Source organism: Mobula hypostoma, chromosome 10 (assembly GCF_963921235.1).
Source record: "Mobula hypostoma chromosome 10, sMobHyp1.1, whole genome shotgun sequence".
Taxonomy (NCBI): domain Eukaryota; kingdom Metazoa; phylum Chordata; class Chondrichthyes; order Myliobatiformes; family Myliobatidae; genus Mobula; species Mobula hypostoma.
The window spans coordinates 1,476,533-1,764,890 of NC_086106.1; the positions used below are offsets into that span (position 1 = coordinate 1,476,533).

The following is a 288,358-nucleotide window of genomic DNA, read 5'->3' on the forward strand; positions in this document are numbered from 1 at the left end:
AGGAGATTTTCAATGAGAGCGCTATTGAGTTTGCAAGATGTTCTAAGTTACCCAAACATGAGGGATAGGAACGTTAACTCAAGACAAGGTATCATGATGCCTCTCAACATTCAAACAATGAAGAGCGGACAAATATACTCCAAAAGGAAGAGCCGGATGCAGAAACTCGACATAAAGGAGACAACGAAAGACCCGAGGTTGTTCTAGAAATTTTAATGCATTTCCTTTAGTTTTCTGTTTCATAGCAGTGCATTGCCAGAACTGATAGTCTAGGTTGTACATTGGATTTGGGTGAATACAATAGTGATATAGCCATTTATCATTTCTGTGCATTGAACAGAAGTTACATGTTAAACACTAACATGCAGCAAACAAAACAGATCGTAGATCCACTGACAGTGACTCTTGGACAGGCTCTAAAGGAAGGAAAGCACTTTATCAACCCGTGAGAATAGGAAAAAAAAGTGGAAATGAGAACCGTGGGGGGGGGGTGAACGTGTTGGAGAGCGAGTATCAGAAATGGCGAGAGAGTTTTCATCTGAAATTCTCAAAAAGGCTTAAATAAAACTGTTTGTCTCTGATTTCTTCGGCAATAGCAGTAGTTTGTGGGACAGATACGTTTTTATTTAGAGATACAGCACGGAACAGGCTCTTCCAGCCCAGCAACCCCCCAATTTAAAGCTAGCCTAATGAAAGGACAATTTACAATGACCAATTCACCTACTCACTGATACCTCTTTGGACTGTGGGAGGAAAGCAGAGCACCCAGGAGAAACCCATACAATTCACGGGGAGAACTTACGAACTCCTTAAAGAGGGTGCCGGAATTAAGCTCCAAACTCTGGAATGCCCGGAGCTGGAACAGCGTCGTGCTAACCACTACACTGTTGTGGGTTAAAAATTCTCCAAGCAGATCTGCAAAGCCCGCATACCTTAACATATCTGCTGGGACTTCGCTGCTGGACTGGACAACACATGCCTGAGCTCTGTAAATGGTAAGAGGGTGACCTGACACACACCTGAACATCTAAATGTCTCACATATCAGTGGATATGCATCTTCTCACTCCATCCTAACCACCTCATAATGTCATGTGTATGTGTGTCTCAATGCTGAGTTCTGTGAGCGACACTTCAGCAAATCGAACATGGAGCAGACATGTGTGAGGTGCCCGCAGGCGAGCAGAACTCTCCAAAGTTTCTGGTGCCTTGCTATCCACTCGTGGGCTTTTCCTACTGAGTTTTAAGACCATTACGACATAGAGTTAGGCCATTTGGCTAATCAACTCTACTAACTAATAAATTCCAGCTCACCTGTACGCTGAACCAGAGCTTGCAATTCGTTAAAGTCATTCTCATGCTTAAATAATTATTTGTTGGCAAGTATCATCAGGAGACATCTGTGTGTATATATATATATATATATATATATATATATATACACACATACACACACACACACACACACACACACACAAATAAAAGGACATATCTGTAAAAGTAATAATTTAACTTTTAAATATACGGCAATGTATTAGGTGTTTTTTTAAAAATATTTTTGTGTTTCAACATAAGTGCATGGTGTTATGGGGTGCCTTGGAACTGACTGGCTGCGAGAGATTTTAACTGCTTCAAACAGGAACCAGTATTTGCCTCTACATTTCTGGTGCGGTCAGGAACGAGATGAATGAATCAGGGTGTATTCCCCTATTGGCTCCCGGAGGTGGCAATTTTAATTCAGAAAGTGCATCTTGGAATGTTGGTGTGGATGTCAATTCCCAACTGAGAATTTAATCCCCTGTCTACCGAACAGCATTATAATTGGAGACCACAAGTCGTACTGTTAACCTCAGGGTCCATAGCACGACTAAGCAGGAGAGACTGAGCTAGAGAGCAAAAATAAAAGTGAGGAGAGGATAACCAACTATCAAATACAAAGGAGAAAGAGTCATTTTTATAAGGTAGAACTTGAAGAGCAAACTCCCTCTAAGTTTAGTTTCAAGGGTATCGTTACAGGTCACGGCTGAGTGAAGACAGGGGTGGTGTGGCTCTGGGCTTGCGTGCAGCAGAGGGGTGTGATGGACACAGACACTGACATGCACCATCTACAAACACACGGTCTTGGTTGGTGGAAGAGGAGCTGGGGGGGTGTGGGGGGAGCAGGAACAAGCAGCCTGCTCACCACCACGTGACTGGCAGCAATACTCTGGGTAGATGGTGGGTGGGTGAGGTGGTGCAGAACAAGGAAAGCCTTTTACACTTTCACACCCGTCGCATGCAGACGTTGGGCCGGGCCAGGCCAGCGAGCTGTGTGAGTGGGCTGGGGTTCGGGGCTCAGAGCCCAATGAGTTCGCAGGGAAGATTCCGTCACTGCAGAAGCTATCGGGTCGCAGTAAGAGTGAGCCCACAACTCATTAAGCACTTAAAGAGACAGCATTTCCTCCGTCACTGCATAAAAAGACCACTCTAAAGAAAGCGAATCGCTACTCCATGAAGAAGCCAACAGCCAACATTGATCTTGGCTTCTCAGTCTCCAAGCATTTTACGGCCTTTTGCCATGGTAAGGATTTTAATTGCATCTGAGGTTAAATAAACACATTTTCAAACAAACTGATTGGAAAGATTTCTACAAGGGGCTGTATCGTCCTTGCAGTTTGCAATATAGAAATAGAACGTTTAGGATTGATTCTGGCCAGCCAGTATCAATGTCCCACCTCTTGTCCTTCATATATTATCTCCTTAGTTTCATGGCTTTCCTTTTTGATACTTCGTCATGCCCAATATTCTCTCTGCTCTGTGTAAAATAATGTTCTCCTCAGTCAGTCATTCATTTTATTTTAGAGCCCCCAAAATGTTTTTATGGCCTTTAAATGGACATTGGAAGAACTGGAAGCCATCTTGGTTGTATCTCCTTGGACAACACTTTGATTAACAAAACTTAAAATCAATTATTGAACCACTTCTACTACCACCATTTCTCCCTCTACTGCCCCGTCTGGGAGCGGGGTGGGGGGGGGAGCGGCCCAAAACACAGGTTATCCGCTGCTTTATTTCATCTTTCATTGGCTTTATGAACCGATTACAACCAGCGAGGCCATTCATAAACACTGATGGAATCGAACAAAGAGAAGATTGATAAGGAAAAGGCAAGAGTTTGTGAATTAGATTAACACAAAGTTAAAATGGGGGGGGTGGTGGTAGAGGCAGGTACGGTACGTTAAGGGCATTTAAGGGACTCACATGGATGATAGAAAAGTGGAAGGATATGTGTGAGGGAAGGGTCTGATTTATCTTCGAGTAGTTTAAAAGGTCTGCACAACATCTTAGGCTAAAGGCCTGCACTGTGCTATAATGTTCTATGTTCTATCCCATCAACCGGTTGCCACAAACAAATTGTTGGAGAAATTCAGCAGCTGAGCAACATCTGAGGGAGGAAAGGAATTGATGCTTGACCCAAACAGCTGACAATCCCTCCACCTCCCCCCCCAACAACACTGCTAGGCCCACTGAATTCCACCTGCAGATTGTCTGCTGCTCCAGACGCCAACATTGAGTCTCCCTCGTGCCGCCATCAATCAGTTCACGTTTACTGTGATTCCTTGTCATTCGCTCATTCACTCCCTATTTGGCACTCAGCATCTCTGAGTGGAGATAGGGAGCAGCATCTTTCAAAGGGGAGAGAGGGAGAGAGAGATAGAAAGAGAGAGAGAGAGAGAGAGAGAGAGAGAGAGAGAGAGAGAGAGAGAGAGAGAGAGAGAGAGAGAGATTGTTTCCACTAACGGGAGGAATGCATGATTTAAGATCCAGGAGAGAAGAACGCAGTGGGCTAGATGAGGAGAATGTTTGATTTTATCCTGAGAATTACTATGAGCTAGAATAAGAAATTCTGCAGATGCTGGAAATCCTGATTAGCACACACAAATGTTGGAGGATCTCAGCAGGTCAGGCAGCAGCTATGGAAAAGAGCAAACAGTCAATGTTTCGGTCCTGATGCTGCCTGACCTGCTGAGTTCCTCCAGCATTTCGTTGAGCTAGAATGTTCTGCCTGGAGACATAGTAAAAGCAAATTTGGTTGTGATTGCTTTCGGACGGAATGGGATAAGTGTATGGCTACAGGGATAATCAGATGGTGACTGTTTTCAAGGGCCAGTGTAGGAACAATGGACGAAAATAAATTTCTTCATGCACAACATGGTTTTAACCAGATTTAACAACAGGATCACAGGACAGTAAAGCCTCAGTTATTGAAATATAATATATAAACGGTTTTGTTTGGGAGCTGAAAAATAAAAGGAGCATCCAACTTCCTCCGAAATGATTCAAATTGACTGCTTTATTTGCAATTTGAAACTGGCAGGTGTGGAGTTTAGTAAGAAATTACGTTAACCCAGTGCTGTTCATTTAACTGGTCTATGACCAGTTGCGCTTTTTAAATTCTTGTAACTTTCTGGTGATCCAAAATACTTAACCTCTGATAAATGGAAGGGGAGGAGGGGAAATAGGATAATGTATCGAACTAACGTTGTTTCTGAACTGAGAGCGGGTTTTTGTTTCCTTTTTGAGTTGCCAGTGGCATCAGTATTCCAAACCGACACGGGCACTTTCTCATTTCAATCCCACAGTGCGTCCCTTTAAAGTGAACAAGTTCTGATCAACACCCATCTGATCCCAGCTCCGATTCCCATCTCACACTGAACGGGAATCCTGAGTTTGGCCTCGCAGGATGAACAAGTGACTGATGGTGGGCCATAAACATCGGAGAAATTATAACCAGCGAAGTCGCAGCGACTGACAGGCAGGAATACCGAGAGGAGTGCAGACGCCGGCTCCCAGCTCTGGCAAGCCGCACGGTGAACTGAGCTGCCCCCATTACAAACTGTGCTCTTTTGTCAAACCTTCAGACGCCGGGATTTCTGTAGCAGCCCGATCTGAGGGCTTTCCCTTACTGTGCTGGGATGACATTTTAAACGAGGGAAAAGAGGATTTGCTGTAACGTTAATCGGAATTCAGCTGCGCACATCGAGCTTGACTCATGCTCACGTTATCGCGAGGTTACAGGTTAATTCATTCATAAAAAGAACCAATCAGCACGGAGATTAAAAACTAAATTTTACACTTGGTTCACTCTGGGCAAGCAGTTACACAGATTGACACAAAAATATACACCTTACACACTGGAACATTTTGCTACACAGAGAAAATTGTGAAATCAAACCAAATGTACAGAGATGTTGAACCTATCACTGCACAGGGACTTGCCCCTCCTCGGCCATGTAGATGCTGCGATGGTGATGGGGTGGGTATCTCTGGCAGAAGAGAGGGTTCTCCTTTGAAGCACTTCACAGCATCTTGGTGGCGTGCTTGTTGGCCTCGTCGATGCGTGCTTTGTTCATATCGCCCTGCGGGAGAGACAGAGCAAAGTATAGTTTGCATTCTGCATGAGTGGAGTGGCTAGTGGTAGAATTTGTGCAAACGTGAAAACAAATGCACGTGTGCAAGTGCGGATATGTGTGTGCGTCTGTAAATAGTTATGAGTGTGTGTGTCTATATGTATGTGTGTGAATGTGTCTGTGTGTGCGTGTTTATGTGAGCATGTGATGGTAAATTAATTGATTGTTGTGACAGTGCAATGCTATGACGAGGTAGACTGTGAGGTCCGGGGACCACTTGATCCTACAAGGGGGTCACTCAGTCATCTTAGAACAGTGGGATAGAAGTTATCCTTCAGGGGTTCTGTACCTTCTACCCAATGGAGAGGGGGCAGGAGGAGAAGAGAGAATGTTTGGGTGTTTGGGGTCCTTGATTATTGCTGGCTGCTTTACTGAGGCAGTACAAGGTGTGGACAGATGTATTACAGAAGTACTGTCATGGTCCGGTCCGTGGACTCAGGACTCTGGGTCTTCCAGCTGTCCCACGTTTGGTTGAGTTAATCATAGACACCTGATTCCCATCTTGGGGCTTGGAATTTAAGTGGCCTTGGGGTCAAGTGTGAGCTGCTGGTTTGTCTTGTCAAGATCCCCGGGGAGCAACCTGCTGGTAGAGCAGCCACTTGCTATCTTTAGGCCGCATTGGTGTACCATCGCCTCATGGAGCCTTGCAGTCAGTAGTCGGAGCGGTCTTTGCGGTATGGATTCGGCCGTTTCCTGGGCCAGCTGAGTGGCCGTCAGCCACTCTGAGCTAGGTAGGGATCCAGCTGATTCTGTCATTCTTCGGTGTTTGTCCCTTCTTGTCCTTGCCTCCGTGGGGTAAGTCAGGTCATTCTGCTGTTGCCTTGCATGGGAACCTGTCTTGTCTTTGCCTCCGTTGGGTAAATCTGGCCGTTCTGCTGTTACCTGATGGATGGTCCTGTCCCACCTTGGTGTGGAGATAAAGTTGAGTCCCAATTTGTCCAAGTATAAATCCTGGCTCTATGTCTATGTACTGTCCAGTCTTGTGTTAGTGAAGTGTTAAAGGTGAGCCCTGGATTTTTGAAGGATAAGTCCCGGCTCTATGCTAGCCTGTCTCCAAGCTCAAGCCTCAAGACCCCAGCCCGTCTCCAAGTTCAAGCCTCAAGACCCCAGGCCGTCTCCAAGCTCAAGCCTCAAGACCCCAGCCTCCAGTCCTGTAGTCATGTCATGTCTTTGCCTGGTTCTGGGGCCCGAGCCCAAGGCAAGACCCAGGTTCTGGGTCTTTGTCCAGTCTCTGGCTCGAAGCCCAAGCCCAGGCTCCTAGATCATAGTTCCTTGTCCGGTTTCCCTGTTTCTTGTCCATGTCCTAGCACAAGTCTACGTTCTTGTCCCTGCTCCTTGTCTGTATCCTGTCACATCCCTACTCTAGTCAAGTCCTGTTCCTTGTACTTCAGTATCTGTGTCTTGCATTTGGTTCCGCTCCCAACACCCCCAGTGTGACAAGTACATATATATCACCGTATAGGAGATGATAGGATAATAACCATAACAATCAACGAAAGACCCAACCCGGGCGTTCAACCAGAGTGCAGAAGACAGCAAACTGTGCAACTACAACAAGAAATAAATCATAAGAAATAAGCACTAAAGAACATGAGATGAAGGGTCATTGAAAGGTGAGTGCAGAGATTATGGGAGCAGTTCATTGGTGGGGTGAGTGAAATTTTCCTCTCAGGTTCAGGAGCCAGATAGTTGAGGGGTAATAACTTTCCTGAACCTGCTAGTGTGAGGCTTCTATAACTTCATCCTGATGACAGCAATGAGAATTACATCCTTGTTGTTTGTATATTCTAGCCCTCTTGAAATGAATGGCTGTGTTAAGTAGACTGGGCAGCATTTTATCCTCAAAGGGTTGAGATGTGAGCAAATGGGAGATTAATGAAGGTGCAGGAAACTGTAGATCAAACGTCGGTGACTGGGAATGGAGCGGGCGGACAACATCAGGGAACCAGGCGGGCGACGTCGGGGAGCGGGAACGGGGAGGGTGGGTAATTAAAGGTGAACGTGGACGTGCAGGCTGGAAAGGTTCGTTTCTCAGCTGGGGTGAAGATGTTTCCAAAAGATGAAATTCAAACTATAAGTACGATTGTCATCAATAAATCAATACATTTATCCGGAGAGCATTGTAAAGGAGAAGATACAGGAGACTGCAGATGCTGGAATCTGGAGCAATAAACAATGTGCTGGAGGAACCCAGCAGGTCTGCGGGGGAGAGGAATTGTCAACATTCCTACCAGTCATCTGTCCACCACCCCCCACCCCCACCCTGACTCCTATCTATATATTATCTGTCTGTCTATATATTGTCTGTCTTTCTATCTATCAATCTCTCTCTATCTATCTATCTATCCATCTATCTGTCTATTTTGTGAATGCACGCTGCCTAATTACAACAACGTGATCAATTATCCGCCTTTGGAGTGTGGAAGGAAACTGCAGTACCCAGAAAAAAATGCACAGAGTCATGGACAGAGCATTCAAAGTTCTACTAATGTAAGAATTGAACTTGGGTCACTGGGTGTTACGGTAATTGTGATACTTTTATTCTGCACTCCATTTCTGCTTTTCCCTTGTACTACCTCGATATACTGATGTTATGAAATAATCTGTACAGATTGCAAGTAAATCTAATTTTCCTACTGTACTTTTGGTATAATTGATAGTAAACCAATCTCCAATGGGCAGCATGAATGTGATGGGCTGAAGGGCCTGCTTCCAGGCTGCATGTATCTATGACATTATTAGATCTTTGACCTGTGTTCTCTCTTACTCCTTGCCAAACAGCAATGTTTTTCACTTTGTCCTTCAGCCAGAACTTTCAAGAATCCAACCGATCTCTTACCTTGACCACAATCCTGTCAATCTGGGCGTTCTGGGAGCCAATCTCATTGCTCATGTCAAGTGCCATGTGTCGTAGGTTGCCTATGATGCTGCCCACCTGATCCAGGTTCTCCTCCATCTCGTTTTCCCGAGCGTCATCTGTGACTCTAAAATCAAGCCAAGAGATGAGTTAAGCCAAATGTGAGGTGTTGCTTTCAGGGACAAATGTAAAGAGTGCACGGTTAAGGCAAGACCCGAAACAGTATTGATGAGCAGACTGATCTTGGAGTCCAAATTCATCACTCCCTGAAAGAGTCAACACAAGTTGATAGGCCTGTTGAGAAGGCAAATGGAATGGTTGCTTTTATTAGGCAGAGAAAGAGTTCAAAAGTCAGGAAGTTACATTACAGATTTATAAAACTCCAGCTAGGCTGCATTTGGAGTATAGCATACAGTTCTGGTTGCTTGATTATAGGAAGGATGCCAAGGTTTTGGAGAGAGCGCAGAAGAGGTTTACCGGATGCTGCCTGAATTAGTGGACACGTGATTTAATGAGAGATTGAACAAATTTGGGCTGTTTTAAATGGATGCCCCTCTATTCTGAGGCTGTGCCCTCTTGTCCTAGACTCTCCCACCATGGGAAACATCCTTTCCAAATCTACTCTGTCTAGGGCTTTCAAATTTGAAAGGTTTCAATGAGATCCCCTCGTCCTTCTGAATTCCAGCAAGTATAGACTAACATTGTGCATTTTCCAACATTGTGTTTCATTTGCCATTTTCTTGCCCAGTCTCCTAATCTGCCTAAATCCTTCAGCAGCCTACCTGTTTCCTCAACACTACCTACCAATCTTCGTATCATCTGTAAACTTCGTATCATCAATCTTCGTATCATCTGTAAACTTGGCCATCACCTATTCATCATCTAAATGATTTATACACAGCATTAAAAGAAGTGGTCCCAACACTGACCCCTGTGGAACACCACTGGTCACTGGCAGCCAACCAGAAAAGGAAACTTTTATTCCCGCTCGCTGCCTCCTACCAATCAGCCGATGCTCTAACCATGCCAGTGACGTCTTCACTCTGAGGGTCATGAGAGTGTGGAAAGAGCTTCCAGCAGAAGTGATAGATGCGGGCCTGATTTCAACGTTTAAGAGAAGTCTGGAAAAGTACATTGGCAGTTGTATAGACAGCTATAGTCCAGGTGCTGGTCGATGGGACTAGGCAGAATAATGGACTGGCACCAACTAGATGGGCTGAAGGGTTTGTTTCTGTGCTACAGTATTCTACGACTCCATGATTCTATAAGAGGCTGATGGAGACCTGAGGAACACAAAGTTCTGAGGGGCTGAGATGAAGTAGGAAACTTTCCCAGTTGCAGTGATATTTGATAATCGTAGAGTAATGGCATACAGAGGAAGTGGAGAGATCGCTATTTAATCCAGTGCATCACTGCAGTCTGTAGTGTACGGCATGCTAAGAAATGGGAGTGTATTATTAAACTCTGGCTAGCAAAGACCGTAAGATATAGGAGCAAAATTAGGCCATTTGGCCCATCAAGTCTGCTTCATAATTCCAACATGGCTGATTTATTATCCCTCTTAACCCCATTCTCCTACCTTGATCCCATAACCTTTGATGCCCTTAATAATCAAGAACCTATCATCCTCCACTTTAAATATACCCAATGACTTGGCCTCCATCACTGCCTGTGGTGACGAATTCCACAGATTCACCACCCTCTGGCTAAAGAAATTCCTCCTCATCTCTGTTTTGAGCCACAGCCGAACCTCTTGTCCATGTCCGCATGCTTTTATACATTGAATTGCTGCCACATGATTGGCTGATTGGATATTTGCATTAATGACCAGGTGTACCTAACAAAGTGGCCACTGAGTGTAATTTTAGGGTCTGTTGGTCAAGGTGGAACATGTAACAGAACTTCTACAATTATAAAGAGTTATATAAAAATAAAGTTAGAGGTTTAAGTAGGGATATGGAATACAATGTAAAGAGTATTACAAACAGCATTTTAAAGTGTGATGGCTGGGTAATAGTTAGCAAGGTAATGTCGAAAAGCTCACTGACTGAACGCACATTCCTGACCTGAATCACGACCAAGACAAATTGGCACAAAGCATAAGAAGGTGCAGGGAGTGGTAGGCATATGTGTACACACCACGGGCACAACCCTCCCCACCGTTGGTAGTATCTACAGGAGGTGCTGCCTCAGGAAGGCAACAAGATGCCCACAGCCCGGGCCGCGCCATCTTCTCGCAGCTCCCATCGGGCAGGAGCTACAGAAGCCTGAAGTCCCACACCACCAGGCTCAGGAACAGTGACTTCCCTTCAGCCATTCTGGGATTAAAAGGTCTTTCACATGAGGAGTGTTTGATGACTTTGGGCCTGTACTCACTGGAATTCAGAAGAGTGAGGGCGGATCTCATTGAAGCCTATTGAATGGTGAAGAGGATGTGGAGAGGGTGTTTCCCATGGTGGGGTAGTCTGTGACCAGAGGGCACGGCTTCAGAATAGAGGGACACCCATTTAGAACGAGATGAAGAAGTTCTTTAGCCAGAGACTGGTGCATCTGTGGAATTCCTGTGGAGGCCAAGTCATTGTGTATACTTAAGGCGGAGGTTGATAGATTCTTGATTAGTCAGGGTATGTAAGGATATGGGGAGGAGGCAGGAGATTGGGGCTGAGAGGAAGATTGGATCAGCCATGACGAAATGGTAGAGCCGACTCGATGGGCCAAATGGCCAATTTCTGCTCCTATATTTGATGGTTTTCTGTTCCTGAATGAACCTTTGCATCTCTAATCACCATCTCCTGTAGCAACATGTGACTGCCTCACACAACATTTTAATTGTAATATTTCTTGTAAAGATTGTGTACAATTTCTGCTTTCCTTGTGAATCCTCAATCCAATGGCAAGTAGGGACGTCAGAACTTCCCAAGACAAAAAGCATCTTACCTACGGATGTATCCACCACTCATGGCCATCTGCTCCCGGTCGTCCATCACTCGAGCTGGCTGGCTGGCCACCACACCGTCCTGGTTATTCCCCCACACCTTCTTGTAGGCTCCTCCAGCCTCAAAGTTCTTCAACCTTGAAGGAGGAAAAATGTACAAGGAGTTTGGTTGTTTCAAATAATCCCCACGAGGTAAAGCCAGCACCTTCCTGCTTACAGGCTGTGCCCCAAGACCACTTAATCACTTATGGTACAACAGTTACCATTAGCTGGTTGAATACATTTTTTATATTAAGGAATGTTTTCCAAGAAGTTTCACTTGATGACCATCCAATAAGATTTCAGTGTAAGAAGCTGAAAATAGACATCCAATGGCTTGAATAACCAACCGAGAGCATGCAGACATGCCAGCAAACCCAGTCTCATTGACACTCTACTGCAAGCAACGTGCAATCAAACTGTTTCACCAAATATGCACACCCATTCAAAAAGGTATTTATAAAAAATGCTCTTTTATAAAACTGTGTTGGGTGGGTACCTGTTTTTTCTTTCCCCATTCAATTTTCCCTCCTTCTCTCTGTAGGGCGTTCTCTATCTGTTGGTATTTAGGTGATCAGGAGAACTAATTCGGTACTGATTTGAAATAAAGGCTGTGCAGACTGACAGTGCAAGACAATTGGGTAACTGCATTGTCCTCAGGCCTCTTACTGAGTTGCTTTACGTGCCTGAGTCTGGACTGAAGCACAAAATCACCATGTAGCTATCCTCCATTCACTGTTTATGACTGAGAGCTTCGACTGGCCGTTTGCACTGTTGTTCCCAAGTCAAGTTTTCTTCCCTCTGCCTCTGGAAAGGACTGTTTCCCTGAGAGAAGTGGCATTGTCATCAGCCCGTTGCTGTGAATAGTTCCTGATGCTCTTTATTGAGAAAAGCTTTAATTTACACCGATATTTCAAAATCGCCCGAATGACGAACAACTCTCTACCACTGATTTACTTATAAGACCATAAGATCCTACAGGAGCAGAATTAGGCCATTTGGCCCATCGAGTCTGCTCTGCCATTTTATCATGGCTGATCCACTTTTCTATCAGCCCCAATATCCTGTCTTCTCCCCGTATCCCTTCATGCCCCGACTAATCAAAAATCTATCAACCTCTGCCTTAAATATACATAAAGAACTGATCTCCAGAGCTGCCTGTGGCAACAGATTCCACAGATTCATCACTCTCCTCATCTCCTGTTATTGTGCTCTATTACTTTGCTATAATGTTGTGTCACCATTCACTGTGTTACTGGGTTTCTCTATACTACACAGTAAACGTGCTCGATAGGTCAAGCCGCACATCTCTGGGATGTGAGTGAAAACCAGAATAGCCTGAAGGGTCTCCTTTGGTTGAAGAGAGAATGTGTAAACTTCATACAACAGGAGGTCAGGGTCAAACTTGAAACCTGGTAGATGTGAGAAGTCGCCTCCTGTACCGCTCACCAGTTTGCACCAGGACTGGCTCGGTACACTGAGTCACCTACACACAGAAACCGTACACCTCTGAAAAGATACTGCAAGCTCTTTCTACTACAGCCTTCTGTACGGACCATCACCTACTCACTGTCTGTCAACAAGCTGGGGAGTACCATGGCAATGGTGTGTAAAACCCTGGGGAACTGTGTATGATACCCTGGGGAATGGTGTGTGTGAAACCCTGGGGAATGGTGTATCATGTGTAAACCCTGGGGAACTGTGTATGGCACCCTGGGGAATGGTGTGTAAACCCTGGGGATCTGTGTACGACACCCTGGGGAATAGTATGTAAAACCGTGGGGAATGGTGTGTAAACCCCTGGGGAACTGTGTATGACACCCTGGGGAATAGTGTGTGAAACCCTGGGGAATGGTGTATGACACCCTGGGGAATGGTGTGTAAACTCCTGGGGAACTGTGTATGACACCGTGGGGAATGGTGTGTAAACTCCTGGGGAACTGTGTATGATACCCTGGGGAATGGTGTGTAAACCCTGGGGAACTGTGTATGACACCCTGGGGAATAGTGTGTGAAACCCTGGGGAATGGTGTATGACACTCTGGGGAATGGAGTGTAAACTCCTGGGGAACTGTGTATGACACCGTGGGGAATGGTGTGTAAACTCCTGGGGAACTGTGTATGATACCCTGGGGAATGGTGTGTAAACCCTGGGGAACTGTGTATGATACCCTGGGGAAATGTGTATGACACCCTGGGGAATGGTGTATGTGACACCCTGGGGAATGGTGTGACACCCTGGGGAACTGTGTATGATACCCTGGGGAACTGTGTATGGCACCTTAGGGAATGGTGTGTAAACCCTGGGGATCTGTGTATGACACCCTGGGGATCTGTGTATGACACCCTGGGGAATAGTATGTAAAACCCTGGGGAATGGTGTGTAGGCCCCTGGGGAACTGTGTATGATACCCTGGGGAACTGTGTATGGCACCCTGGGGAATGGTGTGTAAACCCTGGAGAATAGTATGTAAAACCCTGGGGAATGGTGTGTAGGCCCCTGGGGAACTGTGTATGATTGAACCTCTGTTCCTATGTAATATGTGGCCAATGTAGTACTCTAGACCACAGGGCCATGCTGAGCAGGAATTGGAATTGGTTTGTGATTGTCATGTGTACGTTGCAGGCAAATCATTATGGTCAAGATGGTAAAAATGCAGAGTGTGGTACAGCAGCTAGAGAAAGCGCAGTCCAGTCAAACAAGGTAACATTCAGGACCACGGTGAGTTAGCAAATGAGAGGTCAGATAACGCTGGGATGGAAATTGTCCAAGTCGGGTTGAAGGTGCTTCTAAATTACACAGAGAAAAAGTATATAGCCAGTTCTCATACAGTCATAAAATCTACAGCACAGAAGCAAGCCTTTCAGCCCATCTAATCCATGCCTAAACCTTTTAAACTGCCTATTTCCATCAGCCAGAACCAGGACCATAGCCCTCCATACACCTCCCATCCGTGTACCTATCCAGACTTCCCTTAAACACTGAAATCGAGCTTACATGCACCTGCGCTGGCAGCTCATGTCCACATTCTCACGACCCTCTGAGTGAAGAAGTTTCCATTCATGTCCCCTTAAACTTCTCACCTTTCACCCTTAACCCATGACCCCTTGTTGTAGTCCCACCCAACCTCAGTGGAAAAAGCCTGCCTGCCTGCCCTATCTTTACCCCTCATGATTTTGTATACGTCTATCAAATCTCCCCTCAATCATCTACGCTCCAAGGAATAAAGTCCTAGCCTATTGTACCTTTCCTTATAACTCAGGTCATGCAAACAGAAAGAAAGAGAAAGTTAACCAAAAAATGGAAGATTTTATTTTGAGTCCTGCAGTCTACAAGGTCAACCAACTTCAACCTATCAGGCCCATTTCATTTGTTCCACCCACCCCTTCCAGCACATTCTAATAACAACTTGTTTTGTCTCTAATCTGAAACAGTAACTGTTTTCTCTCCACAGATGCTGCCTGACCTGCCGAGTGTTTCCAGCACTTCCTGCTTTTATTTCAGATGGTCAGCATCTGCTGGTCTATCATTTACAATTTATCCGTCGCCTCACTCACTTGTACAATTACATTCAGCTCTGAAAAGCCATGGTGCAGAGCGGCGACTTGTAGCTTGCCATCTTTGTCCGCCTGTAGTAGCTTTACACCACAGTTTCTGTGTAACTCTGCCTACAACATTACTTTTGTTCATGTTGCCTGTACAGCAGACTCTCACCGTCCTACGTCCCTGTTGTGAGAGGTGGAAACGAGTAAGGCCGGACAACGGGGCTCTGGTGACGCTGTACAGGCCAATTCCCTGTACAGTGGATACAATGGATTGCAGAAACATTCGTGAACTCCAACCATGCCATGGACTTCGGCTGATGAAGACAAGAGGTCATCACAGGCCTATGCTCCACTGGGAGCTAAGGACCCAAGAAGGAGAAGACGAAGACGAAGCCAGTACAGCAGGCTCTCAATTTCATCCCGGTGTTAGAAACTAATCGGCATTCATCAGGCAAGGGCATTAACCTGATAGTGACTCATCAGGTGTCATCTAACAATCCGCTGGTTTAAACAATCGTGGGCTAAACTTCTTCCCCAAAGCTGCTCCACAGTGAGGTCTGCTGGTACTAACGCTCATTACGGGAAAAAGCAACTGTCTTCCCCTGTGTGGGCTGGAAGATGTGGCCAAGTGCAAATCAGTCCTTTTCTATTAACGCAGTGGACCAAAAAATGGGATAGAATTATTCTATACATAACACTCTAAATCAGGGATTCCCAACCCCTGGGGTCATAGAATCATAGAGTTATAGACAAGTACAACACAGAGAAGGCCTTTTGGCCCATCTAGTCTGTGCCAAACCATTTAAACCGCCCAAACCCATCGACCTGCACTCGGACCATAGCTCTCCATACCCCTCCCATCCATGTACTTATCCAAACTTCTCTTTAACGTTGAAATCAAGCCCACATGCACCTGTGCTGGCAGCACGTTCCACCCTCTCTCGACCCTCTGAGTGAAGAATTTCCTCTCATTCTCCCCTTAAACTTTTTCACCTTTCACCCTTTAACCCATGACCTCTGGTTGTAGTCACACTTAACCCATGACCTCAGATTGTAGTCCCACCCAACCTCAGTAGAAAAGGCCTGCTTGCAGTTGCTCTACTATACACCTCATAATTTTGTATACAGTACCTGTACCAAATCTTCTCTCAATCTTCTACATTCCAAGGGATGAAGTCCTAACCTATTCAATCTTTTCCCATAACTCAGGTCCTCCAGAGCTGGCAACACCCTTGTGAAATTTCTCTGTATTCCTACAACCTTATTTACATATTTCCTGCAGGTAGGTGACCAAAACTGTATACAATAGTCTAAATTAGGCCTCACTCATGTCTTATACAATTTCGACGGACCCCTCAGTTAATGGTAGGGGTTGATGGCGTAGTGAAGTTTGGGAGTACCTGATCTTGGTCCTGTCTGTTTGGCCAGTGACTGACAGGCTGTTGAACTATTTTATCTTCCATCCCAATCTCGATGGTGCTATCGTAACACTGGTAGAGTTTAGTAACGGGCATTTTTTATTCTCCACATTTCCAGGGAGATTCATTTGCACTGGGCTGAATAGTGAATGTTGACGTACTTTGTCCCCAGTTCTGGTTGGACAGTGACTGCAATGTGATATTACTGGTAGCTAAGGGTGAAAGTAAACAAATAATATTGAAAAAAGATCTAGTGCTTTAATGGTGTATATGACAAATAAACTGTTCTCGGCCTTCCAGCCGGGTACAGGAATTGATTTTAGCCGAGGTTTCGGTGACAAATTCTGCCACCTTCATGAGGATGCAGGTTGATGGGACGAGGCAGATTAATAGTTCAGCATGGACTAGATGGGCCTAAGGGCCTGTTTCTGTGCCATAGTTATCCATCACTCTATGACTGAAGAAATTGCTCAAGATTTTTTAACTCCTTACACTGGTCCCAGTTCTTATCTGATGCATCTGTCTCTCTCGGGTTTGGTGGGATGGGAAGTAACTCACTAATACATCACAGAACGTAGACCACGGAAAAGTACAGCACAGGAACAGACAATCGGGTCCATAGCGCTGTACCGAACCAAGTAAAATTAGGCCAGGTAGACTGGTTGGACGGGAAACCTGATACTGTCCTAGTACAACGAAGGAACTTCATGTATTGCACACTCTGATAATGGAAATGCCCTTTACCAGCACTCCTCCACTCCACAGGGTCTTTGCTTTCATACTGTGACATTAGCGTGGTTTCCATGCACTATCAATCCCTATCTTACAACATGTTACTAACACACATTTTTGGAGAAATTCATACAGGTCTATGGCTCATTAATGGCCCTGCACAGACATGGAAAAGTTATAACTGCAGGGAATTCAGAAATTTATGATATTGTGAACAAACAGGAGGGCAATCAGATATCTAACGCCCTTCAATCCTCTTCAGACACTGGCTGAATAGTGCAGCATATCACAGATTCACAAATAGACAGAGAGACGGAATGGAAACACAGAGTGATGGAGATTATGGAGCTGTGTGAACTGTGGACACACATCCGAGCAAAGCAATATTCCTCCTGTTATATTCAAAGATGCGGGCAATGCTGTCCGTCCCTAATGTCCTGACAAGGGTAGGGTAGTTTTGAGCTGCCTTTCTGAGGAACAGTTAAGGTGCTCAAATAGTGGTGGGGAGATGCAGGATTGTGACCCAATCACAATGATAATATTCCTAAATCAGGATACCGAGGGGTTGTATAGAACCATAGAACACTACAGCACAGAAACATATCCTTAGTCAGGATGCCAAGGGGTTGTATCCTTCGTCAGGATACCGAGGGGCTGTATCCTTCATCAAGATGCTGAGAGATTGGCTTTATCTGCCACGTGTACATCAAAACATTGAAACATACAGTGAGATGTGTTGTTTGCATTAACAACTAACGTGCTTTGGAGCAGGCCACAAGGGTTGCCATACATCCAGTGCCAAATTAGCATGTCCGCAACGTACTAGGTCTAACCGTACATCTCTGGAGTGTGGGAGGAAACCGGAGCACCTGGAGGAAACCCACGTAGGTCAGGGGGAACGTAGAAACTCCTTACAGACAGTGGCAGGAATTGAAGCCCAAAATGGCTATTTTCCAGTCCCAAATTCCTTCAGCTCTTCAGCTCCCAAATTCCTGCTTCAGTCTTCAGCCTGGTGGAGACTGGGCGGGGCCCTTGGCTTATTTGTTCGTATGATGGTCGATCACGCCTCCTCCAGGCGGCTGTGCACCACGGTCACACTGTGAAATGAGTGGGTACGGAGACAGAGATCCCATTTACACCCTGTGCCATCCGGCGTGCAGAGTTAAGGAAATGCCTTCTTGAGAAACCATTTGTTGTCACTGGACTAAGTTACACTCTGATATAATGTGGGTGATGGATAGGCAGCATAGACCAACAGGGATCAAAACTGTCAATGTCCGTTATCTCTGCTTCTCAATGTGGCTCAAAACTTACCTCATATTATGCCCTCTCTCTCTCTCTCTCAGCACAGGCAGTGAACATGAGGGACGCATTAAACTTGTCGTATTCCCCGAGAACTGCACACCTCCCGTTATCATTCTGTGCAATTCGAAGGTTCCCTGACAGCCTCACGGCTCTCTCACAATCCCATAGTTGAAGCAAGAACAGGCTGTCTGCTTGTGGGAAGTGAAACAGACCCTCACATGACATTTCTCATTGGATTTCTATGCAGTTTTCATAGAACATAGAGCAGGAGCAGGAACTTTGGCTCATGGTGTTGTGCCAAACTATTAAACAAGGAGTTAAATGCCTCATTAAATTGATCCCTTCTGCCTAGACAACGTCCACACTCCTCCATTTGCTGCGTGCTCACGTGTCTATCTAAACACAAGAAACTGTACATGCTGGAAATCAGATCAAGTGCTGGAGGAACTCAGCAGGCCAGGCAGCATCTATGAAGGGGAATAGGCAGTCGACATTTCAAGGTATCCTCCTGTTCAAAATGATGCCGTGAGATAACCTGCCCGGAGGGCTATGTAGGAGGGAAATGTTTGATTGATCTTAGAGTAGGTTAAAAGGTCATGGGCCAGAGGGCCTGTACTGTGGTGTACAGTAGTTCTGTCCTCTAATAACCACATCTTAAAATGTGACTTCATTTTTCAGGATATGGGCACTGTTCACGAGACTGGCATTTTTCTGCCCATCCCTGCTTGTCCTTGAGAAGTTAGTGGGGAGTGCCTGCGTCCTTCAGCTGACTGCGGAGGAGGATCTGGAATTTCAGGCCAGGATGGCACCCAGTTTGGAAGGGAACCCATGTCTTCTTTTCCTTGCTAGTGACAATAGAAACATAGAAACATAGAAACATAGAAAATAGGTGCAGGAGTAGGCCATTCGGCCCTTCGAGCCTGCACCGCCATTTATTATGATCATGGCTGATCATCCAACTCAGAACCCAGCCTTCCCTCCATACCCCCGACCCCTGTAGCCACAAGGGCCATATCTAACTCCCTCTTAAACATAGCTAATGAACTGGCCTCAACAGTTTGCTGTGGCAGAGATTGTGGGCTTGGCAGGTATCATTGGAGTAGCCACACATACTGCAGATATGGAACACCAGTGGTGTAGGGAGTTAACATTAAAAATGGCGGCTGGGACGCCAATCAAGTGGCTTGCTTTGTTCTAGATGATGTCAAGTTTCTTGAGTGTTGTTGGACTGTTGGGTTTGTTGTAGGGGGATGGTGCGGACGCCTCAAACTCAACTGAATTTTATTGACCACCCTGGCTCATACCGTATGTGAACGACTCCCACATGGAATAAAACTAACTGAGGAATAACACTACTAGCTACCACTACATTAACATCCGGACAAGTGGAGCGTATTACGTCAGATGCCAGACTTGTAGCCTGTAAGTGGTGAGGTGAGTCGGGATAGCCGACCTTCAGACTGTCCTTGTAGCTATCTGTTGTTCCTCTCCGCGCCTTGTGGCGCATCAGGAGGTATCCTTGCTGGTTCTTTAGCAATTGTCTGTTTTTCTATGAGGCCGAGTTGTTAGCTTGACGCTCAACCCAGCGCGGATGGAAAGTGTGCGAGGAGTCGGCCGGATTTGAACCTGGGATCACTCGCCTCGAAGTCTGGTGCTAATGCCACTACACCACTGGCTGTAGCCAAAGAGTCCATGTAGAGTTTCCAGTCAATGGTGATCCTTTGGGTGTTGACAGAAACTGTCTCACCCTTTTGGGGAGGGAATTACGCAAAGAGTGATGGGTGCCTGGAATGCAGTGCTGGACTGTTGGTGGAGGCCGATACAATAGGACAATGTTAAGAGACTCTTAGATTGGTACATGAATGAAAGAAAACTGGGGGGTAGGAGGGAAGGGTTCGAATGCTCTTGGAGTGGGTTGGAAGGTCGACACAACAGTACCGCACTGCACTGTTCTACGCTCTAATATAACTTTACATCATTGTCCAAGCCCTGTGGGTGTGCTGCTTCAGTCAGTCCAGGGATGTGGGGTTCACAGGCTGAGTCTTTGTGACCTGTTGCAGCCCTTGAGGTACGGGCACTGTTGGAGGGCAAGTTCCAGGACACTGGTGAAGGGATAGCGATGTATCTGCAAGTCAGGGTGGCGTGTAGCTTGGCAGACAAATTCCAGCTGGGCAAAAGCCCCCGTGTTTTTTCAGCCCTCGCCGTTCCAGCTGGTAGAGGTCATGGATTTGGTGCTGAGGAGTTTCAAACGGCATTGAACATTGTCTAGTAATCAGTGAACGTCCCCGCGTCTCACCTTGTGGTGCACGGAAGATGATTGATGACTGATGACGGTAGATGGGCCTAGGTCTTGAGACTGGGAAAGCCCCCAACAATCACAACCATTTCCCTTTGTCCCATTGGAGTGTTTTCCCTCAATGGCAACAGCTTTACTAGTACTCCTCGATGATGCATGTTGTGTACTTGGTATTTCAGTATTATTTGAGTAATATATTATTTGATTAAGCATTCTTTGTTTGTTTAAATAATTCATTACAGGCTATATGTAAAAGTACATGAATGGCATACGTCATTAGACCACCATGTCATAAGTGTGTGCCTTGCTAAAGTAAAAAACAAAACTAAGATACATTCTCCTGTGCTCTCCCATGTTCTTCTTTCAATAAGATTTATGCTTTGGAGTTATAAAGCATAACACTGCACCATTTCGTGTTGTCTTGGTATGGAGGGCAGTCACTCTCTCCTTACCACTGAATATGAGCTCCTTGGTCTGTGTTTGGACTCAAGCTGTGACGAAGCCCAAAGGTCAAATCGGAAGTCCAGATGTTAAGGCCTGTTGGCCACAGGTGAGCCTGCAAACTTCCATGGGTTGCCTGAGGAGATCAGACCACTGTATCTGCAGGCCTGAGTCTGTGTTTGGTGATCAACGTGTCCTGGGGTTGAAGGCAAGGATTGAGGCCCGAGTGCGAATCAGAAGCCTGGAAGTCTAGGCCCATTGGCTGGAGACAAGTCTGCTAATCACTGCGAGTCTGCTGGGGAGGTCAGACCCTGGTGTCTGCAGTGCAGGACCTCAACCGTGTCCAGAGTTTGAGGCCTAGTTTTTGGTGATCGACGTGTCCTGTGGTCCATGCTGAGGGTGGAGGCCTGGTGGTTGAACCAGAGGCCTGAGAGTCAAATCAGAAATCTGGGTGATGAGGCCCATTGGCCGGAGGCAAATCAGCGAACCTCTGTGAGTCCGCTGGGGAGACTGGAGCCCGGTGTCTGCATATCTTAGTCTGTGTCTGCTGGAAGTTTGGTGTGAGGATAGAGAGTCTGTATGTGTGTGAGAGGGAGGGAGGAACAGGGCTTGGTCTTGCTATTGATGTTTCCTGCTTGTTGTGTTCTGTGTTGTTCTGCTGAGCATTGTGGGTATGTTATGTTGGCGCTGGAGTGGGTGACCACACTTGCAGCCCAGCACACCCTCAGGTCTGTTGTTCTACACATTCTGCTGTATGTTTCAATGTCACATGATAAACAAACCTGAATCTTGTTTCTTGGTGAAATGCAAACTGGATATTGTGACCAGGCCATCGAAAAGCATATGCTGCATGTTAGCACCGTCAATGGCACCTTGCTGCTGGTTGAGAGAACACCAGTTGATCAGAAATTAGCCAAGCTGGATTTGTCCAGAGTTTTGCGGATGAGACATACCTGGCAAATTGTCTCTTTGAGGTATGGCTGCCCTGAAGAAGTTTAAATCTTCTCTTTGATGGGAGTTCAGTGAAACTCTCTCTCACTGCTCCCCCTCTGTGATCGCTGGGGCTTTGCAACTCTTCGACCACGTACCTGCCCAGACTGGCTACCACAGCCACGTGTCCTTCCTGGGAACCTGACAACCCTCCTCCTTCCCTTTGTCCCAGCTTCCTTCTTCTTCAGCCCTTTACCTTATTCACCTATCACCTCCCAGTGCCTCACCACATCCTCACTCCCTCCTCCACCAAACTTTCTCCTCACCTGGTCTCACCTACCACCTTCCAATTTTTACTCCTTGTCCTCCACCACCCAGCTTTCTCCTCACCTGGTCACACTTACCACCCACCAGCTTTTACTCTTCGTCCTCCACCCACCACCTTATTCTGGCTTTTATCTCCCTTCCTTTCCGGTCCTGATGAAGGGTTTTGGCCCAAACCATCGACTGTTTATTCCCCTCCATAGATGGTGCTTCCAGCAATTTTTGTGTGTGTTTAAATGTTCTGTGTTATCGGGTTGTTGTTAGTCTTGTAGCTGGAGTGGAACAGCTTGGTGGTGCACGTCTTCAGGACCACAAGCAGGATGTTGTCTGGTTTCGAAGCCTCGACTGTGTCCAGTGCTCTTGGCTGTTCCTTGGTGTAAAATGGACAATTAAATTTGCTGAAAGCCAGCCTCTGTGATGGTGGAGGAGTCAAAATCTGTTCACAATTTCAGGCCAAACATGGCTTCGCGTTCATCTCTGAGATGCAGGTTCGGGTCCTCATTGAGGAGCGGGAAGTTCTGAGAACCTCTTCTCTTGTCAGCTGCTTAATGGCCACCACCATTCTTGATCAGTTTTGATTTGCTAGTACTGAGACTGCTTGACCCTGTAGCTTCACCCTTCTGCAGTCCTGTCACCTGGCCCTGGCCATACTTTAAGGTGAGCCTGGGGAGGACGCAACATGTTCCTGTACTATACCGTTCTGTTCTATGCACCCGTCTCCTCATCAACCAGCACTACCCTGACTGGCACAATCACACTGTGGTTGTCAGACACACAAAGGTTTGCTATCATGCCAGGAGCCAGTTGGCTGTCACATCTCCTACATGACAACACGGTTACATTCCAAGAGTACCTCATCGCTTGAAAAGTGCTTCAACGTATCCTGAAATGGTGAAAAGCACAGGTAAATGTAAGATTTATTTTCTTATAGGAGCTAGTTGCCGGGCAACAGGTAGAAACCACACCAATACGAACACGCTAAAAAAGAGCAAGTTCATGGACTTTAAGTTCCCGGGCATGTCATATTTGAAAGGAACATAGTTACGGATAAATATACAGGCCCATTCAAAAGATTCTGCTATTGCGTACTCTACATCTTGGCAGGAGCACATAATCAGCCAACTTTTACATTTGTGTCCAGATCTTACCTCACACGTCTCCTTTCCATGGCTTTCCCTTCTCGAATGAGCCATCTACCCTTCTCATTCCTAGCTTTCTCAACCCTTCGGAGCTGGCCTTTAAAAATGGCTGATGTTTCTATAGTCTGGTGGATGGTTAAATTCTTTGCTACAACGCTAATCACCTTTGAATATCTTGGGAGACACCAAATGCACTTTGAGCTGTTTCCTTACCAGGTGCTTGCCCTGATACGGCAAGGAGAACATCTTGAATGTAGCTGGCATCACTTTGCTCAGTGTGAGGAAGCTTGTAAGCTTGTTGTTGGTGATCTTACTTCTGTGAGAATGGTACCCTGAGCAGGCAACTTGCCTCCCTGATTAACAGTTGTCACAGAATTAATTACCAGAACCCTTTGCAATGCCAACACCACACACTTAAGGTTGCTTCAACCCCATTGATGCTAACAAATATTTATTAAAATTCTGCTCAAATCTGTTAATAGATTCCCTCCTCCCTTTTGAGTGTAGCGTGCTTCAGCCCTAGAACCCTCTGAGGTCTTTGCTCGGGCACTTCACTAATCTTATTTTCCGTCGTTGATAGCCTTTCCATCAGCTGAGAAGGTCTAGATCACTATTACTCCTTCTTCAAGCCCTTTTGCATCTACACATCTCTCTTGTTCTGAGGTCCTGCTTAGGACTCTTTGAGCAACCTTTGGATCACCAGAACACAGTGAACTGCTCAGGGCTGTCACCCTTCCATCCGCAGACGCTACCCGACCTGCTGAATCTCACTGTTTTTAAACCAAATTTCCAGCATTTCTTATGACTTTAGATTTTGGCCCTAGCTTCAGAGTCGTATTTAGTCGCACTGAGCACTTGTGATTAGGCTTGGCACCTTGCAAAGGTGATAAATAACAAGGTTGTTTTAGTCTTTCCCCTTTCAGATCCAGAGTGACAAGTTGCTCGTTCCCAGCTCCTTTGCATCTTGGTGGAAATTGGGAATTAATTTCTCAGGGAATGAAAAAACGGGCATATTTGCAGACTGCTTCTCAAAGTGTGATTGGTGTATGAGTCTGTCAGTAGCTAGATCAGCAAGCAGCATGCAGGCAGGCAGGCGGCCTCTGGGACCGACAGTTGGCACCTACTTATTGCAGGGGCAGGAACAAAGACCACAGCATTTGCCCAGATCCGACAGATTTTTTTCTGCTTCTTTCATGTCCTTATTGATCTGATCCATTCCCTCTTCAATCCTCTCCAATTGCTCTGAATGAGGAAGATAGTTAGTTTCCACAGACAATGACAACATACAAGCAAGGGGTTGCTGGAGCCCCAGACTGATTGGGATTGAACAGGCTCTCGCAACGTGGCTACAGGTATTCAACAAAGGAAGCTTTAAGCTAGCTGTATACCAATTGAATGCCGGTATCCTTCAGAGCAGGGGTTCCCAACTCCTTTCATGCCATGGACCTCTACCATTAACTGAGGGGTCTGTGGACCCTGGGTTAGGAACCACTGCTTTGGAAACACCACAATCAGTATGGGACTCTCTCACCCCTCTGAAGAAACAGGCTTGAGTGAAGGAAAAGAAAAGAGACAGACAAAAAAAAAACAAGCAGGACATAGACACAAGATAATTTCAACTTAACAGACCCTAAATAGGCCTCAGAAGTCCCTTTAGGATCCAGTGGTCGAGGGATAAACAGTAAACTGCTAACACTGTGCTGGATGTCTGGGCTCATCAGAGATGTTAGCTCTAGATCAGGGGTTCCCAACCTTCTTTATGCCATGAAGCCCAACCACTAACTGAGGGGGGTGTGAAACCCAGGTTGGAACCCCTGTCCTACTGGTTTCAGTATAAACCAAAGTCAGTTTCAGAGAACAAATTCTTTATTTGGACCCATGAACATGCTTTAACTCTAAGTTTAGTTTTAAAAAAAAACGATGTTCAAGTACTTAATTCCATGGTCAAACTAGCCCACAGTGAGGTGATGAGTTTTATAAATTTGATGCGACTCGGCTAACCTGAATTCATACCTGCTGGGAGACTCGCTTGCTAGTCTGAGTCGGACTAAAGGCCTTTCAGTAAAACATTAAGCCCCTCATTTTCACCCGACAAGTAACTCAGGTGTGTCCCTGCCCCACCCACATTAACAAGCAGATACAGTTCATTCCTAACAGGGGATTTTCAATTCCATCTTAACAATGCATATCTCAAATTGGTTTCTGTCTGTGGAGAACTAAAACCACCAGAAAGAAAAGCAATAGAGAACTTGGGAAAAACCTGAAGTGGCTGGAATGTATGTTTTGGTCCAACAGAGATGTTGACGTAAATGGCATGGAGGCTTTTAAGAGGAAGCTGGGAAAACATAGGGCAAAGGAATAGCAAGAAGGTTAGATGAAAAGGTTTGGAAGGGGGAGCATAACACTAATGGCAGGGTCTAACTGACCATAACACTGACGCCATGGCCTATCTCACCATAACACTGATGGTATGGTCTAACTGACCATAACACTAACAATGCGGTCTAACTGACCTTAACACTAATGACATGGTCAAACTGCCATTAACATTAATCATATGCTCTAATTGACCATAACAATAATGGAATGGTGTAACTTACGATAACACGAACGGCATGGTCCAACTGACCACAACACTGACAGCACCGTCCAACTGACCACAACACTGACAGTACGGTCCAACTGACCACAACACTGACAGTACGGTCCAACTGAACATAATGCTGATAGTACGATCCAACTGACCATAATACTGACGGCATGGTCCGACTGACCACAACGCTGACGGAACGGTCCAACTGACCATAACACTGACAACAGGGTTTAACAAACTGAAACATTAATGACACGGTCTAACTGATAATAACACTAACTAAACGGTCTAACTGATAGTAACACTATGACACGGTCTAACTGACCGTAACACTAATGAAACATTCTAACTGACGATAAAACTATGACAGGATCTAACTGACCGTAACACAAACAATGCAAGGATGATTCCAGGAATGAAAGGGTTATCATACGAGGAACGTTTGATGGCTCTGGGTCTGTACTCACTGGAATTCAGAAGGATGAGAGCGGATCTCATTGAAACCTTTTGAATGTTGAAAGGCCTAGACAGGGTAGATGTGGAAAGGATGTTTCCCATGGTGGGAGAGTCTAGGACAAGAGGGCACAGCCTCAGGATAGAGGGGCGCCCTTTCAAAACAGAGATGCGGAGAAATTTCTTTAGCCAAAGGGTGGTGAATTTGTGGAATTTGTTGCCACAGGCAGCTGTGGAGGGCAGGTCATTGGGTGTATTTAAGGCAGAAATTGATAGGTTCTTGATTGGGCATGGCATCAAAGGTTACGGGGAGAAGGCCGGGAACTGGGGTTGAGGAGGAGATTTTAAAAAAAGGATCAGTCATGATTGAATAGGGGAGCAGACTTGATGGGCCAAAAGGCCTAATTCTGCTCCTGTGTCTTACGGTCTCATAGACACGGTCTAACTGACCATAAGACTAGCAGCACGGTCTAACTGATTGTAACACCAGCAGCATGGTCTAACTGATTGTAACAGAAGTGTCATGGTCTAACTGAACATAGCACTAAGGACACAGTCTAAATGACCCCAGCACAAACAACACAATGGCATGGTCTAGGTGACCATAACACATAAGACACGGTCTAACTGTCCATAACGCCAATGACGTGGTCAAACTGACCATAACACCAATGACACAGTCTAACTGACCATAACACTAACAACATGGTCTAGCAGAGCCAAGTGGGCGGTTTAGAGTACTTTTCAGTATAGCACAGATTGATTCCTGGGAGCGAGAGCAAAATCCGAACCGATATTTGGCCAACTTAAGTGCTGAGCCGGGTTGAAAAGAACAATGCTTTAGTGCTGAGGGCGAAGGTGAACTGATGTTCAGCTCACTACTTCCGGAGGTTTCGTCACCTCAACGCTGAACTGACTCTGGAGCTGTGGCCGGCAACCATCAGCACCATTCTCAACCCTGAACTACTCTGTGGCTGTGGTCTGTAGCCATCGGGCTCCCTCACCGGCTTCACTCTCCTCAGCACTGAACTGCTGTGTGGCTGTGGTCTGTAGCCATTGGGCTCCCTCACCGGCTTCACTCTCCTCAGCACTGAACTACTCTGTGGCTGTGGTCTGTAGCCATCGGGCTCCCTCACCGGCTTCACTCTCCTCAGCACTGAACTACTCTGTGGCTGTGGTCTGTAGCCATCGGGCTCCCTCACCGGCTTCACTCTCCTCAGCACTGAACTGCTGTGTGGCTGTGGTCTGTAGCCATCGGGCTCCCTCACAGGCTTCACTCTCCTCAGCACTGAACTACTCTGTGGCTGTGGTCTGTAGCCATCGGGCTCCCTCACCGGCTTCACTCTCCTCAGCACTGAACTGCTGTGTGGCTGTGGTCTGTAGCCATCGGGCTCCCTCACCGGCTTCACTCTCCTCAGCACTGAACTGCTGTGTGGCTGTGGTCTGTAGCCATCGGGCTCCCTCACCGGCTTCACTCTCCTCAGCACTGAACTGCTGTGTGGCTGTGGTCTGTAGCCATCGGGCTCCCTCACTGGCTTCACTCTCCTCAGCACTGAACTGCTGTGTGGCTGTGGTCTGTAGCCATCGGGCTCCCTCACCGGCTTCACTCTCCTCAGCACTGAACTGCTGTGTGGCTGTGGTCTGTAGCCATCGGGCTCCCTCACCGGCTTCACTCTCCTCAGCACTGAACTGCTGTGTGGCTGTGGTCTGTAGCCATCGGGCTCCCTCACCGGCTTCACTCTCCTCAGCACTGAACTACTCTGTGGCTGTGGTCTGTAGCCATCGGGCTCCCTCACCGGCTTCACTCTCCTCAGCACTGAACTGCTGTGTGGCTGTGGTCTGTAGCCATCGGGCTCCCTCACCGGCTTCACTCTCCTCAGCACTGAACTACTCTGTGGCTGTGGTCTGTAGCCATCGGGCTCCCTCACCGGCTTCACTCTCCTCAGCACTGAACTGCTGTGTGGCTGTGGTCTGTAGCCATCGGGCTCCCTCACCGGCTTCACTCTCCTCAGCACTGAACTGCTGTCTGGCTGTGGTCTGTAGCCATCGGGCTCCCTCACCGGCTTCACTCCTCAGCACTGAACTGCTGTGTGGCTGTGGTCTGTAGCCATCGGGCTCCCTCACCGGCTTCACTCTCCTCAGCACTGAACTGCTGTGTGGCTGTGGTCTGTAGCCATCGGGCTCCCTCACCGGCTTCACTCTCCTCAGCACTGAACTACTCTGTGGCTGTGGTCTGTAGCCATCGGGCTCCCTCACCGGCTTCACTCTCCTCAGCACTGAAGTACTCTGTGGCTGTGGTCTGTAGCCATCGGGCTCCCTCACCGGCTTCACTCTCCTCAGCACTGAACTGCTGTGTGGCTGTGGTCTGTAGCCATCGGGCTCCCTCACCGGCTTCACTCTCCTCAGCACTGAACTACTCTGTGGCTGTGGTCTGTAGCCATCGGGCTCCCTCACCGGCTTCACTCTCCTCAGCACTGAACTGCTGTGTGGCTGTGGTCTGTAGCCATCGGGCTCCCTCACCGGCTTCACTCTCCTCAGCACTGAACTGCTGTGTGGCTGTGGTCTGTAGCCATCGGGCTCCCTCACCGGCTTCACTCTCCTCAGCACTGAACTACTCTGTGGCTGTGGACTGTAGCCATCGGGCTCCCTCACCGGCTTCACTCTCCTCAGCACTGAACTACTCGGTGGCTGTGGTCTGTAGCCATCGGGCTCCCTCACCGGCTTCACTCTCCTCAGCACTGAACTGCTGTCTGGCTGTGGTCTGTAGCCATCGGGCTCCCTCACCGGCTTCACTCTCCTCAGCACTGAACTGCTGTCTGGCTGTGGTCTGTAGCCATCGGGCTCCCTCACCGGCTTCACTCTCCTCAGCACTGAACTGCTGTCTGGCTGTGGTCTGTAGCCATCGGGCTCCCTCACCGGCTTCACTCTCCTCAGCACTGAACTGCTGTCTGGCTGTGGTCTGTAGCCATCGGGCTCCCTCACCGGCTTCACTCTCCTCAGCACTGAACTGCTGTCTGGCTGTGGACTGTAGCCATCGGGCTCCCTCACCGGCTTCACTCTCCTCAGCACTGAACTGCTGTGTGGCTGTGGTCTGTAGCCATCGGGCTCCCTCACCGGCTTCACTCTCCTCAGCACTGAACTGCTGTGTGGCTGTGGTCTGTAGCCATCGGGCTCCCTCACCGGCTTCACTCTCCTCAGCACTGAACTGCTGTCTGGCTGTGGTCTGTAGCCATCGGGCTCCCTCACCGGCTTCACTCTCCTCAGCACTGAACTGCTGTGTGGCTGTGGTCTGTAGCCATCGGGCTCCCTCACCGGCTTCACTCTCCTCAGCACTGAACTGCTGTCTGGCTGTGGTCTGTAGCCATCGGGCTCCCTCACCGGCTTCACTCTCCTCAGCACTGAACTGCTGTCTGGCTGTGGTCTGTAGCCATCGGGCTCCCTCACCGGCTTCACTCTCCTCAGCACTGAACTGCTGTCTGGCTGTGGTCTGTAGCCATCGGGCTCCCTCACCGGCTTCACTCTCCTCAGCACTGAACTGCTGTGTGGCTGTGGTCTGTAGCCATCGGGCTCCCTCACCGGCTTCACTCCTCAGCACTGAACTGCTGTGTGGCTGTGGTCTGTAGCCATCGGGCTCCCTCACCGGCTTCACTCTCCTCAGCACTGAACTGCTGTGTGGCTGTGGTCTGTAGCCATCGGGCTCCCTCACCGGCTTCACTCTCCTCAGCACTGAACTACTCTGTGGCTGTGGTCTGTAGCCATCGGGCTCCCTCACCGGCTTCACTCTCCTCAGCACTGAACTGCTTGTGGCTGTGGTCTGTAGCCATCGGGCTCCCTCACCGGCTTCACTCTCCTCAGCACTGAACTGCTGTGTGGCTGTGGTCTGTAGCCATCGGGCTCCCTCACCGGCTTCACTCTCCTCAGCACTGAACTGCTGTGTGGCTGTGGTCTGTAGCCATCGGGCTCCCTCACCGGCTTCACTCTCCTCAGCACTGAACTGCTGTGTGGCTGTGGTCTGTAGCCATCGGGCTCCCTCACCGGCTTCACTCTCCTCAGCACTGAACTGCTCTGTGGCTGTGGTCTGTAGCCATCGGGCTCCCTCACCGGCTTCACTCTCCTCAGCACTGAACTGCTGTGTGGCTGTGGTCTGTAGCCATCGGGCTCCCTCACCGGCTTCACTCTCCTCAGCACTGAACTGCTGTGTGGCTGTGGTCTGTAGCCATCGGGCTCCCTCACCGGCTTCACTCTCCTCAGCACTGAACTGCTGTCTGGCTGTGGTCTGTAGCCATCGGGCTCCCTCACCGGCTTCACTCTCCTCAGCACTGAACTGCTGTGTGGCTGTGGTCTGTAGCCATCGGGCTCCCTCACCGGCTTCACTCTCCTCAGCACTGAACTGCTGTGTGGCTGTGGTCTGTAGCCATCGGGCTCCCTCACCGGCTTCACTCTCCTCAGCACTGAACTGCTGTGTGGCTGTGGTCTGTAGCCATCGGGCTCCCTCACCGGCTTCACTCTCCTCAGCACTGAACTGCTGTGTGGCTGTGGTCTGTAGCCATCGGGCTCCCTCACCGGCTTCACTCTCCTCAGCACTGAACTGCTGTGTGGCTGTGGTCTGTAGCCATCGGGCTCCCTCACCGGCTTCACTCTCCTCAGCACTGAACTACTCTGTGGCTGTGGTCTGTAGCCATCGGGCTCCCTCACCGGCTTCACTCTCCTCAGCACTGAACTACTCTGTGGCTGTGGTCTGTAGCCATCGGGCTCCCTCACCGGCTTCACTCTCCTCAGCACTGAACTGCTGTGTGGCTGTGGTCTGTAGCCATCGGGCTCCCTCACCGGCTTCACTCTCCTCAGCACTGAACTGCTGTCTGGCTGTGGTCTGTAGCCATCGGGCTCCCTCACCGGCTTCACTCTCCTCAGCACTGAACTGCTGTGTGGCTGTGGTCTGTAGCCATCGGGCTCCCTCACCGGCTTCACTCTCCTCAGCACTGAACTGCTGTCTGGCTGTGGTCTGTAGCCATCGGGCTCCCTCACCGGCTTCACTCTCCTCAGCACTGAACTGCTGTGTGGCTGTGGTCTGTAGCCTCGGGCTCCCTCACCGGCTTCACTCTCCTCAGCACTGAACTGCTGTTGGCTGTGGTCTGTAGCCATCGGGCTCCCTCACCGGCTTCACTCTCCTCAGCACTGAACTGCTGTGTGGCTGTGGTCTGTAGCCATCGGGCTCCCTCACCGGCTTCACTCTCCTCAGCACTGAACTGCTGTGTGGCTGTGGTCTGTAGCCATCGGGCTCCCTCACCGGCTTCACTCTCCTCAGCACTGAACTGCTGTGTGGCTGTGGTCTGTAGCCATCGGGCTCCCTCACCGGCTTCACTCTCCTCAGCACTGAACTGCTGTGTGGCTGTGGTCTGTAGCCATCGGGCTCCCTCACCGGCTTCACTCTCCTCAGCACTGAACTGCTGTGTGGCTGTGGTCTGTAGCCATCGGGCTCCCTCACCGGCTTCACTCTCCTCAGCACTGAACTGCTGTGTGGCTGTGGTCTGTAGCCATCGGGCTCCCTCACCGGCTTCACTCTCCTCAGCACTGAACTGCTGTCTGGCTGTGGTCTGTAGCCATCGGGCTCCCTCACCGGCTTCACTCTCCTCAGCACTGAACTGCTGTCTGGCTGTGGTCTGTAGCCATCGGGCTCCCTCACCGGCTTCACTCTCCTCAGCACTGAACTGCTGTCTGGCTGTGGTCTGTAGCCATCGGGCTCCCTCACCGGCTTCACTCTCCTCAGCACTGAACTGCTGTCTGGCTGTGGTCTGTAGCCATCGGGCTCCCTCACCGGCTTCACTCTCCTCAGCACTGAACTGCTGTCTGGCTGTGGACTGTAGCCATCGGGCTCCCTCACCGGCTTCACTCTCCTCAGCACTGAACTGCTGTGTGGCTGTGGTCTGTAGCCATCGGGCTCCCTCACCGGCTTCACTCTCCTCAGCACTGAACTGCTGTGTGGCTGTGGTCTGTAGCCATCGGGCTCCCTCACCGGCTTCACTCTCCTCAGCACTGAACTGCTGTCTGGCTGTGGTCTGTAGCCTCGGGCTCCCTCACCGGCTTCACTCTCCTCAGCACTGAACTGCTGTGTGGCTGTGGTCTGTAGCCATCGGGCTCCCTCACCGGCTTCACTCTCCTCAGCACTGAACTGCTGTCTGGCTGTGGTCTGTAGCCATCGGGCTCCCTCACCGGCTTCACTCTCCTCAGCACTGAACTGCTGTCTGGCTGTGGTCTGTAGCCATCGGGCTCCCTCACCGGCTTCACTCTCCTCAGCACTGAACTGCTGTCTGGCTGTGGTCTGTAGCCATCGGGCTCCCTCACCGGCTTCACTCTCCTCAGCACTGAACTGCTGTGTGGCTGTGGTCTGTAGCCATCGGGCTCCCTCACCGGCTTCACTCTCCTCAGCACTGAACTGCTGTCTGGCTGTGGTCTGTAGCCATCGGGCTCCCTCACCGGCTTCACTCTCCTCAGCACTGAACTGCTGTGTGGCTGTGGTCTGTAGCCATCGGGCTCCCTCACCGGCTTCACTCTCCTCAGCACTGAACTGCTGTGTGGCTGTGGTCTGTAGCCATCGGGCTCCCTCACCGGCTTCACTCTCCTCAGCACTGAACTGCTGTGTGGCTGTGGTCTGTAGCCATCGGGCTCCCTCACCGGCTTCACTCTCCTCAGCACTGAACTGCTGTGTGGCTGTGGTCTGTAGCCATCGGGCTCCCTCACCGGCTTCACTCTCCTCAGCACTGAACTGCTGTGTGGCTGTGGTCTGTAGCCATCGGGCTCCCTCACCGGCTTCACTCTCCTCAGCACTGAACTGCTGTGTGGCTGTGGTCTGTAGCCATCGGGCTCCCTCACCGGCTTCACTCTCCTCAGCACTGAACTACTCTGTGGCTGTGGTCTGTAGCCATCGGGCTCCCTCACCGGCTTCACTCTCCTCAGCACTGAACTGCTGTCTGGCTGTGGTCTGTAGCCATCGGGCTCCCTCACCGGCTTCACTCTCCTCAGCACTGAACTGCTGTCTGGCTGTGGTCTGTAGCCATCGGGCTCCCTCACCGGCTTCACTCTCCTCAGCACTGAACTGCTGTCTGGCTGTGGTCTGTAGCCATCGGGCTCCCTCACCGGCTTCACTCTCCTCAGCACTGAACTGCTGTCTGGCTGTGGTCTGTAGCCATCGGGCTCCCTCACCGGCTTCACTCTCCTCAGCACTGAACTGCTGTGTGGCTGTGGTCTGTAGCCATCGGGCTCCCTCACCGGCTTCACTCTCCTCAGCACTGAACTGCTGTGTGGCTGTGGTCTGTAGCCATCGGGCTCCCTCACCGGCTTCACTCTCCTCAGCACTGAACTGCTGTGTGGCTGTGGTCTGTAGCCATCGGGCTCCCTCACCGGCTTCACTCTCCTCAGCACTGAACTGCTGTGTGGCTGTGGTCTGTAGCCATCGGGCTCCCTCACCGGCTTCACTCTCCTCAGCACTGAACTGCTGTGTGGCTGTGGTCTGTAGCCATCGGGCTCCCTCACCGGCTTCACTCTCCTCAGCACTGAACTGCTGTGTGGCTGTGGTCTGTAGCCATCGGGCTCCCTCACCGGCTTCACTCTCCTCAGCACTGAACTGCTGTGTGGCTGTGGTCTGTAGCCATCGGGCTCCCTCACCGGCTTCACTCTCCTCAGCACTGAACTGCTGTCTGGCTGTGGTCTGTAGCCATCGGGCTCCCTCACCGGCTTCACTCTCCTCAGCACTGAACTGCTGTGTGGCTGTGGTCTGTAGCCATCGGGCTCCCTCACCGGCTTCACTCTCCTCAGCACTGAACTGCTGTCTGGCTGTGGTCTGTAGCCATCGGGCTCCCTCACCGGCTTCACTCTCCTCAGCACTGAACTGCTGTCTGGCTGTGGTCTGTAGCCATCGGGCTCCCTCACCGGCTTCACTCTCCTCAGCACTGAACTGCTGTCTGGCTGTGGACTGTAGCCATCGGGCTCCCTCACCGGCTTCACTCTCCTCAGCACTGAACTGCTGTGTGGCTGTGGTCTGTAGCCATCGGGCTCCCTCACCGGCTTCACTCTCCTCAGCACTGAACTGCTGTGTGGCTGTGGTCTGTAGCCATCGGGCTCCCTCACCGGCTTCACTCTCCTCAGCACTGAACTGCTGTCTGGCTGTGGTCTGTAGCCATCGGGCTCCCTCACCGGCTTCACTCTCCTCAGCACTGAACTGCTGTGTGGCTGTGGTCTGTAGCCATCGGGCTCCCTCACCGGCTTCACTCTCCTCAGCACTGAACTGCTGTCTGGCTGTGGTCTGTAGCCATCGGGCTCCCTCACCGGCTTCACTCTCCTCAGCACTGAACTGCTGTGTGGCTGTGGTCTGTAGCCATCGGGCTCCCTCACCGGCTTCACTCTCCTCAGCACTGAACTGCTGTCTGGCTGTGGTCTGTAGCCATCGGGCTCCCTCACCGGCTTCACTCTCCTCAGCACTGAACTGCTGTGTGGCTGTGGTCTGTAGCCATCGGGCTCCCTCACCGGCTTCACTCTCCTCAGCACTGAACTGCTGTCTGGCTGTGGTCTGTAGCCATCGGGCTCCCTCACCGGCTTCACTCTCCTCAGCACTGAACTGCTGTCTGGCTGTGGTCTGTAGCCATCGGGCTCCCTCACCGGCTTCACTCTCCTCAGCACTGAACTGCTGTCTGGCTGTGGACTGTAGCCATCGGGCTCCCTCACCGGCTTCACTCTCCTCAGCACTGAACTGCTGTGTGGCTGTGGTCTGTAGCCATCGGGCTCCCTCACCGGCTTCACTCTCCTCAGCACTGAACTGCTGTGTGGCTGTGGTCTGTAGCCATCGGGCTCCCTCACCGGCTTCACTCTCCTCAGCACTGAACTGCTGTGTGGCTGTGGTCTGTAGCCATCGGGCTCCCTCACCGGCTTCACTCTCCTCAGCACTGAACTGCTGTGTGGCTGTGGTCTGTAGCCATCGGGCTCCCTCACCGGCTTCACTCTCCTCAGCACTGAACTGCTGTCTGGCTGTGGTCTGTAGCCATCGGGCTCCCTCACCGGCTTCACTCTCCTCAGCACTGAACTGCTGTGTGGCTGTGGTCTGTAGCCATCGGGCTCCCTCACCGGCTTCACTCTCCTCAGCACTGAACTGCTGTCTGGCTGTGGTCTGTAGCCATCGGGCTCCCTCACCGGCTTCACTCTCCTCAGCACTGAACTGCTGTGTGGCTGTGGTCTGTAGCCATCGGGCTCCCTCACCGGCTTCACTCTCCTCAGCACTGAACTGCTGTCTGGCTGTGGTCTGTAGCCATCGGGCTCCCTCACCGGCTTCACTCTCCTCAGCACTGAACTGCTGTGTGGCTGTGGTCTGTAGCCATCGGGCTCCCTCACCGGCTTCACTCTCCTCAGCACTGAACTGCTGTGTGGCTGTGGTCTGTAGCCATCGGGCTCCCTCACCGGCTTCACTCTCCTCAGCACTGAACTGCTGTGTGGCTGTGGTCTGTAGCCATCGGGCTCCCTCACCGGCTTCACTCTCCTCAGCACTGAACTGCTGTGTGGCTGTGGTCTGTAGCCATCGGGCTCCCTCACCGGCTTCACTCTCCTCAGCACTGAACTGCTGTGTGGCTGTGGTCTGTAGCCATCGGGCTCCCTCACCGGCTTCACTCTCCTCAGCACTGAACTGCTGTGTGGCTGTGGTCTGTAGCCATCTCGGGCTCCCTCACCGGCTTCACTCTCCTCAGCACTGAACTGCTGTCTGGCTGTGGTCTGTAGCCATCGGGCTCCCTCACCGGCTTCACTCTCCTCAGCACTGAACTGCTGTCTGGCTGTGGTCTGTAGCCATCGGGCTCCCTCACCGGCTTCACTCTCCTCAGCACTGAACTGCTGTCTGGCTGTGGTCTGTAGCCATCGGGCTCCCTCACCGGCTTCACTCTCCTCAGCACTGAACTGCTGTCTGGCTGTGGTCTGTAGCCATCGGGCTCCCTCACCGGCTTCACTCTCCTCAGCACTGAACTGCTGTGTGGCTGTGGTCTGTAGCCATCGGGCTCCCTCACCGGCTTCACTCTCCTCAGCACTGAACTGCTGTGTGGCTGTGGTCTGTAGCCATCGGGCTCCCTCACCGGCTTCACTCCTCAGCACTGAACTGCTGTGTGGCTGTGGTCTGTAGCCATCGGGCTCCCTCACCGGCTTCACTCTCCTCAGCACTGAACTGCTGTGTGGCTGTGGTCTGTAGCCATCGGGCTCCCTCACCGGCTTCACTCTCCTCAGCACTGAACTGCTGTGTGGCTGTGGTCTGTAGCCATCGGGCTCCCTCACCGGCTTCACTCTCCTCAGCACTGAACTGCTGTCTGGCTGTGGTCTGTAGCCATCGGGCTCCCTCACCGGCTTCACTCTCCTCAGCACTGAACTACTCTGTGGCTGTGGTCTGTAGCCATCGGGCTCCCTCACCGGCTTCACTCTCCTCAGCACTGAAGTACTCTGTGGCTGTGGTCTGTAGCCATCGGGCTCCCTCACCGGCTTCACTCTCCTCAGCACTGAACTGCTGTGTGGCTGTGGTCTGTAGCCATCGGGCTCCCTCACCGGCTTCACTCTCCTCAGCACTGAACTACTCTGTGGCTGTGGTCTGTAGCCATCGGGCTCCCTCACCGGCTTCACTCTCCTCAGCACTGAACTGCTGTGTGGCTGTGGTCTGTAGCCATCGGGCTCCCTCACCGGCTTCACTCTCCTCAGCACTGAACTGCTGTCTGGCTGTGGTCTGTAGCCATCGGGCTCCCTCACCGGCTTCACTCTCCTCAGCACTGAACTGCTGTGTGGCTGTGGTCTGTAGCCATCGGGCTCCCTCACCGGCTTCACTCTCCTCAGCACTGAACTGCTGTGTGGCTGTGGTCTGTAGCCATCGGGCTCCCTCACCGGCTTCACTCTCCTCAGCACTGAACTGCTGTCTGGCTGTGGTCTGTAGCCATCGGGCTCCCTCACCGGCTTCACTCTCCTCAGCACTGAACTGCTGTCTGGCTGTGGTCTGTAGCCATCGGGCTCCCTCACCGGCTTCACTCTCCTCAGCACTGAACTGCTGTCTGGCTGTGGTCTGTAGCCATCGGGCTCCCTCACCGGCTTCACTCTCCTCAGCACTGAACTGCTGTCTGGCTGTGGTCTGTAGCCATCGGGCTCCCTCACCGGCTTCACTCTCCTCAGCACTGAACTGCTGTCTGGCTGTGGTCTGTAGCCATCGGGCTCCCTCACCGGCTTCACTCTCCTCAGCACTGAACTGCTGTCTGGCTGTGGTCTGTAGCCATCGGGCTCCCTCACCGGCTTCACTCTCCTCAGCACTGAACTGCTGTCTGGCTGTGGTCTGTAGCCATCGGGCTCCCTCACCGGCTTCACTCTCCTCAGCACTGAACTGCTGTCTGGCTGTGGTCTGTAGCCATCGGGCTCCCTCACCGGCTTCACTCTCCTCAGCACTGAACTGCTGTGTGGCTGTGGACTGTAGCCATCGGGCTCCCTCACCGGCTTCACTCTCCTCAGCACTGAACTGCTGTGTGGCTGTGGTCTGTAGCCATCGGGCTCCCTCACCGGCTTCACTCTCCTCAGCACTGAACTGCTGTCTGGCTGTGGTCTGTAGCCATCGGGCTCCCTCACCGGCTTCACTCTCCTCAGCACTGAACTGCTGTGTGGCTGTGGTCTGTAGCCATCGGGCTCCCTCACCGGCTTCACTCTCCTCAGCACTGAACTGCTGTGTGGCTGTGGTCTGTAGCCATCGGGCTCCCTCACCGGCTTCACTCTCCTCAGCACTGAACTGCTGTCTGGCTGTGGTCTGTAGCCATCGGGCTCCCTCACCGGCTTCACTCTCCTCAGCACTGAACTACTCTGTGGCTGTGGTCTGTAGCCATCGGGCTCCCTCACCGGCTTCACTCTCCTCAGCACTGAACTGCTGTGTGGCTGTGGTCTGTAGCCATCGGGCTCCCTCACCGGCTTCACTCTCCTCAGCACTGAACTGCTGTCTGGCTGTGGTCTGTTTTGGGGACTCTGCCATTATCGTTCTGTGTGTAATTTGTTGATTTTTTGTTTGCACAATTTGTTCTTTTCTTTGCACATCTGATGTTCGTCCATTGTTGTTTGTGTGGGATTTTTAATGTATTCTGTTGTGTTTGTTTTGTACCTACGAGAAGTCGAATCTCAGGGGTGAATACAGTATTGATTTTGGAAGTAAATGTACTTTGAACTTTGAACTGTTTGAAAAGAGCCACTGGCTGGTGGTTGAATTAGCGATCACTGCTCAGTGGGTTTTGACGGGTCAAAGAGGAAGACGTTTCAAACTGATAATCAGCTTCTGCAACTTTACATTAAAGCTGTAATGGAGGATTATTCATTTAATAAATGCCCTGCAGAACTGTAGTGACATTTATGTATACCTGATAGATCCATGCTGTATGAAGTAAACTCTTCTCTCCACTGTGTTTATCTTATTACGATGAACATTCATTTACGCGGGCTGGCTGAACATGTCACTATCAAATCTTACACGAGATGAGTGTGGGCAAAATGGCTGATATTTAAGGTGACCTGTGTGTACTGAGTTCATTTCAATATCAATGGGATGCCAATCAGTACATTTCAACGATGCTTATATCCGGTAGTGGGTGGGCTAAGGTAAATCAGGGCCTATTTCACCCAGGAGTTGTCTGTGGGATGCTTGGTTCTGGACTGTGCTTTTCAGGAGAGTTCCTCCTGGTGGTCTGCCCCGTAAAAGCATTGAGCCAACCGGCCTATGTTATTCTACAGTACTGACAGTGTGTGGGCCTCATCACTCAACTGTTCCCATAACCTATGGAATCACTTGTAATGACTCTTCATCACCCAGGACCTCTTCTCTTTGCTACCATCAAGGAGGAGGTACAGGAGCCTGAAGACACACACTCAATGTTTCAGGAACAGCTCCTTCCCCTCTGTCATCAGATTTCTGAATGGACACTGAACCCATCAACACTACCTAGAAACCATAGAAAAACTACAGCACAGAAACAGGCCCTTTGGCCCTTCTTGGCTGTGCAGAACCATTTTCTGCCTAGTCCCACTGACCTGCACATGGACCATATCCCTCCATACACCTCCCATCCATGTATCTGTCCAATTTACTCTTAAATGTTAAAAAAGAACCCGCATTTACCACCTCATCTGGCAGCTCATTCCATACTCCCACCACTCTCTGTGTGAAGAAGCCCCCCCCCAATGTTCTCTTTAAACTTTTCCCCCCTCACCCTTAACCCATGTCCTCTGGTTTTTTTCTCCCCTTGCCTCAGTGGAAAAAGCCTGCTTGCATTCACTCTATCTATACCCATCATAATTTTATATACCTCTATCAAATCTCCCCTCATTCTTCTACGCTCCAGGGAATAAAGTCCTAACCTATTCAACCTTTCTCTGTAACTGAGTTTCTCAAGTCCCGGCAACATCCTTGTAAACCTTCTCTGCCTCTACCTCAATAATCTTTTTTTCTTTTTGCACTATTTATTTCATTTAACTATTTTATATATACTTACAAAGACATCAAATCACGACATATGCTGGTGATATTAAACCTGATTCTGTTCCATGTTCTTGATATTTATTGCTTACTTATTTATTACTCTCCTTATTTCCTTTTTATTCCGTTTGCACAGCTGGTTGCCTTTTGCACGTTCGTTGTCTGTCTGTGCTGTTGGGCGCGGTCTTTCATTGGTTCTAATCGCTTCTTGTATTTACTGTGAACGCCCGCAAGAAAATGAATCTTTAGATCAAACTATTCAACCTTTATATCACCAGAGTGGTGAATCTGTGGAATTCATTGTCACAGATGGCTGTGGAGGCCAGGTCATTAGGTATATTGAAGTTGGAGGTTGATAGGTTTCTGATTAGACAGGGTGTCAAAGGCTCTGAGGAGAATGAGGTTGCAAGATATAATAAATCGGCCAAGATCGAATGATGGAGAAGACTAGATGGGCTGAATAGCCTAATTCGCTTCAAAGTTGTTTAGTTCTACAGTCATTCTCCCTTCTAATCCAATTTGCCAATTTCTCATAAAACTCCTTCCATTCCCAATCACAGCCTCTTAGATCCAAGCTCCGGCAGCAGTTATAAGAACAAAATATATAATATATTTTTAAAAATCATGTATTTCATGCTTCCCTCTTGCTTCTTTAAGTCCCCGTGATATTTGCAATATCTCTCTTGTTCCGGGCACTCGCATATTTCTTTGCTCCCAGAAGAAATTGATTCTTCTGACCCAATTCTTTGAATCTTCCTGTGTGCCCTCATCATTAATATCTACCTCTGTCACTGCCTGATTTACTGAGGCCCACGTTAAAGTGAAACTTCCCTGCTTAGCCCAGTGAATTGAAAGCTTTCCCACCCATAGCACTCATTTTTACCCTTAATGCTAATTTATGCTTTGTAACAATTCAGGTACTGCTACGAGTGGTTCTACACTTTCACAAACACTTTAAGGTTCTTGGAAGCATCCACTCCTGATTATAGCTACAACAATGCTTCTGCTCTGTGGGCAACAACACATAGGGTGCCCTCCCCACGGTAGCATAGTGGTTAGTGAGGCACTTACAGCTCTGGGCGGCTGGAGTTCGGAATTCGATTCCACCGCCATCTGTAAGGATTTTGTATATCCTCCCTGTGAACCACGTGGGTTTCCTCCGGGTGCTCCAGGTTCCTCCCACATACCAGTTGGTAGGTTAATTGCAAATTGTCCCGTGATTAGGCTGGAATTAAATTGGGATTGCTAGCCCATGCGGCTTGTTGGGATGGCGGGGCCTATTCCGCTCCACATCTCTAAACGAAATAAATGGTCTAAATCATGGCACTGCCACCTCTGGATAGTTGTAGATATGGAGCCCAGCACCTGTTCCTCGGGTTATATTCATCTTAACTAGTTTTCCTTCTGCTCCTCTCCCCCAGATTAAAGAGTAAAGATGAGCTTTATTTGTCACATGTACAACGGAACATCGAAACAGGCCAGGCTGGATCAGAAAGGTCAGGTACAGGTCAGATCGAGGTGGTGGGGTCCTGGCCCCGAGCATGTCAAGGTGACTGAACCCGAAGCTTGGATGATGATTTAGGCGCCGGGCCCGATCGAAAAGGCCAGGGTGCCATGCCCGAGGCGAGAGGCGGGCCAGTTCAGCTTCACTCTGTGCTGAACTAAAGTGTCTGTGGTTGCCAGGGGTGGGTGGGGGGAGAGCCTCTGCAGGAGGGGTCAGGCAGGTACAGGCACGTTCACAGTGCCACTTACCCAAGTTTGCTCAGAGTACTGCTGGGAAGAATGTTGGCAGGTGGCAAAGCAGGGCTGAGATTAACCTCCCCGCACCATGTAAAAAAAAGCCCTCAATTGCTGGTATGACATCTCACACACCCTGAACACCAAGCATTCCAATTACTCCAAACCAGGCCATTGCTCAGCCCCAGGCTTTATGGCCCAGCCTGTTCCTTCCCGGAATCACCAACCCAACTGCATGCTGCGTGAGAGATGTCAAAATTTCCTGACTCATGGTGCTAAGGACAAACTCCCTGGAGGTAATGTGCAATGTGATACCACGTGGTGTGATTTCAATGTATTTAAAGAAAAGCTAGATAAGTATATGAGAAAGGATCTAGCTGTTCTGATTGGGTGAGAAAAGGCCAGGAAGCTGGAGACTTGTGCGGAGCAAAAATCAGAACAAAGCCTGTTTGGGCTAAGGTCTAATGTCCTGTGCTGTTTGGCCCAGTGTCTAGCACAGAAACAGGCTGTTCAGCCCATCCGGGGGCCAGTCTAACCACATTCTGTGCAGCTGGTCCCACAACACCCCCAGTGTGAGATAGCATCCTCTCTTTAACCCTTTGTGTTTGTACCTCGAACACTTCTGGCTGAGGACAATGACCCCGCCCGCCAATCCTATGAAAGAAGGCTCTTGTTTCAGCCTGTTTGTCCACACCCGTTGACGGGCCAGCAAACCATCTCGGTAGCCACTGACAGCCTTTGACTGACCTGTCTCCTCCCTGTCTTCAGGATGTGGGCTCCAATGGCAATGCTGATTCCAGATTGCCACTGAACAAAAGGGCTTGCTGGACCATTTCAGAGAGCAGTTAGAGGTGAAACACACCGCTGAGCCTGGAGTTACGTGTAACCGGACTGTGTAAGAGCGGCAACTACTCACAGTAGTAATGAACTGGGATTTTTTTTAATGACAGTTTGGTTGGTTCACAGACATTGTGATTGATATGCATTATAGACAAATGAGTCTATGAGCCTCGGTGACAAAATTTGATTTTATGTCTTTGCGCCAATAGCCCAGTCCTTTGGAGACTGGTCCCGGCTCTTCTGTAACCCTGAGTTGATGTGTGACTTGTAGCCAAAGAGCATATTGGGACTGGGGCACAGGGAGAGTTGGCACACTAATGCCAACCTTGAGTCTGCATGGAAAGGTGGATTGGCAAGGAGAGGCCAAGCACAAATGTGGAGTGGTGTACAGGGTGCTATTGAGTCCTTAATGCCGTTGTCACTGCTGTGGTCACTGAAAGATTTCTGCTCAGGCTGGCTCCAACCAAAACTGACCAATTTTACAAATGTGAGATGCTGAAAATCCAAAGCAACACACAAAATGCTGGATGAACTTATCAGGTCAGGCAGCATCAATGAAAAAGAGAAAACAGTCGATGTTTCAGGCTGAGAACCTTGTAGATGCTGCAGAGGGATCTTAGGATCCAAGTCCATAGGACACTCAAAGCTGCTACGCAGGTTGACTCTGTGGTTAAGAAGACATACGGTGCATTGGCCTTCATTAACCGTGGGATTGAGTTAAGAGCCGAGAGGTAATGTTGCAGCTATATAGGACCCTGGTCAGACCCCACTTGGAGTACTGTGCTCAGTTCTGGTCGCCTCACTACAGGAAGAACGTGGAAACAATAGAAAGGGTGTAGAGGAGACTTACAAGGATGTTGCCTGGATTGGGGAGCATGCCTTATGAGAATAGGTTGAGTGAACTCGGCCTTTTCTCCTTGGAGCGACGGAGGATGAGAGGTGACCTGATAGAGGTGTATAAGATGATGAGAGGCATTGATCGTGTGGATAGTCAGAGGCTTTTTCCCAGGGCTGAAATGGCTAACACAAGAGGGCACAGTTTTAAGGTGCTTGGAAGTAGGTACAGACGAGATGTCAGAGGTAAGTATTTTTCTTACACAGAGAGTGGTGAGTGCGTGGAATGGGCTGCCGGCGACGGTGGTGGAGGCGGATACGATATGGTCTTTTAAGAGACTCCTGGATAGGTACATGGAGCTTAGAAAAATAGAGGGCTATGGGTAACTCTAGGTAATTTCTAAAGTAAGTACATATTCAGTGCAGCATTGTGGGCCTAAGGGCCTGTATTGTGCTGTAGGTTTTCTATGTTTCTATGATCGTGCTGCATTTGTGGTGGTGGATGGTCGGTGTAGACAGTGGGTTGAAGCGTCTGGTGAAGCGATTTGTAATTCAGGGAGCGGGAAGCACAGAATCAAATATCGCTGTGATGATTGTACGTTCTAGTATCAATTGTTTAGCGACAATAAAGTATAAAGTATGGTGTTACAATGAGGTTTGTCGGCTCAGCTTTAACCTGGTTTATCAGCCTGGTGCTGGCCGGCCTGTCTCCGCGGAATGTCAGAAATAAGGAAACTTCAGGAAACTGAAGGGAGCTGCTTCAGAGAGAAGCTGAGTTCTTCTGGCTGTGTCAAGCTCCCACCTCCCCATCCCGTGTCAGGCCTTGCTTCCTCTTGAAGTTCCGTAATGGAGCCTGCTCTTCCGCCTACCCTGTCATCATCACCAGCCAATTGCAGCCCCCTTCCATGGTGCTCTCCACCTGATTGGATGCAATTCCAGTTGGGGAACCAATCAAAGCCAAACCGCGTACAGCAGAGCCAAAACTCAGCGGCACGTGAGGAATCCCGACAGGAAGTCACTGTGATCAAGCCGCTGATGTAGCCCTACCCTGTCAAACGAGTCTTTGATGCACTCAGCATTTGAGTGTCTTAAACACAATAGGTTTCCCCCCGTTCCAAGCAAACCGAAGTTAATAAACTATCTACATTGTAGAGATGTGATTTAGATTGTGGGACTGCTTCGTCGAGCACTATTGCTCTGTTCACCACAACAGACGGGATTTTCCACTGGCCACCCGTTTTAATTCTTTCCGTTCCCATACTTTTGTTTCAGTCCGTGGCCTCCTCAACTGCCCCATGAGGAGCAATACCTCATATTCCTTCTGGTGACAGCATGAACATTGGTTTCCCGAACTTCTGGTAAACCTCATTCCCCCTGAATTTCTCTCTTTCAATTCCCCATTTGGCTTCCTTCTTACCCAATGCCCTTCTCCTCACCTGTCCATCACCTCACCTCTGGTGCCTCTCTTCCTCCCTTATCTCCCAAGTCTATTATCCTCTCCTGTCAGACTAATCCTTCTTCAGCCCTTTACCTCTTCCACGTATCATCTCCCAGCTTCTCATTTCACCTGCTCTTCCCCCACTCATCCATCTTCCTTCTCACCTGGTTTCACCTATCACCTGTCATCTTGAACTCCTTCCCCTCAACCCATCTTCTTACTCTGTCTTCTTCTCTAGTCCTGGTGAAGGGTCTTGGCCCACAATGTTGACTGTGTTTTCCTCTTCGTGGAAACCCAACCTGGGGTCCATGGACACCTTGCTTAATGGTATTGGTCCTTGGCATAAAGAAGGTTGGGGACCCTATGCCATAGAGGCAGCTTGACCTGCTTGGTTCCTCCAGCATTTTGACCATAAGACCACTAGACATAGGAGCAGAATTAGGCCTTTTGGCCCATCGAGTCTGCTCTACCATTCAATCATAGCTGATCCTTTTTTCCCCTCCTCAGCCCCAAACCCCGGCCTTCTCCCCATAACCTTTGACGGCGTGTCCAATCAAGAACTATCAATCTCTGCCTTAAATATACACAGTGACCTGGCCTCCACAGCTGCCTGTGATAATAAGTTCCACAAATTCACCACCCTCTGGCTAATGAAATTTCTCCACATCTCTGTTTTAAAAGGACACCCCTCTATCCTGGAACTGTGTCCTCTTGTCCTAGACTCTCCCACCTTGGGAAACAGCCTTTCCACATATACTCTGTCTAGGTCTTTCAACATTTGAAAGGTTTCAATGAGATTCCCTCCTCATCCTTCTGGAATCCTGCGAGTACAGACGCAGAACCATCAAACGTTCCTCGTATGATAACCCTTTCATCCCTGGAATCATCCTTATGAACCTCCTCTGAACCCTCTCCAATGCCAGAACATCTTTTCTTAGATGAGAAGCCCAAAACTGTTCACAAAACTCAAGGTGAGGCCTCACCAGTACCTTATAATGCCACAGCATCACATCCCTGCATTTGTATTCTAGATCTCTTGAAATGAATGCTAACATTGCATTTGCTTTCCTCACCACTGACTCAACCTGCAAGTTAACTTTTAGGGCGTTCTGCACAAGGACTCCCAAGTCCCTTTACATCTCAGATTTTTTGGATTTTTCCTCATTTAGGAGATAGTCCGCACACTTATTTCTTTTTCCAAAGTGCATGACCATGCATTTTCCAACATTGTATTTCATTTGCCACTTTCTTGCCCATTCTCCTAATCTGTCTCAGTCCTTCTGCAGTCTACCTGTTTCCTCAACACTACCTGCCCCTCCATCAGTCTTCGTATCACCTGCAAAATAGGCAACAAAGCCACCTATTTCATCATCTAAGTCATTGATATACAGCATAAAAAGAAGCGGTCCTAACACCAACCCCTGCAGAACACCACTAGTCACTGGCAGACAACCAGACAAGGATCCTTTTATTCTTACTCACTGCCTCCTACCAATCAGTCAATGCTCTAACCATACCAGTGACTTTCCTGTAATACCATGGCTCTTAACTGGGTAAGCAGTGTCATGTGTGGCACCTTGTCAAAGACCTTCTGAAAATCCAAATATACAACATCTAATGCTCCCCTTTATCTATCCTACTCGTAATCTCAAAGAATTCCAACAAGTTCATCTGGCAAGATTTTCCCTTAAAGAAACCATGCTGACTTTGTCCTATCTTGTCCTGTGTCAACAAGTACTCCGTAATCTCCTCCTTAGCAATTGACCCCAACATCTTCCCAACCACTGAGGTCAGGCGAACTGGTCTGTAATTTCCTTTCTGCTGCCTCCGTCCTTTCTTAAAGAGTGGAGTGACAATTGCAATTTTCCAGTCCTCTTGAACCATGCCGGAATCAAATGATTTTTGAAACATTATTACTAAATGCTTCCACAATCTCTGCTGCTACCTCTTTCAGACCCCTAAGGTGCAGTTCATCTGGTCCAGGTGATTTATGTACACTTAGGTCTTTCAGCTTTTTGACCAGCTTCTCCCTTGTAATAGTAACTGCACTCACTTCTCTTCCCTCACACCCTTAAACTGCTAGTGTCTTCCATAGTGAAGACTGATGCAAAATACTCATTTAGTTCATCTGCCATCTCCTTGTTCCCTGTTATTTTCTGCCTCACTTTCTAGCGGTCTCATATCCACTCTCAGCTCTCTTTTACTTATATACTTGAAAAAGCTTTTTCTAACCACCTTGATACTGTTTTCTAGCTTGCTTTCATATTTCATCTTTTATCTTTTTCTGCCTAATGATTCTTTTAGTTATTTTCTGTAGGTTTTTAAAAGCTTCCCCATCCTCTATCTTCCCACTAATTTTTGCTTTTGCTTTTACATTAGCTTTGAGTTCTCTTGTCAGCCACGGTTGTATTATTTTGCCATTTGAATATTTCTTTATTTTTGGAATATATCTATCCTGCACCTTCTCATTTTTCCCCAGAAACTCACGCCATTACTGCTCTGCTGTCATCCCTGCCGGCATCTCCTTTCAATTTACTGCCAAATTCCTCTCTCATACCACTGTAATTTCTTTTACTCCACTGAAATACTGCTATGTTAGACTTTACTTTCTCCCTATCAAATTTCAAGTTTAACTCAATCATATTGTGATCACTGTCTCCTAAGGGTTCCCTTACCTTAATCTCCCTAATCACTCCAGTTCATTACATAACAGCCAATCCAGTACAGCTGATCCCCTAGTAGGCTCAACGACAAACTGCTTTAAAAAGCCATCTCCTAGGCATTCAACACATTCACTCTCTTGAGATCCATTACCAACCTAATTTTCCCAATTGATCTGCATGTTAAATTCTCCAATAACATTGCCCTTTTGACACACCTTTCTATTTCCCCTTGTGATCTCTGGTCCATATCCCAGCTGCTGTTGGGAGGCCTGTATATAACTGAGCAGCATTGCACTTTCCACTTGAATGGTCAGTGTCCATCTCATTTACCTTCCGATCTTACAGAACAAGCGACAATAATCATTTTCACTGTCCCAGCAGTGGGATTAAATGCATTGGTGAGAAACCACCACTGAGACCATTGCCCAGGACAATCAGCAGATCTGGTAGAGAATGAGAAGCAATAATTGCCTTTCACTGTCCTAGCTGTAGAATTACATGTATCAGTGGGAAACGTCCACTGAGACCATTGTCCAGGACAATTAGGCAGGGTGGCTGGACAGTATTTATCCCTTTTTATTTAGCTGAAGGTTGCCAAAATCTAGATCTGCTGGCTGAAGAATATTTAAACTTGCAACCTTAAGGGGAAAAGGTTGAAGGCGGGTTTAATTGGGTCCATTATAGGCATAAGGGGCTTGCTCTTACCCTGTACAATCTCTGATTCCAGGATTCTGATATTGATGTGGGACTAGATAGGTGTAGTTAAAGACCCTGACAAGATCAAGCCATGGGCGTAGTGGTAATTTTAAGGGAATAGTGTTGAGATGCTGGTGGGCGTCTAACCTTCAAGTGTCTAACCAAGAGGCAGGAATGAAGAGCGAGCAAAATGCAGTCCTGAATGAACGTGGGTTATGTAACTGGCTACCGGAGCCATACATGGGAGGCTGACGATCAGATGTGGGACCAGCGTGGTAGTATGGCTGGGCAGGGTGGACTGTGAAGGAGGTTGGTGAATAGGATTGGACTGGAAGTCATGGTAAGGTGGGGACTGGAAGTGGAGCAGTGGGTGAGTGAGGGAGTGATTAGACCTGGACCCTTCATCCTTACCTATGTGAGGATCTGGCCTGTGATAGTGCAAATCTTTCCCTCAATTCTAGTTAAGGGTGGCACGATATCAAACGAATTATACCTTCTATAGATGCCCCGTCAGTGGCCAGATTGCTATTTAGAGGGGTAGCAGCCAACGGAGGTAAAGGATTCGGATATTTAACTCCTTGCTCACTCCTGGCATCAGGTGGAAGTTTATACCAAAGCCTACAAATCAGCCACAACAATTAAAAACATCACCTTGATCAACAGAATCAGTATAACGTCCTTCCATTCCACACCAGCACTTTCTGAGTGAAATTGTCGGAAAGAAATGATGCTAGATGAGGGACAGATTGGACTGTGGTGCCAATCTCTTGGTCAGATTGGAGATAGAACCATATAGAAGGGAAAAGGCCCTTTGGTCTACAGCGTTAAGCAAACTGAGGAGTCATTCCAGGTTGATCCCATCTGCCGGCATTTGACCCACATCCCTCTAATCTTTTCTATCCATGTACTTGGCTAAATGTCTTTAATTGTACCCATCTCCACCACTTTCTCTGGCAGAGTGTTCCACGTGCCCACCACGCTCGGCTAATTATTCCTCATCCAGGAACGAGGTGGTGCAGACAGATCCATTTACAATGTTTAAAAGGCATTTGGACAGGTACTTGGCCTGGGGAGATGTGGAGGGATGTAAGTGGAATGCAGGCAAATGTGATGTGTAGAAAGACATCAGGGTTGGCGTGGACAACATGAGTGAATGCTCTAAGATTCTACAAATTATTCAACTCCCTTTGCTCTTCTCACAGCCTCTAGATGCTCACATTTTAAACTTTAGATCCTACATTACCTGTTACAATATCAGGGAATGGCAAGATGTTTGTGCAATATAGAGATTTATATGTATTTCAAATCAAATCACATGAGCAAATCAAATGTGAATCCACTTCTAGTTATCTGACAAACGTGTCATCCTGTCTTGCTCAAAACCCATTTAGTGAGGGATTTAACTTGAACTGTGGGTCTTATTCCACGCAATGCCCATGTTTATAGTCGGGAGATTGGTGATCATATGACTTGAGCAGGTTATCGCATGGTTTAACAACTGGACAATTAGGGAGGAGTCTGTTATAGACTAATCACATGTTGGAGAAACGGGATTTAGCAACACTATGATTGGGAAGAGAAGGAGGCAGCAATCAAATGCTAAGGAATAGGAGACCTTAGGGTTGAGTTTTGATGATCTCACTATTGCTGGATTCTTGGAATTACAGCTACCATCACGGCTGGATGCTTGGTTAAGGCATTAACTGCCTGCAGCTTTTCTCCAAATCTTTAAGCTACCATTTCAAAACATTACTCTCCTCAGAATGGTCTGGATAAATTGCAACATCCTTAATAAATTATTTCTGTATTTTGATGGGACAAAACATTTAAATGATTCTAATCTCACCAGGTCTGTCCCTCAGGTACTGTCTGATCCTAATCCCACTAGATAAGTTTAGCAAGTTGGAATGGCCTCTCAGGTACTTTGGTATATTTTATTTTCAATGCAGCTGAAGCATTTGTGTGGCCTCCACACTCTTCCCCTTGTCTTTGTACCCTGTCCATTCTTCGTGTGTGTGTGTCTGTCTGAGTGCAAGTATATATATATATATATATATATATAGGCGCGTGTTTGTATGTCAGCAGTTGAATATTCAATGTCTAGTAATTGACAGGGGATCTTTGGCTGATTCCTTCTGTGATTCAGGGGCTTGTTTGAGGGGGGAAGGGTTGTGTATTTGCAAAATTTACCCTATCTACACTGAACTACATCAGCAAAGACAGGGACTGGGTCTAAAACCACCCTCTTTTCTACATGGCTTACTAGCATGAGAAAGGTTTATTGAACCTGTGAATGGACAAGACCACTTCTCCACTTCACTTAACTGTTACCACGTGGAATTAATCCCTGTGGACTAATCAATGTTAAAATTGGTGTTTTTTTTATCTTGGTCTCATCATCAGTTTTTTTCCCTCCCAGATATGTAGTGTGTGTCTGAAAGTCACTCACCTCCTTGCTCGTCCAGCATGACCAGGGTCCTGATCCCAGCATCTTTGCTCTGTTTGAGAAGACAAGGAGAAAGAGGGTGAGTGGTGGAACAGGGATCAATTGAATAGAAACCACACCAGTCTATAAATCAATATAAAACCCTCTTGCACAATCCTCTCAGCAAATTTCTCAAAAACAAGTAGCTAACATGTCCTGCAATGTCAGTGTTCAAGTTCAGGTTCATTCAGCCGTACATGAATACCCATGAATATAGCTGAATAAAACAGCGTTACTCCGGGGCCAAGATGCACAATTTAGTACCAACAGTCATTCACAGCACAAAGCATGTGTGGCACTTATAAGGCAGCAGTAAAATACAGTCACACACAAAAAATACATAGTCCAAATCCCTGAATCCATCAATGTTGCAGCAGTCTGCAGTCGAACACAGTACGGCTTGTCTTCTGCTAAGTGAACACTGGAGGGCAGCACTGAGTCCAGCATGTATGCCATGTCACTCACACTAAAGGCTGATTTATACTTACTTGTGCATCAACTCGACGCTGTAACCTACGCAAGTGGCCTACGCACGTTGTGAGCATTTATACTTGTGCGTTGGTGTACCTGCATCGCTCTGCAATTCGGGCACATCGCGCATGCGCACACACCTACCCACGCAAGGCTTCAGGGTCATGGTAGTCTTTCTCGGGGTAAACAAGTTTAAAGAGAGCGCCTTTTTTTCATAAAGGCGAAATGTGTCCTCCATAATTTCGGAGGTCTGTAAAGCTTTATGGAAAGCATTGCAGTCAGAATTCCTTCCCTGCCCTTCAGTCACCCAATGGGAAGCTATTGCAGCGTAGGAGGAAATGTGATGCTACCAAGCAGACCAATCACACTTGTTGCGGTCTGCGTTGCTGCGACACGTAGTTACATTTTGGGAGAGGTGCGCGTCAGGCTACGGCGTAAGGATCCGCGTAGGCATTGCATAGGGTTCGCGGCGACGCCGTACTTACAGCGTCGAGTTGACGCAGAAGTATAAATCAGCCTTAATGCTGGCACTCCAGTGCAATGCACCGACTCCAACACCTCTCTCCTGGGTGGCAATGAACAGGCGACAACATGGTTTGAGGCCTAGGCCTTGCTACAACCAAAACCATCCGCACACCCCCCCCCACTGTTTGCCAATAAACCAATGAATCGGACATGCAGCATTCCACATTAATAATGTCCAACAGGGTTTTGCGACCACAAGAAAAGCGACTAAAATGATCACTCGCTGCTAGCATGCCTCCATTACGCACCCACTCTGACATAGGCCACAGCACGACCCACAGCAAGTCCAGCTCCTTCGGTTTTACCACCAAGGAGTAACTTGGTGAGGGTGTAGACATGCCGTTCTTTAAGTTCTTAATGTCCATCAGGGTCTTGTGATTGTAGAAAATACATTTAAAAAAGCCAATAACCTTTTGGTTGACCCTACAGAAGCCACTGTGATTGAACTTGCTACCATCACAGATCAGCAGACAGAGATGAAACAACTACAGTACTGTGCAAACGTTAGGCACATATATATAGCTAGGGTGCCTAAGAATTTTGCACAGTACTGTATTTGTCTACATGGAGCGGAGAGCGAGTTTGTAAGTCTGGCGGGAGCAAAGGATGTTGGTAATGGCGAGGGTGGAGCACCGCGGGAGGGGTGGGGACAGGTGGCAGAGAAGGAGTGCCAGGGGCAGGGGAGGGGTGGTGCAGGTGCAGACACACCCAGTCCTGAGACACTAGGCAAGGTCATTTGATTCCAAACAATCAGTTTATTGATCATTACAGAATGTCTCTCTGGTGCTTCCCTCTCCCTCCCCTCTCCCTTCCCCTTTTCCCAACCATGATTCCCCTCTCCCTGTCCCCTTCCCACTCTCAGTCCACGATAGAGACCCAGATCAGAATCAGGTTTATCATCACTCACATATAGTCATGAAATTTGTTCTTTTGGAAGCAGCAGTACAGTGCAATACATAAAATTACTGCAGTACTATGCAAAAAATCTTACGTGCCCCAGCTATATATCGGTGCCCAAGAGTTTTGCTCAGTACTGGACATAGATGCATTAGCAGTGGAAGTTTATGTAAATTATTGCTGACAAGCCCTGGACAAATTAGATTCTGGATAGATTACAGCAGTTCAGAACATTAGAATACAGTAAGGTGCTGCTCAATTGTAATGCTTCTTGAAATAGTGTCACAGTTAAACGAATTTTGATCTAATTATACCACACTAGAATGCTCCTCATCCTTGTAACTAGGTGAGGACATAACACTTTATTCAATTTCTGTATTTTAATTTCTAATATTAAAGTGTAGAATTTAAAAGGAGCAGACTCCATATGGAAATGAAGTTCAATAATCTGCTTCGTGTTCCCGTTCAGAGCTTCTGTTAAATGAATTCATTTCAGAGATTTGATTTCACAGCTTCCCTGCAGACTGTATTGGGAGAAACTGCCTTGACCCAATCTACATGTTAGCTTTTGGATCTGTTCTTGTAGACTTACAGAAGAGTGCCATTGTTGGTACTTACATGGTATTACTGGATTAAAATGCCATAATAAAGATGTCCCCTGGCAGAGGAGATGCAGTGTGTAGTACCATGAAGCCAGAAGGGAATGTAGCCCGTAAGTACAAGAGATTCTGCAGATGCCGGAAATCCAGAGCAACACACACAAAAGGCTGGAGGAACTCAAGAGATTCTGCAGATGCTGGGCATCCGGTGTAACACACACACACACACACACACACACACACACACAAAATGCTGGAGGAACACAAGATTCTGCAGACGCTGGGCAGCCGATGAAACACACACGCACACACACAGAAAAAGCTGAAGGAACTCAGCACGTCAGGCAGTATTTATGGAAATGAATAAACCGTTGTTGTTGAAGGTTGAGACCCTTTATCAGGACAGCAGCTGCTGAAATTTAGACCAAAAATAACAAGCTACCGGAGGAGCTCGGAACACCAGGTAGCATTTAAATCCAGGTCTCTATCACCTAGATACATTTCCCCTCCTCCATTGACCTGATGTGCCCAACACCGACCCACAGGGCCCCTGGCATCTGCGTTCCCATCTGCCGACTTTTCCTTCCCTTATTTTGCTGCTCTGTTCACCTGCCTGGTTTAGCAGACTCCATCACAGAGTCAGGAAAACACAGAACAGAACAGGCCCTTTTGCCCATCTAATCCATGCTGAACCATATAAACAGCCTAGTCCCATCGACCTGCACCCAGACCTGTCTAATCCCATCGACCTGCACCCGGACCTGTCTAATCCCATCAACCTGTCTAATCCCATCAACCTGCACCCAGACCTGTCTAATCCCATCGACCTGCACCGGACCTGCCTAATCCCATCGACCTGCACCCGGACCTGTCTAATCCCATCGACCTGCACCCGGACCTGTCTAATCCCATCGACCTGCACCGGACCTGCCTAATCCCATCGACCTGCACCCGGACCTGTCTAATCCCATCGACCTGCACCCGGACCTGCCTAATCCCATCGGCCTGCACCCGGACCTGTCTAATCCCATCGGCCTGCACCCGGACCTGTCTAATCCCATCGACCTGCACCCGGACCTGTCTAATCCCATCGACCTGCACCCGGACCTGTCTAATCCCATCGACCTGCACCCGGACCTGTCTAATCCCATCGACCTGCACCCGGACCTGTCTAATCCCATCGGCCTGCACCCGGACCTGTCTAATCCCATCGGCCTGCACCCAGACCTGTCTAATCCCATCGTCCTGCACCCGGACCTGCCTAATCCCATCGACCTGCACCTGGTGGCGGCTAAGAATTGAAGTGGTGGGGTCTGGGCTGGAGAGTGGTGAATGAGCCAATATTTGGCCATTGCTGGAATGGCCTGGAGGCAACTTGATGCAGCAAAACTGAGGTGAGAGAGCCTTGTGCAGAACCCAGTCCTGACAATGAGGAAAGACCCGAGGTTTGATCGATTTAAGCACTGAGATAAATTAGAAAGGCTGGGAACGAGCTGAATCGAGGTGGAAGTGCTTGGACCCACAAGCATATCGAAGCGGCAGTGCCCAAGTCCAAGAGCGAGGTGGACCCGTGGTCTGGACGATGTAAGTACCGGGCCAGATTGAGTAGGTCAGGGTGTCAGGGCTGGAGGCAGTTTACTCATCTCTGCACTGAACTGCGGCTGTGGTCTGCAACCAACCGGCTTCACTGAACTGACTTTTGTGAACTTCAGTTCTGAATGCTACTTGTTTACTCTTATGTTTGCACGATTTGTTTTTTTTTCTCCGAACATTGGGTTTTCTTCTGTTTTAATGGATTCCATTGGGTTTCTTTGTTTTGTGGCTCCCTATAACATAGTATAAAGTCTACATACTTTGATAATAAATGTACCTTGAAATCTGACCATTGCGCTCCATACCCTTATTAAAATTACCTATCCAAAATTCACTTAAACATTGAGATTGAGCTTGCATGCACCACGTGTGCTGGCGGCTCGTACCACACTCTCGTGGCCTTCTGAGTGGAGAAGATTCCTCTCATCTGCAGCCCTTTCTCATCTCCATATCACCTTTTCCCCTCTACGGCAATCGTCCCTCTACCCTCCTCCATCTACCTAACAGCCCTCCTCACCTGGATCCACCTATCGCTTGCCAGCTCCTCCCCAGTCCTCCTGCCTTACCTCTTTAGGATCAACTATCAACTTTATTCACCATTTATGTATGCTTACATGCATTTGGAATTTACTGAGGTGTGCCGGTGCCAAATTCCTCATTGTAGGCAGGTAGCCGAGGCTCTGGAGAGGGCGCAGAAGAGTTAGGCTGCGTTTGGAACATTGTTTACGGTTCTGTTCACCCCATTGTGGGAAGGATGTTGAGGCTTTGGAGAGGGCGCAGAAGAGGTTCACCAGGGTGCTGCCTGGATTAGAGAGCATGAGCTATCACCAGAGGATGGACAAACCGGGTTGTTTTCTCTGCAGCGGTGGGGGCTGAGGGGAGATCTGATAGAGGTTTGTAAGATTAGGAGAGCCATAGATAGAGTGGACAGACTGTACCTCTTCCCAGGGTTGAAATGTCTCATACCAGAGGGCATGTCCATTTGGTGAGAGGGGATAATTTCGAAGGAGAAGTGAGGGGCAAGATTTTTTACACAGAGAGTGGTGGGTGCCTGGGGTAGTGGCAGAGGCCGATATATAGTTGAGACTTTGAAGGGACATTTAGATAGACATGTGAATGTGAAGTAAAGGATATAGACATTGTGTAGGCAGAGTAGATTAGTTTAGTTAGCCACTTGATTACTTATTTAATTGGTTCAGCACATTCTTTGCCAGAGGGCCTGTTCCTGTGCTGAACTGTGCTCTAAAAAACAACAGCATTCAATAATTATAAGGATAAATTACTATTCAAAATAAACTTAAAGGTTAAAGTACAGGTGCAGAACAAAAAGTACTTAAATACATAATCACTATCATGTGTTGACAATGTAAACAGCATTATAAACACAGGTTTAAAGTGTTTACAGTTCAGTGACCGGGTAGCAGCAGAGATACAGAGGAGCAGATTGGGAGACAGATTTTGGAAAGGTGCAAAAATAACAGGGTTGCTATCATGGGTGACTTTAACTTCCCTAATATTGATTGGCACCTGATTAGTTCCAAGGGTTTAGATGGGGCAGAGTTTGTTAAATGTGTCCAGGATGGATTCCTGTCACAGTATGTGGACAGGCCGACCAGGGGGAATGCCATACTAAATCTAGTACTAGGTAATGAACCGGGTCAGGTCACAGATCTCTCAGTGGGTAAGCATCTGGGGGACAGTGACCACCGCTCCCTGGAGCATTATCATGGAAAAGGATAGAATCAGAGAGGACAGGAAAATTTTTAATTGGGGAAAGGCAAATTATGAGGCTATAAGGCTAGAACTTGCGGGTGTGAATTGGGATGATGTTTTTGCAGGGAAATGTACCATGGACATGTGGTCAATGTTTAGAGATCTCTTGCGGGATGTTAGGGATAAATTTGTCCCAGTGAGGAAGACAAAGAATGGTGGGGTGAAGGAACCATGGGTGACAAGTGAGGTGGAAAATCTAGTCAGGTGGAAGAAGGCAGCATACATGAGGTTTAGGAAGCAAGGATCAGATGGGTCTATTGAGGAATATAGGGAAGTAAGAAAGGAGCTTAAGAAGGGGCTGAGAAGAGCAAGAAGGGGCCATGAGAAGGCCTTGGCGAGTAGGGTAAAGGAAAACCCCAAGGCATTCTTCAATTATGTGAAGAAAAAAAGGATGACAGGAGTGAAGGTAGGACCGATTAGAGATAAAGGTGGAAAGATGTGCCTGGAGGCTGTGGAAGTGAGCGAGGTCCTCAGTGAATACTTCTCTTCGATATTCACCAATAAGAGGGAACTTGATGATGGTGAGGACAATATGAGTGAGGTTGATGTTCTGGAGCATGTTGATATTAAGGGAGAGGAGGTGTTGGAGTTAAAATACATTAGGACAGATAAGTCCCTGGGGCCTGACGGAATATTCCCCAGGCTGCTCCACGAGGCGAGAGAAGAGATTGCTGAGCCTCTAGCTAGGATCCTTATGTCCTTGTTGTCCACGGGAATGGTACCAGAGGATTGGAGGGAGGCGAATGTTGTCCTCTTGTTCAAAAAAAGTAGTAGGGATAGTCTGGGTAATTATAGACCAGTGAGCCTTACGTCTGTGGTGGGAAAGCTGTTGGAAAAGATTCTTAGAGATAGGATCTATAGGCATTTAGAGAATCATGGTCTGACCAGGGACAGTCAGCATGGCTTTGTGAATGGCAGATCGTGTCTGACAAGCCTGATAGAGTTCTTTGAGGAGGTGACCAGGCATATAGATGAGGGTAGTGCAGTGGATGTGATCTATATGGATTTTAGTAAGGCATTTGACAAGGTTCCACACGGTAGGCTTATTCAGAAAGTTAGAAGGCATGGGATCCAGGGAAGTTTGGCCAGGTGGATTCAGAATTGGCTTGCCTGCAGAAGGCAGAGGGTGGTGGTGGAGGGAGTACATTCAGATTGGAGCATTGTGACTAGTGGTGTCCCACAAGGATCTGTTCTGGGACCTCTACTTTTCGTGATTTTTATTAACGACCTGGATGATGGGGTAGAAGGGTAGGTTGGCAAGTTTGAAGATGACACAAAGGTTGGTGGTGTTGTAGATAGTGTAGAGGATTGTCAAAGATTGCAGAGAGACATTGATAGGATGCAGAAGTGGGCTGAGAAGTGGCAGATGGAGTTCAACCCGGAGAAGTGTGAGGTGGTACACTTTGGAAGGACAAACTCCAAGGCAAAGTACCAAGTAAATGGCAGGATACTTGGTAGTGTGGAGGAGCAGAGGGATCTCAGGGTACATGTCCACAAATTTCTGAATGTTGCCTCACAAGTTGATAGGGTAGTTAAGAAAGCTTATGGGGTGTTAGCTTTCATAAGTCGAGGGATAGAGTTTAAGAGTCGTGATGTAATGATGCAGCTCTATAAAACTCTGGTTAGGCCACACTTGGAGTACTGTGTCCAGTTCTGGCCACCTCACTATAGGAAGGATGTGGAAGCATTGGAAAGGGTACAGAGGAGATTTACCAGGATGCTGCCTGGTTTAGAAAGTATGCATTATGATCAGAGATTAAGGGAGCTAGGGCTTTACTCTTTGGAGAGAAGGAGGATGAGAGGAGACATGATAGAGGTGTACAAGATAATAAGAGGAATGGATAGTGTGGATAGCCAGCGCCTCTTCTCCAGGGCACCACTGCTCAATGCAAGAGGACATGGCTTTAAGGTAAGGGGTGGGAAGTTCAAGGGGGATATTAGAGGAAGGTTTTTTACTCAGAGAGTGGTTGGTGCATGGAATGCACTGCCTGAGTCAGTGGTGGAGGCAGATACACTAGTGAAGTTTAAGAGACTACTAGACAGGTATATGGAGAAATTTAGGGTGGGGGCTTATATGGGAGGCAGGGTTTGAGGGTCGGCACAACATTGTGGGCCAAAGGGCCTGTACTGTGCTGTACTATTCTATGTTCTATGTAATAGACAGAGGGGGGTGGGGTGGCTAACTAGAATGGTTGTTTGGATTAACTGCCGGGTTGGGGGCGGGGGGAGAAATCTTTAAAATGGGTGAAGGTTTTGTTTTAATAATCCAAAAGTGCTGGTTATCACCCCTATATTCTTTCAGTCCTCAAAATGTTAATTGTCCATTTCCCCTCTCAGGTGCCGCCTGGCGCACTGACTTCCTCCAATAGCTCATTTCTACACAGCACAGGTAACCACAGGAAATACACAGACCAGGGAAAACACAGGCCTGAGAATACATGGACCAGGGAAAACACAGCCCTAAGAACACATAGACCAGGGAAAACACAGGCCTGAGAATCCACAGACCAGGGAACACACAGACCTGGAAAAGCATAGCCTGAGTAGATTTATTATCAACGTACTATATGGCACAATATACAACCCTGAGATTCATTTTCTTGTGGGCATACTCAATAAATCTAAGAAACACAATAGGATCAATGAAAGACCGCACCCAACAGGATAGACAACCAGTGTACAGAAGATAACAAACTGTACAAATACAAATTAAAATAATAATAATAATAAATAAATATCGAGAACATGAAGAGTCCTTGAAGGTGAGTCTGTAAGTTGTGGGAACAGTTCAGTGATTGGACAAGTCAGGTTATCCCCTCTGGATTCAGGAGCCTGATGGCTGAGGGGTAATAACTGTTTCTGAATCCGGTTGTGAGAGTCCTGAGGCTTTCGTACCTTCTTCCTGATGGCAGCAACAAGAAGAGAGCGTGTCCTGGGTGGTGGGGGTCCCTGATGATGGATGCTGCTTTCCTGTGACAACGCTCTGTGTAGACGTGCTCAATGGTGTGAGGGCTTTACCCATGGTGAACTGGGCTGTATCCACGACACTTTGTAGGATTTTCTGTTCAAGGGCATTGATGTGTCTGTACCAGGTCGTGATGCATCCAGTCAATATACTCTCTCTCTGGCTATCCATCCCATAGGATGATGATGGTTCCTTTCAGTCAGTTAGTGAGGTGATACCCAACTCCTCAGAAAGGCACAGCGTGTGCGTGAATGGATTTTAGGTGAGTAGGGGGTTGCACAGGTCCAGACCCACCCTCTCAACATCCCCTCCCGGATCCAGTGGCATGGTGGGGTCCAAGACGGCTGGGGGAAGTTCTGTTGCAGTGAATGGCCAGACCAAGCTTCGATGCTAGGGATGCCCTTTCCACGCTTCATGGCAAGTGTTTGCTAGATGGCCGTTGACCCTACGAGAGGGTTCATCCGCCCTTTGACAGGTCTTGTTTTTCGTCCTGCAGGGTGTCTAGCCACCCAGTCAATATACTACACATCTATAGACATCACCACACCACACATCGGTAGACATTTGCCACGGTTTTACATGTCATGCCGAATCTTCACAAACTTATAAGGAAGTAGGGGTGTTGCCCTGCTTTTTCATAGTTGCCTTTACGTGCCGGGCCCAGGAGAGACCCTATGAAATAACAACTCCAAGATATTTAAATTTGCTGACCACCTCCAACTCTGACTTCTCAATGAGAACTGGCTCATGGACCTCTGGTTTCTTCCTGCTGAAGTCAATAATTAGCTCCTTGGTCTTGCTGACATTGAGTAAGAGGTTCTTGTCGGAGTATCACTCAGTCAGATTTTCAGTCTCCCTCCTATATGCTGATTGATCACCACCTTTAATCACTGCCGATCGCAGGTCAGTGATCATTGAAGATTTCATCGTTGACAATAACAGCTCTTTAGTACTCGACCAGGTACGCCACGTGGGCTAGCTGCCTTCCATGGGTTCACCCTCCTGTAGGATAATCCCATGTTGGCCTCAGAGACTGAAATCATAGGTCATCAGGGGCTGTGGGACCTTGTGATGGTGAAAGTGAGCATAGAAGGCACTAAACTCATCTCGGCGTGAAACCTCGTTGTCAGCTTTGTCGCTTGGCTTCACTTTGTGAAAGGTGACAGCATTCAAGCCCCCACACAGCTGCAAGCATTGACTGTGATTCAAGTCTAGTCCAGAACTGCTGCTTTGTATGTGAGATGGTTTTCCGGATATTGTATCTGGACCTCTTGTATCTTACTTGGTCGCCAGACCTGAATGTTTCTGATCTGACCTTCAGCAGATTGTGGATCTCATGCTTCATCAAAGGCTTCTGGTTGTGGAAGGCTCTGAATGGATTTGTGGGGACACACTTGTCTATGATTGTTCTTTTTATAAAGTCCGTGACAACTGTGATGTATTCATTCAGATCCACTGATGTGTCCTTGAAAATGGCCCAGTCCACCAACTCGAAGCAACCCCGTTGTCACTTCTCTGCCTCCCACGACCACTTTTTTGAGTCTTGCTCTTTAGCCTCTGCCTATACAACTATATAACAATTACAGGACGGAAAGAGGCCATCTCGGCCCTTCTAGTCCGTGCCGAGCTCTTATGCGGATAGGAAGGAGCCAAATGATTCAAAATGCGATCCAGGCATGAAATGGTAGCCATTCCTAATCATAGTATAACAGTGGTTGAGTGTATTGGGACCCCTGGTGCTGCAGGTTATATGTTGATGATAATTGGGTAGAGATTTCTTCAAGCAAGCCTGACTGAAGTCCCTGAAAATGAATTGAAAGGTGTAGGGGTAGGTGGTTCCTTTGTTTGCCAATGGTAGCATACAATATCTCACGTATCTTCTAAACATCAGCCTGCATAAATTATAGACCAGAGTAAACACGAAAAGAGCCAAGTAGCCAGAAGAAACACAACCTTGAGTAAACATGGACAGAAACACAATCTGTCCAAGCAAATCAGGTTAGCAACGCAGCAAGAATAACAGACAACAGATCAGAATCAGAATCAGGTTTAACATCCCGGCATATGTCATGAAATTTGTTAACTTAGGGCAGCAGTACAATGCAATATATGATAATATAGAGAAAAAATAAATAAGTAAATCAATTACAATAAGTATATATATGTATATTAAAATGTTATATTAAAAATAGTGCAAGAACAGAGTGCAAGGTTGTTGCTGACACCATTCAATCAGCTGGTATATCTTGATTCTGGCATGGTCCTGGAGGACTGGAAGATTGCAAATATCACTCCACTCTTTAAGAAGGGAGGAAAGCAAAAGAAAGGAAATTATAGGCCAGTTAGCCTAACCTGAGTAGTTAAGAAAGTGTTGGAGTCTAATATTAAGTTTGAGTTTCAGAGTACTTGGAGACTAATGATAAAATAAGTCAAAGTCAGCATGGTTTCTGTAAAGGGAAATCTCGCCTGACAAATCTGATAGAGTTCTTTGAGGAAGTAACGAGCAGGGTAGACAAAGGAGAGGCAGTGGATGTCATTTACTTGGATTTTCAGAAGGCATTTCTGCCACAAGAGGCTGCTTAACAAGATAAAACCTATGATGTTACAGGAAAGATACTGGCATGGATGGCTGACAGGCAGGAGGCAGCAAGTGGGAATAAGAGGGGCCTTTTCTGTTTGGCTGCCAGTGACTAGTTGTGTTCCTCATGGGTCAGTATTGGGAGCGCTGCTTTTCACATTGTTTGTCAATAATTTAGAAAATGGAATTGATGGCTTTGCGACAAAGTTTGCGGATGATGCAAAGATAGGTGGAGGGGCAGGTAGTGCTGAGGAAGCAATGTGATTGCAACAGGACTTAGACAAATTGGAAGAATGGACAAAAAAGTGGCAGATGGAATACAGTGTTGGGAAATGTATGGTAATGCATTTTGGTAGAAGGAACAATAGTGCAGGCTATTATCTAAATGGGGAGAAGGTTCAAACATCAGAAGTGCAGAGGGACTTAGGAGTCCTCGTGCAAGACTCCCAGAAGATTAATTTATAGGTTGAGTTTGTGGTAAAGAAGGCAAATGCGATGTTGGCGTTTATTACAAGGGGAATAGAATAAGGCATGGAGATGATGCCAAGCCTTTATAGGACACTAGTCAGGCCGTACTTAAGAGTATTGTCAACAGTTTTGGGCCCCATATCTCAGAAAGGATGTGTTGTCATTGGAGAGAGGCCAGAGGAGGTTCACAGGGCTGATTCCAGGAATGAAGGGGTTAATATATGAGGAGCGTTTGGCAGCTTTGGGCCTGTACTCACTGGAATTTAGAAGAATGAGTGGAGATCTCATTAAAACCTACTGAATGATGAAAGGACTAGATAGGGTGGATGTGGAGTGGATGTTTTCTCTGGTTGAGGGTATCCAGAACTAGAGGGCACAGACTCAAAATTGAGGGGCAACCCTTTAGAACAGAGGGAAGTAGAAATTTTTTTAGCCAGAGAGTAGTAAATCTGTGGAATGCTCTGCCACAGACTGCATTGAATGTGGGGGCCAAGTCCATGTGTATATTTAAGGCAGAAGTTGACTGTTTCCTGATCAGTCGGGGCATCAAAGGATATGGGGTTGAGTGGGATCTGGAATCAGCCATGATGGAATGGGGAAGCAGACTCGATCGTGCTGAATGGCCTACCTCTGCTCTTATGTTTTATGGTCTTATCTCGCTCCTTATTGCCCTTTTTTATTTGTTTTGGCACCACTTATTTCATTTAACTCTTAGATATACATATATATGTACTGACTATAGCTCAGTTTTTTTTACTATATTATCATATATTACATATTACTGCTGCTGCATAACCACAGATTTCATGACATACGCTGGTGATATTAAATCTGATTCAGATTCTGATGTGAAGGTGAGTGGCAAATTCCGGGGAAGGGTGATGGGAATTTGAAGGATTAGTGTAGATAATGTATGAGATATGTTTGAACTCAGGTAGCATTTATGGGAGAAAAGACAAGCTGTTGTTTTGGGTTGATGACCTTGTATCAAAATAAAACTTATTACTTAGGCGACGAAAATTTGCATTAGGTAAATTATCATCGGAAGGGCGGGATGAGATAAGTCTCTACCGAAGAAGGTGTAAGGCGCACCTTCCCTCCCCTAGCCTGCAGGTCACCCTTAATCCTTGATGGATGGTCATACGAGCAGTTGGTGCAGATCACAAGTCCTGGTTATGTGACCACTGATGCCAGGCAGACAATCTCTGAGGAGTATTGATAATGACTGGGGTCACCCGTCTTGTAAAGACACTGCCCAGAAGAAGGCAATGGCAAACCACTTCTGTAGAGAAGTTTGCCAAGAACAATCATGGTCATGGAAAGATTGTGATTGCCCACATCACATGATATGGCAAATAATGAACGAGTGTCGGATTCATGCAGGTGGGTGCTTGATGTTTGAACATACAGTGTAACCAGGGGCTTATTTCCACCCTGTAAGATCCTCCTTACAACTGAACCTGATTCAAAATCATGTTCAATATTCAAGAGCAAATTCAGTTCTTTGTCATTCAACGTACACACCACCAAACAAAACATTGTTCCTCCTGACATAGGTGCACTACACTGTACATATATCTCACACACATAACTTTTAAAGTAATATTAACTCAAATAATAAGGTGCATTTACAACACAAGTTAAAAGGTAAACAGTATAATGCTACTGACGCTTGATACGACATGAGACCTGGGTGGAGGCAGGGAGTTAGGTCGTCTCACGGCCAGGGGGAAGAAGCTGTTTCCCTTCCTAACGTTTTTTGTCCTAAAGCTATGGTACCTCCAGCCTGATGGTTAGGGGCCAACGAGATTGTTGGACTGATTGGAGGGATCATTGACAATGCTATAGGCCCTGCTTACGCAGCACTCTTGATAAATATCTCATAAAGCAATAGAATTACACAGTACAGAAACAGGCCCTTCAGCCCATTGTCCATGCTAACCAGCGACTACAGGCCCAGAGCCTTCAATCATTGCCCCTACCATAGCTCTTTCATTCCTGGAATCATTTTTGTGAACCTCCTCTGAACCCTCTCCAATGTCAGCACATCATTTCTTAAATAAGAGTCCCAAAACTGCTCACAATACTCCAAGTGAGGCCTCACTAATGCCTTGTACAGCTTCAGTATTATATCTTTGGAATGTGGGAGGGAACTGGAGCACCCGGGGGAAAACCCCGTGGTCTTGTAGAAAACATACAAGCTCCTTACAGACAGTGTTGGGAAATGAACCCGGGTCACTGGCGCTGTGCTACCCTCAGCAACAAAGACGGGGCCATTTTATTTTGTGGAAAGGTGTCAATCTGATGAGATTGCAACGAGGTTAAGAGAGCACTTGAGTGAAAAGAATTTTGCTCAGTTATCTGGAACTGACAAAGTTTATGGAGACACACGAGATGGCAGACGCTGGAATGCGGACCAACAATCTGCTGGAGGAACTCAGCAGGTCGAGCGGCATCCATGGAGGGGGAGATCGGCCAGGAATTATCAACATTTCGGCTCAAAACTCTGCGTCAAGATTAAAAAGGCAGACGCCTCCACTGGACTTTAAAAGTACCAGGTATATTTGCTGTAACCTGTGAAGGCTACAGACCAAGGGCTGGAATGTGCCATTTGATTCAATAACACTCTCTCGGCTGAAACGACCTTAATGGGCCAGATAGCCTCTTACTGTGCTGTACGTTTCAGCGAGTCTGTGATTCTATCAATACTTGCAGAAATTTCTATTTTTACTTCAGCACTTGCGGATTTTGCATTTCCTTGCGGAAGGTATGGAGCCAGCTGTCTCAGTGCCAGCGACCGCACGGCCTAGTCACTGCAGGGATCGTGGCACCATCTCTCTGTTTCTGCGGTCACACTGCAGGTCTGCGCTGAAACAGCAGCCTGGCTTTTCACTATGTGCTTTAGCTGCAATGTGTGAGACAAAGAGCTCAGAGCCTCACACAGACCGGGGAATTTATAGAAATACCTAACTCCGTTTAAATATAACTTTAATTCCGCACGTCCTTTGTGACAGGGAAAAGTTTACAAGCTCCCTGGTGGGTCAAACATCTGAGATGTGTCACCTGTTCAATGGGAGTGATTGCTCTTTCTCTGCGAATGTTTAAGTCATTGTTGGTCTGTATTTTCCTCACCGTTCTTAGCCAAGGCATCATTAGGTCTGTACATTGAAATATCCAAATTAACACTCAGTGGCCACTTTAATAGGTACACCTGTTATGCAAATATCTAATCAGCCAATCATGAAGCAGCAACTCAATGCATAAAAGCATGCAGACATGGTCAAGGGGTTCAGTTGTTGCTCAGACCAAATGTTTATGTATTTCACTGTATTACTGCTGCAAAACAACAAATTCATCAACACAATGCAGTATTAAAAATCTCAACATTTCAGGAACTGCTTCTTCCCCTCTGCCATCAGATTTATGAACAGCCCGTGAACCCATGAACACTAATTCTATTTTTGAACTACTTTTTTTTTATATATCGATTTCTTTTTGCAATTTATAGTGTATTGCACTGTACTGCTGCAACCATATCCATTCATCTAAGGTCTTAACCTTTGAATACATTCAATATCCGAACATCTACAGTCATCAAAGGTGAAGATTTCAAAAGATTTCCAACTTTCTGTATCAAGGGTGCACAGTGGTGTAGTGGTTAGCACAACACTTTACAGCACCAGAGACCCGAGTTCAATTCCCTGTGAAGAGTTTGTATGTTCTCCCCGTGACTGTGTTGGTTTCCTCCGGGTGCTCCGGTTTCCTCCCACAGTCTAAAAACGTATCGGTTAGTAAGTTAGCTGGTCATTGTAAGTTGTCCCGTGACTAGGCAAGGGTTAAATCGGGGGATTGCTGGGCAGTGTGGCTCCAAGGGCCAGAAGGGTCTGTTCAACAGTGTATCTCAATAAATAAATAAAAATCAAATAACAATTTCAGTTATAATAAACCCGATTCTGATTCACCACTCTTTCATCCTTGCTTTTTGAAGTGTGCTGCTCGTTTATGTGTTAAAAAATAAAAAAAAACAGAATTTAAATGATGTTTGAACTTGGAGATATTGCAGTGGGCAACTGCAGGGACGGAGATGATCACATGATCAATAATTAGAGCTATCAGGCTAATCACAGATTTGAAAATCAGGGATAACTCTTGGACTAAAGTAAGGATAACTTGGCCTCCCTAAGGTTTTATGCTGGAGCTGGACACGAAGAGCTGCTGAAGTGGATAGCTCCAGCAGACTGTGAAACTGCCATACTGCAATCCAGTCTCTACAGGCTCTGTGTCATAAGAAGAGCATGAAGGAAACACGGTGTGCTCTTTCAGGCTCGGGCGAGCAACAAATCTTTCATCTTTCCTTTATTAATTGGGCTGCTCATTTATACTGTATATCAAAAATGACAAGGAGATTTTAAATCTGCCTACAGGAAAGACATCAATAGGATTACAAGAGTGTAGAGAAAATATACAAGGATATTAGAATCATAGAAAAGCACAACGCAGAAACAGGCCCTTCGGCCCATCTAGTCTATGCCAAACCATTTAAACCGCCCAGTCCCATTGGCCTGCACTGGGACCACAGGACTCCATATCCCGACTATCCATGTTCCAATCAAAACTTCTCTTAAATGTTGAAATTGAGCTCACATGCACCACTTGTGCTGGCAGCTCGTTCCACATTCCCACCACCCTCTGAGTGAAGAAGTTTCTCCTATATTGTCAGGACTTGAAAACCTGAGTTATAGGGAAAAGTTGAATAGGTTTGGACTGTATAAGGGGAGATTTGATAGCGGTATATCCAAATGCTAAAAGGCCTGAACAAATTAGATATGGCAAAGTTATTTCCCTTGGTAGAGGAATCCAGGACAAGAGGGCACGACTTCAGGATTGAAGGACGTCCGTTTAGAACAGATGTGGAAAGATTACTTTGGTCAGAGGGTGGTAAATCTGTGGAATTTGTTGCCACGAGCAGCTGTGGAGGCCAAGTCATTGGGTGCATTTAAGGCAGAGATAGATAGGTTCTTGATTAGCCAGGACATCAAAGAGTATGGGGAGAAGGCAGGGGAGTGGGGATGACTGGAAGAATTGGATCAGCCATGATTGAATGGCAGAGCAGACTCGATGGGCTGAATGGCCTAATTCTGCTCCTATATCTTATTGTCTTATATAAAATTATGAGGGTATAGACAGTATAAGTGCTAGCAGGCTATTTCTGCTGAGGTTGGGCGAGACTACAACTAGAGGTCATGGGTTAAGGGTGAAAGGTGAAATGTTTGAGGGGGAGCTTCCTCACTTAGAGCAGGGGTCCCCAACCACATTTATGCCATAAACCAAAACTATTGAACAAGTGATCCATGGAGCCCAGGTTGGGAACCCCTGGCTTAGAGGGTGGTGAGAGTGTGGAACGAGCTGCCAGCGCAAGTGGTGAATAGTTTTGATTTTAACATTTGAGAGAAATTTGGATAGATACATGGATGGTCTGGGTGTGGGTAGCTGCGACTAGGCAGAATGACAGTACAGTACAGACTAGATGGGCCAAAGAGCCTATTTCTGGTTGCAGTGCTTTAAGATTCTATAACGAGAGTAGGTCTTGTCTGGGAGCCTTGTACATTAGCACCGACAAGGAGATAAAATTATACTGTCAGCTGCCGGCATGAGCTCTCACAAGGTGTACTGGTGTTTCACCCGTTAATTCCACTCTGGTATTTGTATCTTGCCTGAGAGCTGTTTATCGTGAAAGCTTTTGATAACATGTAAAATAGAATCCAGTTGCAGGTGTAGAAGTGGGAGCTGCCCTCCAACAGATCCAGTAACACTTTCAATGAGAGAACAGAAATCCTGGCCCTCGGTCACCAATCCTCCCTGGGTAATGAGGGTGCCACCAGACACCGAGTTGTTATCATATTGTAATAGAGTCACACCGCAGCAGAAGAGGCTGTTCAGCCCATTGTGTCCATGCTAATCTTCCAGGATACTAATCCCATTTAGATTAGATTCAACTTTATTGCCATTGTGTCGAGTACAGATACAAAGCCAATGAAATGCAGTTAGTATCTGACCAGAAATGCAAAGAATAGTGTTATTTACAAAATAACTGTGAATAAAAAGCAAGTGCTACAGCACACAAATATAGAAGTACTGAGACAGTACAATATGGGTGCAATACTGCTTAGCGGCATGATTCATAGCCTACTGTGTCTTGATGATTCAGGTGCTCATTTAGATCATTCCTAAATGCCGTGAAGTACCTGGGCACCAAGGCAGTACGTTCCAAAGTCCAAAGTTCAATGTAAGTTTATTACCAAAGTACATATACGTCACCATATACAACCCTGAGATTCATTTCCTTGTGGGCACACTTAATAAATCTATAGAATAATAACTATAATAGAATTAATAACAGACTGCAGAAGGTGACAAACTGTGTAAATAAAAAAAAGAAATAATAAGTCGTTGTGGCTATCCCTCGAGGTCGAGGATGATGGTCTTCGTTCTGTTGATCTACTTATGGGCTCTCAAGTGGCTTATGAGTCCAATCCTGGCTTTGAAAGTTCTTCCGCATTCAGGACAGGTAGTTCCAGATGGCAGATCAGGCTTTGGCTGTTGCTGCCTCTCTTTCCATTTTCTTCTCTTTTCTTCGAATTCTGCACATCTGTTGGCTTCGAAAGTTGCTGTTCCTTCTCAGATGGTGGCTTGCCAGAGTTTCCTGTCCTTGGCATTGGTTTCCCAATTGTTGATGTCAATGTTACATTTCTTCATGTTGGCTTTTAAGATGTCTTTGAATCTCTTCCGTTGTCCGCCTCTTTTACATTTGCCCTCTTTAAGCTGGGAGTAGAAGATTTGTTTCGGCAGATGTTTGTCTTTCATCCGAACAACATGACCGCTCCATCTTAGTTGGTTCTTGATGATGTAGGCTTCAATGCTTGTTGTTTTTGCTTCATTTAGCACACTGACGTTGGTTCTTCTATCTTCCCAGCTGATATTTAAGATGTTTCGAAGACAGCGTTAATGGAACTTTTCAAGTGCCTTCAGATATCGTCGGTATGTTGTCCAGGTTTCTGATGCATACAGGAGCGTTGGGATTACCACTGCTTTGTACACTAACATTTGGGTGTCTGTTCGGATGTCACAATCATGAAAGACTTGTTCGGAGACGTCCAAAAACTGTTCCAGCGCATTTAAGACGATATTGGATCTCATCATTAAGGTCGACATTGGAGGAGAGGTGACTTCCAAGATACGGAAAGTGGTCCACGTTTTCCAGGGTTGTTTCGCCAAGTTGAAATGATGGCTCTATCCGATTTGTCTCAATTGGTGACGGTTGATAGATGATCTGAGTCTTCCTGGAATTGATGGTAAGTCCAAGTTTCGTGTATGCACGGTTGAAGGCAGTCAGAATCTGTTGTAGGTGGTTTTCTGAAAGAGCTGCAACACTGTTGTCATCTGCGTATTGGAACTCGATGAGGGAACTCGTGGATGTCTTCGTTTTGGACTTGAGACGGACAAGATTGAGAAGTCTGCCATCTGTTCTGCAGACAATTTCGATTCCTGGGGGTAGGTCGCCCTTGATAATGTGGATGATTGTCGCAATGAAGATGGTGAACAAAGTTGGGGCAATCACGCATCTCTGTTTTACTCCTGATCTAACTTGAAAAGGCTCACAATTACTGTTGCTGACCATAACTGTGGCAAGCATGTCATCGTGGAGCAGTCTCAGGATTCGAGTGTACTTGTCAGGGCATCCATAGGTAGAGAGGACATCCCATAGGAGTTCCCTTGATACCGAGTCAAAGGCTTTGGTGAGGTCAATGAATGCCATGTACAAGGGTTGAAGTTGTTCACAATATTTTTCTTGTAGTTGTCGCATTGTGAAGATAATGTCGATTGCTCCACGTGATGGTCTAGAACCGGCTTGTGTCTCCGGAAGGATCTTCTCGGCTAAAGGCTTGAGCCAGTTGTTCATGATGCGGGTGAGGATCTTTCCTGCTGTTGCTAACAGGGAAGTTTCATGATAGCTTCTGCATTTGGATCGATCGCCTTTCCTTTTGTAGATGGTAACGATTGCTGAGTCTCTAAAGTCTGCTGGTACATCTTCATTTATCCAGATCTTGATGAGAAGTTGATGCAGTTGGTAATGAAGCGGGTTACCTCCAATTTTGTAGACCTTGGCTGGTATTCCATCGAGTCCAGTGGCCTTGTTGTTTTTCAAGGTTTTGATGGCTTCCTTGACTTCTTCAAGTGTTGGTATTTTGCTTAGAGAGTCATCAATGGGCTATTTTGGAATGTTGCTAATCACATTCCTGTCAAATGAGACGGTTTGATTTAGAAGATCTTCAAAGTGCTCCCTCCATCTAGAATTGATGTCAGCATTGCTCTTCAGGATGGTTGAACCATCTTTGCTTCTGAGCAAAGATAAATAAATAAATAAGCAATATATATCAAGCACATGAGAGGAAGAGTCCTCAAAAGTGAGTCTATAGATTGTGGGAACAGTTCAGTGATGGGGTGAAAGAAGCTGTGTGAAGTTATCCCCTCTGGTTCAAGAGCCTGATGGTTGATGGTTATTCCTAACCTGGTGGTGTGGGCACAAACGTGTTGGGCAAAAACATACTTTTGATCCCTTCTAAACCTTATACCCTAAATCAGAGTGGGTCCACGGCATATAAAAACGCATTGTTGTTCATGGTGGGTCGATGGGCCAATTCCTGTGTTCGAGGATCGTCACCTTGTCATGGTGGAGAGGCTTGTGAGTTCCTGGGATCCTGACAGCAACACCACACCATCTGAAGCCTGGCTTCCGGTAGGGTGAGGTTCCAGACAAGAACGATCCAGCCAAGACCTCAGGGGTGGCAGAAGATGATGACACATCACATCAGCACTGAGGGCGGAGTGAAGGGACCACATCCGTCTTGCATTCCATGTCACTGGAGCCCGGCTTGATCTGTCAAGGACTGTGTAGTGGCTGCCCGTGCATCAGCCTCCCCACATTAAGCGAAGTCAGGCACAGACTTTCTTCATTAAAGGAATAATGACTTGGGAGAGCATCACACTCAACCCGTGATCGCACAAATCTTTGCTCTGACTCTGGCGTAAGAAGGGAAGATGGGTGATCATTTTCACAATCTGCTGATTTCTTCCGTCAGGGCACGGGCACAACATCACATTCAGTTCTCGTGAAATCCCTCTCATTCGATATTTACTTGTCACACTCATTCACAAAGATTGCCCGCTGACACAGAATTAACGGGAGATCAGGGTGAAGAAGAGGCAGTCACCACGATCAATAAGCGATGCCAATGGTTCAAAAGAGAAGAAATGATAACCCTGCGTGCCTGCTCTATTCACATATACCGTTCATTTGTTCAGTATGAAACCACACTCCCCGAGAGTCTGCAGACACTGCAGGAGAGGTCAACAATGAAAAGGGCTCTGAGCACAGAGATTCACAACATCTAATGGTGATAGAGAACTTTGAACATCCCGAAGGTGCCTCACAGTAGTAGATGTCCGATACATTGCATCTCTGAGCTGCAGACAATGTGCAAGCTTTAAGGGAAATAGGCAAGGAGAAAAATGTCTATCTGTCTAAGATTCAATCCATTTATCTATCTACTTATTTAGCAATACAGCCGTTCCAGCCACACCACCCTAGCAAACCCTGACAACTCTGAGTTAACCCTAACCCACTCACAGGACACTTTACAATGACCAATGAACTTACTCACTGGTATGTCTTCAGACTGTGGGTGCAAACTGGAGCACCCGGAGAGAGCCCGTGCATTCCGTGGGATAGATGTATAAACTCCTCGACATTACTGGCTAGGAGAGCCATTTTATTGAAGTGGAAGGATTCTAATCCGCCTATGGTCTTTTACTGGCTCTCCTTCATTATGTCCTGTTTAAGTTTAGAGAAAATAAGACGTCGGACATTTGATACGTCCTTTAAATTTGAGCAAATATGGCAACCTTTTATCCAATATTTTCATTTAATTTGATTTATTACACTTTCAATCTTTTTTTTCCCCAAAAGTCTTAGATTTGATCAGTAAGTACTTTAACCAATTTCCCCCGGGATCAATAAAGTATGACTATGACTACTTTTTTGGTCATATCCTCAAAATGGACTGCCCAGTCCCTCTTTTTTTGTTTTATTAGAGTGCAGTGGGTTTTTTTCTTTTCATTTAAAATCCAATGTTTTTTTCCTTTCTTTTCATAAACTGGTAAAAGGAGAATTGTTATTTTCTTCTTTTATTATTATTATATATTTTACACTAGTATAACATTATCTATGATTTTGACAACGTTTATCTTAATCTTGGTTTATAATGTAACTGATATATGCATTTGAACTAATTCACCTCTTGACTGTATCTTTGCCTTTTTAAAAAATCAATAAAAAGATTAATAAAGAAAGGATGTACAAACTCCTTACGGGAGGGTGCTGGAATCGGAGTCTGGACTCCGGAATGGCCCGAACCTCAACAGTGTTACACCAACTGCTGCACGACTGTGACACTCGCCACTAAGCGACTGTACAGCCGATGGTTTCAGCCATGGTTTAGGAAGGAAAATCCTGTTTTGGGGACCTAGACAAACGAATAAATAGAAAGGAGGGGAGAAGACACCAGAATTCCCCCTTCCTTCCCAGTCCCGCCCAAAACGTCGACTGGACTCTTTTCTATAGATGGTGCATGGCCTGCTGAGTTGCTCCAGTGTTTTGTGAGTGCTGAGTGCAATACTCCAGTTGTTTTAAAGGGACATATCTTTACGAGCTTTTGTAAATAGCTGACGGGGGAAGATATTATGGTGCTCTGGGGATGTGGTCGACAGCTCAGCCCAGTATTTCTAGCGGCCTGTGCTACTTATTCTCATTTTAAAAAGCTTTCATGGGATTATGGCGAGATTTTCAAGTTCATTTCTTGTCACATTTTAGCTCGGGTAATACACTTGTTCGCTTGTGTGTTTGTGGGTCACCCCGACTGTGACCGGAGTGTGTAATAATCACCTCCCCCATCTCTATGTGACTGAGTTGGCTCTCATTGAGCAATGGCACTCTGTTAGTCCTTCCAGATGATCCTCAAAATCTGTAGTAAAGATCTTTGGTTCCAGGGCTTTCTGGTGTCTACAGTAGGTGGCCTGTGATTCAGCTCCATATGGTCATGTAGGGAGAACGACTGCCCCGTAGAGAAAAAGTTTTGTTTGGACCTGTAGGTCGTGGTCTTCACATACACTTTTCCTTAATCCTCCACTTGCACTACTCAGGAGGTGGTTGATGTCTGAGTTGATGTCTGCTTTCGAGAAGAGACTGCTGCCAAGGCAGGGAAAGAGGTCTAGATTTTCAACAGCGATATCGTAAACTTTTATGGACAACTGGAGAAAAAAGGCTGGCTGGGTGCTGGCTGACATCGGACCCGAGACTTCTTACATTCAAGGCAAGGCAAGTAATGCATTTGCAAGGGTGCCTGCTCTATGTGCACTCCTGTTAAGAGTAACATTCTCGGATCTTTGCTTGGCCAGTCTGCACTTGGAGGATCTCTGGCCAGCTCAGGTTTTGCCTAAAAATATTCCCCTTTCGGTGCGAGGAGCTGTGATGTCAGGGCAGATTTGCTGGTGAGTGCATAGCATGTTTACTTTCCATTCCTGCGGCCTGTGATCTGGGCTGTAAAGGGAGATAATCCTTCGCACACAAAAGAAGAAAGCAGGGTGGAAAAATATACATGACTACGTAGAACAAATTCTATTGTCATCACTAATTAAAACAGAAAACACAGGAAACACTTTGCAGATCACAGAACATAGAAATGATAAAGGGCCCTGGGCCTGAACTGCTCGCTGAGGATGCTGCCTGACCTGCTCGATGCTCCATAATCCCATTATGGAAATCTTGAGCAACGCACACAAAATCCCGGAGGAACTCAGCAGGTCAGGCAGCATTGCCGGAGAGGAATAAACACTTGATGTTTCAGCATGATATTCTTCATCAGGACTGCAAAGGACAGGGGCAGACGTCAGAATAAAGAGGTGACAGAAGGGGAAGGAGTACACCCAGGCAGTTGAGAGGTGAAGCCAGGTGAGGGGTGGGGGAAGGTTGGTGAGGGGGAAAGAGGAGATGAAGGTGGCTGTCACTAGACAAATTTTCAAGTATTTAGTCAGAATGAATCTCCCGAAATTTACCATGGACAGTGTAAAAGGAAAATCACTAACAGAAATCATGTTTGCTTATGTATTTATTTAGAGATACTGCACGGACAAACCTTTCCAGCTCAACACGTCGCACCACCCAGCAACCAACCTATTTAACAGTAGTCTAATCATGGGACTTGGGTGTATGGGGTATCTGGGGAGAGGCAGCACCTCTGGTGAGGGGGTTTGTCGTGTCCATTCTGGGGCAGCTCACTCACCTTTGGTCCCCACTGGACACTGAGCTCTCACCTGTGGCTCCAAGTAACTGTCTGCACGTGAGAGCAGCCACACCCCGGTACACCGCTTCGACAGGTGGGCTAAACCAGGTGAGGGTAGCCGGCGGCCACATACCCCAGTGAGACAGGGACATGCCTGTCCTAGCATGCTTAGTCAGCTGAAGTGGACTGGGCAGATGAGATCACAGTGAGATCCAACAGCCAGGAAGTCGGTTCTGCGACACTCCATGGAGAGCGAAGAACTTGACAAGACACAGAAGATGTCCACAGCAGCCAAGGAAAACCTCAGTCTGTGATGAATGTTCATACCACCGGACCCAGAGATTTAAGATCGAGAGAGCGGGACTGCCCCAGTGCGATGGCTTATCAACTTTAAAAACTCTCCCGCTCAGCTTAGTTGCCATCGTCGGACCTGATGGACAACCACCAATCACAGGACAACTTACCCACTAACTGCTACGTCTTTGGTTCTGGAAGGAAACCGGAACACCCGGAGGAAACCCGCGTGGTCACGGGGAGAATGTACAAACTCCTTACAGACAGTGGCGGGAATTGAACTAGAGACTCTGGAACACTCTGAGCTGTGACAGTATCATGCCAGCCACTGCTGTGACTCTCAAAGAGCAGCCGAGATGGTCAAAGCCGTTTGACCAGGTACAGGTACAGGCACTGATTGGAATACGCCACAGCAGAACAGAGCGGAGGCATGTCATTTCAATATTACGTACACCTGACATTTCTATCGCCTGACAAGACTCACTGAGTGATGGCCAGGCGAGCAGCACGAACCTCCCCTTACTGAGCCAGAAATGGGGAAAGAGCTGGCAGATTGAACACAGCGCAGGGAGGTGTATGATCACGAACTTCGGTAGAAAGAATAAAGGCAAAGCCTCTTTTCTAAATGAGGAGTGAATTCAAAACCCAACGGTGCAAAGGGACTTGGGAGCCAACCCAGCCCCTGTGGAACACCTCTAGTGTAAGTTGTTTGTATACTTCTATCAAATCTACCCTCAGTCTTTTAGGGAATAAAGTTCTAACCAATTCAACCTTTCCTATAACTCTGGTCCTCAAGTCCCGGCAACATCCTTGTAAATGTTCTCCGCACTCTTTCAATCTTATTTACATCTTTCCTTTAGGTATGTGACCAAGACCACACACAATACTCCAAATTAGGCTCTCTACGTCTTATACAAATTTAACATAACATCCCAACTCCCGTACTCAGTAACACACATCAAAGTTGCTGGTGAACGCAGCAGGCCAGGCAGCATCTATAGGAAGAGGCGCAGTCGACGTTTCAGGCCGAGACCCTTCGTCAGGACTAACAGACTTCGTCAGGACCTTTGTTCCCGTACTCAGTACTTTGATTTATGATTGCAAATGTGCCAAAGGCTTTCTGTATGGCCGTATCTACTGTGACACCGCTTTCAAGAAATTATGGACCTGTATTCCCACATCGCTCTGTTCTTCCATACTCCTCAGTGTCCTACTGCTCACTGTGTAAGACCTGCCCTGGATGGTCCTCCCAAAGTGAACACCTCACACTTGTCTGCATTAAATTCCATCTGCCATTTTTCAGTCCATTTTTCCAGCTGGCCTAGATCCCACTGCAAGCTCTGACAGTCTTCCTCACTGTCCACTACACCCCCAATCTTGGTGTCATCCGCAAATTTGCTGATCCAGTTAACCACATTATCATCCAGGTTCCTGACATACATGACAATGGATCCAGCACTGATCCCTGTGGCACATCACTAGTCACAGGCCTCCAGTCAGAGAGGCAACCATCTACTACCACACATTTCTTCCACGAAGCCAATATCTTATCCAATTTACTACCTCATCCTGAATGGCGATCGACTGAACCTTCTTGACTGGCGTCCCATGTGGGACCTTGTCAAAGACCTTGCCAAAGTGCAGATAGACAACATCCACTGCCTTGGCTTTATCAACATTCCTGGTAACTTCTCGAAAAACTCTACAAGATTGGTTAGACATGACTTGCCATGCACAAAGCCATGCTGACTATCCCTAATATGTCCCTATCTATCCAAATACTTATATAGCTGGTCTCATATCTTCCAATAACTTTTCCACAACTAATGTCAGGCTCACTAGCCTATAATTTCCCAACTTATTCTTAGAGACGTTCTTAAACAATGGAACAACATTAGCCATCTTGCAGTCCTCCAGCACCTCACCCGTGGCTCAGAGGTGCTGCTAGAGCCTGACAATTTCTGTACTAGTCTCCTGAGGGAACACCTTCTCAGGCCCTGGGGATTTATCCACTCTGATTTTCCTCAAGGCAGCAAACACCCCCTTCTCTGTAATCTGTATAGGGTCCATGACCTCGCTGCTGTATTGCCCCACACCTATAGGCTCTGTGCCTGTCTCCGGAATAAATACAGATGCAAAAACACTCATTTAAGATCTCCCCCATCTCTTTTGCCTCCACGCATGGATTACCATTCTGATCTTTCAGAGAACCAATTTTGACCCTTGTAATCCTTTTGCTCTTAACATATCTGTAGAATCCCTTAGGCTCCTAGAGCAACGTCATGTCTTCTTTCAGCCTTCCTGATTTCCTTCTTAAGAGTTCTCTTGCATTTCTTATACTTCATAACTACCTCATTTGTTCCTGCCTGCCTGTGCCTGCTATGCAGCTCCTTTTTCTTAAATAGGACCGCAATATCTTTTAAAAACCAAGGTTCCTTAAATCTTTTATAAGACCATAAGATATAGGAGCAATATTATACCGTTCAGCCCATCGAGTCTGCTCCATCATTTCATCATAGTTCATCCATTTTCCCTCTCAGCCCCAATCTCGCACCCTCTCCCCGAGTCACTTCATGCCCTGACTAATCAAGAATCTATTAACCTCTGCCTTAAATATACCCAATGACTTGGCCTCCGCAGTCACCTGTCGCAACAAATTCCACAGATTCACCACCCTCTGGCTAAGTAAATTCCTCCTCATCTCTGTTCTTAAAAGATGCCCCTCTATTGTGAGGCTGTGTCGTCTGGTCTTGGACTCCCCCACCATAGGAAACATCTTCTCCACGTCCACTCTGTCAAGTAACAGCAGAGACTGATACAGTTTGGCCCCAGAGGCATCGCAGGAGTTGTCGGTCAACATTAAGCTCAATGTAGGACTGTCTGAGGGACTCCAGCTCCTGAGTTTACCCTTGGCATTTACTCCCCGTGAGTGGGTATAGCCACAAGGCAGTGGAGATTGGAGATCAGTTTTCCTGCTCCTAGATGAGTTGCTAACCACGGCTGTCGAGCCCCATCTGGTCGAAACACCAAGTCTGATGCCAGCAACCCACCTTTGCCCCTTATCCTGCCAGTAGAAACGGTTGCACCAGGGTTAGTAGCCACACGTGAGGCCAGGAGCTGGACTTGGTTGTCAGAGGCTATTTGAGACACACGCCATTGGGAGCATTTAGTAGTTAGTGGGAGCATGTCCCCATTACCAGCCCCGGCTGTAACAAATTTATAGAAATATCATTCTGTAAACCACTGGTGGGTGCGAACTTCTATCGAAGTGTGCGTATAATAGACATCAGTGTCACTGCCAGCAGCACGTTAAACTAGTGGTGAAAAAGCATCTACTTTGACAGATCTTGTCTAAATTACTCATAAAACATACTGCAACCTTCTAACATTGAACCACAGGCATAAAGATACTTCTTTATCAATGTGTAAAATACAATAATCAGGGGTTCTTACTCTTTTTGATGCCTTTGGCAGTCTAGTGAAGCCTAAGGACCCCTTCTCAGAATCACAGATTTAAATACATAAACTAAAATATATAGGATTACAAAGGAAACCAAGGGTATTGAAATACATTATCTAAATGTTAAAAAATGAATGTGTGATTTAATAGTGTATGTAATTATTAATGCAATAAGTAACAAGACTAAACATTTAAAATACAGCTAAGTTAAAATTAAACTTTGTTTTTTACAGATATAGCAGAGTGAAGGTTGTTGTTGTTACTACTGTACTGCGAAATCTATGGTGCTTTGTTGCCTACGTTCATCATTGAAGGAAATGCTAAATTTTGGTTAGAGGTTAGTGAAAATAAAGATGTAAATATTTTTCTGTCCAAGTTCATGGACCCCAGGTTAAGAACCCCTGTAGTAAATGAAGATTGTGGACACTGTACCTCTTCCACCAGCTGTAGCATACGACGAGTGCTCTCCAGGGACTGTGGGGAGACAGAGAACAGAGAAACACACAGTTAGGTCACTGAATCCAACAGTAGAACATCAGAACATTAGAAAGTTTTTGACAAGAACAAGCCATTCGGCCAAACAATGATTGGCAAATTCCTATTCACATAGTGTGTTGAAATAACTATAGCGTTTAGATTGGAAAGTCCCCAATGAACTACTTACTCTCAACTACACAACTAGGTAGTTTGTTCCATGTGTCCACATCTTGCTGTGTAAAGAAATGCTTCCTGATGTTGGTCTGAAATGTCCCTTTACCCGTCTCCACCTATGGTCCCATGTCTTTGATGATGGATTAAATGTGAAGTAGCAGCTGGCATCCGCATTACTTATACCCTAACAACAGGAATTCTGCAGATGCTGGAAATTCAAGCAACACACATCAAAGTTGCTGGTGAACGCAGCAGGCCAGGCAGCATCTCTAGGAAGAGGTACAGTCAGTTAGTCCTGACGAAGGGTCTCGGCCCGAAACAGCGACTGTACCTCTTCCTAGAGATGCTGCCTGGCCTGCTGCATTCACCAGCAACTTTGATGTGTGTTGCTTATACCCGTAATGATTTTTCAACACTTCTATTATGTCTCCTCTCATTCTTCGTCTACTTAGGCTAAAAAGATTTAATTCTTTCAAATCTTTCTTCATAGCTCACAACCTGCAGACCCGCAATGAGTCTAGTTGCCCTTCTCTGAACTCTCTCCAGGGCCTTCACATCCCTCACACAATATGGAGACCAACATTGTAGTCAGTACTCAAGGTGTGGCCTCACAAGCACATTATACCATCTTAAAGAGAACGTCTTGACATAAGCTCCACTGAGCACATTATATAACCCAACGTTCTGTTAGCTTCCTAATCACTTCTGTACATTATCTAGATGTTGTTAGTGATGAGTCTACCAGGACACCCAAATCCTTCTCATACAGAGCCCTTTTCAACTCAATACCTCCTATTGTATATTTATATCCATTATTTCTACTTCCTGTATGTACTGCTTTAAATTTACTTGCATTAAATTTCATCAGCCATTTATCTGCCCACATCTGGATCTTGTTTGGATCTAACTGTTTTGATTCTGCTGCCTGAATGTTATCAGCCCCTCCCCCTAATTTTGTGTCAGCTGCAAACTTTACTAGTTTATTTGTCATGTGTTTATCCAAATCATTAATGTAAATTAGAAACAGCAGCAGCCCCAAAACCAATCCCTGTGGAACCGCACTTTTAACATCTTCTAGGTGTGAAAATGATCTTCTCACCATAACTCATTGTTTTCTGTTTGTGAGCCAATTCTGTGCCCATTCGCACACCTTACCCCCAATCCCTACCTCCTGTAATTTGATTATTGACCTCTTGTGGGGTACTTTGTCAAAAGCCTCTGAAAGTCCAAGTAAGTGACATCAACCACTCTACTGTTATCATAAATTTTATTGCCCCTTCAGAGAACTCCAGCACATCACTATTACATGATTTCCACTTCCTGAACCCATGCCTGTTCTTATCAGCTGCTTTTCCATCTCATTCTTTATTAAATGTTCCCATTATCTTGCCTACAATACACATTAAGCTTACTGGTCTATAGTTACCAGGGTCAGTGTGGTCACTTTTGTTATATACCAGGACAATGTTAGGCCATTTCCAGTCCTTAAGGATTTCACCAGTCGTCAATGACTTCTGAAAAATACATGCTAGGGGTTTGCATGAAATATAATCACAGACCTCTTTAAGCACTGACGTTGTATATGTTGTCTGTCCCTGGATATCTAACTTTCAGCCTCTTCAACTGAAGCAGTAACTCACTTTCTAAGATCCCTAAGTCACTTAAAACAATCTTCTTTTTCTCTACACTTACTGGCATATTGCTAACATCTTTGCAGGTAAATACCTTAGCAAAATATGAGTTAAGAGTATCTGCTATGTCCTCTGCATAATTTAACACCTCACTATTATTCCTAATATGCTTAATTTCCTCCTTGACTTTTCTTTGAAAAAATCTCTTAGGATCAATCTTAGTATCATCAGCAATATCCTTCTCAACCTGTCTTTTGGCAATCTGAAATTCCCTCTTGTCTGGAGCTCTCATATTTTCATATTCCCTATGATTAATATCATGACTATTTTTTCTGTATTCCTTATATTCTTCAGTAATTTTATCTATATCTTTATTCATCCATGCAGTTGATCTATTGTTTTTATTGCTTCACTCGACCTTGGGTATGAACATTTCCTGCACTGCGTGTATTACCTCTTTAAATCGGCCCCATTATTCCTCAACCGACTCAACGTCAAGCAATTCCTTCCAGTTTATCTTATGAAGTCTTTGCTGCATCTGCATAAACTCTGCCTTTCTGAAATTCAATTTAATGGCTTTGGTTTTTACTGATATACTCTCCTAAAAAAAACTTGAGACTAACATCACTACGATCTCTTTTTCCTAAAGGCTCTACAACTTCCATACTCAAAATTCTATCCTGATTGTTACAGAATATCAAATCTAGACAGGCCTCCGCTGTTGTTGGTGCATTTACATACTGGGTCAAAAACAATCATTCAACAACTCAATGAATTCACTTTCCCGTAATCCATTAGTCACAGGGTTCTCCCACTCAATATTCAGGAAATTAAAGTCACTCATGACTATAACATCACCCACAGAACTTGCTTTTATTATATTCTGATAGAGTTGTTTATTAAAATCACTATCAGCATTAGGGTTGTCTACAACATACACCCAAAGCCCTTCGAGTCGGCTCTGCCATTTCATCATGACTCATCCAGTTTTCCTCTCAGCCCCAGTCTCCTGCCTTCTCCCCGTATCCCTTCATGCTCTGACCAATCAAGGATCTATCAACCTCTTCCTTAAGTATACATAAAGACTTGGCCTCCACAGCTGCCTGTGGCAAAGAATTCCACAGATTCACCACTGATAGCTTTCAAGTCTCAGCTAGTTATCTTCACTAAGTGCTCCATTTTACCAGTAATGTAATGTAAAGACTGTTCCCCCAGCTTATCACCACTCTGCACAACTGTGGTGACTGCATCACGGCGGGGATGCGGAGGAATTGAGATGACTGCGAATTGAGGGGTATATATTGTTAGGGGTCTAGAATACTGTGAAGGTAGCGTCACGAGAGGCTGCCGATGCTACAATCTGGAGCAACATGCAAATGGGTCAGGCAGCCTCGGGGGAGGGGAATGGACAGCTGACATTTCAAGTCGAGATCCTCCATCCGGATGGAAAAATAGAAGGGACGTAGGCAGTATCAGAAGGCGACAGGGAAGGGTGATGCAAAAGCTGGTAACTGTGAGTGGCTCCTCATCCCACATCCCAAAGTCATACATTGATAGGGTTAGTACCCACCATAGATGGCCCCAGGCTTGTGAAATGGGGGAGTTGAGAGTCAATGAGGATGGAATAAAATGGGGTTATTGCAGATTCAGTATTCATGCATATGTCTGTTCCTACAAACATTAGAACTAGCTTCCCCTCTCTCTCACATTCTTATCAGTTTCCTGTGCTTTAATTCCGTTCATTACAACTCACTGGGGGTCTGCTTCCTAGATCGAGTGACTGTTGTCTAATTTTTTTTTGACTTATGGACAAAATCTACATACAGACGTCTGAAAACTAAACCCGTAAATTACCAGGTGAGAACCAAGCATTTTATACAAACCATGAAGGCGTGTCAATATGAGGTGCTATCGTAACCATATTCGTTGTTTCAGTAAATGTCACCGTTCTGTCGGGTATAACCTGCACATGGAACGCCGTTGCACGTTACACATGGGGAATGGCTGTTCAGTCCAGTTGGTAAATGATGTGATGCTCGCTATCTCTGTCCCTACTCTGTCTGACTGAATCAGGACATTCTGAAGAGCACAAGTAATTAAAAAGAGGAGGCATGGGAAATGTTTGGTAATTTTTTTTATAATTGAGACGACGCTGGACTGGGTCAAAATTTCAGTGATTTTTACACAATAAAGCACAGATTTTGGGATAATTACAGTCCTTGCTGGAATAAAGCAATTGTAATTTATTAGTATACAGTTGCACATACAGTATCATTATTTCTTTCCAAGGTTACACAGATGCCACGGTTTGTACAGCTGAGTTCTCTTTATACATAAATTGCAGTCTCTCATTGGAAATTCAAAACACCATGCAAACTAGAAGTCACCAGATATCGTAGACATCATAATTTAATTTATTATATCATTGTATTACAGAGGAGCTTTGGTAGATAGAATCTGTGACTGGTAAGAAAACAAATATTGCAATTCTCTTTCTTTTAAATATAGTATTGACCAAAGCCCTACTGCTGGTCTTAAGCTTTAGGTAAGATTTAATAATTCTTGTTCCCTGCAGGGATCTAATTTGAAAATCCCATTCATTCTTTTCAAATGATCGGTATTTTTGTTTCCACTTCTCTTCATTGCCAGAGCCCTGCACCTACACAGTGACTAATTGTCAGCTCTAATTATCCCCTAGTCCTTCACACACCGGCAGCTTCCGCCTTAAATATCTTCTCCATCCTGAAGGTTATACCTCCCGATTTCTCTGCATTCCCTGTCCTTTGCTCACAGCTCCACAACCCTCCGGAGACTCCGAAATAACTGCTGGACATTCAGGTGCAGAAACTGCCTGCCCCAGCAGTCACAGAAACCGGCCCCGAATCAGAACTCCAGTCCTCTCTTCTCTGCTTTCCATCATCATCTTTCGTTTTATCACTTTGTTTTTTTGGAGCAGTTTTCTCTTCCTTCTGTGTTTGCCTCCCACATGCTTGGTTTTATTTCCAAAAGTAATAACTATGCAGATATGTTGTTTTGTGCAAGTTACTGCAGTCTTGAAGTGAGGGCAGAATCACTCTCCTTGGCATCAGAATTAGCTTTAGGTTTAATATCACTGATACTGATGAAGGGTTTCGGCCCGAAACATCGACTGTTTACTCTTTCCCATAGAACCTGCCTGGTCTGCTGAGTTCCTCCAGCATTTTACTTACTTGGATTTCGATAAGGTGCTGCATAAAAGACTTGTCCATAAGATAAGGATGCATAGAGTTGGGGGTGCTGTATTAGCATGGATAGAGGATTGGTTAACTAATAGGAAGTAGAGAGTTGGGATACATGGGTGTTTCTCTGGTTGGCAATCAGTTGTGAACGGTGTGCCACAGGGTTTGGTGCTGGGCCTGCAACTGTTCACACTATATATTAATGATCTGGAAGAGGGGACCGAGTGTAGTGTATCTAAGTTGGCTGATGATACTAAATTGAGAGGAAAAGCAAATTGTGCAGAAGATAAGGAGAGCCTGCAGAGACATACAGATAGGTTAAGTGAGTGGGCAAGGGTCTGGCAGATGGAGTACAATGTTGGTAAATGTGAGGTCATCCACTTTGGAAGGGAAAATGGAAGAGCCGATTATTATTTAAATGGTAAAACATTGCAGCATGCTGTTGTGCAGAGGGACTTGGAAGTGCTTGTGCATGAATCACAAAAGGTTGGTTTGCAGGTGCAGCAGGCTATCAAGGCGGCAAATAGAATGTTGGCCTTCACTGCTAGAGGGACTGAATTTAAGAGCAGGGAGGTTATGCTGCAACTGTACAGGGTACTGGTGGGGCCGCACCTGGAGGACTGCGTGCAGCTCTGGTCTCCTTACTTGAGGAAGGATATACTGGCTTTGGAGGACTAATATTGACTAATATTGGTAAAGGCCAATGATTTCAAAAACCAGCTCTAAAACAAAGAACAATCATGCTTCCCTCACCTGGCATTAAAGTAGGAAAACCCAATCTTTGCTGGGACAATAAGTGTGAGAACCGGCAAAACAAGTCTCTATAGTAATTTCAACATTCCTGCTTAATTTGGCTGAATCCACATGTCCACAGTAAGAAGTGATAAACACAAGAGATTCTGCAGATGCTGGAAATCTTGAGTAACACACACAATATGCTGGAGGAACTCAGCAGGTCAGGCAGCATCTGTGGAGGTGATTAAACAGTTGACATTTCTGGCTGTGACCCTTCATTGAGTTCTGATGAAGGGTCTCAGCCCGAAATGTTGACTGTTTGGTCCACTCCATAGATACTGCCTGACCTGCTGAGTTCCTCCAGTATTTTGTGTGTGTCTACAGGAGCAACAATTTATGAGAGACTAAGCTGACAGCTACGTCAAATCAACACTAACTATTCATGAAATCAACATCATTCCTACATATGAATCCTTGGTGGTGGTGGCATCCGTTAATCTCGCAAGACCATGGATCTGTGCCTGGAAAGTCTTCACTCTCCAGGGCACAGGCCTGGACAAGGTTGTATGGAAGACCAGCAGTTGCCCATGCAGCAAGTCTCCCCTCTCCACGGCACCGATCTTGTCCAAGGGAAGGGCATGAGGACCCATACAGCTTGGCACCGGTGTCGTCGCAGGAGTTGCCAGAGCAAGGTTGAAGGCAGTGTCGGACTGCCTTAGGGACTCCAGCTCCGGATTTGTCCTTAGGGTTTACTCCCGAAGCCTTTCCCATGAGTGGGTATGGCCGCAAGGCAGCAGAGGTTTGAAATCAGAGTTTCCCTCTCTTAGATGGACTGCCTTCCCAGGCTGACGAGCTCCATTTACCCGAAGCACTGGTTTTAAGGCACCAGGACCCGCCTTCACCCCTTCTCCTGTCAGTAAAAACAGTTCCGCTGGGCTCAGAGGCTAAACCACACGAGAAGACCAGGAGATGGACTTGGTTGTCAGAGGCTATTTGATGTGCATGCCGTGAGGAGCACTTTTAGGTAGTGGGAGCTTGTCCCCACTACCACCTCTCGGCTTGACAACCTTGGAAACTATGAATCCTTACTCTAACTATAATTCAGTTTTTAAAAGATGAACCAGGCATGTCCTCAGAGATACATCAAGAGATGGATCAGGGAGTCCTGACTGAGGCCACAGTAGCAGACGTCAAGAGCACATTCTACAAAGTACTGGGAATTCCATTATGTCCCAACCGAGGCAAAGTAGAACCTAGTGAGAGGCTAAAATGTGCCGATCAACCAGCAGGATATACTTGTTAGAAGTTGAGGTTGATCCAGGTTTCACTTTGATAAACTTCTATAGATGTGTGGTGGAGAGGATATTGACTGGCTGCGTCACAGCCTAGTATAGAAACACCATGCCCCTGAATAGAAAATCCTGCAAAAAGGGAATAGATATGGCCCAGTCTATCATAGGGAAAATCCTTCCCACCATTGAGCACATCTACATGAAACATAGCATCCATCATCAAGGACCCCCACCAATCAGATCACGCTCTCTTCTCACTGCTGCCAGAATGTGGTACAAGATCCTCACGACCCACAACACCAGGGTCAGGAACAGTTATTACCCCTCATCCATCGGGCTCTCAAACCAAAGGGGATACTTTCACTCAACTTCACTTGCCCCATCATTGAAATGTTCCCACAACCAAAGGACTCACTTCAAGGACTCTTCATCTCATGTTATTGTATTGATATTTATTGATTATTTATTTATTATTATTTCTTTATTTTTTTATTTGCACAGTTTGTTGTCTTTTGCACGCCGGTTGAATGCCCCAGTTGCCTCAGTTATTCATTGATTGTTTATTGTTATTATCCTATGGATTTATTGAGTATGCACACAGGAGACTGAATCTCCAGGTTGTATATGGTGACGTATATGTACTTTGATAATAAATTTGCTTTGAACTTTGAATTTAAATCTTAATTGGACGAACTGAAGCGCAGCCTGTGTACATTCTGTTCAACAAATAACGTTCCAATGATGTACTTTCCCCAAATGGATTTTGAGAAAATCGGTCAGTCTAACAATTATTAGATTTGAGGTCTGAGACGGAAGTAATGAATTACAGTTTACTTATTTATTTAGAGATACAGCACAGAATAGGCTCTTCCAGCTATTTGAGTCGTGCCACCCAGTAACCCTTGACAGCCCCGATTTAACCCTAACCTAACCACAGGACAGTTTACAATGACTATTTGACCTACCCAGTACGTCTTCGGACTGTGGGAAGAAATCAGAGCACCAGGAGAAAGCCCACACGTTCCATGGGGAGACCATACAAAATCCCTTACAGACGACGCTGGGATTGAACTCTGAACTTCGATGCCCCAAGCGGTAATCAGGTCACACTAAGCACTATGCTACCGTGGCACCCATATGACATATTATGATAGTTCTGGTACACAAAATGCCTTGAGAAAACTAGGACTATGCTAGCGACTAGCTGTTGTGGGAATAATGGACTAACATCTTAAACGTGCGAATGAACAGTAAAGTTTTTCCAAAACCCCTGAATGAGATGAGTTTTTAACCAAGCGTCATGAGCCTTGTGTCATGGTGTCAGAGCAACACAGTTGCCCTTAAAGTCAGCAAGACAAAAGAGTAAGTTGTTGGTCTGAGAGAGAGGAGGATGTTGAACAAACGTTATTTTAATCATCAGAGCTGCTGCAGAGATGGTCGACATCTTTAGTCTCCTAGGTATCCACATTACCAGTGACTCCACAAAAAGGTTATTGAAAAGCACAAGTCAGGAGATGGATACAAGAAAATTTCCAAGTCACTGAATATCCTTTGGAGTACAATTAACTCGATGATCAAGAAATGGAAAGACTATGGCACAGCTATAAATTTGCCTGGGTAGGTCTTCCTCAAAAGCTGAGTGACCGTACAAGAAGAGAACTAGTGAAGGAGGCCACCAAGAGACCTAAGACAACTCTGGAGGCGTTACAAGCTTGAGTGGCTGAGATGGGACAGACTGCACATACAACTGTTGTCCGGGTGCTTCACCAGTCGCAGCTTTATGGGAGAGTGGCAAAGAAAAAGCCATTGTTGAAAAAAAATTATATGAAATCCTGGCTAGAGTTTGCCAGAAGGCATGTAGGAGACTCTGAAGTCAGCTAGAAGAAGGTTCTATAGTCTGATGAAACCAAAACTGAGCTCTTTAGCCATCAGACTAAACGGTATGTTTGGTTTAAGCCAAACACAGCACATCAAAAACACACCATCCCTACCGTGAAGTATGGTGGTGGCTGTATCATGCTGTGGGGATGCTTCACTGCAGCAGACCCTGGAAAGGCGTGTGAAGGTAGAGGGTAAAATGAATACAGCAAAATACAGGAAATCTTGGAGGAAAACCTGATGCACTCTGGAAGACAACTGTTACTTGTGAGAAGACTCGTTTTCCAGCAAGACAATGACCCCAAGCATAAAGCCAAAGCTACCAGGAATGGCTTAAAAACAACGAAGTTAATGTCCTGGAGTGGCCAAGTCAGAGTCCAGACCTCAATCCAATTGAGAATTTGTGGCTGGACTTGAAAAGGGCTGTTCACTCACGATCCCCATGCAATGTGACAGAGCTTGAGCAGTTTTGTAAAGAAGAATGGGGAAGAATTGCAGTGTCCAGATGTGCAAAGCTGATAGAGACCTATCCACACAGACTCAAGCCTGCATTTACTACAAAAGTTCATCTACTATATACTGACTTGGGGGGGGGTGCAATACTGAAGCAATCAGTTATTTTGTGTTTTACAATTGTAATTAATTTAGATCACTTTGTAGAGATTTGTTTTCACGAAAAAGTGAAATTGTTTTGACACGAAAGAGTTGTTTTCTGTTGATCAGTGTCAAAAAAAATCAAATTGAATCCACTGTGATTCAATGTGGTAAGACAAAAAGAAACATAAAACCTTAAGACGTAGGAGAATTAGGCCATTTGGCCCATTGATTCTACTCCAGCATTTCACCACACTGATCCAATTTTCCCCTCAGCCTCAGTCTCCCACCCTCTCCCAATACCCCTTCATGCCGTGACCAATCAAGAATCTATCAACCTCTGCCTTAAATATACATAACAATTTGACCTCCACAGTTGCCTGTGGCAACAAATTCCACAGATTCACCACTCTCTGGCTAAAGAAATTAAACCTCATCTCCATTCTAAAAGGATGTCCTGCTGTTCTGAAGCTGTCTTCTGGTTTTAGACCCTCCCACCATAGGAAACATCCTCTTCACATCCACTCAATCAAAGCCTTTCACCATTCGATAGGCTTCAATGAGGTTACCCCTCATTCTTCTGAATTCTAGTGAATACAGGCCCAGAGCCATCAAATGATATTCATATGACAAGCTGTTCAATCCTGGGATCATTTCTGTGAACCTCCTTTGAACCCTCTCCAGTTTCAGCACATCCTTTCTAAGATAAGGGGTCCATAACTGCTCAAAATACTGAAAGTGAGGCCTCGCCAGTGCTTTATAAAGTCTCAACATTATATCTTTGCTTTTACGTTCTGGTCCCCTTGAAATGAATGCTAACGTTGCATTTGCCTTCCTCACCACTGACTCAGTCTGCAAATTAAACTTCAGGGAATCCTGCACAAGGACTCCCAAGTCCCTTTGTGCCTCAGATTTTTGTATTTTCTTTCCATTTGGAAAACAGTCTTCTTTTCATTTCTTCTACCAAAGTGCATGACCATACACTTCCCGACACTGTATTCCATCTGCCACTTCTTTGCCCATTCTCCTAATCTGTCTACGTTCTGTCTTTGCTTCCTCAAATCTGCTCCATGAGGCGAGAGAAGAGATTGCTGAGCCTCTGGCTAGGATCTTTACGTCCTTGTTGTCAACGGGAATGGTACCGGAGGATTGGAAGGAGGCAAATGTTGTCCCCTTGTTCAAAAAAGGTAGTAGGGATAGTCCGGGTAATTATAGACCAGTGAGCCTTACGTCTGTGGTGGGAAAGCTGTTGGAAAAGATTCTTAGAGATAGGATCTATGGACATTTAGAGAATCATGGTCTGATCAGGGACAGTCAGCATGGCTTTGTGAAGGGCAGATCATGTCTTACAAGCCTGATAGAGTTCTTTGAGGAGGTGACCAGGCATATAGATGAGAGTAGTGCAGTGGATGTGATCTATATGGATTTTAGTAAGGCATTTGACAAGGTTCCACACATTAGGCTTATTCAGAAAGTCAGAAGGCATGGGATCCAGGGAAGTTTGGCCAGGTGGATTCAGAATTGGCTTGCCTGCAGAAAGCAGATGGTCGTGGTGGAGGGAGTACATTCGGATTGGGGGGTTGTGACTAGTGGTGTCCCACAAGGATTAGTTCTGGGACCAATACTTTTCATGATTTTTATTAACGACCTAGATGTGGGGGTGTAGAAGGGTGGGTTGGCAAGTTTGCAGACGACACAAAGGTTGGTGGTGTTGTAGATAGAGTAGGGGATCGTCGAAGGTTACAGACAGACATTGATAGGATGCAGAAGTGGGCTGAGAAGTGGCAGCTGGAGTTCAACCCGGAGAAGTGTGAGGTGGTACACTTTGGAAGGACAAACTCCAAGGCAGAGTACAAAGTAAATGGCTGGATACTTGGTAGTGTGGAGGAGCAGAGGGATCTGGGGGTACATGTCCACAGATCCCTGAAATTTGCCTCACAGGTGGATAGGGTAGTTAAGGAAGCTTATGGGGTGTTAGCTTTCATAAGTCGAGGGATAGAGTTTAAGAGTTGCGAGGTAAGGATGCAGTTCTATAAAACTCTGGTTAGGCCACATTTGGAGTACTGTGTCCAGTTCTGGTCGCCTCACTATAGGAAGGATGTGGAAGCATTGGAAAGGATACAGAGGAGATTTACCGGGATGCTGCCAGGTTTAGAGAGTATGCATTATGATCAGAGATTAAGGGAGCTAGGGCTTTACTCTTCAGAGAGAAGGAGGATGAGAGGAGGCATGATAGAGGTTACAAGATATTAAGAGGAATAGATAGAGTGGATAGCCAGCGCCTCTTTCCCAGGACACCACTGCTCAATACAAGAGGACATGGCTTTAAGGTAAGGGGTGGGAAGTTCAAGGGGGATATTAGAGGAAGGTTTTTTACTCAGAGAGTGGTTGGTGCGTGGAATGCACTGCCTGAGTCAGTGGTGGAGGCAGATACACTAGTGAAATTTAAGAGACTACTAGACAGGTATATGGAGGAATTTAAGGTGGAGGGTTATATGGGAGGCAGGGTTTGAGAGTTGGCACAACTATGTGGGCCGAAGGGCCTGTACGGTGTTGTACTATTCTATATTCTAAATCTACCTGCACATTGAAATATCCCATGACTATTGTAACATTTTCTTTTTGGCATGCATTTTCCATCTCCCGTTGTAATTTTAGACCACATCTTTCTACTGGAAGGGTCTGTTCAGCATTGTATCACAAAATAAATGGTTTTCTAGATTTCTGTATTGAAAGACTAACTAGAGGAGAATTTAGAGAATTTATTGATCTAGCTAAAGACAGACCATGACCTATATACATAAAATCTTCCACTGAATTCAAAGTGACACAGTTCAACATGGAACTAGAGCCTTAAATCTAAACTGAGGGAATTATGGAGTATGACAGGTGTTGGCTGTGACTGACTGGGACCAAAGGGCTATTAAACGGTGCTTGGGCATTGGCTGGCACTTCATGAAATAATACATCAATTGCAAAAAAGGTATACTATGGATTCCTTTGACACACAAACTCAACAGGAAAACGATTCTCATAGCTGGTAGCAGAAATGAAAAACGTTATTAAATGAAAGAGGAGGCTTATAAAGTAGCACTTTACTGGAGGATGGGGTTTGGATTTTAGAATTCAGCAAAAGACAAGAGAATGTCAGAGGAAATGGAGATGGAATATTAGAGTCAGTTGCCAGGAAACATCAGAACAGTTTTCAAATGACAATATTCAAGGAAATGACAGGAAAGGCAGACAGAGTCAAAAATTCAGAGAAAAGTCTCAGCTAGAAAATGGTAAATTTATAAAGGGGAGTGTTATGTTTTGAAATTTCAAAACATTAAACTAATTCAAAAGAAGATGTGGGTATCTGAAATGCGGGTCGAACTCCAGGTTTACTTTAAGAGACCGTATCACGTGGTAATGTGAGGATGTATGCAATTAATATATTTATACATAGAACCCATAATTAATTATTTCACTGAACAAGATTGCTTAATCAACCTATATGTATTATATATAAGTACAGAATTACTCAAATATAACTGAAATATTAAATAGGTGACAGGGAGGAAGTGAAAGAAATTAGTGGGGCTGTAAGTGAAAGATATGAGTGAATAGGTTTTCCTCAGGTTGGCAGAGAGTGACCACATGGGTATTGGAGCAGTCAGTGCTTGGACTCCAGTCATTCATAATTCACATCAAGGATTTGAAGGTTCAGTTGCTCAGCATTCAAGATGAGGTAGTAAATTGGATTAGACATTGGTTCTTCAGGAGAAGCCGAAGAGTATGTAGATGGCTGCCTCTCTGACTAGAGGCCTGTGACTAGTGGTGTGCCGCAGGGATCAGTGCTGGGTCTGTTGTTGTTTGTCATCTATATCAACGATCCGGATGATAATGTAGTTAACTGAATCAGAAAATGTACAAGATGACACCAAGAATGGGGATGTAGTGACAATGAGGAAGACTATCAGAGCTTGCAGTGGGACCTGGACCAGCTGAAAAAATGGCATTTGGAACTTAATGCAGAAAAGTGTGAGGTGTTGCACTTCGGAGATGAGTTATTAACTTCAAACTTTCTGCATAATCACTGAAAGAGTTGAACTGCACGTGCATGTAACGAAAACTGTATAACTCATCTCCTTCTACCTTAGGCCACAAACTTATCAATCACCCCTGCTGTGGACACTTTCTGGATGTCCAAGATCCGTATGCTGCACGACCGCTGGACCAAGTGTGTAAATGTACGAGGGGACTACGTTGAAAAATAAACGTGCTAGGATTTCTAAAATCGACTCCTTCTACCTTAGGCCCAGAACTTATCAATCACCCTTCGTAAAGTTGAATAGGACATTGATGAGTAGATGTACATCAGTGATTGACACACGGTGATGTAGATGCATCTCAATGGTGGTCATACAGTCACGTAGATGTACCTCAGTAATGGACACACAGTGGAGTAGATGTACGTCAGTAATGGACACACAGAGTAGATGTACGTCAGTAATGGACACACAGAGGAGTAGATGTACGTCAGTAATGGACACACAGAGGAGATGTACGTCAGTAATGGACACACAGAGGGGTAGATGTACGTCAGTAATGGACACACAGAGGAGATGTACGTCAGTAATGGACACACAGAGGGGTAGATGTACATCAGTAATGCACACACAGAGTAGATTTACGTCAGTAATGGACACACAGAGGAGTAGATGTACGTCAGTAATGGACACACAGAGTAGATGTACCTCAGTAATGGACACAGTGGAGTAGTTGTACGTCAGTAATGGACACACAGAGTAGATGTACCTCAGTAATGGACACACAGTGGAGTAGATGTACATCAGTAATGGCCACACAGAGGAGTAGATGCACGTCAGTAATGGACACACAGAGGAGTAGATGTACGTCAGTAATGGACACACAGGAAGTAGATGTACCTCAGTAATGGACACACAGTGGAGTAGATGTACATCAGTAATGGACACACAGAGGAGTAGATGTACGTCAGTAATGGCCACACAGAGGAGTAGATGCACGTCAGTAATGGACACACAGAGGAGTAGATGTACCTCAGTAATGGACACACAGTGGAGTAGATGTACATCAGTAATGGACACACAGAGGAGTAGATGTACGTCAGTAATGGCCACACAGAGGAGTAGATGCACGTCAGTAATGGACACACAGAGGAGTAGATGTACGTCAGTAATGGACACACAGAGTAGATGTACGTCAGTAATGGACACACAGAGGAGTAGATGTACGTCAGTAATGGATACACAGAGTAGTAGATGTACGTCAGTAATGGACACACAGAAGGGTAAACGTACGTCAGTAATGCACACACAGAGTAGATTTATGTCAGTAATGGACACACAGAGGAGTAGATGTACGTCAGTAATGGACACAGTGGAGTAGATGTACATCAGTAATGGACACACAGAGGAGTAGATGTACGTCAGTAATGGACACACAGAGTAGATGTACCTCAGTAATGGACATACAGTGTAGTAGATGTACGTCAGTAATGGACATACAGTGTAGTAGATGTACGTCAGTAATGGACACACAGGGAGTAGATGTACATCAGTAATGGACACACAGTGGAGTAGATGTACGTCAGTAATGGACAGGCAGAGGAGTAGATGTACGTCAGTAATGGACACACAGAGGAGTAGATGTACGTCAGTAATGGACACATAGAGTAGATGTACGTCAGTAATGGACACACAGAGGAATAGATGTACGTCAGTAATGGACACACAGAGGAGTAGATGTACGTCAGTAATGGACACACAGAGGAGTAGATGTACCTCAGTAATGGACACACAGTGGAGTAGATGTACATCAGTAATGGACACACAGAGGAGTAGATGTACGTCAGTAATGGACACACAGAGGAGTAGATGTACGTCAGTAATGGACACACAGAGTAGATGTACGTCAGTAATGGACACACAGAGGAATAGATGTACGTCAGTAATGGACACAGAGTAGTAGATGTACGTCAGTAATGCACACACAAAGTAGATTTACATCAGTAATGGACACACAGAGGAGTAGATGTACGTCAGTAATGGACACAGTGGAGTAGTTGTACGTCAGTAATGGACACACAGAGTAGATGTATGTCAGTAATGGACATACAGTGTAGTAGATGTACGTCAGTAATGGACACACAGGGAGTAGATGTACGTCAGTAATGGACACACAGTAAGTAGATGTACATCAGTAATGGATACACAGAGGAGTAGATGTATGTCAGTAATGGACACACAGAGGAGTAGATGTACGTCAGTAATGGACACACAGGAAGTAGATGTACATCAGTAATGGATACACAGAGGAGTAGATGTACGTCAGTAATGGACACACAGTGGAGTAGATGTACGTCAGTAATGGACACACAGAGGAGTAGATGTACGTCAGTAATGGACACACAGAGGAGTAGATGTACCTCAGTAATGGACACAGTGGAGTAGATGTACGTCAGTAATGACACACAGTGGAGTAGATGTACGTCAGTAATGACACACAGTGGAGTAGATGTACGTCAGTAATGGACACAGAGTAGTGTGGATGTATCTCAGTAATGGATCACGTGATGTAGAAGTTCCTTAATGATGGATCGACAGTGATGTAGATGTCCTGTACCTCAGTTATGGAGACACAACGGTGTAGATTTATATCAATGTATCCACAATGGCGCTGATGAACCTCAGTGATGGACTCACCATGGTGTAATATCACTAATGCTTCTATCGTGACGTTACTGTATCTCCACAATGAACCCACAGTGGGTTAATGTATTTCAGTAATGGACCCATCATGCTGTTGCTCCATTTCAGAACTGAATCCACAACTGCATTGTCCTGCCCTGCTCTGGATTCACCAGTGCTATACCCTTTGTGATTGTTGGATCCAATGTACTCCAGCTCTAACTCAGTCTAGGATTCACTGCATTGGTTCTATTGCAGTTGTAGATCCTTCCCTGCCAAGACGTGGGATCACTGTGCTGTCATTGTGCCTGTGTGCTCTGGCTGTAGCTCTTTTCCATTATCCACTGGCAAAGGAAGGGTTAAATGGCACCCAGCAACTCACTGCTATGGTGGCGTATTTGCTAACTAAGATTGGTATTAATTTGTTATGTTTCCTGAAGCCAAAGTATAGAAAATAATTTAAAAGAATTACTGGGAATGCATCAAACCCAGCAAAGTAAAGAACACCTAAAAGGTGGGCTGTTAATATTATGAAGAAATCTTTTTTTTAAACGGCTTTTATAGTCAGTCTTGTCTGATACGAGTCGTGACTCCAGGATAAAAGGATACCAAATCCAAACACTAATATTCACGACCCAGGGGGCTTAAAAATCGTGTAGCATGAAATCAAATTTTCTAATGCCTCCTCAAAGCGTAATGCTCCACTTACTTAACTTGCTTGTTCAGTTCCATTGGTAAAGACCCAGCAGAGAGTCTCACATGACAACGGTGTGCTGCTGAGTTAGCTGGGGCTGGTATTCGATTGCTTCCTCAGGTACTCTGCTGAGTTATTGCATTTCAATAATATCCAGAAATACACCTAGTGACCACTTTATTAGGTACACCTGCACACCTGCTCATTAATGCAAATATCTAATCGACCAATCTTGTGACAGCAACTCAATGAATAACAGCATGCAGGCATGGTCAAGAGACTCAGTTCTTGCTCAGACCGAACATCAGAATGGGGAAGAAATGTGATCTAAGTGACTTTGACTTTGGACTGATTGTTGGTGCCAGATGGGCTGGTTTGAGTATTTCAGAAACTGCTGATATCTTCGGATTTTCACATATAATAGTCTCTGGAGTTTACAGAAAATGGTGTTAAAGACAAAAACATCCAAAGCCAAAATGCCTTGTTAATGAGAGAGGTCAGAGGAGAATGACCAGACGGGTTCAAGTTGACAGGAAAACATCAGTAACTCAAATATCCACGTGCTACAACAGTGTTGTGTAGAAGAGCATCTCTGAACACACACCGTGTCGAACCTTGAAGTGGACGGGCTACAGCAGCAGAAGACTATCAACCCATAGTCAGTGGCCACTTTTTTAGGTAGAGGAGGTACTGAGTGTCGGATCCTCCTAACTCCTTTCCTTTCCAACCCAGGACAAGTGCAAATGAGGCGAGTTTGCTTGTTCTCACAATGAACATGTGGGTTCCCCAGTGCTCTGATTCTTTCCCCCAGTCCAAACACGAGCAGGCCAGAAGGGTAACTAAACTCTGTAGATTATCCCTAGTGTGAAGGTGAGTGGTTGGATTAAGGGGGAGCTGATGAGAACAGAGGGTCAATGATGAAAATGCAGTTATTGTAAATGAGTGGTTGATGGTCAGTATCGACACATTGGGGCAAAGAGCCTGTTTCCGTGTTGTATCATTGACACTGGACCCTCTCCAATGCCAGCACATCTTTTCTTAAATAATGGGCCCAAAACTGCCCACAGTACTCCAAATGCAGTCTGACCAATTCCTTATTTATCCTCAGCATTACATCCTTAATTTTATATTCTAATCATCTTGAAAAGAATGCTAACATTGAATTTGCCTTACTCAAACCTGCAAGTGAACCTTTAGGGAATCCTTCATGAGGACTCCAAGTCCCTTTCCACCACTGATTTCTAAATTTGCTCCTTTTTTAGAAAATAGTCTATGTCTTTATTCCTTAGACAAGTGGTCCCCAACCTCCGGGCCGCAAAGAATGCAGCGGTAGCCGGAACACACCCGGCACATCTTTTAGAAAAAAGCTGAAATAAACAAGCTAATTAATTAGGTGCCGCCCGGCACGTAAATGCCCATTTACATGCCAGGCGGCACCTAATTAATTAGCTTGTTTATTTCAGCTTTTCTTAAAGATGTGCTGGGTGTGTTCCGGCTACCGCTGCATTCTTCGCGGCCCGGAGGTTGGGGACCACTGCCTTAGTCCAAAGTGTATGACCATACACTCCCCTACTTCTGCTGCTTCTTTGACTAATGTACTGCAGCTGGAAGAAAAAAGAAATCCAAATGATTGTTCCCCTGACATTCCCAAGTCTGGGAACTGGTCCTTGATGTTCCAGCTAGGCCACAGGGTTTGAAATTCTCATCTTTCCGTTCTAGTCCCTTGTGAGGCATGCTATTATTTATTTATTTATTGACCTACAGGGCAAAACAGACCCTCCCAGCCCTTTGTGCTGCGCCGCCCAACAATCCCCTAATTTAATCCTGGCCTAGTCATGGGACAACTTACAATGACCAACTCTCTTGAAGTTCAGAAGGATGGCGGGGGATCTCAATGAAACCTATGAAATGTTAAAAAGTCTATAAAGAGTGGACGTAGAGAGGATCTTTTCTGTAGTGGGGGAGCGCAGCATCAGAATAGAAAGATGTCCCTTTAGAACAGAGGTGAGAAGGAACTTCTTTCGCCAGAAGTGATGAGTCTGTGAAATTCATTGCCACAGATACTGTGTAGGCCAAGTTGTTGAGTATATTTAAAGTGGAGGTTGATAGGTTATTGATTAGTAAGGGTGTCAAAGGTTGTGGGGAGAAGGCATGAGATTGGGGTTGAGATTGGGATAACATATCAGCCATGATGGAATGGTGGAGCAGACTTCATGGGCAGAATGATTCTCCTCTGTATTACGGTCATATGAAGCAAGAACAAGTGGGTTTGAATGGCTTATTTTCGCACAGTAAGCTTAATGTAATTGACGTTCTCAAGACAAAACTGCAATAAGATGCCAATCGGCAAAAGTCTGTATGCAGACGTACTATTTTATACACCCAGACAGCACTTAGCTCTACACTAAGGGCAGAAGTATTTTGTATCAGAGCAAGTTAACTTTTGGACTGCTGGAGTAAAACTCTTTCCATTCCACTGGAGTCATTATGGAAAGAGCTCATATTATATTAGCACCTCCTTACTTAAAACTAATTCAATTTATCTATAATTGTGCCAATGCTATTTACAAGAGTTAATTTAAAAATAAATTAATTTGCAAATCAATTGATCTGAAATCCATGTCAAATGACCCCCGCAGTCTCCTTCAAAGGCTGTACCATGGTGACGATACCAGAACTTTCACTGGAATGCGGCATATTAACAGACTAATGCACAAATCTTTGGATTTGAGCAAATGATTGAGGCTGGCACACACCACCTCCCCCCATCCCCAGCATGGTTCTGTCAGTGTGGGGCAGTGTCAGGGCTGACGGCTTCCAAATGAGTTCTTAAATTAAGCTCTGGTCTCCCTTTCCAGAGGCCGAAGATCCTTCAACACCTGAGTTACAGAGATGGGTTAAATAGGTTAGGGTTAGGATTACAGAGATAGGTTAAATAGGTTAGGGTTAGGGTTACAGAGATAGGTTAAATAGGTTAGGGTTAGGGTTACAGAGATAGGTTAAATAGGTTAGGGTTACAGAGATAGGTTAAGTAGGTTAGGGTTACAGAGATAGATTAAATAGATTAGGGTTAGGTTTACAGAGATAGGTTAAATAGCTTAGGGTTAGGGTTAGGGTTACAGAGATAGGTTAAATAGGTTAGCGCTTTATTCCCTGGAGCTCTGGAGGATGAGAGGAGACCTCATAGAGCAGGGGTTCCCAACCCCTTTTACTGCCATGGACCAATACTATTAAGCAAGGGACCAATGGACCCCAGGTTGGGAACCCCTGTTATAGAGGTATACAGTACAGAACTGAGGGATATTGATAGGCCTGTAGGCTTTTCCCCTGAGATTGGGCGAGACAAGAATGAGAGGTCACAGGTTAAGAGTGAAAGGTGAAATGTTTACGAGGAATCTGTGGGGGAGCTTCTTCACTCAGAGGGTGGTGCAAGTGTGGATCGAGCAGCTAGCCGAAGTGGTGGGTGTTGGGTCGATTGTGGCATTGAGAAGGTTAGGATGGGTAAATGAATGAGAGAGGTAAGCAGAGTTAAAGTCCAGGCACACGCAGTGAAGACTAGGCAGAAAACCAGGTCTGCATGGACTAGACAGGCCGAAGAGCCTGTATCTGTGCTGTAATGTTGTATGACCAGTTTCGTTAGTTAGTTACTGCCCGTTATGCCGCTGCCGTTTAAGGCAGCAATGGGGTTCCTCCATCTCCGTCTGTCCTTGACCATCGACTCCATTATGCCCCAGGTGTGGTAAGGGTCTTGGTCTGGGTGGTGTTGGCAGCTTCCTCATTGTGCCGCTAGCTTCCTCTCGGTTTTCAGCACTATCAGCCACGTAAGTCCCAAATGGACACTCAGGAATACTGTCAGGCACAGATACAGAATGATTCTTCATTGCTGTTTCCATAACAATTTTTTTGAACAGTCAGTGTTGTTAGCCTTGAGCTGAACAGCCAATCTGTATGACCCAGTGGACCACTCTTAGCCTGGCCTCTACCCTTGACCTGTTTGGCATGGGTGACCCTACCAAGAGTCAAAGCACAAGGCCCTGACTCCAGCTAACGTAGATCTCTGGCTAGCCTCCAAACCTACGACAAGGTTGTGGTCCTCTTGGAGGATGAACAAGAGTTATTTCTCTATCTGTCTATCTATTTATTTGTTTATACCATAAATACACACAGCGTGGAATGGGCCCTTCAAGCCGTGCTACCCAATAAACCCCTGATTTAATCATAACTAAATCACTGGACACTTTACAACGACCAAGTAACCTACTAACCAGTACGTCTTTGGCCTGTGTGAGGAAACCAAAGCACCTGGAAGAAACCCATTCATTCGACAAGAAGGCCATACAGACTCCTTACAGAGAACGCTAGAATTGAACTCTGAACTCCAGATGCCCTGAGCTGTAATAGCTTCGCTCTAACCACTATATTACCGTGGCACTCCATTATTGGTCCTGCCTGTTAAACCTTTCTCCTGTGATCCACTCTCCTCTCCTGTCAGACTGCTTTCTCTCCAGCCTGTTATCTTTCCCACTCACTTGGCTTCACCTGTCACCTTCTAGCTCTGCTTCCTCTCTTCCCCTACCTTTTTATTCTGGCATTTTCCCCCTTCCTTTCCAGTGCTGATGAAGGGTGTCAGCCTGAAGCTTCGACTTTTTATTCATTTCCATAGATGCTGCCTGACCTGCTGAGTTCCTCCAACATTTTGTGGCTGTTGCTTTGAATTTCCAGCATCTGCAGAGCTTCTAGTGTAGATATTATGCCAAGAGTCACTTTGATGTCTGTGGGAGGCTGCAGCACACTAATAAGATGCCTCAGTTTCTATAAAGGTTCAATTTAATACGAGAGAATGTGTATGGTATACAACGTGAAATTCTAACTCTTCACAGACATCCATGAAACAGAAAAAGAACAATGAATGAATGAATACATATAATGCAACAATGGCTAAGATTTTGTAACAGTGTTGTGGAGTCATGAATCACACACTGCAGAAAGAGGCCAGTCAGACCATCATCTTTTTTTTTTGCGTGTGCCTGTGTGCGTGCAAGTCTGTGCGTGTGTCCGTGATGATGTCTTTTTCATGGCTTTTACAAGGCACGGAGCGAGAGAGAGACTGTGTGGCATGTCACTCCCCACACAGACATTTCCGCAGTATTTTCCCTATTATTTTACGAGGTCGAGTTGCGATCTCGACACTCAACCCGGCACGGATGGAAAGCATGCTCGGGAGCGGACCCGACTGGTTTCGAACCCGGGAACCTCTGCTCCCGGGTCTGGCGCTGATGTCACCAGCCGGCCCCCAGACCATCATCTTCTTGCTGACCACTTACGCTCGGCATGATTCCCACTTTATTCTCATCAAGATCCTCCAGATTCTACACCCCACCCAAATTCTAGTCCTCACCTACACCACGAAGGGCAATTTACAATAGCAATTATGCTACCGACTGACAGGTCAGGAAAAGCACACGGTCACAGGGAGAACATGCAAACTCCACACAGAGAGCAGCCTAGGTCACCGCCGCTCCTACCTGCCCCACCATCGTGGGAAGCTGAGGGGTACGGTGAGGTCCTTGAAGGGCATTATATACACACTCGTGGCCACTTTATTAGGTACACCTGTACACCTCATTAGTGCCAATATCTAATCAGCCAATCATGTGGCAGCAACTCAATGCTTAAAAGCATGCGGACCTGGTCAAGAGGTTCAGCTGTTGTTCAGACCAAATGTCAAATTGGGGAAGAAATGTGATCTAAGTGACTTTGACAGTGAAATAATTGTTGGTGTCAACGGTTTGAGAATCTCAGAAACTGGTGATCTCCTAGGATTTTCATGCTCTACAGTTTCTAGAGTTCAGAGAATGATGTGAAAAACAAAAAAACAATTCAGAGAGCAGCAGTTCTGTGAGCAAAAATATCCTGTTAATGAGAGAGGTCAGAGGAGAAGGATCGGACGGATTCAAGCTGACAGGAAGGTGACAGTAACTCAAATAACCACACGTAACAACAGTGGTGTGCAGACGAGCATCTCTGAACTCACAACATGTGGAACCTTGAAGTGGACGGGCTGCGGCAGCAGAAGACCACGGACATACACTCAGTGCCATAATACACAGACACTGGCCCCTGTAGTATCCACGACAGCTTCAAAGAGTGGTGCCTCAAAATGGCAGCATCTATCATTAAGGACACACTCCCCTCCCCATCACCCAGGACATGTCCACTTTTCACTGTTGCCATCAGGGGAGGAAATACAGGAGCCTGAAGACACACACTCAGTGATTCAGGAACAGCTCCTTCCCCTCTGCCGTCCGATTTCTGAATGGACACTGAACCCATGAACACCACCTCACTACATTTCTATTTCTGTTTTTGCGCTACTAATGTAATTAATCTATTTAAGATACATACACACATATATGTACATATATTAAATAGATAAATTATATACGTTTTTCTCTATTATCATGTATTGTATTGTACATACTGCTGCCGCAAAGTTAACAAAAGTCATGACATAAGCTGGAGATATCAAACCTGATTCTGATATATATTTATTTATATACTATATATAAACAGTCTGCTCGATATTAATGCCTTTGACCTTAGGTTTGATCACTCTGCTGAACGGGAGACTCGGTAACGATGTAAGCTTGAATTATTATCACTGTAATTATCGTCTTTGATCTATACTCATTGATAAATTCTCCAAATGGCACTTGTCCAGCTAAAAAGCTCATAAAAATTCATTGCATCCTGTTATTTGAGAAGCATTCTGCTCAGAAGGAGGCAAAGACAGCCAGTTGCCTGTTATGTGTGCTGAATCCGTACTGATTTAGTCTTTCAAAGAACAGCTTTCTTTACAGCCTTTGAGAGGGGCTCATTGATATTCATAGCATTCTGCCTTTGAAATACTATGACTGATATTAATGGTCCATTATCAATATTTCATGCAAAGCTGGTTAATATTCAGTAGCTATATCAGAGATGTGACTGACTTGCTTACCTAAGAGCACTGGCAGGAATTGGCTGAATTATACTGAGTCACTCTAAATCCTAAAGGAGCAATCAATGTTAGGTACATTTTGGTGAGACTCAGCAGGACTTCAGCATCATAGTCCACTCTTCTTTTCAGATTCCTACTTCCTCAGCTTTTTACCTTTCCCACCTATCACCTACCAGCTTCCCACATCACGTCCCCCTCCCCTACCTACCCACCTTCCTTTTCACCTGGTCTCACCTATCACCTGCCAGTCCTTCCCTAACCCCCCTCACCTTCTTCCAGTTCTGATGAAGGATCTCTGCCCAAAACAACAACGGTTAATTTCACAGCACAGATGCTGCCTGACCTGGAGTGTCCCTCCAGCGTTTTCTGTGTGTTCCTCTGCATCTCCAGAATCTCTTGCGTTTTTAAACTGCATAACTATAATTTTTTTTTCCCCTACATTCCCATCCATCTCCCCCAAATTCTGCCACTCACCTGCAAGTTAGAATCAGAATCAGGTTCAATATCATTGGCGTATGTCGTGGAATTTGTTAGGAGCAATTCAGAGTGGCTAATTAGCCCAGAGATCTGCAGGTCACAGGCTCAGCATGCGAACTCCACATGGACAGCAGCCAGTTGGGAGGAATCCTAGTGTCTGGAGATGTGAAGCAGCAGACCCAGCCATGGCAGCTACTTGAACATCTTCCATTGGACTTGACAGCGCAGAGCCGCGGGGTGGTGAGGAGTACAAACCAGGTACAAAGGCGACCCTCAGTGGCCACTCTGTTCGGCCCACCTGTACTGCTGCTCACTAACGCAAATATCTAATCAGCCAGTCATGCGGCAGACCAAACATCAAACTGGGGAAGAACTGACTTTGACTGTGGAATGATTGTTGGTGCCAGACGGGGTGGTTTGAGTATCTCAGAAACGGCCGATCTCCTGCGATTTTCACACACGACAGTCCCTAGAGTTTACAGAGAATGGTGTGTGGAACAAAAATGACACCCAGGGAGCGGCAGTTCTGTGGGTGAAAACGCCTGGTTAATGAGCTGGCTCAGAGGAGAATGGCCGGACTGGTTCAAGCTGACAGGAAGGTGACAGTAACATAAATAACCACGTGTTACAACATGGGCGTGCAAAAGAGCATCTCTGAATACACCACACACCAGACCTTGAAGTGGATGGACTACAGCAGCAGAAGACAACAAAAATACACTCAGTGGCCACTTTATTAGGTACAGGAGGTAGGTAATAAAGTAGCCACTTTGCTATGTGGTGTGTCTCAGTCACCCCATGGACATAAGGAAATGAAGAATCTAAAATAAACTTGTTACAAAATAAAACTTGGGCTAAGAGGAAAGAAGAAGAAGAAGAACATGAACATAAACAACAATAGGAAACTGGAAGACTGGGAAAACATTAAAAGGAAATAAAGAATCACAAACACAAGAGATTCTGCAGATGCTGGAACACACACAAAACGCTGGAGGAACTCAGCAGGTCAGGCAGCATCTACAGAGAGGAACAAACAGTCGACGTCTTGGGCCAAGACCCTTCATCAGGACTGGAAAGGAAGGGGGAAGAAGTCAGAATGAAAAGGTGGGGGGAAGGTGAGGGGGACAGGCTAGAGGGTGACGGGTGAAGCTCGGAGGGAGGATGAAGTGAGAACCCAGAAGGTGAGAGGTGGAAGATGTGAAGGACTGAAGAAGGAGGAATCTAACAGGAGAGGTGAGTGGTCAATGGAAGGAAGGAAAGGAAGGGGATGATGGCAGCTGAGGAGAAGAGAAGGGCTGAGGGTATATCAGAATAGGGAATGAAAAATGAGAGAAGGAGGAGGGTATGAAATTACCAGAGATGAGAAAATCGACGTTCATGCCATCAGGTCGGAGGCTACCCGAACAGAATATGAAGTGTTGCTCCTCCAACCTGAGTTAGGCCTCATCATGGCAGTAGAGGAGGCCATGGTCAGACACGTCAGAATGGGAATGGGTAGTCACACTGAACTGCGTAGCCACTGGGACATCCTGTCTTTTGCAGCAGACAGAGCAAAGGTGTTCAATGGAGTGCTCCCGCCCCCCATTCTGCATCAAGCCTCACTGTAGTAGAGGAGGCTGCACTGGGGCCATACAATAGATGATTCCGACACACTCAATGGTTCGGTGGTTACTCCGACATTAAATGGAAGCAGTGAACCATTGTCACCTCACCTGGATGGACAGTTTGGGGCCATTTAACATCTGCCGGACGATGCTGAGGATGTTCTACGAGTCTGTGGTGGCCAGTGCTATCATGTTTGCTGTTGTGTGCTGGGGCAGCAGGCTGAGGGTAGCAGACACCAACGGAATCAACAAACTCATTCGTAAGGCCAGTGATGTGGTGGGGATGGAACTGGACTCTCTGACGGTGGTGTCTGAAAAGAGGATGCTGTCCAAGTTGCATGCCATCTTGGACAATGTCTCCCATCCACTACATAATGTTCCTGATGAAGGGTCTCGGCCTGAAACGTCGACTGTACCTCTTCCTAGAGATGCTGCCTGGCCTGCTGCGTTCACCAGCAACTTTGATGTGTGTCACTACATAATGTACTGGTTGGGCACAGGAGTACATTCAGCCAGAGACTCATTCCACCGAGATGCAGCACAGAGCGTCATAGGAAGTCATTCCTGCCTGTGGCTATCAAACTTTACAACTCCTCCCTTGGAGGGTCAGGCACCCTGAGCCAATAGGCTGGTCCTGGACTTATTTCATAATTTACTGGCATAATTTACATATTACTATTTAATTATTTATGGTTCTATTACTATTTAATTATTTATGGTGCAACTGTAACGAAAACCAATTTCCCCCGGTATCAATAAAGTATGACTATGACTGAATGGTGAACCAGCAAGCACTGAGCTAGAACTGTAATCATGGGCCAAAGAGCCTTACTCTTTAAATGTAAGAGCGATATTTAATTCTACTGCCATTATTTCATGGATTAATCTAGAAATAAATTGCACACTGATTGGTGTGAAATTCATTTCCAAGGGCTTGTTCGAGTGGCTTGCCGTTAATCTCTTCCCCATTTACATCTTCATTTCTATTTTGCGATTGAGGGATTTCTGGTGTTCTCTCTGATGGAGGTACCTGCCGCCCTTAACAACAGAGAGAGAGAGCTCTCAACTGAGAGCTGAGGGCAGCGCTCTGAAATCGGACTCAGGCACATGAGTGCAAAGCACAGAGCGGAGTGCTGGACAAGAGCTGTTCCCAGAACTGAAATTACACTGAAGCCCTTAACACCGTAAGACATAGCAGCAGAAATAGGCCACTCGGCCCATCGAGTCTTGTCTATCATTACATCATGGCTGATCGATTATCCCTCTCAATCCCATTCTCCCGTCTTGGAGTCATAAAAATGTACAGGCTCTTCGGCCCATCTAGTCCATGCCGAACCATCTAAACTGCATACTCTCATTGACCTGCTCTGGGACTATAGTCCTCCATACCCCTACCAACCATGTACCTATCCAAACTTTTTTTGAAACATTGAAATCAAGCTGCATGCACCACTTATGCTGGAAGCTCATTCCATACTCTCACCCCTCTGAGTGAGGACATTTCCCCTCATATCAACACTCACAACACGCTGGAGGAACTCAGCAGGTCGAGCAGCATCCGTGGAAAAGATCAGTCGACGTTTCGGGCCGGAATCCTTCGTCAGAGTTCCGGCCCGAAACGTTGACCAATCTTTTCCACGGATGCTGCCCGACCTGCTGAGTTCCTCCAGCGTGTTGTGAGTGTTGCTTTGACCCCAGCATCTGCCGAGTATTTTGTGTTTCCCCTCATGTTCTCCTCCACCTTTTCACATTTCACCCTTAACCCATGACCTCTAGTTGTAGTCCCACCCAACTTCTCTCTGTAACCTGACCAGTCAAGAACCCTATCAACTTCTGCTTTAAATATACCCAGTGACTTGGCCTCCACAGCCGCCTGTGGCAATGAATTCCACAGATCCATCACCCTCTGGTTAAGCAATTCCTCCTCATCTGTTCTAAATGGAACATGTCAAGTAGATGTAAAATAAAGAATGTTGTGATTTAATTGTCCATGATCTCATTGTTGGTTCTGAATTTTAGCATTTTGTTACAGCTACATTTTATACAGGGTGATAAGGGCACTATAGAAATGTACATTCACTATCATCCCTTTTGCAGGGCTTGGTCTTTCTACAAAGGCCCAGGTAACTATGTTCTTCTCCAGATTGATGAGGGCAGTGAGGATAACGCTGTCTAAACCCGATGGCCAATTGATTAGGTACGGCGGCACACCGGCTCGTTAATGCAAGTATCTAATCTCGCAATCGTGTGGCAGCAGACTGTGGCCCTCCGTTGGTTGGGATTGATCGTAGACATTGCATCTTAGCTATTGATATACCACGTTGGTGCAGCGCTGTCTTGGCTGACAAGACCAATGTGAGCATGGCAGTCTCTGCTGCAAAGGACACATCTACCAGAGGTCTCGGCTCTACTGGAGATGCAGTCTTCCTTTCTATGGGCCCCTTGGTCTTCTGCCACTTTCAGAAACTTTTCTTCAGCTGACTGAAGGTGTTGTTCCTCCACCTGGTGCAGTCGGCTGCAGATTCCTCCCAGGGTCAATGTCGATGTCCAGCGCCTTCACGTCCCATTTGCGGACATCCTTGCAGCAGAGTTGCAGGCGGCCAGTGTTTCTCTGCCTGAAGTCAGCTCAACGTAAAGGATATCTTTTGTGTTGAGGCCACCCTGTATACAGCAGACGTGCCCCAGGCAGCGCTGCCTGAGCAGGGTGTACAGGCCAGGGAGGCCGGCACGTAAGAGAATTTCAGCAGTAGCTACTCCGTCTCTCCAGAGGATGCCCAAGGTGCAACGAAGGCACCTTAAATGAGGGGGTTGAGCCTTCTCTCCAGCCTGACGCACGTTGAGCGGGTCTCACCACTCTTCAGCAGTGTGCTGCTAACACGAGCGTTGTACATCAACCGGCAGCAGCTCAATGCACAAAAGCACGCAGACATGGTCAAGAGGTTCAGTTGCTGTTCAGACTGAACATCAGAATGGGGAAAGAAATGTGATCTAAGTGACTTTGACCATGGAATGATTGTCGGTGTCAGGTGGGGTGGTTTGACCATCTCAGAAACTGATCGGCTGGGATCTTCACGCACAGCAGTCTCTAAAGTTTACAGAGAATGGTGCAAGAAGCAAAAAAAAAAAAAATATCTAGTGGGCAGGAGTTCTGTGGGTGAAAATGCCAGAATGATCAGACTGGTTCAAGCTGACAGGAAGGCGACAGTAACTCAAATAATCATGTATTGCAACAGTGGTGTGCAGAAGAGCATCTCTGAATGCACAACCCTTCAAACCTTGAAGCGGATGGGCTACAGCAGCAGATAAGCACACCGGGTTCCACTCCTGTACTTAATAAAGTGGCCACTGAGTATAAGAAGAAGAAGAAAGCCCTTAACTCCAAATGGAGTCATCAGGATGCTGTCATGACTGTTGTTTTAGCAGGCCTTTTTATTTTTACGAGGCCAAGTTGCTCGCTCGACGCTCAACCCAGCACAGATGGAAAGTGTGCAAGGGAGCCGGCTGGATTCGAACTCAGAAGCCTTCTCTCGAAAGTCCGGTGCTGATGCCACTACGCCACCAGCTGGCTACTGAGTATATAGTGTGCACATTTCTGGTCACCTACCTACAGGAAAGATGTAAATTAGATTGAAAGAGTGCAGAGAAAATTGACAAGAATTTTGCTGGGACTTGAGGACCTAAGCTGTAGGGAAAGCCTGAATAGATTAAGACTGTATTCCCTGAAGCATAGGAGAATGAGGGGAGATTTGATGGTGGTATACATAATTATGAGGGGCATAGAGAGGATAAATGCCAGCAGGCTTTTTCTATTGAAGTTGGATGAGACCTGGACTAGAGTTCATAAGTTCAGGATGAAAGGTGAAATATTTAAGAGGACCATGAGGGGGAACTTCTTCACAAAGAGGGTGGTGAGAGTGTGGAACGAGCTGCTGATGGAAGTGGTGGATGTGGGTTCCTGTTCAACATTTAAAGACATTTGGATAAGTACATAGACAGAAGGTGAAGGAGAGCCTTTGGTCCAGGCTTGGGTCAATGGGACCGGGCAGAATAACAACTCAGCATGGACTAGATGGGCCAAAGGGCTTGTTTCTGTGGTGTAGTGTTCAGTGACACTACATGAACTTCAGCAAGAAGCTTTGAGAAGGTCCCATGTGGGAGGCTGGCCTAAAAGGTAACAGCCCATAAGATTCAGGACCAGTTGGCAAATGGTCAACGCTGATCACGCGGTGGGTGACAGCGGAGGGTAAATTTCGCGACTGGCAGCCCATGTTCTGTAGGACCCTCACAATTTGTTAAATTCAGTAATAATTTGCACATGAATGTTGGAGGTACAGTATGATTAGTAAATTCACAGGTCACAGAACAACTTCTTTCAATAGTGAGGATAGTTTTTGGCTGTAGGATGATATTGATAAGAAGGGCAGAAAAATACTGATAGATTTTACTTGTTATTGGTGTCAAGATGATGCATTTTGGGAGCAGTGATCAGGGTAGGACATACACAAAGGATGGCAGAGCCCTAATGAATACAAAGAAACAAAACAAAATTAATTCATTATCAAAACACACATGTACTACCCTGAGATTAATGTTCTGGTGGGCATTCACAGTAAATGTAAGAAACACAACTGATTCAGTGAAAAACTGCACACAACAGGACGGACAAATAACTAATGTGAAAAAGACAACAGACTATGCAAACACAAATAGAAAAATAAATATAATAATAATAAATAAGCAGTAAATATCAGGAACATGAGACGATGGGTTCTTGAAAGTGAGTCCATAGGCTGTGGGAACATTTCAATGATGGGGCAAGTGAACTTGAGAAAAGTTATCCCCTCTGATTCAGGAGCCTGATGGTTGAGGGGTAACAACTGCTCCTGAACCTGGTGGTATGAGACCTGAGGCTCCTGTACCTCCTTCCTGATGGCAGCGGTGAGAAGAGAGAGTGGTCTGGATGGTGAGGTTGTCAGTGGGAACAGCTCAGTGTTGGGTTGAGTGAAGCTGAGTGAAGTTATCCCCTCTGGTTCAAGAGCCTGATGGTTTAGGGATCTCAATGTACAAGTACAACAATCCACGATGTTGGCAACACAGGAATATGGAATAATTGCCTTTTTTGGCCAAGGCTTAGAATATGATTCAAATTACATCCATTATCAAAGTGTGTATGCAGTATATGACCCTGAGATTTGTCTCCCCACAGTGACAGCTATGAAACAAAGAAAACCATGGAACTTATTTGAAGAAAAATACCAACACCGCCCCCCCCCCAATTGGTTAAAAAAACCAGCAAAAACTAAGTGAGAAACACAGAATATAAAACATCAAACCACAGAGCATTGGGACCATCTGGGCTGCTCAGTTTGGTTCAGTTCAGTTCCATTTAGTGCAAGTGTATCTTTATCAAAATGGTGGTTAGTTTTCATACACAACTGCCATGGCTCAGCTTATGGGATGCAGTGTTTCAGTTCTGGGCAGCGACTGGGTAGGCCGGGTTTGCTCATCTTAGAGGAGAGGAAGCTGATGGAGAACCTGGCAGAGGTAGTCAAAATGACTGGGGACGGAGAAAGGTTAGATTCCTCATTGAAGAGGTGTTCAAAGGATTGAAGGGTACCCGAGCATAGTTGAAACCGGAATGAACGTTGAGTGGCTGGTGGAGGCCAAGGCTCTCATAACAGTTACAAAATACAGAGATTTACTAAGACACAGAAGGTTTGGACCATCTACCGAAAATGGGATTACCATATATCAACACACAATGTCAGTGAGGACAGCTCGAATGGCCTACATTGGTGCTATATGACTGAAAGGGCAAGGTAGGAACGAGAGGCTAAATGACCTAAACCTGTTCCTATATCTGATGCTCCCATGCTCTGCAATGAAATGAGAAACCACTGTGGACCATTCCATTTCAGAGTATCACATGCAAACTGCTCCACAAAATCGGCATTACATCCAACCTTTAAGTAATTCTAGCAACCAAGGCACATCTTCACAATCAGAATCTGAAACAAAGGGAAACCTGGGGTCCAAACGCTTAACCTAAAGCCAGTTCAAGGGAAAAGTCATCGTATATAGAACATAGGACAGTAGAGGAACAAGCCCTTCAGCCCACAATATTGTGCCGATACAATTAAATAGATGGAGAGGCTTAGGGCAGGATTTATTTGAAACTTTCTATCGGAGAGGATTGTAGCTGTATTTGATAATGCGAAGACTGCAATTCATAGATTTGTTAACTCTGAAATCAGTCAATGAATGTGCAAATTAAGCTGGAAAGTGGATGTTTTCATCTATGATCTTCAACACTGGTCTTTACCATCCCAAATCTTTTGTTCCTATGGAAATTCTTCCATGTCCCAGTCAATCATTCAGCACAGTCCCTTGTCCCACAATTTCCATGTCATAGTCAGTCATTGAGCACAGTCCCTTGTCCCATCACTTCCATGTCACAATCAGAGTCATTCCATACCATAAGACCATAACACATAGAAGCAGAATTAGGCCATTTGCCCCATCGAATCTACTCCACCATTCAATCATGGCTGACTCTTCTTTTTCCCCTCTTCAACCCACTTCCTGGCCTTCTCCCCATGATCTTTGATGCCATGTCCAATCAAGAACTTATCAATCTTTGCCTTAAATACACCCAACGACCTGACCTCCACAGCTGCATGTAGTAACAAATTCCACAAATTCACCAAGCTCTGGCAAAAGAAATTACTCCGCATTAAAAAAGGAGGGAGAGATAAACCGGGGAATTATAGACCGGTTAGCCTAACGTCGGTGGTGGGGAAACTGCTGGAGTCAGTTATCAAGGATGTGATAACAGCACATTTGGAAAGCGGTGAAATGATCGGACAAAGTCAGCATGGATTTGTGAAAGGAAAATCATGTCTGACGAATCTCATAGAATTTTTTGAGGATGTAACTAGTAGAGTGGATAGGGGAGAACCAGTGGATGTGGTATATTTGGATTTTCAAAAGGCTTTTGACAAGGTCCCACACAGGAGATTAGTGTGCAAACTTAAAGCACACAGTATTGGGGGTAAGGTATTGGTGTGGGTGGAGAATTGGTTAGCAGACAGGAAGCAAAGAGTGGGAATAAACGGGACCTTTTCAGAATGGCAGGCGGTGACTAGTGGGGTACCGCAAGGCTCAGTGCTGGGACCCCAGTTGTTTACAATATATATTAATGACTTGGATGAGGGAATTAAATGCAGCATCTCCAAGTTTGCGGATGACACGAAGCTGGGTGGCAGTGTTAGCTGTGAGGAGGATGCTAAGAGGATGCAGGGTGACTTGGATAGGTTGGGTGAGTGGGCAAATTCATGGCAGATGCAATTTAATGTGGATAAATGTGAAGTTATCCACTTTGGTGGCAAAAATAGGAAAACAGATTATTATCTGAATGGTGGCCGATTAGGAAAAGGGGAGGTGCAACGAGACCTGGGTGTCATTATACACCAGTCATTGAAAGTGGGCATGCAGGTACAGCAGGCGGTGAAAAAGGCGAATGGTATGCTGGCATTTATAGCGAGAGGATTCGAGTACAGGAGCAGGGAGGTACTACTGCAGTTGTACAAGGCCTTGGTGAGACCACACCTGGAGTATTGTGTGCAGTTTTGGTCCCCTAATCTGAGGAAAGACATCCTTGCCTTAGAGGGAGTACAAAGAGGGTTCACCAGATTGATTCCTGGGATGGCAGGACTTTCATATGAAGAAAGACTGAATGAACTGGGCTTGTACTCGTTTGAATTTAGAAGATTGAGGGGGGATCTGATTGAAACGTATAAGATCCTAAAGGGATTGGACAGGCTAGATGCAGGAAGATTGTTCCCGATGTTGGGGAAGTCCAGAACGAGGGGCCACAGTTTGAGGATAGAGGGGAAGCCTTTTAGGACCGAGATTAGGAAAAACTTCTTCACACAGAGAGTGGTGAATCTGTGGAATTCTCTGCCACAGGAAACAGTTGAGGCCAGTTCATTGGCTATATTTAAGACGGAGTTAGATATGGCCCTTGTGGCTACGGGGGTCAGGGGGTATGGAGGGAAGGCTGGGTCGGGGTTCTGAGTTGGATGATCAGCCATGATCATAATAAATGGCGGTGCAGGCTCGAAGCGCCGAATGGCCTACTCCTGCACCTATTTTCTATGTTTCTATCTCTGTTTTGAATGGACGCCCCTCTATCCAGAGGTTCTGCCCTCTTGTCCTAAACTCTCCCAGTATGGGAAACATCCTTTCCACATCTACTTTGTCTAGGCCTTTCAACATTCGAAAGGGTTCAATGAGATCCCCCCACTCATTCTTCTAAATTCCAGTGAGAATAGATGCAGAGCCATCAAACATTCCTTGTATGATAACACATTCATTCCTGGAATCATCCTTGTGAACCTCCTTGGGTCCCTCTCCAATTCCAGCACATCTTTTCTAAGATGAGGAACCCTCTTGAAATAAATGTTAACATTGCATTTGCCTTCCTCACCACTAACCCAACCTGCAAGTTAACCTTCAGGGTATTCTGCACAAGGACTCCCAAGTCCCTTTGCATCTCAGATTTTTGGATTTTCTCCCCATTTAGCAAATAGTCTGCACATTTATTTCTACTCCAAAGTGCATGACCATGCATTTTCCAACATTGTATTTCATTTGCCACTTTCTTGCCCATTCTTCTAATCTAAGTTCTTCTGCATCCTACCTGTTTCCTCAGCACTACCTGCCCCTCCACCAATCTTTGTAACATCTTCAAACTTGGCAACAAAGCTATCTATTCCATCAACTAAATCATTTATATATAGCATAGCCTGCAGAACACCACTCGTCACTGGCAGCCAACCAGACAAGGATCCTTTTATTTCCACTTGCTGCCTCCTTCCAATCAGCCAATGCTCTAACCATGTAAGTAACTTTCCTGTAATACAATGGGCTCTTAACTTGGTAAGCAGCCTCATGTGTGGCACCTTGTCAAAAGCCTTCTGACAGTCCACATATACAACATCCACTGCATCCCCTTTATCTATCCTGCTTGTAATCTCCACAAAGAATTCCAACAGGTTCATCAGGCAGGATTTTCCCTTAAAGAAACCATACTAACTTTGTCCTATCTTGTCCTGTGTCACCAAGTACTCCATCACCTTGTCATTAACAATTGACTCTAACATCTTCCCAACCACTGAGCTCAAGCTAACTGGTCTATAATTTCCTTTCTGCTGCATTCCTCCTTTCTTAAAGAGTGGAGTGACATTTGCAATTTTCCAGTGCTCTGACACCATGCCAGAGTCCAAAGATTTTTGAAAGATCATTGCTATTACCGCCACAATCTCTAACACTACCTATTTCAGAACCCTAGGATGCAGTTCATCTGGTCCAGGTGACATATGTACCTTTAGGTCTTTCAGCTTTTTGATTACCTTCTCTCTTGTAACAGTAACTGTACCCACTTCTCTTCCTTCACACACTACAACATCAGGCACACAGCTAGTGTCTTCCACAGTGAAGACTGATGCAAAATACTAATTTAGTTCATCTGCCTTCTCCTTCTACCCTGTTATTATTTTCCCTGTCTCATTTTTTAGCGGTCCTATATCCACTCTCAGCTCTCTTTTATTTTTTATGTACTTGAAAAAGCCTTGATATTATTTGCTAGCTTGCTTTCATATTTCATCTTTTCCCTTCTAATGATTCTTTAAGTTGCTCTCTGTAGGTTTTTAAAACTTCCCAATCCTCTATCTTCCCACTAATTTTTGCTTTATTGTATGCCTTTTCTTTTGTTTTTACATTAGCATTGACTTCCCTTGTCAGCCACAGTTGCACTATTTTGATATTTGAGTATGTCTTCATTTATGGAATACACATGTCCTGCATCTTCCTCATTTTTCCCAGAAACGCACATCATTACTATTCTGGTGTCATCCCTGCCAGCATCTCCTTCCAATTTACTTTGGCCAACTCCTCTCTCATACCACTGTAATTTCCCTTACTCCACTGAAATACTGCTATGTCAGACTTTACTTTCTCCCTATCAAATTTCAAGGTAAACTCAATCATATTGTGATCAGTGGTTCCTAAGGGTTCTTTTACCTTAAACTTCCTAATTGCCTTCGGTTCATTACATAACACCCAATCGAATATAGCTGATCCTCTAGTAGGCTCAAGAACAAACTGTTCTACAAAGCCATCTCCTAGGCATTCAACAAAATCACTCTTGAGGTCCATTACTATCCTTGATTTTCCCAATCAACCTACATGTTAAAATTTCCCATGATTATCATAACAATGTCTCTTTTAAATGCCTTTTCTATTTCCTGTTGTAACCTATTGTCCACCTCCCAGCCACTGCTAGGAGGCCTGTATATAACTGCCATCAGGGTACTTTCACCTTTGCAGTTTCTTAACTCAACCCACAAGGATTCAACATCTTCTGAGCCTGTGTCACATCTCTCTACTGATTTGATTCTATTCTTTACCAGTAGAGCCACACCACCCCCTCTGCCTATCTTCCTGCCCTCTGATACATTGTGTAACCTTGGAAATTCAGCTCCCAACTACAACCATCCTTCAGCCACAATTCAGTGATGGCTACAACATCATACCTGGCAATCTGTAATACTGCAACAAGATCATCCACCTTATTTCTTATACTCCGCACATTGAGATACAACACCTTGAATACCGTATTTGCTACCCTTTCTGATTTTGCATCCCTAATGTACTGATACTCACCCCGTTGGCTGCAACTATGTCCCATCACCTGCCTGCCCTTCCTGACTGTCTGATTGCTCACTATCTTTACTTTTTTACCATCCGTCCAATCCTGAGTACCATTACTCCGGTTCCCACCCCGCTGCCAAATTAGTTTAAACCCTCCCCAACGGCTCTAACAAACCTGCCCACGAGAATATTGGTCTCCTTGGGTTCAGGTGTAACTTGTCAGTTTTGAACAGGTCATACCTCCCCCATAAGAGATCCTAATGATCCAAGAACCTAAAGCCCTACCTCCTGCACAAGCTTCTCAGCTACGCATTTATCTGCCAAATCATCTGTTTCTACCCTCACTGGCACGTGGCACAGGCAGCAGTCCAGAAATTACTATCCTGGACATCCTGCTTCTCAGCTTTCTCTTTTCAAGGACCTCTTTGCTTTCCTTCCAATGTCATTGGTACCAATATGTACCAAGACACCTGGCTGCTCCCCCTCCCTCTCCAAAATGGTGTGAACACGATCTGAGACATCCCTGACCCTGGCACCTGGGAGGCAACATACCATCTGGGTGTCCCGTTCACATCTACAGAATCTCCTGTCTATTCCCCTCACTATTGAGTCCCCTATCACTACCGCTCCCTTCTCTCTCTTTCCCTCCTGCACCACAGACCCTTGCCCAGTGCCTGTAACCCGGTCGCCGTGGCATTCCTCAGGAGGTCATCCCCCACAAAAGTATCCAAAGCGGTATACTTGTCTAAGAGGGGAATGGCCACAGGGGTGCTCTGCACTAACTGCCTATTCACATTTCTCCTGACAGTCACCCAGCTACTCGCCTTCTGCAACTTCAGGGTGACTACCTCCCTGTAACTCTGATCAATTATCTCCTCACGCTCCTGTACAAGCTGAAGGTCATCCAGCTGCTGCTCCAGATCCCTAACACGGTCTTCAAAAAGCCCGATACACTTCACGTAGATGTAGTTCTCTGGGAGACTCTAGGCTCGGAACACAACAGCCATTTACTACACTGGGTACAGTAAGAGAAAAACAAAAAGGAAACCTTAACAGATGCTTACCCAGAGCTAATACCACTTCCGAGCCATGTCCCACCAGTTCAAAGTCACAGTCAGTCATAAGACACAGTCCCTTGTCCCACAACTTCCATGTTACAGACAGATTCAAACATTGACACAAAATTTGGGGGTGTTGTGGATAGTGTGGAGGGCTGTCAGAGGTTACAGCAGGACATCAATAGGATGCAAAACTGGGCTGAGAAGTGGCAGATGAAGTTCAACCCAGATAAGTGTGAGGTGGTTCATTTTGGTAGGTCAAATATGATGGCAGAATATAGTATTAATGGTAAGACTCTTGGCAGTGTGGAGGATCAGAGGAATCTTGGGGTCTGAGTCCTTAGGACACTCAAAGCTGCTGCGGAGGTTGACTCTGTGGTTAAGAAGGCATACGGTGCATTGGTCCTCATCAACCATGGGATTGAGTTTAAGAACCAAGAGGTAATGTTACCGCTATATATGTCATGGTTTGGTCCGTGAAGTCCACATTCCGGTTCACGGTCCGGTCTGTGGAGTCAGGACTCTGGGTCTTCCAGCTGTCCCTTGTTTTGGTTGAGTTAATCATAGGCACCTGATTCTCATCTTGGGGCTTGGAATATAAGTAGCCTTGGGGACAACTGTGGGCTGCTGGTTTGTCTTGTCAAGATCCCCTAGGACCAACCTGCTGGTGGAAGGCTAGATTGGCCACTTGCCATCTTTAAGCTGTGTTGGAGAACCATTTTTTTCATGGAGCCTTGCTGTTGGTAGTTGGAGCTGTCTTTGCGGTATGGATTTGGTTGTTTCCTGGGCCAGCTAAGTGGCTGCCAGCCACTCTGAGCCAGCTGAGGTTGCTGGCTGTAACTGCGACTTGGAGCAACCCTGATGCAGAGATGGAACTGTCTGTTGTTCTTTGGTGTTTGTCTCTTGTCCTCACTTCTGTGGGGTAAGTCAGGCTGTTCTGCCGTTGCCCTGTGGGGGGACCTGCCTTGTCTTGTCTTTGCCTCTGTTGGGTAAGTCTGGCTATTCTGCCGTTACCTGATGGATGGTCCTGTCCCACCTTGGTGCGGAGAGGTTGAGTCCTGGCTTGTCTAAATATAAGTCCCAGCTCTATGTCTATGTACTGCCCTGTCTCATGTTGGTGTTGTGTTAAAGATGAATCCTGGCTTTTTGAAGGATAGTCCTGGCTCTGTGTTGATGTACAGTTCCCAGTCTGTCTCTGGGCTCCAGCCTCTGAGTTATCAGCTTCCTCATTCCAAGACCCGAAACCCCAGCCTGTCTCCAAGTTCAAGAGCCGAGACCCCGGCCACATCCTATCCAGTAGCCATGTCATGTCCTTGCCTTGTTCTGGGGCCTGAGCCTGAGGCAAGACCCTGGTTCTGGGTCCTTGTCCAGTCTCTGGCTTGGACTCCAAGCACAGGCTCCTAGTTCATGGTTCCTAGTCCTGGTCCCGCATTTCCAAGCCCAGGCTCCTAGTGCATAGTTCCTTGTCCGGGTTCCCTGTCTTGTCCAAGTCCGAGCCCAAGTCTGTGTTCTTGTCCCTGCTCCTTGTCTGTATCCTGCCACATCCCTACTCTAGTCAAGTCCTGTTCCTTGTACCTCAGTGTCTGTGTCTTGCATTTGGGTCCGTTCCCAATGCCCCCCCATTGTGACAATATAGGACTCTGGTCAGACTCCACTTGGAGTCCTGTGCTCAGTTCTGGTCACTTCACTACAGGAAGGATGTGGAAACTATAGAAAGAACGCAGAGGAGAGTTACAGGATGTTGCCTGGATTGGGGAACGTGCCTTATGAGAATAGGTTAAGTGAACTTGGCTTTTTCTCCTTGGAGCAACAGAGGATGAGAGGTGACCTGATAGAGGTGTATAAGATGATGTGAAGCATTGATTGTGTGGATAGTCAGAGGATTCTTCCCAGGGCTGAAATGGCTAACACGAGAGGGCACAGTTTTAAGATGCTTGGAAGTAGGTACAGAGGAGATGTCAGGGGTAAGTTGTTGTTGTTGTCTTTTTTTTACACAAAGAGTGGTGAGTGCGTGGAATGGGCTGCCCGCGGCGGTGGTGGTGGTGGTGGAGGTGGATATGATAGGGTCTTTTAAGAGGCTCCTGGATAGGTACATGGAGCTTAGAAAAATAGAGGGCTATGGGTAACCCTAGGTAATTTCTGAAGTAAGTACATGTTCAGCACAGCATTGTGGGCTGAAGGGCCTGTATTGTGCTGTAGGTTTTCTACGTTTCTGTTTTTAGAGCACAGTCCCTTGTCCCATCATGTCCACGTCATAGTCAGTCATTCAGCACAGTCCGTTGCCCCACTACTTCCACGTCAATTGTAGCACCCTTCTATAATGATCCCACTACCATCACTTGGTCCATGGCCCTCTCTGCATTAACCAATTCAACTGCTTATCTAGAATCATCTTCAATATTACTTGCTGCCTTTCAGACATCTCTGTCATAAGAAGTTATTTGAAATGAATAATATAAAACACAGTAATCTGTCTCTGGAAACCACTGGTAATTAAAAAAAATCAACTGTTTCTATCTGCTCTCTGCATTTTAGCTTATTTAGTATCAATATTTATTTATTTTGAGATACAGTGCATAATTGGCCCTTTTCGCACTACCCAACAACCCCTGATAACCTCATCTTTAACGCTAACCTAATCACGAGACAACTTACAATGACCAATTATGAGCCGGTCCAGCTTTCGACTGTGGGAGGGAACCGGATCAGCCGGAGGAAACCCACGCATTCCAGAGGGAGAACACACAAGCCTGTCACAGAAGACGCTGTGATTGAACATCAGACTCCGGAACCCTGGATCTGTAACAGTGTTGTGCTAACCGCTACACTACCCAAAGTCTTTTAGATCCCATTGAATGGTGCTAATGTCTATCATGTGGCACCTTAATTCTCAGACATCTCATAACATGGAATGAGGCCATTCAGCCCATTATGTCTATTCTGGTTCCCTGCAACCCGTTTTCTCTCACAGGCACATCAACTGCCCCCTGATTCTTCTGTCATTCCTACACTTGTGGCAACTTAGAGGACAATTAACCCAAAGGACATGGAAGCTGTAGAGAGGGTGTAGAGGAGATTTACCAGGATGCTGCCTGGATGAGAGGGCATGTCTTATGCAGATAGGTTGAACGAGCTACGGCTTTTCTCTTTGGAGCAAAGGAGGATGACAGGTGACTTAGTAAACATGCACAAGTTGATTAGAGGCATAGATTGAGTGAACAGTTAGTGACTTTTACCCAGGCTGGAAATGGCTAACACAAGGAGGCATAAGCAGGGCCCCATTTCCCAAGCTCTTTCCACTGGGATCCCATTTCCCAAGCTCTTTCCAGACTCATTGGTTTCAGTAAAAAAAAAAATTACTATACTACTGTGTAATGTCTAGAAAAAAAGTGATTGGGGTATTAATGGGAGCAACATCCAAATAATCAGAAACTCCGTTGGGCTGGCAGCACCGAGCACCCAAGGGTCCTCCTGAATTATTGGAGATTAGGAGGATGAGAGGTGACTTGATCGAGGTGTACAAGTTGATAAGAGACACTGATAGAGTGGATAGATGGAGAATTGTTCCCAGGGTGGAGGTGGCTAAAACAAGGAGGCATCACTTTAAGATAATTGGAGGAAAGTATAGGGGGTAGCTCAGAGGGAAGTTTTTTTTTATAAATACACAGAGTAGTGAGTGTGTTGAACCCACTGCCAGGGGCAATAACAGAATAATAGAGACAAATACATTCGGGGCATTTAAGAAACTCTTAAATGGATTATAGAAAAATGGAAGGAAGGGTTAGATTGACCTTAGCGTTGGTTAAGGTCGGCACGACACGATAGGCCAAAGCGCCTGCACTGTGTTGTACTGTTCTATGTTATATATTCATAGTCATAGTCATACTTTATTGATCCCAGGGGAAATTGGTTTTCGTTACAGTTGCACCATAAATAATAAATAGTAATAAAACCATAAATAATTAAATAATAATATGTAAATTATGCCAGGAAATAAGTCCAGGATCAGCTTATTGGCTCAGGGTGCCTGACCCTCCAAGGGAGGAGTTGTAAAGTTTGATGGCCACAGACAGGAATGACTTCCTATGACGCTCTGTGCTGCATCTCGGTGGAATGAGTCTCTGGCTGAATGTACTCCTGTGCCCACCCAGTACATTATGTAGTGGATGGGAGACATTGTCCAAGATGGCATGCAACTTAGACAGCATCCTCTTTTCAGACACCACCGTGAGAGAGTCCAGTTCCATCCCCACAACATCACTGGCCTTACGGATGAGTTTGTTGATTCTGTTGGTGTCTGCTACCCTCAGCCTGCTGCCCCAGCACACAACAGCAAACATGATTGCACTGGCCACCACAGACTCGTAGAACATCCTCAGCATCGTCCGGCAGATGTTAAAGGACCTCAGTCTCCTCAGGAAATAGAGACGGCTCTGACCCTTCCTGTAGACAGCCTCAGTGTTCTTTGACCAGTCCAGTTTATTGTCAATTCGTATCCCCAGGTATTCGTAATCCTCCACCATGTCCACGTTGACCCTGGTATATTTTCATTAACACGCCCTTGGAATTGGGATGGAAAGCAGAACACCCGTGGGCACCCACATGGTTACTGGGCGAGCGTGCAAACTCCGCACAAACAGCACCAGAACTCGGCACTGAACCGGGATCTCCAGCGCAGCGACACTACCTCAAAGTGATCGAACATTTTTAAATACAGTGACAGCACTATCCTCCCCAGCCACTCAATGGGACTTTATCAAATACTTCAGCCTTCAGGCAAATAATGCTCCTTGCCTTCAGTCTTTCGTACCGTTTTTTTCCCCCCAGAGGCACATTAGGCTGAGCGGATAGTAATTAGCAAGATGATTCCTCTACTCTTTTGTGAGCAGACACCTAACCTTGTCATCAGTCCAGCCCTCTGGTGCCGCTCTCTTGTATCGGGGGGCAACCCCGCAACTTCACCGTCTCGGCACTCAGCGAGCCTGACACCTAGACAGATGGTTAACCTACTCCGAGAACCCCTTTCTCTCCCTTGCTATCTTCGTTTCTCGTCTCATGCATTATCTTTCATCCCCTCTTCTTCACAATGACATTAATAACATCTTCAGTTGACAGAGCCACGCAGCGCAGAAAAGGAGCCTGCCGATCAGTGCTTCCAGCAACCCATCTCCCTCTAAACTCCTCCGATCCCTGTCCCTCTCCGAGTGACTTTTAAATGTTGTTCATGTACAGTGCACCACGCACACACACACACACACACACCCTTTATTGATCCCAAAGGAAATTAGCGTCACAGTAGCATTACAAGTGCACAGATACACAAATATTAAAAGAAAGTAAGACAGAATAAAAAAAAGTTGCCTTAAAAATAAGATGTCTAGCTAGTACAAAAACAAACGAAAGAAACACGCTAACTGATGCTAAGACAGACAAGCACACGGAGCTGCTGCGACGTGCTGCCTCCTCGCACGGCGCACACGGATTTTCGCGAGACCGTGACTTTAGCACGGCACACACGGAGTTTCGGGAGACCGTGACTTTAGCACAGCACACACGGAGTTTCGGGAGACCGTGACTTTAGCACAGCACAGCACTGTATTCGTCAGTGTGGAGCGGCGAGCGAGCGGAGGGTGTTGGGAATGGCGAGGGTGGGGCGCCGCGGGAGGGGTGTGGGACAGGTGCCAGAGGCGGGGGTGGTGCAGCTGCAGACACACCCAGCCCTGAGACACCAGGGAAGGTCATTTGATTCCAAACATTTGGTTTATTGATCATTACAGAATGTCTCTCCCGTGCTTCCCGCTTCCTCCCTTCTCCCTTCCCCTTTTCCCAACCACGATCCCCTCTCCCTGTCCCCTTCCCACTCTCAGTCCACAATAGAGACCCAGATCAGAATCAAGTTTATCATCTCTCACATCTGTCATGAAATTTGTTTTTGGGGCAGCAGTACCGTGCAATACATAAAATTACTACAGGACTGTGTGGAAGTCCTAGGCTCCCTAGCTACTTATATATGCCTAAGAGTTTTGCACAGGACTGTAGGTTCCTCAACTGCTTCCTCTGGCAGCTCATTCCATATATGGACCATTCTGAATGAAAAAGCTACCCCCCCCCCAGGTTTCTATAAAATATCTCCCCTATCACCTTAAACTGATGCCCCCCCCCCCCCCCGGCCCCGCAGTTCTCGATTCCATAATCCAGGGATAAAGATCAAGTGCATTCACCCTATCTGTGGACCTCATGATCCCTTTAAGGTAGTGGGGTGGAGATATGTCTCTACCAAAGGAGGTGTAAGGCTCTCCTTCCCTCCACTAGCCTGCAGGTCACCCTTGGACAAGGTGGAGCACCTGATTAGCCCCTGATCAGGGTCATGTGAAGCCATGGGAGCAAGTGGTGGATTGTCGTGCGAGCAGCCGGTGCAGATCACAAGTCCTGGTTATGTGACCTCTGACACCAGGCAGGCAATCTCTGAAGAGTATTGATAGTGGCTGGGGTCACCCGTCTTGTAAAGACACTGCCCAGAAGAAGGCGATGGCAAACCACTTCTGTAGAAAAATTTGCCAAGAACAATCATGGTCATGGAAAGACCACGATCGTCCACGTCATATGACATGGCACATAATGAATGAATGAAAGAACAAGGTCACCCCTCAATCCAATACATGTTCCATGAAATAAAGTTCTAGCCTGCCCAACCTTCCCCTGTAACTCAGGCCCCCAAGTCATTGCAGCATCCTCATAAGCCTTCTGCACTCAAAGTGCAAAAAAGTTCAGAAGTAACTTTATTATCAAAGTGCATATTTGTCACCTAAAGATTCTTTTTCCTGCAGGCATTCACAGTAGAACAAAGACATACAATACAATGAAAAACTAAACACGAAAACTGACAAACCACCAACGCACAACAGAAGACAAACTGTGCAAATACAAAAACAAACAAATAATAATAATAAATATATACAGGTCGACCTTCACTAATCCGACTACCTGTAATCCGGTTCCCTCGATAACTCTGCACTGATTATGCTTAATGTGATCCTTCTGTAATTCGGCATTTTCACTAATCCGGCACTCCTCAGATCCCAGTGGTGCCGGATTAGTGAAGGTCGACCTGTACTACAAATCAAATATTATTATAAATAATAATACTAATAATACTATTTTCAGTTTCTTTGAGAAACATTGTTAAAAGTTGCTTATTCCGAATGGCATCAGTATTACATCCATAAGGTTCCCTTTTGGACTTTAAACAGCTCCACCATTACTACCAATACCATTAACTTAAATATAAGACCATAAGATGTAGGAACAGAAATAGGAGAGTTCTGCTGCAGAGTCTCAGCCTGAAACGTCAACTGTACTCTTTTCCATAGATGCTGCCTGGCCTGCTGAGTTCCTCCAGCACTTTGTGTGTGCTGCTTGGATTTCCAGCATCTGCAGATTTTCTCTGTTTTTGATAGGAGCAGAATTAGGCCATTTGTCCCATTGAATCTGCTCTTGTCATTTCATCATGGCTGATTTATATTTCCTTTCAGCCCCAATCTCCTGCCTTCTCCCGTATCTCTTCGTGTCCTAACCAGTCAAGAATCTACCAACCTCTGCCTTAAATATGCGTAAAGACTTGGCCTCCACAGCTGCCTGTAGCAACGAACTCCACAGATTCATCATTCTCTGGCTAAAGAAATTCCTCCTCATCTCCGTTTTAAAAGAACGCCCCTCTATTCTGAGGCTGAGTCTTTTAGTCTCAGACTGCCCCACCATAGGAAACAACCTCTCCACATCCACTCTATCAAGGCCTTTCAACATTCAATAGGCTTTAAATATTCCCAATAAGTATAGAAGGCATTTAATCTATTCTCACACTCTTCTCCTTCTAGTCTTCTTCTCCATCTTCACTCTTTGGTGAAGAGCTCTGCTGAAATATTAACCGGCCATTTTCTCATTCACAGGTACAATCATTGCTGGCCAGGTAAATAAATTCAACCCATCCCAATTCACCCCAAACTGAGAGGCTGACCCAAACACTTCAAAGAGTGAACCGGTCTGATGTTGCATAAGGGATAGACCAGGCAAATGCAGCAGACTACTTTCCTTGGAAGACTTTAGCCAGATTGGGTCTTAGACCACTAGATGTAGGAGCAGAATTAGGCCATTTGGCCCATTGTGCCTACTCTGCCATTCTATCATGGCTGACTTATTATCCCTCTCAACCCCATTGTCCTGCCTTCTCCCTGTAACTTTGAATGCCCTGACTAATCAAGAACCTATCAACCTCCACTTTAAACATACCCAAAAAACTTGGCCTCCACAGGAATCTGTGGCAATGAATTCCACAGATTCGCTAACCCTTTGGCTTAAAAAAAATCCTTTTCATCTCTATTTAAGTGGCATCCTTCTCTTCTGTGACTGTGCCCTCTGGTCTTAGACTCACCGACTAAAGGAAACATCCTCTCCATGTCCATCTCTCTGGGCCTTTCAGTATTCAATAGGTTTCAATGAGATCCCACCAATTCTTCTTAATTTCGGTGAGTACGGGCCCAGAGCCATCTGACTTTCCTTGTATGATAACCCTTTCATTCCCAGAATCATTCTTGTGAACCACCTCCAATGCCAGCACATATTTTCTTAGATAAGAGGTCCAAACCTGCTCACAAGGGTGGTCTGACCAATGCCTCAGCACTGCATTCTAGCTTTTATATTCTGGTCCCCTTGAAACGAAAGCAAACCCCAATGCATGGCAATCATTACCTATAATATTTAATTAGTTACTCAGATTTAAATTCTCCAGATAGTTGAACCTCTATCTGTGATCCTGCCTGAGAAAACCGGTAGTAACCCAATCACTTGAGTTGAGTTTGACCTTCTCCTAAGGGATTGTCTACTGGTGGGTCCTCAGGTGGCTGCAGAGGCTGATCTGGGTCCCCCTCACCACTCGCTGATCGTCACACTTCACTGCCCTTGTGATATGCCATCATCTCCGCCAGCGCCACTGTTGACGTCTTGATTGGATCTTTCTCTGTCTGGAGCCTCCTCCTCGACCCTACCGCCATGGGTGACCCTACCAGGATCTAAGCTCCAGACGCCGTCACAAGCCTCTCCACCATGACAAGGTGACAATCCTTGGAAAACTAATCATCAGGCATCAACTCCACGTTTAGCTGCTTTTTGGCCCTTACATCTGGAGGATTACATCTGCTCTTAAGCAGCCCCTCTCTGTCACACATTGGCCGCTTACCTCATCTGTGATCTGGTCGGCACATCGTTGCATCTCATCCTGTTCTGAACGTGGGTCCATATTGTTTTCCAGATTATTCTCCATATTGCTCCCTGTCTCTGATCTTTACAACAGATCTCACTTAGCAGCAGTGGGGTTCAGCAGGTCCTCTGAGAAGTCTGAAAAAGAGAACATGGAATTTTATAAACTACCGGCCACGGCTTGAGCAGAGCCCATAATAACAGCACGTCAGGCAGCATCGATGGCGGGGAAGAAACAGTCAATATTTTGGGCCAAGACCCTTCTTCATGCAGGTCTGATAAAGGATAAATCGCCAGCACAGAAGTGTGGCAGTAAGTGCAATGTTTTATAGTGTCAGCTGATCACGGTTCGATTCCCGCCACTGTCTGTAAGGAGTTTGTATGTTTGCCACGTGACCACATAGGTTTCCTCTGGGTGCTCTGGTTTCCTCCCACACTCCAAAGCAGACTTACAGGTTAGGGTTAGTAAATTGTGGGACTGCTATGCTGGCGCCCGAGGCGTGGCAACGCTTGCGGGCGGCCCCCAGTACATCCCGCGACTCTGTTCGTCAGTGATACAAGTGACGCATTTCACTGTATGTTTCAATGTTGTGATGTACATGTATCAAATAAAGCTAATCTAATTTTAGAAGATAATTGGACAATAATGGATTTCAGAGGTTTTGATTCCACAGACCCTTTGTTTAATGGTTTTGGTTCATGGCATGAAAAAAGTTGGAAACCCCTAGTTTAGAGGGATTTGGGCCAAGCATAGGCAAATAGGGCTACGTACCATGGTCAGTATGGATACATTGACCCTATTGTCACAATGGGGGAGGGGGTGTTGGGAATGGACCCAAATGCAAGACACAGACACTGAAGTACTAGGAACAGGACAAGGATGCAGGACCTGGGCTAGGACACGGACAAGAAACAGGGAAACCAGACAAGGAACTATGACCTAGGAGCCTGGGCTTGAACCTCGAGCCAGAGACTGGACAAGGACCCAGAACCTGGGACTTGTCTCGGGCTCGGACTCCAGAACTCGGCGAGGACAAGATGAAGCTACAGGACTGGACATGGCTTGGGTGAGGAACTCCTAGGTAGGGTGAGACACAAGGACAGGTAAAGGCACATGGACAAGACTTGGATAGGACTGGACTAGGCATGGACTGGACGAGGGCCTTCAGGATCACGGAGCCTTGGACTAGAAGAGACGGGAGCACGGAGCCTTGGACTAGGAGAGATGGGAACAGGACGTAGGGCCAGGACTCATACACAGAACACAGAGCCAGGACCCCTCCTTGGGAATAGGACATAGGGCCGGGACTCATACACAGAACGCTGAACATGAAGAGACAGATCCCAACACAAGGTGGTGGCAAATGGCCAGACCCACCTACCGAAGGCGAGGACACAGAGACATTTCCCAACACTAGGTAGCGGCAAACAGCCAGACCTACCTAGCAAAAGCGTGGACACAGAGAGACAATTCCACACAACGAAAGACAGTTCCTTGTCTTGACCTAACAAGGTTCCGGTCTTGCTCTGGCGGTAAAACTTCAGCGATACAGGTAGGGTGAGCAGGCAGAGAGTCAGGCAAGGTATCCAGGCAGAGAATCAGGCGAGGGGGGAAAAGACAAGGAGGGGAACAGAACTCTCCAGCAGGGAATCCCTGGTTTGCAGAGTTATTTACGTCTCAGCCCCAAAACGAGAATCATGTGCCTACAACAGATACTGGGGAAAACCAGAAACCCCGGAACAAGGAGCCATGGACCGGACCATGACACCTAAAGGCTGGGTCCTACGTACCATGGTCAGTATGGATACATTGACCCTAAAGGTCTGGTTCTATATACCATAGTCAGTATGGATATGCTGACCCAAAAGGCCTGGTCCATACAGTATTACCGTAACTCACTTGTACTTTGAGCACATGAGCCCGTCAGCTGTTCCAGTTCAGTACTGAGGTGCTATAGTACTGTTGCAAATACTGCTGCTTTCAAATCCATTGACCAGATTGTTCATGCGTGAAGTGCCCTGTCGTACCATGTGGGCGATCACAGTCTTTTCATGACCATGATTATTCTTGGAAAAAAAATTTCTACTAAAGTGGTTTGCCATTGCCTTCTTCTGGTCAGTGTCTTTACCAGACGGGTAACCCCAGCCAGTATCAATACTCACAGAGATCGTCTGCCTGGCATCAGTGGTCACATAATCAGGACTTGTGATCTGCATAACCGGCTGCTCATACGACCCTGCTCGCATGGCTTCACGAAACCCTGATCGGGGGGCTACGCAGATGCGACACCTTGTCCAACGGTGACCTGAAGCCTAGCGGGGGCGGGGGGGGGGGGCGCCTCATACCTCCTCTGGTAGAAACCATCTCCACCCCGCTACCCAAATTGAAGAGATATCATTTTTAAGACACGGCATGTAATGAATGAATTCTTAAAACAAGGATCTCCACAGGTACTGACTAATTTTGTGTGATTTATGTTTTAATTGCCAATGTTGTGTCTGCGATTCTGTGTGTCTGCGATTCTGTGTGTCTGCGATGCTGTGTGTCTGCGATGCTGCGTGTCTGCGATTCTGTGTGTCTGCGATGCTGCTGCAAGGAAGTTTCTCATTGCACCCGTGCAGACATGCCATTGTGCAGATGACAATAAATTTGACTTTTGACATATGCAGTACTTTCTCTCTTTTACTGCAGTGGCCTGGCTGATGTTCATTAGCCCAACTAGTCCTCGCCATCTAAATGCCCGTGGAATCTTGCTGTGTAGAGAGTGCCACGCACAAAATGCTGGAGGAACTCAGCAGGTCAGGCACCATCTATGGAGAGGAATAAAGAGTCGACGTTTCGGGCCGAGACCCTTCTTGAGCCCTGATGAAGGGTCTCGGCCCGAAGTATCGACTGTTTACTCATTTCTATAGCTTCTGACTGACCTGCTGAGTTCCTGCAGCATTTTGTGTGTGTTGCTTTGAATTCCCAGCATCTGCAGAATCTCTGGTGTTTATTCATTTCCATAGATGCTGCCTGACCTGCTGAGTTCCTCCAGCAATTTGTGTGTGTTGCTTTGAATTGCCAGCATCTGCAGAATCTCTTGCGTTTATAGATTAACAGATTAACACCCGTGTTCCCTAACCACACATCAATTTCATCGCCGTTTGGTGGGAATTCTGAAGCGAGCGTTTTAAATTATCCTGGGGTTAGCCATGACCTTGGCGGAGTTAATGATTCCCTCGTTGGCGGGGGGGGGGGGGGAATAAATAGCCATAGGTGTGATCCCGAACACCGCAGGCAAGTGCCAGGTGCAATGCATCCTCCCGCCCTCCTGCCCTCCAGGAATCGAAAGGCTTTCCTAAACTCGGACAGCAGAGATGGCAGCCGTGCAGGGATCCCAGCGGCAGGCTGATGCCCCGGGACTGCAGCCCGCTGTCAAGCGGGAGGAAGGCAAAGAGCACCGCAGGGTTAGCGAGCTGGGCAGGGACGTCTTTATCCCCAGTCTCCGACTCGCAGTGGCCAAGGCAGGACACACATACACACACACAGAAAACAAAAATCCGGCCGGGACGGCAACTCGAAAGAGCAGAGGCATCTCGCTATTTCTCCGCATTATTTCTTTCGGAGTTGATTCCTCCCACTCCCGTCTCCGTTGCAGCCGGAGTGCTGAATGACAGCGCAGGAGCCAACCTCGCCATCCAGGCCCATCGCAACAACGCACTGCACCACCGGGCCCACCCCCACACCTCAATCTCCCCACCCCCCCCCCGCCCCTCTCCGGCTGCCAACACGTTCAAAACCCTGCAGAAGGGCTTCTTCTCTAGCAGCCTACGGGACAGATGTCCGCATCGAGAAGCCGCGCAAGGAAGGGACGCTTACTCGCGAAGGGTTCAGGGTTGGAAGCAAGGATTCGCCTTGTGGCTCTAACATTAAATAATAAATCATGAAGAAACAGCTCCTCGCACAACACTTGCAAAATTAAATGACTGGAGTATCCAAAACACCACAGCAATCTCGCCCATTCAAACTGGACTCACCCGCGGTTTTATAAATCGAACGCATCTAACATAGAGAACATTTCTTAAAGAGCAGATCTGTGCTGCATTGCCAACGAACCCAGTGCGTAAATATAACGAATTAGATAGTTTTGCACTTACTGGGTGCCTGGCTCTCCAGCGGACGGTGTTCGACTGTGTTACCCCTCCACACTGCTGGTTAGATGGAGACCGGGAGCTGACATTGTGTGTGGAAACTCCTCTTCCCTGACATCACCAGGCTCCTCCCCTGGCACATCACGGGGCAGTGCCCAGGGTGAGAGGCAGCCCCTCAACTCAGTACCAGCCAGGCAACTTCGACGGGGTCAGCAGGAACAGGGTAACAGGTCGTTTGCCCCCCTCTAACCAACAGTCTGACAACACATCAGCAAGGAATCAAAATCAAAATTGGGCTTATTAAGACTGACATTTGATGCAAAATTCATTGTTTTGCAACAAGTACAGTGCAATTTTTAAAGAAAATTCTAAATGTTGTAACAAGATTATATAACATTAAACAAACTGGGTAAAACGAGCAGAATAGTGAGGTTGTGTTTATGGGTTCAGAATTCTGGTGGTGGAGCGGGGAAAAACTGTTCCTGAAATGTGGTGTGTATGCCTTCAGGCTCCTGTACCTCCTCCCGACGAGAAGAGGATGTGTCCTGAATAGTGAGGTCCTTCATGATCGATACCAACACCTTGAGACATCACCTTTTTAAAAATGTCGTTATGTGGGTAGGTTAGTACCCCTCTATCTACAGCATGCAGTCTCAGAACAGAGGGATGTCCTTTTACAACGGAGATGAGGAGGAACTTCTTCAGCCAGAGGGTTGTGAATCTGTGGAATCATTGCCACAGGCGGCTGTGGAGGCCAAGTCATTGGGTATATTCAAGGCAGAGGTTGATAGATTCTTGATTAGTCAGGGCATGAAGGGGTACGGGGAGAAGGCAAGAGATTGGGGCTGAGAGGGAAAATGGATCAGCCATGATGAAATGGTGGAGCAGACTCGATGGGCCAAATGGCCTAATTCTGCTCCTATATCTTATTGTCATATGGAGCTGGCTGAGTTTACAACCTTTGGCAGCTTTTTCCAATCCATTCGTATCTCCATACCAGACATTGATGCAACCAGTTAGAATGCCCTCCATGGTACTTCAGTGGAAATTTGTGAGTGTCCAATAATGACAGACCAAGTCTCCTCAAATTCCTAATGAAATATAGATGCTGTTGTGCCTTCTTTGTAATCGCATCAGTATGTTGGGCTCAGGATAGATCTTCAGAGAGTTGATGCCCAGGAACCTGAAACTACTCATCGATTCCATTGTCAACCCCCCTGATGTGTTTTCCCCTTCCACAATCGATTCTTTGGGCTCAGTGACGCTGAGCGTAAGGTTGCCTTTGCAGCATCACTCAACCAGCTGATATATCTTACTCCTGTACACCTCCTCATCACCATCAGAAATTCTGCCAACAATAGTTGTGTCAGTTGGTGTTTGAGCCGTGCCCAGCCACACAGTTGCGGGTGTAGAGAGAGTAGAGCACACATCCCTGAGATCCATCAAAGATACAGACATAGAAACATAGAAAATAGGTTCAGGAGTAGGCCATTCAGCCCTTCGAGCCTGCACCGCCATTCAGTATGATCATGGCTGATCATCCAACTCAGAACCCTGTACCTGCCTTCCCTCCATACCCCCGATCCCTTTAGCCACAAGGGCTATATCTAACTCCCTCTTAAATATAGCCAATGAACTGGCCTCAACTGTTTCCTGTGGCAGAGAATTCCACAGATTCACCGCTCTCTGTGTGAAGAAGTTTTTCCTCATTTCGGTCCTAAAAGGCTTCCCCTTTATCCTCAAACTGTGACCCCTCGTTCTGGACTTCCCCAACATCGGAAACAATCTTCCTGCATCTAGCCCGTCCAATCCCTTTAGGATTTTATATGTTTCAATAAGATCCGCATCTAACCTGTCCAATCCCTTTAGGATTTTATACGTTTCAATCAGATCCCCCCTCAATCTTCTAAATTCCAACGAGTACAAGCCCAGTTCATCCAGTCTTTCTTCATATGAAAGTCCTGCCATCCCAGGAATCAATCTGGTGAACCTTCTTTGTACTCCCTCTATGGCAAGGATGTCTTTCCTCAGATTAGGGGACCAAAACTGCACACAATACTCCAGGTGTGGTCTCACCAAGGCTTTGTACAACTGCAGTAGTACCTCCCTGCTCCTGTACTCGAATCCGCTTGCTATGAATGCCAGCATACCATTCGCCTTTTTCACCGCCTGCTGTACCTGCATGTCCACTTTCAATGACTGGTGTATAATGACACCCAGGTCTCGTTGCACCTCCCCTTTTCCTAATCGGCCACCATTCAGATAATAATCTGTTTTCCTGTTTTTGCCACCAAAGTGGATAACATCTCACCTTATATTATTAGGGCTTAGTGCTGTATCACACTAAAGTACAGCAGAGATGGAAACCGCTCAAACCAACACTGAAAATCGTTCTTTCATTCTCCTGAACAGATCAGCTGGGTTTGAGAAGCCAAGTGCCAAAGTCTGGATAACTCAGAGTCACTGAGGCAAAGCACTATTCAGTATGGAAACGGGATCTTCTGCCCAGCGACCCCTGGTAGCTAATAAAGTGGACACTGAGTGTAGCTGTAGCCGGTCCACCTCAGGGTTCAACGTGTGTTCAGAGATGCGTTGCTGCACACCACTGTTACAATGTGTGGTTATTTGAGTTACTGTCGCCTTCCAGTCAGCTGGAACCAGTCTGGCCATTCTCCTCTGACCTCTCTCATTAACAAGACATTTTTGCCTACAGAACCAGATTTTTTTTCTTTTTGTTATTTGCACCATTCTCTGTAATCTCTGCAGAACTCACAACCCTTTTTAATCATGGACTGACACCATTGAGCAGGGAGTCCGTGGACTCCTGGTTGCGAACATGTGCGAGAGACTGTTGTGTGTGAAAATCCCAGGAGATCAGTTTCTAAGATACTCAAATCACCCTGTTTGGCACCAACATTCGTTCCATGGTCAAAGTTAGTTAGATCACATTTCTTCCCCATTCTGATATTTGCCCTGAACAACAACAGAACCTCTTGACCATGCCTGCATCCTTTTATGTATTGAGTTGCTGCCACATGACTGGCTGACTAGCTATTTGCATTAACCAGCAGGTGTACCTAATAAAGTGGCCACTGAGTGGAAGAGACTGTTATCTGTTAATGTTTAGTCAATACAAGCATTTCAGATTCAGAACCATTTGTAGGCACAGGTGTTTCATAAATAGAGTGCAGACTACCTGCATTTCATTAGACTGATACAAAGTCACACCTGTGCTACATTTTATGAATGAAATACGCCAGGCTCGCTGGTGCTCTGGAATATCTCAGGCTTCTTTTGATTTGCTGACAACTTTATCTTTCATCTTTCAGAGCTAAAGTTCAAAATTCAAAGTAAATGTATTGTCACATTACGTCTTTGTCACTATATACTCTCCTAACAGGCACTTACAGGGAAACAATATTTTCACTTCTTATGCTAAGCACATGTTAAATTCAGATTGTACAACCTATTCCTTCCTGTGATGGAGCCTTAAATTTGGAAGTGTGAGTATACAGTAATATCACAAACTTTGGTCTGGTTGGAGATGATTTAATAATGTTCCTTCTTGCTTATCAGAAGCCTGTATCACTATAGGTGATAAGGGTTGGATCATTGGGATCTCTTCTGGGGAAGGTGGGACCTGTACGGATTGACGAAGGTCCTGACGAAGGGTCTCGGCCTGAAACGTCGACTGCGCTTCTTCCTATAGATGCTGCCTGGCCTGCTGCGTTCACCAGCAACTTTGATGTATGTTGCTTGAATTTCCAGCATCTGCAGAATTCCTGTTGTTTCCTGTACGGATTGGATGGGTTGCACCTGAACTCGAGGGGGAGCAATATCCTTGCAGGTAGGTTTGCTAGCATGGTTCGGGAAGGTGTAAACTAATTTGCGAGGGGGATGGGACCCAGAGCGATAGAGCAGTGAAAGAAGTGCATGGAGTAAAGCCAGATCTAACATACAGAGAGGCTTTGAGGAAAGAGAAGCAGAATAAATGGTGTAAAGGTAGTAAGGTGGAAGGGCTGAAATGTGTGTACCTCAATGCAAGAAGCATCAGGAACAAAGGTGATGAACTGAGAGCTTGGATACATACATGGAATTGTGATGTAGTGGCCATTACAGAGACTTGGCTGGCATCAGGGCAGGAATGGATTCTCAATATTCCTGGATTTCAGTGCTTTAAAAAGGATAAAGAGGGAGGAAAAGGGGAGGGGGGGTGGCATTACTGGTCAGGGATACTATTACAGATACAGAAAGGGTGGGTAATGTAGCAGGATCCTCTTTTGAGTCAGTATGGGTGGAAGTCAGGAACAGGAAGGGAGCAGTTACTCTATTGGGGGTATTCTATAGGCCCCCTGGTAGCAGCAGAGATACAGAGGGTTCCAAGGGTTTAGATGGGGCAGAGTTTGTTAAGTGTTTCCAGGATGGATTCCTGTCACAGTATGTGGACAGGCCGACTAGGGGGAATGCCATACTAGATCTAGTATTAGGTAACGAACCGGGTCAGGTCACAGATCTCTCAGCAGGTAAGCATCTGGGGGACAGTGACCACCACTCTCTAGCCTTCAGCATTATCATGGAAAAGGATAGAATCAGAGAGGACAGGAAAATTTTTAATTGGGGAAGGGCAAATTATGAGGCTATGAGGCTATAAGTCTAGAACTTGCGGGTGTGAATTGGGATGATGTTTTTGCATGGGAATGTACTATGGACATGTGGTCGATGTTTTGGGATCTCTTGCGGGATGTAAGGGATAAATTTGTCCTGGTGAGGAAGATAAAGAATGGTAGGGTGAAGGAACCATGGGTGACAACTGGGGTGGAAAATCTAGTCAGGTGGAAGAAGGCAGCATACATGAGGTTTAGGAAGCAAGGATCAGATGGGTCTATTGAGGAATATAGGGAAGCAAGAAAGGAGCTTAAGAAGGGGCTGAGAAGAGCATGAAGGGGGCATAAGAAGGCCTTGGCGAGTAGGGTAAAGGAAAACCCCAAGGCATTCTTCAATTATGTGAAGAACAAAAGGATGACAGGAGTGAAGGTAGGACCGATTAGAGATAAAGGTGGGAAGATGTGCCTGGAGGCTGTGGAAGTGAGCAAGGTCCTCAATGAATATTTCTCTTCGGAATTCACCAATGAGAGGGAACTTGATGACGGTGAGGACAATATGAGTGAGGTTGATGTTCTGGAGCATGTTGATATTAAGGCAGAAGAGGTGTTGGAGTTATTAAGATACATTAGGACGGATAAGTTCCCGGGGCCTGACAGAATATTCCCCAGGCTGCTCCATGAGGCAAGGGAAGAGATTGCTGAGGCTCTGGCTAGGATCTTTATGTCCTCGTTGTCTACGGGAACAGTACCGGAGGATTGGAGGGAGGCAAATGTTGTCCCCTTGTTCAAAAAAGGTAGTAGGGATAGTCCGGGTAATTATAGACCAGTGAGCCTTATGTCTGTGGTGGGAAAGCTGTTGGAAAAGATTCTTAGAGATAGGATCTCTGGGCATATAGAGACTCATGGTCTGATCAGGAACAGTCAGCATGGCTTTATGAAGGGCAGATCATGTCTAACAAGCCTGATAGTATTCTTTGAGGAGGTGACCAGGCATGTAGATGAGGGTAGTGCAGTGGATGTGATCTATATGGAATTTAGTAAGGCATTTGACAAGGTTCCACACGGTAGGCTTATTCAGAAAGTCAGAAGGCATGGAATCCAGGGAAGTTTGGCCAGGTGGATTCAGAATTGGCTTGCCTGCAGAAGGCAGAGGGTCATGGTGGAGGGAGTACATTTGGATTGGAGGGTTGTGACTAGTGATGTCCCACAAGGATCTGTTCTGGGACCTCTACTTTTTGTGATTTTTATTAACGACCTGGATGTGGAGGTAGAAGGGTGGACTGGCAAGTTTGCAGATGACACAAAGGTTGGTGGTGTTGTAGATAGTGTAGAGGATTGTCGAAGATTGCAGAGAGACATTGATAGGTTGCAGAAGTGGGCTGAGAAGTGGCAGATGGAGTTCAACCCGGAGAAGTGTGAGGTGGTACACTTTAGAAGGACAAACTCCAAGGCAGAGTACAAAGTAAATGGCAGGATACTTGGTAGTGTGGAGGAGCAGAGGGATCTGGGGGTACATGTCCACAGACCCCTGAATGTTGCCTCACAGGTAGATAGGGTAGTTAAGAAAGCTTATAGGGTGTTGGCTTTCATAAGTCGAGGGATAGAGTTTAAGAGTCGTGAGGTAATGATGCAGCTCTATAAAACTCTGGTTAGGCCACACTTGGAGTACTGTGTCCAGTTCTGGTCGCCTCACTATAGGAAGGATGTGGAAGCATTGGAAAGGGTACAGAGGAGATTTACCAGGATGTTGCCTGGTTTAGAGAGTAGGGATTATGATCAGAGATTAAGGGAGCTAGGGCTTTACTCTTTGGAGAGAAGGAGGATGAGAGGAGACATGATAGAGGTGTACAAGATATTAAGAGGAATAGATAGAGTAGATAGCCAGCCCCTCTTCCCCAGGGCACCACTGCTGAATACAAGGGGACATGGCTATAAGGTAAGGGGTGGGAAGTTCAAGGGGGATATTAGAGGAAGGTTTTTTACTCAGAGAGTGGTTGGTGTGTGGAATACACTGCCTGAGTCAGTGGTGGGGGCAGATACACTAGTGAAATCTAAGAGACTACTAGACAGGTATACGGAGGAATTTAATTTGGGGGCTTATATGGGAGGCAGGGTTTGAGGGTCCGCACAACAATGTGGGCCAAAGGGCCTGTGCTGTGCTGTACTATTCTATGTTCTATGTTCTATATGCAAAAACTATATTATGTACACAAACAGATGCTGGAAAACCAATCCTGCCAATGGGTCTCGGCTCGAAATGTCAACTGTACTTTTTTCCATAGATGCTGCTTAGCCTGCAGAGTTCCCCCATCATTTTGTGTAACTATATTATGTAACTATCTTCCATTCAATGTACTTTGCCAAAGGGATACACCCAGTAGCCACTTCATTAGGTGCCTCCCGTAACTAATAAAATGACCACTGTGAGTATGTTCATGGGCGTCTGATGCTGTAGCCCAACCACTTCAAGGTTTGATGTTCAGAAATGCTCTTCTGCACATCACTGTTGTAATACGTAGTTATTTGAATTACTGTCACCTTCCTGTCAACTTGAACTATTCTGGTCATTCTCCTCTGACCTCTCTCATCACCAAAACATTTTCATCCACAGAACTGCTGCTCACAATTCACACCATTTTCTGTAAACTCTGGAGACTGTTTTGTGTGACAATCGCAGGAGATCAGCAGTTTCTGAGATACTCAAACCACCCCATCTGGCACCAATGCTCATTCCACGGTCAAAGTCACTTAGATCGGATTTCTTCCGCATTCTGATGTTTGGTCTGAACAGCAACTGAACCTCTTGACCGTGTCTGCATGCTTGCATGCATCGTGTTGCTGCCACGTGATTGGCTGTTTAAATATTTGTATTAATGAGCAGGTGTACAATGCACCTAATAAAGTGGCCACTGGGTGTGTTTTGTCTAACATTGGCTGTTGTCACTGTATGCGTTACAGTGTGTGACCAGTCATTCTCTGTATGCTTCTCCAATCCTTCAATGCCGGCTCCATCTGGCACCTGCCTCCCCACCACCGATGACATCTTCACAAGGTGATACATCAAAAAGGGGCATCCATCATTAAGGACCCCTACCACCCGGACATGCCCTCTTCTCATTAATACTACCAAAGTAGATGTACAGGAGGCCCAAGACATACGTTCAATGTTTTAGGAACAGCTTCTTCCCTTCCACCATCAGATTTCTGAATAGACAATGAAACCATGTACACTACCTCACAGTTTTTCCTCTCTTTCGCACTATTTATGTAATTATTTAATGTATATTTATTGTTATAATTCCTGTATGTTATATTTTATGGGGTGACACTGTAGTGTGGTGGCTAGCACAATGTTTTACAATACCAGTGACCTGGATTCATTTCCTGCTGCTGTCTGTAAGGAGTTTGGGGGCCGTATCAAAGGTGGTGATGGATCAGCATTCAGGAGGGAGATTGAAAATTCGGCTGGATGGTGTCACTCAATGTCAGGAGAGGGAAACCGGAGGTCTGTGAGCCAGTCCTCGATGGAGGATCAGAGGTGGTGAGGTCAGTAACTTTAAATTCCTGGGTGTCACTATCTCAGAGGACCTGTCCTGGACCCATCAAAGAAAACACAACAGCACCTCTACTTCCTCAGGAGTCTGTAGAGATTCAGCATGACATCTAAAACTTTGACAAACTTCTGTGGATGTGTAGTGGAGAGTGTATTGACTGGCTGCATCACAGCCTGGTGTGGGAACACCAATATTTTTCAATGGAAAATCCTACAAAATGCAGTACATGAGGGGTAAAGTCGTCCCAACAACTGAGCACACCTACATGAAACACTGTTGTAGGAAAGCAGAATCCATCATCAGGGATCCCCATCACCCAGGGCATGCTCTTTTCTCACTGACACCATCAGTTAAAAGACACAAGAGCCACAGGACTCGCACCATGAGGTTCAAGAACAGTTAATACCCCTCAACCATCAGGCTCTTGAGAACAAAAGGGATGGCTACATGCATCTATTGAGATGTTCCAAAAACCAGTGATCTCATTTTAAGGACTCTTTACCTCGTTATCTCATGTTCTCATTATTTATTGATATTTATTTATATTTGCATTTGCACAGTTTGTTGTCTTCTGCACTCTGGTTGATCTTTCATTGATCCTGTGTTAGTTACTATTCTGTAGATTTGCTGAGTATGCCCGCAGGAAAATAAATCTCAGGGTTGTATGTGGTGGCATATATTTATTCTGATAATAAAGTTTACTTTGAACTTTGAGCATTATCCCCTTGGCCGTGTGGGTTTCCTCTGGGTGCTCTGGTTTCCTCCCACAGTCCAAAGACCTACTGGCTGGTAGGTTAATTGCTCATTGTAAATTGTCCTGTCATTAGGCTAGAATGAAACTGGGGGCTGCTGGGCCAATTCCACGCGGTATCTCAATGAATAAATGAAATATTGCGCTGCACTGCTGCGACAGAACACGAATTTCACAATAAACGTCAGCGCTAATAAACTGGACTGGGTTCTGAAGAAGCCTCCAGAAGCTGGTTGACTGTTGAGTAGATCAATGCAGGAAATGTGCTTTGCATGATGTTCAGTTATTTTCTGCTTCCTTTTGCTGGAAGATAATCAAGAGGAAGATTCCGAAACAGACACTAGGTTGAGTAGTTTTGATCATGAGTTGGGAAGCTCCACAACAGTTAATCACTTGTGGTCTACCTCCAACTCGGTGGCTGACAGTCCAAACTCATTTTGATTAAAGTGTTGTATGAGTCATCTGTTGGGATTTCAGTGTAAACCTTGGGGAGTTGGTTCATAAGCACTTGTTTAGAACCTACTGTAGAACATAGAAGAGCACAACACAGGAACAGGCCTCTTGGCCTGCAGTGTTGTGCCGAACTTCTTAAATTAGTAATCAGATGGCCAACTCAGCTAATCTCTTCTGTCTACACAATGTCCATTTTCCTCATATTCATGTGCTTATTGAAGCATCGTTAAAAAAAGGAGGGAGGAGAAGATGACGGTGTGACGCAGCTCGCAGCAGCCACTCCGGTGGTGATATCTGTTATCTGTCAAGTAGGATGCCATGCACAATCTTGATTTGATGGAGACGGACGTGAGAGCACGGAGGAACATCTGGAGAAACTTCTGAAATGCCTGCTTCGCTGCTGCTGCTACTGTGGTCTGGAATCTCCGGAGGAGAAGGCCCCGAGTCCTCGGCTTTGCTTGTTGCTCGGCGGCCGGAGCGGGGTCGAAGACGCTCGGCAGAGGATGGTGCTCGGAGAGGCTGTGTCGGAGGGGCTGGTCGGAGGCTCGAAGTTTTCGGACAGACTCAGAGCCAGCTGCGGTCGGGTGCTTCCAATGCGTCGGCAAGTTGTCGGTGCTTGGAGGTTCACGGCAGGGAGAGTTTCTCCCTTCTGCTGCCTGTGTTAGATGATGAAGCTATCGGGACTTTGAGACTTTTTTTTACCGTGCCCATGGTCTGCTCTTTATCAAATTATGGTATTGCTTTGCACTGTTGTAACTATATGTTATAATTATGTGGTTCTGTAAGCTTTAGTCTTGGTTTGTCCTGTGTTTTCTTGCGATATCATTCTGGAGGAACGTTGAATCATTTTTTAATGCATGCATTTCTAAATGACAATAAACGAGGACTGAGTGTCCTCATAATCTAAATCTAAAAGTCCCCAATGTATCTGCCTCCGTCACCACCCCAGGCAGCACATTACAGGCACACGCCACTCTCTGTGCAAAAAACTTGCCCCTCACATCCCCTTTGAAATTACCCCCTTTCTTGATTTCTTGAAATCCAAATCAATCCAGCACCGGCATAAAAACAGTACGAGCTGGGGCCTCTGAGGGTCACAGGTACAGTCACCTGGCATTTGGCATTGAGTTCATCCATCCCCCATGGCAACAGGAAAAGGGCTCTGTTAACACCAATAAAAATGGAAGACATTCCATCCCCAAAATTAATACTTATTCTTTAATGAACCACAGACCTCGACCAAGTAAGCCCTCACTATTATTCATTTTATTTAACCATCTGGGTGGTGGAGGTGGAGGTACGTCTCTACCAAAGGAGGTGCAGTAGGACGCTGTTTACCGTAGAAGGATGTGAGCATAGATGTGCATAGTCCAGCTCCCTTCACTTCCTCAGAAAACAGAGGTGTTGGTGAAGCTTCCTGATTGCGCAGGTTGTTTTCTGGGACCATAAGAGATCGTGTGAGGTGTGTACTCCCAGGAATTCGAAACGGCTTGCAGTTTTTACTACCGTGCCGCCAGTGTTGAAGGGTGTGAATGGTGTGAGTTTTATTGAAGTTGATAACCAATTGAATAATTACTTTGGTTCTGTCTTCACTAAGGAGGACATAAATAATCTTCCAGAAATAGTAGGGGACAGAGGGTCCAGTGAGATGGAGGAACTGAGCGAAATACATGTTAGTAGGGAAGTGGTATTAGGTAAATTGAAGGGATTGAAGGCAGATAAATCCCCAGGGCCAGATGGTCTGCATCCTGGAGTGCTTAAGGAAGTAGCCCAAGAAATAGTGGATGCATTAGTGATAATTTTTCAAAACTCGTTAGATTCTGGACTAGTTCCTGAGGATTGGAGGGTGGCTAATGTAACTCCACTTTTTAAAAAAGGAGGGAGAGAGAAACCGGGGAATTATAGACCGGTTAGCCTAACGTCGGTGGTGGGGAAACTGCTGGAGTCAGTTATCAAGGATGTGATAACAGCACATTTGGAAAGCGGTGAAATGATCGGACAAAGTCAGCATGGATTTGTGAAAGGAAAATCATGTCTGACGAATCTCATAGAATTTTTTGAGGATGTAACTAGTAGAGTGGATAGGGGAGAACCAGTGGATGTGGTATATTTGGATTTTCAAAAGGCTTTTGACAAGGTCCCACACAGGAGATTAGTGTGCAAACTTAAAGCACACGGTATTGGGGGTAAGGTATTGGTGTGGGTGGAGAACTGGTTAGCAGACAGGAAGCAAAGAGTGGGAATAAACGGGACCTTTTCAGAATGGCAGGCGGTGACTAGTGGGGTACCGCAAGGCTCAGTGCTGGGACCCCAGTTGTTTACAATATATATTAATGACTTGGATGAGGGAATTAAATGCAGCATCTCCAAGTTTGCGGATGACACGAAGCTGGGTGGCAGTGTTTGCTGTGAGGAGGATGCTAAGAGGATGCAGGGTGACTTGGATAGGTTGGGTGAGTGGGCAAATTCATGGCAGATGCAATTTAATGTGGATAAATGTGAAGTTATCCACTTTGGTGGCAAAAATAGGAAAACAGATTATTATCTGAATGGTGGCCAATTAGGAAAAGGGGAGGTGCAACGAGACCTGGGTGTCATTATACACCAGTCATTGAAAGTGGGCATGCAGGTACAGCAGGCGGTGAAAAAGGCGAATGGTATGCTGGCACTTATAGCGAGAGGATTCGAGTACAGGAGCAGGGAGGTACTACTGCAGTTGTACAAGGCCTTGGTGAGACCACACCTGGAGTATTGTGTGCAGTTTTGGTCCCCTAATCTGAGGAAAGACATCCTTGCCTTAGAGGGAGTACAAAGAAGGTTCACCAGATTGATCCCTGGGATGGCAGGACTTTTATATGAAGAAAGACTGGATGAACTGGGCTTGTACTCGTTGGAATTTAGAAGATTGAGGAGGGATCTGATTGAAACGTATAAGATCCTAAAGGGATTGGACAGGCTAGATGCAGGAAGATTGTTCCCGATGTTGGGGAAGTCCAGAACGAGGGGCCACAGTTTGAGGATAGAGGGGAAGCCTTTTAGGACCGAGATTAGGAAAAACTTCTTCACACAGAGAGTGGTGAATCTGTGGAATTCTCTGCCACAGGAAACAGTTGAGGCCAGTTCATTGGCTATATTTAAGAGGGAGTTAGATATGGCCCTTGTGGCTACGGGGATCAGGGGGTATGGAGGGAAGGCTGGGGCGGGGTTCTGAGTTGGATGATCAGCCATGATCATAATAAATGGCGGTGCAGGCTCGAAGGGCCGAATGGCCTACTCCTGCACCTATTTTCTATGTTTCTATGTTTCTATTTCCTTTGGCTTGTTGACATTGATAAGGAGATTATATGTCTGGCGCCTGGCCTTGAGCTCTTCTACTCCATCTCTGTTTGTGTCTCATCACTGTAATAATTAGACTATCTGTATGTTTCTGATGGTGAGGTGGAGATAGTCTCTACCAAAGGAGGTGTAAAGCTCCTCTAGCCTACACCCGTGGGTAAGGTGTAGCATCCCCCCCCCACCCCTGGTTTAGGGTCAGGTGAAGCCAGGGGAACGGGTGATGGATGGTCATATGAGCCGCTGATGCATATCACAATTCCTGGTTGTGCGACCACTGATGCCAGGCAGACAATCTCTGAAGAGTATTAATAATGGTGGGGCTCAACTCTCTGGTAGGGGCACTGCCCAGAAGAAGCCAATGTCAAGCTAGTTCTGTAGAAAAAAATTGCCAAAAACAATCATGGTCACCGTGATCGCCCACATCATATGACACGGCACATAATGATGATGTCATACGACACGGCACGTCATGATGATGATTTAGTGATACGTCGCAGAGTCGGTCCTTCTGGCCCTTCAAGACACATCACCTCAGCAACTCCCGGCAAACCAGATTAACCCTAACCGAACCATATCGTTGTTACCAGATTAACCCTAACCAAACCATACTGTCCCAGCAACGGGGATGACACTGTGCAACCCATCACCGGCACCAGCCTACCCACTGTCAAGGATATATACACAGAAAGGTGCAGAGAAAAGGCCAGTAACATCATAAAGGATCTCCCCACACTGCTCATGGACTGTTTGACCCACTCCACATCGTAAGACCACAAGACAAAGGAGCAGAAGTTGGCCATTCAGCCCATCGAGTCTGCTCCGCCATTTTATCATGAGCCGATCCATTCTCCCATTTAGTCCCACTCCCCTGCCTTCTCACCATAACCTTTGATGCCTTGGCTACTCAGATATCTATCAATCTCTGCCTTAAATACACCCAATGACTTGGCCTCCACTGCCGCCCATGGCAACAAATTCCACAGATTCACCACCCTCTGACTAAAAAAATTTCTTCGCATATCTGTTCTGAATGAGTGCCCTTCAATCCTTAAGCTATGCCCTCTCGTACTAGACTCCCCCACCATGGGAAACAACTTTGCCACATCCACCCTGTCCATGCCTTTCAACATTCGAAATGTTTCTATGATGTTTCCCCTCATTCTTCTAAACTCCAAGGAATACAGTCCAAGAGCAGTCAAACGTTCCTCATATGTTAACCCTCTCATTCCCGGAATCATTCTAGTGAATCTTCTCTGAACCCTCTCCAACGTCAGCACATCCTCTCTTAAATAAGGACCCCAAAACTGCCCACAGTACTCCAAGTGAGGTCTCACCAGCGCCTTATAGAGCCTCAACATCACATCCCTGCTCCTATACTCTGTTCCTCTAGAAATGAATGCCAACATTGCATTTACCTTCTTCACTACCGACCCAACCTGGAGGTTAAACTTAAGGGTATCCTGCACGAGGACTCCCAAGTCCTGTTGCATCTCAGAACTTTGAATTATCTCCCTATTTAAATAATAGTCTGCCCATTTACTTCTTCTGCCAAAGTGCAGAACCATACACTTTCCAACATTGTATTTCATTTGCCACTTCTTTGCCCATTCTTCCAATCTATCCAAGTCTCTCTGCAGACTCTCCGTTTCCTCAGCACTACCAGCCCCTCCACCTATCTTTGTATCATCAGCAAACTTAGCCACAAAGCCATGTATTCCATAATCCAAATCGTTGATGTACAACGTAAAAAGAAGCGGCCCCAACATGGACCCCTGTGGAACACCACTGGTAACTGGCAGCCAACCAGAATAAGATCCCTTTATTCCCACTCTCTGTTTCCTGCCAATCAGCCAACACTCTATCCACGTATGTAACTTCCCCGTAATTCCATGGGCTCTTATCTTGTGGCACCTTGTCAAAGGCCTTCTGAAAATCCAAATATACAACATCCACTGCATCTCCCTTGTCTAGCCTACTTGTAATTTCCTCAAAAAATTGCAATAGGTTTGTCAGGCAGGATTTTCCTTTAAGGAATCTATGCTGAGTTCTGCCTATCTTGTCATATGCCTCCAGGTACTCCATAACTTTGTTCCTGACAATCAACTCCACAGGGCAGCCACAGGGGTGCTCTCCACTGTCCAGGAATTTTCCTTCCCTCTCCTGACAGTCACCCAGTTTTCTGACCCCTGTAGCCTAGGGATGACTACCTCCCTGTAGCTCCTGTCTAGCACCTCTTCACTTTCCCTAATAAGCTGTAGATCATCAAGCTGCAGCTCCAGATCCCTAACACGGTCTTTGCATCTCGGTGCACCTGGCACAGATGTGGCTATCAGGGAGGCTGGAGGTCTCCCAGAATTCCCACATCTGACATCCTGAACGAAGCACTAACCCTGCAGGCATGCTACTTAATTCTACAGGAATGAAACAAGGAAAATTAAGTCTACTGCCCCACTTACCTCGCCAAACACACAAACTTTTTAAACCGTTAGCTTGTACCGTTAGCTGTGTGAGCCCTGCTATTCCTCTGTCTGTCCAGGCCGATTCGCTAAGGGGAAAAAAAAGAGTTGGTGCCTCACTCACGCCTCTTCCTGTTACTGCCGAAGCCCGTTGAGCCAAAGCCCTACACTCTGCTGCCACTAACTCCGCTGCCCGCTGTATAGGGTGGTCTCCTTCTTGAACTCTCCATGCTGTCCTGTCTATGTCATGTGCCTGCGCAGTCTCGTCCTTTTTTCACTTGAAGAAGTTTTTTAAAAAACTGCCTTCCTTCAGAATTCACGCCGCTCTTCTTGTCCCGATCCAAAAGACAACCGTTGGAAGTCCCCTTCCTTTTCAATCATGACCACCAGACTTTACAAACAGTTACTTTCCCCAAGCGGTAAGGCTGATCAACACCTCCACCCACTAACCTACACCCCGAACCACCACTACTTTATCATTTCCTGTCAGCCACCTTATCTGTAGACGCTCCTGTGCCTAACCTCACTTTATGGACATGCAATCAATCAATGTATATAAACTATATTATGTATTTATACAGCTTTGGGCACATAGATATAGCTTGGTGCCCAATATTTGTGCATAGTGTTGTATTTGTCAAAGTGGAGTAGAGACTGAGTTTGTAAATCTGGAGGAAGCAAAGGCTGTTGGGGATGGTGAGGGCGGAGGGGAATGGGACAGGTGGCAGAGAAAGAGTGCCAGGTACAGGGTGTGGAACTGGTGCAGATATGCCCAGCCCTCAGGCACCAGGAAAAGTCATTTGCTTCCAAACAATTGGTTTATTGATCATTACAGAATGTCTTTTTGGTGCTTATCGCTCTCTCATCTTTTCCCAACCATGGTTCCCCTCTCCCTGCCCCCTTCCCACTCTCAATCCACAATAGAGACCCATATCAGAATCAGGTTTATCATCACTCACATATGTCATGAAATCTGTTTTTTTTTGTGGTAGCAGTACAGTGCAATACATAAAATTACTACAGTACTATGCAAAAGTCTTAGGCACCCTCATATTCCGTCTGTCTAGGTACCATATCCGATGTGGATGATGGCGACCATGTTTTCCATACAGATCTATCCCTCTTTCTTTGGATGACTTCCATTTCCTCGATGCGTCGCCACCTGGTTATGCGTTTGATGTACATAAGCCGAGGTCTTCCTCTAGGTTTGCTCCCCTCGATCTTTCCAGAGAGTATGAGTTTTTCTAGTTCATCTTTCCGCATGATGTGTCCTAGGAATCTGAGTTGTCTTTCTCTCATTGTTGGTATGAGTGAGCGAACTGCTTGGGCTCTTCTGAGAACTTCTTCCTCCTGGGTTTGAGGAGAAACTACATCTGGCTGTGGAGCATTTGCTTTGGGTAGTGAGGTTACCATTAACCACAGCTGCCTCCAGGTCACCCTTAGGCAAGGTGTAGCACCTGTTAGCCTCCCTACCTGGGTTACAGTGAAGCCACGGAATGCAGGTGGTGGATGAAGCAGAAGGCAAGTTGTGAGTAACACAACTGGTGGTTCCTGCTTCTCAGACGCTGAGCAGTAGATCCTTTTAATAGGACAATGGTCAGGGTCACCCGTCTTGTAAAGACACTGCATCGGAAGCAAGCAAGGGGAAGCTACTTCTTGTATTTTATCCCTAGTACAACCATGGTCAATACATACACATCCTCTTATTAATAACAACAATAGTAAATATTTTATTGGTCCTGAGTGGGAAATTCTTTTGTTACAGCAGCAACGTTTAAAAACACACTTAGCAGCGTGCAGACTTAACTAATCTATATGTGCCCAAGACTCCTGCACAGCACTGTATTTATTGCGTTCTTCAGCTTATTGTGTTGGGCTGCATCGGATCCGGAGTGACAATCATTTTGCTCTGCTTTACACTCGTGTGCTGGGAATGACATCGAACAATCTTGAGACACTTACACATTTACGCTCCTGGTGTCAGCGTGAAGCATTCACAGACCAGATGTGACATGAGTGAACAAAACTCATCTGCAACAAACTGAAGAGTAATGCCAGAAGAACACTTTCCATAGCGTTACTCTACTCTCTGCCATTCACCGACAACTATACAAGCTCCAAGTACAACTGAAATGAATTTCTCATACGGTAACAAAAGATATCATCTGATACCAAGCCGTATAAGATGTTACTTGAACAGTTTGTGGGCCACAAGGGCTCATTTAAAGTCGTAGCCTTTAAGGAACAGAGGTAGAAAGGATCAAGGCCAAAGTCAAGTTTATTGTCATAGAGACAAGTACATGTATGCATGGGTGCAATAAAAAATTTACTTGCAGCAGCTTTGCAAATCAATGTTTGTGTGTAGTTTTTCATTGATTTTATTTTATTTCTTTCCCTACACGAAGATAAATCCCAAGGTAGTACATAGTAACATATCCCGACTTTGATAATAAAATTTACTTCGAACTTTTGAACAAAGCATCAGAAAAACAAGAAAAAACATAAACATAAATTATACATAATTATTAGAGAGCACATTTCAAAGTCCACTGTAGTGAAAGTGAAGGTGGTGATCGTGTTGCTGTACCAAGGTTGAGATCAGGGTTGTGCAGGTTGGTTCAAGAACCGAACGGTTGAAGGGAAGCAGCTGGTTTTGAACCTGGGAGTGTGGGACTTCAGGCTTCCGGACCTCCTGCCTAACGGTAGCTGTGAGAAAATGGCATGGATCAGATAGTGGGGATCTTTGATGTTCACAAACAGAATTCAGGAGCTGAGAAAATTGACCACCAAGTTTCTGGGAGTGCACATCATGGATGATCTCACCTGGTCACTCAACACCACCTCTTTGGTGAAAAAAGCATAGCCACATCTTCACTTCCTGAGGAAACTGAGGCAAGGGAGGCTCTCTCCCACCATTCTAACCAATTTTTGTAGGAGCACCATTAAGTGTGTCCTGACCTGGTAAAGGAATTGCAAGGCATCTGACCACAAGTCCTAACAAAGTATTGTGAGGACTGCTGAGAAGATCATCAGGGTCTCTCTTCCATGCATTAGAGATATTTATCAGGAACACTGCCTATGCGGGGCCCTTAGCGTTGTCAATGATCCCTCCCATCCATCCAGCAATCTGTTTGACCCCCTACCATCGGATGGGAGGTACTGTAGTAGTAGGATGGGAAGCAGATTCTCCCCCAGGCTGTGAGACGACTGAACTCCCTGTCACCACACAGGCCTCATCACGTATGAAGTGCCAGCAGCATTATACTGTTTACTCTTTAACTTGTATCGAATACCGCATGCACATTATTGGTGATAATATTACTTTATGTGTTATGTGTGTGAGTTTTATGTACTGCAAGGAGCACCTTGGTCTGGAGGAATGTTGTTTCATTTGGCGGAATACATGAATGAGGGGGCACCTCATTGAAACCTATTGAAAGTTGAAAGGCCTTAATAGAATGGATGAGGAGAGGATGTTGGGGGAGTCCAAGCCCAGAGGCCACAGAGGGACCTCCATTTAGAATGCAGATGCGGAGGAATTTCCTTAGCCGGGGGAGGTGAATCTGTGGAATTTGTTGCCACAAGTGGCTGTGGAGGCCAAGTCATTGGGTATATTTAAGGCAGCGGTTGATAGATTCTTGATTAGTCAGGGTATGAAGGGATACGGTGAGAAGGCTAGAGACTGGGGTCGAGAAGGAAATGGATCAGCCATGATTAATCGGCGGAGCACACTCGATGGGCCAAATGGCCTAACTCTGCTCCTATATCTCATGGTCTAGCGTTTGAGTGACATTGAAGTTGAACTTGAGAAGAGGCCTGCAAAGGAGAAGTGCAGAAGATCTCAGAAGAAGGTTAGAGGGATAGAAAAAGGGTCAAGCCTATGAGGAAATTGCAAATCAAGAAAGAGAATTTTGAAATTGCGATTTCCTGGACAAGGATCCCATGAAGATTGATCAGAAGAAGCCAGTGGATGAGTTGCGAGTTGGCAAAGTTTTGACACTGCAGTTGGAGATGATTCTATTCAATGGGACCAGGCAGAATAACAGTTCCGCATGGACTAGATGGGCTGAAGGGCCTGTTTCTGTGCTGCATGAGACAGGCAACGCAACCTTTTTAGACGCCGCAATAGTAACTTTGGGTTTAAAAAGACACAGGTGAGGATTTGAGCGGTGGCTGAATTGATGCGGGTGTGGAGGCAGATGGCTTTGCTGATGGTGAGGATCTTGGGGTGAAAAGCTCAGTTCAGGATCAGAGACGACGCCAAGACTGTGAACAGCCATGGACACCGCCCCCAGCTTGGCAGATGGAATCATTGGCTTCTGCGTTAGTACAGTCCTGACTGTACGTTAACCATCCTGCAGTCTCTCCATTGCTAGCCAGACTCCGGGTCACACTGCTCTCCAAAGACACAAACTCATCTCTTGATGCAGCCTGCAACGAACCGAGAAATCTAAATGTAGACTTACTGATACAAGGGGCATCTGCTAACCTCTGTCTGAGCAAAGAGTAAAGTCATAGGTGACAAGAGAACTGGTGCTGCAATGTCTCTGGAACCTGGATTTAATTCCAACTCAAACTGGGATGAGAGTCTCCAGCACGTTCACCATCTGGGCTTTGTAAGTGAGGCCAACACCTGATCTTAGACCATCTCTTCGACAGAGTTGGTGGTAAGGACGGCAAATACAATGGCAGCATTTGTTCCCAGAGGGCCAGAGTATAAAAGCAAGGATGTAACACTGAGGCTTTATAAGGCATTGGTCCCACACATTTGGAGGACTGTGAGCGGTCCTAGGCCCTCTGTCTAAGGAAGGACGTGCTGACATTGAACACGGTCCAGAGGACGTTCATGAGGATGTTCCGGGGAATGAAAGGGTTGACCTGCAAGGAGTATTTAATGGCTCTGGGTCTGTACTTGCAGATGTTTAGAAGAATGAGGGGAGATCTCTTTGAAATCAAGGGAATATTGAAAGGCCTAGATAGACCACAAGGATGTCTCTTTAGAGCAGAGATGAGGAGGAGGGTGGTGATTCTGTGGAATTCATTGCCACAGAGAGTTGTGGAGGCCAAGTCACTGGGTATACTTAAAGCAGAGGTTGACAGGCCCTTTGAGCTGCATTGCCCAGCAACCCAACTATTTACCACTAGAGAATGGGGCTGAGAAGGAAAATAAGTCAGCAATTCGGTACAGCAGCCTCGACGGGCCGAATGGCCTAGTTCTGCTCCTATGTCTTATGGTCTATTTTTTTTAAACAGGTATATGCTTCTAAGTGCTCTGATGGGTCCGATACACATGAAAAAATGATGAAATCAGGCATTCATGCTTAACTGGGAAGGGGAAAGACCGTGTGTTTGTCCTGAGTGCTGTAGGGCTTAAGCTTGGCTGTGATAGGATGCCATGATTGGAATTACAGCTACAAGCCTGTGGGGGGCAAAGCCCTGCTCAAACATCAGTACGGATGCTGGATGACGTTTCAGGCCGAGACCCTTCATCAGGATTGGAAAGGAAGAGGGAAGAAGGCAGAATCAGAAAGTGGAGCAGGGGGAAGGGAAGAAGTACATGGTGCCAGGTGATAGGTGAGACCAGGTGGGGGGGGGGGGAAGGTGATAGGTGAGACCAGGTGAGGGGGGAAGGTGATAGGTGAGACCAGGTGAGGCAGGAAGGTGATAAGTGAGACTAGGTGAGGGGGGGAAGGTGATAGGTGAGACCAGGTGATGGGGGAAGGTGATAGGTGAGACCAGGTGACGGGGGAAGGTGATAGGTGAGACCAGGTGAGGGGGAAAGTGGCTGGGTGAAGGAAGTGAGATAAAGTAAAAAGCTGGGAGGTGATAGGTGGAAAAGGTGAAGGGCTGAAGAAGGAACAATCTGATAGGAGAGGAGAGAACAGTGGACTGTGGGAGAAAGCAAAATCAAGCTCAAAGACCTTCAGTTAAATCCCAAGTAAGGCCTTTGGAACAGCTAAAGGCCGCTCAGCTCCTCAAGTCTTTTCTGCTATTCAAGTAGATTGTGGCCATCAATATCTTGGGTTTATGGTGCTGCACAAAAAAATAAAATCAATCTCAAATTTCAAACAAATAACCGAAGGGTCTGTTTCTGTGCGGTAGTGCATTGTGACTCTATGACATAGAGACAATGTAATTCTGCAGAGCGCACGTGAAAAGGATCTCGGTAAATATGGTCTCTATCACGTGGTGGGACATGATTGGAACAGGAAACCCTGTTGATTGGAGTTACTGTCGTCAGTAAAAAGACATTCTGCGTACTGTTCTGTCTGCTTATTTGCCTATGCCTGCAGCAATCCAAAGCCACAGGTGAGGTGGGGCACTAGTCACGGCTCCAGCGGCCCAGGTTCGATCATAAACAACGGAGAAACATCCGCTCTCTGTTCCTTTCCATAGATGCTGTTGCCTGACCTGCTGAGTTCCTCCAGCATTTTGTGGGTACAGCTTGAAACTTCAGGGGTTTCCCCAGTGTGCTCTGGTGTCCTCCCATGTCCCGAAGACGTGCAGGTTGGTTGGTTAGCTGGCTGTTGTAAATTGCCCCTCGTGAGGGAAAATTGATTGGAATGGGGAAGGAGTACAATACCGGATCCCGTGTAGGATTGGTGTATAACGGGTGCTAAATGCTCAGTGGGCTGAAGGACCTTAGCACTCTGTGACAACAAAACCCACAGATTCTATAACGACAAGAGATTCTGCAGATGCTGGAAATCCAGAGCAACACACACAAAGTGCCAGAGGAACTCAGCACACCAGTCAGCATCTACAGAGGGAACAGAAGAGATGATGCTTCAGGACCGGAATGGAAGAGGGAAGAAGCCAGAATAGGAAGGTGGGGAGGGGGCTGAGGAGATCAGACAACAAGCTAGAAGATGATAGGTGAGACCAGATGCTGGGGAAGGTGGGTGGGTGCGGACAGGGGGATGAAGCCGGGAGTTGATAGGTGGAAGAGGTAAAGTGCTGAAGAAGGGATCTGACAGGAGAAGATAGAAGGACTGAAGAAGAAGGAATCTGATAGGAGAGGAGAGCGCACCATGGGAGACAGCAAAACTCTACTCAACCACCTTCAATTAAATCCCAAGTAAGGCATTTGGGGTAAGCATAGTAGAATCTGATTGGAGAGAACGAGAGAGCATAGGAGAAAGGGAAAGAGGAAAGGAATAATAGGGAGGTGATGAGCCGGTGAGGAGGAGGAGGGTTGGAGAGGAGCCAGAAAAAGAGCGAAGGGGGAGGGAAAGGGGGTGAAATTACTGGACGTTTGAGAAATCGATGTTCATACATTAAATTGGCAGCTACCCTGGACAAAATATGAGGTGTAACTACCCAGGTTAGCTGTTGCAACTTGAGGAAGTAGCGAAGTAATGATGTAGGGACAGAAAGATAAAGATGAGGTTTCCCAAGGACAGCAGTGATGGCAGATGATGGATGAAATCATAGTTTGGCAAGTATAAACAGATTCAGGCATTTGTCCTGTGCATAGATGGTGTGAGTTTGTTACTTAGGGAGAATGATGCCTTAATGAACAAAAGTCACAAGAAAGGACACAAAGGAATGTGACAACACACAGGGACACAGTTGCTAGCAGGAGGGTGGGGAATTTACAAAAAAGTGGTGAGCATCAGCAGCTACTCCCTGACGTGGTGCAGACTTTGAGAGGAATATTTCAATCCTTTGTCATGAGAACCAGCTGAAAGAATTTGGGATGAAGTGGTTTAGTGTGGGGAACCTAAAGCAGGTGTGGAAATGGTGCTTAAGAATGTGAGGCGGTTGAGATTAGAGGTTAACCGTGAGGTGCAGAGTCTGCAGTGGGTGCCATGACTTCTTCACCGGGCCCAAGTTGTGAGAAGGTTCTGTAGACACCAGCAGTTCATGTGTGCAACAGCCAGGATGTTCTGGGGTAGATAAGGCAAACAGCTTTGATGTACAAAGTATCTCACTATTACAGTTCCTATGGCAAAGGACACAGAGTGCAAGTGTCTAAAAGCGGTAACATGCAATTCAGATGATAGTCTGTAGCACTGGGTATGCTTGGGAACTGGAAATACAGTGCAGTCCATCACACCATGAGACACAGGAGCAGAATTAGGCCGTTTGGCCCATCCAGTCTGCTCTGTCATTCAGCTGAGGCTGATTTATTTTCCCTCTCAACCCCATTCTCCTGTTTTAACCATACTTCAGTAACAATAATACATGAATATATACTGTATATTTTCCATGAGTCCATAAAACATATGAGGCGGGAGGAGAAGATGGCAGTGCGCCTGCGTGTGCGCAGCTCTCCGGTGAAAATGATATCGTATCCGTTAAATAGGGGCCGTGGACAATTCTGATTTGATGGAGAATGGACGTGAAATCACAGAGGAACATCTGGAGAAATTTCTGAAATGCCCGTTCGCTGCTGTCGTTACTGTGTGGTCGGGAATCTTTCGGAGGATAGGCCTCAAAATCCCCGGCCTTGCCTGCTCTTGGCGACCGAGAAGGAGGTCGAATCATTCGGACAGAGATGGCGCTCTGTACTCGGTGTTGGAGAGCTGATCAGAGCTCGAAGTTTTCGGATGACCCAGAGTCGGATTGTGGTCGGCATGGCAGGGAGAGTTTTTCTTCCTTCTCCCGTCTGCGTGAGATGTGGGACACTTGAGAAACTTTGAACTTTACTGTGCTCATGGACTTCTCCATCAAGTTATGGTATTGTTACACTGTTTGTAACTACATGTTATAATTATGTGGTTTTGTCAGTTTTTTCAGTCTTGGTTTGTCCTGTGTTTTGTGATATCACACCGGAGGAAATAATGTATCATTTCTTAATGCATGCATTACTAAATGACAATAAAAGGGGACTACGTGTCTTCATAATCATCATAGAATTAGGCCATTCATCCCATCAAGTCTGTTCTGCCATTCTATCATGGCTGATTTGTTATCCCTCTCCCCTGTTTTTCCTGCCTTCTCCCTGTAACCTTTGATGCTGTAACTAATCAAGAACCTATCAACCTCTACTTTAAATCTACCCAATCACTTAGCCTCCGTCTGTGGCAATGAATTTGACAGATTTATCACCCTCTGGATAAACAAATTCCTCCTCATCTCTGTCCCAAAGGGACATTTTTGTATTCTGAGGCTGCGTCTTCTGGTCCCAGACTCCCCCCACGAAAGGAAATATGCTCCCAGATCCACTCGATCTAGTCCTCTCAATATTCAATGGAGTTCAATGAGATTCCCCCCCCGTTCTTTTTTTTAGATTATGAGGACACGCAGTCCCCTTTTATTGTCATTTAGTAATGCATGCATTAAGAAATGATACAATGTTTCTCCAGAATGATATCACGAAAACACATGACAAACCGACTTAAAAACTAACAAAAACCACATAATTATAACATATAGTTACAACAGTGCAAAGCAATACCGTAATTTGATAAGAACAGACCATGGCACAGTAAGTCTCAAAGTCTCTCGAAAGTCCCATCATTTCACACAGACGGTGAATCTCCGGCGCTGCCAACTTGCCGATGCAGCATCCTGGAAGCACCTGACCACAGTCCAACTCTGAGTCCGTCCGAAAACTCCGAGCCTCCGACCAGCTCTCCGACACCGAGCACCGAGCACCATCTCTGCCGAGTGTTTCGACCCCGGCCCCGGCAACAGGCAACAGGCAAAGCCGAGGATTTGGGGCCTTCGTCTCCGGAGATTCTCGATCGCACAGTAGCAGCAGCAGTGAAGCAGGCATTTCAGAAGTTACTCCAGATGTTCCTCCGTGCTTCTCACGGCTGTCTCCATCAAATCCGGATTGTGCACGGCATCCTACCTCAGAAATACGATATTCATTCGGAACGGCCGCGCGCGCTGCGTCGCGCCGCCATCTTCTCCTCCCTCCGAACTCTTAACTCCTAAACTCTTCTAAACTCCAGTGAATACAGGAATCAAATACTCCTAATCCATTAACCCTTTCATTTCTGGAAACATTCTCGTAAATCTCCTCTCCAACGTCAGCATATTTTTCTTTGACAAGGGGCCCAAAACTCCTGACAATTGAGAGCAGAGTGTCATCAGTGGAAACTGGAACACTGAATGGTACGTGCGGTGTATGTGAAGACATTGAGAAAGCTAACATAGATTTACTGTATGGCTCCATTATGACAGAGGAAGCAACTATAAAGACACAATAGACAATACAGCAACTTCATCTTCCACATTTTACTATGACAGGGAATGAGGCTCTTTGGGCCATTGAGTAAATACTGGCTCTCAGTGAATTCCTGACATCCTGTTCCCCTATTCACTCTAACAAGCCCATCAGCTCTCACAATTCCCGCACTGTCTGCCTGCACTGAAGGTAGTTAACAGTGGGCAATACACCTCACAGCCATTTTCCTGTTGGAAAGCTGAGCAAACCCGTGCTGTCTCTGTTGGTCAGGGTCGACTATGGATGTTGCATCCCAGCTGTCTATGTGATGCGCAGGCCAGGGCACTACGACATGGAGGGCATGTTGTTGCCCATGTAACGGGCTCCCCGCTCTCCACGCCGCTGAAGAACCCAAAGGAACGGCAGAGACCGATACAGATTGGTACCAGCAGCATCGCAGGGGTTGCCAGTCAGCATTAGGACTGCCTTAGGGACGCCAGATCCTGATGTTTTTCTCTGGATTTACCCTGAAGCCTTCCCCATGTGTGGGTATAGCCGCGAGGCAGCGGAGGTTTGAGATCAGAATTTTCCTTCTAGATGAGCTGCCAACCACTGCTAACAAACCCCATCTGTCCGAAATAACTGGATTTAAGGCGCCAGTAACCCGTCTCTGCTCTTTTTCCGTTCAGTAGAAATGGTTCTGCCAGGTTTAGTAGCTAATCCACATGTGAAGTCCAGGAGCTGGACGTAGTTGTCAGGAACTATCTGAGACACATACCCACACCACTGGGGGCATTTAGAAGGTAGTGGGAGCTTATTCCCACTTCCTCCCCTGGCTATGATAACCTTAAGGAACCATTGTCACACGGAAAATGTGCAAATGATGGAGGATGGGGGTTGGGATGAACCTGGCCTGTTTGAGATGAGAGCCAATGCTGGAACAGTGCAGGGCCATGTTCAATCCACCAGGCCCCGACCTTCTCCACTTCCGAAACCTAACTAACATCTTCTCTTCCCCAGTTCTGATGAGGCGTTTTAGACCTGAATCACAATGAGTTTATCCTCCCACAGATGCTGCCTCATTCCATGCGTGTTTCTTCCAACATTTTAATTTTCAGATTTCCAGCAGCAGCTGTTTTTTTTTGGATGTTCATTATGAGCCCCTGCTTTGAAGACCCCAATCCAGTCATGTGTGAAACGGATTATGGGACAGTTCTTACTCTTTTTGGGCAGTTTTTTTTTCCCTGAAAAAGGATCTAGTACTTTCCTGGAGTATATGACGGGCTTCCAGCCGGGTACAGGTATTGATTTTAACCGGTATTTCAATGACAGACTCTGCCGTCTTAGAGTAAGACCTTCATCTTTGTTAAAATTCTTTTCCTCTAGATTTATTCCTTCACCAGGCAGACCCAAAAACCATTGGCACGACGCACAAAACTACTGTTCCGTGCCAGTGGCTTTTGGCACCACCTGCTGAAGGAAGCCACCGAAATAAAACTAGTGGAAAAGAATTTTAACAAAGACGAAGGTCTCATTGTAATTAAGGACTGGAATTCAATTGTAAACAAGGTGTGACAGTGGAAACCAGATTGGTTGAGGACTAACCATTGAGGAGGGACAGACGACGGGAGTTGAGTATATATACCAGCGGACTAGGTGTGCTCAGGCATCTTCCCTGATGAGGGTGGCAGCTTGTCATTGAAACGGCGGTTAAAATCGATATTTGTACCCAGCTGGAAGCCTACGATTTTTCTCTTTTGCACTACTTATTTCAGTATTTATATTTTTATTGTAATTTGCAGTTTTTTTATTATTATGTACAGCACAGTACTGCTGCCACTAAACAACATATTTCATGACATATGTCAGTGATATTAAACCTGATTATGTTCTGATTCACCTGTTAAAATGCAGACAGATCTCTCCTTCTGGGAAGAGAGATTGCAGTTAGCCTTTTTCACAACTCTAATTATCTGTGGGAGGCTTTGTTAAGCTGCCAAGGCCAAAATCGCTTTGTAGTTGGTGTTGTTTGGAAGTGTTATGATGGCAATGTTGCTCAGCACAAAAGCCCAATGTCCAGAACACAGGGGCCAGCTTCTCACGACTGCATCACTGAGTGCAGAGTCACCCAGAACAAAGCACAGCGCAAGTCTTTAGAAGTCGACATGGTAGTGTAGTGGTTAGCACAACCTTTTACAGTACCAGCCTTCCCAGTTCAATTCCTGACGCTGTCTGTAAGGAGTTTGTACGTTCTCCCCGTGACCGTGTGGGTTTCCTCCGGGTGCTCTGGTTTCCTCCCACAGTCCAAAGATGTACGGCTGGTAGCTTAATTGGTCATGGTAAATTCATCCATGATTAGGCTAGGATTAAATTTGGGGCTGCTGTGCGACACAGCTAGAGGGGCTGGAAGGGCCTGGTCGTCACTGTATCTCAAGAAATAAATGAACAAACAAGTCAGTAAACACACACAAACTTCTGTCCTGATGAAGGGTTTCGGCCCAAAACGTTGACTGTACTTTTTTCCATAGATGCTGCCTGGCCTGCTGAGTTCCTCCAGCATTTTGTGTGTGTTGCTCAGATTTCCAGCATCTGCAGATTTTCTCATTGGAAATAAGTCAGTTATATTTGCAGCTTAATGTGAAAAAGACTAAGGAGCTGGTGGTGGACCTGAGGAGGGCTAAGGCACCGGTGACCCCTGTTTCTATCCAAGGGGTCAGTGTGGACATGGTGGAGGATTACAAATACCTGGGGATACAAATTGACAATAAACTGGACTAGTCAAAGAACTCTGAGGCTGTCTATAAGAAGGGTCAGGGCCATCTCTATTTTCTGAGGAGACTGAGGTCCTTTAACATCTGTCGGACGATGCTGAGGATGTTTGACGAGTCTGTGGTGGCCAGTGCTATCATGTTTGCTGTTGTGTGCTGGGGCAGCAGACTGAGGGTAGCAGACACCAACAGAATCAACAAACTCATTCGTAAGGCCAGTGATGTTGTGGGGATGGAACTGGACTCTCTGACGGTGGTGTCTGAAAAGAGGATGCTGTCCAAGTTGCATGCCATCTTGGACAATGTCTCCCATCCACTACATAATGTACTGGGTGGACACAGGAGTACATTCAGCCAGAGACTCATTCCACCGAGATGCAACACTGAGCGTCATAGGAAGTCATTCCTGCCTGTGGCCATCAAACTTTACAACTCCTCCCTTGGAGGGTCAGACACCCTGAGACAATAGGCTGGTCCTGGACTTATTTCCTGGCATAATTTACATATTATTATTTAATTATTTATAGTTTTATATTGCTAAATCTAAACTCTATTCTTGGTTGGTGCAACTGTAACGAAACCCAATTTCCCTTGGGATCAATAAAGTATGACTATGACTACTATTTCTTTTATTTGGAGTTAAAAGATTGCGATTGGTCTAATTAAAGATTCATGATTCAAGATTCACGTTTAGTTACAATGAATACGTATATCGAGGCATACAGTGAAATGTGTCGTTTGTGTTAACAAACAACACATCCTAAGGATGTGCTGAAGGCAGTTCACAAGTGTCACTACACATTCTGGGGCCAACATTGGTGCATGTGTGTGTATGTGAGTGTGTGTATGGCTGTGAGTCTGTGTGCTTGTGTGAGTGGGAGTGTGAATGTGAGTGTGTGTGTGTGTGTGTGTGTGTGTGTGTGTGTGTGTGTGTGTGAGTGTGAGTGTGAGTGTGTGTGTGTGTGTGTGTGTGTGTGTGTGTGTGTGTGTGTGGTGTGTGCGTGCTCTGCAGGTACATGTGCACAGACAAGTATTTAAGGTAACTCTGATAATTGAATATCTCACTGATCAAAAATCCCAAAGGTTCACCAGGAAACCTTTCCTGCTCCCTTCAGGTGCTAATGCAGAGTCTCGAACCAGAATATCAACTCACACCTTTTGCCTCCAGACGCTGCCTGACCCCCAGGAAGCTTCCACCATTCTGTTTTCTGTTCGAGATTCCAGTCTTTGCTGGCCCTTCACTGTAGATATGTGCATGTTCAAAAGTTCAAGGTACATTTGTTATCAAAGTACCTATATGTCACTATATAAGATCATAAGATATAGGAGCAGAATTAGGCCATTTGGCCCATCAAATCTGCTTGACCATTTCATCATGGCTGATCCATTTCCCTCATAGTCCAAATCTCCTGCCTTCTCCCTGTATCCCACCTCTGAATCTATCAACCTCCGCCTTAAATATACCCAATGACTTGGCCTCACAGCTGCCTGTGACAATGAATTCCACAGATTGACCACATCTGGTTAAAGAAATTCCTCCTCATCTCTGCACAGGAAACACTCTTTCCACATCCACTCTATCAAGGCCTTTCAACATTTGATAGGTTTCAATGAGATCCATCCTCATTATCTGAATTCTAGTGGGTATGGGCCCAAAATCATCAAGTGCTCCTCATATGATGTCTTTCAATCCCAGAATCATTTCTGTGAACATCCTTTGAACCCTCTCTAATGTCAGCCCATCCTTTCTTATTTAAAGGGCCCAAAACTACTCACCATATACTACACCGAGATTCATTTTCTTGTGAGCATTCATAGTAGAACAGCGAAATACAATAGAATAATGAAAAACTACACACAAAGACTGACAAACATTCAAAGTGCAGGAGAAGACAATCTGTGCAAATTTAAAAATCAATACAGTATTGTGCAAAAGTTTTAGACGCTAGTTTTTTTTAAAATATATGGTTTCAGATGGTACGGCCTCCACGGAGCCTTGATCTCAACGTCATCGAGTCCGTTTGGGATTACCTGGAGAGACAGAAGCAAGTGAGACAGCCAAAGTCTGCAGAAGAACTGTGGCAAGTTCTCCAAGATGTTTGGAGCATCTTACCAGCTGATTTTCTTATAAAACTTCACGGCAGTGTACCGAAGAGAATTGATGCAGTTTTAAAGGGTTGATTTGATTTGATTTAGTTTTTTACTGTTTACAGCTCCTTATAGTAATTTTTTTGATATTTAGAAACTATTTAAAATCATTTCATTATTTTTGAAAACATCTTCACTTTACAGAATCTTTTTTCTGCGTGCCTAAGACTTTTGCACAGGACTGTAAACAAACAAACAAACACTTGATGCTGAGAACGAGTGCAGAGTTAACACTTTGAGCTGAAAGTGAGTCTACAGGTTGCAGAGTCTGTTCAGAGCTGAGGTGAGTTTGGATGTTTGCAAACATGCATGTATATTTTCTCAGCTGCTGGAGCTGCTCTGGTGCCTCAGGGGCACTGAAACATGGAATATTTACACTATAAAATGGTAGGTAAAGGACGGTGCGTGAGGGCTTGGAGCAGTCAATAAATACAGTGCAGTCATGGGCAGTGGGAAACAAGAGAAATCACTTTCTGTACGTTTGCCATGCATGACATGATGCATCGCAGTAGACGCCAGCTGTGGTGCGCGCTGAACAACTGAAGACAGGTTGGTCTGATGCTCTCTGATCTCTCTGGGCGAGCAGGAGACAGTCCCTGCTGATTGTACCATTTATAGTGCAGTATTGTTTCGATCAAGGACCCAATGTACTCACTGTGAAAGCTCGCAACAAGAACCTATATTTAAGGGGACAGGAATTTCCTCAAACCCAGCCAGGCAGCTTGTAACCATTACAGTTTTATTCTGTATTTATGTGAAGATACAGCATGAACAGGCCCCTTCGGACCTTTGAGCCTCACCACCTAGCGACCCCCAACTTAACCCGAAACTAATCACAGGACAATTTACAATGGCCAATTAACCTGCTAACCGGTCTGTCTCTGGACTGTGGGAGAGAAACCAGGTATTGCACAGGGAGGACGACATTACTGAACCCTGATGCCCGATCTGTGGGAGCGTTACACTAACCACTACCCTACCATTGCGCCCAATGTCAGTTCTTGCATTCTTGAAGACAGGACAAAGCTCCTCCACTATTGCGGCCTCTCTTCAGATACAGCATGGTACCAGGCCCGACAGGCCCCCATGTGTCCAATTAACCTACTAACCTGTACGTCTTCGGAATGTGGGAGGAAACCAGAGCACCTGGAGGAAACTCACACAATCACGGGGAAAATGTACAAACTCCTTAGAGGTAGTGGCGGGAATTGAGCACTGGTTGCTGGAATGGTGAAGCGATGGGCCAAACGCTACGCTACCATGCTGCCCCGACTAAGTAGCATTTCATAATCACATCCTCACCGACAATCAACACAGGCTTCAGCAATGGAGGTGTGTCAGGGCCAGGGTCTGGAGATTGGAGGCCCAATGTCTGAGAGTCCAGGATGAACATCAGAAAGCCTGGTGGTGGGCTGTCTGTGATTGAAGGCCTGGTGGTGGACTGTCCTGGGATTGGAGGCCTGTGCTGCGATTGGAGGCCTGGTGGTGGACTGTCCTGGTTCTGGAGGCCTGTGCTGAGATTGGAGGCCTGGTGGTGGACTGTCCTGGGATTGGAGGCCTGTGCTGAGATTGGAGGCCTGGTGGTGGACTGTCCTGGTTCTGGAGGCCTGTGCTGAGATTGGAGGCCTGGTGGTGGACTGTCCTGGGCTTGGAGGCCTGGTGGTGGACTGTGCTGGGATTGGAGGCCTGGTGGTGGACTGTTCTGGGATTGGAGGCCTGGACTGTGTGTGAGGGTTGGTGGGTGGGACAGGAAAGGGGCCTGTTTTGCTGGCGTTGTTCTGCCGAACATTGTGGACATGCTATGTTGGTGCTGGAATATGTAGCAACACTTGCGGGCTGCCCCCAGCACATCCTTCAGTATGTCGGTTGTGAACACAAACGATGCACTTCACTGTGTGTTTCGATGTACGTTGATGAATAAATGAAGCTGAATCTGCCTGTCCCATTGCTGTGCTCTCTCTACGCTCATGACTGTGTGGTGGCACACTCCATCTTCTCGTTACTACCACTGGGGAGGAGGTACAGAAGCCTGAAGACCAACGTTGAACGATGCAGGAACAGCTCTCTCCCCCCGACCACCACCACCAGCAGATTGCTGAACGAACCCATGAACTCTGTTAACACAACAGATTCTGCAGATGCTGACACCTTGAACAATACATACACAAAATGCTGGGGGATCTCAGCAGGTCAAGCAGCATCCATGGAGACGCAAGGCTTGTTATTCCTTTAATTCTCCATTAGTTCCTTACTTTTGTAATGTAGACTAATCTATGTCCCTGCACTGCATTGCTGCCGTTGGGAAGGTGGTACCGGAGCCTCAGGACTCACACAACCAGTTTCAGGAACAGTTATTAGCCTTCAACCATCAGGCTCTGGAACCAGAGGGGATAACTCACTCAGATTCTGTTGGAAAGCTGGAGTCAGGGCTTTACAACTTTGGCTCTGGGTAGGGTCACCCACGCCAAACAGGTCAAAGGGTAGAGGCCAGACTAAGAGTGGTCCACCAGTCCTACAGGTTCGGGGATTTAACTCAGGGCTAACAACCCTGACTGGTCAAACAAAACTGTTACAGAAACAGCAATGAAAAATCCTTCTACATCTGAGTGTGACAGTATTCTGAGACTCCACCCAGGACTGGCATGGCTGACAGTAGTGAAAACCGAGAGGAAGCTACTGACACGATGAAGGAAGCCCTGAATATCGCAAAGACCAAGACCACAATTGACCAACAGCAAACAGAGATGGAAGATCTTCAGGCATAACGGGTAGTCAGTAAGAATAAGGTTGCTGAGGGATTTGAGAATGAGGGTTTATAGCAGAGGAGAGAAGCTGCTTATATTTCCAATCCATGCGAGATATGGAATAGCCTGCAGACTGGGCCGATGAGAGATGTCCCAAAATGCTCTGTTAGGTCTGCTTCGGATTGGGTGTAGATTGTCGTCATAAACACCAGGGTGCAATGACGTTCCCTGCTCGTATGAGCATCACAGATTAACCAGCGTACATGATAATAGATATGACAGCAGAAACAGTGAAGAGTGCAAAGTAACAAAGTAGACTGCAGACTGAGATACTGCCAGAAAGAAACGCTGAAGTGACAATAACTGAAGAGGTAGAATTGGGGTTGAAGAACACGGCAGTACCAGTGGGTAGGGGATGCTGAAAAGGTGATTGGTTCATTGGTCGGATGGCAGCTGGGAAGAAGGTGTTGTTAAGTCTGGTTGTCCAGACTTTCAGTCTCTGCATTTGCTAAAGACTCTCAGCCATCAGGCTCTTGAACCAGAGGGGAGAACTTCACTCCACTTCCCTTGCCCCATCATTGAAATGTTCCTACAACCAATGGGCTCACTTTCAAGCACCTTTCATCTCATGTTCTTGATATTTATTGCTTATTTATTATTATTATTCTTTCTTTCTGTATTTGACACTGGTTAAACATCCTGGATGGTGTGGCCTTTCATTGATTCTGTTATAGTTATTATTCTGTAGATTTATTGAGTATTCCCACAAGAAACTGAATCTCAGGGTTGCATGTGGTGACACCTATGAACTTTGATAATAAATTTACTTTGAACTTTGTTGCAGTCCTTTAGGTAAAGGTCCTCTCTCTGGTCCCATCAGGTAGGTTTTAGGATTTGACCCCAGCAACGATCAAGGAATGATAATTTGTTTCCAAGTCAGAAGCTTCGAGGGAATCCTACAAAGGTCATGTTCCCATACACCTGCCACCCTTGGAAACGTCTTGAGTTTGGGATATGAACTTTGAACTTTGAATCCATACTTGTTCTTCGTTCTGTTTTATCATTCCCGCAGGGTGGCAGTGGACAACTCCCATCGCGATCTAGTTTTATTGTAGTCCTCCAGTCAACTTCATCAGTTACCACTCCCTGCTTCCTTCCTTGACAGCCCTTCCTTCTAAAGCTGCACTGTGTGACAGCAGAGACGTTTGTACTGCTTGTTGTTGTAAAATAGTGTCTTATCCCTCAATTATGGAATAAGCAGCACTCTGTTCACGAATGTCACCGGGCTGGTCTTTGTGCCGATCACAAAGGCCAGGAGCAGTCCCCAGGGCATGGGTATCAGAACTCTTTACGTGCCTGCACAATGGGATTAAATACCTCTTCCTGACAACGTGCTTGACGCAGGGATAACACCAAGTGAATGCCAGTTCACAGCATGAAACCGCTCGTTCAATCTCAATTGATGAACTAGGGGGCGTTAGTAATCCTTGGATAATAAGCAATCCTTTAAATCAAAGTGGCACAGTCACTTAGCCGTCAGCACGATGCTTCACAGCAGCCAGCTCCAAGCTCGGGATTCATTTCCCGCTGTTGTGAAGTGTCGCGCTGACGGCTAAGTGATTGTACGCTCTCCACTGTGAGTTTCCCCCAGCTTCCTCCCGTATTCCAGACTCGGATGGCTAGTGTTAGTGAGTCTTGGGCATGCTACGTTGGTACCCCAAGTGTGGCAACACTTGTGGGCTGCCCTGCACAAGTCCTTGCTGACTTGGTTTGAGGCAAATGATGTTTTTCATTGTATGCTTGAATGCACATCAAAGTTCAAAGTACATTTATTATCAAAGTATGCACAACTTATACAACTTTGAGATTTGTCTCCTTACAGGCAGCCACAAGACAAAGAAACCCAATAGAACCCAAAACAAAAGAACAGCATCAAGCTCCCAATTTGCAGAGAGGGGAAAAAACAAATCATGCAAATGGTAAAAGTAAGCCAGTAGCATTCAGAACTGAAGTTCACGAAAGTGATTCCACAGCATATTCAGAAGCCCAATAGTTGCAGGCCACAGCTTCACATGTGACAAATAAAGCTAATCTTTGATCTTTAAATTGGGATAAGGAACAAGTAAAGATTGAATCTCTCTTCTCTTCTCCAATGGAGACAAGGAATTCAAGTCTTGCAACAGCACCAGAAGTCTTATCTCCCTCCAGTATATCATTATGTACTTATGAGCTCAGACTGTAAGTGCTGGGAGGTAGTAACACCATAGATACCAACAGCCATGATTCTCAGACCTGTCACTAGTGGATCAGTAGATGCACCCACCTCTCGGAATGGAAGGCAGTGGATTCAATTCACATTCCCAGGACAGGAACCTGAAACCCAGTCCTGGAGCTGGAAGCCACGGCTTTCAAGTCTTATGTTAAACTGAGTCGCTGCCTGCCCTCTCCTAGATCAGCATTAGTGACCCCACCACAGTCCTTGAGAGATGAGGCAGTAGCTTTCTCCCTGGAATCCTGGCCACTGATTAAAATTACACTATTAAATCATTTGGAGAGAGATATTTATTCTGGACTGGACACAGAAATGGGAAGGGGATACAGGAAGATGGATGCTTAGCAAATTAAGAAAATGATTGGTAACCTTAACTTTAATCAAAAACTTGGCCGATCATAAGATTTAGGAGGCCATTTGACCCATCGAGTCTGTTCCTCCATTCCATCTTGGCTGACTCATTATTCCCCTCAACCTCCTTCTCCCTGTAACCTTTGACACCCTGACTAATCGAGAACCTATCAACCTCCACTTTAAATATAGCCAACGGCTTGGACTCCACAGAAGTCTTAGACAATGAGTTCCAGGGATTCACCGCCCTCTGGGCTCCTCAGCTCTCTTCTAAAGTGGGTGTCTGTCTACTCTGTGGTTGTGCCCTCTGGTTCTACACTCCCCTCCCGCAGGAAACTTCCTCTCCACATTCATTCTGTCTAGGTTCAGTGAGACTGGGGGTGGGGGTGGTTGCCATGGTAGCATAGTGATCAACACAACACTATTACAGATGGGGGCTTTGCAGTTCAATCCCAGCATCCTCCATAAGGAGTCTGTATGTCCTCCTGTGGAATGCAGGGGATTTTCTCCCACAGTCCAAAGACATACTGATAGGTTAATTGTCCCGTAATTAGGTTAGGGTTAAATCATGGTTATCAAGGTTGCTGTGTGGCATGGCTTGAGGGCCAGAAGGGCGTATTCCATGCTGTATCTGCAAATAAATGAATGGATTTCACCACATCCCTTACCTCACTGACCCAGTCTTCTAAAGTCAAGCAACTACAGTTCAAAAGTTCCAAGTTCAAAGTACATTTATTTTCGAAGTATGTTCGCATTATACAATCTCAAGATTTGTTTCCTTACAAGCAGCCACAAAACAAAGACGCCCCTGAAGAACCCATTAAAAAAAGAACGAGAAACACCCAACGTGCAGAGAGGGAAGAAAGGCACACATTGTGCAAATAACAAAAGCAAGCAACAGCAGTCAGAACGAAAGTGAGTCCATACACACGAAGCCCAGAGCAGCCAGACCAGGCCCTGAGCCTCAGTTCATCACACAGTGGGGAAATCCGTCAGGGAGCTCACAGCCACGAAGCCCAGAGCAGCCGGACCAGGCCCTAAGCCTCAGCCCCAGTTCATCACACAGTGGTACAAGTTGTTGTGGAGCTCACAGCCACAAGCCCAGACCAGGCCCTCAGCCTCAGTTCATCACATAGTGGGGAAAATCGTCAGGGAGCTCACAGACACAAAGCCCAGAATAGGCGGACCAGGCCCTGATCCTCAGCCCCAGTTCATCACACAGTGGTACAAGTTGTTGTGGAGCTCACAGACACAAAGCCCAGAGCAGCCAGACCAGGCCCTCAGCCTCAGTTCATCACATAGTGGGGAAAATCGTCAGGGAGCTCACAGACACAAAGCCCAGAGCAGCCAGACCAGGCCCTCAGCCTCAGCCCCAGTGCCATAAAGAGTGGAGTGAACATCATGGAGCAGCGAGCCGGCCCAGCAGCCTGCCTTTTCAGTCCACCTAATCCAGTGTTTAAGTTGACAACAGTGGAGGGTTGAATGAGTTTGCAAAATTGAGATTTGAGTGAGAATGAATGCGATAGTCAGGAGATAATTAAGCATTAGACCAACGTTCCCTCTATGTTTTGTACAGCGGTGCAGACCAACCAGTGCTCTGACAGGAAACTTTTTACACAGCCTGAAAACTGCGTGGCACTTTAAATTAACATTATATAAAAGAGAATTCCAGCTGCACAGCAACAAAGGCTATGTGCACAGGAGCATTTCAGTTATTGTGCAGCCGCACACCCGCGGCGCTGAGAGGGAATGGCACATTCCAGCCTGCTTTGTTTCTCCCAGATGTATTTCTTCAGATCACAATATAAATGTTTACAATCCAAGTGTAACCATCAAATATGCAAGAGATTATCTGGCCACCACTGTGAATCTCTGGACTTGTCTACTCTGGCAGCTCTGGAGTCTAGATAAGTGGGAGAATACTACTTACCTTTTGGAAGGCCCGGGGTCTGTGGGCTTTGGGGATCTGGTACAGAGGAGGGGCTGATACCTGGGAGAGGTTGGTGATGATTGAACTCAATTGCAGGAACAGGCTTATGGGGCCCAGTGTCCCACTTCTGCTCCTGTTTTCTCATGCTTTACATGACCTCATAGTGGTCAGCTCCCATGTTTCCCGCATTACAACAATGATTACACCATAAAATATTTAACAAGTTGCAAACCAAATTGGGACTGCTGAGGTTTTGGAAGACACTAGGTTAATGCAATGTGTGGCACGTGGCCAAGTGGTTAGGGCGTTGGGCTCACGATCTGAAGGTCGTGGGTTCGAGTCTCGGCCAGGGCAGCATGTTGTGTCTTTGAGCAAAGTACTTAACCACACACTACTCCAGTCCACCCAGCTGAAAATGGGTACCAGCAAATGCTAGGGGTTAACCTCGTGATAGACTGGCGTCCTACCCAGGGGGAAGTCTCGTACTCTCAGTTGATTCACGCCACAGAAACCGGCATAAGCACCAGCCTGATGGGCCACAAGGCTCGGGACAGACTTTAACTAAAACGTTAATGCAATGGTGACTTCCTAATAAACATCACAAACAGAAAATGTTAACATCATTAGCGTTCCCCATCACCATGTACTCGGCCAGTCAATCTGCTTTATGCGGTCAAATTTTATTGATTTACCAACACTGCAGAATCTGTACCGTCTTAGACTGCACAGTGTCCCTCCCTGACTAATTTTTAAAAGGCTGCTTTTCAGACTGAGTGCTTTTCAAGCACTTTTTAGGGCAATCCAAAGCACTTTGATGTTTTTGAGATTTAGCCAGTTTACATTCAGCAAGCTTTCACAAATGATGATACCTTAGGGAGGCTAAACACCAGCTTTCAGGCACTTCCAGTGAACATCAGACCATCACCTCCCTGCCAATGCCTACATTTCCTCAGCAACAAGATGGAATATCCTGGCATCGTCTTCATCAAAACAACAACACATGACAGCACGATGTGACGGAACACAGCCTGCACTGTCAATAGTTCCATGGGCAACATGTCGATTAAATCAAACAAGGCTTGTCAAAATATTTGTCATGAAACTATCGTTACTTGGGATTAGTTGAGTGTTATCTGTGTATTTCTCACCCACCCGGGCTGGGTTTGAACCAGACACTCCGCCTCTGTATGTGCACTGTTAGTTGTTGTTCCTCTCCGCGCCTTGGGGCGTGTCGGGAGGCAACCTTGCCAATTGGTTAGCATTTGCCTGTTTTTTTTACGAGGCCGAGTTGCTAGCTCGACAGTCAACCCAAATCGGATGGGAAGCGTGGAAGCAGCCAGCCGGATTCGAACCTGGGACCATTCCACCCCTCGAAGTCCGGTGCGGATGCCACTACACCACGCGCAGGCTATGTCCACGGTTAGATCTTATGTGATTGTATCTGGTCGGTGTAGTTATAAGCACTTTGATGCCATTCTTCCCAACACGGCGCATTCCGACGTATGAATTCTTTCAGAATCAGGTTTGTTATCACTGACAGATGAAGTGAAGAAGCTGTTCTTAAAACATTGAGTGTGTGTCTTCAGACTCACTGATGATACTAATGAGAAGACAGCAAATCCTGGGTGGTGGGGGTCCTTAATGATGAACGCTGCCTTCTGAGACATTGCTGTTTAAAGATGTCCTTGGTGTGTTGTGACTTTGCCGTTGAGACTTCCGATGGGATTTTCCCACGCAGCTGTAGGGTGTATAACACTCACACTTGCACTTTCAGCTCACCCCTTCCTGAAGACAAAACACTTTCCAAGTGCAACAGCAATTTGCTTACACTTATTCCGGTTTGGGCTATCAGGTGGCGATGTGGACAGACTACCAGAGCGACATTCTGTAATGTAACCAATGGTTTGGAATCAACTGACCTTGCCTGGTGTTTCGGGACTGGATGTGTCTGCCCGCGCACCAACCCCTCCGCCCCTGGCACTCCGTCTCTGCCACCTGTCCCACACTCCTCCCCATATCCTTTGCTCCCGCCAGATTGACAAACTCGCTCTCCGCTCCACGTTGACAAATACAGCACTGTGCAGGAGCCTTAGGCTGTATATCTGTGCCTCAGACTTCTGCACAATGCTGCATCTGACTTCAAGCCCCTACATTGCTCCAACAAAGTCCATGTCAACCTCAAGAAGGAGCCCCTCATTTCATCCAGTCGTGCCACAAACATTGGGATTTAACATCAAGGTTGGGTTAACTCCATACCTGCCCACAGCATCCATGTACAAGTTCCTCAGGAGGCTCCAGTCCTCCATACACAAGGGACAGGGGTGAGCTTGTTGTCATTTGCACAAGTGTACGTATGCACAGGTGCAATGAAAAAACAGCAGCACCACCACATGCACACGACATCAGATCCGCAAGATTCACAAGGAAGACAAAGTAGATTAGATTATGAGGACACTCAGTCCTCGTTTATTGTCATTTAGAAATGCATGCATTAAAAAATGATACAATGTTCCTCCAGAAAGATATCACAAAAAAAGGCCAACCAAAGACTAACACTGACAAGACCACATAATTATAACATATAGTTACAACAGTGCAAAGCAATACCGTAATTTGATAAAGAGCAGACCATGGGCACGGTATAAAAAAGTCTCACAGTTCCGATCGACTCCCAATAGTCCCGATAGCAGGCGGCAAAAGGGAGAAACTCTCCCAGCCATAAACCTCCAGGCGCCGACAACTGCCGATGCATTGGAAGCACCTGACCACAGCTGACACTGAGTCCGTCCGAAAACTTCGAGCCTCCGACCAGCCCTCCGACACCAAGCACCGAGCACCATCTCTGCCGAGCGCTTCGACCCCGTCCCGGCCGCCGAGCAACAAGCAAAGCCGAGGACTCGGGGCCTTCCCCTCCAGAGATCCTGGATCACACAGTAGCAGCAGCAGCGAAGAAGGCATTTCAGAAGTTTCTCCAGATGTTCCTCTGTTCTCTCACGTCTGTCTCCATCAAATCAGGATTGTGCATGGCACCCTACTTGACGGATAACAGACATCACCACTGGAGTGGTCGCTGTGCGCTGCATCACACCGCCATCTTCCCCTCCTCCTCCAACGTCAAATTAACCATGAATTAGACACAATCTTTACAAGGAAGGAACCTATTGGAACAAAAATAACCAGTCCACTATAGTGCATATGGCACAGAATCTGAATCAGAATCAGGATTATTGTCACTGGCATTTGTCAGGAAATTTGTTGTTTTGCGTTATTAAGCCATTTGGCCCATCGAGTCGCCTCTACCATTTCATCATGGCTGATCCAATCTTCCTCTCAGTCCCAATCTTCTGCCTTCTCCCCGTATCCCGTCATGCTCTGACCAATCAAGAATCTATCAACCTCTGCCATAAATATACACAATGTTATGATAAAAAATTATTTGAATTATGATAAATGTGTATTTTAAAGATTTAAAGAAGTGGTGCAAAAAAAGAGCAAAAATAGTGAGGTAGTGTTCTTGGCTTGATGGACCTTTCAGAAATCCGATAGCGGTGGGGAAGAAGCTGTTTCTAAAACATTGAGTGCGTGTCTTCACACTCTCTGATGGTGGCGATGAGAAGAGGGCATGTTCTGGGTGATGGAGTTTATATATAGCTTGCTATACTGAAGAAGTGATTAAGTGATTAAGTACAGGTGGTTCAAGAACCCAATTTTAAAGTTCAAAGTTCAAAGTAAATTATATGTAGTATCAAAGTACATATATGTTACCATATACAATCCTGAGATTCATTTTCTTGTGGGCATACTCAATAGGTACATTTAATGTCAGAGAAATGTATACAATATACATCCTGAAATAAATCTATAGAACAATAACCATAACAGGAAATATGAAAGACAGCCCAACTTTCATAACCTTGCCAAGCAAGGAGGAGGAGGAGAAGATGGCGGTGTGACGCAGCGCACGCGGCCTCTCCAGTGAATGATATCTGTAATCTGCAGGTAGGGGACCATGCACAATTCTGATTTGATAGAGACGTACATGAGAGTACAGAGGAACATCTGGGGAAACTTCTGAAATGCCCACTTTGCTGCCGCTGCTACTGTGTGGTAACCGGAATCTCTGGAGCAGAAGGCCCCAAAATCCTCGGCTTTGCTTGTTTCGGTGGCCAGGGCTAGGTTGGAGGTGGCTGGGGCTAGGTTGAAGGCACTCGGCAGAGGTTGGCGGTCGGGAGACTGTATCAGAGAGGCTGGTCGGAGGCTCCAAGTTTTTCGATGGACGGACTCGGTGTTGGCTGTGGTCGGCTGCTTCCAAGGCATCGGCAGTTGTCGGTGCCTTGGAGGTTTATGGCAGGGAGTTTCTCCCTTTTGCTGCCTGCTATCGGGGACTCGGGAGTCGATCAATTCGGGGCCTTTGAGACTTTTTTTTTACTGTGCCCATGGTCTGCTCTTCATCAAATTATGGTGTTGTTTTGCACTGCTGTAACTATATGTTATAATTATGTGGTTCTGTCAGGGTTAGTCTTTGGTTTGTCCTGTTTTCTGTGATATCACTCTGGAGAAACATTGTATCATTTCTTAATGCATGTATGCATTTCTAAATGACAATAAAGGAGGACTGAGTGTTCTCATAATCTAAAAAAAACTTGGGCATTAAACCAGAGTGCAGAAGACAACAAATGTGCAAATACAAAAATAAATAAATAGTAATAATACATAATTAAGCAATAAATATCGAGAGCATGAGATGAAGAGTCCTTGAAAGCGAGCCCATGGGTTTTTCAGGCCGTGTAAAGGTCTCCTGCTCAGAGCAATGGCCGGCCCGCGTGGCTGTGAGATAAATTAGAGGCAGTATTGCCCCCAGCGGTAACAGTGCCGCACTAACCGCTACGTTCCCGTGGCGCTCATGGGATTCCCCAACCACCAATAGTCACGATTGCACCAGACTGTCTAATGACTCCTCATGGAGCTCAGTGAGAAAGCGGGTATCTCCACAGGTCTCCCACCTCAGCTCGGGAAACCTGCCCAGCAGCTGGTGTTAGCTTAAGCTTGGCGCAGACACATCAATCAATAGCATATTTCATCTCCTAAGATAAATTAAAATAGTGATAAACTTTATTGTTTATTTAATTCAGTTTTAATCATTGCAATTGATTTTCTGTGTGTTTCTTCCAGTCTTTTAAGTATATATTTTTTCTTGGCCTTTTACTTCTGAAGCTTGTTTGAACGTTTCTGAACAGCAACGGCATCACAAGTATCCAGTGGCCCCCATCCCTGACTGCCAGTGAGAGGGGAGGGGGAGCTGAGTGGAGAGGGCAGATGAGCAGGCTGTGAATGCACATGTGCTGACAAGCCCCCACCCTGGAGGCAAGAGGCTGCGAATAGCAGAGCTGCCCAGAGGCACTGCCCTTTTCCCACTCGGTGGGATTCAATAGTAATGCAGGAACTCGTCCACTCACCCCTTCCCTCTAAACTCCCTCCCAATGCTTACCCCTGCAAGCGGTCTAAGTCCTACACCCTCCCATTCACCTCCATCCAGGGCCCTAAACAGTCCTTCCGGGTGAGGCAACTCTTACAGCTGCAGCCTGGGGGAGGTGAGTGTCGGGACTCTTACTGCGTGATTGTGGTCTTGTGTGTGCTTACTGTGAGCGACTGTTGCTAACGTATCTTTGCAGCTTGATCCCGGAGTAACGCTGAATCATTTGGCTGTATTCATACGTATTTAGATACGGTAAAATGACAAGTAAACTGGAATTAAATTGAACTGAATTGACTTCAGCTGCGAATCTGCTGGGGTTGTCTATTGTGCCCAGAACTCCTAATGCAGCCTCCTCTATACGGTGAGACCCATCGTAAACTGAGGGACCATTTTGTCGAGCACCTCCGGTCCATCCACCGAAAGTGGAACGTCCTGGTGGCCAAACATTTTAATTCCAATTCCCATTCCTGTTCCAACGTGCCAACAGGCGGTTTCCTCTTGTGCCAAGATGGGGCCGCCCCCAGGCTGGAGGAGCAACACCTTATATTCCATCTGGGTAGCCTCCAGCCTGATGGCATGAACATCAATTTCTCCTTCTGATGAACAAAACTCCCCATCCCTCCCCCTCCTCTATTCCCCACCCTGACCTTTCACTTCTTCTCACCTGCCTATTACTTCCCCCTGGGTCCCCTCCTCCTCCCCTTTCTCCAATGGTCCACTCTCCTCTCCTATCAGATTCCTTCCTCTGAAGCCCTCGACCTTCCCCACTCACCTGGCCTCACCTGGCACCCTTCAGCGAGCCTCTTTGCTCACCACAGGTACCGAGACACAGTGAAAGGTTTTGTTTATCCCTCACAGAACGATCACTCCAAAACATCAGCACAACGAAGTCGTACGTGGAAAAAGAGGTAACAGAAACCAGAATAAAGTGCTACAATTACTCAGAAATTAGTGCAGGTAGACAAAAAGGTGCAAGTCTGTGATGAGGTAGATTGAGGATTCAAGAATTACATAGAAACATAGAAACATAGAAATCTACAGCACATTACAGGCCCTTCAGCCCACAATATTGTGCCGACCATGTAACCTACTCTAGAATCTATTTACTGCATAGCCCTCTATTTTTCTAGGCTCCATGTACCTATCTAAGAGTCTCTTAAAAGACCCTATTGTATCCATCTCTACCACCTTCACTACAGCATTCCACACACCCACCACCCTCTGTGTGAAAAACTTACCTCTGACATCCCCATTGTACCTACTTTCAAACACCTTAAACATTGTTATCATGGAAGAAGTCCATTAAAAGTCTAAAACAGTAGCCTAGAAGCTACCTTTAGTTGACTGGTACATATTTTGGGTGATAGGCTAAAAGCTGAATGCCCTCGACAGAGTGGATGTGCAGAGAGTGTTTCCTATAGTGGGGAAGTCTTAGAGCAGAGGACACAGCCTCAGAAAAGAGGGATATCCATTTAGAACAGAGATGAGGAGGAATTTATTTAACCAGAGTGGAGAATTTGTGGAATTCATTACCTGAGATGACCATGGAGGCCAAGTCATTAGATTTATTTAAGGCAGGGGTTGATAGATTCTTGTTTAGTCAGGGTATGAAGGGATACGGGGTGAAGGCAGGAGACTGGGGCTGAGGGGGAAATGGATCAGCCGTGATGAAATGGGGGAGAAGACTCGATGGGCCGAATGGCCTAATTCTGCTCCTACATTTTATGGTCTTACAGTCTTATGGGTTACAGACTCAGATTTATTTATCATATGTACATCAAAGCATACATACACACACACACACACACACACTCACAGACACACATACACACACACTCAGACACATCCACACACACTCACAGATACACACACACACTGACACTCACATACACAGACACACTCACACACACACACTCACACATTCACACTCTCTCTCACACACACACACTCGCACGCGCACACACACACACACACACACACACACACACACACCTCTAACCACAGGACAGGCCACCACTGGCCTCCAGCCTCCGTCAGACACATGGATTCACAGATGTCAGGTCTTTAGCTTCCCCAGTGGACTCACAGAGGGGTTGGAGTTCAGAGTTCCATTCTGACGTCTTCTCGAAGAAATCTGTACCTACTTCCCATGGACTGTGTGGGTTTCCTCCAACAGTCCAAAGACGTGCTGGTCAGTAGGTTAATTGGTTATTGTAAATTGTCCCCTGATTAGGTTAGGGTTAAATCAGGGGTTGCTGGACGACACGGCCCAAAGGGCTGGAAGAGCCTGTTCCGTGGTATCTCAATAAGTAAATAAATAACAACAACACAACACCAGCAGAGGTTATTATCACTGTCTCTGGAAAGGGACTTCAACCCTGAATATACAATTCACGGGTGAGGGAGCTTCAGGTGACACCAAACAAGAACATTGCTATCACACTCTGAAGATTGGAAAGTCATCCCAAGGTCTTTCACGAGGGCGTGAGTAAAGAAAATCAGACTCATACTGAACCATGCCTCATTACTTTAGGACACCTGGTGTGACGTTGAGGCTTAACAAGGTATTGGTCAGACAGCACTTGGAGTATTTTCAGTAGGTCCCTATCTGCTGGCATTGGAGACAGTCCAGAGGAGGTTCACAAGAACGTTTCTGTGTAAGAATGGGTTAGCTTACAAGAAGCGTTTAATGGCTCCGGCCCTGTAGAAGAATGGGGAGGTGAGGGAATCTCATTGAAACCTATCGAATATTGAAAGGTCTACACAGTGGATGTGGAGAGGATGTTTCCTATGGTAGGGGAGTCTACAACCAGCGTACACAGCCTCAGAATACAAGGACATTAGGACAGAAATTAGGAGGAATTTCTTTAGCCAGAGGGTGGTGAATCTGTGGAATTCATTGCCATAGATGGCTGTGGAGGCCAAGTCATTGGGTATATTTAAAGTGGAGGTTTAAATGGTGAGGCTGTCGAAGGTTACGGGAAGGGGAATGGGGCTGAGAGGGATAATAAATCAGCCAGAGCAGACTCGTTGGGCCGAATGTCTTATGGCCCTATCTGCGATGGCGATCACAAAAAGCATTTAGGTTTGTAAAGTTGTCGATCCTTGACACAGCCAAGTTTAGCTGACACAGCGGGGAAGAGCAGTAAAAGTCCGCACTTGCCAACTCTCCATGGCACAGAATCACATCACACAAAGCATTTATCATTTGGCCATCGGGGAAAGTCGAAATTTGCAAAATACTGAAGCAAGCACAACCTGCTAACATTGTGACAAACAATTAATCAGTCTGCACTGTGATTTGCGGCAACCCGTGAATCCTTTTTAAATTCCAAACACGAAGCAACAGTGAAATGTGCACCAAGCATTAGGGAAGCTGAATGGACTGCTGATCTCCATTTTCACTGTGTTCCTTTCGCTAGATTCAGAATCAGATTTAATATCACTGGCATAAGTGGTAAATTGGATCAGCAAGTTTGCTGATGATACAAAGATTGGAGGTGTAGTGGACAGTGAGGAAGGTTTTCAGAGCCTGCAGAGGGACTTGGACCAGCTGGAAAAATGGGCTGAAAAATGGCAGATGGAATTTAATACAGACAAGTGTGAGGTATTGCACTTTGGAAGGACAAACCAAGGTAGAGCATACAGGGTTAATGTTAAGGCACCGAGGAGTGCAGTAGAACAGAGGGATCTGGGAATACAGATATAAAATTCCCTAAAAGTGGCGTCACAGGTAGATAGGGTCATAAAGAAAGCTTTTGGTACATTGGCCTTTATTAATCAAGGTGTTGAGTATAAGAGCTGGAATGTTATGATGAGGTTGTATAAGGCATTGGTGAGGCCGAATCTGGAGTATTGTGTTCAGTTTTGGTCACCAAATTACAGGAAGGATATTAATAAGGTTGAAAGAGTGCAGAGAAGGTTACAAGGATGTTGACGGGACTTGAGAAACTCAGTTACAGAGAAAGGTTGAATAGATTAGGACTTTATTCCCTGGAGCGTAGAAGAATGAGGGGAGATTTGATAGAGGTATATAAAATTATGATGGGTATAGATAGAGTGAATGCAAGCAGGCTTTTTCCACTGAGGCAAGGGGAGAAAAAACCAGAGGGCATGGGTTAAGTGTGAGGGGGGAAAAGTTTAAAGGGAACATTAGAGGGGGCTTCTTCACACAGAGAGTGGTGGGAGTGTGAAATGAGCTGCCAGACGAGGTGGTAAATGTGGGTTCTTTATTAACATTTAAGAATAAATTGGACAGATACATGGATGGGAGGTGTATGGAGGGATATGGTCTGTGTGCAGGTCAGTGGGACTAGGCAGAACATGGTTTGGCACAGCCAAGAAGGGCCAAAAGGCCTGTTTCTGTGCTGTAGTTTTTCTATGGTTTCTATATGTTGTGAAATTTGTTGTTTTGTGGTTGTGGTACATTGCAATACATAATAGTTAAAAAACTATAAATTACAATAAGAAATATATATATATATATACTGTATATGTAAAGTAATAAAATTAAATAATTAGTGCAATGACAGAGCAAAAAAAATCTAGTGAGGTAGTTTTCATGGGTTCAATGTCCATTCAGGTGTCAGAGGGGAAGAAGCTGTTCCTGAATCGCTGAATGTGTCTTTTTGGGCTTCTGTACCTCCTGCCTGATGGTAACAATGAGAAGAGGCCATGTCCTGGGTGATGGGGGGTTTTTAATGATGGATACTGCCGTTTTGAGGGTGTCCTGGAAGCTGGGGAGGCTAGTGACCATGCTGGAGCGAGCTGAATCTGCAGCCTTTTCCGGTCCCGTGCAGTGTCTCCTCCACACCAGACAGCGATGCGGCCTGTGAGAACACTCTCCATGGTACACCTGTAGAAACTTGCGAGATTCTTTGGTGACGTACCAGATCTCCTCAAACTCCTAATGAAATATAGCCACCAGTACGCCTTCCTTGTAATTGCCTCGATATGTTGGGCTCAGGATAGCTGGCACCCAGGAACTTGACGCCGCTCACCCTCCCCGCTGATGGCCCCTTATCTGGACTGGTGTGTGTTTCCCCTGATTTCCCCCTCCTGAAGTCCACGATCAACCCCCTGGTCTTAATGACATAGAGCGGAAGGTTATTCTTGCAACACCACCCAACCAGCTGATCTATCTCGCTCCTGTACGCCTCCTCGTCACTGCCTCAAATTCTGCCAACAATAGCTGCGTCTTCGGCAGATTTATAGATGGTGTTTGAGCTGTTCACAGCCACATAGTTGTGGATTTAGAGAGAGTGGAGCAGAGGGTTAAGCACGCATCCTTGAGGTACACATTGTTGATTGTCAGCAAGGAGGAGATGTTATTTCACTTTGGCACAGTTTGTGGTCTTCTGGAGAGGAAGTCAGAATCAGATTTAATATCACCAGCATATGTTGTGAAATTTGCAGAGAGAGGTACAGGTTTTGGAGATAGTTGATTATGATGGTGTTGTATGCCGAGCTGTAATCATTAATTAGCAGCCTGATGTAGGCATTGTTATTGTACAGATGATCCAAGGCTGATTGGACAGCTAGTGAGATCGCATCTGCTGTGGGCTTATTGTGGTGATAGAGGGTCCAGCTCTTTGTCAGGTAGGAGTTGATTCAGGCCATGACTAACCTCTCAGAGCACTTCATCACAGGGCAATAGTCATTGAGGCAGCTCACCCTGCTCTTGGGGACTGGTATGACTTAAAAACATAGAATCATAGAAAATAGGTGCAGGAGTAGGCCATTCAGCCCTTCGAGCCTTCACCACCATTCAGTATGATCATGGCTGATCATCCAACTCAGAACCCTGTACCAGCCTTCCCTCCATACCCCCTGATCCCTTTAGCCACAAGGGCCATATCTAACTCCCTCTTAAATATAGCCAATGAACTGGCCTCAACTGTTTCCTGTGGCAGAGAATTCCACAGATTCACCACTCTCTGTGTGAAGAAGTTTTTCCTCATCTCGGTCCTAAAAGGCTTCCCCTTTATCCTCAAGCTGTGACCCTTCGTTCTGGACTTCCCCAACATCGTGAACAATCTTCCTCATCTAGCCTGCCCAATCCCTTTAGGATTTTATACGTTTCAATCAGATCCCCCCTCAATCTTCTAAATTCCAGAGAGTATAAGCCTAGTCGATCCAGTCTTTCATCATATGAAAGTCCTGCCATCCCAGGAATCAATCTGGTGAACCTTCTTTGTACTCCCTCTATGGCAAGGATGTCTTTCCTCAGATTAGGGGAACAAAACTGCACACAATACTCCAGGTGTGGTCTCACCAAGGCCTTGTACAACTGCAGTAGTACCTCCCTGCTCCTGTACTCGAATCCTCTCGCTATAAATGCCAGCATACCATTCGCCTTTTTCACCGCTTGCTGTACCTGCATGCCCACTTTCAATGACTGGTGTACAATGACTCCCAGGTCTCGTTGCACCTCTCCTTTTCCTAATTGGCCACCATTCAGATAATAATCTGTTTTCCTGTTCTTGCCACTAAAGTGGATAACTTCACATTTATCCACATTAAATTGCATCTGCCATGAATTTGCCCACTCACCTAACCTATCCACGTCACCCTGCATCCTCTTAGCATCCTCCTCACAGCTAACACTGCCGCCCAGCTTCGTGTCATCCCCAAACTTGGAGATGCTGCATTTAATTCCCTCGTCCAAGTCTTTAATATATATTGTAAACAACTGGGGTCCCAGCATTGAGCCTTGCAGTACCCTACCCTACCACTGCCTGCCATTCTGAAAAGGTCTCGTTTATTCCCACTCTTTGCTTCCTGTCTGCTAACCAATTCTCTATCCACATCAATACCTTACCCCCAATACCGTGTGCTTTAAGTTTGCACACTAATCTCCTGTGCGGGACCTTGTCAAAAGTCTTTTGAAAATCCAAATATACCACATCCACAGGTTCTCCCCTATCCACTCTACTAGTTACATCCTCAAAAAATTCTATGAGATTCGTCAGACATGATTTTCCTTTCACAAATCCATGCTGACTTTGTCCAATGATTTCACCGCTTTCCAAATGTGCTGTTATCACATCTTTGATAACTGACTCTAACATTTTCCCCACCACCAATATCAGGCTTACCCTTTGTCACCCTTTTGAAGCAGATGGGAACTCCAACCACAGCAGTGGAGGGTTGAAGATGCCCTTGAACATTCCTGCCAGCTGGTTGGCACAGGGGGTTCTCAGAGCCCTACCAGGTACATCATCAGGGCCTGACCCTGTGCAAGAGTTCACCTTCATGAAAGATATTTTTATGCCAGCCTCCGAGACGGAGATTACAGTGTCACCAGATCCCACTGGGGATGTAGTTTCTAAGATAAATTTTTATTTCATTGATAATGTAATTGATTTGCGACCTCACTTTATGATAAACCGCAAACCCAGGCAATGACAACTCATAGAGTAGAAATTCAACATGAGAAATGGGATCTCAGTGTGGACAAGCAGACAGTGCAGAAATGAAATTTTACCACAAGTAGATTCGTCAGTGACAGCTTCTCAGTGAAATCATTCCCACTGAGAAAGAGGCAGTAGAACTTTCATCTTGGCATAGCTGGTGTTAGCCTGCCTTCAGACACTGTTCTCTTCACAGTTTGTGTAGTGTCTGTTTCCAGAAATGTGTGTGCTTGGCCAGCAACAGCAGCACCCTCCCTCTCCATCGTTACCAGCCAGGTCTGCTTGCCACAGCCTACCCGACTGGGCTGAGCCATAGCTCTAAAGGGCCATGGACTATGAACTCTTAGCCTCACAATGTGCCCCGTAAAGACCTTGTGCCATATTGTCAGCACTGCATTCTCTCTGTAACACATTATTCTGCATTCTGTTATTGTTTTCCCTCATACTACCTCAATGTACTGAATGACAAAATACCTGCATTGATGGCAGGCAAAATGAAGGGTTTAGGACCAGAAGGTATAGGAATAGTATTAGGCAGTTTGGCCCATCAAGTCTGCTCTGTCATTCAATCATGCCTAATTTTTCCCCCATCAACCCTGTTCTCCTGTTTTCACTGTACCTCAGTAAGATAATATATGTACCTATATTGTACATTATCCATCAGACCACAAGACATAGGAGAGGAAATAGGCTATTCGGCCCATTGAGTCTGTTCCTCCATTCGATCATGGCTGATTTATTACCCCTTTCAACCCCATTCTACTGCCTTCTCCCTGATGCCCTGACTAATCAAGAACCCATCAACCTCTGCTTTAAATATACCCAATGATTTAGCCTCCATGGCCATCTGTGGCAATGAATTCCACAGATTCACCACCCCCTGGAGAAAGAAATTTCCCTGCTTCTCTGATCTAAAGTGACATGTACTACTCTAAGGCTCTGCCCTCTGGTCCTAGGCTCACCCATTATAGGAAACATCCTCTCCACATCCACTCTGTCTAAGCTATTAAATACTGAACTGAATTAAATTAACTTTATTTTTTACATCTTTCACATACATGAGGATTAAAAATCTTAATGTTATGTCTCCATCTAAATGTGCAATGTGCAATCATAGTAATTTATAATAATGTATAACAAATAGAACAGTCAAATAGTACACTCAAATCAGCGTGAGTTCATCAGTCTGATGGCCTGGTGGAAGAAGCTGTCCCGGAGACTGTTGGTCCTGGCTTTTATGCTGCGGTATCGTTTACCAGATGGTAGCAGCTGGAACAGTTTGTAGTTGGGATGACTCGGGTCCCCAATGATCCTTCGGGCCCTTTTTACACACCTGTCTTTGTAAATGTCTTGAATCATGGGAAGGTCACAACTACAGATGTGCTGGGCTGTCCGCACCACTCTCTGCAGAGTCCTGTGATTGGGGGAAGCACTGTTCCCAGTCCAGCCAGTCAGGATGCTCTCAATTACATCACCCTCTATACTTCTAAACTCTGGCTAAAGAAAATCCTCCTCATCGCTGTTCTAAAGGGATATCCTTCCATTCTGAGGCCATGCACCTCTCTGGTTCTAGATTCTTCCACTACTGGAAACATCCTCTGCATATCCATTCCATCTAGGCCTTTCAATATTCAGTAGGTTTTTCATTAGATCCCTATTGAGATTTTCTTGGTGATTTCAGATGTAGTGAAGAGCATGCTAACCGCCTGCAGCCCCATCTGGTATGGGTGGGGAGGGGATTGGAAAAAGCTGCAAAGAGTCGTGCATTCGGTCAGCTCCATCAGGGCATCAGGGCACCAGGGCACCAGCCTCCCCAGCACCAGGGCACCAGGGCACCAGGACACCAGCCTCCCCAGCACCAGGGCACCAGGGCACCAAGGCACCAAGGCACCAGCCTCCCCAGCACTAGGGCACCAGGGCACCAGGACACCAGCCTCCCCAGCACCAGGGCACCAGGGCACCAGGGAACCAGGGCACCAGCCTCCCCAGCACCAGGGCACCAGGGCACCAGGGAACCAGCCTCCCCAGCACCAGGGCACCAGGGCACCAGGGAACCAGCCTCCCCAGCACCAGGGCACCAGGACACCAGCCTCCCCAGCACCAGGGCACCAGGGCACCAGCCTCCCCAGCACCAGGGCACCAGGGCACCAGGGCACCAGGACACCAGCCTCCCCAGCACTAGGGCACCAGGGCACCAGGGCACCAGCCTCCCCAGCACCAGGGCACCAGGACACCAGGGAACCAGGACACCAGCCTCCCCAGCACCAGGGCACCAGGGCACCAAGGCACCAGCCTCCCCAGCACCAGGGCACCAGGACACCAGGGAACCAGCCTCCCCAGCACCAGGGCACCAGGACACCAGCCTCCCCAGCACCAGGGCACCAGGGCACCAGGACACCAGCCTCCCCAGCACCAGGGCACCAGGGCACCAAGGCACCAAGGCACCAGCCTCCCCAGCACTAGGGCACCAGGGCACCAGCCTCCCCAGCACCAGGGAACCAGGACACCAGCCTCCCCAGCACCAGGGCACCAGGGCACCAGGACACCAGCCTCCCCAGCACCAGGGCACCAGGGCACCAAGGCACCAAGGCACCAGCCTCCCCAGCACTAGGGCACCAGGGCACCAGCCTCCCCAGCACCAGGGCACCAGGGCACCAGGGAACCAGGACACCAGCCTCCCCAGCACCAGGGCACCAGGGCACCAGGACACCAGCCTCCCCAGCACCAGGGCACCAGGGCACCAGGGAACCAGCCTCCCCAGCACCAGGGCACCAGGACACCAGCCTCCCCAGCACCAGGGCACCAGGGCACCAGGGAACCAGGACACCAGCCTCCCCAGCACCAGGGCACCAGGGAACCAGGACACCAGCCTCCCCAGCACCAGGGCACCAGGGCACCAGGGCACCAGGGAACCAGGACACCAGCCTCCCCAGCACCAGGGCACCAAGGCACCAGCCTCCCCAGCACTAGGGCACCAGGGCACCAGCCTCCTCAGCACCAGAGCACCAGGGCACCAGGACACCAGCCTATTTCATGTTTATTTATTGAGATACACTGCAGGATAGGCCTTTCTGACCCTTCAAGCCGTGTTGTCGAGCAACCCCCAGTTAAACCCCAGCCTAATCAGGGGACAATTTACAATGACCAATTAACCTTCTATGCGTCTTTGGACTGTGGGAGGAAACCAGAGCACCTGGAGGAAGCCCCCACTGCCACAGGAAGAACGTACAAACTCCTCACACACAACGACGGAAATTGAACCCAGGTCGCCTGTAATGTATAGCAGCACTCCAAAATTGGGTATAATATGGAGGCGTTGGTTAACACAGAACCAGAGGGCAGGAATAAACAGCTGGTTTTCATACTGGGGTGGGCTGAAGCAGGGATTGGCATGGAGGCCCAATATATGGGGGATCAAGTATAGCATATCAAAGTGTATCGATGGATACTGAGCTGGATAGCAGTGTGATCTGTGAGGAGAACACAGAGCTGTCTGGGGTATGAGACACATGGAACATAAAGGGAAATATATGGGACTCTCCACTTTTGCAGGAAAGATTTAGCAAGTCTACGGGCATTTTATTTAAATGGTGAGAGAATAAAATAGAGAGATTACTGAGAGTTAACGTGTAGCGAGAGACTTTAGAAAGACAATGGTAGGTTTTCCTGAGATGTCTGTACTGTAAAGCATTGTGCTAGCCACTACACTACCGTGCTGTCCTTTATGCAGAAGCACTTGGTGCAGAAAGTTGTAAATCTTTAGAATTCTTAACCTTTGAGAGCTGTGGCTGCTTGGATATTGAACGTCTTCAAAGGTTGTGACCTTTGCTGAATGGACATGGTTACAGGGTAGGGTAAAAATGATCACACGATCTTACTGTATGCATCGGAGGTTCATTGCTTTCCCGCAATAAAATTGCTCCATTTTGTCCAGATTAACTCTCGTCATTCAGCCACAGGTCAGTATAATCGCTGATCAAGGACGTAAAGATGAGGACATCATCAATTTTAGTAAGTTATTCAATATTCTTGTTGAGATGATGACCTATCGACTCCCAGATCTCTAGTGATATTACTGAGAGCCAGCTGATCCGTAATGGACGAAGCAGTTTGAAATGACACACTCCACTGCAGAAGGAATAAACTGCAAAAGGAAAATTAAATTATCCCTCAACCCGTGTGATCTAAACTCAGTGACCACTTCATTGTGTACCTCCTGAACCTAATGAAGGGCCCACTAAGTGCATGTTCATGGGCTCCTGCTACTGTAGCCCACCCACTTCAACGCTCGACGTGTTGTGTGTTCAGAGATGCTCTACCGTACATTACTGTAACCTGTGGTTATTTGAGTTACTGTCACCTTCCCATCAGTGGCCATTCTCCTCGGACCTCTCTCAAGGCACTTTCGCCCACAGAACTGCTGCTCACTGGATGTTTATTTTTTTAAAGTTCACACCATTCACTGTAAACTCTAGAGACTGTTGTGCATGAAAGTCCCAGGAGACCAGCAGTTTCTGAGATACTCTAACCACCCCATCTGGCACCAACAATCATTCAACGGTCAAAGACACTTAGATCACATTTCTTCCTCATCCTGATGTTTGGGACTGAACAACAGCAGAACCACTTGACCATGTCTGCATGCTGTTATGCATTGAGTTGCTGCCACGTGATTGGCTGATTAGACATTTGCATTGCCGAGCAGGTGTACGGGTGTACCTAATAAAGTGGCCACTGAGTGCAATGTTCAAAAGGGTGGGAATGATCTCATAGAGCACATAGGGACGAATGAGCCTAACGTGGGTAGCTGCCCAAGGGTCCAAACCTTGCTGAATATCTTGATGAGGAAAGGCAATGAGTTCATCTTCCCCAAGTAGTAAGGCTGATCAACACCTCCAACCACTAACTCCACTACTATTTTATTATTTCCTGTCAGTCACCTTATAGAACCATAGAACCATCAAACACTACAGCACAGAAAACAGGCCATTTGGCCCTTCTAGTCTGTGCTGAAACATTATTCCACTAGTCCCATTGACCTGCATCCAGTCCATAACCCTCCAGACCTCTCCCATCCATGTACCTATCCAATTTATTCTTAAAACTTAAGAGTGAGCCCGCATTTACCACGTCAGATGGCAGCTCGTTCCACACTCCCACCACTCTCTGAGTGAAGAAGCTCCCCGTAATGTTCCCCCTAAACATTTCCCCTTTATTCTTAAGAGCCTACTCGCATTTACTCTGTCCATACCTCTCATATGCACAGCCTAGTATCACTTTATGGACATACAATCAAAGTATGTAAATAAGTTATCTTATGTGTTTATCCTTATTGTGCACTCTTTAATTATTATTGTTTTTGTGTTATTTTTGTGCTGCATTAGATCTAGAGTAACAATTATTCTGTCTCCTTACGCTTGTGTATACGAAATGACATTAAATAACCTTGAATCTTACTGCAAATGGCACAGTGTTGCTATATTATCTACAACTAGAGGTCATGGGTTAAGAGTGAAAGGTGAAAAGTTGAAGGGGAACATGAGGGAAACTTCTTCACCCAAAGGGTCAGGAGAGTGTGGAAACAGCCACTGGCATGCAAGCTTGATTTCAAAGTTTAAGAGAAGCTTGAATGGGTATATGGATAGGAGGGCATGCAGGTTGATGGGAGTCAACAGATTAAATGGCTCTGCAAGAACTAGAAGGGCAGAACGGCCTGATTTTGTGCTGTTTTTTTCTGTGACTCTATCGTGGGAACTTATTGAATAAACGGAAGCCATCTAATTCTGAGTTGCTAACGTTTCTCTGTCATTATATTCCCTTGAATTTGTTAGCTCTCTTGGGCCATTTATATTGCAGGGTAACTGTGATCTCAAACCGGGTCCAGGCGAACAAAGTCATTTAGTCCATTTAATTTGATTCTGCCCCCAGATTTGAGCCTGGCGGCTGCCCACTCTAGCACATTGATTTTTATAAAGAAGCTGCCGAAGCAGAGTGACTGACCTCTGCACAACATCAGTTACACGGTTCGCGGTTCGGGGTTCGGACATCGAAACAGCCGCTGTCCGGGCCGCCGGCGTACGGACCGGGGCTCAGGGTCAACCTCCACCCAGCCAATCAGGAGCGCCGTCAATCAAGCCCACCTAGCCAATGGTTTTGTGGGATTTGGTTCTTGGGCGGCTCCGTGGTGTAGCGTTAGCGGAGATCTAGCGGAGATCTGTCAGAGATCTGGGTCGATCCTGATCTCGGGCTCTGTCTGAGCGGAGTTTATCATCCTCCCTCTGACCGGGAGGGTCCTCCAATATCCCAGAGTTGTTTGGTCATTATATGGTGCCCTTACTGTGAGTGGTTTAATCTGGCTGGAGTTGATGAGGAAGTGGGGAGAGTAAAAATGGATTAATTTTGGATTAGTGTAAACGGGTGGTGAGTTCATTATGCCTGACTGCGAATGGAGGAAGGTTGAGCATGAGGCTAACAACCCCATCCAGTCTAAATGCAGAGCTACGTAAATGCCAACAACACACATCAAAGTTGCTGGTGAACACAGCAGGCCAGGCAGTATCTCTAGGAAGCGGTACAGTTGACGTTTCGGGCCAAGACCCTTCGTCAGGACCAACTGAAAGAAGAGCTAGTAAGAGATTTGATCAACAAATGCCAACAGAAGCTCCAAAGACCCTCATTCCTGGGAGAGGAAGGACCTTCCCTGAGAAGATGTATAAATGGCCTAACACATGGACCTGAAACTTAGGCTCAGGACTGATGTCTCTGGTGAGCTGCCTTTACCCCAGTAAGGGTGATGGGCTGAGGGAGAATGAATGTGGTGATGGTGGGCTGAGGGTCTATATCCCGGATTCGGGGGCATGCTCACCTTTCATTTTACAACTGGCTTAACGCTGTGTGTGGTTGCCCCCAGTGTCATATCAATGTACTGTTGCAACAGTACAGCAGCTCCTTAACATTGTTACAGCCGGGGGGATAGTGGGGATAAGCTCCCACCACCTCTTAAATGCTCTCAAATAGCCTCTGACAACCACGTCCAGCTCCCGGCCTTTACATGTGGCCTAGCTACCAAGCCTGGCAGGACTGTTTCCACAGAGAGGAGAAGGGGAAAAGGTGCCCAGGTGCCTTAAAACCAGTCGCTTCAGGCAGACGACTTGTCAGCCGTGGTTGGCAGCTCAGCTAGAAGGAGAACTCTGATCTCAAACCTCCACTGCCTTGCTTCGGGAGTAAACCTCGAGGGGAAAAATCCAGAGCTGGAGTCCCTGAGGCAGTCCTACGTCGAATTTAAGAAGAAGAAGAAGAAGAATAGCCCTTAACTCAGCAGTGGAGTTATCGGGGCACCGTCATGACGGTGTTTCCGTAGCAAGCTATTCTTGTTTTTACGAGGCCGAGTTGCTAGCTCGACGCTCAACCCAACTTGGATTTGAACTCGGGAACCTTCGCTTCAGAGTCCGGTGCTGATATTATTGTGCCACCAAGAGGGGAAAAACATTGAATTTAAAGCCAACTGGCAACTCCTGCAACGCTGCTGGTGCCAAACTATGTCGGTCTCTGCCATTCCTTTGGGTTCATCAGCTGCATGGAGATGGGAAGCCTGCCACATGGGCGACACCTTGCTCTCCATATTGTACTGCTCTGGCTTGCGTATCACGTAGACAGCTAGGACACAACGTCCATGATTGATCCTGGCCAATGGAGGGTCTCACAGTCACAGTACATCTCAGCCATCAGTGATTTTTCTAGTCACAGGGTAAACTAGCTCCCACTTTTTGCATTTGTCCCCAAGTGCAATAATTAAAAGGAAGCCATTCTCCAACAATCAATCAATAAAAGATCATGATCAATTGGTAACTTCTTCTTGAGAGGCCAAAGGCTGGAAATGCTGGCGATCTGAAAGTGGTGGGGATGTTCTGCAGGACAGGCAGCGTCAATGAAGAGAGAAACATTCATTCTGAAAGTAGGTATACATCTCCATGTATTACTTTGTGATTGAATTTCTTGCAGGAATTTACAGGAAATAATAGAATTTATGGGAAACTGTACATAACTGACAAGCAACCAAAGTGCAAAGCAAGGCAGTACTGTGCAAATTATACTGAGAAATTGAGTTGTAAAGAGTCCTTGAAGGTGAGTCTGTAGGTTGGAGATTTGGAGACTCATTCCAGAGCAATGGTGATTGATGGTTCAGGAGTCTGGTGGTTGGAGAACATTGAACACTGACAAGGGGGTTTCACTGACAGTGTCAATTTTCTAGATGGGCAGCGGCCGTACCTCTTGCTCACTGATCATTGTAAAGGGCTCAGCATTCCCACGGGGAGTGTGGGGAATGGGTCTGTATTAGAGACTGTGTTAGGGCTTCGAGGCAGTGAGGAGTCATGCGTCTCCTAGAAGAGATCCACCACCCTCGATCATGGATCACACCTCCTCAAAAGTTCAAAAGTAAATTTATTATCAAAGTATTATCAAATTATCATTGCATGCCACCCTGAAATTCATTTTCTTACAGGCATTCATAGTAGGAGAAAGAAATACCGTAGAATCAGTGAAAAACTACACACAGAGACTCTCAATCTGACAGTGTGCAAAAGAAGACTAGTGCAAGTAGAAAGAAAGGGAGAGGGAGAAAGAGAGAGAAAGATAGAAAAAGGGAGAGAGAGAGAAATATAGAGAGAGAAAGAGGAAGAGCCTTACAGGGGATGGATGCCTTTCTGCAAATAAAACTCATATCCTAGGGTCACTTTAATTCCGATGTAGTTCACTACATGGGATTTCAAGAGACAGCAAATGCTGGAACCTGGAGTAACGATGTGCTGCAGGAACTCAACAGGTCAGGCAGCACCTGTGGATAGTCAACATTTCATTTCCCCCATAGATACTGCCCGAGCCTCAGAGTTCCGCCAGCTGATTGTGTTTTGCATTCCATTGCATTCAGTGTGATGCCCCTGATTTTTCACAAAGTCCTGAACTCTGTGAATAACATCAGCCTCGTGAGCTGATGCGCACTCGTGCAGGTAAAAATACCAAAGGAAGATGAAACCTGTGTTAAAGTGACTTGTAAAAACTAGTGCAGAACCTGGAAAGCAAAACCAAACTTTCACACTGGGTATAAAATGGGTTAAAATGAAAACAGAAAACAAATTCAGGTGAATATAGATGTAGTCTGGTTTTTATTTTCATTTTTATTTTATTTCAAGATAAATAAGTTACAAAGAAGGCACGATACCAGCTATATTTCATTAGGAGTTTGAAGATAATTGGTATGTCATCAAAGACGCTCTGCACATTTCTACAGATGTATTGTGGAGAGTATTCCAACTGGCTGCATCACCATCTGGTGCTGCACAGGATCGAAATTAGCTGCAGAGAGTTGTAAACTCAGTCAGCTCTATCATGGATTCTAGCCTCTGCAGTATCCAGGACTTCTTCAAGGAGGATGCCTCAAAAACGACCCCAGCATTAAGGACCCCATCACCCAGGACATGCCCTCTTCTCGTTGCTACCATCAGGTAGGAGGTACAGGAGCCTGAAGACACATACTCAGTGATTCAGGAAGAACTTCTTTCCCTCTGCCGTCAGGTTTCTGAATGGACATTGAACCCATGAACACCACCTCATTCCTTTTCTTTTCTCTTTTTCTACTATTTATTCAATTTAACAAATTTCACGTCAGATGTCAGTGATATTAAACCTGATTCTGAGACGCACAGTCAGGCCCTTCTGACCCAGTGACCTGACACCACTCAATGACGCCCATTCCACCATTTAACCTACTAGCCCCTAAGCCTTTCAATGTGGGAGGAAATCAGAGCCCCCGGAGGAAACCCACGCAGTCACGGGGAGAACGTGCAAGCTTCTTATAGACAGCGGCGGGAATTGAACCCAGGTCATGGCATTGCGCAGACTGCTACAGTACCCTGCCGTCCACCGGGAGCATCTCTTTCAGGGTAATCTAGTTAAAACTTCGACCTGGAGGGAGAAGGGACTTGGTTGCAAGAAAAGGTGCTGAGACGGCTGGAGGGTCGTGAGAAATATAAATATCAACACAACCCCGCTGCCCTAACGTCTTGTATCCATGCTCTGCAGGTTATGTTGGAAAAGGTGGTACTTCATTAAGTGTTGCCCTCTAGACAAAAAAGGTAATGAATCAATAGACATTTTAAAATTCCTCTTTCACTTTTGCTTCCACCAGTACTTACAAATCAAATATTTTGATGCTTAAGAAATCCCCCTTTATCGAGTCCCCATAGCAACCATTTCCCGCTGCAGGCTATTTACATCAGTAGTCTTTAGGTGTAAAGGGCTTAGCAAAGTCAAACGCCTCCCGAGTTAGTCATTCGGATTGCCTGCACTGTGTGCTCCCGCAGGCTGGCAGACCAGACAGGTCTACAGACGTCACTGTCCATTGACGTCATCTGTGCACTGAAGCTGGGACTTGGCAGCAATCGCTAAATGACATGCGATATACGATTAATAAGCTCCAAACGTTCTGTGAGACATGAAGTACAGCTTTTGTATACAGAATAGTGATAGGATAAAGGATCCCCAGAACAGTGGGAACCTGTAATAAGCATTAAGATTGAATGCACTACTGAGTAAACACAAGAGATTCTGCAGATGCTGGAAATCTCGGGCAACAGACGCACACACAACATCCTGGAGGAACTCAGCAGGTCAGGCAGCATCTACGGAGGGGAATGAACTGTCGATGTTCCAGACCGAGACCCTTCATCATCAGCACTGGAAAGGAAGGGGGCAGAAGGCAGAATAGGAAGGTGGGGAGGGGGGAAGGAGGCAAGCTGGCAGGTGATAGGTGGGACCAGGTGAGGGGATAAGTGGGTGGTGGAGGGGTAGGAGGGCAAGCTGGCAGGGCAAGGGGGGCGGTAGCTGGAGGTGGGAGTGGGGATGAAGTGAGAAGCTGGGAGGTGATAGGGGGAAGACGTTAAGGGCTGAAGAAGGAATCGGATAGGAGAGGAGAGTGGACCATGGAAGAAAGGGAAGGAGGGGGACCCAGACTGATGTGATGAGCAGGTGAAGAGAAGAGAAGAGGTGAGAGGGAAACAGAATGGAGAATGGGAAAAGAGAGGAGAAGGGAGTGGGGAATAAATTACTGCAAGTTAGAGAAATTGATGTTCATGTCATAAGAACATAAGAAATAGAAGGAGGAGTCGGCCATTTGGCCTGTCAGGCTCCGCCATTCAATAAGATCATGGCTGATCTGGCCATGGACTCATCTCCAATTACCTGCCTTTCCCCCATAACCCTTAATTTCCTACTATGCAAAAATCTATCTAACCTTGTCTTAAAAACATTTACTGAGGTAGCCTCCACTGCTTCATTCGGCAGAAAATTCCACAGATTCACCAATCTCTGAGAAAAGCAGTTCCTCCTCATCTCAGACCTAAATCTACTCCCCCAAATCTTGAGGCTACCTCCCCTAGTTCTAGTCTCAGCTACCAGTGGAAACAACTTTCTTGCCTCTATCTTATCTATCCCTTTCATAATTTTGTATGTTTCTATAAGATCTCCTCTCATTCTTCTGAATTCTAGCAAGTACAGTCCCAGGGCGACTCAATCTCCCCTCATTGTCTAACCCCTTCTCATCTCTGGAATCAATCTGGTGAACCATCGAGTTGGAGGCTACCCATACGAGGAGTTGCTCCTCCAACCTGAGTTTGGCCACATCACGGCAGTAGAGGGGGTCACGGACGGACAAGTCAGAATGGGAATGGGAAATCAAATTGAAATGGGTACATTCCCCTCACCTGGTCTCAGTTCCCAACTTGCCTTTCCCTCTCTCCACCTTCTTATTTTGGCTTCTACACACTTCTTTTCCTTTTCTGATGAAGGGTCACGGGCCAGAACGTTGACTGTTTACTCTTCTCTATAAATGCTGTCCGACTTTCTGAGTACTGCCATCATTTTGTGCTGTGTTACAAAGGTTTCCATACACACGATGGCCACTTTATAGGGATAGCTGCACACCTGCAAATATCTAATCAGCCAATCAGGCGGCAGCAACTCAACGCGTCACCTGTACTGACTGTCAGTGAGGGGACTGGTTTCCCGATGAGGAGGTTCATGTTGGTCATTAGTACCGAGAGGACGAGGTGTTGAACAGTGGGTTGTAGTCAATAAGCAGCAACCTGATGTAGGTATTGCTGTTGTCCAGGTGCTCCAAAAAGGGAAATGCTAAGTCCAGATGGTGAAGGGCAAAACAAACCGATTCTCCTACAGAGAGCTACATAAAGTTGAAGAATTCAATATTTAAGTTGGCATTTATTTAGGCATACCGCATAGCAGGTGCCACAGTAACATAGCGGTTAGCATGGCACGGGTTGTTGGAGCTCCACTCTGGCATCCTCTGTAAGGACACTCTGTGGAAGGCATAGATTTCTCCCGGGTGTTCTGGTTTCTTCCCACAGTCCAAAGATGTACCAGGTAAGTTACCTCGTCATTGTAAATTGTGCCAAGGTTAGGTTAGGGTTAAATCGGGTTGTTGGGAGATGCTGGGGCGACAAAGGGCAGGAAGGGCCTACTGGGCACTGTATCTCTATAAACAGAATAACAGGCCTTTCTGGCCCCCGTGACCAAGCAACCTGCTAACCCGCTCGTCTTCGGAGTGCAGGATGTATCCGGAGCACCCGGAGAAAACCCACACGGTCACGGGGAGAATGTGCAAACTCCTTTCTGACAATGTTGGGAAATTAAATTCTGCAGCCTGCAGTGTCCAGACAAACGGCGAGGTGTTCTTCTGTGTTGTTCTAGTGCTTTGGAAATGACTATGTAATGGATCAGAACCATGGAATCCGCTGGCTGCTACAATCAGAGAGAATTTTCAGGACAAGTCACTGAACAACATGTGTAGGAAAGAAATTTGTGTTAACGAATTTCCATTCTTTAAGTGAAGATAATTACGCAATAATCCCGCTGGTTACTTTCTGATACCTAAACAAAGTTCAAAGTAAATTTATTATCAAAGTACATACATGTCACCATATACAACCCTGAGATTCATTTTCTTGCAGGCATTCACAGAACAAAGAAATACAATAGAATCAATGAAAAACTACACACAGACACTGACAAACAACGTGCAAAAGAAGACAAACTGTGCAAATACAAAAAAAAGAGCAATAATAAATAAACAACAAAGAAAGAAAGAAAGAAACAAATAAATAAAACATACTGAGAACATCAGAGTCCTTGAACTCATGTCCATAGGTTGTGGAATCAGTTCAGAGTTGGGGTGAGTGAAGTTATCCACACTAGTTTAGGAGCCTGATGTCTGAATGGTAATAACTGTTCCTTAACCTGGTGGTGTGAATCCTGAGGCTCCTGTACCTTCTTCCCAATGGCAGCAGCGAGAAGAGAGCATGACCCGGGGTGGTGTGGTGGTTCCTTGATGCTGGATGCTGCTTTCTTGTGGTAGCCCTCCTTGTAATGTGCTCAGTGGTGAGGAGACCTTTTCCTGTGATGGACTAGGCTGTATCCAGTACTTCTTATAGACTTTTCCATTCAGTGGCATTTGTGTTTCTGTGCGGGCCATGATGCAACCACCTTGCATCCATGGAGTTCAATAGAATCGTTACCAAGAATCTATCAACCTCTGCCTGTAAAGATTTGGCTTTCACAGCTGCCCGTGGCAAAGAATTCCACAGATTTGCCACTCTCTGGCTAAAGAAATTCCTCCTCATCTCCGTTCTAACTGGATACCACTCTACTCTGAAGCTGTGCCTTCTGGTCCTGAACTCCCCCACCACGGGAAATGTCCTTTCCATATCCATTCTATGGAGGCCTTTCAACATTCGATAGGTTTCAATGAGGTTACGCCTCATTCTTCTGAATCCCAGTGAGCAGAGGCCCATCAAAGATAAGCAAAGGGTTAACTGGTGTTCAAGAGTGAGCCACTGCTCTAGGCCAACACCAAACCCACCTTGGATGTGTATACACAAGAGGCCATGCTGAAAGCTCAGCCAAACTGACTATTAATATGAAGATAAGAACCAACCGTTTATCCTAACAGCCCTCCTCTGTTCAAGTGTGACTTCTCTGCTGAGAGTACCACTTGCTCAGTGTGTAGCATCATCACAAACCTCATTGACACTATTCTGACATTTATTGCCATCATTATAAGTTGAATGGGTTGGAATTTGTTCTTTATATTTGACAATTTCTGTATGCTCTTGTTGCTAGCCAATGTTCACTTTCAATGACTCTGCAACTCGTGTTCTCAGGACTGCTTTTTATTATCTGCACAATTTGTCCTTTTTTAAATTACAAGAAGTTTATTCATTTACAAAATTCACACAATAATCAAGGATTTACAATATTATTTACAGTTTCTAATTAAAATACAGTTACTATCATGTACAGAACAGTCAAACCTGTCAAATGGTGAAAGGCCTCGATAGAATGGATGTGGAGATCTATGTTGGGGAATCTAAAACCAGAGGATGTCCATTTAAAATGGAGATGAGGAGGAATTTCTTTGGCCACAGAGTGGTCAATCTGTGGAATTCATTGCCATGGGTAGCTGTGGGGTCCAAGTCATTGGGGATATTTAAGGCAGAGGTTGATCGATTCCTGATTAGTCAGAGCATGAAGAGATACAGGGAGAAGGTCCTGAGAGGGAAATGGATCAGCCATTATGAAATGGGGGAGCAGACCAGATGGGCTGAATGGCCTAATTCTGCTCTTATATCTTATGATCTTATGGTCAATTCTACCATTCTTAGAAAATCCCCACTGTGCCCCTAGAGACTACATGATCCCTTTCCAATGGCACAAACATAACCCCAGAAGAGGGGCAGGCGGAGCCCTTGACTGTCCACCTCTCGCACTGTCTTGGCCAGGCCAAAGGAGCAAGACCACCAGTAGATCCCCCGAGTCACCCACCACTCCTCCATACTGGGCGACCATATATCAGGAGTGCGAGACTGGAGATACTCAACAGGCTGTAGCCCCTCTCACTCCATAGAAACATAGTACAATGACTCTTCCCGGCCACAGAAAGGACAGGTGGACCTGGTGTTATTGAATCGGCTCCAAACTATATTGCACGGCACTTTGTCAGTCTTTGCTAAAGGACAGTTTTCATATAAATTCGGCATGACATCTAAACCTTTGACAAACTTCTATAGATGTGTAGTGGAAACTATATTGACTGGCTGCATCACAACCTGGTAAGGAAACAGCAATGCTTTTGAACAGAAAATCCTACAAAATGTAGTGGATATGGCCAAGTCCATCACGGGTAAAGCCCTCCCACCATTGAGTACATCTACATGGAGTGTTGTCGCAGGAAAGCAGCATCCATCATCAGGAATCCCCACCTCCCAGGACATGCTCTCTTCTCATTGCTGCCATCAGGAAGAATATACAGGGGCCTCATGATTCACACCACCAGGTTCAGGAACAGTTATTACCCCTCAACCATCAGGCTCTTGAACCAAAGGGGATAACTTCACTCACCTTCACTTGGCCCATCAACCAACGGACTCACTTTCAAGGACTCTTCATCTCATGTGCTCAATACTTATTGCTTATTTATTTATTATTATTATTTCCTTCTTTTTGTGTTTGCACACTTTGTTGTTTTCTGCACTCCGGTTGAATGCCCTAGTTGGGTGTGATCTTTCATTGATTCTATTATGGTTATTATTCTATAGATTCATTGAGTATGCCCTCAAGAAAATGATCTCTTGGTTGTATATGGTGACATAGATGTAATTTGATAACAAATTCACTTTGAACTTTGTAGCAGTCCTTTAGGTAAAGTCCCCTCTCCAATGCCGTAGGTAGGTTTTAGGATTTGACCCCAGCAATGATCAAGGAATGATAATTCAGGGAAGAGTTTGAGATGTGCTGTCAGGGTAACCTGCCCAAGTTGCTGCAGAGTATTTTGTAGACAGTAACCTTAGAGATGCAGGGAGGATCTGTTCAGTGTAATTATCGGTAGCAAGGAAGAAGCCTGGATAGTGTTGAGTCACTTGAAACTCTATTAGAGGGAGGGTTTAGGACTCAGGACACAGCTTCACAATACAAGGACATCCCTTTAGAACAGAGATTTGGAGGAACTTCTATGGCCAGAGAAGGGTGAATCTGTGGAATTCGTTGTCACAGATGGCTATAGAGGATAGGTCTATGTTATTGATTAGAAAGGGCGTCAAAGGTTACAGGGGGAAGGCAGGAGAATGGGGTTGAGAGGAATAATAAAACAACTGCAATAGAACGGCGGAGCAAGCTCAATGGCTGAACGGCTAAATTCTGATCCTATGTCTTGTGGTCTGTAGTATTATGTATTTGTTGGCTTTGCACTCAACCACACAATTTATTGAGCATTCCATCACATATCTCCCTTGTGTCTTGGAGGTGGTAGAAGGACTTTGGAGTGTCAGGAGGTGAGTCAATGACCATCAGATACTCAGCCTCTGATCTACTCTTTTAGCCTTGGTAGCTGGTCAAAATGGTCATCAGGAGTAGATGGTTAAGCTTCTCCCTCTTGATTGAGTTGGTCACTGCCCGGCCTTTGGCAGCACCAATGTTCCTCGCTGTTTTCTAGCCCATAGCTGGATGTTGATTGTGGCAAGATGCACATATACAGGAGCAACTTTATTTATTGACAAGCACCAAAGAAAATGGGACATCATGCCTTCATTAGAAAGCCCTTGAGACCACTATTCTAACACACAAAAAATGCTGGAGGAAATCGGCAAGTCAGACAGCATCCATGGAGAGGAATAAAGAGTCAACGTTTCAGGGCGAGACCACCACTGAGTTCATCTTCAAGGAGCAGTGCCGCGAGAAAGTAGCATCTAGCATCATGGGCCCCCACCATCCAGGCCATGCTCTCTTCTCACTGCTGCCATCAGGAAGGAGGTACAGGAGCTCAGATCCCACATCACCAGGCTCAGGAACAATTATTTCCCTTTAACCATCAGGCTCCTGAACAGGCATGGATAACTTTACTCACCTCAACACTGAACTGATTCCGTAACCTATCGACTCACTTTCAAGGACACGGTCTCAGTGTTTAATTTTGTTATTTGCACACTTTGACTTCTTTTGCACATTGTTTCTCAGTATGGTTTTTCATAAATTCTATTCTTTGTAATTCCTGTAAGTGCTGGTGAGAATGTGAATCTCAGGAAAGTATATGGTAACGGATACATACTTCGATAATACATTTTACTCACTTGCTTAGCAATCATGTTTTTGATCTTATGGAGGATAGATGTCATTGGTGAGGGAGAAGAACACGTTTGGGCCGGAAACACAATGGTGGTGACTGGACACAAAAGACTCCAATCTCTCTCTTCTATGTCAGGTGGACCATTAGTAGTGTCCTCTCTGAAGTGTTTCACCTCTCTCCCCACCTCTTTAGTGAGCGAGAGGGGGCCTGTTGAGGTGTTGGGATGGACAGTAGATTTTGATGGACCCTAAATCATGGCCCCGGGGGCGGGGGGGTTGCTATTGCATGGTGAGTGGTGGAGCGGGGTGGGGAGGGGTGAAGGTTAATGTTCTGCTGCTGCTTGTGCATGGGAACGGGAGGAGGGGCTTTGGGGTTCTAATGTTTTTCTGTTTCAAGGATGACTGCTTGTGAGTAAGAATTTCAGGTTGTATACATTCTCTGATATTAAATGGAACCATTGAACCTTCAGTTTTGCCAGGGCTCCTTGAAGCCACATTCGATCAAGTTATGTCCTGACATCAAAGTCAGTCCCTATAGCACATTTCATTGAGGTGTATGGTGCTAGGGGGATCTTGGCAAAGTCCAAAATGGGCATTGGCGAGACGGCTATTAGCAAGTAAATGCTGCTTTATTGCACAAACAACATTTTCTTTCACTTTTTACGATTGAGAACAGCTTGTTTGGGCAGTACTCCAATTTCTGATTGCCTCTACCAGCTGTGTTATTTTGAAAATCAAAATGGGTTCCCTTCATAGGATCAACACTACTTGGACTGACAGGCAAATCTGTGACCGCGTGGACTTCCTCGCACATCCTGAAGATATACAGGTCAGGATTGGCAAATGATGGGCATTCTATGTTGGTGCCAGAAGCGTGGCAACACTTGTGGGCTGCCTCCAGCACGGCCTCATCTCCGCTGTTTGTTGGCACAAAACACAGCACTTCACCGTATGTTTGCTGCTTCGATGTACATATGACAAGTAAAGCTACATTTTATAATCCTAGCCTTTGCCTCATAATTTAGTTCATCACCTCATTAATAGGTTTGTTTTTCAACCAGGTTTGGTCCACAGAACAGTGGTACTGGCACGAGAAGGGCCATAAGATAATGGATCAGAGCGAATACATCTATGCATTTTTCTCAGTTTTGAGATACTAGACCCATTAATGCTGGAACTGATGTGTCTGCCCTCAATATGAAGATGCTCTGTTGTCTGTTGAAGGACACTTTCCAATACTCCCGTGGCAGCAATGTGTCAGTAACGGGGAGGACAAGGTCATAAAGATGTATTCCTCATGTTGATTCGCTTACTGTTTGCCACAGGCCGTTACTACTTTCAGGACCTGTCACCAATGCAACCTTGGACACTGAAGTCTCCCAGATCTCTCCAGGTGGTGTTCAACATGGTATAGTACTGATTCACCGAACCAATGTTGAAGATTGTCATTGAAGTCTCCCAGATTTCTCCAGGTGGTGTTCAATGTGGTACAGTACTGACTCACCAATCCAACCTTGGAGATGGACACTGAAGTTTCCCAGTTTCTTCCAGATGGTACTGTACTGAGTCAGCAGATGAATGAATTCAAGTATCTCAGAAAGTATGTGTTGGCATTGAAGAGAGTCCAGAGAGGTTTGGGAGAATGATCCCAGGAATGAAAGAGTTTGATGGCTCTGGGCCTGTACTCTCTGGAATTTAGGAGAATGGGGGGGGGGCGGTCTCACTGAAATCTATCGAATAGTGAAACCTTAGAGAGAGTGGACATAGAGAGGATGTTTCTTGTAGTGAGGGACTCTAGGAACAGGGGGTTATTCTCCAAAATACAAGGATAGAGATGAGGAGGAATTTCTTTCACCAAGGGGATTCATTGCCAGAAATGACTGTAGAGGCCAGGTCATTGGGTATATTTAAAGTGGAGTTTGCTAGGTTCCTGATTAGTAAAGATGTCAAAGGTTACAGGGGGAAGGCAGTAGAATAGGGTTAAGAGGGATAATAAATCAGCCATGATGGAATGGTAGTGAAGACTCGATGGGCTGAATGGCCCAATTCTGCTCCTCTGTCTTATGGTCTTAAATTAACCAGAGGTTTCCTTATCTATGTCTAATGTTCTATGACCAGGGAAGACCAAAGTGATATTCATTTCTACAAAAGCCAGCAACAATATGAAGTTAGCTTTAAAAAATCTGTTACAAATTAAATTGGTCCACAGAGCTACTGATTGTTATAAAATCCCAAAGGAGTCACAACTGGCTCAGCAGACCTATTGATGCCAATCCATTCCTTCACGTGGCTGATACTTAGTTGTACTATGAAGCGAACAAGGCAGTGTGTCTTAATGACTACCCCCAGTAGTTGTGACATCCACCCTCAGGACTTGATTTGAAAGGCTGGTCAAGGTGTATTTTAAAACCCGCCTCCTAAATAACTTTGACCCACTACAATTGTCATACCGCCAAAACAAGTCTGCAGTGGTTACTATCTCTCTTGCCCTACGCTCACAACTAGAGTATCTGAATGGTAAGGGCACCTATGTTAGATATTGTTTCTTGAATACACCTGTCTTCAATACTATAATTCCAAACAATCTCATCTCCAAACTCCTAAACCTGGGAGTCAACACATTCCTTTGTAACTGGATTGATTAGAGTACAACAGAGTACAATCATTAAGGATAGGGAGCAATGCATTGGTTATCATTACTCTCAAGACCAGTACTCAACAAGGCTGCATTCTCAGCTACTCATTCTACTCCTTGTGCACTTGTGGCTGCACGGCCAACCACTTTAATTCCTGTCCCCATTCTCATTCTGACAATTCAGTCCATGGCCTCCTCTTCTGCCATGATGAGGCCACTCTCAGGTTGGAGGAGCAACACCTCATATTCTGTCTAGGTGGCCTCCAACCTGATGGCATGAACATTGATTTCCCCTCCCCCCTTCTCTCTTCTTCAATTCTCCACTCTGGCCTCTTACCTCTTCTCCTCACCTGCCTATCAACTCCTTCTTCCTTTTCTCCCACGGTCCACACTCCTCTCCCATCAGATTTCTTCTTCTCCAGCCCCACCCACCTGGCTTCACCTAACACCTCATCCTGCCCAAGGGTCTCGGCCCAAAAGGTCAACTGTACCATCTTCCATAGATGCTGCCTGGCCTGCCGAGTTCCTCCAGCGTGTTGTGTGTGTTGCTTGGATTTCCAGTATCTGCAGAATCTCTGCTGTTTATTCATTTCCACAGATGCCTTCTGGCCTGCTCAGTTCCTCCAGCATTTTGTGTGTGTTGCTCTGGATTTCCAGCATCTGCAGAATCTCTGCTGTTTATTCATTTCCACAGATGCCTCCTGGCCTGCTCAGTTCCTCCAGCATTTTGTGTGTGTTGCTTGGATTTCTAGCATCTGCAGATTTTCTCTTGTTCACCAAACACCTTCCAGCTTGTCCTCCTCTCCCTCTTCCCACTTTCTTATTCCGGTATCTTCCCCATTCCTTTCTAGTCTTGATGAAGGGTCTCAGCCTGAAATGTCAACTGTTAGTTCCTCTCCATAGATTCTGCCTGCCCTGCCGAGACCCCCCAGCACTTTGTGTATGTTTCTCCTGATTTCCAGCATTGGCTGAATCTCTTGGTGTTTATGGCCAGATTCCATTCCAAATCCTTGGACGAGTTTGCAGATGATGCCACTGTAGTGGGTCAAATCTCAAATAATGATGAGTCAGAGTACAGGAGGAGATAGAGAGCACTGTGACATGGTGCCACAATAATAACCTTTCCCTCAATGTCAACGAAACAAAAGGGCCGGTCATTGACTTCAGGAAGGGGGGGGAGGTGGGAGGGGCTGGTGCACATGCTCAAGTCTACATGAACAGTGCTGAACCCAAGGGTGTTGATAGATTCAAGTTCGTCAGGGTGAACATCACCAACCCGTATATACCACGGTCAAGAAAGCTTATCAACACCTCTACTTCTTCAGGGGGCCAAAGTAATTCACCATGCCTCCTTGGACTCTCACCAATTTTTAATCCCTGCACTGTAGAAAGCTCCCTGGCCAGATGCATCACGGCTTGTCACGGCAACTGCCCTGCCCAAGAGCACGAGATACTGCAGGGAGTTGTGGACACACCAAAGTACATCACAGAAACCAGCCTCCGTCCATGGACTCTGCCTGCACTTCTCGCTCTCACAGTAAGGCAGCCAGCAGAATCAAGGATTCTACCCAGCCTGGACATCCTCTTTTCACCCCTCTCCCATTGATTAGACGATACAACAGTTTGAAAGCACAAACCACCAGGCTCAAGGACACCTTCTACCCCCTGTGATAAGACTATTGAATGGATATCCAATGCAATAAGCTGGACTCTTGAGACCCCACAATCTACCTCATCATGGTTTGACACTTTATTGTCTACCTGCACTGCACTCTCTCTGTAACTGTAACACTTTATTCAGCACTCTGTCACTGCTTTCCCCTTGTCCCACCTCAATGTGCTGATGTGCAGAATTGAACAGTATGAAAGTTTTCACTGTACCTCCATACATGTGACAATAAACCAATTTACCAACTCATTCAGTTGTATCAATTTTATTTTTTATTTACATGCTTTATATAAAAGCTCTATAGAGTTTTAAATATTTGTTAGACAGTAATCACTGCCTCATTAGAAATGATTGATATAGTTGTTCCCAAAATCTGAGGCCATTTATGCATCATACCAACTACCAGCCCCCGTGTCGGTTAGTCCCTCCTGCTCCACACTGCATCACAGATCGTGGTGGATAATCTCAGTCCTGCCTCTTCCCCATCCTGAAGAAAGCTCATTCTCCTGAACCATGAATGAGACTTTCTCCCCACAGAGGCTGCCTGACTTTTGAGCATTTTCAATGTTTTCTGTTTTCACTTCAGGATCAGAATCACAATCAGATTCAGATTGAAACTGGGCCAGTAGGGCCTATTCCGTGCTGTATCTCAACAAGTAATTAGATGGACTGCTTTAACTTCCCTGTGCGTAGTCTTCCTTCTCTCCCATTATCTAAGAGCTTTTTAATCAGATGCATAATGTTGACCAATGATTACCTTTGCCTGTCTTCATCGATAATTTAATTCTTAGCCTTTCACTTACAGATTTCAATATATAAACATTTGAGGAGCTGAAGCTGATCTAATTGTCCTTATGCAGAAATAAGGTAGCTATTCAACATTACTGTGGTCACACAGACTCTCTGAACACACCAACCAGGCCACCCCGCTTTCTCTCCTCTTGTGAAACTGAGGATGTTATCTAATTCCATTTCTATGTCTTGCCTACTTTCTCTTGCAGGCATCCCAGACAGAGTCATAGAGGAATACAGAACAGGTTTAGATCCCTTGGACCCATTCAGATAGTCCCAATTTCCTGCATTCAGCCCACAAGCCCCTGCCCCTTCCATGTACCTATCGAAGTGCCTCTTAAATCATCTTACAAACTCGCAGTGTGTTACAAAATGTTCCTTCCTCTCTCCATTGATTCTTTTACTGTTTCCATTAAATCTGTACTCTCTAACCCACCTGATAAACTTCTACCCTCTCACCCACCTGATAAACCTCTACCCTCTCACCCACTTGACAAATCTCTACCCCACCTACCCGATAAATCTCTACCCCCTCACTCACCCGATAAACCTCTACCCTCCCACCCACCCGATAAATCTCTACCCCCCATGCACCCGATAAATCTCTACCCCCTCACCCACCCGATAGATCTCTACCCTCCCACCCACCTGATAGATCTGTACCCTCTGACCCACCTGATAAATCTCTACCTTCTCACCCACCCGATAAACCTGTACGCTCTCACCCACCTGACACTGGGAATATCATCTCGGAAGAGAAAATTTGTCTTCTTTTGTACAATGGCCATTTATCAGTCTTTGTTTATGCCTCGTTGTTTGTAAACATTGTCATTTTCTGTAAATGCCAGCCCGAAAATGAATCTCAAGGTAGTATAAGGTACCATAAATATACTTTGATAAAAATTTTCTTTGATCTGGCATGCTCCCTCAAAACCCATTCCAACATTGCACCCCTCTATGAAATTGCTTTACTCTAACCAGGAAAATGATACCTTTGCTAGAGGAAAATAAGGTCTGTGAGGCAAATTATGGGATATATGATTTTGAAAATAATTGAATAATGTGCAGTGAGCTTGGTACCGATTAAACTCGAGCCGAAAGCTGTCTCTAAGGTTAATCATATCACTCTAGTTTTTATTTGAATGGCGATCTCTTCCTTCTCCCTACTCCTAAAGGACTTTAGACCCAGAATAAAAGGAGTGCCTTCAGAGTATTACTACCAAATTGGTCACTATACGGTTCGGCGGTGAAGAGTAATATGCTCCAATAGTGTACGGAAAGAGCCACCTTCCAGCACGCAGCTCGTCGGGATTCTGTGAGATGCATACTAAGGCTGATAGTGCCCGTCCAGAGTCATCGCTTTCCCTGCACAAATGAGATTTATGAATCTGCTTTGCTGCCTCCAAGACAGCGGTGCTACATCAACAGCCCCCACCACCATAACAATATGACTAATTCAACTCCGGCATTCATATAATGAATGGAGCACCAGGGGTTCTGTTCCAATTTACTGAGGAGAATTTCACCCCCATCTCAATATGGGTCTGTTATTGTCAGGACGTGTACAATACACACCCACAACTGGTGCAGCTGCAAAGTCTGCAATTTACCACCTGCCACCTACACACCCTCCCAAATCACTGCCAAACTACTCCCACTTGAGAACCAATACGGACATTATTAATAAGTAGATAGAGGGAAATTCTTCCTTTCAGGTGCAGGGCCACAGGTTTAAGGGTTAAAGAAAATTAAACACATAGCATGTACTAAACACTGAAAATAAAGGAATGACTCAGACAGGTCAGATCGTGTTGTGAAAAGAGAAAAACAGTTAATGTTTCACGTCCGTCATCCTTCATCTGAAGTGGGAAAGGAGAGAAAAAGAAGTTAGCTTCTATTGGAGAAATGGTGGGGCAAGATGTTGTGAACATACACTCAATAGCCACTTTTTTAGGTACAGGAGTGGACCCAGTGTGATCTTCTGCTGTGGTAGCCCATCCACCTCAAGGTTGGACGTGTTGTGCATTCAGAGATGCTCTTCTGCATACCACTGTTGTAACACATGGTTATTTGAGTTACTGTCAGCTTGAACCAGTCAGGCCATTCTCCTCTGACCTCTCTCATTAACTAGGCCTTTTAGCCCACATGCTGCTCACTCGATGTTTTTTTGTTTTTCGCACCATTCTCTGTAAACTGTAGAGACTGTTGTGCATGAAAATCCCAGGAGATTAGTAGTTTCTCAGATACTCAAACCACTCCATCTGGCACCAACAATCAATCCACAGTCAATGCCACTCAGATCACATTTCTCCCCCATTCTGATGATTGGCCAGAAAAACAACTGAACCTCTTGACCATGCCTGCATGCTTTTATGTATTGAGTTGCTGCCACATGATTGGCTGATTAGATATTTGCATTAATGAGCAGGTGTACAGGTGTACCTAATGAAGTGGACACTGAGCGTACGTTCTCCTTCTGAAATTGTCTGGAAGTGTCAATAAAATAAAGCCATACAAAGATTCCAGACGCGATTGAGAATGTGACTGATGCACAACAGTGGTTAGAATGTGACAGTCAATACCATGGGAAGCAGTTGAGGGAAATAACAGTGAAATATTTAAGGTAAGGATTAGATTGTCAGGTTGATCTGGAGTGGGTTAAATTTTGGAACAGCATTGCGGGCTGAAGGGCCTGTACTGTGCCGTGTTGCTATGACGAAAGTAAGCATCACCGATAGGGTGAGACCAAATCTAGTAACGAAGGCAGTTATAAACATTGTGCTCCAGTGTTTGTAAACAGTAAGGCTGCGAGACATCTCCAGCAGGTCAACCTAGAATAAGAAAAACTGACCCAACATGATGACAGACAGACATGGCCAATTCTGACGTAGTTAGAAAGAAAGAGTACGTAAAGCTGGAATACTACCATAAGACCATAAGATATAGGAGCAGGAGTAGGCCATTCGGCCCATCGAGACTGCTCCACCATTCCTCTGCCATCTCTGCATCTCTCATTACAATATCTCCAGCATCATTTTCTATTGGTCCTATATCTACCCTTGACTCCATTTACCCTTTATACACTTAAAGCTTTTCATATCTTCTTTGATATTAGTCGCCAGCTTCCTTTCACAATTCATCTTTTCCTTCCTAATGACCTTCTTAGTTTCCTTCTGCAAGTTTTTAAAAGCTTCCCAATCCTCTATCTTCCCACTAACTTTGGCTTCCTTGTATGCCCTCTCTTTTGCTTTTACTGTGGCTCTGACTTCATTTGTCAGCCACGGTAGTGTCTTTCTTCCATTCGAAAATTCTTATTTGGAATATATCTGTCTTGCACTTCCCTCATTTTTCACAGAAACTCCAGCTACTGCTGATCTGCTGTCCTTCCTGCTGGTGTCCCTTTCCAGTCAACCTTGGACAGTTCCCCTCTCACGCCATTGTAACTTCCTTTATTCCACTGAAATACCGACACATTGGAATTTAGTTTCTCCTTCTCAAATTTCAAAGTGAACTCGATCATATTGTGTTCACTGTTCCCTAAGGGTTCCTTAACCTCAGGCTCTCTTATCACCTCTAAATCATTGCACAACACCCAATCCAGCACAACCGATCCCCTAGTGGGCTCAACAACAAGCTGTTTTAAAAAGCCATCCTTTAGACATTCTACAAATTCTCTCTCTTGAGGTCCAGTACTGGCCTGGTTTTCCCAATCCACTTTCATGCTAAATTCCCCAACGATTATTATGACATTGCCCTTCTGACACACTTTTTCTATTTCTTGCTGTAATTTGTTATCCATGGGTTGCAACAGGCAGGAGATGAAATGTTGTCCCTCATGCCTGCATTAGTTGAGATAGCATGGATGCCTAGTGGTTAGCACAACGCTTTACAGTACCAGCGACCCGGGTTCAATTCCCACCACTGTCTGTAAAGAGTTTGTACGTTCTCCCTGTGACCATGTGGATTTCCTCCCGCTGCTATGGTTTCTACCCACAGCCCAAAGACGGACCGGTCGGTAGGTTAATTGGTCATTGTAAATTGTCCTGTGATTAGGCGAGGATTGCTGGAAGGCGTGGCTCAAAAGGCCGGAAGGGCCTGTTCCGTGCTCTACCTCAATAAATAGATAAGTGACAGTGAGTACTCAGACACAAATGTCAGGGGTTGGACAATTAATGAGACAGGCAACTGAAATCTCAGAGCCACCCTTGTGATGGGTGACAAACTGTTCATTTTCCGCAAAAAAGAGAACACCCAATAGTTGGCATTTTGAGCTGACCCTCTTTATCACTCCTGATGATGAGTCTCGGCCTGAAACATCAACTGTTTATTTCCCTCCATAGTTGGTGTCCGACTTGCTGAGATCCTCCAGAATTTTGTGTACCTGAAGCTCTGGCATGTTCACTGACAACAGAAGGCCACTGTGACACACCAGTGTCCACCCAGCCTCAACGAATCCCGGGAAGCATCCAGGCAAGCAAATTCCCTCATGGCCAAGGATATGGGCAAAAAAGTTTATCATACCACTCCGAAATCAGATACCAGGAGCTGGTTACAAACAAGAACTCAGCAGGCCAGGCAAGATCTATGAAGAAGAGCCCTGCTGAAGGGTCTTGGCCCAAAGCGTCAACTGTACTCTTCTCCATAGATGCTGCCCGGCCTGCTGAGCTCCTCCAGCATTTCGTGTGTGTTACCAGGAGCTGATTGGTAGCTCTCGCTTCCAGGTCCCGACTCATTGTTTTCTACGGTAGACATATTTCTTGGTAACCACATCTCATCATGACTAGAGTGCTTAGCTTGTTTTTAAGATTCAAAAATTAAAACTTATTTATTACGTGTACTGTACATTGGAACACAAAGTGAAATGCATTGCATTGCAATCAAAATAACCAAGGGTGTGCTGGGGGCGGCCCACAAGTGTTGCCACACATTCCAGCGCCAACATCATATACCCACAATGCTCAGCAGAACAACACAGAACACAACAAGCAACAAAACAACAACAAAAGCCCCATTGCGCGCGTGCGCGCACACACACACACACACACACACACACACACACAGTCCCCTACCACCACCACTGAAAACAACTAAACTGAGTCACAGAACACCAATATCTTTAGCTTGCATATTTTAAACGCATCTTTTCACAATTTCAAGCAGCTGCATCCTATGTAAAGGGGTGGGGAACCAGAGTCATAGAATTACATGCACAGCATAGAAACAGGCCATTTATCGCAACTTGTCTATGACGACGAGTGCGTCTATCTGAGTTAGCCCCACAGTGTGACCAGATTCTGCTCCAGCTCCAGTTTGTAAGTGATACCACTGTAGTGGGCTGCATCTCAAATAACAATGAGTTGGAGTACAGGAATGAGACTGCGAGCCTAGTGACGTGGTATCATGACAATATTTGGGTGGCAGGGTGGAGATACGTCTGGACCAGAGGTGTAAGGCACTCGTTCCCTCCGCTAACCTGCAAGGTGTAGCACCTGCTTAGCCCCCGATCAGGGTCACGTGAATCCACGGGAGCCGGTGGTGGATGGTCGTATGAGCAGCCGGTGCAGATCACAAGTCCTGGTTATGTGACCACTGACACCAGGCAGACAATCTCTGAAGAGTATTGATAATGGCTGCGGTCACCCATCTTGTAAAGACACTGCCCAGAAGAAGACAATGGCAAAGCACTTCTGTAGAAAAATTTGCCAAGAACAATCATGATCATGGAAAGACCATGAATGCCCACGTCATATGACATGACACATAATGATGATGTCATTTGACACAACACATAATGAACAAATGAATGTCATGACAGCAACCTTTCTGCCAATGTCAACAAAAAAGTTGGTCACTAGTTTCAGAAAGGGGGAGCAGTGCTCATGCTGCTGTCTAAATCAGCATTGGTGTTGAGGTCGAGAGCTTCACATTCCCAGGTGTGAACACCACAAATAGCCTCTCCTGGTCCCACCACAGTCCAGAAAGCTCACCAACACATCTCCTTCCTCAGGAGGCTAAAGAAACTCAGCATGTCCCTGTTGACTCTCTCCAGTTTATAATAAGCACACTCTCTGGGTGATTAATGGCTTAGCATTGCGACTGTTCTGCGCGTGACCACAAGCAACCGCAGAGGGTTGTGGACACAGCTCAGCACATCACAGAAACTGCACACAGACTCTGTGTACACAAAGCAGCCAGCATAATCAGAAACCCCAACCTCGCTGGACATTCTCTCCTCTTCACCCTCCCATCAAGCAAAAGGTACAAAATCCTGGAAGTGTGTTGAAGGACAGCTTCTACCCTGCTCTATTAGACTTGTAAGATCAGATGGACTCTTGGCCTCACAATCTACCTCGTTATGATCTTATTGTTTACCTGCACTACATTTTTTCATAACTTTTGCACTTTATTCTGCACTGTTAATGTTTTAAAATACTGTGCAAATCTCTTAGGCACATACATATATACAGATAGGGTGCCTAAGACTCTTGCACTGTACTGTATTTCTCAATGTAGAGTGGAGAGCGAGTTTGTCAATCTGGCAGGAGCAAAAGATGCTGGGAATGGTGAGAGTGGAGTGCCATGGAAGTGTCCAGGACAGGTGGCAGAGGAGTGCCCGGGCAGGGGCTAGTGCGGATGCAGGCTCATCCAGCCCTGAGACACCAGGCAAGGTCAATTGATTCCAAACAATTGGTTTATTGATCATTACAGAATGTCTCTCTGGTGCTTCCCACTCCCTCCCCTCTCCCTTCCCCTTTTCCCAACCGTGATTCCCCTCTCCCTGCCCCCTTCCCACTCTCAGTCCACAATAGAGACCCAGATCAGAATCAGGTTTATCATCACTCACATAAGTCGTGAAATTAGTTTTTGCAGCAGCAGCAACAGTACAGTGTAATACATAAAATCACTACAGTACTTTGCAAAAGTCTTAGGCACCAGCTGTATAGATGTGCCCGAGACTTCTGCACAGTACTATACTTTGTTCTAGCTCAGTATACCGTGTGATGATCTGATCTGTATGAACAGTATGCAAGGCAAGCTTTTCACTGTGTCTCCATACATGTGACAATGATAAACCAATACAAATATTACCATGGGTGTGATCGCATTCATTCTACTGTGTTCCTTGTATTTACTAGGAATGCCTGCAAGAAAATGAATCTTGGGGTTGTACACGGTGACATATATGCACTTTGATAATAAATTTACTTTGAACTTAGATCCTTTTCAAGATCTGCACATCCGTTGGGAAGGTGGTGCCAAGCTACCATCTTGAGCTGCTGCTGTTCCTTCTGATTATGTTACTGCCATAATTTCTTAAACACATGAGATTCTGCAGATGCTGGAAATCTAGAGCACCACACACACAAACCGCTGGAGGAACTCAGCAGGTCAGGCAGCATCTATGGAGAGTTTTAAACAGTGGGCATTACAGGCTGGGAGGGTTATTGGTATGTGTCACTCTGCCACAATGACAATGGGTTGGAAGCTCCAAGACCCGAATGATGATCGGGCATGTTGTATAATTAAGGGGACCCTGCAGGTGGTGGCGTAGCCTGGCACCTGCAACCCTTGTCCTCTTTGGCAGTGGGGATCACAAGTTAGCAGAGGTCAGTGATTCCAGCATCAGTGTCTTTGCAGATGCCAGGCTCTGCAGCCATTTTGTACACTGCTGCCAATGCAGGCTGCTTTGTCCTGGATGGCGTCAAACTTCTTTAAACTCGCTTTCCCTGACTCGATGGAGTTGACTGCGTTCACAATTTCTGCAGCGTACTTCGATCCCCCAAACCCCCTGTACCGGACGCCGATGCAGCCAGTTAGAATGCTCTCCATGGCACATCTGTAGGCATTTGCAAAATCTCCTCAAACTCCAAATGAAATATAACCGATGTTGTGCCTTCTTTATAACAAACAGCATCAGGAGTTTGAGAACATTTGGTATATCACCATTGACTCCTGCAAATTTCTACAGGCCTACCATGGAGAGCATTCTGGTCAGAATAGGGGAACCTTGTATGGGGTCTCCTGAAGCCTGTAGACCCACATGCAACATTGTTAGAACAGCTTCTTCCCCTCCATCATCAGGTCTTTTTTTTAGATTATGAAGACACGTAGTCCTCTTTTATTGTCATTTAGAAATGCATGCATTAAGAAATGATACTTTATTTCCTCCGGTGTGATATCACAAAACACAGCACAGACCAAGACTGAAAAAACCGACAAAACCACGTAATTATAACGTATAGTTACAACAGTGTAACAATACCATAACTTGATGAAGAAAGTCCGTGAGCACAGTAAAGTTCAAAGTTTCTCAAATGTCCCACATCTCACGCAGACGGGAGAAGGAAGAAAAACTCTCCCTGCCATGCCGACCACAATCTGACTCTGAGTCATCCAAAAACTTCGAGCTCTGATCAGCTCTTCGGCACTGAGTACTGAGCGCCATCTCTGTCCGAATGATTCGACCTCCTTCTCGGCTGCCAAAAGCAGGATTTTGAGGCCTACCCTCCGAAAGATTCCCGACCCCACAGTAACGACAGCAGCGAACGGGCATTTCAGAAATTTCTCCAGATGTTCCTCTGTGCTTTCACGTCCATTCTCCATCAAATCAGAATTGTCCACGGCCCCTATTTAACGGATACGATATCATTTTTCACCGGAGAGCTGCGCACAGGCAGGCGCACTGCCATCTTCTCCTCCCAGATTTCTGAATGGTCAATAAACACTACATCACATTTCTAATTTCACACTATTAATTGTTACTTGTAGCAATATTTTTATGTATAGTCATATTTACGATAGTTTTTTAGTACAGTAATATATCTTGCACTGTACCACGGTCACAAAACAACAAATTTCATGCCAGGTGCCAGTGATAATAAACTGGATTTCGATGCTTCCTTTGGAAGGTGTGCAAATATAGGAAACAGCAATCCTACTTTACAAAATAAATTGCCAACATTTATTATGGAATGACAGAAGAAACTTTGTACTGTGCACCTAAATGGTAAAATGCTCATTTTTCAAATGAAACCTCCAGATGCTCAACTCTTGATCTGCCTGTTTACCTCATCATCTTGACACCGTATGTGTCTACCTGCACGTCATGCTTCCTGACCCAGGAACTGAAATCCCCATTCTGTTACTGCATTTCCCTTTGGTCTACCTCACTGTACCTGTGCCTCGGTACGATCTGTATGGATGACATGCAGAACGAGGCGATTCACTGGAGCAGCACACAAAAAAAACTCTGCAATGGACAATTCCAAGTCCGGCTATGAAAGGAGAAGGGTTTAACATGGCGCTAGCAACTCCATTCCATAAAAACCCAGAGCTGCAGAAACACCAACAGAAGCTCCAAAGACCTCATTCCTGGGACAGGAAGGACCTTCGCCTCGAAGATGTATGAAGTTGTGCGGTGAAAGCTGTTTAACCTTCTATCGGCCCGGGACAGAGGACTCTGGCAATCTGCTGATGGTGGTCTACACCCCGGTAGGGGTGGTAGGCTGAAGAAGAAAAAGGACACACAAAAGGTGTTGGGAAAGCTGTATCTCAGTACATGTGACAATAATGGACTAATTACCAAATTCACCTGCCTTTGTCCATGCTGGTCTGACCGATCACCGATGTCCTTTGTCACTTTTCCACCTCACTGGCTTTTGAATGTAAAGCAGAGGCCTCGTCTCCAGCCTGATCTCTAATTCTCCCTCATCCCTATCCCTAAACCACAACCTGACCCCTAACTCCCTGTTCTGTCTCTAAGACCATCACTATGATCCTAATAGTGGTGTAGCAGTTAGCGTGACGCTACTAACGCTTGGTGTGTCAGAGTTCAGAGTTCAATCATGGCATCCTTCGCAGGGAGTTTGTACGTCCTCCCCTTGGAATGCATGGGTTTTCTCCAGGGGCTCCAGTTTCCTCCCAAAGTCCAAAGACATACCAATTATAGGTTAATTGGTCATTGTAAATTGTCCCGTGATTAGGTCAGAGATAAATCAGGGGTCGTCTGGGGATGCTGGGTGGTGCAACCGAAGGACCAATAGGGCCTATTCCACACTGTACCACTAAATAAATGAATAAACAAACAAATACAATAAAGTTTGAGCCATGACCTTGACAGAGACTGCAGTTCAGCACAATGAAGCCCGGTAGTCAGACTGTTGTAATTAACTACATATTTCCTGACAAAATTGTCTTGTATTTGATATAGTTTCTGTTTCCTCTGCTCTGTAAACTAGCTCTTTTCTAAGTAAATTACATACAAAAGACTGGCATGAGTTCAATGCTCCATTCTACTTCCAATGCTGTTGATAAATACTCCATTCAAATCTTTCCACCATCCTGCCTTGTGCAGCTTGTGTAGTTTTCTCAGCTCCATTGGTTTTACCTCTGTTGCTTCAGTTTTGGTTTCTGGTGCATGTCTATGCCTACAGATGCCTTGGCCCGAAAGCAACGGGTGTCAACCTGGGTCCACAGACCCCTCATTTAATGGTAAGGGTCCATGGCATGAAAAAGATTGGGAACTCCAGCCCTAAATTCTACCACTCGCTTCTCTGCAATGTTCACTCTGCTCTGTGCTGAACTGAGGATGAGGCTGTGGCCTGCTCTGGGCTCCATGACATTTACTTGGCTCTGTGCTGAACGGAGGCTGAGGCTGTAGCCTGCTCTGGGATCCATGATGTTTACTTGGCTCCGCGCTGAACTGAGGATGAAGTTATGGTCTGCTATGGCTGCTCTGGGCTTCACTTTTGCTCTGAATGCTATTTGCTTACTTTTACTGTTTGCACAATTTGTTTTTTATTCTCTCTCTCCACATTGAGTATTCGGCAGTCTTTTTTTATGGGTTAGACCATAAGACATAGGAGCAGAATTAGGCCATTTGGCCCATCGAGTCTGCTCGACCATCCAATCATGGCTGATCTTTTTGTCCTCTCCTCAGCCTTCTCCTTGTATCCTTTGATGCCGTGTCCAATCAAACCCTGGTTATTTTGGGTTTCTTTGTTTTGTGGCTGCCTGTAAGGAGAGGGATCTCAAGGTTGTATAATTTACACGTACTGTGATAACAAATGTACTCTGACCTTTCTCCTTCAAGTTCTAGTTTATTGTTCATTCGACTGTAGACAAATATACAGCTAAGCGAAACAATGTTCCTCTGGGGCCAAGGTGCAAAACACAGTACATAAACTCAGAGACTTGTGCTAATATTATTTTGCGACTGTATGTGCTATTGTAATGGTATGTGCTCTATGCTGTGAGTGACTGCATGTATTGTGTTTTGCACCTTGGCCTCATTTAGCTCTGCACATAGATATGACTAAATGACAATAAAACTCGAACTTGAAAATCTACTGGAAGAGATTTCTAGCATCAGAAATTACTTTGATTTTCACTTCCCTATACTAAGCATCAGGTATTTCCTACCAGACTAGGTGCACGTGACTGACATGCTAACTTGCGCCTGCTCAACGCTCTCTAATCAATAACATCTCGGTGTTTAGGTTGAAAGATACAGGAGGATGATCAATGGAGACTTGAATTGCAGTGGGTGCATTACAGATTGAGTAACTCAGGAGATCTGGACTAACAATGTCTTCTCATTGTTACCATCAGGGAGGAGGTACAGGAGCCTGAAGACACACACTCAATGTTTCAGGAACAGCTTATACTGCCACACAGTCAGACTTCTGAATTATCCATGAACCAACCAGTGAACACTGCCTCACTAGTTTTACTCTCTTTTTGTACTGTATAAGTTTGGGGAGGTGGTAGGGATGATAAGCTCCCATTATCTTCAGTATTAAATGCTCCCAATGGCACGCATCTCAAATAGCCTCTGACAACCAGTCCAGCTCCTGGCCTTCACGTGTGGTTTAGCTACTAGACCTGGCGGAACCATTTCTACTGACAGGAGAAGGGGCAAAGGCGGGTTACTGGCTCCTTAAAACCAGTCACATTGGGCAGATGGGGCTCATTTGCCGTGGTTGGCAGCTCACCCAGAAGGACACCTCTGATCTCAAGCCTCCGCTGCCTCGTGGTTATACGCACTCAAGGGCGAGTAAACCCTGAGGAAAAATTTGGAGCTGGAGTCCCCAAGGCAGAGCAACATTGAGCTCAACGCTGACTACCATCCCCTGTGATGTTGCTGGCGCCAGACTACATTGGTCTCTGCCATTCCTTTGGATTCATCAGCTGTCTGGAAAAGAATTATATATAAAAAGACCCAGGTAACACATCTGAACGACTGGCACTCACTTCAATAATAAGCAAATACTTTGAGAGGCTGGTCAAGGACTACATCTGCAGTATGCTACCACCCACACTGGACCCCCTACAGTTCACCAATGGACACAACTAATCGACAAATGATGTAATAGCCACAGCTCTACATACTGTCCTTACACACCTAGAGAAGGATGCTTATGTGAGAATGCTGTTCTTGGATTACAGTTCAGTATTCAACACCATCATTCCCTCCAGGCTTGACAAGAAGCTCAGAGACCTCGGCCTTCCCCCTGCCTTGTGCAGCTGGATCCTGGATTTCCTGCTGGCAAGTGGTAAGAGTGGGCTCCCTCACCTCTGCCCCTCTGACCCTCAACACAGGAGCCCCCATGGCTGTGTCCTAAGCCCCTCCTTTACCCTCTGTTCACCCACGACTGTGTTGACACCCACAGCTCCAATCTGCTAATTACATTTGCTGACGACACTACACTGATTGGCTTTATCTCAAATAATAACAAGGCAGCCTACGAAGAAGCCTCACCCTGGCACGGTGGTATCAAGAAAACAACCTCTCCCTCTATGTTGCAAAAACAAAGGAGCTGGTTGTAGACTCCAAGAGGAATGTGGACAGGCTCATCCCTATTGACATCAATGGATCTGGGGTTAAGAGGGTGAACAGCTTCAAATTCCTCAGTATACACATCACCAAGGACCTCAATTAATCTGTACATACCGGCTGTGTAGTGAAAAAAAAAGCACAACAATACCACTTTCACCTCAGACGATTGAAGAAGTTCGGCATGAGTCCCCAAATCCTAAGGACTTTCTACAGGGGAACAATTGAGAGCATCCTGACCGACTACATTACTGTCTGGTATGAGAACTGTACTTCTCTCAATCACAGGACTCTGCAGAGAGTGGTGCGGACAGCCCAGCGCATCTGTAGATGTGAACGTCCCACTATTCAGAACATTTACAAAGACAGATGTGTAAAAAGGGCCTGAAGGATCACTGGGGACCCGAGTCACCCCAACCACAAACTGTTACAGCTGCTACCATCCGGGAAACTGTACCACAGCATTAAAGCCAGGACCAACAGGCTCTGGAACAGCTTCTTCCACCGGGCCATCAGACTGATTAATTCATGCCGACACAACTGTTTTCTATCTTATATTGATTGTCCTGTTGTACATACTATTTATTACAACTTATTATAATTTGCACACTGCACAGTCAGATGGAGACGTAATGTAAAAATTCTTACTACTCATGTATGTGAAGGATGTAAGGAATAAAGTTAATTCAATTCAATTGTCTATATATTATTGTATACTATATATACGTAATTGTAAATTATAGTATTTTTTATGTATTGCACTTTACTGCTGCCAAAAAAAGCAACACATTTCACGACATATGTCAGTGACAATAAACCTGATTAAACAATCCAAAGATGTGAGTCCAACTGTGGAATTAAAATTCACATAATAGTCTAGAATTGAAAATAAAATATCTGTCCAGTCTCAGTAATGACCAGGAAACTACAACATTGTTATTAAAAAAAATCTGGTTCACTAAATCCCTTCCACCCTGAAAATTAATTTCCCTGAATACTTTTCACCTGGGGATTGTGATCATGTATTGCACGGTCCAAAGGTGATCCATTTTTAAATTAGAGTTTGCAGAATGTTTTGCCCAGCTGCCCAGAATCCAGTTTAATTGGCAGATGAAGTATCCCATCTTAAATATTAGCCTGTTATTGCACATATCAGGTTTAAATAATCAATCTGATTATTGACCTTCCCCTACAACCTCTTTCCTCTTTAAGTACGTTCATTCTTTCCTTATGTGCCTTGTCATATGATGTGGGCAATCGTGTTCTTTCCATGACCATGATTGTTCTTGGCAAATTTTTCTACAGAAGTGGTTTGCCATTGCCTTCTTCTGCCTAGATGGGTGACCCCAGCCATTATCCATACTCTTCAGAGATTGTCTGCCTGGCGTCAGTGGTCACATAACCAGGACTTGTGATCTGCACCAGCTGCTCATACGACCATCCACCACCTGCTCCCGTGGCTTCATGTGACCCTGATCGGGGTGGTGGGGGGCGAAGCATTGCTAAGGTACCCAAGGGTGGCCTGCAGGCTGGTGGAGTGGAGGAGCACCTGACACCTCCTTTGGGAGAGATGTATCTCCTCTCCTGCAACCACTCTCTAAGTACAGTCCTGTGCAAAAGTCTTAGGCACATATATGTAGCTGGGGAGCCTAAGACTTTTGCACAGTACTGTAGTAGTTTTATGTACTGCACTGTACTGCTGCCACCAAAAACAAATTTCATGACATTTATTTGAGCGATGATAAACCTGATTCAGAATTGGGTCTGTTGTGGACTGAGAATGGGAAGGGGGCAGGGAGAGGGGAATCATGATTGGGAAAAGGGGAACAGAGAGGGGAGGGAGTGGGAAGCACTAGAGAGACAATCTGTAATGATCAATAAACCAATTGTTTGGAATCAAATGACCTTGCCCAGTGTCTCAGGGCTGGGTGTGTCTGCACCCACATCACCCTCTGCCCTGGCATTTCTCTGCCACCTGTCCCACATCCTTCCTGTGGCACTCCACTCTCGCCATTCCCAACATCCTTTGCTCCCAGCAGATTTATAGACTCGCTCTCCGCTCCACGTTGACAAACACAGTACCCTGCACAGGTCTCAGCCACTCTGGCTATATAGAGTATATCTGTTTAAGACTTGTTCTCAGGACTGTATATTTCACCCTTTTGCAAATAGTTGTAAATCTGTTTCCAATAGCTTGTCCAGTAAAGCATTCTAGATAATAAAGAAATGGAAATGCAGAGTAACACGTATTGAGTAACACAAAATGCAGGAGTAACTCAGCAGGTCAGGCAGCAAGATGAAGCGACTCGTTTTTCCTTCCTGCGGAATCTGCCTGATCTGATAAGGTCACAGTCATCCCCCCAGGTAGAGGAACCTAAAACTAGAGGGCACAGGTTTATAATGGGAGGGGACAGATTTGAAGAGGAGGGGGGAAACTTTTTCCACGAGCTACTGGAGAAAGTGGCAGAGGTGGATGTAATTACAATGTTTAAAAGCCATTTATTTGTTTAGAGACACAGCTTGGAACAGGCTCTTCCGGCCCTTTGAGCTGCACCGCCCAGCAAACCCCCAATTTAACCCCAGCCTCATTACGGGACAATTTACAATGACCAATTGACCTACCAACCGGTACGTCTTTGGACTGTGGGAGGAAACCGGAGCACCCGGAGGAAACCCACCTGGTCACGGTGAGAACGTACAGACCTCTGACAGGCAGCAGCGGGAATTGCTCCCCGGTCACTGGCTGTGTTAACCACTCTGCCGTCCCGGTACATTTAGACCGGTATATGTTTAAATCAGGGGGTGCTCAACCTTCCTCACATCACGGACCAATACCATTAAGCAAGGGGTCTGTGGACCCCAAGCTGGGACCCCCTGCTGTAAAGGGATACGGGCCATACGCAGGTCAATGGGACCAGCTCAGGTGGGTAATGTGGACCAGTTGGGAGAGAGACTGCTTCTGTGCTGATCACGTGCGTAAATAACATTCTCTGGTCCCTCGATATTCCAGACTGCATCCCACAACAAATTCCAGATCCATTCCGTCAAAACCCCTGTGAATTTGGAACCGCCCCCCTCCCCCTCCCCCTCCAAATGAGCCACCAGGTTAAAAACTACCCTGCCTGCAGTCTCTCCAGAGGCTGATTTCTGCTGCTTTCCCTGCGCCTTTTTCATTTCCTCATTCGGTTTTCCACCTTTAACTCCATCGTAGCCAAACTAATTATCAGGTAGAATCGATCTTCTCAAATCTATTTCAAAATAGGCTCGACGGAGAAGGTTAAAACCCAAAAGGGCCGTTTTATCCCGCTGACTGCACTGCGATTCGCGAGGCAGTCAGTTGGCTGCAGAGGACTTTGGGACGTCCTGTCGTGGATGCGGAAGGCGCCATATAAATGCAAGTGTTTTAATATTCTGTCAGGCGCCTCGACAAGATGCGGCACCACTGGTAACGGCGAGCCCAGTGCAGCAGGTGTGGGAGTCGCTACTGTCTTCATCCACAGCTCTCAAAACAGCGAAAACCACCACTTCCTCGGCGTTATCCGACCTACAGATCCCGACTAAAGGAATCAATCCCCCCCCCCCCCGTTTATCACAGCGCCAAAAAGCTTAATTTATTCCACAAGTTCCTTGAGGTCCCTGACTCGGTCCGGAGACGTGGGGTATTTCAGATTTCGCAGATTTACAAAATACCTACCACCATCCCTCTTCCCTCATCCTCGGCCCCTCTCCCCTCTCCCTCTCCGTTTCTGTCTCTCTCTCCTCTTCTCCCTCTCCCCTTCCCTCTTTCTCTCCTCCCTCTCCCTCACTTTTTCTCCTCCTGTATCTTCCTCGCTCTCTCTCTCTGTTAATTACTCACTCACTCTCTCACTCCCTCTCTCTCTCTCACACACACACACACACACACACTCACAGCGACACACATAACCTGCACCTGCACTTCCACCCGCAGGAACAAGAGACGCCCAGACCCGCCGGTTCTCGATGCAGTCCGGTCAAATATTTTAACTTTCAACGCACTTCATATATGGCTCACATCACATTATCGCGCCATTTCTCTGCATCCCTCTTTTAAAATGTAAACGCACTCAAAACGTCCAGCATCCTGGTTTAGGATCAAACGCACACAACCTCAGTAAATGTGCCCGCCTGTTCGTTGCAGATGGGATGCGTGTGTACTGTCAGAGTTCCGGAATACTGTATTGTATTTTTAAAACGGGCTACTAACCTTGTATCTTCCTCAGGTCTGCAAGCTTGCCGAGCTGCTCCTGAGGACTGATGTCGCACGCCACGCCACTCCCTCCTCGGTGCTCTGCCTCACTGTGGATGCCTGCGTTATTCCCCCGAGGGCGCTGGGCAGCCCGGACACTCCCTCTCCCCCTCAGCTCAACCTGACAGGTTCTTTCGTCGTGCCCGGACCCCTCCCCATTTACAGGATGATGGATTCCGGCAGTTTTGATGGCAGGAAACGATGGGCCAAATGGCCCTTTATTCTCGTAAACACGAGGAATTCTGCAGATGCTGGAAATTCAAGCAACACACATCAAAGTTGCTGGTGAACGCAGCAGGCCAGGCAGCATCTCTAGGAAGAGGTACAGTCGATGTTTCAGGCCGGGACCCTTCGTCAGGACTAACGAGGGGTCTTGGCCCGGAGCGTCGACTGTACCGCTTCCTAGAGATGCTGCCTGGCCTGCTGCGTTCACCAGCAACTTTGATGTCTGTTGCTGGCCCTTTATTCTGATGGGAGATCAGTCAGACAGGCAGAGAAAGTTCAAAGGAAATGTATCATCAAAGTATGTAAACCATGTACAACCCTGAGCTTCATCCTCTTTTAGACACCCACAGGAAAGCAAAAACAAATGCAATAGAATCCACCAAGGCTGACAAATATTCAATATTCAAAAGAGGACAAAATTAATAATAATTAAAAAACAAACAGGTAATACTGAGAACACGAGCTGCACAGTCCCCTGGAGTGAGTCCACAGGCTGCAGAGGCAGGTCTGCGCTGACGTGAGTGAAGTCGGTCCGGGAGGCTGACGGCTGCAGGCCACAGGAACAGAGCCAGTTCAGCGCCGAGTTGGGGAGAAGTCAGTCCAGGAGCCCAAAGGTTGCAGGCCACAGGTTGTGCAGTACAGCCAGCGCTGAGGTGAGTGAAGGAGGGCCAGGAGTCCAGCAACTGTTCCTGAACTTGGCAGTGTGGGACCAGAGACTCCTGCATCTCCTACCCGATGGTAGTAGTGAGAAGAAAGGGAGAGGATCAAACTCAGGCAGGCAGGACAGGCTCAGATGATGGAGAAGTGGTGTAATACGAGATACATATCACAGATCAGGCAACAACTGAAGGGGAAAGAATCATTGTTGCCTTTTCAAAATTGTTATTCCTGTAAATGAAACTAAATCACCTTTTGTTTCTTGAACACATCCCATTACAATTCCTGTCTCCTTGCTCCAAAATAACCCCTTTCGTAGACAAGAGAGACACAAGACCACAGATGCCGGAACCTGGAGGAACTCAGCGGGTCGAGCACCCTCTGTGGAAGGAGAGGAACTGTCCAGTTTCAGGTCAAAACTCTGCATCGGGTTTCCCTTTGGCTGTCACTACCCTACTCTCTTTCACTTCACCTTAAACATAGAATTATATCACACACTTCTCCGAGAATCATCGCCTTGCCATGGTCAAGAAGCTTGTGAGATCCTGAAATCAAAGCCGCCTGGAGCTTAGCTCCTGGTAGGGTCACCCATGGTGGTAAAGGTCAAGGGGAGGCTCCAGACCACGAGCGATCCAACCAAGACCTCAACAATGGAGCTGGCGGAAGATGATATGACACGTCACAAGGGCAGTGAAGATGGAGAAGGCTGCAGCAGTGAGGGGTCCCCGGATGTCTTGCATTCCATGCCGGTAGTCCCTAACCCTGGGCCGATCGGTAAAGACTGTGTGGTCGCTACCTGCGCATCAGCCTCCCCTCCTTAAACAATGTCATGTGCAGATGTTGCTCATTAGGGCAGAATATTAGATTAGATTAGATTAGATAAGATTCAACTTTATTGTCATTGTGCCGAGTACAGATACAAAGCCAATGAAATGCATTTAGCATCTGGCCAGAAATGCAAAGAATAGTGTTATTTACAAAATAACTGCGAATAAAAAAGTGCTACAGCACACAAATATGAAAGTACTGAGACAGTACAATATGGATGCAATACTGCTTAGTGCTGTGATGTGAGGTTCAGCAGGGTCACAGCCTCAGGGAAGAAGCTCTTCCTGTGCCTGCTGGTGCAGGAGCAGAGGCTCCTGTAGCGCCTACCGGATGGGAGGAGAGTAAAAAGTCCATGGTTAGGGTGAGATGCATCCCTGATAATGCTTTTCGCCCTGCCCAGGGAGCGTTTATGGTACATGTTCTCAATGGTGGGCAATTGGGTGCTGATAATCCGCTGGGCAGTTTTCACCACAGGCTGGAGTGCTTTGTGGTCTGATACGGGACAATTGCCATACCACACTGAGATGCAGTTGGTGAGTATGCTTTCAATGGTACAGCGGTAAAAGTCCGTCAGTATCCTGGGACAGAGGTGAGCTTTCTTGATGCTCCGCAGGAAATAAAGGCGCTGTTGTGCCTTTTTGATCAGGATGGAGGAGTTCAGGGACCAGGTGAGATCCTCGGAAACGTGGACACCAAGGAATTTGAAGCTTGATACACGCTCCACTACAGCTCCATTGATGTAGATGGGGACGTGAGTGTGGCTCCTGGCATGCCTGAAGTCCACAATGATGGGGATATATGGATCCCAGACTGGCCTCTACATCTACATGAGGATTCAAAGGACAGCCCCTTCGGAGAACATCATACTTGACTCGAGTGATCACACCCAGCATCTTTATATGTCATGTTGTATGATGTGGGCGATCATGGTCTTTCTATGACCATGATTGTTCTTGGCGAATTCTACAGAAGTGATTTGCCATTGCTGCCTTCTGGGCAGTGTCTTTACAAGACGGGTGACCCCAGCCATTATTAGTGCTCTTCAAGGATTGCCTGCCTGGTGTCAGTGGTCATGTAAGCAGGATTTGTGATCTGCACCGGCTGCTCATACGACCATCCACCACCTGCTCCCATGGCTTTATGCTACACCTTGCCCAAGGGTGACCTGCAGGCTAGCGGAGGGAAGGAGCACCTTACACCTCCTATGGTAGAGACGTATCTCCATATGATCACAGTACTACTACTGTGTAGCACAGAAACAGGCCTTTTCCCCCAGCTTCTCCATGGCAATCAAGGTGCCTTTTAAACATTGTAAATGTACCCACCTCTGACAGCTTGTTATACGCTCACCATCTCCTATGTGAAGACATACCCGTTTAGCTCCCTTTTAAAATTTTTCCCCTCTCCCGTTAAACTCTGCCTTCTAGATTTAGACTCTCCTACCCAGGGGATAAAACTGTAACAACCCATCTGTAGGAGCCATGTATCTGTTCTCTAATTTGCATTGTATTCTGCATCGTGCATTTATTATGGTAACTAGTTACATGGGGCACAGTAAATGTGAAGGGAATAAGTTATGTCTTCATGCTTTCTTTTGTCGTAGTGGCTGGGGGCTGACAGATGTCATACCTTTGCTGACTGCTCAATAACGCTCAATTGCACCTAACTTAGACCATGAGACATAATGTAGAATTAGGCCATTCAGCCCATCGAGTCTGCACCATCATTTCATCATGGCTGATACCGGATCCCACTCAACCCCATACACCTGCCTTCTCTCCGTATCCTTTGATGCCTTGAACAAACAGGAAACTATCAACTTCCACCTTAAATATACCCACAGACTTAGCCTCCACCATGGTGTGTGGCAGAGCATTCCACAGATTCACTACTGTCAGGCTAAAAAAAACTCCTCCTTATCTCTGTTGTGAAAGGCAACTCTCAATTTTGAGGCTGTGCCCTCTAGTTCTGGACATCCCCACCATCGGAAGCAATCCTCTCCACATCCACCTTGCCTAGTCCTTTCAATATTCGGTAGGTTTCAGTGAGATCCGCACACATTCTTCTAAATTCCAGTGAGTACAGGTCCAAAGCTGCCAAATGCTCCTCATATGTTAACATCTGCCTTCCAGGAATCATCCTCGTGAACCTCCTCTGGACTCTCTCCAACGATAACACACCCTTTCTGAGATATGGGGCCCAAAACTATTGACAATGCTCCAAGTGCAGCCTGACTAGTGTCTTATAAAGCCTCAGCATTATCTCCTTACTTTTACATTCTATTCCCCTTGAAGTAAATGCCATCACTGCCTTCTTTACCACAGACTCAACCTATAAATTTAACCTTCTGGGAGTCTTGCACGAGGACTCCCAAGCCCCTCTGATGTTTGAACCTTCTCCCTATTTAGATGATGCATATCATACATTTCCCAACACTGTATTCCATCTGCCATTTTTTTGCCCATTCTTCCAATTTGTCTAAGTCCTGCGGCAATCACATTGCTTCCTCAGCACTACCTACCCCTCCATCTATCTTTGTATCATCCACAAACTTTGTCACAAAGCCATCAATTCCATTATCGAAATCACTGACAAACAATGTGAAAAGTAGTGGTCCCAATAATGACCCCTGAGGAACACCACTAGTCACCGGCAGCCAACCAGAAAAAGCCCCTTTTATTCCCACTCTTTACCTCCTGGCTGTCAGCCATTCCTCTATCCATGCCAGTAACTTTCCTGTAATGCCACAGGATTTTATCTTGTTAAGCAGCTTCATGTGTGGCACCTTATCAAATACCTTCTGAAAATCCAGGTAAATGACATCCACTGCCTCTTCTTTATCCATCCTGCTTGTTACTTCCTCAAAGAACTCTATCAGATTTGTCAGGCAAGATTTGCCTTTACAGAAACCATGCTGACTTTGACTTATTTTGTCATTAGTTTCAGGTACCCCAAAACCTCATCCTTAATAATAGACTCTAACACTTCCCCAACCACTGAGGTTTGGCCAACTGGCTTATAATTTCCTTTCTTTTGCTTTCCTCCCTTCTTAAAGAGTGGAGTGACATTTGCAATCTTCCAGTCCTCTGGGACCATGCCAGAATCAAATGGTTCTTGAAAGATTATGACCAATGTCTCGTTATCTCTTCAGCAACCTCTCTCAGGACTCATGGATGTAGTCCCTCTAGTCCAGACGACTTATCCACCTTAAGACCTTTCAGTTTACCTTGCACTTTTTCCTTTGTAATAGCATGGTCACTCACTCCTGCTCCCTGACACTCACGGACTTCTGGCACACTGCTTGTGAAGACTGATGCAAAGTAACCATTAAGTTCATCTGCCATTTCTTTGTCCCCCATTACTACCTCAGCAGCATCATTTTCCAGTGGTCCAATATCAAATCTCACCTTTTTACTCTTTATATAACTGAAAAAACTTTTAGTATCCTGCTTTATATTATTGGCTATTTTGCCCTCATATTTCATCTTTCCCCTTCTTGTAGCCTTTTGTTTTATAAAAGCTTCCCAATCATCCAACCTTCCACTTACTTTTGCTACATTATATGCCCTTTCCTTGTTTTTTATGCAGTCCTTAACTTCTCTTGTCAGCCACGGTTGCCTACCCCTGCCATTTGAGAACTTCTTTTGGGGGACATATCTATCCTGTGCCTTGTGAACTATTCCCTGAAACTTCAGCCATCTCTGTTCTGCCGTCATCCCCACCAGTATCCTCCTCCAATCCACCTGGGCAAGCTCCTCTCTCATGCCTCTGTAATTCCCTTTATTCCATTGCGATACTGATACGTATTACTTATGCTTCTACCTTTCAAATTGCAGCATGAATTCAATGATATTATGATCACTGTCTCCTAAGGGTACCTTTACATTAAGCTCCCTAATAAGATCTAGGTGATTACACAACACCCAATTTAGGATAGCCTTTTCCTGAGTAGGCTCAAACACAAGCTGCTGTAAAAAGCCATCTTGTAGGCATTCAGCAAATTCCCTCCCTCGTGATCTGACACCAACCTGATTTTCCCAATCCCCTTGCATACTGAGTCCCCCATTACAATTGTGTCATTACCCTTATTACATGTCTTTTCCACTTTTCCAGCTCCCTTTGCAATCTCAACCCCACATCTTACCTACTATTTGGTGGCCTATATATGATTTCCATAATGGTATTTTTACCCTCGCAGTTTCTTAACTCTGCCTACAAATATTCAATATTCTCTTATTTTATGTCACCTCTTTCTAAAGATGTACCTCCATCTCTTACCAACAGAGCCACACCACTGCCTACGCCTTTCTGCCTGTCCTTTCGATGTAAGGTATGTAATTTGATGTTAAGCTCTCAGCTATGGCCTTCGGCTCAGTGATACTTACAATGTCATACCGACCAATCTCTAGTTGTGCCACAAGTTTGTCCACTTTATTCCGAATGCTGCGTGTATTTAAATACAGCACCTTCCATCCTGCTTTCTTTGCCCTTAAGAAATTTTGCCTGCATTTGACTATTTGCTCTGTCTTCATTAGTACCCAGGCTTGCACTTGGGTAGGCTTAAGTTTCACTGTTTCTAGACCGGCGTCTGCTAATTGCTGATAAAGGTTTGAATACATCTGCTCCACTTTTGGAGCATCTGCTATTGAAGTGAGGGCACGTCATGCATCAATAACAAATCCGTGGGGTTGTCAGCAGTGGCAATTGTTTTGGTTCTGATTATGGTTTGGTTTGGCCACTACACCATCTTAACTATGCCCCTCATGATCTTACATACCTGTATAAGGTTAGCCATCAACCTCCTGTGCTGCAGGGAAAACATTCCCAGTTTATCCAGCTTCTCCTCATAACTCAAGCCCTGCAGTCCCAGTGATACCTTGTGGATCTTTTCTGCACCCTTTCCATCTTATTGATATCCTTCCCATAGTTGGGCAGCCAGAGCTGGGCACAAAACTCAAGTGAGATCCTACCAATGACTTGTACAGATGTACATATAGATCAACTCTGATTGATCAGTCTTTGGCCCAAAACACGAACTTTGTTTCTTGTTTCATAGATTGAATGCTGAAAACAGCCATAAGGTCAGACAGCAACCGTAGAAAGAGAACCAGTTAACATTTCAGGTTCAGGATTCATCAGCAGAATAGACCCGAAGTTATAAAGACAAGAGATTCTGCAGATGCTGGAAATCTAGAGCAACACTCACAAAATGCCGGAGGAACTCAGCAGGTCAGGCAGCATCATGGAAATGAATAAACAGTTGATGTTTCAGGCCGAGATCCTTTTTCAGGACTGGAAAGGAAGGGGGTAGATACCAGAATAAAGAAGCGGAGGGAGGGGAAGGAGGTTAGAAGGAGATGGGTGAAGCCAGGTGGATGGGAATGGTAAAGGGCTGGAGGAGAAGGAATCTGATAGGAGAGGTGAGTGGGCCGTAAGGGAAAGGGAAGGAAGAGGGGAACCTGGGGGAGGTGATGGGCAAGTGAGGAAAAGAAGTAATAGGCCAGCGTGGGAAATAGAAGAAGAGGGACGGGGTGGGAAAAAATTACCTGAAGGAGAAATCGATGTTCATACCATCAGGTTGGAAGCTACCCAGATGGAATGTGAGGTGCTGCTGAGGATGGCCTCGTCGTGGCAGCAGAGGAGGTCGCTGACTGACATGCCAGAACATGAATTAAAATAATTTGTTATCAGGAAATTCCGTTTTTAGCAGATAGAGTGGAAGTGCTCGACAAGGCAGTCCCCCAACTTACGTCGGGTCTCACCAGCTGACTTTCTTCCTTTACACTGCTGAGATAGTATCGGCACTGCTGGGAACTTCCCAGTATCAGAGCTGCTCTGCGATGTTCAATCCCAAGAGCTTAAAGTTGGAAACTCTTCCCACTGCTTCACCGTTTATGAATAATGGAACTTGTTAAGAGCTTCTTGATTTTTCCCACAAGCAAATGTATTTCACTCACAGAACTGCCATTCACTGGATTTTTGTTTTGTTTTTCACACCATTCGCTGCAAACTCCAGAGTCCATTGTGCATAAAAATCCCAGGAGATCAGCAGTTTCTGAGATACTCAAACCACCCCTTCTGCTACCAACAATCATTCCAAGATCTAAGTCACTTAGACCACGTGGCCACTAAGTACATTTCATGAAATGTTCACCATCTTTGGTGGATATATTGGCAGATCTTTCCCACTTTCTGGGACTTTAGCCAACCAAGAGATGGGATAGGGTGCTGCATCACTCAGTATAACAAAATCGACCAAACAGCACTTCAACAATCAACAATCACTTCAACTGGACACAACTACCAGATGTGGAAACCATCTATAACTCACGCTGTCTATGCCGGGCTTGCAACATCGTGATGGACTCGTCCCACCTCAGTAGTCATCTGTTCAATCCCCTACCACCCAGCAGGAGATATAGAAACATCTCTGCACAGACATCCAGACCGAAAGAGCTGTCGTGACGCCCCCACCCACCCATAGTCCATAAACACCGTGGCCAGTCTCTAAGTGCAATACATGGACATGTGCAATATTTGGGTTTAACTGGGGCAGCTACCTTCCTTTGATTTCAGAGCTCTTTTTTTGCTTCTTGATGCTATATTATATTTAAACATTGTATTTTATAACACGGGCATGTGCACAATACTAGAATGGGGCAGCCACTGTTTCTTTTAATTTTAGTGTTTGGTTGGGTTGAGTTGTTCTCCGATCTTGGCAATTTACTTGCAACATTTCATCACTACAGGAGGAGACATCACCAGTTCCCTTTTTATTGTGGTGTATCCTCCGAATGCTTGGCCTTTAGATACTTATGCCAAGCATTTGGAAAACACACCACAACCAACAGTGCACTGATGATGTCTCCTCATATGGTGATAAAACGTGTGCACATTCATTGCCGAGAGGAGAGAACAACTCAACCCAACCATCAACCACCTCGGCTAAACACCTTCAGAATTATTTCCAATTTTACAGTTGCTTGTTTTTAATTCAGTTGTACCTTAGATGTCATTCCAAATAACTCAGATGTTATTTTATATTTAATCACTGTGGTTTAGTAATTGAATTCCCAGTATGTTGTTTGCACTGAATGGAGTATCACTGCAATCTGGTTGTCCTCAGCAAAGACAATAAGCCTCTCATTGACTAACTTGTCAGAGAGCGAGGAAAGACGTGAGGTTTAATCGATTTAAGCGCAGATCCGAATTGGAGACGTTGGACACAGGCTGAGCTGAGGTGGCGACGCACAGGCCCGAGAACTTACTGGTGCGGCAGGGTCCGGGTCGGAGAGCAGAGTCTGGGCGATTTAAGCGCCGGGCCAGATTGAAAAGGACAGGGTGTCGGGGCGGGTTCAACTCACTGCTCCGTGAGTCTTACTGGACTCCGCACTGAACTTTAGCTCGATGCTCCACCAGGTTTACTCATCCCTGCACTGAACGGTGGCTGTGGGTGGCCTGCAACTCCATCACAGTGCGGACTCACTTTTGTGAACTTCAGTTCTGAATGCTATTTACTTAATTTTTAGTTCACATGTTTTTGTCTTTTTTTTTCTCTGCACATTGGGTGTTTGATGGCCTTCTTTTGTTTTAATGGGTTCTATTGGGTTTCTTTGTTTTGTAGTTGTCTGTAAGAAGACGATTCTCAAGCTTGTATGATTTATAAATACTTTGGTAATAAATGTACTTTGACTTTGAGTTTGTTAATGAAAGCGGTCAGAGGAGAATGACCAGACTGGTTCAAGCTGATGGGAAGGTGACAGTAACTGAAACAAAAAACACATTACAACTGTGGTGTACAGAATAACATCTCTGAATGCACAACACATTAAAGTGGATGGGTCACAGCAGCAGAAGGTCACAAACATACACTCAGTGGCCACTTTGTAGGTTACAGCAGGTACACAATAAATTGACCACTGAATGTATTTCCACATTAATACATGGAAAATCCTGTCTGTTAATAATGCATGAGAGATGATGTATAATGCAGAACTTTGCTGCAAATACAATGATTGGATGGAAAAGCAGATTTCCTTTGGTTTTTAACAAACGTACACAGAGAACACGAGTTTGTCTCTAATCTATATTTCCATGTGTTTTAGAATTGGTTCTTTTCCAAAGAGTAGCAGGTTGTTATTCCCAGCCCAAACTGGTTTCTGGTAACCTGAGAGGAGTGAAAATGACAAGCCCAGGTACCCCATGAATGGATGATCCTCAGGGTCGGTCAGCCTGTTTACATGTCTGGCGTATGCTGAGTGCATTATGTCGCAGACTCAGTAATACAGTCGTGATTTTTCTTTCCATCGTCATTAAGAACGTAGAGCGTTACAGCAGAGGAACGGTGAGGTTCTCTGTAAGAATCAGAATCAGGTTTAATATGTTGTGAAGTTTGTTAATTTTGCATTGCCTTCCAAATTGCTTCCAGAAATTCCACCTATTGCTGCTTTGCCTTCATCCCTGCCAGTGTTCTTTTCCAATCAGTTCTGGCCAAATCCTCTCTCGTGACTCTGTAACTCCCTTTACTCCACTTTAATACTGATACATCTGACATTAGCTTCTCCTTCTCAAACTTCAGGGAGAATTTGATCATATTATGATCATTTGCCCCTAAGGGTTCTTTTAGAACATAGAACATAGAATAGTACAGCACAGTACAGGCCCTTCAGCCCACAATGTTGTGCTGACCCTCAAACCCTGCCCCCCATATAACCCCCACCTTAAATTCCTCCATATACCTGTCTAGTAGTCTCTTAAATTTCACTAGTGTATCTGCCACTGACTCAGGCAGTGCATTCCACACACCAACCACTCTCTGAGTAAAAAACCTTCCTCTTATGTCCCCCTTGAACTTCCCACCCCTTACCTTAAAGCCATGTCCTCTTGTATTGAGCAGTGGTGCCCTGGGGAAGAGGCGCTGGCTATCCACTCTATCTATTTCTCTTAATAACTTGTATACCCCTTTCATGTCTCCTCTCATCCTCCTTCTCTCCAAAGAGTAAAGCCCTAGCTCCCTTAATCTCTGAACATAATCCATACTCCCTAAACCAGGCAGCATCCTGGTAAATCTCTTCTGTACCCTTTCCAATGCTTCCACATCCTTCCTATAGTGAGGCGACCAGAACTGGACACAATACTCCAAGTGTGGCCTAACCAGAGTTTTATAGAGATGCATCATTACCTCATGACTCTTAAACTCTATCCCTCGACTTATGAAAGTTAACACCCCATAAGCTTTCTTAACTACCCTATCTACCTGTGAGGCAACTTTCAGGGATCTGTGGACATGTACCCCCAGTTCCCTCTGCTCCTCCACTCTACCAAGTATCCTGCCATTTACTTTGTACTCTGCCTTGGAGTTTGTCCTTCCAAAGTTTACCACAACCCACTTCTCTGGGTTGAACTCCATCTGCCACTTCTCAGCCCACTTCTGCATCTTATCAATGTCTCTCTGCAATCTTTGACAATCCTCTACGCTGTCTACACCACCACCAACCTTTGTGTTGTCTGCAAACTTGCCAACCCACCCTTCCACCCCCACATCCAGATCGTTAATAAAAATCAAAGTAGAGGTCATGAAAGAACCTTAAGTTCTTTCAATTCCAGTTCATTGCACCACAACCAATCCAAAATAGCTGATCCTATAGTGGGCTCAACCACAAGCTTCTCTAGAAAGCCATCTTGTAGGCATTTTAGAAATACCCCCTCTTGGAATCCAGTACCGACCTGATTTTCCCAATCTACCTGTGTATTGAAATTCCCCCCATGACTATTGCTCTTCTGGCGTGTATCTTCTGTCTCCCGTTGTAATTTGTGGACCACATCCTTACTATTGTTTGGGGTCTGTATATAACTTCCATCAGGGACTTCTTTACCCTTATAGTTTGTCAGCTCTATCCACAACGATTCACCTTCCGACCCCATGTCACCTCTTTCTAATGATTTGATTTCATTTTTTACTAACCATAGTCATAGTCATAGTCATATTTTATTAATCCTGGGGGAAATTGGTTTTCGTTACAGTTGCTCCATAATTAATAACTAGTAATAGAACCATAAATAGTTAAATAGTAATATGCAAATTATGAAGTAAGTCCAGGACCAGCCTATTGGCTCAGGGTGTCTGACCCTCCAAGGGAGGAGTTGTAAAGTTTGATGGCCACAGGCAGGAATGACTTCCTATGACGCTCTGTGCTGCATCTCGATGGAATGAGTCTCTGGCTGAATGTACTCCTGTGCCCACCCAGTACGTTATGTAGTGGATGGGAGACATTGTCCAAGATGGCATGCAACTTAGACAGCATTTTCTTTTCAGACACCACCGTCAGAGAGTCCAGTTCCATCCCCACAACATCACTGGCCTTACGAATGAGTTTGTTGATTCTGTTGGTGTCTGCTACCCTCAGCCTGCTGGCTCAGCACACAACAGCAAACATGATAGCACTGGCCATCACAGACTCGTAGAACATCCTCAGCATCGTCCGGCAGATGGTAAAGGACCTCAGTCTTCTAAGGAAATAGAGCTCTGCCTTCCTGCTTATCCTTTTGATACAAGGTGTATCCTTGGACATTAAGCCCCCAGCTGTAATCTTCTTTCAGCCATGATTCAGTGATGCCTACAACATTGTACTTGCCAATCTGTAACTGTGCTACAAGTTCATCTACCTTATTCTGTATACTGCGCACATTCAAATACAGGACCTTCAGTCCAGTATTCACCCTTTTCGATTTTGTCAGAGGTAGTATTCCAGTACATTTGTACAAAGTCCTAGGGGAGAGTCTTTCACTGTGTTTTTCAATCTACTTGATATCAAAGTTCAAAGTCAACTTCTTATCAAAGTTCCTACAGTCTATGTCACCATATAAACCCTGAGATTCAGTTTCTTGTAGGCATACTCAGTAGAACAAAAAAAATAATAGAATCAATGAAAAACTATGCACAAACAAAAACTGACGAACAATCAATGTGCAAATTAAAAAAATCAACTAACTACATACATACATGAAGCACCTTCAATTACTCCAAAAGACTGAGGTTTGGTAAAAATACTGAAAGGCTTTTATTCGCTGTACAATACGACCTCCACAGTGAGTGTCTGCCCCCGGACTGAGACGGGGGCAAGACGAACACCTTTATACAGGACTCTGTGGGAGGAGCCACAGGGGCAGTCAGCAGAGGGGTGTGTCCAGACAGGTAACCAAGTTACACCATATATACATGGTTTACCACAATACATGAGTGGCAGATTCCTTGAAAAAGTGAGTTCACAGGAATCAGTTTGATGTGGAGGTGAGTGGAGCCGGGTTTCTGATTCAGGAGCCTGATGATTGAAGGTAATAACTGTTCCTGTGACCTGGGACTGCATCACAACCTGGTATGGAAACACCAATGCCCTTGAAGGGAAAACCCTACAGAAGGTAGTGAATGTGGCTCGGTCCATCAGTAAAGCCCTCCCCACCATTGAACACATCCACATGAAACACTGCCGCAGGAAAGCAGCGTCCTTTATCAGGGACCACCACCACCCAGGCCACGCTCTCTTCTCATTGCTGCCATCAGGAAGAAGGTACAGGAGCCTCAGGTTCGGGAACAGTTATTACCTCTCAACCATCAGGCTCTTGAATCAGAGGTGATAACTTTACTCAACTTCACTTTCCCTATCATAGAAATGTTCCCACAACTATACGCTCACTTTCAAAGACTCTTCCTCTCATGTTCTTGATACTTATTTTTGTTTGCACAGTTTGTTGTCTTCTGCACTCTGGTTGATCGCCCAAGTTGGGCGATCTTTCATTGATTCTGTTGTGGTTATTATTTTATAGAGTTGTTGCATATGCCACAAGGAAATAAATCTCAGAATTGTGATGTATATGGTGACATTTTTGTACTTTGATAATACATTTACTTTGAACTTTGAACTTTAGTTATGGACCTGAGGCTCCTGTTCCTCCTTTCTGATAACGGCAATGAGAAGAGAGCACGGCCTGGATGGTGACGGTCTGTGGTGATGGGCACTGCTTCCTTGAGGCAGTGGTCCGTGTAGATGTGCTCATTGGCATACACCCTTATGCTCGATGGATTGCAAGAGATTTTGCCATCCCGATCAAAATTCAACCCCTTTCTGGTTTCCTGCCAAATTTTTATCCATTGAGCAGGTCTTTCAGAGATTTTCTAAATTGACCATGTGTCTTCTCGCTGTCATTTATTGTATCTTACAATTAAAAATTGGTTGGCATGGCCCTTCAAATATTTGTCTGCAAAGAAATATGAACTTTATGAAGATCTATATCAATAATGAGGAGGGTTTCCAAGAAAGCAATCTACTGTATTAATCACTAAAGTGAATATTCACTGACTATGAATCACAACATCATATATCATAGTAGCCTGTTTGGTTCATTATATCACACACAAAGTGCTGGAGGAACTCAGCAGGTCAGGAACTATCTATAGAGGGAAATAAGCAGTCAGCGTTTCAGGCTGAGACCCTTCACATCAGGACTGGATGGCGAATAAAGTGGGGGGTGGTGAAGAAATACAAGCTGGAAGGTGATAGGCAAAGGCAGGTGAAGGGGGATGAAGTAAGAGACTGGGAGGTGATAGGTGGAAAAAGGAATCTGATAGGAGAGGAGAGTGGACCATGGGAGAAAGGGAAAGAGGAGGGGTCATAGTTTGCTCTTTGAAAGAGCTATCTGATTAGTCCCAATTCCTTGCTTATTCCCCAAAGCTTTCCCCATATTTCCCTTTCAATTGTATGTCCTTTTGCCTTTGGAAATTGCCATAAAATCAGTTTCCAGATCATAATAGTTTGAACCATTGAAAGTTTGTATCCATTCCCCCGAGAATCAAGCAGACCAGAAGCTATCTGGTGGTGTGTTCAGTCCATTCCCATTATGAATGTAGTTGTACAATTAGCAAAAGAGATGGAAATGGAGTTTTTACTAGCTGGCTTCCTCCTCAATGTGTTTCATACCGTTATCTCCTGGATGGTTGTGAAAGGAAAGGACATTTCACCATGTTAATTCCAAGTAATATGGTTTATAAGACAAGTGTAACGTGCCTGACAATTTCTTCAAGACAGATTTCCCTCAGCTGCCTCAGTTTAAACCAGCTGCACATATCTAAAGGGCAGAGATCTATGATTTTATTTCAATGTGCGGTTAATTATTTGATCTGACCCATAGTACCTGCAGCGATCTCTGATGTGGTTTCAATATCAGCTCTGGTTATTGTCGGCATACTGATTGCCACCTCTAGCCTCTGTCTTCAGGAAGCTGAGTCTGTCTAGTTCCCAACTGGATATCTCTTGTCTCTCCTAAAAACTGGCTGCCGATTGTTTTGCACTTTTGATTATTACGTAAACATTGATTATTGGTGGTAATCAAAAAAATATATATATACACACAAGATTACTAAAATATTACTGAAATATTGAATGCACAACACCAGTGTTCCAGGGAATAAAATCCTGGTCCAAGTGATCTATGTCTCTCTTGGTGACTGATCTCCTGGTCCAAGCAACATCCCAGTCAGTCTTTCCTGCGAAACTACAAACTAATACATTTATGAGCGATCCATCGATCCATGAGCACCACCTCGTTATTCCTTTTTTTTTTACCTGAATAAGTTATTGATTTTGTAATCTATAGTAATTTTATATCTTTGCACTGTATTGCTGCTGCAAGACAAGTTTCAGGTCATGCGAGATGGTGATAATAAAGCTGTTTCTCATTCTGAGCAGCTGGTGGTGAGATGCTTTTTGGACGGCTGTGGCCCTGTAGAACACGATGCCCACAACCCACTTCACAGGACATGACTGGCATGGGGAGGGCATGAAGTCACATAAAGGCAAAACTGAGTAAGGATAGATCTCCCCAGAAGGACATTAGTGAGCTAAGGGTGGTTTTAATGACAAAGTTGAAAGTAAATTTATTATCAAAGTACTTATGACACCGTAAACAAACCTTAGATTCATTTTCTTATGGGCATACACAGTAAATCTAAGAAACACAATAGAATCAGTGAAACACAAACACGAGGAATTCTGCAGATGTTGGAATTTCAAGCAACACACATAAAAGTTGCTGGTGAACACAGCAGGCCAGGCAGCATCTCTAGGAAGAGGTACAGTCAACGTTTCGGGCCGAGACCCTTCGCCAGGACTAGACGAAGGATCCTGACGAAGGGTCTCAGCCTGAAACGCCGACTGTACCTCTTCCTAGAGATGCTGCCTGGCCTGCTGCGTTCACCAGCAACTTTTATGAGAATCAGTGAAAGACTGCACCCAACACAAAGGACAAACAACCACTGTGCAAAAGGCGACAGACTGTGCAAATAAAAAAATAATAAAAATAAATAAGCAATAAATATCCAGAGCACAAGATGAAGAATTCTTGAAAGTGAGTCCAGAGGGTTGTGCAAACCCTAGTGATGGGGTGAGTGAAGTTATCACCTCTGGTTCAGGAGCCTGATGGTTGAGGGGTTGTAACTGTTCCTGAACCTGGTGGTGTGAGTCCTGAGGCTCCTGTACCTTCTTCCCGATGGCAGCAGCAAGCAGAGAGCATGTCCTGGGTGGTGGGGGTCCCTGATAAAGGATGCTGCTTTCTAGCAACAGTGTTCCATGTAGATGTGCTCAATGCTTGGGAGGGCTTTAGCCCTGATGGACTGGGCCATATCCACTACTTTTTGTAGGATTTTCCATTCAAGAACATTGGTGTTTCCATACCAGGCTGTGATGCAGCCAGTCAATAAACTCCCCACCACAAATCTATTGAGATTTATCAAAGTTTCAGATGCCATGTCGAATCTTTACAAACTTCTACATAAGTAGAGGTGTTGCCGTACTTTCTTCATAATAGTCATAGTCATAGTCATAGTCATAGTCATACTTTATTGATCCCGGGGGAAATTGGTTAGTTGGAAATTGGTAATGGCACCTAACGTCCTCCAAAATGACCACACCGAGGAATTTAAAGTTCCATTTGGTCAGTTTTGATGTAATTCCATGGTTGTTATTTCAGTGTCTCATTTTCCCCTGGAATAGGTACTTGATCACGCCTTCTTTGTAAACGTTTTTCATGTCCTGCCAACTGCCATCAGCTTCAGGCTTGGCTTATCTCTGCCACACCTCAGAATTCTCCAGATGAAAGAGTCACACAACACTGCACTACACAATCTGCATTTACAAACGTACACACGAGGAAATCTGCAGATGCTGGAAATTCAAGCAACACACATCAAAGTTGCTGGTGAACGCAGCAGGCCACGCAGCATCTCTAGGAAGAGGTACAGTCGACGTTTCAGGCCGAGACCCTTCGTCAGGACTAACTGAAGGAAGAGTGAGTAAGGGATTTGAAAGTGGGAGGGGGAGGGGGAGATCCGAAATGATAGAAGAAGACAGGAGGGGGAGGGATGGAGCCAAGAGCTGGACAGGTGATTGGCAAAAGGGGATATGAGAGGATCATGGGACAGGAGGCCCAGGGAGAAGGAAAAGGGGGGGAGGAACCCAGAGGATGGGCAAGGGGTGTAGTCAGAGGATCAGAGGAAGAAAAAGAAGAGAGAGAGAAAGAATGTGTGTATATAAATAAATAACGGATGGGGTACGAGGGGGAGGTGGGGCATTAGCGGAAGTTAGAGAAGTCAATGTTCATGCTATCATTACAAACGTACACTGGTTTTGTCTAGTGTATCTCCAAACCAATAGCAGGACAAGAAAAGGGAGTTCCCTTCTGCAAGTCACATCTTCCTAACAGATTTTCACTGCAACAGGGATGAAAAGCTGAAACTCTTGGCCAAACAGCACTGTGGTACCAGGGTCAAAAGTTCGATTCAGGAGGTAAGTTTTAAGATGCACATTGAGGCTGGAGGTAGGTAGAAAAGCAGCGAAGAGAATACTGGTGGTGTAAGTGGTAAATTACAGGAGACCTGGCTGAGATGTGAGTTCAAGTCTCACCACAGCAGTTGTTGAATAATGAGGGATTTGGAAGAATGAGCAGGAAAAACGCTAAATTCTGGACAAAAGTCATCTGGTTACTGATGCCTTTTGAGGAGGAAATATAGTATAGCCTATAATTGACTCCAGACCCAACCATTCTCCTCTCCCCCACCAAGCTGTTGACTCTTTAATGCCTTCTGAAATGGCCCAGCAACCATTCACTTGGACCATTACCACTAGTACATTCAAACAGGGAAGGCATAGAATAGGACCGACTCTCAATGGGCAGCACAGTAGTGTAGTGGTTAATGAGATGCCTTACAACGCCAGAGACTGGGGCCCAATTCCCATCTCTGTCTGTAAGGAGTGTGTACATTTTCCCCGTGGCCCCGTGACTTTCCTCTGGGTGCTCTGGTTTCCTCCCACATTCCAACGATGTCCAGGCTGAGACTCTTCATCAGTCTTGTTGAAGGGTCTCGGTCTGGAACGCCGACTGTTTATCCCTCTCCATCGATGCTGCCTGACCTGCTGAGTTCCTCCAGTGCTTTGTGCATGTTCCTCAAGGTTTCCAGCATTTGCAAAACTCTTGTGTTTATGAAGCTGTAGGAAATTGATTCAATTAGGTTTTCTGGAAATGGGTTCATTATCTTATGAACTGCAGTTTGACAGTTAAGACCCAGACAAATGAGATGATTTAAAATTCCATGAAAGATGGAAAGCAAAGTTCTGTTACAGTAAGCACCATTGTTTTGATTGATATATACTCTGCTACGGAAAATGGCTCTTATGAAAGTTTCTTATTTATGAGACCTAAAGTGACAATAATCTCTGAGTCATCAACTTTTGTGCATTGAGTATTAAATAATAATCTGCCCTCTACAGGAATAGCTGAGTCAGGACAAGGTCGTGTTTTAAAATAGATGATTGTTTGAGCTGGATTTCTATGATTTTTATGAGCTATACTCTTCCAAGAAATGGTGAGAAAATACATCAGATCCCTCGGGCACTGAGTCATCCTAAGGCTTCAGTGCACCAGGTCCTAACCTACCTTGAACTGGGTGACAGACACAAGAGGTTCTGCAGATGTTGGATATCTTAAGCAACCCATCCAAAATGCTGGAGGTACTCGGCAAGTCAGGGAGCATCTTATGGAGAAGAATGGATGGTTGATGATTCGGGCTACTTCACAATCTCCAGTATGTGACATTTTTCATTCACAGGGTCAGGGTCTTTCTGGCCAGAATTTATTGTCCATCCAATATCACCCTTGAAGTGTAGCCTTCCTGAGGCCCTGGAGTCCTTGTGGCGAAGGTATTCTCACGCTGCTGCCAGGTAAGGGGTTCCAGAACTTTGACCATGTGTTGAAAAGCAAGAGTGACATACTTCCGAGTGAAGGTGGCATGACACTTGGAGATGTTGGTGATCCAAGTTGCTCAACACCCTTGCTCTTCAAGGTGATATAGGCTGTGGGTTGGGAAGTGCTCTTCATTACCTGCTGCAAGGCACCTGGCAGGCAGTAAGGACCGCAGTTACAGTGTACCAGGGGTTGGGTCAGTCCTCAAGCGGGTGCGAAGGTCGCCTGCCTGGTCCGACACGGTGTTGAGTATAGCTTGTTTCATGAGCCCTGCGGCTTGCTGTAGAGTGTTGGGCTTCCAGGTTTCTCGAGCACCTGTATTTACTAATTGTTGTCTTAACAAGAGTTGTTAAGCCCCTGTGCTTCCGGTTTAATCTTTGTCAAGATAATTGTTACAGGCACAGGTTTTCCACAATCTATGATTATTGAATGCAGACCCTATTTAGTGCTTATCGCGGGATTCTTGTGTATGTTTCAAGAATGATTTGTCTCATAGAAACATAGACATCTACAGCACATTACAGGCCTTTCGGCCCACAATGTTGTGCTGACCATGTAACCTACTCTAGAAACTGCCTAGAGTTTCCCAACTGCATAGCCCTCTGTTTTTCTTAGCTCCATGTACCTCTCTAAGAGTCTCTTAAGAGACCCTATTGTCTCCATCGCTACCACCATTGCCAGCAGTGCATTCCACACACCCACTACGGTCTGTGTGAAAAACTTACCTCTGACATCCCCACTGTACCTACTTCCAAGCACCTTAAAACTATGCCCCCTCGTGTTAGCCATTTCAGCCCTGGGAAAAAGCCTCTGGCTATACACACGATCAATGTCTCTCATCATCTTGTACACCTCTATCAGGTCACCTCTCCAAGGAGAAAAGGCCAATTTCACTCAACCTATTCTCATAAGGCGTGCTCTCCAATCCAGGCAACATCATTGTAAATCTCCTCTGCACTCTCTCTATAGTATCCACATCCTTCCTGTAGTGACATGACCAGAAGTGAGCGCAGCGCTCCAAGTGGGGTCTGACCAAGGTATTATATCGCTGTAACATGACCTCACGGCTCTTGAACTCAATCCCATGGTTGATGAAGGCTAACACACCATGCACCTTCTTAACAACACACGTGGTGTTGCTCAGTGAAGCTGTGGTTCAGTCCGAGTTCCGATGACTTAACTCTTGTTTTTGTCTCAACACGGGAGTTTGTCATTCCTCCGCACCTCGGTCCGTCAGCACCAACCGTGACAGCTTGGCTGACTATTCTGAGCCTGCTGGGTCTCAAATCCTGGTCAGCTATGGCATGGGTTGAGTAAAGGAAATTTTAAGCCCTCAGGTTGAGTTGGATCAGGATGGTCTGGAGTCTTCTCAAATAGTGACTGGGAGAGCGCAAGGACCAGCCTATGTTTCTCAATGTGTGACTCCCTTGTAGAACCAATGCCAGCGTGATGGGGTCTGACCGCTTGGAACAGATTTAGACTTGGTATCAAAATGTTTACAGACTTGAGTCAGGTACTGATTGGTTAGTGCTGGTTGTGTTTTAATTTTTCTTTCTCTCTCTCTCTCTCTATCTTTCTATCTCCCTTTGCCTTACAGAGAGTGAAGCCCTCCCGATATTTATTCAGCACGAGGACATACCATCTTCAATTGCTCACCAAGTTATCTTAAGACTACACATGAATTAGAATCTGATGCACCCCACAATGTAATTACAATCACATTACAAAATATAACAGAAGTATCTACCTTAAATACAGTACTCAAACAACATTTACACATCCCCATTACTTAAGAAATGAAATATTCTGCCTTGTCTGGCAGGAAAGGCACCATAGAGACAACCTGAGTGCATCAGCTTGGTTTGGGACCTGTTATGAGAATACACTCACCACAACAAAAGTGAAATGACAAGGCAATGCTTGTGTGTGTGAGGAGTGTAGTTACCGAGTGCTCTTTACTGAGCGCCCTCTGTCACAGGGACAAAATCACAAATGTCAGAATTCTGTAATCAGAATGGAAAATGCTGAATATACTCAGAAGGTCTAATAGCACAGTGGATTCAGACCAATGGTATTTCATATGGAAAGACATTAAGGATGTTATTTTTAACATCAGTGTTCCAAAACTACTGAGAATATATGGTAAAAGAGCCATTAAGTAGTTTTTTTTATTATCCCTGGGATGTTATAATTAACATCTCTGTTCCAAAACTACAAAGAGAAAATGCCCACAGCGCAGTTAGGTCGATTTTCTACATCTTGTTATTGCACATGATATCCAATTTAGAATTTTCGAATGGCAGACAAACAGGCAACAGAGGAAGTGAACCACAAGATCCCAGAAAGAGGAACCGACACAAATGCTTTACTTTCTTCAGTGAAAGGTCAGAATGCTCCCAATCCTGCACTGCAGCTTGAGCTTGTGTTTGGTGGCATGGTGCACCGGCCTGCTGCTCTTCTCTGTTTCTGCCGGAAATCGATTCACAGTCTCCGGGTTCTGACAATGTGAGGTAAGAGCAGGTGGGTGTAAAATGGAGTCTAGTTTCAATAGTTAGCTGCATTCTTGATTCAACATCTATTGCAAACAGAAGAACAACGAAAACTATAGAGGCTACAATCTGAAATACAAAAAAAAACTTTCCCAGGAATGGAAGAGCCTACAAGAGGAATGAATACAGTCCAATCCATCACAGGAAAAGCCCTCCCCAAAATTGATCACATCTACAAGGAGCGCTGCTACAAAAGTTCAAAACAAACTTATTATCAAAGTACACATACGTCACCATATACAGCCATGAGATTCAGTTTTTGTGGGCATACTTAGCAAATCTATAGAATAGTAACTACAACACGATCAATGAAAGATCAACCAGAGTGCAGAAGACAATGAACTGTGCAAATATAAATATAAATAAATAGCAATAAATAACAAGAACATGAGATAAAGAGTCCTTAAAGTGAGATCATTGGTTGTAGGAACATCTCAATGGATAGACAAATAAGTGTAGTTATCACCTTTTATTGAAGAAAGCATCAAGGACCTCCACCATCCAGGCCTTGTTCTCTACTTGTTGCTGCCATCGAGAATCATAATCATAATCAGAATCACTTTATTGCCAGTATGTGAAACATACCAGAATCGGTTGTGGTTCGATGCCAAGCATAAAACATGGGACAATACCGTAACAGACAGCACAATAGCAAACAACGATTTACAAGACAATAGCGCAAACAGCCACGAGCAATTAGCAGAATGGTCAGATGTGCAAACATCAATAATCAAACTTAAATAAATGTGATCATGTGGACAGACTCAATAATTATCAACACGGACAGCAGGAAAGACCATTTAATGGATGTTATGCAGAGACAGTTAGGGGATTACACTTGAGAGAGATTTGTTGAGAACTGGATAACTACAGGAGAGAAACTTCGGTGATGGACTTGTAGCGTCTCCCTGATGGTAATTTGGTGGACAGGTGACTGGTGAGGTGAGTAGAGATGGCAGTAATTTTTCCAGCTCCTTTCTTTGCTCTGGTGATGTACAGGCCTTTTAATGTCAGTAGCTGACAGCCAATGATCTTCTCCGCTGAGTGGACTACTCATTGTAACCTGGACTTGGAGAGGGAGCAGATGGCAGGAAATCAAACAGTGATAGAGGTGGTCACAGTGCTCTCAATGATGGCAGAGAAAAAAAATCATCAGGATACGCCCCAAGATGTTAAGGTCCCTAAGCTGTTGTTGGAAGAGCAATCTCTGCTGGGCGTTTCTAGAGATGAGCGTAATGTGTTTGTCCCACTCAATATATTGGTAATGGTAATCCCCAGGAATTTGAACGTCTCGACCAAAGACACAGAGGGTTATCAGCAGAAATCAATCCTCATTTCCATTGTCTCGACAGCATTAAGCTCCAAGTTGTTATGCTTTGATAGCTAGTCACATCATTATTAGAGATGAGACCAACTATAGTCGTGTGTTCCATGGGACGACTGTAGTTACAGGAGTCTTAGGTCCTGTTCAGGAGCAGCCGTTACCCTTCAACCATCAGGCTCCTGAAACATCGTGCATAACTTTACTCACCTCAACTCTGAACTGATTCCACAACCTACAAACTCACGGTCGAGGACTCTACAACTCGCGTTCTCAATATTATTTATCACTTATTCATTTATTATTATTATTATTTGATTTTTTACTATTTGCATAGTTTGTCTTCTTTTGCACATTCGTTGTTTAGAACATAAGAACATAAGAAACAAGAGCAGGAGTCGGCCATCTGGCCCGTCGAGCCTGCTCCGCCATTCAATAAGATCATGGCTGATCTGGCCATGGACTCATCTCCACCTACCTGCCTTTTCCCCATAACCCTTAATTCCGTACTATGTAAAAATCTATACGGCCTTGTTTGTCTATCTTTGCTTGTTTGTGTGAAGTTTTTCACTGATTCTATTCTGTTTGAACACTGGCGAGAACATGAATCTCAGAGTTTTTACCTGAACAGGTCTGAGTATAGATGGGGACAAAATCACAATGTTGGAATTTTGCAATAAAACTGGAAAATGCTGAGAATACTCAGCAGGTTTGATGGCACAGTGGGTAGTGAAATAAAATAATTTCAGACCAATAGACAGTATGGATTTTATAATTAATATCTTTGCTCCAAAACTACTGAGAGAAAATGCCCATAGTGTTATTAAATGTTTTCTATATCTCCAGGATGCTGGAATTAACATCTGTATTCCAAAGCTACCAAGAGAAAATACCCACAGTGCTGGTAAATAAACTTATTATATCTCCAGGATGTTGTAATTAACATCTGTGTTCCAAAACAACCAAGAGAAAATGCCCGTAGTGTCATTAAAAAAAAGTTTTCTATGTCCTCAGGATGTTATAATAAACATCTGTATTCCAAAACTACCAAGAAAAATCCCATAGTGCCATTAAATAAGTTTTCTATCGCTCCAGGATGCTGTAATTAACATTTGTATTCCAAAATTACCAGGAAAATATAAACACAACAGATTCTGCAGAGTACAGAGAAGATTTACTAGAATGTTGCCTGGGTTTCATCACCTAAGTTACAGAGAAAGGTTGAACAAGTTGTGTCTTTATTCTTTGGAGCATAGAAGGTTGAGAGGGGACTTGATAGAGGTATTTAAAATTATGAGGGGGATAGATAGAGTTGATGTGGATAGGCTTTTTCCATTGAGAGTGGGGGAGATTCAAACAAGAGGGCATGAGTTGAGAGTTAAAGGGCAAAAGTTTAGGGGTAACATGAGGGGAAACTTCTTTACTCAGAGAGTGGTAGCTGTGTGGAACGAGCTTCCAGCAGAAGTGGTTGAGGTAGGTTTGATGTTGTCATTTAAAGTTAAATTGGACAGATATATGGACAGGAAAGGAATGGAGGGTTATGGGCTGAGTGCAGGTCGGTGGGACTAGGTGGGACTAGATGAGAGTAAGAGTTCGGCACTGGCTAGAAGGGCTGAGATGGCCTGTTTCCGTGCTGTAAATTGTTATATGGTTATATGCAGATGCTGGAAATCCAAAGTAACACACACAAAATGCTGGAGGAACTCAGCAGGTCAGGCAACATCTATGGAGAGGAATAAACAGCTGACGTTTCACACCAAGACCCTCCATCAGGACGGGAAAGGAAGGGGGAAGAAGTCAGAATAAGAAGGTGGGGGGAGAAGAAGGAGTACAAGCTGGCAGGTGATAGGCAAAGCCAGCTGGCGGGAGCGGGGGTGGTGTCACCTTTCAACTGCTAACTTGTACTTCGTCCTCTCCTCCCACCTTCTTATTCTGGCTGCTTCTCCCTTTCCTTCCTGTTCCTGATGAAGGGTCTCGACCCGAAACGTCGACTGTTTATTCCTCTCCATAGATGCTGCCTGACCTGCTGAGTTCCTCCAGCATTTCGTGTGTGTTACTTTGGATTTCCAGCCTCGGTAGAATCTCCCGTGCTTAGAAATAGGTGCTCTGGGTGAATCTGGATTGCAAGGTAGTACATTGTGTTGAAAATCAGAAAAAGGCTGCAGGTGATGGAAATCCAAAGTAAAAGTTGCAAACGACAGAAGCATTCTGCTGGCCAGGCAGCCGCTGTTCAAACAGAAATACAGTAGTCATTGCTTCAGGTCTGAGATACTACATCAGAAGTGGGGTTCCTGATGATAAAAAGAGGTACAATGATAATGTTGTGTGAATAACTCGCATAACCTTATTGGCTCATGTGTAGTGAGTCGCCATGGGCAAAACGCAGGAGATTCACCAGTGTTGCATGGTGGAGTACAATTGCTATTTTAAAAAAATTATTTAGAGGAAAGATGTAAATAAGGTTGAAAGAGTAAACAGAACATTTACAAGGATATTGCCGGGTCTGGAAAATTGAATAGTTCAGGACGTTATTCCTTGGAATGTAGAAAATTGAGAGGAGATATGATAGAGTGGTACAGAATTATGAGGGATATTGACAGGGTAAATGCAAGCAGGCTTTCTCCATGAGGTTAACCTAAAAGTCTTATTCCTCTTTCTTGATTTCCAGAAACCTCTGGATCACAAAAGCACCAGTGTCCATGAATCTGATCACCTACGGCATCAGAACCCTCTGTTGAGGCAAAGATATAGGAATCAAACTATTGAATCAAAGATTAAAACCGAGAACTCAGTTACATGTACACTGGCAAATTTGAACTTATTTTAAATTTTCCTTCAATTCTTGGAGGCTTTAAATGTTCCTAAATATTGGAGATATTTACAAACTGGGCTTTATTTGATTTATTGATATATTTAGAGATACGTCTCTGAGATTCCTTTTCTTGTGGTATAATAAATCCATAGTATAATAACCATAACAGGCCCTCCTGGCCAATGGGTCCGCGCTGCCCAAATACACCCATGTGACCAATTAACCTTCTAACCGGTACGTCTTGTGGGAATGTGGGAGGAAACCTGAGCCCCCAGAGGAAACCCATGTGGTCACGGGAAGAACGTGCAAACTCCTTACAGACAGCAGCGGTATTGAATATAGGCCGCCGGCTCTGTAATACTGTTACTCCAACCCTCTGCCCTTTGATAGGGCAAAAACCTTGGCTGCACCCTGTCCAAGGCCCGCTGGCTACTCGGTGCTCCTGTATGCAGAGGGGGCAACTCAGCCCTCTACATCTGACCCAGCTAAGTGTGAGCAAGAGAGGTTCATGTCCGACACGTTCACATGGTTCAGCACAATTTGGCCCAACATTTTTTGGCAAATCAAGTTCAAGTCTATTGTCATTCAAGCATCGACAAATACACAGCTAAATGAAACAATGTTCCTCTCAGGCCAAGGTGCAAAACACAGTACATATAATATTAACTCAATAACATTAACAGATTAAAAAGTATTCTGTAAATGTACGTAGACATAAAGTGCATATACTCTATGACATACTGTATAGTTAAATATACAACAGTACTATGCTGCTGGCACTGTCATAAATAACGTGCACTGGGTGCTAACAGGGTGTTCAGAGGTCCCACAGCCTGGGGGAAGAAGCTGTTCCCCAGCCTAACAATCCCTGTTCTTATACACAGGTACCTTCTGCCTGACGGCAGGAGGGCAAAGAGATGGTGGGGTGGATGGGAGGGTCCTTGACAATGAGAATGTAACGTTTCTGGTATATGTACTGGATAGGGTGGGGGAGTAGAGAGGACACAGATGAACCTCTCAGCAGCTCTCGCAATCTGCTGCAGGATCCTGTGGTCAGATGCCTCGCAAATCCCGTACCAGACGGCATCAGTATCAGCCAATCACCAATTCCCCTTCATGAAGCTTCACCGACCATTAATTGAAAATAAAAACCTTCGATATTTAACTGGAAAATAAACGACTGAAAAAAAAATGCAAAGCTAAGCCAATGTAAACACATGAGAGGTTAAGTTCACCATCAGCTCCCACTGCTCCTTCTGTTCCTTGCTATTAATAGTGCAGCAGCCACCCTACAAGATTACTGCATGTATCACTACTATCACCGGTAAAATGTGTTTGCAAGTTCTCAAGAGAACCGATAGACACAATTATTTTATGAGGAAACAGCTTGTGTAAAAACAATAGATGTGTTATGATTATTTGTCTTCCTCAGAGTAGAAGGTGGGTATTAGACCATGAGACACTGGAGCAGAATTAGGCTGTTCAGCCCATCGAGCCTCCTGCCATCCCATCATGGTTGAATTATTATCCCTCTCAACCCCTTTCTTCTGCCTGCTCCCAGTAACCTTTGACACCCTTATTAATCAAGAATCTATCAAACTCTGCATTAAATTTACCCAATGACTTAGCCTCCATAGGTGTCTGTGTTAATGACTTCCACGCATTCACCACCCTCTGGCTAAAGAAATGTTTCCTCATCTCTGTTCTAAATGGATGTCCCTCGATTCTGAGACTGTGCCCTCAGGCCCTAGACTCCTCCACAATAGGAAACATCTTCTCCAGGTCCTCTCTGTCTAGGCCTTTCAATATTCAATAGGTTTCAATGAGATCTCCCTCCTCATTCATCTAAACTTCAGTGAGTACAGAGCCATCAAACACTCTTCACGCATTAACCCTTTCATTTCACTCTGTTTATTCTCATAAACCTCCTCTGCACCCTCTCCAGAATACTGAGTTTTATTACTTTAATCTTCAGAACAAGGTGATTCAACAAAGTGATTGGAGGAAAGTATAGGGGGGATGTCAGAGGCAGTTATTTACACAGAGAGTGGTGAGCGTGTGGAACACCCTGCCAGAGGTGGCGTAGACACAGATACATTAGGAACATTTAAGAAACTCTTAGATAGGCACGTGGATGATAGAAAAATAAAGAAAGGTTAGATTAATCTTAGAGAAGGTTAAAAGATCGTGGGCTGAAAGGACCCCACTGTGCTGTAATATTTCTATGGAGCAGATGGGCCCTCAGTCTAATGTCTCCACTGAAACATGATGGCTCTGACTGTGTCAATTTTCTCCGTAACGGATGGAGATATAGTGAAGCGGATCAGACAGCACTCAGAGTGCACAGGTGCAGTACAGCATGGTTGATACAGGAATGCAAGGGAGCGTCTCTGACAAGACAGTGTCCCTTACTGAGAGGATGCACACATCACTCTGACATTACGGTAGGATAGTGATAAGCGTGACATTATTACACGCCAGTGACCTGGGTTCAGATCCGCCACTGTGTAACGAGTTCATACTCTTTCTCCGTGACCGTGTGGGCTTCCTCCAGGTCAGAGTCAGAATCAGAATCAGGTTTATTATCACTGGCATGTGACGTGAAATTTGTGAAATTTGTTAACTTTGGTGCTCCGCTTACCCCCACATTCCATAAAGCATACAGGTTAATTGCTCATTTGGTGTATCTACACATCAGGCCAGAAGGGCACATTACCATGCAGTATGTCAAAATAAGAATAAATTAATTAACTGTCAGGTAACACGGGACCACGGACGAATACAGTTTGTAGGCAAATGATCACTTTAGCCCCACACCCCACCTCTCACCACTATTTGTAGCCAATGTGTTCTGAACACCTAGGCTAGAGATGGTCTTTACTCTCTTCAGTAACACTCCCCAGACATGGTGACTTATGATTTCCAATCATCCTTATCTCTCAGACACTGTCTCTAAGCTGTGGCCACACACAAATTTATTTATTGTTTTTTTAGCATGTCACAGCAGACAGTCAGCTATTCTCGTCTGGCGTGTAGTGTCAGGATTGATCTCCTTTCAGATTAACCGGGTCACGATATGAATGTTCTTGACTCGACCCTTTTTTTTTAACAAGGCCGAGTGGCTAGCTCGATGCCCAACCCAGCACGGATGGAAAGCGTGCTTGGGGGGTGGCCCGACTTGGATTTGAACCCAGGAGCCTTCGCTCCAGAGTCCGGCGCTGATGCCATTATGCCACCAGCCGGCCACCACACAGATGGTATTTTCTTTTAAATAAAGCTAATATAAATTCTGAAATCTATGTTTTAATATAATTGTGAAATACCTTGTAATTACTTACAAGTTAATGAATGGGTCGGCTGGTGGCGCAGTGAGATCAGTGCCGGGCTCGAGAATGGAGGTTCCCGAGTTTGATCCAGTGACAGACCGCTCCCTTGTGCGCTCCCCATCCACGCTGGGTTGATGTCGAGCTCGCAACTCGGCCTTGTAAAATAATACTGCAAAATGTCTATGCGAGGAGTGGTGTCCCACACAGCCTTTCAAACTGCGCCTTGTAAGGCATGAAAATGCCCGACGGTGGCCTCTCAGGTCTCAGTCAATGTCATCATCATCATCATAATGAATATCATCCACAAATTTCTAAATAATAAACATACCACAATCTTTACTTTGAAACATCTTAGAGTTTCAACATATTTACATTGTCCGTGTTTCAAGTTACAACACTGTTACAAATTGCAACAATAAACACAGAATGGAAACCAGCAGCTCATTGCCAGCAACTGGACACTGATGCCGTCTAAGTTTAAAAGTTCACGAAAAGTGAAAGTTTTTTTGTTGTACTGTATTTCATTATACCCTTCAATTGATAAATAAATTAAAATGTATGTGAGTTTCAATTTTCATTCTAAATATTCATAGTTTGCAGATTACACAAAAAAACACTTGAAGTGTCGGGCAGTTTTCAGGCCATGTAAAAATTTCCTGCTCGAAGTAATTGTTGGCCCACTCAGCTGTAAAAACAAATTAGAGGCAACATTGTGAGTCCCAGATTCAATGAAAATAATTAATACTTGCCAAATGTTTTCATCTGAATTGTTCTCTGTCTGTTGGGTATGGATTGAACAGCCAGCACTGAACTATTGACTAATGATGCAAGTAACGGCAGCTGTTGGAGTCTGGGGCAACAATCGGCTCCGATGCAGGATTTAGAACTGAAATGTTGCGATAGTTTCTTCTCCCCAGCAGATGCCACTTAACCTGTTGAACTCCTCCAGCAGATTGTTTGTTGTTCCTGAACTAATAATTCCCTTGTTCCTGGTCTTCCGTGTCCCAGCAAGCGGTGGCTGGTTATCGGGAAGCAATTGCAGGCAGTGTAACTGTCTCAATGTGACACGAGTTCAATTCTGACATCAGGTGCTGCTGTGTGGAGTGTGGCCCAGCATCAAAAGTCAGGATGGAACCCAGGTGAGGGATGACAGGTTGCAGAGAACTACATGGAGAAATGAGATCTTTGGGTTTCCTCCAGGAACCAGTCTTGACGTGATAAGCCAAATAGCTGTTTTCTATGTCAAAGTTCAAAGTGAATTCATTATCGAAGTACATATCTGTCACCATATTCAATCTTGAGGTTCAATTTCTTGCATGCATTCACACTAAAACAACAGAACCAATGAAAAACTGTATTACTTTACTTTATTGTCGCCAAACAATTGCTACTAGAACGTACAATCATCACAGTGATATTTGATTCTGCACTTCGCGCTCCCTGGAATACAAATCAATGGTAAATATTAAAAATTTAAATTATAAATCATAAATAGAAAATAGAAAAGGGAAAGTAAGGTAGTGCAAAAAAAACAAGAGGCAGGTCCGGATATTTGGAGGGTACAGCCCAGATCCGGGTCAGGATCCGTTTAGCAGTCTTATCACAGTTGGAAAGAAGTTGTTCCCAAATCTTCCCGAGTCACGAGTCTTCAAGCTCCTGAGCCTTCTCCCGGAGGGAAGAAGGATGAAAAGTGTGTTGGCTGGGTGGGTCGTGTCCTTGATTATCCTGGCAGCATTGCTCCGACAGCGTGCGGTGTAAAGTGAGTCCAAGGACGGAAGATTGGTTTGTGTGATGTGATGCACCGTGTTCACGATCTTCTGCAGCTTCTTCCAGTCTTGGACAGGACAACTTCCATACCGGGTTGTGATGCACCCTAGAAGAATGCTTTCTACGGTGCATCTATAAAAATTAGTGAGGGTTTTAGGGGACAGGCCAAATTTCTTTAGCTTTCTCAGGAAGTAAAGGCACTGGTGGGCCTTCTTGGCAATGAACTCTGCTTGGTTGGACCAAGTCAGGTCATTTTGTGATATCGACCCCGAGGAACTTAGAGTTTTTGACCTGTTCCACTTGTGCACCACATATGTAAATGGGGTCGTGCGGTCCACTACTCCTTCTGAAGTCAACAACCAACAACCAAAACTACACATAAACAAAGACTGACAAACCAACCAATGTACAAAAGATAAACTTTGTAAATAAATAGGTTGATAGATAGATAGATAGGTAGGTAAACAGTCAGACAGACAGATAGAGAGACAAATAGAGATAGATAGATAGACAGATAGGGATAGATAAATAGGCAAATAGACAAATAGATACAAAGATAAAAAACAGACTGACAGATAGATAGATAGAAAGTTAGATAATAGATAGATGATAGATAGATAGATATACATACAGACAGATAGCTAGCAAGATAGATAATAGATGATAGATAGATGGATAGATATACAGATGGACAGACAATGTGTGCTGGGGACTGCTCGCAAGTGTTGTGACACATTCTGGCGCCTACACAGTATTCCCACATTGCCTGGCAGAACAACACAGTACAACAAAACAGAACATACCAAGCGACAAACCAACAACAACAAAACAAGCCCTGTTCTTCCTTCCCACCCGCCCCATCGTGTACACGCTTCTCACCCTATTGGTCATGTTACATTGTCTGTGCCTGGTGCAAAGGAGTGAAAACTGCTCCGTCCTTGCATAGCAAAGTCTGGTGTTCAGAATTCACTCCAGTCTCCCTGTGTTGATCCAAAACTGCTCTGTCCTTGCATACCAAAGGTCAGTGTTCAGAATTCACTCCAGTCTCCCTGTGTTGATCCAAAACTGCTCCGTCCTTACTTTGCAAATGCAAATGTTCAGAATTCACTCCACTTTCCCTGTGTTGAACACAGCAGCTCCGTGCTTACATTGCAAAGGTTGGTGTTCAGAATTCACTCCAGTTTTCCTTTGTTGGTCCTCAAATCCTAGTCCTCATAACTAGAATTCTATAAGCTGTGAGAGTTTTCTCTGGCTTTCAATCAGTTATTTTTAAAGAAAAACATTTTTAAAAGAGCATTTTGATTGATTTGCATATCAACCAGCAGTCACAGAGATTTTTACAGAATAAATTCTCCTTCCTGGAACCAGAAGATTCCTGATTCAAGAATCAAGATTGCTTATTGTTATTCTTCAGTACTTACCCCCAATTACACCACTGGTGTTTGGCGTGGCAATGAGGGTCCTCCATCTCTGGTGGTGTTCAGGGCTTCCTTCAGCGTGTCAGTAGTTTCCTCTCAGTTTTCTCTACTGTCAGTCATGCAAGTCCTGGGTGAAGACTCAGGAATACCGTCACACTCAGATGCAGAACAAATTAGGTCTTTATTCTTTGGAGCGTAGAAGACTGAGGGGGGATTTGATAGAGGTATTTAAAATTATGAGGGGGATAGATAGAGTTGATGTGGATGGGCTTTTTCCATTGAGAATGCGGGAGATTCAAACAAGAGGACATGAGTTGAGAGTTAAAGGGCAAAAGTTTAGGGGTAACATGAGGGGGAACTTCTTTACTCAGAGAGTGGTAGCTGTGTGGAATGAGCTTCCAGCAGAAGTGGTTGAGGCAGGTTCGATGTTGTCACTTAAAGTTAAATTGAATAGCTATATGGACAGGAAGGGAATGGAGGGTTATGGGCTGAGTGCAGGTCGGTGGGACTAGGTGAGAGTAAGAGTTCGGCACGGACTAGAAGGGCCGAGATGGCCTGTTTCCGTGCTGTAATTGTTATATGGTTATATGTAGAAGGATTCTCAATTGGCTGATTTAGATTGACCAGTCAGGGTTGCTAGCCCTGAGATGAACCCCCAAACCTGGAGGACCAGTGGACCACTCTTAGTCTGACCTCTACCCTTTGACCTATTTGGCATGGGTGACCCTACCAAGAGCCAAAGCATAAAGCCCTGACTCCAGCCAACATAGCTCTCCGGATCATTGAGGCACACAAGCCTCCAAACCACGACGAGGCTGTGGTCCACTTGGAGGTCATTCTTCAGTACACCAGTGTCAAGGAGAACGTAATGCTTGCTACTCCAAATCCAATGTGGCATTAAAAACAACAATAAGCACCAAGGACACAATAAAGAAAACAATAAATATAAGTGAAAACTATAAAACACAAGAAACAGTTTGAATGTGGCTGTATATATATAAGATCAGCTTGTGGACATAGACAGATTGTATGTTCAAAACAAAATGCCAGGTAATACTTCTAGGTAGCAGCAGGGCATATGAAAACACTGCAGGACAGTGCCTGAATCTGAAATGTCTGGAGTAAGAAATGTGAAGTGTGGATTTTTAGTGGCTCGAAAGGCACAGTGATGCACGGCTAGGTTCAGGTATCCATTTAAGCAGCCTGTTAAGAATCTCTGTCACTGTCTGCAGGGACTCAGTACACACTAGCTGCAGAGGGATTGCGAAACAGGTTGTTCAACACAGTTCGCTGACAACATGCTGCCTAGTGTGTAGAATACTGAATGTGGCCTGGTGATGCAACAGCACATCCTCAAATACTGATGCTTTTCAACACTGTTCCAGTCACGTTCCCCTGCTTGGACGAGTTTCTGTCATGTTTCCCATTCTTCCCCCAACCCAGTCAAATATTCCTCGTCCTGTATCTCCAATATTTCTATAATTAATCATGCAAAAACATTGAAATCCATCATCATATTATTTTGGTCTTCTGATGTGGATCGTCAACCTGAAATGTCAACTCCATTTGAGAGGTGACTTGTAGAGGTGTACAAGATGATAAGAGGCATAGCCAGAGAATTTAAAGGCATCCATTAGTCTTGCGAGACCATGGATCTGCGCCTGGAAAGTCTTCACTCTCCAGGGCGCAGGCCTGGGCAAAGTTGTATGGAAGACCAGCAGTTGCCGATGCTGCAAGTCTCCTCTCTCCACGACACCAATGTTGTCCAAGGGAAGGGCATTAGGACCCATACAGCTTGGCACCAGTGTCATCGCAGAGCACTGTGTGATTAAGTGCCTTACTCAAGGACACAACACGTTCCCTTGGCTGGGGCTCGAACTCACGACCTTCAGGACGCGACTCGCCTTAACCACTTGGCCACGTGCCCATAATTTTTCCAATACAAGGGGGCATAATGTTAAGGTAATTGGAGAAAGTATAGGGGGATAAACAAGGTAGGTTTTTTACACAGAGAGTGGTGGGTGCAAGGAACACACTGCCAGTGTGGTGGTAGAGGCAGATGCATTACGGACATTTAAGAGACTCTTAGAGAGGCACATGAATGATAGAAAAATGGAGGGATATGTGGAGGGAAGGGTTAGGTTGATCTTAGAGCAGGTAAAAAGTTCAGCACAACATCGTGGGCCAAAGGAACGAAGCTATGCTGCAGTGTGCGGTGTTCTATGGTCCATAGATACCATCATCAGCATCATCATCATTATGTGCCATGTTGTATGATTATTAGATTAGATATCAGGACACACAGTCCTTTTTTATTGTCATTTAGTAATGCATGCATTAAGAAATGATACAATGTTCCTCCAGAATGATATCACAGAAACACAAAACAAACCAAGACTTAAAAAAACTGACAAAACCTACATAATTATAACATATAGTTACAACAGTGCAAAGCAATACCATAATTTGATGAAGAACAGACCATGGGCACGGTAGAAAAAGTCTCAAAGTCTCTCAAAAGTCCCATCATCTCACGCAGATAGTAGAAGGAAGAGAAACTCTCTTCCTGCTATGAGCTTCCAGTGCCACAAACTTGCCGATGCAGCATCCTGGAAGCACCCGACCACAGCTGACTCTTGAGTCCGTCCGAAAACTTTGAGCCTCCAACCAGCCCTCTGACACCGAGCACCATCTCTGCTGAGTGATTCGACCCCATCCCCGGCAACAGGCAATAGGCAAAGCCGAGGATTTGGAGCCTTCCCCTCCGGAGATTCTCAATCGCACAGTAGCAGCAGCAGCGAAGCGGGCATTTCAGAAGTTTTTCCAGATGTTCCTCCATGCTTCTCACGTCTGTCTCCATCAAATCAGGATTGTACACGGCATCCTACTTACAAATACGATATCATTTCGGAGCGGCCGCGCGCACTGCGTCACGCCGCCATCTTCTCCTCCCCTCCCATGACCATGATTATTTATGACAAATATTTCTACAGCAGTGGTTTGCTATTGCTTTCTTCTGGGCAATGTCTTTACAAGACAGGCAATCCCAAACATTATCAACACTATTCAGGGATTGTCCATCTGCTGTCAGTGGTCGCATAACCAAGAATATTTTGTTTGGCGACAATAAAGTATAAAGTATAAAGTATATCCCAGCTGCTCCCATGGCTTTATGTGACCCTGAACTGGGGGCTAAGCAGATGCTACACTTTGTCCAAAAGTGCTGTGAGGGCTAGCGGAGGGAAGGAGAACCTTACACCTCCTTTGGTAGAGACATACCTCCACCATGTCATTCGTACATATCACTTGACCTATAAATTGTAGCATTTCTTTTTTATTCCAGAGTTACATCTTTTTATGTTTGAAGTTCATTAAATAGTCTTATGACATTTTGTGTTGCTTTTTTTTTAGCACAAGGGTATGGATTAATCTTCATTACCAATACACTGCAATGTTGAGAAATTACTCAGAATAATATTCTACCTTGGAGTTAAAGCTATGTCCTTGAGATTTACATACCTCCAACTTTGGTGGAAAGTTTCCTAATATCTGTCCTACCTTATTCACTGCCATTATGCCTGCTGGTGTTTAGGCAGCAATGAAGGACCTCCATCTCTGTCTGTCCTTGGCCTCTCAGATGTAGAAAGACTCTTCATTGCCGTGTCCATAACAATTTTGTTTTACCAGTCAGGATTGTTAGCCTGAGCTGAGTCCCTGAATCTAGAAGACCAGTAGATCACTTTGTCTGGCCTCTACCCTTTGACCTGTTTAGCCCTACCAAGAGCCAAAGCATAAAGCTCTGAGTCCAGCCAACATAGTTCCCCAGGTCATTGACGCATGCAGGCCTCCAAACCTAACGACAAGGTTGTGGTCCTCTTGGAGGCCTCTGTCCCATTTATCATTATTATTAATTATTATTATTATTATTATTACCCATTACGCTTTTAGGGCAGCAATGAAGGTCCTTCATCTCTGGTGGTGTTCACTGCTTCCTCATCATGTCAGTAGCTTCTTCTTGGTTTTCACTATAGTACTCAGGAATACCGTCGCATACAGATATAGAAGGAACCATCATTGCTGTTTCCGTAACAGTTTTGTTTGACCAGTCAGGGTTGTTAGCCCTGAGCTGAACCCCTGAACCTGGAGTCCCGGTGGACCACTCTCAGTCTGTCCTCTACCCTTTGGCCTGTTTGGCATGGGTGACCTTACCAAGAGTCAAAGCGTAAAGCCCGACTCCAGCCAACATAGCTCTCCGGATCATTGTGGCACCTCAGCCTCCAAACACTACGACATGGTTGTGGTCCTCTTGGAGATCTTTGTCTTATCTGTACCCCTCATAATTATCTATACCTTCATCAGGTCAATTCTGAACCTCTTCCATTCTAAGGAAATCCTTACACTCCTAGTCACTCCTGTTATATTCCACTGGGTTAATAGTTCCAGATAAAAGTTATCCTAGAAGGAAGGTCATTTCTGGTGCTTGTTTATTCCTTCATGAAGAAACTTGGATGCAAAAGTAGGTGTCATATAGAAAGTAGGGACTGAATGACTGACTATCACCCAGTGATGAAGTGTTTTGGGAAGCTGGTGTTGAAGCATATCCGCTTCTGTCCGAGTGGTGACTTGGATCCGCTCCAGTACACCTACCAAAGCAACAGGTCTACAACAGATGCTATCTCGTTGGCTCTTCACACAACCCAAGAACATCTGGACAACAAAGTTGTATACATCGGTCTGTTCTTTACTGATTGCAGCTCAGCATTTAACACCATCATCCCCTCAAAACTAATCAGTAAACTCCAAGATCTGAGTGTGCAATTGATCCTGGATTTCCTCACTTTTAGACTTCAGTCAGTTCAGATTGGCAAAAACTTCTCCTCCACAATGTCCATCAGCACAGGAGCACCACAGGATATGCACTTAGCCCCCCGCTCTACTCGTTTTACACACCTATGACTGTGTGCCTAAGCTCACCTCCAACACCATATACAAGCTTGCTGATGACACCATTGTTGTGGGCCGTATTGAAGGTGGTGATGAATCAGCCATACAGGAGGGAGATTGAAAATTTGACCGAGTGGTGTCATAACAACAACCTTTCACTCAATGTCAGCAGGAACAAGGACTTCAGGCGAGGGAAATCAGAGGTCCATGAGCCAGTACTCACCAGAGGATCAGAGATGGAGAGGGTCAGTAACTTTAAATTCCTGGATGTCACTATCTCAGAGGATCTGTCCTGGACCCATCGTATAAATATATTTGCAAAGAAAGAACAACAGGACCTCTACCTCCTCAGGAGTCTGCATGTCATCAAAAATCTTGGCAAACGTCTATAGATGTGTGGTGGAAAGTGTACTGACTGGCTGCATTACGGCCTGGTATAGGAACATCAATGTCTTTGAGCGGAAAATCCTACAAAAGGTAGTGGATTCATCCCAGTACATCACAAATAAAGCCCTTCCGACCATTGAGCACACCTACATGAAACATTGCCATAGAAAAGCAGCATCCATCATCAAAGATCCTCACCACCCAGGCCGTGCTCTTTTCTCACTGCTGCCATCAGGTAGAAGGTACTGGAGCCTCAGGACCCACACCATCAGATTCAAGAACAGTTACTACCCCCTCAGTGATCAGGCTCTTGAATAAAAGGGGATAACTACACTCATTTCAGGACATTTTTATCTTATTATTTCATGTTTGTTATTTATTGCTATTTATGCATTATCTGCATTTGCACAGCTCGTTCACAATTTTCGTTCCTGATGTTTACAATTACTGTTCTATAGATTTGCTAAGTATGCCCACAGAAAAAGAATCTCGGGATTGTATGTGGTGACATGTATGTACTCTGATAATAAATTTTACTTTGACTTTGATGTTTCTTTAAAATACTAAATGAGTCTGAGATTTTAGAACTTGTAGAAGTTCGAAAAGAAGTTAAAGTAAAAGAACTTCTGTCCACATGGGTTCCCCCCAAGGGCTCCACTTTCCTCCCACATCCCAAAGATATGGAGGGCAGTGGGGTAATTGTTCCCCTAAAAATTGCCCCTCGTGCGTTGGGCACCATGGTAGTGTAGTGGTTAATGCGACACTATTTTAGCTCACAGCGTTAAAGTTCAGCGTTCACTTTTGGAGTCCTCAGTAAGGAAGGTTTGTACGTTCTTCCTTTGAGCGCATAGATTTCTTCCGGGTGTTCTGTTTTCCTACCATAGTCCAAAGATGAACCGATCGGTAGGTTAATTGTCCTGTGATTAGCCTAGCGTTAAATCGATAGGTTGCTGGATGGTGCATCTCATTCAGCCAGAAGGGCCTGTTCCATCTGTACCGCTAAATAAAATAATGAATACTAAAACAAATTGGAGACAGAGAGTAAGCATTTCCTCCAGCTCCGATCTCTTGGGCAGATCTATGAGCACTAGGGATCAAAATTCTTTAGCTGCGTACATTTAAAGCAAAGGTTGATAGGTTCTTGATTAGTCGGGGACACGAAAAATTACACGGAGAAGGCAGGAGAATGGGGTTGAGATTGAAAATAAATCAGCCATGATGGAATGGCGGAGCAGACTCGATGGGCCGAATGGCCTGATTATGCTCCCTTGTCTTATTGTCTTCATTAGATTAGTCTCCAAGTAATTTAAGGATATTACTGTATTCTGATCAGGGCATGTATTAGAAGAATGAGGAGAGACACAAGAGTCAGATACTGGAACCTGGAGCAACATACAATCTGATGGAGGAACTCAGCAGGTCGAGCAGTATCTGTGGCGGGGACAAGAATCGTCAGAGTTTAAACCCTGCGTCAGGATTGGTTTTGACCCAAAGCTTCGACAATTCCTTTCCCCCATAGATGCAGCTCGACCTGCTGAGGTCTTCCAACAGATTGTTTGTTGGATTGGAAGCCCACGAGTGGCTTTGCATCATTTTTTTTTAGCCATTTAGTCACAGTGCTGTTGATAGGAAAGGCTTTGCTTCAGTGCCAACAACAGATACTCGAGTGTGCTATTCAGAAAGGATTGATTTCCGAATTGAGATCCCAAAGGATCTGATGTGGCTTTAGATTATCATCTATCCATCACAAGACCTATCTCAGGTTTCCAGTTTTCTTCTGTTTGCAAACTCAGGAGCATGTCATTTCTGCATACATTAATATCGTTTTGTTCTTACGTTGGTGCAACTTCTGGTTAGTGACCCTGTCCAGGAAATTGGGATGGATGGTCATTGGGACTATTTGCAATGCTCCAGGGAACAAGCCAATAGCTACAGCGTGCCTGAAGGAATATGTCAGCATTGCGTAGGATGCTGGTGAATATTGGTAGCTCGGGTCGAGGCGTTACATGTTGCAGTGTTCGCTGAGCTTGGCAGTTAGCTTGTAGACATTTCATCACCAGTCGAGGTGACATCCTCAGCGCGTAGTTGTTGGTGTTTCTCTCTGGGAGTGTTCACGTTTATCTAGGCCCCCGTTCACTTCCCTCAGTCCTGATTGGCTACCCCTTCCCTACTTCTGCCCGTACTGCTGCTGGCGTTTAGGTCCCCCATCTCCAGCAGTGTTCAGAGCTTCCTTCATCGTGTCAGTAGCTCAGTTTTCACTACTACCGGTCAGGGATACTATCACACACAGATGTAGAATCATTGCTGTTTCCATAACAGTTTTGCTTTACCAGTCAGAGTTGTTAGCCCTGAGCTGAAACCCCTAACCTGGGGGACCCAGTGCACTACTCTTAGTCTGGCCTCTACTCTCTGACCTGTTTGGCATGGCTGACCCGACCAAGAGCCAAAGCATAAGTATTGCATTTCTCGCTTCTGAACACAAACTAATATCTAAATTATACGTGTTTCATGTTGGGCTCCCTTCTCCACTTTTCCCTCCCTTCTGGCACTTATCCCTGCATGTGTAATAATCTGCCCCTACACCTCCTTCCTCACCTCCGTTCAGGGCCCCAGCAATCCTTCTAGGTGAGGTGACACTTCACCTGTGAGTTGGGTGTTCCTGACGTGGTCTCCTCTACGTCAGTGAGACCTGACCATGGGGGGACTTCTTTGTTGAGCACCTTCGGCGAAAGTCAGGATGTCCTAGTGGCCACCCATTTCAATTCGACTTCCAATTCCCATTCCCTCCACTACCGCCATGATGAGGCCAAAGTCAGGATGAAGGTGCAATACCTCATATTCCATCCAGGTAGCCTCCAATCTGGTGGCATGAATAACGATATCTCTGATTTCCAGTAATTTTGCTCTGCTCCCACCTCCTCTCTTTTCAATTCCACACTCTAATTACCCTCTCACCCCTCTCTTCTCCTCACCTGCCCATCACCTCCCTCTGGTACCTCTCCTTCTTCCCTTTCTTCCATAGTCTATTTTTCTCTCCTATCAGATTCCTCCTTCTTCAGCCTTTTACCTCTTCCACCTATCACCTCCCAGCTTCTTACTTCACCCCACCTCCCCAACCACCCACCTTCCCTTCACCTGGTCTCACCTATCACCTGCCAGCTTGCATTCCTTCTCCCCACCTTCTTATTCTGGCTTCTTCCCACTTCTTTTCCGGTCCCGATGAAAGGTTTTTGAGCCAAAATATCGACCGTTTACTCCTCTCCGTAGTTGCCGGCGGACCTGCTAATTTCCTCCTGCATTTTTTATGTGTGTGTTGTTCAAGGTTTCTAGTCTCTGCAGAATCTCTTGTGTTTATAATACCCTCACAGCTTCCTTCAGGGCATGTCCACATTTGCACAACATCCTAGAAGCTCAACGCTGCGGAAGCATGTGTGTGTTAGTAATCGCCCCGGAAAGTTAGTTTATACAGCCTCCCCACATATTGGCACAAACACACCTGGTGCATTTTACATCCTCTGCGATAATGTGCTCCTGAGAGATTACGTCAGTTTTTCCACAGCTTCCTGTCTGTACTTGCCTCCCTGATATATGTTAACAATTAGACAGACCCTCTGGAAAACATACTTGCTCAGTTCCCCAGGAACATCTCTCAGTATTCACAGCGTTTCTAGAGTGGGCGGTACTCTTTACAAATTTCCTAGAAGCATATATTAATAGGTGCCCCTTAGGAATATCAATATTTGCATAGCACCCACGGAGACTGTCCTAACCAGCTGTACCACCGCCTGGTATGGGAATTGTAAGGCATCTGACACCAAGTCCCGACAAAGGAATGCGAGGATCATTGGGGTCTGCCTTCACCCAGTGTACTTATCAAGAACACTGCCTACACAGGCCCTTAGCTTCGTCAATGGTCCCGCCCATCCATCCACAATCTCTCTAACCCCTACCGTCAGGCAGGAGGTACTGTAGCGTTAGGACAAGGACTGTTAGGATGGGAAACAGATTCTTCACCCAGGCTGTGAGACTGTTGAACTCCCTCTCACTACTCAGGTCTCATCACGTAGGAAGCGCCAGTAGCATTGTACTGTCTATTGTTTTTAACTTACGTCATAAAGGTACCTCATTATTTGCTAATTTATTTGTGGTAATATTACTTTATGTGTTGTGTGTGAGTTATATGTACTGTGTTGTGCAGCTTGGTCCAGAGGAACGTTGTTGCATTTGGTTGTATACATGTGTACAGTTGAAAGACAATAAACTAGACTTTCCATATCTGGCCAGAAGTATGGCCAGGTTCTGCTCTGATTAGACCACAAGACCATAAAATATAGAAGCAGAACTAGACCACTTGGCCCATTGAGTCTGCTTCACCATTTCATCATGGCTGATCCAATTTTTCTCTCAGCTCCAGTCTCCTGCTTTCTCCCCATATCCCTTCGTGCCCTGACCAATCAAGAATCTATCAGCCTCTTCCTTAAATATACATAATGACTTGGCCTCCACAGTTGCCTGTGGCAAAGAATTCCACAGATGCACCACTCTCCGGCTGAAGAAATTCCTCTTTGTTTGCATTCTAAAGGATACCCCTCTATTCTGATTCCATAAGATCATAAGACCATAAGACCATAAGACAAAGGAGCAGAAGTCGGCCATTCAGCCCATCGAGTCTGCTCCGCCATTTTATCATGAGCTGATCCATTCTCCCATTTAGTCCCACTCCCCCGCCTTCTCACCATAATCTTTGATGCCCTGGCTACTCAGATATCTATCAATCTCTGCCTTAAATACACCCAATAACTTGGCCTCCACTGCCGTCCGTGGCAACAAATTCCATGGATTCACCACCCTCTGACTAAAAAAAAATCTCTTCGCATCTCTGTTCTGAATGGGCGCCCTTCAATCCTTAAGTCATGCCCTCTCGTACTAGACTCCCCCATCATGGGAAACAACTTTGCCACATCCACTCTGTCCATGCCTTTCAACATTCGAAGTGTTTCTATGAAAGCTTTTGTAAGCTTTTAAAAACTTCCCAATCTTTTGTCTTCCCACTAATTTTTGCTTCCTTGTATGACCTCTCCTTTGCTTTAACTTTGGCCTTGACTTCTCTTGTCAGCCACGGTTGCATCCTTTTTCCATTCGAAAATTTCTTCTTTTTTGGAATATATCTGTCTTGCACGTTCCTCACTTCTCACATAAACTCCGGTCTGTGTTCTCTCATCTTAGACTCCCCCACCATAGGAAATATCCTCTCCACATCCACTCGATCAAGGCCTTTCACCATTTGATAGGTTTCACACTTTATTCTTCCTAATTCCAGTTAATACAGTTAATACCAGAGCCATCAAACACACCTCACTGACAGGCCATTCAATCCTAGGACCATTTTTGTGAACCTCCTTTGAACCCCGTCCAGTTTCAGCACATCCGTTCACAGATAAGGGGCCTCTCCAAGTGAGTCGTCACCAGCGCTTTATAAATTCTCAACATTACATTCTTGCTTTTATATTCTAGTCCTCTTGAAATGAATGCATATTATAATTTCATATATAACTTTTCAGATGACACCACTGATGGGCCAAATCTCAATTAACGATGAGTGGAATACCGGAAGGAGATTGGGAGCCTATTGGCATGTTGTCATGATAACAACCTTTCCTTCAACATCAACAAAACAAAGAATTGGCCAACAACAGGAATTCTGCAGATGCTGGAAATTCAAGCAACACACATCAAAGTTGCTGGTCATTGGCTTCAGGATGGGTCAAGGCATGGTGCATATGGCCCATTTCATCAGAAGTGCTGAGTCAAGAGGGTTGGCATCTTCAAGTTCCTTCAAGTAACATTAATAAATGCTCCATTCTGATTCAACCGCATAATGACTAGCTAAGAAAGCATACAAGTTCTTCTGCTTTGACCTCTTTGACCCTCACTAATTTTTATCAATGCAGCATGCCCTGGTACCACAGCTGCTGTGTTTAAGACTACCGAGCTGCACTGCCGAGCAACACACCTATTTACCTCTAGCCTAGTCATGGGACAATTTACAATGACCAATTAACCTACTAACCAGTCGCTGTCGTCGTTAGGTCGCATCTGGAATTTCCAGTTGGCGGATGATTTCCCTCCACGCCTCTCTGATGGGAAATCATGTACCTGGTAGGTTACAGCAGTGGTTTGCCTTTGCCTTCTGCTGGGTGAGTTTAAAGAGATCACCACCTCTTGCAGTGGATGACCAGTACGTCTTTGGAAGATGTCAGCATTTGTAATGACCCTGAGACATCAGTACTTGCACAACTATTTGGGAAAATGTCAGCAGCACAACACACACAAAATAAATTAAGGAAGGCAGCATCTATGGAAATGAATAAACAGTCAGTTTTTCAGGCCAAGACCCTTCATCAGGGCTGGAAAGGAAGGGGGAAGATGCCAGAATATAAAAGGTGCAGGGAAAGGAATGAGGATAGCTGGAAGATGACAGGTGAAGCCAAGCGAGTGGGAAAGGTAAAGGGCTGGAGAGGAAGGAAGCTGACAGGAGAGAAGCATAGACCATAGGAGAAAGGGAAGAAGGAAGAGATCCAAGGGGAGGTGAGAAGCAGATGAGGAGAAGAAGAAGAGGCCAGAATGTAGAATGGAAGAAGAAGGAGGGGGAGGGGAAAAGAGAAAAAAAATCAGAAGGAGAAATTGATGAGGTTGGAGACTAGAATGTCAGCACTGTGCTGTTCCTGAGAATTTCTCAGACTTTGCAGTGTTCCAGGAAACAAGTCTAATTCTGACAAGTTCCCCGAAAGGATGTTCTAATATTAACATGTTTGCAGAAATAAATATGGGAAAGCAGAAACAAAATCTGCAGATGCAGGAAAATGGGAAAAAAATCTGAAGAGTGGAATCTTCACTTTAAGTGGCTGAGCCTGATTCTAATGGTGTGATCACTTGTGTGGAGTATGATGTTCTCCTGAGGGGTTGTCTATTGCGGTAGGGGGGGTCCTCAGGTGGCTGTGGAGACCAGTCTGGGATGCTCATGTCCTGGTGTGGTGTGGGCAGGAGAAGGTGGTGGTTGTGCTCAGAGGTTGAGTCCTTTGGCTGTTCTGATCTCTCCTTTCTCAGCTGCCACTTGTCCTCTGTGACATAGCAGAGGTCGATCTCACGTGGAGCAGCTCCCTCTTGATCAGATTTCCTCCAGGTGTATCTATTGAGGGCAATGTCTTCCCAGTTTTTAAATATCACGTTGAATTTCTTCAGGTTGATTTTGATATTATTTTTGAAGAGTTTCCTTTTCCTACCAGGAGCTCGCTGACTGTCCTTTAACTGAGCGTAAAGGAGATGTGAGTGAGTTAGGCGTTCGGATGAGATAACCTATCCATTGGAGTTGGTGCTGCTTTATCGTGATGGAGATGTGTTCTGTTGGCCTTCTGCAGGTGGTAGTGTGTCTGTCCTTCCAGCAGGTCCTCAAAATCTTTTGTAATCAATATCACAAATGACCTGACTTGGTCCAATCAAGCAGAGTCCACTGCCAAGAAGGCCCACCAGTCCCTTTACTTCCTGAGAAAACTAAAGAAATTTGGCCTGTCCCCTAAAACCCTCACTAATTTTTATAGATGCACGGTAGAAAGCATTCTTCTAGGGAGCATCACAACCTGGTATGGAAGTTGTCCTGTCCAAGACCGGAAGAAGCTGCAGAAGATCGTGAACACGGCGCAGCACATCACACAAACCAATCTTCCGTCCGTGGACTCACTTTACACCGCACGCTGTCGGAGCAGTGCTGCCAGGATAATCAAGGACACAACCCACCCTGCCAACACACTCTTCGCCCCTCTTACCTCCGGGAGAAGGCTCAGGAGCTTGAAGACTCATACGGCCAGATTTGGGAACAGCTTCTTTCCAACTGTGATAAGACTGCTGAACGGATCCTGACCCAGATCTGGGCCGTACCCTCCAAATATCCTGACCTGCCTCTCAGGTTTTTTTTGTACTACCTTACTTTCCTTTTTCTATTTTCTATTTATGATTTTATAATTTAAATTTTTAATATTTACAATTGATTTGTACTCCAGGGAGCGGGAAGCGCAGAATCAAATATCACTGTGATGATTGTACGTTTTAGTATCAATTGTTTGGTGACAATAAAGGAAAGTAATGCTGTGTGGTGCTATAGTTCCGGGGCTATCAAGTGCCTCCTGTAGGTGGGCCATAATTCAGCTCCATACAGTAAAGCAGGAAGGATGACTTCTCTATACAGCAAAAATTTTGTTTGGACCTGTAGAAAAAGGTCCGAAACTGTCTAACAGGAAGAAACATCCTCTCCTCGTTCATTCTGTTGAGACTTCACAGTACCTTTTACGTCTAAATCAAGCCCCCTCTCATTCTTCCAAACAGTTTACAAGCCTACCCTGATAAGACAATAATGGAAAATGGTGAATTAGAAGGCAGTCTCCACAGAGAGAGAAGCTGAGTTCGTTTCAGTTTCATGACTTTTCTTTAGAACTGAGAGAAATAAGAAAGTGGGCATGTTTAATGTTACAGAGGAACAGAAGGATTAGAAATCTTAATGAGGTGGAGACCAGGAGACAGCAGGTGACACATATTGGTGTAAACTGGGACAGAATCAGAATCAGGTTTAATATCACCAGTATATTTCGTGAAATTTGTTGTTTTGTAGAAGCAGTGCATTGCAATGCATAATGATAAAAGCAAAACATTACAATAAGTAGTATATATTAAAAATTAAATTAAATATGGAGTGCAAAAGGAGAGTTAAAAACGCTGAGTAAGTGTTCTTGAGTTCATTGTCCATTTTGAAATCTGTTGGCGGATGGGAACAGACTGTTCCTGAAATCTTGAGTGTATGTCTTCATGCTCCCGTAGCTTCTCCTTGATGGTAGCAATGAGAAGAGGGCATGTTCTGGGTGATGGGGGACCTGATGGATGTCACCTTTTTGAGGCTTCGCCTTTCAAAGTTGTCCTCAGTGCTGGGGAGGCTGGTGCCCATAATGGAGCTGGCTGAGTTTACAACTTTCCACAGCTTTTTCTCACCCTGTGTTGTGACCCCTCTATACCAGATGGTGATGCAGCCAGTTAGCATGCTCTCCACGGTACATCTGTAGAAATTTGTTAGAGTCTTTGGTGACATACCAAATCTCCTCAAACTCCCAATGAAGTATAGCTGCTGTTGTGCCTTCTTTGTAATTGCATCAATATGTTGGGCCCAGGATAGATCTACAGAGATGTTGACACCGAGGGATTTGAAACTTTTCTCCCTTTTCACTGCTGATCCCTTGAAGAGGACTGGTGTGTGTTCCCTCGACTCTCCCCTTCCTGAAGTCCATAATCAATTCCTTGGTCTTCATGAGTGCAAGGTTGTTGTTGTGACACCACTCAATCAGCTGATCTATCTTGCTCCCGTACATCTCCCTGTCACCATATGAAATTCTGCCAATAGTTGTGTTTATAGGTAGTGATTGTGCTGTTCCCAGCCACCCAGTCGCGGGTGTAGAGAGAGTAGAGCAGTGGGTCAAGCACACATCATAGTAGTCATAGTCATAGTCATACTTTATTGATCCCGGGGGAACTTGGTTTAGTAATAGAATCATAAATAGTTAAATAGTAATATGTAAATTATGCCAGGAAATAAGTCCAGGACCAGCCTATTGGCTCAGGGTGTCTGACCCTCCAAGGGAGGAGTTGTAAAGTTTGATGGCCACAGGCAGGAATGACTTCCTATGACGCTCCGTGTTGCATCTCAGTGTAATGAGTCTCTGGCTGAATGTACTCCTGTGCCCAACCAGTACATTATGTAGTGGATGGGAGACATTGTCCAAGATGGCATGCAACTTAGACAGCATCCTCTTTTCAGACACCACCGTCAGAGAGTCCAGTTCCATCCCCACAACATCACTGGCCTTGCGAATGAGTTTGTTGATTCTGTTGGTGTCTGCTACCCTCAGCCTGCTGCCCCAGCACACAACAGCAAACATGATCGCACTGGCCACCACAGACTCGTAGAACATCCTCAGCATCGTCCGGCAGATGCTAAAGGACCTCAGTCTCCTCAGTACTGAGGTGCGCTAGTGTTGATTGTCAGCAGTGTTGATGGTTGGTTGCTGAAGGCTTGCTAATGGCAGCTAATCTGCCTGTTGGAGATATAAATAGAGGAGAAAATAAAAACCCGGTGTGGAGAATGCCATCGCCAGACTGATGTGATGGATAGAGATACTGGGAATTCTTACAGGTATCAGGGCGGCAGAAGGCGCAGCAAGGATAAATCAGGGATCGTGTAATGAATATTAACACAAAGATTCTTTGACATGATCTTTAAATTACAGTGAAAATGTTGGCATCATCCCAGCGAGTCTCGCAAATGGTGATATGCTGTCAGGAGGGTGTGCATATATTAACATGTTCCTCAGGGTGCTGTGAAAATACAGACATGGCTCCAGAGGAGATCTTAATGCTTTCGTGGATTGTTTACTAACTGTTAATCTGAGCATCAGAATGAGGAGCAGGAATAGATTACTTGACCCCTCAAGTCCGCTCCACCATTTAGACTATAAGAACATAACAGAAAAGAGCAGAATTAGGGTATTCGGTCCATCGAGTCTGCTCTGCCACTCAATCATTGCTGATCTTTATACCAATCAAACCCATTCTCCAGCCTTCTCCTGTAGCCTTTGACACCCTGACCCATCAAGAATCTATCAAACTCTGCCTTAAATATTCCCGAAGAGTTGGCCTCCATAGCTGTCTGTAACAATGAATTCCCCCGATTCGTCACCCTCTGGCTAAAGATATTCCTTCTCATCTCCGTTCTCGGGGGACGTCCTGTCCTGAAGCTGGTAAGATAATCAGACTGTAACTTAGTGACCTCAGTTAAGTATTACTGTTTTTCCCTGGTAATTTTTCACCTCCCTTGCTTATCAAGGATCTGCCTTCCTCTGCCTTGAAACATTCAGCCCTTGTTTTGAACAAAATCATTCCGAAGGCTCACGACCCAGGGCGGTGGGTTAATGGAACTACTTTGTAGCTGCCAGAGGAGATGGTACAATTACAATATTTTAGATTATGAAGACACGTAGTCCCCTCTTATTGTCATTTAGTAGTGCATGCATTAAGAAATGATACATTATTTCCTCTGTGTGATATCTCAAAACACAGGACAAACCAAGACTGAAAAAACTGACAAAACCACATAATTATACATATAGTTACAACAGTGCACAATACCATAACTTGATGAAGAAAGCCCGTGAGCACAGTAAAGTTCAAAGTTTCTCAGATGTCCCACACCTCACGCAGACGGGAGAAGGAAGAAAATCTCTCCCTGCCATGCCGACCACAATCCGACTCTGAGTCATCCGAAAACTTCGAGCTCTGATCAGCTCTCTGACACCGAGTACTGAGCGCCATCTCTGTCTGAACGATTGGACCTCTTTCTCGGTCACCAAAAGCAGGCAAGGCCAGGGATTTTGAGGCCTACCCTCCGAAAGATTCCCGACCACACAGCAACGACAGCAGCGAATGGGCGTTTCAGAAATTTCTCCAGATGTTCCTTTGTGATTTCACGTCCATTCTCCATCAAATCAGAATTGTCCACGGCCCCTATTTAACAGATACGACATAATTTTTCACCAGAGAGCTGCGCACGCGCGGCACGCTGCCATCTTCTCCTCCCGCTTGACTGAACTGTTAGTTGGGTAGCAAATGTTTTGAGGGATATATACAAAACAGCAGGGACTTGCTCAGCTTGGCAACTTGACTGAGGTGTACTCAAGTCTCCCCCACCATTGGGCACATCTACAAAGAAGAGTACCACATTAAAGGAGCTTCATCAAGAACACCCACCATATCAGACCTTGTTTTGGGTGAATAGTTTAGCTCATGGGGGAGCTGCGGAGCAGACTCGATGGGCCCAATGGCCTACTTCTGTTCCTTTGTCTTGTGATCTTGTGATTAACTCCTGCCTGCGAAGTAACTTGGATCCTCTCCAATTTACCTACTGGAGCAATAGGTCCACGGAAGATGCTATCCCATTGGCTCTTTACTCAACCCTGGAACATCTGGACAGCAAAGATCCATACATGAGGATGCCCTTCATCGAATACAGCTCAGCCTTCAATATGATCAGCCCCTCAAAATGAATCAATAAGCTCCAAGATTTAGGCTCAGTACCTCATTGTGCAATGGGATCCTCAATTTCCGCCCTTGCAGACCCAGTCAGTTTGACAAAACATTCTTCTCCATAATCTCAATCAGCACAGGTACACAACAAGGCCGAGTGCTTAGCCCAATGCTCTCCTCACTTTAGACTAATGAGGAAAAGCACAGCTCCGATTCGATACTTCAGTTTGCTGATGACACCATGACCCCCTCATCACCAGTTGGCTGAATCAAAGGTGATGGTGAATCAGCATAGAGGAGGGAGATTGAAAACCTGGCTGAGTGGTGCCACATCAGCAACCTCTCACTCAATGTCGATAAGACCAAGGAGCTGAATATTGACTTCAGGAGGAGGAAACCAGAGGTCCATGAGCCAGTGCTCATTGAGGGATCAGAGGTGGAGAGGGTCAGCAACTTTAAATTCCTCGGTGTTGTCATTCAGGGGATCTGTCCTGGACCCAGCAACAAAGTGCCATTACAAAGAAAGCACAGCAGCGCCTCTACTTCCTTAGAAGTTTGCAAAGATTCAGCGTGACATCTAAAACTTTGACAAACTTCTATAGGTGTGTGGTGGAGAGTGCATTGACTGGTTGCATGATGGTTTGGTATGGAAACACCAATACTCTTGAACAAAAAATCCTGCAAAAAGTGTGGATATGACCCAGTCCATTATGGATAAAGTCCTCCCCAGAACTGAGCACACCTACACAGAGTGTTGTCGCAGAAAAGCAGCATCCATCATCAAGGAGGAGCTTAGGAGACCATGGCACCTAATGGCGACTCCTCTGCTTGCTTCTTCGGAAACAGCTCTATTTCTATCTTTAGTACCTCTATTTTTCCCTTTCAGGCTCTTTTGAAGACTCTCACCTGGAGTTACAGGCTGACTTCAGTTCTTTGGGGAATGGGACCCGCTCTTGGGGCCTCACAACTGGCCGTTATTCGATATAGCAAGGATGCGGCCTAGAAGATTAGCTCACCGTCAGAGTTTCAGGATTTCGTAGCTCTGGAGGCAGGCGGACTCGAGGTCAGTGCCTCTGCAGAAAACTGTATTTCATTTGCCACTTTCTTGTCCATTCTCCTAATCTGTCTAAGCCCTTCTGCATCCTACCTGTTTCCTCAACACTACCTGCCCCTCCACTAATCTTTGCATCATCTGCAAACTTGGCAACAAAGCTGTCTATTCGATCACCTAAATCATTGATATGCAGCATAAAAAGAAGTGGTCCTAACACCAACCCCCGTGGAACACCACTAGTCACTGGCAGCCAACCAGAAGAGGAGCCTTTTATTCCCACTCGCTGCCTACTACCGAACAGCCAATGCTCTAACCATGTTAGTAACTTTCCTGTAATACCATGGGCTCTTAACTTGGTAAGCAACCTCATGTGTGGCACCTTGTCAAAGGCCTTCTGAAAGTCCAAATATACAACATCCACTGCATCCCCTTTATCTATCCCACTTGTAATTTCCTCAAACAATTCCAACAGGTTTATCAGGCAAGATTTTCCTTTTAGGAAACCCACTGACTTTATCCTATCTTGTCCTGTGTCGCCAAGTACTCCATAACCTCATCCTTAACAATTGACTCCAACATCTTCCCAAGCACTGAGCTCAGGCTAACTGGTCTATAATTTCCTTTCTGCTGTCTCCTTCATTTCTGAAGAGTGAAGTGACATTTGCAATTTTCCAGTCCTCTGGCACCATGCCAGAGTTCAATGATTTTTGAAAGTCTCAAAGTCTCAAAGATTCAAAGTCTCTTCCGCTAGCTCTTTCAGAACCGTAGAGTGCAGTTCATCTGGTCCGGGTGACTTATGTACCTTTAGGTCTTTCAGATTTTTGAGCACCTTCTCTCTTGTAATAGTAACTGCACTCACTTTTCTTCCCTCATATCTGGCATACTGCTAGTGTCTGTCACAGTGAAGACTGATGCAAGTACTCCTTTAGTTCATCTGACATCTCTTTGTCCCCTGTTATTATTTCTCCAGCCTCATTTTCTAGTGGCCATATATCCACTCTCATCTCTCTTTTATTTTTTACATTCTTGAAAAATCTTTTACTATCCACTTTGATATTGTTTGCTAGCTTACATTCATATTTCATCTTTTCCTACCTAATGATTCTTGTAAGTTGCTCTCTATAGGTTTTTAAAAGCTTCCCAACGCCTTAAACGCCTGCCTTTACTTTTTCCTTATCAAATTTCAAGCTGAACTCAATCTTATTGTGATCACTGCCGCCTAAGGGTTCTTTTACCTGAATCACCTCCAATTCATTACCTAACACCCGATCCAGTATAGCTGATCCCCTAAGGCTCAATGACAAACTGCTCTAAAAAGCTGTCTTGTAGGCATTCAACGAGCTCACTCTCTTGATACCATTACTATGCACGCCCACAAGAAAATGAATCTCAGGGTTGTATATGGGTGGCATTGATGTAGTTTGATAATAAATTTACTTTAACATTGAACTAGAATTTGTACAGTATATCTGGGAACGTGAAGAAGTCCCCTTGCATTTCATCATGAAGTGTGATACTGTAATGAATTCCTAAACAAAAACACTTTCAGTCTCAATGCTTGTGCTGTATCTTATCTACACAAGCCACTGGTCAAACTAGGCTCTTCTGTGGTGTCTGCAAAATCTCATCTCTGCACCTGGGCTAATGACCTACAATGAAGGTCTTCAGCCCAGAGGTTCCAGAGAATTGAGAGAGAAAATCTTACAGTGCAGTACGAGAAAATTCAAAGGAAATTTATTCAGAAATTATAGTCAAAATTATTAAAACAACTTTGAAAAATTTCAGAAACATGCTCCTGATTTTAAACACGAGAGATTCTGCAGATGCTGGAATCCAGCACACACAAAATTCTAGAGGTATTCAGCAGGTCAGGCAGCATCTAGAAAGAGGAATAAACAGTTGACGTTTCGGGCCAAGGCCCTTCATCAAGGAATAGATGGGTGTTGGCCTGAAACATCAACTGTTTATTCCTCACCATAGATGCTGCCTGACCTGATGAGATCCAGCAGCATTTTGTGTGTGATGCTCAAGATTCGTTGCCCAAAACTTCATCTGACACCCAAGGACATTTGGAGGAATAACACGTTCACAACTCAGGTTGTTACAGATGCATTCACTGGCCACTTTATTATGTACCTCTGTACCTAATAAAACGGTCACTGGGTGTATGTTTGTCGTCTTCTGCTGTGGTAGCCCATCCACTTCTAGGTTCAATGTGTTCTCCATTCAGAGATGCTGTTCTGCACACCACTGTTACAATGTGTGGTTATTTGAGTTACTGACACCTTCCTGTCAGCTTGAACCAGTTTGGCCATTCTCCTCTGACCTCTCTCGTTAACAAGGTGTTTTCACCCACAGAACTGTTGCTCGCTGGATGGCTTTTGTTTTTCACACCATTCCTATAAACTCTAGAGACGGTTGTACATGAAAATCTCAGGAGATCAGCAGTTTTTGAGATATTCAAACCACCCTGTCTGGCACCAACAATCACTCCATGGTCAAAGCCACTTAGATCACATTTCTTCCCCATTGTGATGTTTGGTCTAAACAACAACTGAACCTCTTGACCATGTCTGCATGCTTTTATGCATTGAATTGCTGCCACATGATTGGCTGATTAGGTATTTGCAATAACAAGCAGACGTACAGGTGTACCTAATAAAGTGGCCTGTGAGTGCAGTTTTTATGTCGAACGGGGAGAGGATAATTCACAGTTTGCAGAGCAGTCAGACAGCAAGGTACTGTATGATACTTACAGCCCAGTGTGCCTGAGAAAAGGCTTACAAGATGTCAGACGCTGCTGTTCCGATGATCATTTCAAGGACCCTACCTTAGCAAGATGAATCTCTGCTGATTCACGGAAATGCATTCTGTCTGAAAACGTTGCAGATGGCAAGGATGACAGTAGAGTGTAAAGACACTATTAGGAGAAACTGCATGAATGTCAGGTAGGATGTGATCTCGCTGAGGTGTAAAAAGATCAACCTTATTGCTCATTCACACCAACTACTGATAAATATTAAAAGATTTTAGGCACATAGGCATCGTTTTAGCTCAGAGTAACAGTACAGAACATCTCAGAATGATAATTTACAGATCCAGACAGCGGTAATTTGGTTTGATGGGCACCTCAGTTGGAACTGCTACCCCAAGAGAGGGTTCAAGCTCAGGTCTGAGCTGATACAGAACATGGAAGAGTACAGCACAGGACGGGCTGTTCAGTCCACGATATTCTGCCAAGTTAATTAACCAATGACTCCTAATTAATCCAATCTCTCCCTTCTCTGCACATTCCATACGACCATAAAACATAGGAGCAGAATTAGGCTATTTGCCATTCAAGTCTGCTCTGCCGTTCTATCACAGCTGATCTATTAACCCCTCAACCCCAATCTCTTGCCTTCTCCCTGTAACCTTTGACTCCCTGACTAATCAAGAACCAATCAAGCTCCGCTTTCAATATACTCAAATGACTTGGCCTCTACAGCCATGTGTGGGAATTTGTGTGCCTTTGTATTAGATGCTCTTATGTAATCTGCCTTTACCACCAGTCCTGGCAGTGCCTTCTGTGTCCTCATCATCCTTTGTGTAAAAAAACTTCTTGTACATCATCTTTACACCTTACCCTTCTCATCTTAAATCCATGTCCTCTACAACAAGACATTTCAATCCTGAGAATATAAGTGAGAAAATGGTTGTCTACCTATCTAGGTGTTGTATATTTTTATGTATTTCTATCAAGTTCCCTTTCAGTCTTCGCTATTTGAGAGAAAACAGCCCCGCTTATCTGAGCAACACACATCAAAGTTGCTGGTGAACGCAGCAGGCCAGGCAGCATCTCTAGGAAGAGGTACAGTCAAAGTTTCAGGCCGAGACCCTTCATCAGGACTTCCTTCAGTTAGTCCTGACGAAGGGTCTCGGCCTGAAACTTTGACTGTACCTCTTCCTAGAGATGCTGCCTGGCCTGCTGCGTTCACCAGCAACCTTGATGTGTATTGCTTGAATTTCCAGCATCTGCAGAATTCCTGTTGTTTCCAGCTTATCTGACCCCTGCTCATAGAACATGTCTTCCAAAGCCAGGAAGCATCCTGGTAAACATCCTCTGCACCATCTTCAGAATTTCACATCCTTCCTAAAACTGTCAGCAGTTTTTATATTCTCCCTGTGTCTGAATGGTTTTGCCCTGGTGATCAAGTGTCCAACCATATCCCAGAGATACTGTTCCATTGACTGCCCCAGGTATACTGTCCTGTCCCATTGACTGCCCCAGGTATACTGTCCCATTGACTGCCCCAGGTGTACTGTCCTGTCCCATTGACTGCCCCAGAGATACTGTCCCATTGACTGCCCCAGGCATACTTTCCTATCCCATTGACTGCCCCAGGTATACTGTCCCATTGACTGCCCCAGGTGTACTGTCCTGTCCCATTGACTGCCCCAGGTATACTGTCCCATTGACTGCCCCAGGTGTACTGTCCTGTCCCATTGACTGCCCCAGAGATACTGTCCCATTGACTGCCCCAGGTATACTGTCCCACTGACTGCCCCAGAGATACTGTCCCATTGACTGCCCCGGAGATACTGTCCCATTAACTGCCCCATAGATACAGTCCTATTGATTGCCCCAGGTATACTGTCCCATTAACTGCCCCAGGGATACTATCCCACTGACTGCCCCAGAGATACTGTCCCATTGACTGCCCCAGAGATACTGTCCTGTCCCATTGACTGCCCCAGAGATACTGTCCCATTTGTTGCCCCATAGATACTACTCCATTTACTGCCGCAGGGATACTGTCCTATTAACCGCCCCAAGGATATTGTCCCATTAACTGCCCCAGAGAAACTGCTCCACTAATTGCCCCTTGGTGCATCTACGACACAAGTTAAAAAGTAAACTGTATAACACAACTGGCGCTTCATACGTGAAGAGATCTGGGTGCTATCAAAGAGTTCAGTCATCTCACAGCCAGGGGAGGAATCTGTTTCTCATCCTAATGCTACGGTACCTCCTGCCGGATGGTTGGAGGTCAAAGAGATTGTTGGATAGATGGGAGGGATCATTGACAAGACTAGGGGTCCTGCGTAGGCAGTGTTCCTGTTAAATATCTCTAACAGATGGTAGAAAGACCCCAATAATCCTCTCAGCAGTCCTCACAATCCTTTGTAGGAACTTGGTGTCAGATGCCTTGCAATTCCTGTAGATGGTGATGCAGCTGGTCAGGACATTCTCAATGGTGCTCCTGTAAAAATTGGTTAGAATGGGGAGGGGGTGTGGAGCCTCAATCGCATCAATCTTGAGAAGCTACTGTGCTTTCTTGACCTGAGAGGTGGTGTTGAGGGACCAGGTGAGATCGTCCATTATGTGCAACCCCAGAAACTTGGTGCTCCTAACTCTCTCCGCCGTGGGGCCATGTATGTGCAGTGAGGAGTGGTCTGCCTGCATCTTTCTAAAGTTCACAATCATCTCTTTGGTCTTGTCCATGTTGAGATTCAAGTTGTTATCCTCGCATCTGCTTTACCTCCCCTCTGTATGCCGTCTCGTTGTCATTGTTGATGAGGCCGACCGCTGTTGTGTCATCAGCAAACCTGAACTTTCAAAAACTCGTGATATTACTCAGGCTGAAACACAGAATTGTCAAAGAGGGAAATCATGACTACAGCTCATAATGCTATGGAGAGCCGTGTTGCAGAAGTGTACCAGTGACAGCCGCAGCACCGGGGAGCACCAGTGCCCTGCATGATGGAGCTAGAGATGGTTGTGCCAGCAAGGACTGACTGTGGCCTTTCTCTCAAGAAGTCCAAGATTCAGTTACAGTATTGAAACCCAACGAGGAAGTTTACCCACCAACTTCTGAGGGATGATCGTACTAACCACTGAGTTGAAATGCATCCTGGCGATGAGGGACCATTTTCCAGGTGGGACAGGATGAAGTAGAATGCAGTGGCTATGGCATCATCAGTGGACTGATTTGAGCAATAAGCGAACTGGAAAGGGTCCAACATAGCAGGAAGATGGGAAAAATGCGATCCGGAACCGGCTGCTCAAAGCACTTCATTATTGTTGAGGTCAGTGCCACTGGATGGTAGTCGCTGAGGCGAATCTCCTGTCTTCACCCTGTGACCTTTGTCATCCCTACTAATCAAGAATTGATCAACCTCCATTTCCAATGTACCCAATGACTTGGCCTCCACTGCCGTCCTTCCAATGAATTTCACAGATTCATCCTCTGGCAAAAGAAATCCCTCCACATCTCTGTTCGAAAGGGTCAACCTTATATTCTAAGGCTGCACACTTTGGTCCTAGACTCCCCACCACAGGAAACATCCTCTCCACATCCACTCAGCCTGGGCCTTTCAATATTCAACAAGTTTTAATGAGTCGCCCCTCATTCTTCTATTAGTATTTAATATCGGCAACTCCAAAATAAATTCATATTTTGGTAGAAATTGCAGGCCATGGCAAGCACTCCTGTACTTCTCACAGTGAGGAGGCACCAGCCCAGAATTCCCAGTGACCTCAAAAGAATGATGAGTTGGAAATGGTGGAATACCACCTTCTGCCCCACGGCCCCTTTTATGAGAATGATCTCCTTCTCCACGGTTTGTACTAAGATGGCCTAGTTGTGGCAGACCACCAAGGAGATGAGTCAGTACACTAAATTTCAGTGGCCCATCACAGCTTGAAGAACCTTAGAATTAGTTAGTTCCTTTATTTATTTGGCAATGCAACATGAAGTAGGTCCTCCCAGCCCTTCGAGTCACATTGCCCCAGCAACCCATGAAAACCCTGATGAACCCTAACCTAATCACGGGGCAATTTACAATGAACTACTAACCTACCCGGTACTGCAGGATGAAACTTGAGCACCCAGAGAAAGCCTACACATTCCATGGTGAGAATGTATGCAGACTCCTTAGAGAATGGCTCCAGAATTGAACTCTGAACTCTGGAATGCCCCAGGCTGTAATAACATTGCACTAATCACTACGCTACCGTGACGGCCACTCTCACTCTCCTCTTCTATCACATTTCTTCTTCTTCAGTCCCTTACTTTGTCCACCAATCCCCTTCCCCACCTCGTTCTGGCTTCTTCCCCATCCCGACAAAGGGTCTTGGACAGAGGCAGCAACTCGTTATTCCTCCTCCTTCCCCTCACCTCCCACCTCCCCATCTTTGTATTCTGGCATCTTCCCCCTTCCTTCCCAGCCCTGAAGAAGGATCTCGACCTGAAACGCCAACTGTTTATTCCTCTCCGTAGACGCTGCCTGACCTGCTGAGTCTCTCCAGCATCTTGTGTGTGTCACTTTGGACTTCTAGCCTCTGCAGAATCTCTTGTGTCCACAAAACTCAGTTCAGTTGTACTGTGTGAACAGATTTGCAACTCTTCTCCTGCATCAAAAATGTTAAGTTTCAGTTCCCAAAAGAGAACGAAGCACACATCAACGGAAGTGCTGAGCTGTGAACTTTCACTTGTCATCTTTATAAACTTAGTAAGGGAGGGTAGCCTTGGTACTGCTGATGATTTGATGGTTAAACTATTAATAAAATATCTGCCAGTTTTAGATCTTGTTAAGAAATAGGATGTACAGGAAATCTGAAATAAAAATAGGCAATCATGGACAGCTTAGTAATACCCTCTTGGGGAGAAGAGAGAGAGGGACAGAGAGGGTGACAGAAAGGATACAGAGAGAGAGGACAGAAAGGACAGACAGACAGAGCAAAAGAGAGTGGTGAAACAGAAGGGACAGGGAGAGAGAGAGAGGGGGGATGGATAGAAAGGATACAGAGAGAGAAGACAGAAAGGATAAAAAAAAAGAGAAAATCTGCAGGTGCTGGAAATCCAAGCGACACACACAAAATGCTGGAGGAACTCGGCAGGCCAGGCAGCATCTACGGAAAAAAGCACAGTCGACGTTTCGGGCCGAGACCCTTCGGCAGGATTGGAGAGAAAAAGATGAGGAGTAGATTTGAAAGGTGGGTGGAGGGGAGAGAGAAACACAGGGTGATAGGTGAAACCCAGAGGGAGAGGGATGAAGTAAAGAGCTGGGAAGTTGATTGGGGAGATGAGGTGAGACAGGGAAAAGAGGATGGGAAATGGAGAAAAGGGGGGGAGTTGTTGGGGTCATTACCAGAAGTTTGAGAAATCGATGTTGGACGCTACCCAAACGGAATATAAGGTGTAGTTCCTACAGACCTTACGTGTGGCTTCGTCATGACAGTGGAGGATAAGTGCCAGGAGGGAGATCAGTGGGGAGGGATGAATGGACAAGGGAGTCGCGTAGAGAGCGATCCCTGCGCAAAGCAGAAAGTGGGGGGGGGGAGATGTGCTTGGTGGTGAGATCCCGTTGGAGGTGGCAGAAGTTTTGGAAAATTATGATCTGGACGCAGAGGCTGGTTGAGTGGTCGGTGAGGACAAGAGGAACCCTATCCCTGGTAGGGTGACGGGAGGAAGGGGCAGGCGGGACAGACAGAAAGGATAGACAGAGAGAGAGAAAGAGAGAGAGAGAGGGAGAGAGAGAGGGAGAAAGGGGGGATAGAAAGGACAGAGAGAGAGAGAAAGAATGAGGGGGACAGAAGAGGGAGGGAGAGAGGGAGAAAGACAGAGGGCAGGACAGACAAAAGAGGAAGAGAGGGAGAGAAGCAGCGAGAGGGAGGGGGGACAGACAGAAGAGGGAAGGACAGAGAGAAAGAACGAGAGAGAGGAACACAGAGAGAGACAGAGAAAGAGTGAGAGTGACAGAGAGAGGGGACAGAAGAGGGAGGGACAGAGGGAGGGAGAGAAGGAGAAAGAAAGAGAGACAGAGAGAGGGGGGACAGACAAAAGAGGGAGGGAGAGAGGGAGAAAGACAGGGCAGGACAGACAGAACAGGGAGGGACAGGGAGGGACAGAGAGGGGGAGAGATTGAGAGAGAGAGGGAGAGAAGGAGTGAGAGAGAGAAAGAGAGAGAGGGGACAGAAGAGGGAGGGACAGAGGGAGGGAGGGAGGGAGAAAGAGAAAGAGAGACAGAGAGAAAAGGGAGGGACAGAGAGGGAGTGAGAGGGAGAGAAAGAGCAAGGGGGGGACAGACAGAAGAGGGAGGGACAGGGGGGACAGAAGAGGGAGGGAGAGAGAGATGGAGAGAGGGGGGACAGACAGAGGAGGGAGGGACAGAGAGAGGGAGAAAGGGAGACAGGGAGAGAAGGAGAGAAAGGAAGAGGCTGCCAGGCCAGAAAGATTGAAAGGACAGGGTGCTGGTTCACTGCTCTGCTCTTCACTGCACTAAGGCTTTTGTCTCTTAATGTGACGGACACTGAGTGGCCACTTTATTAGGTACCTCCTGTACCAAACAAGGGGTGGCGGGGTGGAGACACGTCTCTACCAAAGGAGGTGTGAGACACTCCTTCCCTCCGCTAGCCTGCAGGTCACCCTTGGACAAGGTGTAGCATCTGCTTAGCCCCCTGATCAGGGTCACGTGAAACAAGTGGTGGATGGTCATATGAGCAGCCAGTGCAGATCTAAAGTCCTGGTTATGTGACCACTGATGTCAGGCAGACAATCTCTGAAGAGTTTTGATAATGGCTGGGGTCACCTGTCTTGTAAAGACACTGCCCAGAGGAAGGCAATGGCAAACCACTTCTGTGGAAAAATTTGCCAAGAACAATCATGTCAAGAGACCATGACTACTGACATTGTGCGACATAGACACGACACTTAATGATGATGTCATCTGAGACAGCACATAACGATGATGAGGATGACATTGAAGAAGCGCATACCAGAGGAATAAACACAAGAGATTCTGCAGATGCTGGAAATCCATGATGACACACACACAAAATGCTGGAGGAACAGCAAGCCTGGCAGCATCTATGCAGAGGAATAAACAGTCAATGTTTCAGGTCGAGATCCTCCGTCGGAACTGGAGAGGAAATGGGGGGGGGAAGAGTGGAGAGGAGTCCATGTTGGCAGGGGATAGGAGAAACCAGGTGAGGGGGAAGGCAGGTGCATTTGAGAGGGGGAGGGATGAAGTGAGAAGCTGGGAGGTGATAGGTGGAAAAGGTAAAGGCCTGAAGAATCTAATAGGAGGCAAGAGTGGACCATGGGAGAAAGGGAAGGAGGAGGGAACCCCAAGTTATAGAATCTGCTAATGTACTAGTGATCATTTGCTATCACTACCCCTTAATGACAGCATGGAGGACATGAACTTAACAGGTTTTATATGAAATGAATACCAATTGGGTGGCAGCAAGAGCCTGCATACTGTTTGATATAAGCTCCTGGGTGTGTGCTTTCAATTGATGTGCCGAGTTACCAATGCAAATTGTAAATGCGGTCAAAAGGATGTTTGCTGAAGGAAATCAGCAGAAAATGGTCCACTGAATTCAGTCAAGACCGAGTTAAGCAATGCTTGTAATGGATGTGATCGGTGCAGCTCTGTAGCATGGCTGTAATGATCGTTTATGTGGTGTAATCACAATTCCCCTCTTTGACAAGTTCTGTGTTTCAACCTATTATCTCAAGTTTCTAGAAATTAATTGCATGCTATTATACTCAGGGTATGGAACAAGATGTGAAGGCACTGCTGTTACTGTCTGCAGGTCTACCGTAGAAAAGTACTTTCAACAGATCCTCAGAAATCTCCAGTTACTTCATAAAAAGGTACTGCTGTTTATATTAAACAAGAGAAAACCTGTAGATGCTGGAAATCCAGAGTAACACACACAAAATACTGGAGGAACTCAGCCTTTCTGGCAGTATCTATGGAGAGGAATAAACAGCTGATGTCTCAAGCCAAAAGAGTCCTCCCTTCCCCCACATTCTTATTCTAACTTCTCCCTTTCCTTTCCAGTCCTGAAGAAGGTCTCAGCCTGAAATGTCAATAGTTTATACATTTCTGTAGATGCTGCCTGACCTGCTGAGTTCTTCCAGCATTGTATGTGCATTGTTGCTGTTTATAAGTTTAACACTGTTTTACAGGGATAATATACAATGCCACAGACTGCTGAACATAGAATTCGTTGCATATTCTCTTCAGAATTCCTAACCTGCATGAATTATTTATTATTGTTCCTCGAAGTGATCAATAAAATAATTATACCCATGGCATCCGTACACATCTCTGTACAATGAAGAATGTATTGGAAAAGAAATCAGAGAATGTGGTCAATTTGTCCTCTTGACAAAGTTATCGTGGACCCTTTAAACAAAGGACACATGAAAAAGTTTACTAAGTTGTGGACTGTTAAAACACAGGACAATGAAAAAGTTTTCAAAGTTATCGTGGACTCTTCAAACACAGGAATACAGGAGACATTCACAAGTTAACAAAGCTGTTGTGGACTGTTAAAACACGGGAAACATGAACAATTTTACAAAGTTGCTGTGGACCATTAAAACACAGGAGACACGAACAAGTTTACAAAGTTGTTGTGGACTCTTTAAACAAAGACGAATGAATAAGTTCAACTCACAACATGGATGTGTTATTTCTTCCCAAAAACATTATATTAATTGGCACAGATACAGTATATTCCTCTCTATTTTTAGATCATTTTTTCTTGGGGTTGAAGATCTTTGGTCAAAATAGTAGGTAGCAGCTCTAATTTTATGTTTCTGCCAACTCTGTGAAGAGGCACACGTGCAGACTCTTGCCTGCAAATTACATATCCTGCCTTGAACCTGGAAGTTTGTGGCCCTGAATGGTGGTGGTGGTGGTGGTGGGGGTGGAGGTGTAGGGGTAGGTGTAATCCTTCCAGGTCAGGCACCACTTTACCTGTGAGTCTTCTGAGGGATCTACTGTATCTGGTGCTCTTGGTGTGGACATGTCTGCATTGGTGAGACCTGACATACATTAAAAGACCACTTCGTCAAGAACCTTCTCACTGTCCGCCACAACAGTGGAGTTTCCTGATGGCCACCCATTTCAATGTTACTTCCCATTCCCATTCCAACATGACAATCCTTGGCCTCCTCTGCTGTCTAAATGAGGCAATTCAGGTTGAAGGAGCAACACCTCATATTCTATCTAGGTAGCCTCCAACCTGATGGCATGAAAATCATTTTCTCTGACAAATAGTTTCTCCCCCATTCCCCTTCTCTGCCTTTCCATTCTCCACTCACCTTCCCCCTCACCTGGTCTCACGCATCACCTGCCAGCTTGAACTCCTCCCAATCCACCACCTTCCCCCTCACCTGTCACCTGTCAGCTTCTATTCCTCCCCCATCCACTCACCTTCCCCCTCACCTGGTCTCACTCATCACCTGTCAGCTTGAACTCCTCCCAATCCACCACCTTCCCCCTCACCTGGTCTCACCTGTCACCTGCCAGCTTGTATTCGTTCCCCTCCCTCCACCTCTTTCTAGCTTTTGCCCTTTCCTTTCCAGTCCTGATGATGGATCTCGGCCTGGAACGTCAATTGTTTATTCATTTCTATAGGTTCTGCCTGACCTGCTGAGTTCCTCCAACATTTTGTGTATGTCAAATAGGGTGTACCAGGTGAGGGTGAGGGCAGTGCTATCTTCGCTATGTCTGGACAGCACGGGCTAAGAGCAGAAGTGCAGAAAATAGAGGAGGTGCAGGTCAGGGCTCCATGATAACAATGGGGGAGGGGAGCATTTTCTGTAGGAGGACAACATAGAACCATGTGACATATGAGCAGAATTAGGCCATCCTTCCCGTTGGTGCTGTTTCGCCATTTCATCTCAAACCCAATCTCCTGCCTTCTCCCTGTAACCTTTCACTCCCAAACTAAGCAAGAATCTATCAAACTCCGCCTTATACACCTAAAGCCCTCACATCCTTAGACTATAAGACTTAGGAGCAGAATTAGGCCATTCAGACCAGCAAGCCTGCCTCACCATTCAACCATGGCTGATTTATAATTCCTCTCAACCCTATCTCCTGCCTTCTCCCCATAACCAATCAATAAATGTGGAAATACACCATGCACATTTATAAAAAAAAGGCATCCGTTAGTCTTGCAAGACCATGGATCTGCACCTGGAAAGTCTTCACTCTCCAGGGCGCAGGCCTGGGCAAGGTTGTATGGAAGACCGGCAGTTGCCCAAGCAGCAAGTCTCCCCTCTCCATGCCACCGATGTTGTCCAAGGGAAGGGCAAGGACTGATACAGCTTGGCACCAGTGTCGTCACAGAGCAATGTGTGGTTAAGTGCCTTGCTCAAGGACACAACATGCTGCCTCGGCTGGGGCTCGAACTCACAACCTTCAGATCGCTAGTCCAATGCCTTAACAACTTGGCCACGTGCCCACAACATGCACATTTAGATGCCCTAACAAATCAAGAACTCATCAACCTCAGCTTTAAATATACCCAATGACTTGGCCTCCACTGCTACCCATGGCAATGAATTTCACCTTCTGGTTAAAGAAATTCCTGCTCATCTCCATTCTAAACGGACATCCCTCTATTCTGAGGCTGTGCCCTCTGGTCCCAGACTCCCCACCATAGGAACCATTCTCTCCACATCAACTCTATCTAGGCCTTTCAGCATTCTATAGGTTTCAATGAGATGTCCCCTTATTCTTTTAAATTCCAGCGACTACAGGCCCAGATTCATCAATCACACCTCATACGATAAGCCTTTCATCCACGCAATCATTCTCATGAACCTCCTTTGAACCCTCTCTAGCATCAGCACCTCCGTTCTTAAATAAGGGGCCCAAAACTGCTCACAACACTCCAAGTGAGGCCTCTTCAGTGCTTTATAAAGTCTCAACATTACATCTTTGCTTTTATATTCTAGTCCCCTTGAAATGAATGCTAACATTGCATTTGCCTTCCTCATCACAGAATCAACTTGCAGATTAACTTTTAGCGAACCCTGCATGAAGACTTCCAGGTCCCTTTGCACTTCAGATTTTTGAATTTTTCTCCCCATTTAGAAAGTAGTCAACCCTTTCATTTCTTTTACCAAGGTGCATGGCCATACACTTCCAGGCACCGTATTCCATCTGCCACTTCTTTGCCCTTTCTCCTAATCTCTCCAAGTCCTTCTATAGCCTCCCTGTTTCCTCAACACTACCTACTCCTTCACCTATCTTCGTATCGTCCACAAACTTGACCACATAGCCATCAATTCCATCATCCACCTCTCAAATATCTTCAAGAGGAATGCCTCATCTCAAGAACAGATGCAGCAGAGATGGAGGAGCTGAAATAAAAGAGTGATGTCTTTACAAAAATTCAAAGGTTCAAAGGTTCATTTTATTATCAAAGTATGTATGCAGAATACAACTCTGAGATTCGTCTCCTCCAGATAGCCATGAAATACAGAAAAACTATGGAAGTCGTTGAAAGAAAAGGTATCAACCGCCCCCAGCATGAAAACGAAAAAGGAACAAAATCTCCCAAACCCCAAAGCCCCAACCCCCTTCCTCACACAAAAATTAACAGATCATCCATCTGGAAAATGGCAACTAGAATATCAAACCTCAAATCCTCAGCCTCCTCCCTCACACAAAATCTAACATATCACCCACCCAGAAAATGGAAAATAGAACATCAAATCCCAAACCCCCAATCCCCTTCCTCGCACAAAAGCTAAAATATCACCCACCCAGAAAATGGAAAATAGAATATCAAACCCCAAACCCCCAAACCCCTTCCTCGCACAAAAGCGAACATATCACCCACAAGGGAAAAAAATTTGAACGACAATAACATCAAACCCCAAACCCGCCAATCGGCAACAAGAAAACAACCCAGAAAACAGAAGGAGACCAATATAAACTACAGTCCACACCAATAATCACATCAGTCTCTGAATTTCGAAAGCATCCTCCATCAGCATCGAGTGATAGGGTGAGAGGCAGTGTGGCAATGGCGCAGCTGCGGAAAATGGTGGTTTTGTACTAAATATTGGGGGTAGTCTGTTATCTGAGATGGAGACAGATCCTGAAAGTGGAGAGAGGTGTCATAGATGCCTTGTGTCTTCTATTGTACAGATTATGGAATGGTACCCTTGTACAATAAGATGGAATTTAGTGGTCAGTGTGCAACTATTACAGCGCCTACCGTAAAATTGGGGTTCAATTCCTGTTGCTGTCTGTACGTTCTCCCCATGACCACTTGAGTTTCCTCTGGGTGCTCCAGTTTCCTCCCACGTTCCAAAGACATTCAAAGTTCAAAGTAATTTTTATAATCAAAGTGCATATATGTTACCACATACAACAACCCTGAGATTCATTTTCCTGTGGGCATACTTGGCAAATCTACAGAATAGTAACTATAGCAGAATCAATGAAGGATCAACCAGAGTGCAGAAGACAACAAAGAGTACAAATACAAATATAAATAAATAGCAGTAAATAATGAGATCATGGGATAATGAGATAAAGAGTCCTTAAAGTGAGATCACTGGTTGTGGGAGCATCTCAATAGACGTACTATTAGTTGTTTGCATGTTCTGTTGGCACTGGAAGTGTGGCACCACCATGGGCGGCCCCAACAAAATCCTTTCTGACTTGATGCTAGTGAGGCATTTTACTGATTGTGTAGATGTACATATGGCAGGCAGCATCTGTGGATGGGAATAAGCAGTTGATATTTCAGGCCAAGACCTTTAATCTGATGAGGGGTCTCGGCCCGAATTGCTGACTGCTTATTCCCATGCATGGATGCTGCCTGACCTGCTGAGCTCCTGAACTCATTGCGCATATTGGAATGTAAGGTGTCGCTCCTCCACCCTGAGGGTGGCCTCGTCTTGCCACAAGAGGAGACCATGGACTGACGTGTCAGAGCAGGAAAGGGAATAGAAATTAAAAAGTTGGCCGCCAGGATGTTCTGCTTTTGGTGGATGGAGCAGAGGTGTTCGACAAAGCAGTGAGGGGAATTAAGGGTTATGGGGAAAAGGCAGGTAGGTGGAGATGAGTCCATGGCCAGATCAGCCATGATCTTATTGAATGGCGGAGCAGGATCAACGGGCCAGATGTGTGTCTGTGGTGGCCAGTGCTATCATGTTTGCTGTTATGTGCTGGGGCAGCAGGCTGAGGGTAGCAGACACCAAAAGAATCAACAAACTCATTTGTAAGGCCAGTGATGTTGTGGGGATGGAACTGGACTCTCTCACGGTGGTGTCTGAAAAGAGGATGCTGTCTAAGTTGCACGCCATATTGGTCAATGTCTCCCATCCACTACATAATGTACTGGGTGGGCACAGGAGTACATTCAGCCAGAGACTCATTCCACCGAGATGCAACACAGAGCGTCATAGGAAGTCATTCCTGTCTGTGGCCATCAAACTTTACAACTCCTCCCTTGGAGGGTCAGACACCCTGAGCCAATAGGCTGGTCCTGGACTTATTTCATAATTTACTGGCATAATTTACATATTACTATTTAACTATTTATCCTTTTATTACTATTTATTATTTATGCTGCAACTGTAATGAAAACCAATTTCCCCCGGGATCAATAAAGTATGACTATGCCTATGACTATGGCCGACTCCTGCTCCTATTTCTTATGTTCTTATGTAAGTGTGAGGTTTTGCACTTTGGTAGGACCATCCAGAGGTCTTACACAGTGAATGGTAGGACACAGGAATGCGGTAGAACAGAGGGATCAGAGAAAATAGATCCGTTAGTTCTTGAAAGAGGATTCACAGGTAGATAGAGTCATAAAGAAAGCTTTTGGCACATTGACCATAAATCAAATTATTGAGTACGGGAGATGGGACGTTATGTTGAGACATTGGTGAGGCCTAATTTGGAGTACTGTGTGCAGTTTTGGTCAATGCTCTGCAGGGGAGATATAAGTAAGATTGAAAGAGTGCAGAGAAAATTTAGAAGGATGTTGCCGGGACTTGAGAACCTGAGTTTTTGGAAAGGTTGAACTGGTCTGGACTTCATTCCCTAGAATGTAGAAGAATGAAAGGAGATTTAATATTCGAAATTATGAGTGGTTTGAACAGGGTGAATACAAGCAGGCTTTCTCCATCGAGATCGGTGAGACTACAACTAGAGGTCATGAGTTAAGGGTGAAAGGTGAAATGTTTAAGGGGAACCTGAGGGGGAACTCTTGGTGAGAGTGTGAAATGAATTGCCAGTACAAATGGTGGATTCAAGTTCGATTTCAGCATTTAAGAGAAATTTAGATAGGTAGATGATTGGGGGGGGGTATGAAAGGCTATGGTCCCGGTACAGGTCAATGGTATGAGGGAGATTAATAGTTTGGCCGAAGAGCCTGTTTCTAGTCTGTAGTGTTCTATGACTCTATGACTAAATCAACCTGATCTTTTTGTTTATTTATTTTTTGTATTTAGAAATACAACATGGAGTAGGCCCTTCTGACCCTTTGAGCCACGCCTCGCCAGTAACGCCCAATAATCGCGATTTAACCCAAACATAATCACAGAACAATTTACAATGACCACTTAACCTACCTGAAGACACTCTGGTCTGTGTGGGGGAGGGGGAGCTGGAGAACCTGGAGAAACATTCCCACATTTCATGGGGAGGACATACAAAGACTCCTTACAGAACAGCACTAGAATTGAACTCTGAACTCTGGCCCCCCCAAGCTGCAATAGTGTCATGGCAACCACTATGCTACCATGACACCCGTGTATAAATCAACT

General features: G+C 45.8%; 1 protein-coding gene across 2 annotated transcripts; it reads right to left on the minus strand.

Annotated features, from left to right (window-relative positions):
* Nucleotides 1-827: 827 nt before the first annotated feature.
* Nucleotides 828-220,145, minus strand: LOC134352598 (synaptosomal-associated protein 25). Of its 2 annotated transcripts, none has more exons than XM_063059876.1 (8): nucleotides 220,041-220,145; nucleotides 126,169-126,326; nucleotides 79,111-79,152; nucleotides 50,622-50,670; nucleotides 24,536-24,653; nucleotides 11,244-11,378; nucleotides 8,289-8,433; nucleotides 828-5,398 (listed from the first exon to the last, which is right to left on the minus strand). In XM_063059876.1, exons 2-8 carry the CDS (start codon nucleotides 126,250-126,252, stop codon nucleotides 5,339-5,341), a joined length of 633 nt encoding a protein of 210 aa, XP_062915946.1. In that variant the 5' UTR covers nucleotides 126,253-126,326; nucleotides 220,041-220,145; the 3' UTR covers nucleotides 828-5,338. The 2 variants fall into 2 exon arrangements, with proteins under 2 accessions (XP_062915946.1, XP_062915944.1); XM_063059874.1 differs by lacking the exon at nucleotides 220,041-220,145 and adding an exon at nucleotides 130,329-130,451.
* Between the last annotated feature and the right edge of the window lie 68,213 nt (nucleotides 220,146-288,358).

Excerpts from the sequence above, each read along its gene's own strand:
- LOC134352598 (XM_063059876.1), bottom strand. The coding sequence starts at position 126,252 with ATGGAGAATAATCTGGAAAACAATATGGACCCACGTTCAGAACAGGAT. Across the intron at positions 79,153-126,168 it reads CCGACCAGATCACAGATGAG|TCCCTGGAGAGCACTCGTCG; the intron begins GTAAGCGGCCAA and ends GTCTCCCCACAG. Across the intron at positions 8,434-11,243 it reads AGTGGTGGATACATCCGTAG|AGTCACAGATGACGCTCGGG; the intron begins GTAAGATGCTTT and ends GCTTGATTTTAG.